Source organism: Lynx canadensis, chromosome C2 (assembly GCF_007474595.2).
Source record: "Lynx canadensis isolate LIC74 chromosome C2, mLynCan4.pri.v2, whole genome shotgun sequence".
NCBI classification, from domain to species: Eukaryota; Metazoa; Chordata; class Mammalia; order Carnivora; family Felidae; genus Lynx; species Lynx canadensis.
Genome location: NC_044311.2, coordinates 150,234,728 through 150,523,085, shown reverse-complemented (window position 1 = coordinate 150,523,085; position 288,358 = coordinate 150,234,728). Strand labels below are relative to the sequence as shown.

Here is a 288,358-nt window from a genome sequence, read left to right as displayed (position 1 = left end):
ACCCATGAGATCAAGACCTGAGCAGAAATCGGACGCTTAACCTACTTGAGCCACCCAGGCATCCCAGAAGATAGCTTTTCTGAGTGATGTGCTTGGAAATGGTCAAACCATACTGAAAAGTACTCAGGGAGATCAAAGTAACTGACAAATAAAACCGCTATTCCAGTGAGCTTTGTGGCTTCCCTTGTGCACAGAATAATTGTGCTCATTTTCCTGGTTAATTGAGGAAATCCTCTGTGTATCTCCTATTTTTATTTTAGTTTTATTTGAAAGAGCCAGCAGAGAGGCAAATGGAAGAGTAAGAAAGAGCAATTCACTAAACATGGGATTCTCAGGGCACCTGGGTGGCTCAGTCTGTTAAGTGTTTGACATCAGTTCAAGTCATGATCTCATGGTTCATGAGTTTGAGCCCCGCGTCGGGCTCTGTGCTGACAGCTCAGCCGGGAGCCTCCTTCGGATTCTGTGTCTCCTCTCTCTCTCTGCCTCTCCCCCGTTCACACCCTGTCTCTGTCTCTCAAAAATAAATAAATGATTTAAAAAATTTTAATATAAATAAATAAATAAAATTAAAACTTGGGGGGGGAAATGTAAATCTACAGAAACCAAAAGCAGATTTGTGGTTGCTCAAGGTGGGAGAGGAAGGAGCTGATAACTAAAGACTGTGGGGTTTCTTTTCGAGATGATGAAATGTTCTAAAATTTACTGTGGTGAGAGTTGCACATATTTGTGAATGTACTAAGAAAAACACTGAGTTGTACAATTTAAATGAATGAATTACAGTATATGTGAATTCCATCTCAATAAAGCTGCTAAAAAATTAATGGTTGGATGGAAGAAAACTGGTTTTAAAACAAAAAGCTATCTGTAACACCTGGGTGGCTCAGTTGGTTAAGCATCCGACTCTTGATTTTGGCTCAGGTGGTGATCTCACAGTTTGTGGGATCGAGCCCCATATTGGGCTCTGTGCTGGCAGCACGGAGCCTGCTTGGAATTCTCTGTCTCTCCCTCTCTCTGCTCCTGCCCCACTCCTCTCTCTCTCTCTCTGGATTAATAAGTAAACTTAAAAAAAAAAAAGCAATTTAAGTCAGCCACATCTATATCGTCTTAAACATGGAAAACTAGGAAGGGCTGGTTGACTAACTTGGTCTCTCTCTCTCTCTCTCTCTTTTTAAAAAAAATTTTTTTTTTTTTGGATGAGCTCCCTGCCCGATATGGGGCTTGAACTCATGACCTCGAGATCAAGAGTCATATGCTGTACTGACTGAGCCAACCAAGCACCCCTCACCTGTTCTCTTGATAAAGACTTCTCCTCTTGTATTGACAAACCAGCTTTCTAATGGTGAGTGAATTTATATTCTTTGCATTCTTATATGTTATAAGGATGTATACGTCTTTTTAAGTTTATTTTTATTTATTTTGAGAGAGAGCGAGTAAGCAGGGAAGGGGGCCTGGAAAGAGGGAGAGAGAGAGAATCCCAAGCAGGCTCCACACGGTCAGCGCAGAGCCTGACGTGGCTCAAACTCATGAACTGTGAGATCATGACCTGAGCCAAAGTCAAGAGTCAGACGCTTAACCGACAGAGCCACCCAGGTGCCCCTAAGAATATATATTCTTATGCAATAAATAATTATTTTAAAATGTTAAGTTAGCCCAAAATATGGAATCCCAAATAATTACTTTCCATTTCATAAACCTAAGCAAGTAGGTCATTAGCTGTCCTATATGTCTTTGTATTAAATATTTGCCATTTTACAAATAACAAGTTTTCCACAAAACATGTTCTGGGCAGAGCTTTAGAACACGGCCATGGTTTATCAAAACATGAAAAGTGTGACCGAATTCAGGGAGCCCATCTGACTCAGAGAACATAATTTCTGTTCAGCCACTGGCAAATGAGAACGTCAAACATTGTGGCAATTTTTAAAGCAAACCAAAGCGGACAGTTAAGAGCGTATGGTAACTTCTCTTAAAGCTGAAGCCAGTCTCTTTGGGACACTAGGGTGTTGTAAAAAAGAAAGAAGATGTAGTCATCGCTTCCCGTCTAAACACTAAGACATAATGGACACTATTCCAAAAGCCGCTCCTTCTAGGGACTAAGTACCTCGGAGACCTCAGAAAGAACAGGCAGCAACAGGAGGAATCCAAATAGAAAGAAAAGAAAACTGAGACCCCGCCCCCTCCTGCCACAGCCTGGTCTATTAAGGGTTGTAAAAACCCCGAGGCCCAGGAATTCTGGTGAGCCCCTCAAATTCCCAAAGGCAGGCAGGAAGCTAGAAGTTTCCTTGTTTTGAGAGAAAGTTTTCTCCAAATCCCAGTGGAAAACCAGTCCAGAGACCAGGAAGTGAAACTGATGTGGATGCTTCATTTGTTGGGGCAAATCCTCTGAATTTCTGAAATTAACCTGTGCCACGAAAACATCCTGCTGGAAGGCTGTGGGTTGAATCAGGGTTCCCTTGGCTTAAATTCAAATCTCAAGGTGTCAGGTCAGGGATAGGCTATGACACGGGGTAGTTGATGAGCCCAAGGCCACCCCAGAAGAACTGGTTGTAGGCAAGGCCTATAGGCCCTCCTGGGAAACAGCCACGGAGCTCCAGAAGACAGCCACGGAAGTGCTGTCCAGGAACCGAGAGCCTCAGCCTGGTATCCTGTGCAAATAACTACCTTAGACTTTTTACTAACCCCAAAATAAATTTATTTCCAGATTGTAAGGGGAAATGGAACAAACATAATGCTTTCTCTGAGATCAAAGCCAAGGCAGGGATACAAACCTTGCTCATTTAGACTCCCGCCCAGGCGCAGACAGGAATGCCAGAGAGCTCACAGCGGCCTCATTTCCTGAGGGCTGAAACTCACAGGAGATGGTGTCTTCAGAAGTTATGTTTGTGAGACATCACACTCCAGTGACTTCGTGACTGATATTCAATTGTCCTGCCTATGCCAGTGTTTGTTCAGGCCAACTCTGACGAAGAATGAACGTGTGTTTATATTTAGAAAATTTCTGCATTTGAGTGTGTTTACTCTTAAATCACTTCAAGTGGCTTTCTTGATTTTAGCAAACTAAAATGATTTATACTAAAGCTAACCATACACATACCCTATGACCCAGGGACTGCTCCTAGATACGTACTCAATAGAAATGCACACACATATGCACAAAAGGCATATTCAAAAGAATTCATAGCAGAATTATCCATAATAGCCAAAACCCTGGAAGCAATCCAAACATCCATCGACAATAGAATGGATAAGTAGTGATATACTCCTACAATAGAATACCCTAGAACAATGAGTGACTCTTAGGTACACAATCTTGAGTAAAAGAAACCAGACACAAATAAGCACACACTGTATGGTAAATTTCAAAACTGGGCAAGAAAAATCAGTGGTATTAGAAGTCAGAATAGTGGCTATCCTTGGGGAAGGGAGTGAGTGTGTTAGCTAGGGGAACACATAAAAGGAGCTTCCGGGGTGATGATAATCTATTTCTTAACCTGGCTTGTATTTAAAAAAATTTTTTAGTGTTGTATTTATTTTTGAGAGAGAGAGAGAGAGAGAGAGAAAGAGAGAAGCAGGGGAAGGGGCAGAGAGAGGGACAGAGGATCCAAATCGGGCTCCATGCTGACAGCAGTTAGCCCAATATGGGGCTTGAATTCATGAACTCAGATCACACCTGAGCCAAAGTCAGACGCTCGACTGACTGAGCCACTCAAGGCATCCCCCTGGCTTGTATTTTAAAGGCTGTGTTCTATTTTAAAATTCATCAAGTACCGGGAAACCCAGTTAGCTTAGTTGGTAGAGCGTGGGACCCTTGATCTAGGGATTGTGAGTTCAAGGCCCATGTTGGGTTGAGACATTACTTAAAAACAAAATCTTTAATAAAAAAAATGAAATTCATCAAGCACTTATGATTTGTTCACTTTTCTGTATCTGTTGTATGCTGATGAATGTATTTTAAAAAATACCTTTTAACGATCTATATGGTAGGTGTAACTATTGGATCGGTATATTGTTTGTGGAAAACTATGTAAAACTTTTGCATTTGCAGGTGTAGTGGATGTACTTGGAGAGACCCCCAAATTATGACAGCTGGTGACCATTATTGTTTGGTATTGTTAGTAATGAGCCCCAAGTCTTACACCTAACTTAAATCTGGGTCATAACCCTACCACATTGTTCAAAAATGTAATCTTGGAGTTTAAAGTAACTTAAGATACTCACAGAAAGATCTAACTTCCTGATGGCCTGGATCTCAGCAAATGGTCTTCCTTTCGTGTCTTACTTTGGAACTGAAGTCATCATCCTGAACATACACCTGAGACCTCTTCACCTTTTTGTGATGGATGGCTCAGAGGTCACTGCAAGTGTGCAGAAGACAAGGCCTTGAGAAACCCAGAGAGTCAAAAACGAAGGGTGTCAGGGAAGAAACCAAATGATTTCTTTAGAGCTTTCTCCTTTGAGTTGATTTTTCTTTTAATATGGGTTTTTTTTTTCATGCCAAAAAAAGATTGCATTATTTGTTTAGTGGCTTAATGGGCAAAAAAAAGATACAAATACTGTTTTAGTAGTTGAGTCTCAGCTTTTTAAACAGCTTTATTGGGGTGTAGCTTATGTACCATATATTTACCCAATCGTGGCACTGCACAATTCAATAATTTTAGGAAATTTATAGAATTGTGCAACAATCACCATAATCCAGTTTTAGAACATTTCCATCACCCCAAAAATTTCTTTGCACCCATTGTCAGTCAATCCCTGTTGTAGGAGGGCACTCACTCCCAGGGCTAAGCAAGCATTCTGCATTATACACATATATATAATGTATAATGCATGTTATATAGCCATATATAATATATAATTATATATTATGCTTTGTGATTAAAGACTTGCCTTTTCTCTTTTTTTCTTTTGTTTTTTCTTGCTTACTTAGATTTATGTCCAGGGCCTATTAACAAGAAACAAGCATGCCTTTCAATCTGCTGAGGAGCTCAGCACAGTGGGACAGAAGGCAGAGGAGAAATCACATGCTTAAGACAAAGCTTTTGATTTTCTTTACCCATAATCAGAGAGTACAATCTCCTTCGTGGAGCAGTTTATACGAAATCTCATTATAGGAAGACAGAGGAATGGAGAATAGCTGGGGTGTCCTAAAGCAATCGCCTGTGTAAGTTGGCCAGCATGAATTTGGGGGAGCTGCGGCAGTTGTCTAGTTAGCAGGAGTATCTTCTACGAGTCAGCAACCCCAACAACAAGTGCTCAGAAATGTGCATACGGAAATGTACATCCTCAAACAGGTGTCCTCCTCTCCGGTCTTCCTCCCAGGGTCCCAGCCACCGTGACAGCCTCCCATCTGACTTTCCTGTGCCCAGTCTTGCGTCTCTATAGAAAGAATGCTCAGAGCACAAACCTGATCCTATCACTTTCCTGTTCAAAACTCTACAAGGCTCTTCTCCACAGCCCTCTGTGGATCGGCCGGGCCTCTGAGCTTGCTGCACAAGACCCTTCGACCTGGTTCCTGAACAATGACTCTCTTTCCGAGCATGCTGCAAGCCTTCTCTTGACATTTCATGTAATGGAACCACGCAGGGTAGTCTGTGGTATGTGGATTCTTTCACTTGGCACAATGTCTTCACGGTCCATTCATGTGTCAGCATGTTTTACTATTTCATTTCATCTCTTTTTATTACTGAATTATATCCCATTGCATGGATAGACCACATTTTATTGATCCATTCACCAGTTGATCTATATCTGGATTGGTTTCAGTTTGGGATTCTTGCAAATAAAGCTGCTATGGACATTGGTGTCCATGTCTTTGTGTGGACAAATGTTTTCGTTTCTCCTGGGTAGACACCTGCGAGTGGTAGTGTTGGGTTGTGTGGTAAATTTATGTTTAACTTTTTTTTCTATTTGGATTTTTTATTTTTTGCAGTAATATTGATAGACCAGTTAAATAAAGCATGAGCCTCCAAGCATTGCATATGCTCATTTTATACATTTATAAATCTATCCAGTTAAAAATATTTACTGAGTGTTATAATGTTCTAAGTTTTGTACTAGAGAGAAGACTCAACTTGAAAAGAAGAGAATGATGTGACACATATAATGAAACTTAAGCAAGAATTCTTTTTGGGGGGGGGATATTTTTCATTTTATTCTGTTTTATCAGTTTTTTTTTAATTTACATCCAAGTTAGTTAGCATATAATGTTATAATGATTATAGTATAGCATAGTGTTATAATGACTTCAGGAGTAGATTCCAGTGATTCATCTCCTACGTATAACACCCAGCGCTCATCCCAACAAATGTCTTCCTTAATGCCCCTTGCCCATTTAGCCCATTCCCCCCACCCACCTCCCCTCCAGCAACAGTTTGTTCTCTGTATTTAAGAGTCTCTTATGTCTTGTCCCCCTCTCTGTTTTTATATTATTTTTGCTTCTCTTATGTTCTTCTGTTTTGTATCTTAAATTCCACATATGAGTGAAATCATATGTTATCTGTCTTTCTCTGACTGACTTATTTCGCTTAGCATAATACCCTCTAGTTCCCATCCATGTTGTTGCAAATGGCAAGATTTCATTCTTTTTGATGACACAGTAATACTCCATTGTATATATATCTATACCACATCTTCTTTATCCATTCATCCATTGGTAGACATTTGGTCTTTTTCTGTAATTTGGCTATTGTCCATAGCACTGCTATAAACATTGGGGTGTACGTGCTCCTTCAAAACAGCACACCTGTATCCCTTGGATAAATGCCCAGTAATGCAGTTGCTGGGTTGTAGGACAGTTCTATTTTTAATTTTTTGAGGAACCTCCATATTGTTTTCCAGAGTGGCTGCACCAGCTTGCTTTCCCACCAACAGTGCAAAAGGGATCCTCTTTCTCCGAATCCTCACCAACATCTGTTGTTGCCGAAGTTGTCAATGTTCGCCACTCTGACAGGTGTGTTGGTATCTCATTGTGGTTTTGATTTGTATTTCTCTGATGGTGAGTGATGTATGTTTAACTTTTTAATGAAATTGCCAAACTGTTTTCCAAACTGTTAACCATTTTACGTTCCCACCAGTGATGTATGAGGCTTCCAATTATTACTGCACATCCCCACCAATACTTGTTATTATCTGTCTCTTAAAAATTGTAATCATTCTAGGGACACCTGGGCAGCTCAGTTGGTTGAGCGTCCGACTCTTGATTTTGGCTCAGGCCATGATCTCATGGTTCGTGGGTTCCAGACTCGCGTTGGGCTTTTCCCTGACAGCACGGAGTCTGCTTGGAATTCTCTCTCCTCTCTCTCTGCCCCTCCCCCTCTTGCACATGCACTTCAATCTCTCTCTCAAAATAAATAAATAAGCATAAAGAAATTTTTTAATGTAATCATTCTAGTAGGCACGTGACAGTATCTGTGGTTTTAATTTTCATTTATGTAATAGCTGGTTGTGCTAAGCATCTTTTTTAAATATTTCAAACTATAAAATAAAATCTGCTTGTAAAGGTTACTGTGTAATGATATAATGGAATATTACAATAATATCATATTCTAGATTTGCCCAGCAAACTCCAAAGCAGTTGAAGTTATTTTTATAAATATCCATCATTTTTGTAATCATCATAAAAAGTTAACCTATTTATGCGTTGGTGTTTCACCAGCAATTCTACAAAAATGAGTCACACAGACAGAGAAAAACAGGTAGTTTTTCCTTTTGCTTGGGTATATTATCTTGCTTTCATGGGATGGGGGGTGGGGGGAGAGATGTTAAAAATAAGTTGCCCAAACAAACAAACAAACAACCCCTCTGATTTCAGTTGGTTGTTCAGGGTCTAAAATAAAATAATGGAAAACTCTTAGTAGAGTCTATATAATTAGCATGGCAGGGATGAGCTACAGAAACAGCTAGAAAAAGCATCATGTGGCCCGTGGTGGGCGTACAAAGCTGCCCCGTCACAGGGAAGTGGGGACGGAGCTGGCCCTCATTGCTGGAAAGGGGACATGTTGCCGGATGCGGGTTCTGTTCTCAAACTTGACTCTTTTTTTTTTCAACGTTTATTTATTTTTGGGACAGAGAGAGACAGAGCATGAACGGGCGAGGGGCAGAGAGAGAGGGAGACACAGAATCGGAAACAGGCTCCAGGCTCTGAGCCATCAGCCCAGAGCCCGACGCGGGGCTCGAACTCACGGACCGCGAGATGGTGACCTGGCTGAAGTCGGACGCTTAACCGACTGCGCCACCCAGGCGCCCCTAAACTTGACTCTTGTTGTAACTGAATTTCCTCTGTATGTAAAGGCATCAGATGAGTTCGAGAGCTTGGTTGAAACCTTACCAAATTCCTGGAAACTTCTTGGAACCTGCAGAGAAGAGTTCTTAGACTTTCTCCTCCAGGATGGAATGTTCCAGATCTCTTTTCACATTTCTATTTCACAACCCGTTTCATTGCTAATGAAGTAAGCTCCTAAATCCTTTTACAAAATCTCGACTCAAGAAAAATGAAGAGCCCACTGACCATGGTCACTCACTGGGCACCTCAGCACTCCTGAGTTCCAGCCCATTCATAAAGATCTAAAGAGGGGCCTCTGGGTGGCTCAGCTGGGTAACATCTGACTTCAGCTCAGGTCATGATCTCATGGTTCGTGGGTTCAAACCTCATTTTGAGCCCCACATTGGGCTCTGCTCCGACAGTGTTGAGCCTGCTTGGGATCCTCTCTCTGCCCCTCCTGCACTCGTACACACTCGCACTTTCTCCTTCTCTCAAAAATTAAATTAATTAATTTAAAAAAAAAAAAGGTCTCAAAGAAGAGATTGGCCTTGTTGGTAATGTCGTTCTTTTCCTCTGGAACTTCCTGGTCCATGCACCTTCACCCAGCTCCTTATGTTATTTTCTGGCTGGAGGAGACCAGACATGTTCAGGACAGGCTTCTAAAAACTGTGCTCTTGTTCCTGCTCCTATATGTACACACAATGGCATCGGGCCCCTGTCCACCCGTAGACGGGTATGGAAACAGTTGAAGAAGTGTTATTTCTCATAGCCCCAAGCTGGAAACAAACCACATACGCACCACAAGGAGAGGGGATGGACACATGTGGTACAGCCACACAGTGGGGGTCTCTTCAGCAGAGAATGAGACCCCTACAACTGCCTACACAGTTTGAAAGAATCTCACAAACGAATGTCAAGGAAAGAAGCCAGACAGGAAAGAGCACATGTCCTGTGATCCTACTGATCTCAAGTTCAAAACCTGTCAAATGGAGTCTATAGTGTAAGAGGGGGTCATGACCGGAAGGGAGCACATGGACTTATCCTAGGGGGCTAGTTGTGTTTCCTTTTTTTTTTTAAATGTGTTTTTTAATGTTTATTTATTTTTCAGAGAGAGACTGAGAGACAGAGCATGAGTCGGAGAGGGGCAGAGAGAAAGGGAGACACAGAATCCAAAGCAGGCTGCAGGCTCTGAGCTGTCAGCACAGAGCCCGACGCGGGGCTCGAACTCATGAACCGGGAGATGAAGACCTGAGCTGAACGAAGTTGGACACTTAACTGAGCAACCCAGGCACCCCTAAAACTTTTTTGAGGTTTTTTTTTTTTTTCAATTTACTTATTTTGAGAGAGACAAAGAGAGAATGAACAGGGACAGAGAGAGAGGGGCACAGAGGACCCGAAGCAGGCTCTGTGCTGACAGCAGAGAGCCTGATGCAGGGCTCAAACTCACAAACTGTGATATCATGACCTAAGCTGAGATCAGACCCTTAACAGACTGAGCCACCCACGTGCCCCTACTTGTGTTTTCTATTTGATCTGGAGTGCTGTTTGCATGATCATATTAACCTTGCAAATACATATCAAGCTTATGCCATATGTTTTCACAGGTGTCATTCTTCAATAAAAAATTTACAATGAAAAATTAGCCTGGAGGGAAGAAAGGATGCTTTATTTCTTAATGTTAGTATTTATAATAAAATTGCTATGAAATTTCCCCCCAAAAAAATGTGTTTTTCAATATATTATTCAAATAGACCTCTGGAATATAAAGAGAAATGATAATCTTTTATATAATTTCAGAGAGAGTTTTATGCCTTACTTTAAAATCTACCTAAAATGTGGGCGCCTGGGTGGCTCAGTCGGTTAAGCATCCGACTTTGGCTCTGGTCATGATCTCACAGTTCTTGAGTTCGAGCCCCGCATTGGGCTCTGTGCTTACAGCTCAGAGCCTGGAGTCTGCTTCGGATTCTGTGTCTCCCTCTCTCTCTGCCCCTCCCCTGCTCATGCTCTGTCTCTCTCTGTCTCAAAAATAAATAAAAACATTTAAAAAAATTCTAAAATCTACCTAAAATAAAATCTCCACTTCCTTTGTAGAAAGCCCACCAGAATTTACTCCAAAGTCCTGAAAAGTAAAAATCTGTGAGCCTACTGGCTGGTCAGTGGTACATATTTTATTTCGTTGCAGCCTTCTTCGAGGACTAATGTTGTTTCCCCTGAGGGAACATAATGTTATTGAAGATGGACTGCAAACCAGGTGGTGGAACATTCCACTGGGGAGCAATGGGTCAGGTGCAGCACGGCCCTGCAGCCTTATCTGTCTCTCTCCAGGCCAATAACAGGAATTTGCAGAACAAGGATTTGCTTATTTCCTTATTCAGAATGAAATTTTCTCTGAGCTAGTGTAACTGGATCGTGTAGAAATCAAATCTGAGTTGGTGAAGCCATTAGCACTGTGCCTTTAACCAAGTCGGGGCTTCTGCACAGTGGGTGCACACAGCCCAGGGGAAGGTGCAAAGAAATCCATAAGGAATATTGGGAGTTCTGGAGTTTTAGAAGTCTAAAAAAAATTTTAAATAATTTAATTTAACCTCTATTAATTTATTTTATTACAAAATTTTTTTAACATTTATTATTTTTGAGAGACAGAGTGTAAGTGGGGGAGGGGCAGAGAGAGAGGAAGACAGAGTCCAAAGCAGGCTCCAGGCTCCGAACTGTCTGCACAGAGCCTGACGTGGGCTTAAATCCATGAACCGTGAGCTCATGACCTGAGCTCAAGTTGGACACCCAGCCGACTGAGCCACCCAGGCGCCCCTCATCCTTGTTAATTCAATGCACAGATCGACACTGGTACCTTTGCTTGGCACCTGGTCATGGGTCATACAAGGTCTCGTGAGACAGGAAGAAGGTTTGCCTAACAGCAGGTGATGGAGTCACCTGTACTTATTGGGCCCAGTATATTGCCGTGTATACATGTGTGATGGCGTAGATTTATAGGTTGTGTTAACCAATTGTAACTAAACACACACCAGAAAGACAAAGCGTTTTAAAAATAATTCTGCCCAATTATCACAATTCAACAAGAAAAAGACAACCCAGTTAGAAAACGCACAAAGACTGGAATCGACATTTTTTAAAAAATTTTTTTTTCAACGTTTATTTATTTTTGGGACAGAGAGAGACAGAGCATGAACGGGGGAGGGGCAGAGAGAGAGGGAGACACAGAATCGGAAACAGGCTCCAGGCTCTGAGCCATCAGCCCAGAGCCCGACGCGGGGCTCGAACTCCCGGACCGCGAGATCGTGACCTGGCTGAAGTCGGACGCTTAACCGACTGCGCCACCCAGGCGCCCCTGGAATCGACATTTCATCAAAGAAGATGTACAAATTGCCAGGAAGCACATGAAAAGTGTCCATCATTAGTCATTAGGGAACTGCAAATCAAAACCACAGTGAGGTATCCATTCAGACCCACTAGGCTGGCTGTAATCAGAAAAACAGTCACAAGCATAACCAAGGATGCAGACAAATTGGAACCTTCATGTGCTGCTGATGGGAATGGACAATGGTGCAATTGCTTTGGAAACTTCTGGCAGTTTCTCAGGTAAAAGGAGCTATCATTTGGGGGTGCCTGGGTGGCTCAGTCATAAGCGTCTGACTTCAGCTCAGGTCATGATCTCAGTTTGTGGGTTCGAGCCCCGTGTCAGGCTCTGTGCTGACAGCTCAGAGCCTGGAGCCTGGAGCCTGCTTCAGATTCTGTGTCTCCCTCTCTCTCTGCCCCTCCCCACTCATGCTCTGTCTCTCTCTCTCAAAAATAAGTCAACATTAAAAAAAAAAAAAAAAAAAAGCTATCTTTGACCCAAGAATTCCACTCCTGGGGATATTCCAAAGAGAGATGAAAATATTATGTCCACACAAACCCTTGTACACAAATGTTCATAGGAGTATTATTCATAAGAGCCCCAAAGTGAAAACCCAAGTGTCCATCAACTGATGAATGGGTATATAAGATGGGGTGTAGCCATACAATAAAACGTTATTCAGGCCATAAAATGCAATGAAACTTTGATACATGCTTCATCATGGAAGAACCTTGGAAACATTATGCTAAGTGAAATGAGCCAGACATAAAAGGCCACATGTGGTGACTCCATTTACACGAAATGCCTACAAAAAGAAATCCAGGGGGACAGAAAGTAGATTAGTTGTTGACAGAGGCTGGGGTGAAGCGGGCAATGGGAGTGACCATTAGGGGCTAATGGATATGGTGGGGTTTTTTGGAATGATGAAAATATTCTGGAACTTGATAGTAGGGGGTGGTTATGCAACTCTGTGAATATGCACCGAAAACTGCTGAATTGTTACTCTCTTAAAATGTGATTTTAGGAGTGCCTGGATGGCTCAGTCAGTTAAGCATTGGAACCTTGATTTCGGCTCAGGTCATGATCACACAGTTCATGAGTCCAAGCCCAGTGTGGGGCTCTTTCTTCACTGTCAGAGTGGAGCCTGCTTGGGATTCTTTCTCTCCCCCTCTCTCTGCTCCTTCCCTGCTCATGCTCTCAATCTCTCTCTTTCAAAATAAATAAACTTTTTAAAAAATTGAATTTTATAGTGTGTAAATTATAGATCAAAAAAAAAAATTTCTGACCAAGAAATTGGGTTGAAAATAATACAGGTAATCGAAGCACAGGCAAACCACAAGAAAATGACAAAGCTGAAACCTGCTTTTCTCACAAGCTTATGTTCAGCCACATAACAAGTAAGAAGATCTGATAGGAAGCGAGCAAAAAATAATTGAAATTCTCAAGAAAAAAAATTGGGTTATTAACACATGATCATTGAACCTCCAGCAAGGCATAGATAGTACCTCAGATTTTACTGGTATGTTTAAAATCACGTGAACCTCAACCTAGCAGTCTACCAAATTTCACCGACCTTAACAATAAATGTTTAGATTATTTTGCAATTTCTTGTTTAATACAGAAGTTCAAAAAGAAATATAGCACTGGAGAGGATACTTTTTCTTCCTACCACAGTAACAGCGGTTAAAATAGCAAACAGGAAACAATATGGCCACACATTGAAATGCATTTTTTTGTCGGCAAATCCGCTGGAAGGCTCATAGAAAATGCACTGGAGACACGAAGAAACAAATATTACAGCAAATTACCCAGCGTGGGAGGCTTGTCATACAGCTGGGTGAAAGTACAAATGTTTCCAGCGTGCTTCAGCCCCTGGTATTTGCAAGATTCTGTTTCAATAATCACATTCATTAGGAGCTATTTTTTTGTGAGCCACTAAAAGATGTCTCATAGAAGTCAGCCGGAACCACAAATTACTTATTCAAAATAACACATTTAATGGAAACCTGGCTAATTGTAACCATTGTTGGAGTGGCTGACTTCATTCGAAATTTTTAAAGATTCTGGAGAAAAAGTGTATAGATGGTACCACATGTGATCTCTGTTTTCTACATCATTATCAGGCAAGCTGTTGCAGAAAATGAAGGAGAAATGTAGGTTTTAGAAAACGCCATCAAGGTGACTTTTTTTTCTTTTTTGTAAACGAATGGAAATGGAGGTCAAAACAGCCAAACAGCAATTTCAAATGGTTCCATATAATGTATAGTTTATAAGTGAATATGTGGCAGACCAAGTTTGTTTTCTTGATGGGAAACGGGCAACTGGGCCAGATCTTTTTTTCTCAGTAAAACTGATTTATTGAGAAAACTAAACAAAGCCAAATGTGATGACCGAAGCTTCATCTCAAGCATCAGATGAAGGGACAGTAAGGGTAAGACTTCTAATGTTTTTCTGTTACAACCTGGCAAAATAGGACGCCATCGTAAATCCTTTCTGAAATAAGCCCAGGTAGAATTGTTTTAAAGTTTGAAAAAAGGTACTTTAAACAAGTAAAATAATCATATTAACAAAAAAAATTTTTGAAGAAAAAATCTGAAAAGAGGAAAAAAAACGCCAAAAAAAAAAAAATCAAACAATCCGATTAAAAAATGAGCAGAGGATCTAAATAGACATTTTTCCAAAGAAGACATTCAGATGGCCAACAGGCACACGAAACGATGCTCAGTGTCAGTCACCATCAGGGAAATGAAATCAAACCACAAGGAGATACCACCTCACACCTATCAGAACGGCTAGTATCAAAAAGACAAGGGGCGCCTGGGTGGCTCAGTTGGTTGAGCGTCCGACTTCGGCTCAGGTCATGATCTCACGGTCTGTGCGTTCGAGCCCCGTGTCGGGCTCTGTGCTCACGGCTCAGAGCCTGGAACCTGCTTCAGATTCTGCGTCTCCCTCTCTCTCTGCCCCTCCCCTGTTCATGCTCTGTCTCTGTGTCTCAAAAATAAAAAAAAAAATAAATAAGACATTAAATTTTAAAAAAGACAAGAAATAGGGGCGACTGGCTGGCTCAGCCAGTAGAGTGTGTGACTCAATCTCAGGGATGTAAGCTCGAGTCCCACTATGGGTGTAGAGATTACTTAAAAATAAAATCTTAAAAAAAGACAAGAAATAACAAGTGTCAGGGAGGATGTGAAAAAAAAAAAAAAAGGAACTCTTGTGCACTACAGGCGGGAATGAAAATTGATGCAGCCACTGTGGAAAACAGTTATGGAGGATCCTCAAAAACTTAAAAATAGAACCAGTAATTCCACAGCTCCGTATTTACCCAAAGAGAGCAAAAACACGAATTTGAAAAGACAGATGCACCTCTGTGTTTACTGCAGCATTATTTACAACAGCCAAGACATGGAAGCAGCCCAAGTGTCTGTGAAGAGATAAATGGATAAAGATGTGAGATAGAGATAGAGATAGATAGAGATAGAGATAGAGACAGAGATAGATAATGGGATATTACTCAGCCATAAAAAAGAATGAGATCTTGCCATTTGCAACACTATGGATGGACAAATACCATATGATTTCACTTATATGTGGAATCTCAAAAACAAAGCAAATGGCCAGACAAAACAGACTTTTAAATACTCTTAAATGGTGGTGATTGCCAGAAGCAAAGTGGATGGGGGATGGGTGAAATAAAGGGGATTAAGAGGTACAAATTTCCAGTTATTAAGAAAGAAAGAAAGCAAGAAAGTAATTTTTATTTTTGTTTTATTTTAGAAAGAGAGAAAGCATGGGACCATGGGTGCAGGACAGGGGCAGAGGGAGAGAGAGAGAATCTCAAGCAGGCTCCACACACAGCATGGAGCCCTATGCGGGGCTTGATCCCATGACCCTGGGATCATGACCTGAGCCAAAATCAAGAGTCGGATGTTCAACCGACTAAGCCACCCAGGTGCCCTACAACCAGCAATTTTTAAAGAGGTAGACAAATAAAAAACAATTGATGTTGGGTATTTTGCACAGAGAAAGAGCAAAACAGGAGAGGGTGACTTACTATGCAAATGTATACTTTTCTATACTGTTTGGATTGTTAAAATATTTGCATATATTACTCCAATTTTTTTTTTCTTTTTTGATAGAGAGACCAGGCACAAGGGGAAGGGCAGAGAGAAGAGGGAGACACAGAATCTGAAGCAGGCTCCAGGCTCTAAGCTGTCAGCACAGAGCCCGACGCGGGGCTCAAACCCATGAACCACAAGATCACGACCTGAGCTGAAGTTGGACATTTAACAAACTGAGCCACCCAGGTGCCCCTAGCTCCATTTTTTTTTTTTAATATTAATGGACTTTTTGAGCATCGAGGTTACAATCCTGTCTACATTCTTTTTACACTTTTATATTCTTAAACACAATTAATATCATTTAAAGAGTTAAATATGAAAACACTCTGACAAACTTTTAAAAACTTTAAAGCAGGCACTAATTAAAATCTAAAATTGTAGGGCGCCTGGGTGGCGCAGTCGGTTAAGCGTCCGACTTCAGCCAGGTCACGATCTCGCGGTCCGTGAGTTCGAGCCCCGCGTCAGGCTCTGGGCTGATGGCTCGGAGCCTGGAGCCTGTTTCCGATTCTGTGTCTCCCTCTCTCTCTGCCCCTCCCCCGTTCATGCTCTGTCTCTCTCTGTCCCAAAAATAAATAAACATTGAAAAAAAAAATTTAAAAAAAAATAAAAATAAAAAAAATAAAAAAAATAAAATCTAAAATTGTCTTAAACATGGAGTGCCCGGATGGCTCAGTGGGCGAAGCGTACAACTCTTGATCTCAGGGTTCTAAGTCTGAGTCCCACATGGGTGTAGAGATTACTTAAAAAAAAAAAAACAATATAAATAAATAAATAAATGAAATTATTTTACACAAAAAAGGTGATTATCAAACATTTTTCTTTCAAAATATTTATTTCAAGTATAAATTTATATAATGTACTATATATAGGAAAACAACCACATGTAAGACAGTTAAGTGATAAACTTGTGGAGTGCACTCATTTAATCATCAAAATATTAAAAAAATGGAAATAATTTTATATTAGATAATTTGATTGAACACAGTGTTATTCTACTCAAGTAATAAGCCCAAACCAGTCCCCAACTAAGAGTTAAAGCTCTTCTCTCCATTTATTCATACACTCAGCCCTTAGACAAGAATCACAAATTTTTATCCAGAATTGTCCCCTAAAAATCCACATTTAAAATTTCTGTTACTCTTATGGAAATTATTCAGTTTTATTTATTTTTCATAAATATTTTGCCAGTAAGCAAATACGTCAACCCTGGGACAATAGCTCCGCCATTTTTACAAAAGTAGAAATCGCTAAATAAAGAGTCCAAGGTTACGTGAGAGGCACAGGTGGGGTCGTAACCTATACTGGAATAATCTGTCACTTGATGGCACAGTGACAATGGTAAATGGTGCTTTGAAAGCTGGTCCCAACTAATAACAACCCATGTCAACACAAACCTTCTCCTGGTCCCGGAATCCTTTCTCAACAGTGTGCATGAGTGCCCTGAAGAGAATCACCAGGAGAAGGAAAAGTTAAAAGCTAAGTTCTGGCTGTGAGTGGCGTCCTGGCCAGAGGTAGTCCCTGACCCCCAAACACCAAGGGAAATGCAAGGTGTCCTGGCACGGCTGTCCCCAGGAGTGCGTGTGAGCCAGGTCTGGCGTGGGAGAGAGACCCCATTTATTTGGGTGAGGAACACTCTGTGCTCCCCAGAGAGTCACCATGAGGGAGTAGACCCTTACCACTGAGGCCACCGTGTCCTACAGACCTCCGTCCCAGGTTTGTGAGCTGGCCCTTGCCCTTCCCTCCTGGGCCATTCTCCGCCTGACCTTCTGTCTCCTGGCACTGAAGTTCGGAAGACTGGGTTTCTTCTTCTTGTTCTTCATCGTCTGAATCGGATTCATCGTTGTAGAAGTGGATTGTGGCTTGCACCGGGAAGCTGGCCAGCACTTTTTCCCCAGAACTCTGCAGATACTCTTGGCGCTTTGAAATGGGTAAATAAAGTCTAATATTTAAGAAAAAAATACACCATTAATCACCCCGAAACAATGCTGAACTCCATCGAGAGGGTCCTCTTCCCTAAAAGCAGCTAACTCCCAATCTCCCTCTCTGATCTTGCCTTCACTGTGCCCTGAGTGTTTTCTTTTCTTTCTTTTCTTTTCTTTCCTTTTTTTTTCTTTCTTTCTTTCTTTCTTTCTTTCTTTCTTTCTTTCTTTCTTTCCTTCTTTCTTTCATGTTTATTTATTTTTGAGAGAGAGAGAGAGAGACAGATTGTGAGCTGGGGAGGGGCAGAGAGAGGCACAGACACAGAATCCAATGCAGGCTCCAGGCCCTGAGCTGTCAGCAGAGAGCCTGACGCGAGGCTTGAACTTAGGAGCGATGAAACCATGAGCTGAGGCTGAAGTCGGACGCTTAACCAACTGAGCCACCTAGGCACCCCAAGGTGTGTTTTCTAAGTCACCAGAACACAAGACTGTGGGCAGGTGGAGAGAGCTGGTGAGGAACCCTACACCAGTTCAGAAATGAGCTAAAACGTGAGTGAGCAAATCAATTTAGACCAACACAGGAAAAAGGGTCTGCTTCCGTGACGGTAAGAGGGAATTAAAACACCAAGTTTCAAGATGAAGAGTCTCACTCTGATCGAATGGAGAACTTGATTTATCCTGGAGAATATATGTCCTGTTTAGGTTAGGTCCCACTCTCCCTAACACCCCTGAGCATGGGGAACGTTGTAGCCCTTTGGGCCCTGGAGGAAACTTGACCCTGAGGCCCCAGTCTAGAGAAGCAGCTAATCTTTCTGGACGTTGCTCTAGAAAAGTGATAGGGGTGGGTTCCTCACTTTGCCAGTACAGAAGATGGTAACCCTGGTTATTTGTCTAGTCTAAAGAATAGGAAGAAAGAAAAGAAGGAAGGAAGGGAAATAACCTAAATATATAAATTTGGAACCTCTAAATCCAGGTTTTATAGAATTCAGGATTCCAGTTACACATGGGAAGTATTTAAAATACCCCTCACTCTCCCCATAATCCTTTTTTCTTACCATTTACTCACTAATTTATTGGCGTTTTCCCCTGAGGTCTCCTGAGGAACTGAGAGGGGGTATCAACTGATCACTACTTAGTTGCAAAGCTGATTTATTTTTTTATATTTTTCAGTAATTTCTACACCCAGCATGGGACTCGAACCTACAACCCCGAGATCAAGAGTCACACACTCTACCGACCGAGCCAGCCAGGCGCCCCTGTAGAGCTGATTTCCATTTCCCTCTTTTTGGATGGAGGAGAAAAGAGCAGAAACACCCTGCTATAAATAATGCGTGACAATTCTGAACGTCCCAAGATTTCTGATAAGCCAGGGATTCTCAGCCTCCAGGGGACACGTGGCAACGTCTGGAGACCTTTCTGGTTGCCACAACTGAGGAGAAGCTATTAGTATGTGGTAGGCAGAGGCCAGTGATTCCACTGAACATTGCGTCATGCCCACAACAGCCCCTTACAACAAACAATCATCAGCTCAAAGTTCAATAGTGCTGGGGTTGAGGAACTCTGCAACAAACAGAAGAAAAAAATATATATGTATACATGTATATATATGCACATATATGTATATATATACTTTATACATATATACATATATGTATATATATACTTTAAATATATATATATTTCTATATTATATAAAATACAAGTAATGTTATATAAAAATATAAATTTAAATATAAAATGTAAAAATGTGACATATTTCTATATTGTATAAAATATAAATAACATAAATTCTATATTATATAACATGTGTAAATAAAATATAAACTACAAACATAGTTTAGGGTTTGGCCATATTTTCTTTTACAAATTTTTTCAATGTTTGTTTATTTTTGAGAGAGAGAGAGAGAGAGCAAGTAAGCAGGGGAGGGGCAGAGAGAGAGGGAAACACAGAATCTGAAGCAGGCTCCAGGCTCTGAGCTGTGAGCACAGAGCCCGACGTGGGGCTCGAACTCACGAACTGTCAGATCACGACCTGAGCCGAAATCAGCGCTTAACTGACTGAACCACCCAGGTGCCCCCAGGGTTTGGCCATATTAAAAGTTAGCTGTAATGCTGAAGTAATTGCAGGGGAATGTGAATTAGTAGGATATCTGGAATTGCTTTAAAATATTCTAACAACAATTAAAAAAATAGGTTGGAGAAGGTGATAAACACCATCAGGTCTGAAGACGGCTGATAATTATTGAGGCTGGTGACAGGCATGTGGGTCCCTGTACCGTTCTCTCCACTTTTGTCTGTGTTTGAAATTTTCTGTAATAAAAAGATAAAATTGTGCACTCAGTTTGTAACGCATGCCTCACCAGTCACTGCATTTTCAATGAAACAAAAATTGGGGAGCAGCCCCAGAGCATCCGCGGCCGGCAGGTCCACGGGTGGGTCGTGCAGGTGGACGCTCACAGGGCAAGAGAGGGGGTGGCAGGTTCATCCCCCATGCACACTGGGATCACCTGGGAGACCGTACGAATACAGACACCTAGGCCTTTCCCAGGACAAATGAGTCAACACTCCCAGGGGAGCCCCCCAGCGTCTGTATTTTTAAAGCTTCCCCAGTCCCGTGGGGAATAAAGACCACAGGTGTAAGGGACACTAGGAAAGCTTCCCTTTTCCAGAAATCACTCTTTGACCAGTCTGAAGGTCTTTCAAGTGCATCTCTAGCAGTTAGTATCTCTGGGTTTTACTAGAGCTTTCAGTTTTCCGGGATAACCAGGGTAAAAATACTTTCATGAGGAGTAGCACAGACTAGATTCATTCTGCTGCAGGAAATGAGAGATGGGGAGAGAAAGAGACAGAGAAACAGATAAAAAATTCCTGAGCATGAGCCACCCGCCTAAAATGGATGAAATGTAAGAGGGATACAGTAGTGAGAGGCCTGATCCCCACCAGGAAGGACCATGGGAGCACAGAGAGGCCGGAGAAGCCAACGGTGGGAGAACCCTCCAACCAATCCCTTGTTCGGTCACACACATATTTTCAAGGTCTACTTTGCTCTAGACAATACGCTAACTTATATTCTGGGAAAGAAATAGAAATGTACTTAAGTACTTAAGTAAATAAACAGATACACATATGTAATTCATATCCAATTAAATTTAACACAAGACAGGAGCACCTGGGTGGCTCAGTCGGTTAAGCATCTGACTTCAGCTCAGATCGTGATCTCACGGTTGGTTGATTCGAGCCCGAATCATGATCTCTGAGGTCAGCACAAAGCCCACTTGGGATCCTCTGGCCCCCTCTCTCTCTGCCCCTCCCCTTCCCCAAAATAAATATAAACATTAAAAAAAATTTAACACAAGACATAATATGTAGTGAGAGGTATAAACAAAAGACATAAAGGAAAGAGGTCAATCCAATTTGCAACTGGAACACTGAATGAATGAATGAATTCCAGAAATCCAACAAAATATCCTTGAAGTTCCTTTGGGTAAGAACTAAATACAGAAGACTATACTGAATTATTTTCCACTTTGTTGAGAATGTACACAGGTGAGGACACTAAAGTATACTTATGCTTCTATTAAAAAGAAAGAACATATTTCTTGCTGTGAAGTCATGTTACCTTACAGGATGCTGAAACCCAAAGGCACCCTTTGATCCCGGAGTTTGCCGGTCATCACCAGGTTCAAGCTGCAAAGACAGACACATCAAACACAGATATAGTCTGTCTGAAGTAGCATCCTGAAATTCTAAAAAAATATAATCTAAGTGGTCTGCCCTTCTTAGTATCAGTACCAATTTTAGAGACAATGTAAATACCTTAACAGTATTTGTGGGTTTTTTAAATTTTTAATGTTTATTTTTGAGAGAGAGAGAGAGAGAGAGAGAGAGAGAGAGAGACAGTGTGAGTGGGGGACGGGCAGAGAGAGAGGGAGACACAGAATCCGAAGCAGGCTCCGGGCTCCCAGCTGTCAGCCCAGAGCCCAATGCGGGGCTTGAACCCACGAACCGTGAGATCATGACCTGAGCTGAAGTCAGATGCTTAATCGACTGAGCCCCCCAGGTGCCCCTCATCCTCCTTATTCTTAAGGGGAACATGGATCGAGTTCTCAATCTTTTTTTAAAAAAAATTTTTAATGTTTTATTTATTTTTGAGAGAGAGACAGAGTGTGAACAGGGGAGCGGCAGAGAGAGAGGGAGACACAGAATCCAAAGCAGGCTCCAGGCTCCGAGATGTCAGCACAGAGCCCGACACAGGGCTCAATCTTGTGAACCGTGAGATCATGACCTGAGCCAAAGTTGGATGCTTAACGTTTAACCACCCAGGTGCCCCAACACCTTAACAGTATTTGATAAGTCTCTCTTCCTCTTCCTGTTGACAGTGATGTCCTGGGGACTGTGAGGGATTCAAAGATGGAAAGAGGAGTCCGTCTGACACAGTCCTTCAGTTCAGGATTGGTTTTTTTTTTTCTTTGAGAGAGAGAGAGAGAGAGAGAGAGAGAGAGAATCTCAAGCAGGCTCCATGCCCAGTGTGTTGCCTGATGTGGGGCTCAATCCCACAACCCTGGGATCACGACCTGAGCCGAATTCAAGAGTCAGATGCTTAACCAACTGAGCCACCCAGGTGCCTCTTCTTGTCTTTGAATCACCTGTTTGCCTACGTTCTCTCTGGATGGTCTTTTCCTATTGATTTTAAGCCTGAGCCACCCACGCGCCCCCAGTTCAGGCTTTTTAAATATAATTGGAAAAGACACACACACAAATAGCCGCACTACAAAGCATCATATAGCAAGATGCCAGCAATTCTAAGCAGGGAGGAGGGAAAGGTTCATGGGAGGCCTGGCAGAGACCTCAGTGGCATTTGAATGTGTGATTCTGAGACCATTCCTGGCAGAGAAGAGCATCAAGTTCTGAGGGGCACAGATGGGGAAGAGTGAGGAGCCCAGTGTGGAATGAACGAGAAGCTGTGGTAGTAAATGGGCTCCAACAGGAAGCTGAATCCTCATTACAGGACACCTTGAATCCCTATTTTTTTTTGTTAACATTTATACATTTATTCATTTTTGACAGAGAGAGACAGAGACAAGCAGGGGTGGGGCAGAGACAGGGACACAGAATCTGAAGCAGGCTCCGGGCTCTGAGCTGTCAGCACAGAGCCCGATGCGGGGCTCGAACTCATGAACCATGAGATCATGACCTGAACCAAAGTCAGACGCTTAATCGACTGAGCCACCCAGGCGCCCCTTGAATACCCATTTTTGAGTCTCAGTTTCATTCTGGAGGCAGCAGTAAAGACCACTGCTGATTTTGAAGTCAGGAGTTCAATAGTCAGACCTGTATTTTAAGGATAACGGTGGCCCCTGGGAGTAGTGCATAGCCTAGGTTGGGGAGGTAAGGGCCCAGAGGCACACAGCAAGAGGTAATAAAGATCTGGACAGTGACAGGAAGGGAAAGGAAAGATGGATTTCAAGGGCACTTCAGTAGTATTCAAAAAACCCTGTGACCACCTGAATATCAGGAGTGGAGGAAAGAAAAGCTAGGCTGAGCAACTAAGGACAACATTGATGGAGATAAGACACAAACAGAGAGAGAGAGAGAGAGAGAGAGAGAGTGCCAGGCTTGTCCACGCTGTGACCAGAGTAGGTGCTAGTGAGAGAAAGGACAATCACTCTTCCGGTCCAGGGCTGACCCCTTTCTGCCCATTCTGTGAGGTCCTGAATCTCAAAGAATTTGGCCTGAACTGTGGCCAGATTATCTAAGGGGTTGAGAGGGCAGAAATTGCCATTTGATGTTAGCGCTCTGAAAGTTTTAGTTATATGGAAAGCACGAAGTGGGGTGTCTTGGGACAGACCATCCGGGGACAGCTTGAAAGTGAGCGGAAATGGGCTGGGGCCATGGATTAGAAACCCCAGCCCTTGGGTTGCATGGAGCCAGATCGAGAGGGAGACAAAATCTTCTGGAGTGTGACAAGGAAGGAGTCGGAGGACTGTCACCAACGATCATCGCATCCTTCCATCCTGCAGTGATATGTGTGGTCTTTGTGAGCAAACGTCATTTTATATATACATATATATGTACATACATACATATAAATGTGTGTGTATATATATACACACACATATGTATATTTATATTTTTTAATGTTTATTTATTTTTGAGAGAGCAAGAGAATGCACATGAGTGAGGGAGGGGCAGAGAGAGAGGGAGAGAGAAGATCATCCAAAGTGGACTGAGCACGACATGGGGCTCGAACTCACAAACTGTGAGATCATGACCTAAGTTGAAGTTGGACGCTCAACCAACTGAGCCACCGAGGCACCCCAAACGTCATTATGTTTTACCAACCATATTTCTTTCCAATATGCTGTGCTGAGCTAATAGGGAAAGAAAATGAGGCTCTTTGAGCAAGACCTTCTCCAAAATGAAGTTCACTTTTTGAGGACTCCAGAGAATCATGTCTGTGTTAAGCTTTATTTGTCTTTATAAAATAGCTCTAAATGCTCACTCCACCACAGGAAGCAATCCTGGGCTGTCGGAGGTGATTTTCTATCCGGTGATGGCTGTGTCTAATACAACTTTGCACACACTTTGGTGGCACCAAAAGGCAGTGTTAGTACAGAGAAACAGCTTCCTTTAAAGCAAGTAATTCTAGGGGCACCTGGGTGGCTCAGTTGGTTAAGCATCCGACTTTGGCTCAGGCCATGATCTCTCGGCTTGTGGGTTCCAGCCCTGCGTCTGCTTCAGATTCTGCGTCTCCGGAGCTCTCTCTCTGCCTCTCCCCCACTCAAGTTCTTTCTCTCTCTCTCTCAAAAATAAACGTGGAAAAAAATTTTCAAACAAAATAAACTGAGTAATTCTAACCAGACTCTGAAACATTCAATACACCTTTAAAAACTGTAAAACTTTACCCACAAACATACACAGCTTTAAAAACTTTATGCCAGGGGGTCTGGGTAGCTCAGTCCGTTGAGCACCCGACTCTTGATGTCGGCTTAGGTCATGACCCCAGGATCAGGGGATCGAGCCCCATGTCAGGCTCTGCACCGAGCATGGAGCCTGCTTAAGATTCTCTCTCTCTCTCTCTCTCTCTCTCTCCCCCACCTCCCTCTGCCCCCGACTCATGCTCTCTCTCTCTCTCTCTCTAAAAAAATAAAAAAAGAAAGAAAAAAAACTAAATAAATAAAAATAAAAACTTTATGTCACAAATACACTCTAATTAAAGATCCTTTTCTGATGACAGAAATGTCTAAACATTCATATTTTGATGATGCAAGGGGAACAGAAATGCATACAGAGTAAGTATGTCAATGTGTGTGTCCTTAAGAGTAAGAGAAGAGATACAAGCAGAGACTTTCACGAGGGTCTCCCCCTCTCCTCCCCATGCAGCCTCTGATTCCAACAAAGTGCAAGTGCGGGGAAACCCGTGAGATGGGAGGATGGGCCCATCTCCTTTTAGGGAATCACCTCCCTTGCAAGGTCGACAAGTGGCAAGGAGAGAAATGCAACAGAGGTCAACGAAGGATTAGGCTGTCGTTCATTTTCCCCAGGCAGGAGAGGCAGACAGCCCCCAAGGAGAGGGAGGGATACCAAATGGGTGAGGGTGAGTCCACGGCTCAGGGCACAGGGCCTCCAATCCAGCCCTACAATTTCTCCAGAAATACACAACAGGGCCCGGGAGCCAAGGAGTTCTCCCGCGTCGTCGGGAGAGGGCGCTGTTGAGCAAGAAGCGGTCCCTCCCGGTGCCGGGCGGCGCTCACCTGGCCCTGGCTCCCGCTGACTTCGCCCCGCCAAGTGGGCTCTACAAAGAGCTGTCCAGGCGTGCAGGGCGGCGTGCGCTGCAGCCCCCACAGAGCACCTCCCCGCCAAATCCATGGACACAACTGTTTTATCCAGTGTGCCATGCTAGCGATCAACTAGAAAGTTGCTACACCTTAACAATTTTCTCACAAATAGCCTTCTCGTCATCATAGGAAAAAATCCACCTGCCTTGCGTTAATAAATGTGCTACAGTATTTTTATTCTTGCAACAACCGCTCCATATACATTTCATTTAACAAAAAAAAAAAATCGCACAATTGTAAACTATATTTTCTCCCTCTCCCAAGCACCTCTTAAATCTTATATTTAAGAACGAACTTAAGCTTGGATGCAAAAGACGAAATTATTTTCCATTATTTAGATATTGCATGTGTTTAAGACTAATTTCGGCTACAAAATCATTAATTTGATATAGATTGTATTTTTTTCATTCTTTAAATAATAGCAACTGAATTAAAAACTTCCATTATCCAGGCTAATTTAATAAAGTAGTCTGGATATCAAAATACAGTCCAAGGTCAGCTTTCCCGCACCTGAATTTCTTATCATATTACAAATAACTGCACACATAACATATACCACATGTTACGTAAATTAAATACACGGTCCTTCCCAGCCTGATTAGCTCTTCAGCATTATAAAAGTCATCAGCTTACATTTTAAGATTTTAAAAAGGAAAGGTAAATTCTATGAAAGCAAGCCATTACTTCAGTAAGTATAAAGCCATTTAGTTACCAGTGCAGGAAACAAAAGAATAGTGGTGGAGATTAATCTTTACCCACAAAGCCCTCAGCCAGAGTGTATTTGCTCAGACAACATGAATTACCCCAGGAGTGCTTGCAGACTGGGCAAAAGTCCTTCAGAAAGGGCCAGATGGTGGGCTTTTAACAGCAACTTCTGGGCACCCCAGACTGGTCTCTGCCCTTATTTGCACTGTGGTACCAGCCCAGCAGTAATGGCACCCTCGGCTTTTCTCTAAGGAGAGGGGAGGCAGCCAGAGACAGCCAACCCCTCCTCTCTCTACCCGCTGGTTTGCAAGGGGAAAAAACAACATAAAAGAAATCTCCCTTTCTTTCTCTCAGAATGCCCTTGAAAGAACTAGGCCATAGCTAGGCTTTGCTTTTCAAGAAAGGAGCAAGCAGGGGTGCCGGGGTGACTCAGTCGGTTAAGTGTCTGACTTTAGCTCAGGTCACAATCTCATGGTTTGTGGGTTCGAGTCCCACATCCGGCTCTGTGATGGGAGCCTGGAGCCTGCTTCTGATTCTGTGTCTCCCTCTCTCTCTCTCCCCTTCCCCCACTCATGCTCTGTCTCCATCTTGCTCTCAAAAAATGAATCAAGATTCAAAAGAAGACAGAGAGAGAGAGAGAAGCAAGCAGGAGCCCAATCTGTGCATGTGACTCAGGTCTGATTAACAGCAGCCTCACCCAGGCTCCCAATCCCAAACCCACAGGCACTTCTGTATTAGACCACCGAGAGAGGGACAGGCCTTCATGGTCATTTTTGAGTTGGTGCCACTTTCTGGCTGAACTGTTGGATACCACAATGCCCCCCTTAACCTTACCGGGTTTCCAGCTGCGGGCAGCTCAGTTTCTTGGGGTGTCAGGATCCAAGGTCTCCATGGCGTGGGGCTGGAAAGGCAGGGACCAGAGATGAACCCCAGCATTTTCTGCTCTTTCAAAATTATGTCATAAGGGGCACCTGGGGGGCTCAGTCAGTTAAGCATCCAACTCGATCTCAGCTCAGGTCACGATCTCATGGTTGTGAGATTGAGACCCATGTGGGGCTCTGCCATGACCATGCAGAGCCTGCTTGGTATTCTCTTTCCCTCTCAAAACAAATAAACTTAAAAAAAAATATCATAAGAGTTATCATTCTTATCAATTCTAATGTTTGCCTGAGAAAGGGTCACTGGATACCCCAGAAAGTTCTCTCAAGTTCTCAGTCTGTGGATAAACCAGTACCATTTGGGGGGGGGGGGTCTCTCTCTTTTTTTTTTTTTTCCTCCTTGCCACATTATCAGTTCTCTGCCTTCATTGGGTTTTGAGAAGTCCCAAATCTGATGCAATGATCAGAGGACACATTAGTTGAGGGATTTCTCTTCCAGCCTGACTGGATTCTTCCATTGATTCCCCACTGTAGCTGGCTACTTTGTGGCTCATTAATTTCTACCGCACCACCCGCGCTGTTGAAGGATCTTGACTTCGCAGAGACCACTCCACAAGGAGTCTAGGATGCAAAAGGGGCAAATGGTTTTCTCCTGTCAGGATGCCTAGCCACGCAGCCCCTTCCACGCCTCCTTGGCTAATTCGATTTTAACTGTACTACCTTGAAAGGGCTGAGCCCCAAGCACAGGGCCAACCAAACACTGCCACCAAGCCTGTGACAGTCAACGTGAGGGGACCCCTGTTAGGCACGCCGAGAGGCCCCGAGACTTCAACGTTCCCAGCCCAGTGATTTCAGATCTACGAATGGAAGCGTTGGCCCATTTCCTCGCGGGGCGTTCCTGGGCCTCCGCGCTTCGGCGCTGTACCCCGAAACCCGGAGGACTCTGCGTCCCTAAGGTTAAGGGACTTGCCCTGCGTCGCCGTCGGGCTCCGGAGCTCCGCCCGGATTCGGGGGGACTCAGCGGCGCGCGGGGCATCCCGCTCTGCGCCCCCCTCACCGTCGCACCGCGGGGACACCCTCACCTCTCGGGCCCGCGCGGCGGCGGTGGCCTCCGGGGACCGTCGGCGGGGCAGTGACAGACGCGCCCCCGCGCCTCCCGGGCTCCGGCCGCCGCCTCGGGTCTCATGGTGCCCGCACAGCCAGCGCCCCTCCGGCGGCGCCAGCGACTCGGCCGCGCCTCTAACCGCTCGGGCGAGGGCGCTCACCTACCAGGGCGCTCGGCGCCAGGTTTAAAAACGGGGGCGGGGCGGGAGGGGACAGGGGAAACCGAGGAGGGGGCGGGGAGGGCGCAGGAGAGGCTCGGGGAGGGGACAGGGAAGGCGGAGAGGGGGAAGGGACCAGAAAAGGTCCCGAAGAGGCGCGGCGCGGGGGGTGGGGGGGGGGGTGGTGGGATATCCTTGGAGAGGACTCTGGAAGCGCGGGGCAGGGGTGTGGCGGGGACAAAGGAAACCCAGGGAGGGTTGCCAGGGCGGGGGCGAGGCACCTAGGGGAATGGGCGACGGCAAGTGTCTCGGGAAGCGCGGGGAAGAGGACACGTACGGGGGGGGGGGTGTATTTCTGCAAGGAACTCACCCTTATGGGTCAGGGGTGGCGGGACCCTCGCCCGGGGGTGTCCCCAGCCCGCTGCGGGAGGGGAGGGGCCCCTGGCTTCTTCCCGCGGCCCCTGGGGTTCTGGTTGCTGCGGGAACGTCTGGGTCCCCAGATTTCCGCAGAGCCTCACGTCCGCCACTTTTTAGCGGCAGGGCGATTTTGGGGGGCGGCTACGGAAGTCTCGGGACCCGCGGGCACCCGCCCTGCCTGCGGTGCTGGAGCGCCCGGGACGCCCCGACGGCGCTGCGCGAACCGGGTGGGGTGGAGACGCGGCGACACTTCCAGGCGGGTGGAAGGCCGCGGAGAGGAGAGCGGGAAGACAGCGCGCTCCCCGCCGTCGCGGGCCTTGCAGAGGAAGGTGGCCCTGCGTGGGGGTGCGTGGGACTTGCCTCCGGTTACCCCGGGGGCCGCGCTTAGAAAGCGCCTGGATGAGCCTGGCCGCTGCCGGACGGTGAGGACACGTCCCCAGGCTGCAGGGCCGGAGCGGGACGCGGGAGCGCGGCCGCCACCGTCACCGGCGCGGGGTCAGGTGGGAGGAATGCTGGTTTATCAGTTGCCCGGGCGACAGAGCACTGAAGGCCGCGGGCCCGGCCTGGGGGCCCCTTGCTTAAATAGCGTCTGCTCCTCGGTGCCCCACTGACTCTGCGTTTGAAAACTGGAACTTGCTGCCTGTGATTTAAACTAATGGGGGTGGGGGTGGGGGGGTGGGAAAGCAATGAACTTCAGAGATAAAAATATTTCCACATTAAAAAAATTATATATATATATATATATATATATATGTATATTTCCATATTTTCTTTCCTTAAAAGCAACAGATTTTGGGGGCTCCAGGGTGGCTGGGTCGGTTCAGCAGCCCCGCTTCGGCTCAGGTCATGATCTGTGGTTGGTGAGTTCAAGCCCCATGTCCCGCTTCGTGCTGACAGCTCAGAGCCTGGAAACCGCTCGGGATTCTGTGTCTCCCTCTCTGCTCCTCTCCTGCTCACGCTCTGTCTGTCTGTCTCTCTTTTAAAAACAAATACACATTAAAATTTTTTTTAAAAAAGCAACAGATTTTTTGGCAATTATTTGGCAATAATTAAACCTAATTAAAGGCAGAGGGGGCAATTAATAACTAAGCTTACTATATAACATTTCATACGAACGACTAAAGAGGACCCTGAGTATATAACAGGGGTAGAGGAAATCAAAGAACATTGGCAGACATTACAACAATAAAATGCTATATTTAACGTTGGGCAACCTTAAAATGGGTGCCTTAAAATGAGTGTCTTTCATATAGCCTGTGGTAATGTAGTCAGGTTACCTTTCTGAGAAAGCATGACAACATAAATCATGTGCCTTAAAAATGGTCACCTCTGTTCAGTAATTCTCCTTCTGGGTCTATATTAAAGTATATTAGGGGTGCCTGGGTGGTTCAGTCGGTTAAAGGGTTAAAGCTTCTGACTTGAGTCTCTTCTCCGCTTCTCTCTCTGCCCCTCCCCAGCTTGCACACGTGCTATCTCTCTGTCTCAAAATAAGTAAATAAACATAAAAAAAAATTAAGATATTAACAGATGTTTATGATAGTGTTATTATAATGTTGAAAATATGTCTAAACATATGGCAATGGCTAAATCAGTGATGATGGAATATCATGAAGGTAGTAAAAAGGTTTATTGAAGCATGCAACTACGTGGATGGAACTGGAGGGTATTATGCTGAGTGAAAGATGTCAGTTAGAGAAGGACAGATATGTTTTCACTCATATGTGGATCTTGAGAAACTTAACAGAAGACCACGGGGGAGGGGAAGGGGAAAAAATAGTTACAAACAGAGAGGGAGGGAGGCAAACCATAAGACTCTTAAATACAGAGAACAAAGGGAGGGAGGATGGGGGGGTGGAGGTGGGGGAAAGTGGGGGGTGGGCATTGAGGAGGGGACCTGTTGGGATGAGCACGGGGGTGTTATATGGAAGCCAATTTGACAATTGTGTATATATATATATATATATATATATATATATATATTTTTTTTTTTTTTTTTTTTTAAGTTTATTGAGTTTTGAACAGCACGGAGAGATACGTCTGTATAATGTCGAAAGAACAAAATTGGATGAGTGGAACCCAAACCATACAGAGGCTACAAATGACAAAACAAAAGTGGCCACTGACTACTGGGATTACCAAGGATTTAAAACACTTTAAAAAATGTTTTCTAAATTTTATTAAAAAAAATTTTTTTTAATGTTTATTCTTGAGAGAGAGCGCAAGAGGAGGAGGGACAGAGAGAAAGGGAGACACAGAATCGGAAGCAGGCTCCGGGCTCTGAGCTGTCAGCACAGAGTCTGACGTGGGGCTCGAACTCACGAACCGTGAGATCATGATCTGAGCCGAAGTTGGACGCTTAACTGACTGAGCCACCCAGGCTCCCCAAAAATGTTTTCTAAATTTTAAACAATGAGCATATATTTTTGCGTGGGGGTAAAGTACACATAACAATATTTACTGTTTTAATCATTTTCAAATCCAGCCCCTCGGCCTTAAGTGCATTCACACTGGTGCATCCATCAGCATTGACCATCCCAGAACATTTGCATCATCCCCAAGTGAAACTCTGTCCCATTAAACACGACCTCCCCATCCCCACTGGCAACCACCGTTCTACTTTGTGTCGCTGTGGCTCTGACGATTCCAGGCACCTCATACAATTGGGATCATTTGCTCCTTTTGTGGGGCATGTAATTAATTCATAAACTATCAATTTAATCCTCATCCCAACTCTGCAAATACGCATTATCCTCATCTTACAGATTAAGAAACTGGGGTTCAGAGAGGTTAGGTAACTGGTGTAAAGTCACCATCAGGTTGGAGAACCAGGACTTGTGCTCCTGAGGGCACATGGGCTTCAGAAACGGAATGCTGCTAAAGTCAGCTTAAAGGACAAGAAGGGGGTGCTCGGTGACTCAGTAGGTTAAGCATCCAACTCTTGGTTTCGGCTCAGGTCATGATGTCATGGTTCATGAATTTGAGCCCCGCGTCGCATCACATCAGGCTCTGTGCTGACAGGGCAGAGCCTGCTTGAGATCCTCTCTCTCTCTCTCTCTCTCTCTCTGCCCCGTCCCTGTTCATGGTTTCTCTCTCTTTCTTTCTTTTTTTTTTTTTTTTAATTTTTTTTCAACATTTATTTATTTTTGGGACAGAGAGAGACAGAGCATGAACGGGCGAGGGGCAGAGAGAGAGGGAGACACAGAATCGGAAACAGGCTCCAGGCTCTGAGCCATCAGCCCAGAGCCTGACGCGGGGCTCGAACTCCCGGACCGCGAGATCGTGACCTGGCTGAAGTCGGACGCTTAACCGACTGCGCCACCCAGGCGCCCCTCTCTCTTTCTTTCTAAATAAATAAATAAATAAATAAATAAATAAACAAACTTAAAAAAAAAAAAAAAGGACAAGAAGGACCCAAGACAGCACCCTCACACAGTAAGCACTCTTTTCATGTCTTTTGTTTTGTATTGTTCTTCCTTCTGCCGAGCATATGTAAGACCCCATGTCCTGGCAGAGCAGGGACAATGAGAGCACAGATACAAAGCAGTATTGGATTATAACCCAAAGTATACAATAAATATCAGTGAGTTCATGACGATACCAATAAATATTGAATGAGGAAAAAAGCAAATCTCCCTAACAGGAGAGCTCTAAAGGATTTATGCAAATATGCCACCCTCAAACAGGTGGAATATAACTCCACAAACTATAATGAAAATGAATAGCGATGCATGTTTTTGCTGAAAATGTATTTAATGAAAAACAAACTCATTGGCAATACAGAATAAAGGTGGTAGTGGGTTTTGGGTTTGTTTTTTTTTTTTAAGTTCTTTTTCTGCAGGTAGCGGAATCAAAATACAGTAACAGGGGGCGTCTGGGTGGCTCAGTCGGTTAAGCCTCTGACTTCAGCTCAGGTCATGATCTCATGGTTCATGGGTTTGAGCCCCTCGTCAGGTTCCTGCTTCGGATTCTGCGTCTCCCTCTCTCTCTGCCCCTTCCCCTGCTGTGCTCTCTCTCTCTCTTGCTCTCTCTCTCTCTCAAAAGTAAATAAATAAACATTAAAAATTTTTAAAAATATATATAATAAAAAAATGAAAAAATAAAGTACAGTAACAAATAAACTCCTGTTGAGGTAGTTGGGAATTCAAAGGGCTTTTGTCTTATCAAGTATGTTTCAATTATTTCTTCAACTTTTTTGGGTCCAAGGAAGATGTTTATGATAGAGGAAGTAATTTGCCAAAGGGTATAAAAATCTTAAGAAATTTAATTAGGCCCTTGGTTGATAAACCAGGGGAAATTGCATAACTTCAAGTGTATGAATTCCTGCCTGGGAGGTGATGTGGGAAACAGATAAAATTGAGGCTCTATTTCTTGCTCTGTTCTCTTTAATTAAAAATTCTTTTTTCGTTTGCTGACTTTCAGCCGTTGCTTAGAAACAAAGAGTAAAGATGTCAACCCTCAGGGTTTCCGGCTTGCCTAGGAGGAGGATACCAAAAGTCAAAACATCTCAGAGGGCAGAATATTTTTACATAAACAGTGTCGAAGACAAGCAAGGAAATGGGTGTTTCCTCTCCTTGTGTTTAGACCGACCCTGTTTCCCGTTCTCCTCTCCACAAAGTGCTCCGCAACTCCCAAAGCTGATTTAGAACCTACGAGATGTTGTTATTGCTGTTGCATTATTTTCTAAGAGATCTTTTGTGTGTGTGTGTGTGTGTGACAAAACAAAAAGTATATTTTTTTCCACAGGAATAAGATGCGTTGGGATATTTTTGTTTTTAAAAATTATTATTTTTTTATTTTTTTAAATCACGGTAAGATACAAATAACGTAAAACCTACCATTTATTGTAGTCGACACAATGTTACCTGAGTTACAGGTATACTGCATGGTAATTCACCAACTCTAAGGGATGCTGTGCTCACCACAACTGTAGCTACCCTCTGTCCCCACACGTCACTATTACAATAGCATTGATTGTATTCCTTTTATTCCTGTGACTTATTTATCCCATAATGGGATGTTTAAGTCTTTTTAAGTGTATAGTTCAGTGCCATGAAGTACATTCACACTGTTGCACCACCATCATCACCATTGTCTCCAGAACTTTTTCATCTTGCCAAATTGAAACTTTGTACCCATTAAACAGTAATTCCCATTTCCCTCTCCCTCTGCCCCTGGTAACCTCTATTCTACTTTCTTTTCTATGAATGATTAAGTGGAATCATGCAATTGTTGTCCTCTTGTTTCACTTTGCTTCAATGTCCTCAAGGTTCATTCATGCTGTAGCAGGTGTCAGAATTTCCTTCCCTTTCAGGGCTGAATAATATTCCATTGTATGGGTAGATCCATTTTGTTTATCCATTCATCCCTCAACGGACACAGGTTGTTTCAGCCTCTTGGCGATTGTGAATAAAACTGCTATGAACAGCATTCATCTGAGCTCCTGCGTTCAATTCTTTTGGTATATATTCAGAAGTAGAATTGCTAGATGATATATATTTCGTTTTGAATTATTTTTTTAATTTTTTAAAATATTTTTTTAAAAGTTTTTATTTATTTTTGAGACAGAGAGAGACAGAGCATGAGCAGGGGAGGGGCAGAGAGAGAGGGAGACACAGAATCTGAAGCAAGCTCCAGGCTCTGAGCTGTCAGCACAGAGCCTGACGCGGGGCTTGAACTCACAGACTGTAAGATCATGACCTGAGCTGAAGTCGGATGCCTAACCGACTGAGCCACCCAGGCGCCCCTGAATTATTTTTTTAAACATTTATTTATTTTTTAGAGAGACAGAGAGAGAGCATGAGCGGGGGGGGGGGGGGGTAGAGAGAGGGAGATACAGAATCTGAAGCACACTCCAGACTCTGAGCTGTCAGCACAGAGCCTGATGCAGGGATCGAACCCACGAACTGCGAGATCATGACCTGAGCTAAAGTCGGACGCTCAACAGACTGAGCCACCCAGGGGACCCTGGTTTTTAATTCTTAAAGCTTGAGTTTGCTTTTAAAACATTTTTTAGTTTAGGGGCTCCTGGGTGGCTCAGTTGGTTGAGCATCCGCCTTCGGCTCAGGTCATGATCTTGCGGTCTATGAGTTCGAGCTCCGCATCGAGCTCAACGCTCTCAGTGCAGAGCCTGCTTCAGATCCTCTGTCTCCTCTCTCTGCTCTTCCCTTGGTCTCTTGCCCTCTCTGAAAAATAAATAAACATTTAAAAAAAAGAAGAAGGGGCGCCTGGGTGGCGCAGTCGGTTAAGCGTCCGACTTCAGCCAGGTCACGATCTCGCGGTCCGTGAGTTCGAGCCCCGCGTCGGGCTCTGGGCTGATGGCTCAGAGCCTGGAGCCTGTTTCCGATTCTGTGTCTCCCTCTGTCTCTGCCCCTCGCCCGTTCATGCTCTGTCTCTCTCTGTCCCAAAAATAAATAAACGTTGAAAAAAAAAAAAAAAAGAAGAAGAAAAAAATTATTGCTTCAAGATAGCCCAGGGGCGCCTGGGTGGCGCAGTCGGTTAAGCGTCCGACTTCAGCCAGGTCACGATCTCGCGGTCCGTGAGTTCGAGCCCCGCGTCGGGCTCTGGGCTGATGGCTCAGAGCCTGGAGCCTGTTTCCGATTCTGTGTCTCCCTCTGTCTCTGCCCCTCGCCCGTTCATGCTCTGTCTCTCTCTGTCCCAAAAATAAATAAACGTTGAAAAAAAAAAAAAAGAAGAAGAAAAAAATTATTGCTTCAAGATAGCCCAGGGGCGCCTGGGTGGCGCAGTCGGTTAAGCGTCCGACTTCAGCCAGGTCACGATCTTGCGGTCGGTGAGTTCGAGCCCCGCGTCGGGCTCTGGGCTGATGGCTCGGAGCCTGGAGCCTGTTTCCGATGCTGTGTCTCCCTCTCTCTCTGCCCCTCCCCCGTTCATGCTCTGTCTCTGTCCCAAAAATAAATAAACGTTGAAAAAAAAAAATTAAAAAAAAAAAAAAAAAAAAAAAAAAAGATAGCCCAGAAAATCAGAACTAGGACATGAACCCAGGCAGACTCACTGGAGTCTGAGGCTTAGCAGGCATACCACACAGAAGACAGAACTCCCTCAGTCATCTGTCACAATTGGTGTCACTCTACCTTCACACTGGCTTCCCAGGGGGCTAGTGATAGGAAAGATAAATTATGCTGGAGATTGAATGGACATTGGCCTCAAGACCATAGCTCATTCTCAAATGAAATCATTCAGGCTCTGGGTCCCGCAGAAAGGGCTTCTATTCTGAGAAGTTGAAATTAAGACCCTCCATGTAAATTCTGCCTCTTTAGGATTTTATGTTGTTGAAAGTGAAGACACTTTTCTGTGTATCTATATTTTAATGGAGCTAGGAGAGGTATGGAAAACATGAAGAAGTAAAAGTGGGACAATCCTAGACATCTATGGCTCCTGAACATATACAGTAATTTTTAAAATATTTTTAAATGTTTATTTATTTTGAGAGAGTGAGCGAGTAAGGGAGGGGCAGAGAGAGAGGGAGAGCAAGAGAATCCCAAGCAAGCTCCATGCCCAACACCAAGCCTGATGTGGGGCTCGAACCCATGAACCCAAGAGATCAGGACCTGAGCCGAAACCAACAGTAAGATGCTTAACCGACTGAGCCACCCAGGTGCCCCCCATGCAGTAATATTTTCTTCTAACCTTTGAAACAAAGACCAGCAAAACTTGTCCACATCACTGCTCATTCTCTCTGATGAAGAATGGAGAGCCCTCCCAGAAAACGGGCATAGCCTTTTTTTTTTAAAGTTTATTTATTTTAAGAGAGAGAGAGAGAGGACAAGCAGGGAGGGGGCAGAGAGAGGGAGAGAGAATCCCAGGTAGGCTCTGCACTACTTGAGCTCAAACTCACAAACTGCAAGACCATGACCTGAGCTGAAATCATGAGTCAGATGCTTAACCCACCGAGCCACCCAGGTGCCCCGGGCATAACCTTTTGAACGAAGTGTTTGCAACCTTCTGAGCGGTCTCCGTGGTCCGTTAGTTAGGTGGGTTGAGGCTCACACCTAGAACAGGCAGCAGTCCGTTATTTTCCCAGGCTGGCAGAAGTTCAAGCACATGGTCAGGGAGATTGCTGCCCCCCTGTGGCATGTCTATGCAGGCACATGGAAATGGGGGTCTGTCCCGCGGGGCATGACCCTCAGATCATCACACAAGTCCATGACATGAGTCGAGTACACCTGCAAGCTCATCTTTCTGCTGGCGTGGACACCACCTGGATGAATATTCCCAGCCGCAGCCCCATCCTTTCTGATGTCCCCATTGCCTGTTCTGCCCCTGCCCTTGCCCTAAACCTCAGCCCTGCCCCTCTGGTCTGACTTGACACTCTGTCTTGCTCTTTTGCTCTTTCCTATGGACACTGTCATACATTCGCCCCCGGGGCTCAGGCTCCATCCAGGGGCTCCAGGGACCCTCTCATGCACCTGTCTCCAGCCTCTGGGATTCCACAGTGAACCCAGTTATGCACCAGCCGGACCTGGCCTGGCTCTCCAGGAGGGGGACTGAATACATGTCGCCTGAGAGCCTTCACAGCTCACCTGAGCCCACTGTGATAACCTCTTCTTGTCCTGTCTCCATGGGGTGACAGGCATGGCTCTGTGCTTTGCAACCAGGACCCCATAGAAAAGGAGCCTGTTATGGGCTGAATCATGTGTCTTCCAAGTTAATATGTTGAAGTCCTAACCTCCCATTACTGCAGAACATAACTGTATTTGGAAATAGGGTCTTTATTTATTTATATTTTTAATTTTTTCTTGAAGTTTTTATTTAAATTCTAGTTGGTTGGGGCGCTGGGTGTCTCAGTTGGCTAAGTGTCCAACTCTCGATTTTGGCTCAGGTCATGATCTCACAGTTCCTGAGATTGAGCCCCAAGTCAGGCTCTGTGCTTACAGCGAGGAACCTGCTTAGGATTCTCTCTCTCTCTCTCTCTCTCTCTCTCTCTCTCTCTCTCCCTCTTCCTCTGTACCTCCCCAGCTTGTGCTCACTCTCTCAAAATAAATTAATAAACATTAAAAAAAATTCTAGTTAACATATGGTGTAATATTGGTTTCGGGAGTAGATTTTCACTAAAATCTTACATCACTTACAACACCCAGTGCTCATCACAAGTGCCCTCCTTAATGCCCCTCACCCATTCAACCCATCTCCCACACACCTCCCTCCAGCAACCCTTAGTTTGTTTTCTATAGTTAAGAGTCTCTTCTGGTTTGCCTCCCTCTCTCTCTCTCTTTTTCACTTCCCCAATGTTCATCTGTTTTGTTTATTAAATTCTACATATGAGTGAAATCACATGGTATTAGTTTTTCTCTGACTTATTTCACTTAGTTTAATATACTCTAGCTCACAAAAAATACTCTAGCTCCATCCACATTGTTGCAAATGGCAAGATTTCTTTCTTTTTGATGGCTGAGTAATATTCCATTGTTTATATATATGCCACATCTTCTTTATCCATTCATCAGTCGATGGACATTTGGGCTCTTTCTATAATTTGGCTATTGTCGATAGTGCTGCTATAAACATTGGGGTACATGTGTCCCTTTGAACCAGTATTTTTGTATCCTTTGGGTAAATATCTAGTAGTGCAATTGCTGGGTCATAGGGTAGTTCTATTTTTAACCTTTTGAGGAACCTCCACACTGTTTTCCAGAGTGGCTGCACCAGTTTGCATTCCCACCAACAGGGCAAGAGTGTTCCCCTTTCTTGGAGATAGGGTTTTTAAAGAAGTAATTAAGGTCAAATGAGGTCACATGGGTGCACCCTACTCTAACACGACTGGTGTTCTTTCTTTTCTTAATACGTTTTTATGTTTTAAAGTAATCTCTACAGCCAACGCAGGGCGCAAACTCACAACCCCAAGAACAAGAGTCTCAAGCTCTTCCAAAGAAGCCAGCCAGGCACCCTGATTGGCTCTTATAAGAAGAAGAGATTAGGACACAGACACATGCAGAGGGAAGACCACGTGAAGACACAGGGAGAAGACAATTGTCTACAAGCCAAAGAGAGAGGACCTCAGAAGAAACTGAACCTCTAGCCTGTGAGGAAATCAATCTGCATGGCTTAAGTCATTCAGTCTGTGATATTTTGTTATGGCGGCCCACGCAAATGAATGCAGGGCTCTTGGCATCTTTCCTTGTCTCTTCGGGGCCATTTGTCCTGCACCATTGTGCCTCTGCTTCCCCTTGTAATACCTGATAAATGACTTTGCTCATTTCCTGCTCATGGCCTAATTTCAGCTTTAGCTGGATACTCCTACAACAGGTACCTGGTTCATAATGGACACTCAATAAGTGACTTTTATTTTATTTTACTGTTTGTTAAATGTTTATTTTTGAGAGAGAGAGACAGAGAGAGAGAAAACAGGCACACAAGTGGGAGAGGGGCAGAGAGAGCAGAGGACAGAGGATCTGAAGCAGGCTCTGTGTTGACAACTGAGAGCCCAATGCGGGGCTTGAACTTGCAAACTATGAGATCATGACCTGAACCAAAGGTGGATGCTTAACTGACTGAGCCACCCAGGTGCCCCAACAAATTATTTTTAAATGAACAAATTCCATTACTTTTTAAAACACTTATCTTCCCAAGTAGAGTGGAACTGTGTTCTTTGCTTTGTATTCCCCAAACCCAGAAGAATCTCTTAGTATTAGCATGGATATAAGTTTGACTGTGCTTTAGAGGCCCCACGTAAGAGTGACTTACACAAGATAGAAGTCAGTTTCTCACATAAGAGTGTGGACAGAGGTGATCCGGAGCTGGAAGGGAGCCCAGCTTAATTAGCTTGTGTAGGTTCATGCTCCCTGCCTGGGTGGTTGAGAGCCCAATTTTGATTTTGAATCAGGTCATGATCTCATGGTTCATGAGTTTTAGCCCAGCGTTGGGATCCGTGCTCACAGTGCAGAGCCTGCTTGGGATTTTCTCTCTAGTTTGCTCTCTGTGCCCCTCCCTGCTCATGCACGTGTTCTCTCTCTCAAAAAAACAAAACAAAACAAAACAAAACAAAAACAACACTAAAAAAAAGAGAGTGTACCTAAATAATAGGGGTGTAGAGAAAAAACCCACAAACTAGCAGCATATACTTTAGGAAGCTGAAATATACATTGTGGCGTCAATATAAACTCCAAATCTAGTTCAAAATAAAGGTCTAAAACATAGGCAGCCTTAAGCAGTATTTTGTATGCCAGAAACAATTAGAAAAAATATACACATATGGCAGAAGTAACTTCTACGACGATCACCCATTTATTTCAAGCAGCACTTGATATGTAAGAAGTTCAGCTGGGGGGCGCCTGGGTGGCGCAGTCGGTTAAGCGGCCGACTTCAGCCAGGTCACCATCTCGCGGTCCGTGAGTTCGAGCCCCGCGTCGGGCTCTGGGCTGATGGCTCAGAGCCTGGAGCCTGTTTCCGATTCTGTGTCTCCCTCTCTCTCTGCCCCTCCCCCGTTCATGCTCTGTCTCTCTCTGTCCCAAAAAATAAATAAACGTTGGAAAAAAAAAAAAAAAAGAAGTTCAGCTGGAATTTATCTTTTTAGATCTTTCTTGAAACCCCCTATCTCCAGTCCCACTGACACTACTGGTCCCAGACATCATTTCACACCTTCCCCATTGTCAGTCTCTCCTCCCTCTGATCTAGACTGTTCGCTGGCTTGAGCGATTTTTCCTGATGCTATGTACTGGTTCAAAACATCGGATGATTCTCTGATCAATTCCTAACCTCTTGGCTGAGTATCCTGGATCTCCATAGTTACTTGATATTCAATACAAGTTGACCTTTGAATAGCTTGGGGGGTTAGGAGTGTACTTCCCATTCAGTCAAAAATCTGCATATAACTTAAAAAAATTTTATTTAAATGTTTATTTTTGAGAGAGAGAGAGAGAGAGAGAGAGAGCAGGGGAGGGTCAGAAAGAGAAGGAGACACAGAATCTGAAGCAGGCTCCAGGCCCCGAGCTGTCAGCACAGAGCCCGACGCAGGGCTCGAACTCATGAACTGTGAGATCATGACCTGAGCCAAAGTCAGAGGCTTAATCGACTAAGCCACCCAGGTGCCCTAGCATATAACTTTTTTTTAAGCTTATTTACTTATTTATTTTGAGAGAGAAAGAGAGAGCAAATGCATGCATGAGCAGGGAAGGGGCAGAAAGAGAAAGAAGGAGAGAGAGAATCTCAAACAGTCTCCACATTTAGCATAGAGCCTTATGCAGGGCTCGATCTCATCCATGACCTGAGCTGAAATCAAGAGTCAGACGCTTTACCAACTGAACCACCGAGGTGCCCCAAGCACATAACTTTTGATTTCCCCAGAACTTAACTACTAATAGCCTACTGTTGACCAGAACCCTTGCTGATAACGTAAGCAGTCAATTAACACCTATTTTGTGTGTTATATGTATTATGTACTGTATTCTCACAGTAAAGTAACCTAGAGAAAGGAACATGTTAAGAAAATCATAAAAGAAAATCCATTTCAGCGCTATACTGTATTTATGGAGAAAAACCTGCAAAAATCCGCATCTAAGTGGACCTCTGCTCAGTTCAAACCCATGTTTATCAAAGGTCAACTGTGTATCCAATTTACTCCTCACTCTAGAAAGCCAGTTGTCTTGACATACTCCTTATTCATTTTTCATTACGTTTTATTAGTAGATTGTGACATGGCTCAGAAATAACCCAATATAAAAAGTGACAGAGTGAAAAGTCCCCTTCCTCTTCCTGTGGCTTTCCACGGCATTCCCCTGTGGCCAACTTTTCAAAGTGTCTTGTGCAGGCTTCAGGGTTCTTTATGCAAATACAAACAAATACACTTACATTTTCTTATCAGCCTCTCTGCCTTTGGCGCAGAAGGTAGATTACTATATTCCAGGTATTTCTATTTAAAAATTTTTTTTAATGTTTTCATTTATTTTTGAGAGAGAGAGAGAGAGAGAGACAGAGCATAAGTGGGGGATGGGCAGAGAGAGAGAGAGAGAGAGAGAGAGAGAGAGAGAGAGGGAGATACAGAATCTGAAGCAGGCTTCAGGCTCTGAGCCGTCATCAGAGAGCCCGACTTGGGGCTCGAACTCATGAACCGTGAGATCATGACCTGAGCTCAAGTCAGATGCTTAACAGACGGAACCATTCAGGAGCCCCTAGATATCTCTATTTCTATATCAATGCACAGAGAGATTCTTCCTCTTTTTTTTTTTTTTTTTAAGAGTTGTGCAGTGTGCCAGTGTGTGGAGTACCAACATTTACTTAACTGTCCCTACCTGATAGACACTTAGGTGGTTTCCAACCTTCTGTGACTACACACAATGCCTCAGCCAATAACCTTATGCAGGCAGACAGCATTTTGCACATATGTGACTCTATCTGCAGGCTATATTCTTGGAAGAGGTGCCTGAGTTTGTCATCACTATACCTTGTCCTCTTTCCTTTGGAACCACCTATGGGCCTAGGCTTCAATGCCAGGAGCCTGTCACACTCCCTTGTCCCTTGGAGAGATTTATTCGACAGCGCAGTTGGAGGAAGTAGCATATTGTACGTATGACTCATGGAACACGTTGAACACAACGTTACCTTTCACCATCTCTTTAAATGCATCCAGGGAAATAGTCTCATGGCCCGGGATGAAAACTCTAAGGGGCTGTAGGAGTTTCCCAGGGCTTCTGTAACAAAGTACCGCAAACTGGATGGCTTAGAACAACAATTTTATGGTCTCACAGGTCTGGAGGCTAGAATTGGACTAGTAATTCTTAGCAGGGCCGTGCTCCCTATGCAACCTGCGGGGGGGGGGGGGGGGCCTTCCCGCCTCTTCCCCACTTTGGTGGGTTGCTGTGTCCCTTCAGTCTCTGCCTTGGTCGTCACTGTTGCATCCTTCCTGTTAGGATGACCTCGTCTTAACTCATTCCATGTACAATGACCCCATTTCCAAATAAGGTCCCATTCTAAAGCACTGGAGGTTAGGACTTCAAAATATCTTCTTCGGTGGGGGTGGGGGGGTGTGTGGGGGGACATGATTCAACCCCTAACGTAGGCCCCACCCTTTTCTGCTCATTTTAGGCAGGAGATAATGTGAGGGTTACTTTCGGTCACAAGCTCATTCTCAGTTCAGAAACTATTTCTAGTCCTAGCAATTAATCAGTCCTTCAAGCCCCATTCCAAGGCCAGCTGTGGGTCAGCAGCTGGCAGGTGCCTGCCTGCAGGAAGGGGTGTGGTTGGAGCTTGCTGCTCTCTGTTGACTTCCTTGGTGCCCTGCCCATTCGCTCCCCACCCCCACGGGTTCAGCCTCCAACCAGGGTGGGAGAGGTGGGGGGACGGGACAGGTCTGATCCTTCCGACGACGGGAGGTTCCATGCTCTCTGGGGCTGTTGTTCAGGTCTTTTTCCTCTCGTGGGTATTTTTGGAATTTCTTTGGAGATTTCCAACTTGGAGAATTCTTGGCTGCCGATCTCCCGATTCTGGCAAATGCAACTTGATTTGGGGAATTAACTTGCAACTTCTTCAGCCCTAGGAATCCAGCATTCCTCCCTCTGCCCCCAGGCAGCCCTTTTGGGCAGGGCCCTCAGTGATTCAATGCCAGCCTCCTACTCTCCCCCAAGGCCCACAAGTGATTCAAGGACCTCTAGAAGGACTGCAGACAGCTGCATACTTTGAGCCTTGCCACCAAAGCAGTTGGTCAGTCCAACTGGACTTCCTAGAGGATATCAGACGCACGTCCACAGGGTCCTCCAAATGCAGGGACACAGACTAAGACACTCTCTGGGCTACTCCTGGTAGGAGGGGCTGGAAGAAACCTCTCAGCAAGCCCAGGACTGTCCCCAAATAAATCTCACCCCACTCCTCTCCTCACTCTGACCCCTTGTATTTCCTTGTTCAGGTTGATGCACTGAGGGACTAGGTCAGCATCACTTCCTTTGCAGCTCTGACAGGTGGGGCTCTTCCTCATCCTCCCTTTGTAACTGATATACAGGTATCATTATGGCATCTCACAGAAGGTTCTATTCTAGTATCTTCCTACCTGCCAGCATACTGACTATAAGTACAAGAAAGTGGTGGTTTATGGAGCACCTGGGTGGCTCAGTTGGTTGGGCATCCAACTTTGGCTCAGGTCATGATCTCATGGTTTGTGGGTTTGATCCCGGAGTCGGGCTCCGTGCTGACAGCTCGGAGCCTGGATGGAGACTGTTTCAGATTCTGTGTCTCCTCTCTCTGCTCCTCCCGCACTTGGTCTCTCAAAAATAAATAAACATTAAAAAATTTTTTTTAAAAAAAGTGGTGATTTACATATTCTGTCCTTGCCTTTTAAAGAAGGTGGGTCCAGAAAACTGAAGGGCCTTTCCAAATTGTTTTAAAAAAACAAACTTTATTTTTAGAATAATTTTAGATTTACAGAAATTTCGCAAGATAGTGGAGTTCCTATAAACCATTTTACCGTTATTAACATATTACATTATTACAGTATATTTGTTACAGTTAATAAACCAATATAGATTGTCTGTAGTTTGTAGTTTATTCAGATTTTCTGTTTTTCCATAATATTCTTTTTGTGTACCAGGATCCCATCCAGGCACACACATTATATTTAACTATCAATTTAGGCTCCTTTTGGCTGTGAAAACCTCTCAGATGGTCCTTGTCTTGAGTGACCTCGACAATTTTAAGGTCAGGTCAAGTATTTTGTAGAAATTTCCTCTGTTGGGATTTATTTGATGCTTTTCTCATGATTATTAGATCAGGTTATGGATTTGCGGGAGTGTGGTATAAATAATATATTGAGTCTCTGTCCCCAGTTCCTGGCACAAAGTTCCTAAACCCTTGGAAGTTCCTGGCAAGGACAACCACAACTGAGTTTTTGTGAATGAGGTGATAATTGTGGGTTCCCAGGTGGCTCAGGATGGGGGCTGGTAGCTGGGAACCAACCGAGTAAGAGGGTTGTCACCTACCTCACCCTCCACCTATCTAAATGAAATCCTAGGAACCCATAAACGGAAGGGTTCGGGTTGGGGCCAAGTGGGGCCCTGGCAAAAGGCACGGGAGCTCTGGACCCCCCTTCTGAGCTTCTCCTCCATCGCGCTGTTCCTGAGTTGCCTCCTTCATGGTACACGGGGAGCAGGAAGTGAAGCCCTTTACTGAGGTCTGAGTGTTCAAACTGGAGGGGTAGGTGCGGGAACCCAGGAATTTGTAGTCGGCGGGACAGAAACGTGGCTGGCGTCTGAAGTGGGGGCAGAGAATCGGAGACCTGGTTGTTGGTGTTGGAAAGGACAAGACACCACGTGTTTTGTATCAGGAGAGAGAACCCCCTTAGGGAGAACGACCAGAGAAGGCCAGCGGAGAGCCTCTGTTTTTGCTGAGCATCCCGAGGGAGGATCTATAAGGCAGTTGTAAGGGGATGAGAGACTGGAGGGCTGCATGGAGGATTTAAAAAAAAAAAAAAAAAAAGTCTACAAGGGACAAGGCGGGGACAGAAGGCTGGTACAAGAGAAGCACCCAATGGCTGTTTCCCCAAGAGCGTGGTCCCGCGTCTAACGCTAGAGGAGCGCCGGGCGCGGCGACAGCCCCGGCGTTTTCACGCCCTCCCGCGACCCCAGGCGACCCCGGCAGAGGAGCAGGCTCGCCTCCATTCCGGCCGCGGAGGGGGCGCGGCAGGATCGGGCCAAGTCGCGGTCCCGGCCGCAAGACCCTCTCCGGCCCGCGAGAGAGGGCGGCGCTTCCGGTAGGGCGAGGAAACCTCTGGGACCCACAGCGCCGCCGCAGTCTCGCTCCTCCCTGCGGGTGCCCCGGCCAGCTCGACTCGCCCGCCAGTGCGCACGCGCGGCGCCGCCGCCCGGAGGCTCCGCCCTCCGCCCGGCTTGGTCATAGACGCACGTGTGCCAGGTGCAAGCGGTGGCGGGAAAGAGCAGGACCGGCCCCTGCGCGCCCGGAAATCGGGTGAATTTTCTGTAGCGTGGAGGCGGCGGAGGCTTTCCAGTGACCCACATCCAGATACGAGGGAAAAAAAATATTGGTACGTTTGCCAACATTGAAAAACAAAAATGGTTTTGGGGCGGCTGGGTGGCTCAGTCGGTAAAGTCCGACTTCCGCTCAGGTCAGGATTTCCTGGTTTGTGAGTTCCAGCCCCGCGTCGGGCTCTGTGCTGACAGCTCAGAGCCTGGAGCCTGCTTCAGATTCTGTGTCTCCCCCTCTCTCTGCCCCTCCCATGCTCATGTTCTCTCAATAATAAATGTAAAAAAAAAACAAACAAACAAACAAAAGAGAAAAACAAAAATGGTTTTATGAGCAAACGAAAGCCTACCGGAGACAAAGTAAAAGAGGGGGAGAAAATATTTGCAACGTATGTCACAGGTACAGATAAGTAAATAAGACTGAGGGAACCAGAGCTCAAAATTCCAGTTTTAAAAAAGACAAGAGACATGAATGGACAATCTGCAAAAAATAGTATAAAACGGGCTCTTAAGTGAAAAAGTTTGGTTCTTCTAATAGAAATGCATATTACTCTGCGATATTTTTAACAATCCAATTTGCAAAAGTCAAAAGCGAGGGACAGGCTGTGTGGCACTCACTGCTGGTGGGATTGCAAGAGCCTACGGCTCCTGTGGAGGGGAGCTTGGCAACGTCTGACAAAACTTGATAGGTGTTTCCCCTTTGACCCGGCAGTTCCACAGCTAGAAACTCAGCCTCAAGAAACACCTACACCAATATGAAAGTATGTATGTGTACAAAGTTACCTATTGCAGCATTATTTGCAATGACAAAATTTTGGAAACCATTTTAGTGCCAGTACATACATAGGCAATGGATTGGCCAAACCGGGACATCCACACCAGGAAGTACTATGCAGTTGTTAAAACGAGTGAGGAAGATCTCTATGAACTGATGGGGAATGATTTCTAGGATATACTGATAAGTGAAAAAAACTACATACAAAAAAGTACGTACGTTATGCTATTTTTATGTAAAATAAGGGTAAAGAGTAAACTATTCAAGTATCTGGTTTTTAGTAAAAAAAAAAACTTAAAAATCAACTAGAAACTAATTGGTTACTTACAGTGGCTGGGTGGGAATGGGGTGAAACTCTAAGAGGGAATGACATGTATTCAAGCATACTTTTGGGGAGTAGTTTTGACTTTTAGAAACGGTGGTTTTTTGTTTTTTTTTTTTTTATTTTTTTTTTCCCAACGTTTATTTTATTTTTTGGGACAGAGAGAGACAGAGCATGAACGGGGGAGGGGCAGAGAGAGAGGGAGACACAGAATCGGAAACAGGCTCCAGGCTCTGAGCCATCAGCCCAGAGCCCGACGCGGGGCTCGAACTCACGGACCGCGAGATCGTGACCTGGCTGAAGTCGGACGCTTAACCGACTGCGCCACCCAGGCGCCCCTAGAAACGGTGTTTTAAGCAAAAAGTAAAATTAAATCAACAAAGATGAGGGAAGAGAAAACTAAAATTGAATACAAACAGAAGTAAACAAATGAAGTAAATGGTATAGTACATTAACTGCAGGGGAGAAAGTAAACCCAAATTACTTTTGAACACAAATCTTTGTATACCTTCTGTGTGTAAACAAGCAAACAAAACTACAAAGAAATTGTGAACTTCGCTTAGTTGGCAGTGGTCTGGTGTAGCAATTCTGAAAATATTTTCTGTGTTTTGTGGGATTAAGTACATTGACGAACATAATACTGATGGGAGGCAGGATTCTCACTGGGAGTAGGGTGTCACAAACATGGAGGGAGGGATGGCAAGGACGAGCTCTGTGGATTGGAACCAGAGCTCTGTCATCAGAATCTATTTCCTAGATCTGCCTGCTGAAAGAGCCTGGGGAACAGGACCACTTCAAGAGCCAGGAGCATTCCTGTGTCCGTAGCTTGGTTTCTAAACACCATTGTCCAGCGCTCCCTGGAGTAATGGCAAGGAAAGTGAAAGATAAGGTAGGAACAGCTTGAAGTGCCAGCTGAGAGCTAAGAGGTGCTCAAATAATGATGGAAACAGGCCAGGAAGGACACAGTGGGGGCAGATTGACAGGGCTTCCAATGGCCAAATTTGCAGCAATTTGAAATCAAGATGAATTATGACGGTGGTGAATTATGACATTGGAAAAAAAAAAAGGATCCGGGAGCCTCGGTGACCCGGTTGAGTGTCTGACTTCAGCTCAGGTCATGATCTCACGGCTCCTGTGTTTGTGTGTTCGAGCCCGGCATCAGGCTCTGTGTTGTCAGTGTGGAGCCTGCTTCGGATCCTCCGTCCTCCCCTCTCTCTCTGCCCTCTCCTGCTTGCTTGCTCTCTCTCTCTTTCTCAAAAATAAAATAAAAACAAAAAGAAAAAAAAGGACGCGTAAATCCAGAATGATACTAAAAAGCAGATAATCTTACAAATACATACACAGAGGTAAAAGGGACAGCCCTTCTTTACAGTAGAATGCCAGCTAATAAATACTAAAGGAACAGCAGAGTTAGAAAAGTAACTGCATTACAACTATTATAGCAATCACTGACTCAGGCAGCAGTTGTTAATGGATGCTAAATCCTCTGGTTGAAAGCTTGTTGGGGAATACTACGCAGGCTCACTCCACAGGAAACTTTATAGTGTGTGTGTGTGTGTGTGTGTGTGTGTGTGTGTTTTACTGTTTATTTATTTTTGAGAGAGAGAGAGAGAGGGAGCAGGGGAAGAGAAGAGAGACAGGGAGACACAGAATCTGAAGCAGGCTCCAGGCTATGAGCTGTCAGCACAGAGCCTGACACAGGGCTCGAACCCACAATCTGAGCCGAAGTCGGGTGCTTAACCAACTCAGCCACTCAGATACCCCTCCAGAGGAAACTTTATAGTGGAAAAATCTGGTAGATACCACTTTAACCGAGTGATCAAAGTCAGCATCATCAATAAGGGTGACCTGACGTCATGTGCCCAAAATGCATAACCTGAATTGGAGCATGAGGAAGCCTTAGACAAACTCAAATTGAGGGATAATGATATGAGATGGATTCTTAAAAATTGTCAAGATCTCGAAAGACAAAGATTAAGGAACCATCCAGATTAAAGGGGAATAAAGAGACATGACAACTGCATGAAATGTGTGACTTTGGAAGAGAGAATATTGCCATGAAGGATGTTATTGGGACAATTGGCAAAATATGAGCATGTACCGAACGAGATATCGGCCTTTGATCAATGTTAAGTTTTCTACATTTGAACATTGCAATGTGGTTGTGTAAGAGAACCTTCTTATTCTTAGGAAATTTATCCTGAAATACTTAGGGGTGAAGAGACACGATTTCTGCAACTAATCTCAAATGGTTCAGCGAAGAAGAAAAGTCTGTGTCACACCTTGTCCCACTTAGTGGACACACCCACTTTGCATAATATATTCCTTACTGTTGAATGTTAAAAATTTTCCCATTAAGGGAGTGCCTGGGTGGCTCAGTCAGTCGAGCATCTGATTCTTGGTTTCCACTCAGGTCACGATCTCATAGTGTGTGAGTTTGACCTCCACATCAGGCTCTGTACTGACAGGGCACAGAGCCTACTTCGGATTTTCTCTCTCTCTCGAAATAAATAAATAAACTTAAAAATAAATAAATAAAAATTTCCAGTTAAGGAGTGCCTGGCTGGCCCAGTTGGTAGAACATTTGACTTTTGATCTTGGGTTAGGAGTTTGAGCCCCATTTTAGGTGTAGAGATTACTTTAAAATAATAATTTGGGGTACCTGGGTGGCTCAGTCAGTTAAGCGTCCATCTTTGGCTCAGGTCACAATCTCATGGCTTGTGAGTTTAAGCCCCACATCGGGCTCGGTGCTAACAACTCAGAGCCTGGAGCTTCCTTCAGATTCTGTGTCTCCCTCTCTCTCTGTCCCTACCCGTTCACATTCTGTCTCTCTCCTTCAAAAATAAACATAAAAAAATTGAAAAATAAATAAAATAATTTAAAAAATAAAAAAGTAAATTTTCCAATTAAAAAATCACTCAGTGTTGCTATCAATATCTTTATGAATATAATTTCTTCTTTTGTTACCATTTTTATTTGTTACTACTTTTTAATTTTTTATTTTATTTTATTTTTTTTAATTTTTTTTTCAACGTTTATTTATTTTTGGGACAGAGAGAGACAGAGCATGAATGGGGGAGGGGCAGAGAGAGAGAGGGAGACACAGAACCGGAAACAGGCTCCAGGCTCCGAGCCATCAGCCCAGAGCCCGACGCGGGGCTCGAACTCACGGACCGCGAGATCGTGACCTGGCTGAAGTCGGACGCTCAACCGACTGCGCCACCCAGGCGCCCCATAATTTTTTATTTTTTAAGAGAGAAAGCGGGGGAGAAGGGTAGAGGGAGGGAGCGAGAGACACTTAAGCAGGCTCCATGCGGAGCCCCAACACGGGACTCAATCCCATGATCCTGGGATCATGACCTGAACCGAAATCAAGAGTCGGATGCTCAAACCGACTGAGCCACCCAGGCGCCGGTTGTTACCATTTTTAGAATAAATGCCCACAATTATGAATCCCAAATCGAAGAGCGTGTGAGTGTTTTTATGAGCTTTAAGAAGAGTAGTAGTTCAAGATGCCAAGAGTGGCTGGTTTAAATAGAAGGGTGTATGTAACAGGGGAGGTGACGGCATAGAGCTACAAATAGCAGGAGATTCTAAAAGCAGCTGCTGGAGCTACGGTGCAAAGGACTCTTGTGTCACTAAGAAAACTCCCCACACCAAGCTCACAGCAGGACACTTAGCTGACTGAACCACCCAGGCACCCCACGGCAGACCTCATAGGTTAGTAACACCCCTGCCATTGTCCTGGGAACCATGGGTCTAATCGAAGCCACCGTGGCCTAAATTTGGTGCACAATAAGGGATTTGTGATAAGCTGGCTCACTGCCTCCAGAAGATTCTTGTAGAAACCACACTGTGAAGTTTTGTGTTTGACAACCTCACAATTCTCCAAGGCAGTTGTGAAAATCAGTATAAATTGCAAATCAGAAAGAACAAGCATGGGGTGCCTGGGTGGCTCAGTTGGTTGAAAGTCCGACTTCGGCTCAGGGCATGATCTCGCAGTTCGTGGGTTCGAGCCCCGCGTGGGGCTCTGTGCTGACAGCTCGGAGCCTGGAGCCTGCTTCAGATTCTGCGTCTCCCTCTCTCTCTGCCCCTCCCCCGCTCATGCTCTGTCTCTCTCTCTCTCTCTCTCAAAAATAAATAAATATTCAAAAAAAATTAAAAAAAAAAAGCGTCTGGCTCTTGATTTCAGCTCAGGTCATGATCTCACGGTCCGTGGGTTCAAGCCCTGTGTTGGGCTCCTCGCTGCTGGTGAGGAGCCTGCTTGGGATTCTGTCTCCCTCTCGCTCTGCCCCTCCCCTGCTCACTCTCTATCTCTCTCTCTCAAAATAAATAAATAAGCATTGAAAAAAAAAAAAAAGAACAAGTATTTGGCCTAAAAGATATTCAGTTGAGGGGCGCCTGGGTGGCTCAGTCGGTTGGGCGGCTGACTTCGGCTCAGGTCATGATCTCGCGGTCCGTGAGTTCGAGCCCCGCATCGGGCTCTGGGCTGATGGCTCAGAGCCTGGAGCCTGTTTCGGATTCTGTGTCTCCCTCTCTCTGACCCTCCCCCGTTCATGCTCTGTCTCTCTCTGTCTCAAAAATAAATAAACGTTAAAAAAAAAAAATTAAAAAAAAAAAGATATTCAGTTGAAAACAGATAAAAACCACTGGTAATGGGAGGTAAATTGGTATAACTATTTTGGAAAACAGTTAGCAGTATCTTTTAAACCCGAACGTTATTAGCTCAGCCTAGCAATCCCTCTCCTGGGTCCACACCCGAGAAGTGTTTGCTCACAGGCTCTGGAGACAAGGGGACGTTCAGAGCAGCATTGTCTGTCACAGCAAACAAACTGGAAAAAACTCCCATGTCCATCATTTGAACAGTGGCTAAATCAATGATATTGTAGTCGTGCACTAGAATATTAGCCGTGAGAAGGACTATAATGCAGCTGTGCAAAATTATATGTGTCAATCTTAGAAAGATTGCATAGGAAAATGCAAGGCTCAGAAGTGCACTTACTGAAGAAAACGTGCACGTACTTTTTAAAAAAAATGTTTATTTATTTTTGAGAGAGAGCTTGAGCAGGGGAGGGGCAGAGATGGGGGGAGAGAGAGAATCCCAAGCAGGCTCCTCTCTGTCAGCACAGAGCCCGATGCAGGACTCGAACTCATGACTGTGAGATCATGACCAGAGCCAAAATCAAGAGTCAGACACTTAATCGACCGAGCCACCTGGTGCCCCAAAAAGTGCACTTATTGAATTTAACCCAAAACAGTGTACTTTGTAGGGATATGCTCATTTGTATTTAAGATATATTTTTAAAAGCAAGGGAATGATAAATGGAATAATAATAGAAAAATAAATGGAGGATGAGGAGTCTGTGGGATGAGATAGATAAGAAGTACAGAGGTATTGGCAATATTCTAGTTCTTTTCCCGTTTAAATGTGCACTGTGAATCTCCTTCACAGGTGAAGAAATGCAAATGGCCAGTAAAACATAGAAAAACAAAGTTTTTCTGGTGATTCAAAAGGAAAGAAGAACTACTCTTTTAATGTTTATTTATCTTTGAGAGACAGAGCACGAGTAGGGGAGGGGCAGAGAGAGGGAGACGTAGAATCCAAAACAGGCTCCAGGCTCTGAGCTGTCAGCACAGAGCCCAACACAGGGTTTGAACTCATGAACTGTGAGATTATGACCTGAATTGAAGTCGGATGCTTAACCAACTGAGCCACCCAGGCACCCCAAGAACTACTCTTTCAAAGAGAGATATCATGGGGCGCCTGGGTGGCTCAGTCGGTTGAGCTGCGGACTTCAGCTCAGGTCATGATCTCATGGCTCACGGGTTCCAGCCCTGCACCCGGCTCTGTGCTGACAGCTCAGACCCTGGAGCCTGCTTTGGATACTTTGTCTCCCTCTCTCTCTCTGCCCCTCCCCTGCTGGTTCGTTCTCTCTCTCTCTCTCTCTCTCTCTCTCTCTCAAAAACACTTAAAAAATTAAAAGAAAACAAAGAGATACCATTTTTCATTAATGGAGTAAAGATTTTTAACTTTATTTTTAATTTTATTTTTTTAGCAAAGACTTTTTAAAAAGGCAGTGCTAAAATAATCCCCTAATCCTCCATTAGGAGATAAAACGATACAACACTCAAGAAGTTTGGCCTTAGGTTGCAGTAGTCTTAGGTTCATATCCTTTGACCTAGTAATTTCACTTATAGGAATGTAGGAATATATGCTGAACAATTACCAGAAAAGTGGCTAAAAAGTTTTGTGTAGGACCCTGCTCTTCAGCACTGTGTGAGCAATCACTTGGGGAAAAACAAACAAAAAACAACAAAGCAGCCCAACAGAAGACTGTTTAACAAAATCATGGAACTCTCAGATGTGGAATATTTTGTATCTGTCGGCAATTATTCTTGAAGACATGCACTCTGGTCACCCCTGAATTCTCCTTTTTTTATGAAAATCCTCGGCAGTGATGGTAGATCTCAAGTTGAGGTTTTCTCTGACCTGAAGCCATCCCCATCCACTTACCTGGAGGTCAGACTGGATTCCTTTTCCCAGATGCTTAGTCTTTGCATTTATCTCCTTTCTTTTCTTTGTGGGGTGGGGGCGGGGGGGAGAGGGCGGGCAGTATTCCTGATAGACATCATGTGTCGTTGAAGGTCCTATCACAGGATAATGAATTCCCTATTCCCCAAAACACAGATGGGGAAGGCTCAAGTTCTTGCTGGCAGAATCCACGCTTGGGGTAGCAATGGAAATCTACCAGGGGCCCCTAGGAAAGGAAGAGTAAATCCAGATCTCAGTCACTCTTGTGATGAAGGAAGAAGTGACACCGGCAAAGCAATGCACTGAATAAGCAATTTTAAACCCATACTCTGCATCTCCTTCACCAAACATCCCATCAAGAGGGGCTCAATTTGGCTACTTTTCCCTCTTATTTAGCAAAACCTTTAGTCACCTTCATTTCACTATGTACCAGGAATAAAGACAGATCCCGCCCTTGCCTTTGGAGAGTTTCCAGCCTCAAAGAGAAGGCAGACGCACGGTTCAAGCGATTACAAGGTGGGTGAGTTGTTGCTGGAGTGTGTGGAAGGTGGGGAGGGGAGGCTCACCTAGCCTAGGGGTCGGTCCAGCGAGACCTCCCTGAGGAGGTGACACTTTGACATTTAAGGCAAGACCTAAGGACAGGCAGGAGAAAGTTGGGGCAGGCCAGGCAGTGTTCTGGGCGGCCAAGTGGACGAGCGACGCGAGAAGGTGCTCTTGGTGGAGCCAGAAGTCCCCGTTAGTGTGGCCAGCGGTGCCTGAGCGGTCAGAGTTTGGGGTTGTGCGGCGGCAGTGGGGCCCCACCGAGGGGTATCCCTACCTGGCCTTTCCCACTGTCTGTTTCCGACGCCCCTGCTGCCACCTGCTTTGCTCTTGGCGGCGACGCCCCCGCGCCCCATTCGGGTGCATTTCACCGGGCAGGTGCAGGTGCGGCCCTGCCGCGCGGGCCCCGGGCCCTGGTAACAGGTACGTGCTTGCGCGGATTGCGGGGCTCCGTCTTGCCAGGTCAAGTGCCGGTCCGGCTCCACCAGGCACTAGCACCAGACACTAGGTGCGGGCGCTCCTCGGTGGGTTCTCCAGCTCGGGTTTCCTGCCTCTGAGCCTGTTTATTCCCCTAGGGGGAGTTATTTATAGAAAGGAAGCCTTTGATCGCCTCCTGCTCTTCTGGTTTTGCTTTTTCTTTTCTTATTCAAGATGCCTGACTGGGGGCTGGATGCAATCATCTTTTCGGGGTTGAAATCTAGTTCAAAGCGGGCTGTATACAGCAGCTCCAATTCAGCTGCGTCATCTGCTCTTGGCTTCCCTAGGAACGGGCCCTTGTCTCTATTTAGGGCTTTACGAGCATTTTTAAACACTGTACATATAACTCTGTGGTTACTGAGTTACTTCTGCTTTTCCACAGTCTGAATTTCTCCTTTATTCCACGAGATTTATATTATTTTATTGTAAACTGCCTGCAATGCTTTTGAGGCTAAGAAGTGGGACTTGCATAAACTCATTTTATTTTTTTGTTTAGCTATATTATAGTTTCTTTTTAAAAATTTTTATTCAAAAGTTAGCTACCATAAAAAAAAGGTAGCTAACATACAGTGTAGTCTTGGCTTTAGGAGGAGAACCCAGTGATTCATCACTTACATACGATTCCCAGTGCTCATCCTAACAAGTGCCCTCTTCAATGCCCATCCCCCATTTTCCCCACTCCCTCCTCCCACCTCTCTCAACCCCCAGTTTGTTCTCTGTATTTAGGAGTCTCTTATGGTTTGCCTCCCTCTGTTTTTATCTTATTTTTCCTTCCCTCTCCTATGATCATCTGTTAAGTTTCTCAAATTCCACCTATGAGTGAAATTATATATCTTTCTCTGACTCACTTATTTTGCTTGGTATAATACCCTCCAGTTCCATCCACATTGTTACAGATGTCAAGATTTCATTCTTTTTCATCGCTGAGTAGTATTCCATGGTGTGTGTGTGTGTGTGTGTGTGTGTGTGTGTGTGTGTGTGTATACCCCACAACTTCTTCATCCATTCATCAGTTGATGGACATTTGGGCTCTTTCCATAATTTGGCTATTGTTGATAACGCTGCTATATTATAATTTTTTATCTGAACTGTAGTTGACAATGATTTAGGTGTACAACATAGCAATTCGACAACTCCGTATGTTATGTTATGCTCACCACACGTGTGGCATAAATACATTTAAAAAATCACAGGTTGGGGTGCCTCGGTGGCTTAGTTGGTTAAATGTTGGACTTCAGCTCAGGTCATGATCTCACGGTTTGGTTTGTGAGTTCTAGCCCCTTGTTGGGCTCCATGCTGGCAGTGGGGAACCTGCTTGAGATTCTTGCTCTCTCCTCTCTCTGCCCTTCCCCTGCTCATGCTTTCTCTCTCCATCTCAAAATAAATAAAATTTTGTAAACAATCAGGCAAACAAATAAATAATCACAGGTCAACCTGCAAAGCAAAGGACACCAGAAAGGGCCATGGCTGCTTTTCTGGGTCCCTTCCTGGAGTCATGATGCTTGTGCCTCTATGGAAACACAAATTCAGTGAAAATAAGAAACCAAAGCCATGATGGCCTGGGAAAGTGGGGGGCTGCATGTAAAACTCTCCTATTTTCCCACTGATTCTTTCCACCAAACTTTGCTTTCTGACCCATGAAATTTCCAGTAGCAAAAGTTTATAAAAGGACTTTTTTTTTTTTTTCCTGTTTAGGCAGTGATTGGCTTTCCCTCAGCACATGTCTTAGTTCCTAGGAAAAAAACGTCCAGGTTGGCTGAGGGAGAAAATTCAGTTATGATGTGGTGCTTGCAGCCACAAGGGGAGAACTCATCTGTGCTGGTGTTACTGAAGCGTCTGTAATTTCCGGCTGAGTTTGCTCTTTGGTAAATTATCTTCATCTGTGCTTTGCTGGGTGACATTCTCAGGGTGCTCTGCCCAAGGGCTCTTGAAACTTTTGACCCTCAGTCCTGTCACTCTCCCAGTTGTCCCTTGATGTCCCTTTGGTCTTTCTTGCCCTTTTCTAAGGGCTCAGACAGGCTCTGTCCTGGGTTTTACCCAACAAATTGTATCCCAATGGTTCTGTCCTCTTTCCTAGACACTTGGTGGGCGTGAGCAGAGATGGATGTCTACTCTGAATTTTCTAAATTAATGTGATAGATACTAATACAAGCAGTAGTCCAGAACTTGACACCGACTTCTATTTAAATCTCATTCTGTTGGGACATTAAATGACTTAACCTACAGGAGGGGTTCAAATGGTAGAGGCGTGAGGCATAGTGACTGATCATCTCAGGAACATTTGGGGGCAAACACACTTTTCCATGCCTCAGAAGGCAAGCTGATCCTCTTGAAAGATCCCTGCTTTGGGTAGACCACAGCCCGAATTTCCTGTGTTAGATGGACATAATAACATCCTAAAAGGATGAAATGAAAGCACCTTGCCCATCTATTCCCCTCCTGTTGACTTGTCCAGGTGGGCTGTCCCTGGATCACATCAGGCACTACTCAGCCCTGCGTGCCCACCTCCTTCTTAGTCCTCAGCCAGCACCACGTGGGTACTGTTATTCTCACAGTAGAGCTATGGGTACAGAGGCACCGGCTCACAGTCGTATGATCACTGTACATGTCCATGCCCAGGTGGGGAATTGGGGGTCTGGGGCAAATTTGAACCCAGGATGCCCGAGTCCAGATGAGGGCCTTCACTATACAAACTGCTTCACTATACAAACTGCACCTCACACAGGCTCAGGGGATACAGTGCTGATGCTCTTTTCATTTTGGTTGTAAAGGTTTTAGTCAACTGCCACAGTCATTCATTTGACCTTTTACCAAGCAGCCTTTTAAAAGTGAGACCTTTTGTTCAGGAAATAGGAAGACAGCAACAATGTACTCGAGGTGAGTGGGGCTCCCCTGTTTGCAGTTCAGTCTCTGATCTATTGAGGGGGTTTAGACTTTTGAAGCTGCTGAGTACCAGGTGTGTGTGTTTGTCTAATCTTCTGGAAGTTTATGGTACTAATCGCCCCAACTGGAGGTCCTGTCTGATGGGCAGGAAACTATTCACAGATGGTGACTCCCTTCCCCCAACCAGGAATGGATTTTTATGTACTTGGGATGAAAAGGACCACTCCTGTCTGTTGGATGAAGAGAACTTTGCTTTCAGGGGAGAGAATTTTGTGAGCACTTCGCTCTCTAGTGGCCAAATAGGCAAAAGAGGTAATAGTTACACCTCCTCTTACAAATTGAGATAGGAGTCAGCTTAGTTTCAACAACTTTTTTTAAAAAATTTTTTTTTCAACGTTTATTTATTTTTGGGACAGAGAGAGACAGAGCATGAACGGGGGAGGGGCAGAGAGAGAGGGAGACACAGAATCGGAAACAGGCTCCAGGCTCTGAGCCATCAGCCCAGAGCCTGACGCGGGGCTCGAACTCACGGACCGCAAGATCGTGACCTGGCTGAAGTCGGACGCTTAACCGACTGCACCACCCAGGCGCCCCAGTTTCAACAACTTTTATTGAGCACCCAGTACATCCTAGCACAGTGCTAAATACCAGGATTATGAATATGACTAAGATGTCACTGCAAATCACGTCCTTGTAATGTCAATCACGTAAATGTAGTAGGATCCCAGAATTTTATTTATTTATTAAAAAAAAATTTTTTTTTTTAATTTTTTTTTCAACGTTTATTTATTTTTGGGACAGAGAGAGACAGAGCATGAACGGGGGAGGGGCAGAGAGAGAGGGAGACACAGAATCGGAGACAGGCTCCAGGCTCTGAGCCATCAGCCCAGAGCCTGACGCGGGGCTCGAACTCACGGACCGCGAGATCGTGACCTGGCTGAAGTCGGACGCTTAACCGACTGCGCCACCCAGGCGCCCCCCAAAAAAAATTTTTTTTAACATTTATTTATTTTTGAGACAGAGACAGAGCATGAACGGGGGAGGGTCAGAGAGAGAGGGAGACACAGAATCTGAAACAGGCTCCAGGCTCTGAGCAGTCAGCACAGAGTCCGACGCGGGGCTCGAACTCACGGACTGTGAGATCATGACCTGAGCCAAAGTCGGATCCTTAACCGACTGTGCAACCCAGGCGCCCCAGATCCCAGAATTTTAGAGCTTGAAGATGATCTGGTGTGTGTCACTCCATTCTTTTTAAATAGTTGAGAACTCGGGGTCCAGAGAGAAAATGATGTGAAGACCACATGGCTAGTTAGGGACGGGGGAAAAGTGCCAATGAAATTCAGTAGAAGGTCATCCCCCAATTTTTTAACTTTTTGAGATAATTTTAGACTTACAGAAGTTGTGAAAATAGTACAGAGTTCTTTGCTCAGCTTCTTCCAGTGTTAACATCTTACACAACCATGGATTTATCAAAACTAGTACATTAATGGAACTACCAGACTTCAGATTTCACTAGTTTTTCTACTGAAGTTCATTTAATTCCAGGATCCAATCCAGGATACCACATAGCATTTAGACGGTCTTAACCACTTAATGTTCCTATACTTGAGATTAAGATGTTATTCAGTCAGTGACATTCAGCTGTTGTACAGAAACTGTATCCCAAGCCTCTTTTGGCTTTTGGAGCAGGCTTTGTTTTCGGAGCCAGCTCTTTGCCTGGAGGATCTGGTGCAATCTCACTTACAGCTTTTTGGGTGTGCCCAAGTTCTAGACCATCCCAGCCTGTCTGATCTGGATACAAAAGGCTGCCCTCAGGGCTGGCAGCTCAGCAGCCTGAACTTTCTGTCCCTGTTCCCTCTCCAGTCTGATTTCTATGTATTATTGTTGTGCGTAGAGCATTCTTTGCTCTCACGTGTCTAGTTTATCTGGTGAAGGACTTTGGGGTCAGAAAGACAGAAATTCAGCCTCCAGCTCCCCCATGCAGTCGTGGCACCTTGAGTGAGTCACTCAACTGCTCCTCTGCAAGATGGGGGCAACAGCCACCCTGTGGAGTTGACAGGGTTAAATGGAAGACTATACGTAGTGATTAGCCTAGTGCATGGTGCACTGATGTGGAGTGAATAAAGGAACGGGTGGATGGCACTCCGAGACCAGGCTAGCTGGGTACAGTGCAAAGTTCTCGAATGCCACGTGAGGCCCCCCCTGAACTTCCTGGTGGGTAAGGGCAGACCCTGAAGGGTTTGAGTAGGGGAGTGATGTGGTCAGAGCTGACTTTAGAAAGTCACAATGCAGAGATGGGCTGGATTACAGAGCAGTGGGAAGCGGAAGGCCCAGAGGGAATCCTTAGGAGGTTATTATGTTAGTTCTGGAGAGGAGATTATTCTGTTCCTTCCGAAGACAGGAGGTAGGGAACTTGGCCTGAAGGAGGGGTGGGATGGAGATCTGGAACTCTCTGGAGACTAGAGATAGTGTGGAGGTGCCACACGTATCATTTTGTGGAGCGTTTTCCTTTCTCCAACTGCTGACATGTAGTACTGTAGTACATTTCTTCCTCCTGCTTATAGACATACCACACATACAATTACATCTGTATATTTATAGATATGCTTTTCTAGAGATTGTAACTGCTCTCCTTCATGAGAAGAGACAGAAGAGACACAGACATGGTGACAGGTGGGGACGGTCCTCCTGCAGTGGGTACTCAGCATCCCTGTCCAGACCTCAACTCCTTCCTAAATTAAATTTCCTTATTAAGTACTTCAATTGCTTGATTAAACAGTTTATATAAATTAAGCTTATCAGTACGGCAAACCTGATGTTGTCTTAGATGTTTCAATATTCTTTAAAAATCTTAGTAAGATTTCAAGTTAAAAGCTGGGCCTAAAAAAGCCTCATTCTCGGGGCGCCTGGGTGGCGCAGCCGGTTAAGCGTCCGACTTCAGCCAGGTCACGATCTCGAGGTCCGTGAGTTCGAGCCCCGCGTCAGGCTCTGGGCTGATGGCTCGGAGCCTGGAGCCTGTTTCCGATTCTGTGTCTCCCTCTCTCTCTGCCCCCTCCCCCATTCATGCTCTGTCTCTCTCTGTCCCAAAAATAAATAAACGTTGAAAAAAAAAAAATTAAAAAAAAAAAAAAGCCTCATTCTCTAACACATTTCAGGCATATACATACTAAATACACATAGATTCCTTACTAATCCAGAAATATACATCTATGGTTTTGTTTCTTCTAAGCCTGTCTGTATTTAACTCAAAACTTTATTGGATTGGGGGTGGATTTATTTATTTATTAGATTTTATTTTTAAGTAATCTCTATACCCAACATGGGGCTCAAATCCACAACCCTGAGATCAAGAGTTGCATGTTCCTCTGAATAAGCCAGCCAGGTGCCCTAGAAGATGGATGTTTTTTTTTTTTAAGAAAACAGTTACTGCCCTGGTTAACTGAGATCATTTATCACCAGAGAGTTTTGCTGTTTTTTTTCCAGAGTCTTTAATGAGACACTGAATCCTACCTATCATGATCCTATCAATGATTCTGTAATCTCTAAGAGTGCAATCACTTAGCCCTTCTCTGGATTCAAGTCAAAGCATTACTCATTTCTGAACCAGAGAAGCCTGTAGCTCCCACACTGGGTGATCAATTCTCAAGATTCATCGAAATTTTAAGATCTTTGGACCTAAGGACATCTTGTACTCTGCTATATTTTTAGGACTACCCAACTCTTCAGGAGCCTTAAAATGAGAGCCAACTGAATTCTGGCCCTCTCAGTTCTGGCTTCACAGCTTATGGGGTCTTTGTACTGATGATTCTCCCTTGGCTCAGAAATAGCCTTCTAAAGGAAGAACTTAGCATTTACTAACTTTCCTTCGATAGGATAAATGAGTCAGTACAACTGTAATCAAAAGCAAGACTCACAATACTTTTATTGTGGATCATCATGAACTCATGGCTCTTCATAAATTTAATGCATTTCAATTTGATACTCAAATTGTCCTGATTTGGCTGGGGGGGGGGCTCCTGTATCCTTTTGACACAATTCTATTTTTCTTTGAAGCTTACCTTCTTTCTGGCACAGGTGTCTTGGAGTAGGCACTGCCTTAACACCTGCACCAGGAGTTTCTGCGAGGATCTCTGGTTCCTTTTAATGGAGAAAACAGCACGCACACTGGGAGCGGAGCACTAGGGTGCATTTCAGGGTAAAGTTGCTTTGAGGCCATCTTCGTGAGCAAAGCTGGAAGAGGTATTTTTCTCTTAAAGACATGAGTTTCTATTTTTGATAGTTTGAGGTGTTCTAAGTCAAAATTCTTTTGATCCTCTAATTTCATCTCCTTTCCTCTTTATGTTGATTAATCAAGTTGTCTTTTGCTTGATTTAACAATGTGCATGTTCTAAAACAGTATACTAATGTGAGCATTAAAGCTCATATTGAATCATATACTGAACAGATCTCAAGATTTTCCTACAGTTCCCTCGATTCTTAGTATCCCAGGAAGGATGTTTAATAATTCATAAACTCTTGTTTGGTATGGCTCATTGTATATTTATCTGATGGAGAATTTTCTGCCACTGTTTTCATTCTGCTTTCAACTTACGGGTGCTGGTCTTCTAATAGCTGACAGTTTCAAGTTCGTACAAGGTGGTACAATTTGGCAACTGGTCCCCAGCATCCTCCAGATATTGACTTACTGGAGGAGGGTCTGCCTGGCCATTCTACCTGGAAATCAGCTCAGTCTACAACGTTCTCTAGAAGTTTCATTTCCTCATTACCATGTCCCTATACTGTCACTTAAACCGCAGTTATAAGATACATATGTGTGCGATCTTTAGCCAAACTGGTTCTGCCTATTATCGAACAACTGATATTAGAATCAATACATTTTACATAGTTGATAAATAAATTTTAACTATGCTGAATCCTATCTTAAAACTTACATCTTTTAGGGGCGCCTGGGTGGCGCAGTCGGTTAAGCCTCCGACTTCAGCCAGGTCACGATCTCGCGGTCCGTGAGTTCGAGCCCCGCGTCAGGCTCTGGGCTGATGGCTCAGAGCCTGGAGCCTGTTTCCGATTCTGTGTCTCCCTCTCTCTCTGCCCCTCCCCCGTTCATGCTCTGTCTCTCTCTGTCCCAAAAATAAATAAACCTTGAAAAAAAAAAAATTAAAAAACTTACATCTTTTAAAATATATGTTAACACTCTCTTACCAATTTAATGTGTTACATACTGTTATGCCAAGATGTAGAATGAATAAATTCAAATGATTTCCCTAGTAAGCATTATCTTGACCTTCTCCCAGTCAACATGTTTATTTTTACTGGAGGGACATAGCTATTATTTTGACATTCCATATAATGAAGAAATGACATATTGAATATAAGCTCTTAAGGTTTTATGTGAAAGCATCCTTTAATTCTTGGGTCAAAATTCACATTTTGCCTTTATTATTATTATTATTATTTAAGTAATCTCTACAGCTGACCTGGGGCTTGAACTCACGACCCCAAGATCAAGAATCACATGCTCTTTAGACTAAGCCAGCCAGGCGCCCCTATTATCTGTATTTTTAATTACAGATAACAGTGTAGAACTTAGAGTCCTTTTAATAAATGTAAAACTTCCAAAAGCAACAATATTAGAAAAATAACCAAAGTTTATAAAAATAAAATTCAATTAAAATAGTAAGTTCTCAGCTTTCTTATATAATTATAAGGAATAGTTTATGGAACTGTACAAGGCATTTAATACAAAGGTTTCCTATTTGGAATAAATGTTTTTAAAAATTGGGATTCCAGAATCGATCCTTGACCAAAGGTGGGGTCTTTGACCAAGGGTGGGGTGTTGGTTGGTTTGATCTGTACCTTTTTGGGGCCTGGCATTTGTTAATCAGCAAGATTTAAAATGACAACTTTTTTCCCCCTTTGAGGCCCTGATCACCGCCCAGTTCTAATTTAAACGTTTCCTGGTAGCTTGTTTCTATCAGTCCAAATTGTAGTTTTCTTTTTGGTTTTAAACCAATAATAAAAAGGATTATTGGCTTCAAACTGTTTGATTTACTTAACAGTTAACTGCATATGCCAATAGTCACCCTGACACTTTCTGGCTTAATAAACATACCACAGACATTCAAATAGTTAAAGAATGTTATAGCTTTTACTAACAAAAACCTCATTTCAACCAAATTTGTATTTAAATAATTTTTCTGGAGGACATTTTTTTCAAACGGATGGTCATTCTTGAGACCCTGGGCTCTGTGAATATCATTTGTTTTAGCACTCCCAACACCGACGTGGAGGGAACAGATTCTCTTACGTATAAAGCAGAGACTATGTACTTCAATTGCTAAACGTGAACTGTTTACAGTTACAGCTATTTAAAATTCAGCATCTGCTAAACGCTTCCCATTAGACTAAGCTCCCTTCACAAACTATCCTTCTCAGCTCTGGCCATCTGACTGAGTTCAGAATGTGTTCCCAAGGCAGACAGAGCTAATGTCAGTAGGACAGGCTTCCCCTGGGGAGGAACAGTTAATCTATTTAATGGGGGAGGACAGGTCCTCTGGGGGAGTGACACTCTTTTGGTTAACACTCTGCCTTGTCCCTAAACCATCATTTCCAGGGCATGCCTCCGAAGTGCAGACTAGAGACTGGGTCGGCTTTTCCCGTAGAAAGCCAGTCATGGTGAGGAGTTACTGAGCTGGTGTTCAGTTGCTGGCTGGTGAGCACTTCAATTCCTTCCTGCAGTGATGTTCTCCTAAATGACAGTGTCTTGCTTTTAAACTTCTAGTCTGTGGTTCTATTCCTAGTCTGTTCTCCACAACCATTTGGAAGAGTCTAGTTAACAGTCCAGAGCGACCCAGACCCAGGGAGTGATAGAAGTGGACTTCGACAGTGCTCCAATTTTTAACGTGTTTGTGAATCACCTGGGGATTTGGTGAAAGTGCAGATGCTGATTCAGTAGGTCCGGGGTGGACCCTGGGGTTCTGTATTTCTAGTGAGCTCCCAGGTGATGCTACTGCTCTGGTCCAGGGACCACAGTTTAGAGTGGCGAGGGACTGTAAGTTGTGAATCAGGTATACACACAGTAAGACCCCCTGATGTCTTAGTTTTGCATCCTTCCCTTTTTCCTTTACTCTCTGGGGATGATGAAGGCAGGCTCCATCCTTGAGCTTGCCCTGTGCCTGTTTACTCCTCTGTCTGCCTGCCTTTCTGGGCGTGAATGGTGACAGTGCTCCTCAGTCCAATGGTCAAGAAGGAACCTCACCCACTTCCCAGTTAATGTTCACTCAGACCATGTTCGTGGTCCCCATTCTTTATAACCCAGAGCTGTATACAGAATTGATGCTCACATTTCCCCATGATGTCTTCTGAGACCACGACATCTTGAAGCATCTAAGGGCAAACCTGGAGAGTTCCTATTCTGGGTCGATGGAGTTACGGTATCCGGGAAGGGGGGGTTACAAAGCTCTTAAGGAACGTGGAAAAGCTAGAGATGCTTAGGACTTACAGACAGAAGCCATGACCTCTCCATACCAGGAGTGGAGAGACTGGTCCTTAGAGCCTTAATTCAGCAAACTCCAAGAAGGCTATCTGCAGGGTTTGTCCAGTGAAACGTTAGGGTTATCACTTTGTGAAGCCTTTTCATTTTCTTACTCCTAACTTGTTAGCCCCGTGTTATCCTGGAGGGGCTAAGGCCTTCCTCAGAGGGCATTCATTCGTGTCTTTCTCCAGTGACACAATTTCAGGCCTTGTGTCTATGCAGGAACTCCCTTCCCAACTGCCACTGTCCTGCAAGGAAGTGGAAGATATGGCTTCACCCTTGCTCATCGCTTACTTGTCTTCCGGTTCTGGCCCACCGTGATGCTTATCTAGTTTTTGAGCCCAGTTCTTTCTTTCTGGATTCTCTCTCTTAAAATCTAGTGTTGCTGTATGCAATGAGAAGTTCCTATGTTCTCTGACTGTAAGTTTGAAGCTCTAAAAGTGGGTTATCTACACTGCTATTTTAAAGCGGACGAATAAATGGTCAGTGCAGTTTAAAAATCTATCCTTGGATTAAGTGAGATTTGGGAGTGGTGTACCTGGTTGCTACTGTATTATGCCGTCCACTTACAACGAAGGCCAGAGTAGGAAGCAGCACAGAGAAAATCCTTGCTATGCTTCAGAGGTGCTGGGGACGCAGTGTTTTGCAAACTGCCATTTAAACAAATGCGGTTCCAGGGGAGAAAGCTCTGTCACTGTCAAGAATAATTATGCTTCTCAAAAAAAAAAAAAAGAAAAAAAAAAAGAATAATTATGCTTTTCTTAGGGGACAAGAACATCGTGAAACATAACTGGTAAGTTTCCCTTTTTTCTCCTGGTGTTAGGATGCTCACAAATTGGTGACCCACATGTACAAGAACACCCGACAGCCTTTTTAGGTCTGTGTTCAAGTCCTTATTTTAAAATATTTAGAGACCAGAATACATATGTATATTATGCGTGTATTATGTGTGTATATACGTATACATACATGTATCTGTATATATGTATATCTACATTTGTATATATAAAATATATAATTGCCTTGTATGCATTTATGTAATTTATTGTAAAATCCTTTTTGCAAAAAGGCCTAGAATAATCTAATAAAAACCAGTCTCACTTTATATTCCCAACCGGACTGGGCAGAGGCTGTATGTTAGTTGAATCCCAGTAGGGTGCGGATTAATTAATGTAAAAGTACCTGCAGCCCTTCTTCAGTCTGCCTCCCAGCTCTCCAAAGAAGGGAGGTTCGACTTTGGCTTAAAGCTGGCAGCCTGTGGGCCTAAACCCCCGGTCTCCAACCTGTCAACCCCCTCTCTCTAATGCCTTTCTCCCTCCATCATGCCTCCTGCCTCCCTCACTGCCGCCCGCCCTACGCACGCGGCTTCCAACCTCACCCAGCCCCTCCTCACCCCACCCCCCCCCCCGCCCCAGTGCGGCCTCCCTGCTCCCTCCATCCTCACCATACACCCCCTGCTCCGCTCGGCCTCCCTCCGTCCTAAACCCCTCCTCTCAGCGCATCCTCCCTCCATCCTCATCCCCGCCCCCCCCAGCGCATCCTCCCTCCTCCCACCCCCCACCCCCCACCCACGGCGGCCTTCCCCAGCCCGCGCGGCCTCACCCCCACGGGGCGGCCTCTTCCGGCCAGCGGGAGGGCGGGCGGCGGGGGCGGGGCCCTGAGGGAGGGGCGGGCCGGTGGTGCGAGAGTCCCGGGCCCGCGCCCCGCCGCCGGCCGGCCGGTCGGTCATGCTCATCACGCTGTGCTACCTGTACCTGTGGGCGCGCTGGGGGCGCCGGCCGGCCGCGCTCGTGCGCGCCACGGTGCAGCGGCTGCGCGCCTCGCGCTGCTCCTTCACCTTTTGCGGCGCGGCCGTACAGCCCAGGGGCGCTCGCGTGTGCTTGAGCCGCGGCGGCCGCGTCTTCTGCGTCGGCGAGAGCGAGGTGGGCGGGCGCGGGGCCGGCGGGGCGCGGGTGGGGCCGGAGGCGCGCGGGGGGCGGGGCCGGCGGGAGGCGCGGCCTCGGGGCTCAGCCAGCCGGAAGCGCTCGCGGGCCCCGCGCTGCACCGGGGCTGCACGCGTCGGGTGGAGGCCCCGGGGTTGGGGGTCCCGGGAGGGCTGAGCTCGGGGGCGCTTCTACTGGCTATGCCCTCGGGAGCCCGGACTCGGGGGACCAGAGGTCCGGAACGGCGACAGGCGGCTTGCCGGGTCGAGTGTATGGGGAAGATTAGCACCCGAACGCCCAGGGCACTGTCCACTCGGAACGTCTTTTCTGACATCCTCTCCTCTACTGTGGGTTCTACAGGTTCAAGTTTATGAACCTGAATTCACAGAAAGACAGCAGATCCTCAGTCTTATGTCAGATATCTCCTAAGTGACAAAAACGGCTCAGTCAGTCGCGAGTTTTGCCGACCAGGGCACCCCGCTGATTGTCTTTGCATCTATTTTATTTCGGTCTGCACACGGCCTTTGTTTTTTGGCTTAGTACTTAGCCGGATGGCTGCAAGTTCAGCAGGCCCTTTCACGTGGCGGTCGTTTAATCTATGCGAAACCTCCGTTCCCTTTCTGGAAAAGCGCGGGGCTGCGCAGATTTCCACTGACTTCACTAACACTGTTTTCGTTGACATTTAAAAGTGTTTGCTTTTAATCGGTTTCCCTTTCCTCTTCGTTCCGGAAAGTTGGCTCACTTGGCGTTAAAGTAAGGTTTCCCATGTGTGCGAAACCGTAGCACCTGCGTGGGAATTAAAATCTTATCTCAGGTTGAATACTTTGTTGTATGCTTAGGTACGGAATTATACTGTGCTACTAACAAATCAAAATTACCCTTATTTGTTAGTATAAACAGAGAATGAGTAACTTTTCTCAGTTGTGAAAGAGTATGCAGCTACTATCACCTAGATGCAAGACGTTTAGACATTCATTCTGCCTGAGGGTCTGATTAGGGCTTAATTGTCCAAGGAACCTGGATTGAGAGAATTAACAAAATAAAGAAAAATTGAGGGGTGCATTTTTCTATTGCAGTTTCCAATCTGGACTCATTTACTTAAAATAGATCCCTTTAGATTAAGGATTTTGGACATTCAAAAATATCGAGATGTAAGTATTTTTAATTTTCTTGGAAGACAGTTTTACTTTTGAACATCTCTGACTTTATTGGTCTTCTTTTTAACTACGGTACCTATAACTAGTGCTTCTCAGCTCTTTCTGATTGCTCCAGCCTGGTGTGGGGGCACCCCGGCCACACTAACCTTGGCCTTCGGGGATTCTGTAACCTGATGTGCTCTTGCTATTTGAATTTTTTTTTTTTTTCAACGTTTATTTATTTTTGGGACAGAGAGAGACAGAGCATGAACGGGGGAGGGGCAGAGAGAGAGGGAGACACAGAATCGGAGACAGGCTCCAGGCTCTGAGCCATCAGCCCAGAGCCTGACGCGGGGCTCGAACTCACGGACCGCGAGATCGTGACCTGGCTGAAGTCGGACGCTTAACCGACTGTGCCACCCAGGCGCCCCCTGATGTGCTCTTGCTATTTGAAGTTAACTTTGCCTCATCCTAGAGCTTTGCTGAAATATTGTCTCAATGAAATGTTCCCTCATTCTTCAGACTAGATGGGACTGGCTTGCTCTGTGCCCAGATAAACTTTAAATTATCCTTCATATTTCCAGTTTTTTATCTTTTTCTCCCTAGGAATTGGGTCTCTTTCGCTTAGTAGCTTGCCCTGTGATAATCACTCAGTACTTCAATGAATGATGGAGTGGTTAGTGGTTGTGGCCTGCGATTGGAAAGCTTGGCTATTTGTGATTGGCTGCTGTTAATTCAAGATCTAAAATATTGTGAGGCTAATGATCTGGTTCGCTAAATACCTTATTGTCAGTCTACCTAGATTGAAGTAACTTTATAGAAATCAATCTTATGACTTTGTTGTCTCCACATTTTGCATGCTTAGAATCCGATAAATAGAATGTGTATGTTTATATAATTGAAGGTCCCACAGAAATTGATAAGTATAACCAAAGAGTTTATAGAAACTGGAATTTTTTTTAATGTTTATTTATTTATTTTAGAGAGGGGGAGGGGCAGAGAGATTGCAGAGAATCCCAAGCAGGCTCTGCAGAGCCCATCACAGGGCTCGAACCTACGAACCTGTGAGATCATGACTTGAGCCAAAATCAAAAGCCGGCTGTCCAACTGACCACCCAGGCGCCCCCAAACTGGAAATTTAAGGTTTTTTTTGAATATGTACATATTCTGTGTTTGAGTAAGATGGACAATCTGTTTTTTGTTGTTTTCGTAAAAAAATGTTTTTAAATGTTTATTCATTTTTGAGAGAGAGAGTGAGAGAGAGCAAGCAGGGGAAGGGCAGAGAGAGAGAGAGAGAGAGAGAGAGAGAGAGAGAGAGGGGGAGACAGAGTCCAAAGCAGGCTCTGCGCTGTCAGTACAAAGCTGGACATGGGTTGGAACCCACAAACCTCGAGATTGTGACCCGAGCCGAAGTTGGATGCTCAACCGACTGAGCCACCCAGGCACCCCTGTTTTTTGTGGTTAACTGCTATATTAATAATATAGTTTACCCATGGAGAGGAGTTTTTTCTCCTTCAAATTTTCATTTGTTAATTAGCTCAGTAGATATTTATTAATACTGTACTATGTGCCAAGTTATTAGGCCAGGTAAAAATGCCTTTTGATCTCCCAACAAGGGCGGATTTGAACTGGATTTGTGTGGAGCTTGACCATTTTGCTATTTTTTTGTTTTTCATTAAAATTTTTTTTAATGTTTATTTTTTTTATTTTATTTTATTTTTTTTTAATTTTTTTTTCAACGTTTATTTATTTTTTGGGGACACAGAGAGACAGAGCATGAACGGGGGAGGGGCAGAGAGAGAGGGAGACACAGAATCGGAAACAGGCTCCAGGCTCTGAGCCATCAGCCCAGAGCCTGACGCGGGGCTCGAACTCACGGACCGCGAGATCGTGACCTGGCTGAAGTCGGACGCCCAACCGACTGCGCCACCCAGGCGCCCCTTTTAATGTTTATTTTTGAGAGAGAGAGAGAGAGACAGACAGAACACAAGTGGGGGAGGGGCAGAAAGAGAGGGAGACACAGAATCCACAGCAGGCTCCAGGTTGTCAGCACAGAGCCCGATGCCAGGCTTGAACTCACGAACCACGAAATCATGACCTGAGGCGAAGTCAGACGCTCAATCGACTGAGCCACCCAGGTGCTCCTGAGCTTGACCATTTTCTGGTGGCGGTGACAGGGCTCACCTCCTGCAGCCTTAGAGTTCAACTTTTCTCCTCTGGATATGCCTTGATTTTAGTGGGTCAAAGCCTTTAGAAATTAATTTACTGGCCTTTTGGAGGGATTTCAGGAAGGAGAGCACAGGTAAATGGACATACCCAATCTGATAACCAATGTTGATGCTATAATGGCTGGAGGAAGTGGAAGAACAGGGAAGAACAGGTCTTCAGGTTTCTGTTGGTAATGGGCTTCGTTTCACGGCTACGTACTTCTGAGCCTCCTCACCTTTATTTATTTATCTTTTACATTTATTTATTTTTGAGAGACAGAGACAGCGTGAGCAGGGGAGGGGCAGAGAGAGAGGGAGACACAGAATCCGAAGCAGGCTCCAGGCTCCAAGCAGTCAGCACAGAGCCCGACGTGGGGCTCGAACCCACGAGCCGCGAGATCATGACCTGAGCTGAAGTCGGACGCTTAACCGACTGAGCCACCCAGGCGCCTCGGGGCCTCCTCATTTTTAAATGGGCTTCTGAGTTGTAACTTGGAGAGCTCTCTGTACTGTAAGCAGTAAGGAATGGTGGGGGTGAGCCCAGCTTCAGAGTGAATTGTTGATAACAAATATCTAGAGATGTTAAAGGTGTCATGAATCATAGAAGGGATGTTGCAGGTGTTTAATAGCCACAGTTCAACAAGAAACACAGGGTTTATGTGGTCTGCAGGAGAGCATTTGATAAACTTGTATTGATCTCACCTGGAGTTCCAGAGGAAGGGCTGTCCTGGATGTTGATGTAAGTGGCTGTTGTGATTTGAAGTGATACTGAATCCCCTCCCCTTTTTTTTGTGTTTCTTTCCCTCTATGCAGTCCATTGATGACTTGAACAAATGGGCCCTGTTTCTTGTTTCTCCTTTTATACTCGAGGCAGAACACATAGCATTTGTGACTGAGAGCATCTGGGTGCAAGGTGAGACTTTACAGAGACCATCTTCCTCTTCAGAAAGTGTGAGTAGCATGTTTTTCACTTGTGTCCCATAAGAAAACTATGTCTTAACCAAAAGTAAATTTGTTTTTTCTTTAAAAAAATTATGTATTTTTTTTGAAAACAATTTTTTAATGTTTTATTTATTTTTGAGAGAGAGAGAGAGAGAGGGGAAGAGCGAGCGAGCAAGCAGGGGAGGGGCAGAGAGAGAGGGAGACACAGAATCCAAAGCAGGATCCAGGCTCTGAGCTGTCAGCTCAGAGCCCCACGCAGGGCTCAAACTCACGAATGGCGAGATTATGACCTGAGCCGAAGTTGGACACTTAACTGACTGAGCCACCCAGGTGTTCCTAAAACAATGATTTCAGTGTATTACAGTTACAAATCACATGATCAATTAGTTTGAATCATGAAATTGCTAATACTTGGCTTTTTTTTTAAACCTATGAAGAACCCATTTGTGGTAACCTAAGTGTTCTACTTTGGGCTTTTAAGCCCCCCCCCTTTTTTTTTTTTTAAATTTTTTTAACATTTATTTATTTTTGAGACAGAGAGAGACAGAGCATGAATGGGGGAGGGACAGAGAGAGAGGGAGACACAGAATCGGAAGCAGGCTCCAGGCTCTGAGCCATCAGCCCAGAGCCCGACGCGGGGCTCGAACTCACGGACTGCGAGATCGTGACCTGAGCTGAAGTCAGACGCTTAACCGACTGAGCCACCCAGGCGCCCCTTTTAAGCCCTATTTTACCACTCTTAGAAGTTCAGCAAAAGTTTGGGATGACTTTTTTTTTTTTTAATTTCGTTAATGTTTATTTATTTTTGAGACAGAGAGAGACAGAGCATGAATGGGGTAGGGTCAGAGAGAGAGTGAGACAGAATCCGAAACAGGCTCCAGGCTCTGAGCTGTCAGCACACAGCCTGACGCGGGGCTTAAACTCACGGACCATGAGATCATGACCTGAGCCAAAGTCAGACGCTCAACCGACTGAGCCACCCAGGCGCCCCAGGGATCACTTTTAATGGCATTTCTGAATAATATTTATCCTGTTTACAAGCTCAAATGTCTTAGAATATTTTATTTTATTTTTGGACTCTAGCTACCCAGACTTGGATTAATCCTAATCAAAATGTACTCTCATTGTTGGTTCACACATGGCCCTCGTTCACTCATGACTTTGAAATTTGTATGATTAATACCCACAAATTTACCACTCAATATGGAAATGGAACACGTACCTATGTGGTCCCCTGGAGTCTATCCACCTGTCTACCTGCCCTGCCCCTCCCTCCCCAGACCAGTTTCTTTTTAGATATGTAAGTCATCTAGGTGAACAAACACCATCTTTCTGAACACCCACATAATTCTTATAAATTACTATTTTTTATTTTTATTTTTATTTTAGGTTGAGAGAGAGAGAGAGAGAGAGAGAGCGCGCGCAAGTGGGGGACAGGGGCAGAGGGAGAGAGGGAGAGAGAATCCCAAGTAGATTCCTTGCTCAGCACAGAGCCTAAGGTAGGGCTCGATCCCACAACCCTGGGATTATGACTTGAGCCAAAATCAAGAGTTGGATGCTCAACCAATTGAGCTACCCAGGTGCCCCAATTTTATAAATTATCAAGCTTATAGTAAGCTTGATGTTTTCTTAAGAATATATGCTGATATTTATATGTATATTTTGTAAGATTTCAACTTAAAACCAAGGCCAGCACAAAATATGACTGCTGTGCTGTTAACTTCCTAAATCGTTGTTACTTAACTGTACTTTTTTTTTTTTAAGTTTATTTATATATTTTGAGAGCGAGAGGGAGAGCACACAAGCAGGGGAGGGGCAGAGAGAGAAGCAGATAAAATCCCAGGCAGGCTCTGCACTGTCAGCTCAGAGCGTTATATGGGGCTTGAACTCGCAAACTGTGAGATCCTGACCTGAGCCGAAAACGAGAGTCAGATGCTTAACCGACTGAGCTACCTAGGCACCCCTTACTTGTATTATCTTTATAGGGTTAAGAGATGTATAGCATCTGAAGGAACACAGTTACTGTGCCATGTAGGGTAGAGGCTAAGCTACTATATCAGGGACCCAGAAATGCAGCTATGCAAATAAGCTAGAATTTTCTCTCTTTCTCGGGAGGTGGTTCTGCTCTGTAAGACCATCCAGGGACCTAGTTCCCTTGTGTTTTATTGCTCTGTTATCTGCCCTCTGCCAGCCTTGTTCCCTCTCTTGGTAGAGACTGGTTCATACTGCCCCATCCACCTCTGTTAACCTCATGCACATCTAGCCCTCAGGATGGGGGAATAGAGAAGGTGGGAGCCAGCCCACTTCCTCTTTAAAAACTGTGACTCAGAAGTTTCACGGGTCACTTCTGCTCCTGTCCCGTCAGCTGCAGGGCAGGCTGAGAACTGCAGTCCTAGCTGGACAGCCACGGGTTGAAGGGAAGAAAGACAGACTAGAAGATACTGGGAGATAATTAGCATTTCTCACAGTTACCATTTCATTTAATATATAGTCTAACAAAGATTTAATTAAGATCTTGCTTAATGGAGGGGTGCTTGGGTGGCTCAGTTGATTGGGCATCTGACTTCAGTTCAGGTCATGATCTCACGGTTCGTGGGTTTGAGCCCCGTGTCGGGCTCTGTGTGACAGCTCAGAGCCTGGAGCCTGCTTCAGATTCTGTGTCTCCCTCTCTGTCTGCCCCTCCCATGCTCATGCTCTCTCTCTTTCAAAAATAAACATTAAAAAAACCCAAAAATTAAAAAAAAAATCTTGCTTAATGGCAATACCTCACTTATTTCTTGATTTTCTGAGGTAGAAAGATGCCTGCCCACCAGGGAAGATAGCTACTATCCAGTTAATTCATTTATTTATGATTAGAGGCTTGGTTGGTAGGTCCTGCAACCAGAAGCTGGAGACATTTAGAGCTAATTTTTGGACCACCCTATTACACCGAATTCCATTTTATAAGTTGGTCCTTTGGAAGGAATTGATCTCGGGCCCCTGGCTGGCTCAGTCGGTAGAGCATGCAGCTCTTGATCTCAGGGTCATGAGTTCAAGCCCTGTGTTGGATATGGAGTCTACTTTAAAAAAAGGACTTGAGGGGAACCTGGGTGTCTCAGTTGGTTAACATCTGACTCTTGATTTCAGCTCAGGTCATGATCTCTCCGTCCTGAATTTGAGCACTTGAGTGCCTTGCTGGGGCTTGGGATTTTCTCTTTCCCTCTTTGTCCTTGCACCTCCCCCACGTGCGCGCACGCGTGCACTCTCTCTCTCTCTCTCTCTGTCGCTAATAAACTTAAAAAAAATAAAAAAGGAGTTGATCTTGTATCTCACTGTCCTCATTCAGGTTGATTGCTTAATGGGATTTCGCATGGGGGGCTGTTATCAATCTATTTTGCACTTAATTCTAAAGTCATTTGAGTTTAACAGGACCCTAAGATACTAAGTTGAAAATATAAATGTAAGAAAAGACTTTTGAACTTAATGAAAAGTTACATTCTTCCATATTCCTAGGATTATAGAACTCCTACAGATACTTAAAATATCTTTTTTTTTCTTTTTTATAAAAAAAAAATTTTTTTTTTAACGTTTATTTATTTTTGAGACAGAGAGAGACAGAGCATGAACGGGGGAGGGTCAGAGAGAGGGAGACACAGAATCTGAAACAGGCTCCGGGCTCTGAACTGTCAGCACAAACTCACAGACCGTGAGATCATACCTGAGCCGAAGTCGGCCGCTTAACCGACTGAGCCACCCAGGCGCCCCTTAAAATATCGTTTTGAATTTGGGATAGCTCAAATGGCTTTCGTTTGTGGTCATTCTATAGACCCTAACAACAAGTAAGTGAATCTTGGGAATTCAGTTTTTCAAAAAACAGCATTCATATATTCATATTTTCACTTACTTAGTCATTCATTAACCTGTTTATTGACCATCTACTATGTTCCAATTATTTTGCTAGGTGCTGTAACAAATACCAGTGGAGCATGATAGATTCAGCTCAATTTTCAATATCTTCTGTACTGATATCAGCAGTCCTATTTAGTAAGAATTGATGACCCAAAAAACTTACATAATTCTTTGCTGCAGAAAATTCACTTATGTTCCTTGTACTCTTACCAAGGCATTCATTCACTCATCCAAGGTTTATCAAGTGCCTATTATATGCCGGCTTGTGTTCCAGAGCTGGAGTTATGTGTCATGTGGAGGTGACAGATGCATTCAGAGATGATGGTCCCTGTCATCTTAAGGAGCTCACAGTGTGGGAGGGAAGACAGCTAAGTAAAGGAACAATTAAAGTTTCAACACGATAAGTGCGGTGAGAAGGCATGGATAGGGATGGTGGGCAACCTGTCTACGTAGGGGTGAGGACAGGAAGGACCTTTCAGCAGAGGTCATGTCTGAGCTTTACAGGAAAAAACAGGAATTTGGTGCAGAGGAAGGAAGGGCTTCCCAGGCAGAACAGCAAGGGCACAAGCACACAGAAGTTTGCACCTGAGGCAACCGCACATGGTCCAGTAAAATTGGAGTCTCTGGTGACATGAGTTGGGGGAGTGGTCCAAGATAAGGACAGAGGGGAAAGATGGGGCTGGACTGCTGTATGGGAAATTACCTGGGTACAGCAGTAGCTTCTAGGAACATTGCCAAGGCAAGGGTGCCTGGCTGGCAGTCAGTGGAGCACACGACTCTCGATCTCAGGGTTGTGAGTTTGAGCCCCACATTGGGTGTGGAGATTACTTAAAAAATAAAATCTTAAACATTGCCGGGCAGGTTCTCTCAACAGTCACAGAGTCGAGAAGCTTGCAGATCAAGTTAAGATGCATAATTCACAGCTTATTAAATAATTTTGGAACATGCACAAGGAACACCTGGAGAGATTAGGGGTCAGTTAACACTTAGGATCAGGGGCCTGCAGTGTGGAAGGACTGTACACCTGAATCCTGGGCTGTGCAGTGTTCACACATCCTGCCTCTTTGCTGCACCAGCCTTCCTCACCAAGGGCGTAGGTACAGGAGCCAGAGATGAGGTTAAAACTGGGGGCTCAGCAGATGGAGGGTGCATGGGGCCAGCCACACTTGTTCTCTTGGAGAGACTCAGGACGTGTATGTGCGTGGGGCCAGCCACACTTGTTCTCTTGGAGAGACTCAGGACGTGTATGTGCATGGGGCCAGCCACACTTGTTCTCTTGGAGAGACTCAGGACGTGTATGTGCGTGGGGCCAGCCACACTTGTTCTCTTGGAGAGACTCAGGACGTGTATGTGCGTGGGGCCAGCCACACTTGTTCTCTTGGAGAGACTCAGGACGTGTATGTGCGTGGGGCCAGCCACACTTGTTCTCTTGGAGAGACTCAGGACGTGTGTGCCTGGAAGTGCTGTGCTGTGCCACCTGTGCTTCTTGTCTGTTTTTAGAGACTATACATGGGGCCTTAATGGGTGACTGATTTAGGGATGATATACTGCCAATCTGGAGGTGGTGTAATTTGTGTGTTAAATTTTTTTTTAACGTTTATTTGTTTTTGAGAGAGACAGAGCGTGAGCAGGGGAGGGGCGGAGAGAGAGGGAGACACAATCTGAAGCAGGCTTCAGGCTCCGAGCTGCCAGCGCAGAGCCCGACGTGGGGCTCGAACCCACGAACTGGGAGATCGTGACCTGAGCTGCAGTTGAACTCTTAACTGAGCCCCCCAGGGGCCCCTTAATATTTAAGATTTACTTGGTCCGTCCATGACTTTCTGCCTAGGGGTAATAAACACTCTCTGTTCTTTCCTTTTTATCTGGGTTCATTACATATATTTTCTATTTGTTTCATCTATCTTTAGGGTGTCTGACAAGTTCCTAACTTGATGTACAAGTCCCATCCATGCTGTTGGTTTTTCTTGTTTTCTGTGTAGCAGAACTGAATATCCTTCAGTCGTACAAACACGCATGTGCACAGATCACGAGAAGTTTATGTGTGCTAGTTAGGAACTTGGACTTCACCCAATGGACAGTCGTTTTTGGTGGATGCTGGATCATTCGTGGAGATTGGGAATATGGCAGGGAGGGCTGGTGGAGGGACTGCTGAAAGCAATGCAATTTTGTGCGTTGTTTGGTCAGCTTTGCTGAAATAACACATGGCCCTAGCACCTCAATTGCTTCTAACAAATATTGGTTTCTTGCTCGTGTTACAATATAGGCTCAGCAGGTTCGCTGTATTAAGCTGTGACTCTGCTCTGGGCTCTGCTCCATGCATCCTTCTTGTGCAGGGACCCAGACTGAAGGAGCATGTCCGTCTGGGGACATGCCATGCGCGTGCAGATGGCAGGAGTACGAGCTGGCAGAAACTCGGTGTAGTAGATGGTTTGTATACCCAGGGTTATGTGGTGGAATGACGTTCTGGGACTTCCAAGGCCAGATCATAAGAAACTTTGCAGCGTCTGCCTGGGCTCTTGGAACTCAGCTCCCATGCTGCCAAGTGAGGAAGCTCCTGCTGGTGGGCAACCATCTTGGGGAACCATCTTGGATGGGGATCGTCTGGGCCCAGTTGAGGCACCTTAGCCGCATGGAGCGGAGTTGAACTGTCCCTGCCAAGCCCTGCCCCTATTGAGATTGAGCAAAATGAACGATTAGCTTAAGCCACTAAATTTGGGGGTTGTTTGTTGCCCAGCGATGGGTAACTGGAACACCTGGAATATCTTTTAAATCTTCTGCTCTCAGCTTCCCAGGATCAGTGGGGTGGGCACGTAAAGTGGGCAGTGAGCACTTGGGGATGCTAATGCAGTATACCTTAGGGGGCCTCAGGTGTTTAGGGGACACATACGGAACCCAAGAAATAGAAAAAGGGTGTGTCAACAAGGGTATTTCTGTTATTTTCTGACTAACTCTCACCTACTCAGAAGATTAAGGTACCTGAACCCTCCTTTTCCTTGGGTGTCTGCTCAGTCCTGGTTTTCAAGTACCACTTGGTTTCATCCATCAGCTCATTACAGCTCCTGCTTGCTATGGAGTTGTGACGCCCCTTACACTGTCACTCGATTTTCCGGTACCCTTCTCCTAAAAGTGCCACAGGGCACGTTATCCTTGGAAGTAACAGAGCGTGAGAATGAAGTTTGTCGTGATCCTTTCCCTCTGTGTTTCCAAACCTGAAGTCTGCAGGGTTACCCTCACGTCAGAGGTGTAACCCCCTTCCTTCGCTCTCCCAGCGTCACACACTTCCCATCTCTGCGTGCCTCACGCTCCTTCATCCAGTTTGTCACTAGAAATTTTAAAAACCAGGTGCGCCTGGGTGCCTCGGTCGAGCGTCTGACTTCGGCTCCGGTCATGATCTCACAGTCGTGGGTTCAAGCCCCACGTCAGGCTCTGTGCTGATTGTTCAGAGCCAGGAGCCTGCTTTGGATTCTGTGTCGCCCCTCTCTTTCTGCCCCTCCCCTGCTGACACTCTCTCTCAAAACTAAAATAAACATTAAAAAAATTATAAAAACCTGACGTGTGATTAAGTTGATTTGGAAGAAAGGAATAAGAGCCAGGTACGTTAGCAACATCAATTTTCTGACTGGAGAACTGATTGTAACTTGTTGTAGTCTGGGTTCTTCAGAGAAGCAGACCCAACAGGGAGTGTGTGTGTGCACCACAGTAGGTGTGGCTGTTGAGTCAGGAGGTCATCTGAGGGCAGAATTCCTTCTTCCTTGGGGGACCTCAGTCTTTTTCTCAGAAGGTCTTCAACTGATTGGGCGAGGCTCACCCACATTATGGTGGATAAACTGCTTGACTCAAAGTCCACTGACTTAAAATGCTAATCACATCTAAAAAACACCTTCACGGTTACATCAGGGTGGAAACTTGGCTACATGTCTGGGTACCATGGCCTAGCTGAGTTGACACATAAAATTAGTCATCACTTGGTTAACTATCAACTGGCTATTCCCACCTTTGCTGTAGAACTTCAGCCCACCGTGTGCTGCGGGCGGCCTTGGGAAGGACAGTTGGTTAGAGAGCCACCCCTGAGAATTGAAGCGAGTGCCTCTTGGCCCTGGGCCTTCCTCATGGACGTGCGCTGAATGGAGCAGGTGCACCACCGCTGCCTGCTGTCAATCAGGGTGACGACAAGTCGGGAGCTTTGGTTATGGAAGGGATTTCTGCCAGGAAATCCCTTTGTGTAGGGCTGACCAGGGCTTCCTTAGCTTTAATCTTTGGGAGTAAGCCTTGGGTTTGACTTCCCCTTTCTTTCTCGGTCCCTTTGTTTCCACCTTGAAGGGCAAAGTGGAAGTGCCCTGTTTGCTCTCAGACAAACGGCCCTGGATGCATCAGTGACAGTGTGGCTTTGCTTTGATGGAGCACACAGCGCTGCTTGAGGAGTTTGCACGGTCTGTGGCTCGTGGACCACGTTTCTACAAAAAGGAAATGCACTTAGGTGAGGAAACAGCTGGCTGAGTTGAGAAACTTGATCAGGGACCTGTGTGTATTGTTCTCTGGCCGCTTCCTGTCCTTCCCCACGCTTCGTTTATCTCCCACTTCTCTCCTCCTGGGGGCAGGGGTGGGGGGAGAATTTAATTATTGGCTCCTTTTACACTAAATGCTTTCTTCAAGGCATAGTTCCCCAGCAGTGCTAAATCTGCTTTTGAATGACTAAACTCTGGGCTGGGTCTCCACTGGCTGAGTGTTTTTCCTCATTCTTTGATTGCCAGCCATAGCCCTGAGAACACCGGTGCTTTTAGCCTGATTCAGGACGTTGGTTATCCTGTTTCTTTTCACGTTTCCCATTCACCCTCATCTGCAAAGTCCTCTTGCCAAGGCGATAGTTTATCTTCTTATCCTCCAGAGCTGACATCCTTCCTCTATTCTCAAAGCTGGAAATCAGCTAAATATGTGTCTGAACTGTAAGCTTCTGAGCTCTGCTCTCATCTTGGATCAGAGAGGTCAGATTTGAAATGCAGAGTCCTACTGAAACGCTGGTCAGGTGAACCGTACTCTGGCTGCACATCTGGTGGGAGGTAGAGAAGTTGGTGATCAAGTGGAAGGAAGGCCACATGTAGAGCCAGAAGGAAATTCTGAGGATTCTTTTTCCAAATATTCTAGACCCATTAGTGGGTTTCCACCTTTTTTTTTTTTTTTTAAACATTCATTCTTGAGAGACAGAGCATGAGCAGGGGAGGGGCAGAGACACCACACACACACACACACACACACACACACACACACACACACAATCTCAAGTAGGCTTCAGACTCTGAGCTGTCAGCACAGAGCCCGATGAGGGGCTCGCACTCACGGACCGTGAGATCATGACCTGAGCCCAAGTTGGACGCTTAACCAGCTGAGTCACCCAGGCGCCCCAGTGGGTCTCCACCTTTTGACTGTGAAGGACTTGCATTTGTTATTTTTCCTTCTAAGACAGTGATTCCCATCTTTTAAAATGACTTCCTGAATTAGAAACATTAGATTCAATTTGGAATCTAAGGAGAGAAATGAAATACTAAGGAATAGGATTTTGTGGGGTGGAGTTCACCCTTGGAGGGCTACAAACTCTTGTGATATCTAGAACTTTTTCACTCTCCACCCCCACTCCCCTCTATCACCCTCAAACCAGTTTTTTCCCATTTGGCGGGTATACGGTCCCCACTGAGAATACCTGTTTTGAGGACTCCATGTTTAGAATAATATGACTGCCTCTCTGTGGACCAGGTACTTTGCGTATTACTCCCGTTGATCTCTCCCAGTAACCTTCTGAGGTAGGTAGTCTTACCACTTCTGCCTTACAGACAGGAAACCCAAGCATGGGTTTGAGTGACTTGCTTGGGTCATTTGGGTCATATAGCTATTAGCCAGGGGAGCCAGGACTCAGTTCCGGAAGTTGGGCTCTGGAGTCCTCCCACTATCTAGACTGCCCTGGAACAGTGTGGAAATAAGTCAACTGCCTTGATTCTTTTCTTTTTTCTTTTTATTATTATTTTTTTTTATTTAAAAAAAATTTTTTTAACGTTTATTTATTTTTGAGACAGAGAGAGACAGAGCATGAACGGGGGAAGGGCAGAGAGAGAGGGAGACACAGAACTGGAAGCAGGCTCCAGGCTCTGAGCCATCAGCCCAGAGCCCGACGCGGGGCTCGAACTCACGGACCGCGAGATCGTGACCCGGGCTGAAGTCGGACACTTAATCGACTGAGCCACCCAGGCGCCCCTCTTTTTTCTTTTTAAAATGGAGATACAGTTCACATACCATAAACCTCATCCTTTTAGAGTATACAGTTATAATTCATTAGCTGTGCGGTCATCACTGTTACCTAATGCCATTTTCATTGTGCCCCAAAGAAACTACGTATCTACCAGCAGCTGCTTTCCACTCCCCCATCCCTGGCCTGGCCACCCCTAATCTACTTTCTAACTGTTTAGATTTGTCTGTTTTGGATAGTTCATACACATGGAATAGTGTAATATGTGACCTTTAGTTATCGGCTTCCTTCACTTAGCATCGTGTATTTAAGGTGCAGCCATGTTGTGACAAGTAGGTGTGTTGTGATGTAGTTGTGACATGTGACATTCATCTACATGTGACATTCATTCTTTATCATGGCTGAATAATACTCCACTGTATGGATATATGCACTTTGCTTATCCCTCCCTCTGCTGATGGACCTTTGGGTTGTTTCCACTCTTTGGTTATTGTGATTAATGCTGCTGTGAACACCTGTATACAACTTTTGTGTGTGGATGTACATTTTCAGTTCCTTTAGGTACATACTTAGGAGTGGAATTGCTTGGTCGTTTGGTAGTTCTATGTTTAACTTTTTGAAGAACTGTCAGGCCTTTTTTTTAATGTTTATTTTTTTATTAAAAAAATTTTTTTAATGATTATTCTTGAGAGAGAGAGAGACAGAGTGTGAGTGGGGGAGAGGCAGAGAGAGAGAGAGAGGGAGACACAGAAACTGAAGCAGGCTCCGGGATCTGAGCTGTCAGCACAGAGCCCGATGCGGGGCTTGAACTCAGCGAACCGCAAGATCATGACCTGAGCTGAAGTCGGAAGCTTAACCGACTGAGCCACCCAGGCGCCCCTAATGTTTGTTTATTTTTGAGAGGGGGAGAGAGAGACAGAGAGAGAGAGAGAGAGAGTGAGCAAAAGAGGGAGGGAGGGGGCAGAGAGAGAGAGGGAGACACAGAATCTAAAGTAGGCTCCAGGCTCTGAACTGTCAGCACATAGCCCTGTGTGGGACTCGAACTCCTGAGCTGTGAGATCATGACCTGAGCCGAAGTTGGATGCCTAACTGACTGAGCCACCCAGGTGCCCCAAGCCTTTTCCAAAGAGGATGCGCCATTTTATATTTCTGTCAGCAATGCAGTGGCTTCTGATTGCTCAACATCCTTCATAATACTTGTTAGTAGCCATCTTTTTGATTATATCCATCCCAGTAGAGGTGAAACATCGCACTGCGGTTTTGATTTGTGTTTCCCTTGATGAGTAATTAGGGATGTTGTGCATCTTTTCAAGTGCTTATTGCCACTTGTATCTTTTCTTTGGAGACATGTCTGTTCAGACCCTTTGTTTTCTAGTTCTTTATGTTGAAGATGCAAGTCTTTTATCACATAATGTGATTTGCAAACATCTTCCATTTTGTGGATTGTCTATTTCCTTGAAGCTGTTCTCTGAAGCATAAAGATTTTGATGAAGTCCAGTTTATCTGGTTTTTCTTTTGTTGCTTGTACTTTTGGTGTCCTATCTGAGAAACCATTGCCTGATCCAAGGTCATGACGATTTACGCCTGTTTTCTTCTAAGAATTTTGTAGTTGTAGCTCTTACATTGAGGATTTGATCCAGTTTGAGTTGATTTTTGTACCTGGTGTAAATAGCGTTAGGTAGGGGTCCATTTTCATTCTTTTGCATATAGATACCCAGTTGTACTGGCACTGTCTTTGAAAAGTTTGTGGTTTCTCCGTTGCCTTTCTGGGCAACCTTGTCCAAAATCAGTTGTCTGTAGATAGGTGTGTTTATTTCTGTGCTCTCAGTTCTGTTCCATTGATCTATATGTCAGACCTATGATGCCAATTGGACCTTGACTTTTGAACCCCACGTTTCCTGGATGAGCAGGTAACATCACGGTTTGACTTGTGGCAATTCCCCTTACTTCTAGGGTTGGGATTTGCCCCAGCCTTGGGCCTGACAATACTTCATTATCTAGTTGTTTCTTCAGTGCTGTTAGGATGATGTTCTATTGATGTTACCCAGTGTGTTTTCACTGTTTTCAGCAAGAGTCACTTCTAAAAACTTAACCTATCAATATAAACAAATGGAATTCAAAATCATTTAGGAAATTTGGGGCAGTGTATCACTGAGACAATTTATTTTGGGAAGCAGAGAAATGATTCATGGCATCTTAACAAAAGACCACTCTGTTGCTTTTAAAACCAGCTTCATTAATAGCTAATAATAGTGGCTTTCACTAATTGAACACTTTTTCTGTCCCAGGCTTTCTGCTGGGGGCATTACATATATTCTTTAATCTCATTAACACAACAAACCTAAAAGATGACTGGAATGAGGAAGCTGGGACTCACGGGGTTCTGAGATTTGCCTGAGGACACACAGCCAAGATAAGCCCAGTCTGACCCAGACCCAGGTCCTTGACTCCAGAGCCAGGCTCCTGTCCCTTGGGGCTCCTCTTCTTGTCCTAGTTTCACATTCTTCTTTTGCAAAAACTGGAGCACATCAAGGACGGAGTTTTGAAACGGGACAGGCGGGAGCTCTCTGGAGTTTTCCAGTTTTAGGAATCGCTGGGAAACCCCTTTAGAACTTCTGATTCCTGGGCTGCAGCTGCAGAGTCCGGCACGCCAGACGGAGCCCGGAGCCCAGACGGGAGGTGTTCACAGGCCCCTGGGGAGTTCCGGTGCAGTTGGTCTTGGACCACACTTAGAGCAAAGCTGGTCTACAGGTTACATTATAAATCACTGGATATTGTGGACCTGTTGCTTTCTCCTATTTCCTGTTATTGAAGGCAAATTGATGTGTTTCCATGTCTGGAGAATGGCCCTTTCCCCTTTCAGCTCCTTGAAAAGTGGTTGGGACCTCAATCGCTTTTATTTATTTATTTATTTATTTATTTATTTATTTTTCACGTTTATTTATTTTTGAGACAGAGAGAGACAGAGCATGAACGGGGGAGGGTCAGAGAGAGAGGGAGACACAGAATCTGAAACAGGCTCCAGGACAGAGCCCGACGCGGGGCTCGAACTCACGGACCGCAAGATCATGACCTGAGCCAAAGTCGGACGCTCAACCGACTGAGCCACCCAGGCACCCCCTCAATTGTTTTTAAAAGAGAGGATTGTATTTAGTACTTTGGAAGCCTTGTTGTCCGGTGGAAACAAGAATGTTCGAGCCCGAGCCACTTTGATGTTAATAAAATGCGATATCCAGTAACTCATTATGTTTGACTGTAATTTAGTGGTGGGAGTGGAAGGGAAAAGTAAAGTATCAGGTTATTTTAGAGAAGAACAATCTCACCCTCTCTTTGTCTTCCTTCTCCTTCACCCGTGTATTCTCAGATCGTGAAGTGGTCCGACTGTTGTTTGCCATTAGCTTGCAGACCTGGGGATCCTTACCAATTAATCGCTGAAGCAAGTGTGGACAACTTCAGCAAGCTGGGGGTGGCGTTCATGGAAGATAGACTCCAGATGGCTGATGGACTGGTACCCCAAAAGATCGTTTGTAAGTGACTTTAGAAATGTTTCCATCAGGGGTGCCTGGCTAGCTCAGTTTTAAGAGCATGATACTCTTGGTCTGTGTGTCATGAGTTCAAGCCTCAGGTTGGGCATAGAGATTACTTAAATAAACAAAAACTTAAAAAAAAATGTTTCCATCATAGCCATTGGTTATTAGCTTAAGGACTGTTGAGCACTCTTGTTCGGTGTGGCTTAAGGTCGATGCTTATCTTTAATGCATTAAATGGATTGGATATAATTATAATAGAATGAGGTTCATACACATGTCAGGTTTTTTGGAGGTGTCTTTAATTTTTTAAAATTGATTTTACTTAATTGTTTTTTAAATGTTTGTTTATTTTGAGAGAGAAAGCACGTGAGCGAGCATGGAAGCTAGCACACCAGGGAGGGGCAGAGAGAGTGGGAGAGAGAGAATCCCAAGTAGGCTCCGTACTGTCTGTGCAGAGCCCGACGCAGGGCTTGATCCCATGAACCTCAAGATCATGACCCAAGCCGAAATTGAGAGTCATGCTCAACTGACTGAGCCACCCGCCACCCCCATTCTAAATTTTTAAACCAGGATTTCCCATAATTGCACTGTCCATGAGATGCTGTGCAAATGTAGAAGCCATAGAATATTTGTTTCACACAATCTAAAAAATATAACTAGTTTCTAGACTGTAGTTCGACTGAATGGAAAGCATAGCCAGTGTTACTATAAAAATATAAATTTAGGAGTTTTTGACTTAAAAAATATATATATTACAATATATTACAATATATATGTTACAATATATATTACAATATTACAAAGTCTTTTTTTTAGGAAACATGCAAAATGTTTTTCCTTAATTAGGCTTAAAAATTGGGTTTCTGTGTCCATGAAAGCCTTCATTTGTATCCTGAGCAAATGTGTATTACTAGCTCCGGAAATCTGTGTAAATTACTTAATTTTCCCATTTGGCATGTGCATGCGCCTGATACCATGTCAGATGTGTAACAAGTGCTCAATAAATGCTTAAAAATTCTTTTTAATATGTCTATTAATGTTATTAACTTCTGAGAGAGAGAGAGAAGGAGGGGGAGGGGCAGAGACAGAGGGAGACACAGAATCCAAAGCTTGTTTCAGGCTCTGAGCTGTCGATACAGAGCCCCATGCGGGACTTGAACCCACGAGCTGTGAGATCATGGCCTGAGCTGAAGTTAGATGTTTAACTGACGGAGTCACCCAAGCACCGTTTTTTTGTTTTGTTTTGTTTTGTTTTTTTATGTTTAGTTTTGAGAGAGACAGCATGAAGTGCCGGGAGAGGGGAGGACAGAGGATCCGAAGTGGGCTCTTAGCTGACAGCAGCAAGCCCGACGCGGGCTTGAACTTACGAACTGCAGAGATCATGACCTGAGCCGAAGTAACCGATTGAGCCACCCAGGAGCCCCATCAATAAATGTTTTTTTTTAATGTTTGTTTATTTTTGACACAAGGACAGAGCGTAAGCAGGGGAGGGGCAGAGAGAGAGGGAGACACAGAATCAGAAGCAGGCTCCAGGCTCTGAGCTGTCAGGACAGAGCCCGACGTGGGGCTCAAACCCACGAACCTTGAGATCATGACCTGAGCCGAAGTTGGACGCTCAACCGACTGAGCCACCCAGGTGCCCCAATAAATGTTTTTTGAATCAGAGATTGTAAACTTCTCTTTCAGTCCTGAGATAAGATACTGCAAAGACTCTTCTCCCCCATGGATCCTATGAAGTGTCCCAAGAGCACCTGCTGCCTGGGGTGTGCTTGGACCCACTAGATATGGACCTATTTTTGTTTCTCAGTTTCATTCTCTTACAGGAGATGGATGCCCAAGAAATTGAATCTGTAAGGAAGTAGGCCTGATGACCTCTCTGATTCACATGGGACAGGTGTTGTGGAAACGCGGGGTTTCACTGGGAGGGGGTCATCAGGTGCCGCCCCCCCGCCCCCCCAGCAGCAGGAGCAGTGACTTGGATCCAGAGGATGCCACAGAGTTGTGGTGGGGACATAGGTGGGACTGGCAGGGGGCTGCCCTGAAGCGAGAGTCACAGAGTGCGGAGAGCACCGTGCGGTCTTGAACTGAGCTCTGTGACAAAGCAGAAGCGTTGATGGGCCGTCTGTTCTGTTTGTGTTTTAGCAGTGCACTTGCAGGACTCCACTCTGAAGGCACTTAAGGATCAGGCCTCAAACAAGCAAGCCCAGATCCTACAGCAGAATCCTGAACCTTCCGTTGAGAGTAAGCCTGAGCCAGACGTTATGGAGCACGTTGGTGGAGATGACCTCAAGGTCCTTGGTGCACAACCCACAGAAGGGAAAGATGGTACCTCTGGCCGCGAGCCTGCTGGGGAGGGTGACGTAGGAGTGGGCTCCATCGAGCACTGTCACCTCCATCTGTCTAGTTGCCATGAGTGTTTGGAGCTTGAGAATAGCACCATTGAATCTGTCAAGTTTGCATCTGCGGAGAAAATTCCAGATCTCCCGTATGATCACAATGGCACTTTGGAGGATGTTGCTGATGACATCTGCCTGGAGAGAGAAGGGAGGAAAGTCAACATCACGGGGAGGGCACCCAATATCCTCTTCTACACGGGTTCTGCTTCCCAGGAATCCCTGGGCAGGTTCCAGGAGGTCCGGTCCGTTCTGGCTGACTGTGTGGACACCGAGAGCTATACACTGTACCCCCTGTCAAGGGAAAGTGCTCTCAGAGACCCGTGGTCGGACAACTGTCTGTTGTTGGTCATTGCCACCAGGGAGGCGATTCCTGAAGACCTTTCCCAGAAATTCATGGCCTACCTTTCTCAGGGGGGGAAAGTGTTGGGCCTGTGTTCGCCCTTCACGCTTGCTGGCTTTCAGGTGACGAGCAAGAGTGTGCTGCGGGAGACAGTCCAGAACTTGGTTTTCTCCAAGGCTGACCAGACCCACGTGAAGCTCAGTGTCCTGAGCAGTGGCTATGTTTATGAGGAGGGCCCTGGGGGACAGCTCAGCCTGGGCAAGCTCCAGGGTCACCTGGAGAATGAGGACAAGGACAGGCTGATAGTGCAAGTGCCTTTTGGACCACGTGGAGGAGAAGCTGTTCTTTGCCAGGTATGGAGGCCGGCATCCATGTGATGACCTTTGGGGATCTCTGACTGAGAGCATGCTCTCTAAGGTCGCACACTGAAAGGCTCAGGAGTCTGTGTTCGTGGGGTGCTTTTTGATCCTTGCCTGGGAGTTTTTGCTGACGGGGAGTAGGTTTAGATGAGGGCTTTCCTGTCATTTGAATATCCCATTTCACCAAAATATTCGTGATGGAAGGACATAGCAGCAGGTGTCATGGCCAATTAGACTCCTGGTTAACGGAGGATTAGTCAGAAAATTCGTTCCTGTTTTGATCTGTACTGGTATTACTCTTTCCAAAATATATTAGTTTACTCTTTTGTCTCAAAGCACAATGTAATCGAACCTTTAGTTAATGTAGGGAGTTGAGTGCCTTGAGCTGGTGATTTTAAGTGTTAGTAACCATCACATTACAACATTATAGGTGATGCCAGGGACTACATGAATGAATGAATGAATGCTCACCAACTTCTGGGGTAGTGAGTGTTGAAAACACTTCAAATCCTCAATTCTTTTATGATTCTGTCACTCTTAAAATCTAAGTGCTGAGAAAAGTTGCAAAGAGAATATTGAAGCGATTTAGTTTTGTGGCAAATTAATACAACCTACCCTCAAATAATACGGCTTTAAACTGTGTGGGTCCACTTGTGTGGATATTTTTGGTTAAATACAGTACAGTACTATAAATGTATTTTCTGTTTCTTATGATTTTCTCTCTCTTTCTGTCTCTCTCTCTCTTTTTTTTTTTTTTTGTGAGAGAGAGGGAGAGAGAGAGCTCACGTGAGTGTAAGCGAGTGGGGAAGGGGCAGAGAGAGAGAGAATCTTGAGCAGACTCTAAGCCCAGTGCAGAGCCCGATCTGGGGCTCAATCCCATGACTCTGACCTGAGATCATGAGCTAAGCCAAAATCAAGAGTCAGACGCTCAACTGACTGAGCTACCCAGATGCCCCATGTTCCTTATGACTTTCTTTTTTTTTAAAAAATTTTTTTTTTTCAACGTTTATTTATTTTTGGGACAGAGAGAGACAGAGCATGAATGGGGGAGGCGCAGAGAGAGAGGGAGACACAGAATCGGAAGCAGGCTCCAGGCTCCGAGCCATCAGCCCAGAGCCTGACGCGGGGCTCGAACTCATGGACCGCGAGATCGTGACCTGGCTGAAGTCGGACGCTCAACCGACTGCGCCACCCAGGCGCCCCTCCTTATGACTTTCTTAATAATTTCCTTTTCTCTAGCTTACTTTATTGTAAGAATACAGTATATAATACATATAATATACAAAATACATGTTGCTTGACTATTTTATTGGTAAGGCTTCTGGTCAACACTAGGCTATAGGTTAACTTTTTGGAGAGTAAAAAGTTACATGAGCATTTTCAGCTGCGTGGTAAGATTGGCACGCGAGCCCCCTCATTGGTGAAGGGTCAGCTGTATGTAGGTAAGGAGACAGCGGGCAGGAAGGACTTGCTGTTTCCCTTCCCAAACCTTCCCTTTGGCTCATCTGCTGTTTTTTTTTTTTTCCCACCTTCTTTTTCCTTTTAGTTTTTTGTTTGTTTAAGCAGATGGAAGCAGGAGAGACTATTTCAAAATCCCTGATCATTTCTGCAAACTTTTTAATGCTTCAGGGCAGAAGTTTTTGATAGAGTTAGATGAACACTTGTTCTTAAGGATTTTTTTTTTTCTTTTTTTGAATGTTTACTTACTTTTGAGAGAGAGAGACAGAGACAGAGTATGAGTGGGGAAGGAGCAGAGAGAGAGGGAGACACAGAATCTGAAACAGGCTCCAGGCTCTGAGCTGTCAGCACAGAGCCTGATGTGGGGCTCAAACTCACAAACTGCGAGATCATGACCTGAGCTGAAGTGGGATGCTTACCCGACTGAGCCACCCACGTGCCCCTTTGAGGATTTGTTACCTTAAATGAGAAAACTGAGTGATTGTAGGTATTTTTCCCAGAATAGTTCCCAGGATGAGTATAACAGATTTTGTTTTATTACAGGGATGTTTTTATTGAATTAGATAATCATTTTCTTTTTTTGTTGTTTATTTTCATTTCATATGTCGTCCTAGGAGCTAAGTCTTTTGAGGTTTTCTGACCAAATATTCTTCATGGAGGTATAAATTTGTCTCTTTACTATTCCAAAGCCCACTCATTTGTTCTTAAGCTAATGCTCGAGCAAAGATGCCTGCAGTGAAGAAATCTGGACATCAGGGTAGGTGAATGTGTGCAAGCCAAGCAGGTTTCACGGAGGCTGCAAAGCACATGAATTAGTTTGGAGGCCTAATAAATGTTCCTCTTATCTTTTTCTCTGCAAAGATGGTAACTATAGCAACTGTGCATTCTCAGAAAATCCACTTAAAAACCTGACTTCCTAGAGCCGTATTTCAGTTTTGAATAGCGACTTTTACCACCCCTGTGCACAGACTTGTACTAGAAAATTGATTCGGCACCGTTGCGATGCATTTCTGGGAGTTACATGGCAACTCTGTTGGCTGCACCATTTAAATTGACCCCGTTACTGTCATAAAATTTGAAACTGCACGCATCGCTCTAGAAAAAAAGGCAATACGATGCGGCTTCAAAAATCAGATTCAGAGGATTAGAATGTCATTTTTGATTTTAAATGACTTCCAGTCTCTGTGTGACAGGCTCACCGCTTTCTCCTTGGGCCTGTGTCACTACGGTACCTCGCCACCGAGATCAGCCAATAAATGTTACCACAGACTGGCCAGTTTCCTCTTTCCTTGGTCAATTTCACAGTCTTCATCTCTAATAAATGGAGTAATGATGTAACCCAGTAAGAGGGTGCAAAGCCGCACAGTAGGTGGTGGTCTCATGGCCTAGGAGCTGCGTGGGGATGCCTTTACCCTTCATCGTAATAATAAATGGAGTAATGATGTAACCCAGTAAGAGGGCTCGTAATAAAGAAAAAGGAAATTTTCGTGTGCTTGCTATAATGATCAGGTTTGCAGGGGAAATTTAAGGCTGTGGGTTCATGCTGACATTTGATTATCAAATGGACCAGGACCTTGGCATGGAGTTGCTCAAGTAAATGTCTCTCAAATGGATTTAAAAATATTTTATTTCCTTCTGTGGCTTAGCACATGGCAGCAGTGGTATGGCGTTTACAGTGGGGTTTCTCAACCATGGCACTGTTGACATTGGGGCTGATCCTACCTCGTTGTGGAGTCAGTCATTCGTGCATTATAGGGTGTTAGCAGTATTTCCCAACAGATTCCTGTAGCAGCCCCCACCCCCAACCCCGCCCCGGTCCTCAATTTGTGACTGGAGATGCTTTAGTTCTGGCTTTTGGTCTGGTCAGAAAGCCTTAATTTTAGAAGAAGCCAAGTTATAAAAATGGACCCATCAGTATGGTAACAGTATTCCAGCCAGAGGATGTAACATTTGTCAGATGCCATAGAGAACCAGGAGTGCAAATCCAGAAGCACATGCTTTTCTGTCCTGGGAACTGAGGCACAGAGCCCCAAATCTGTCATAGAAGCGCTGACTCTTGAAGTCCACAAAAGCACTCCTTGCACAATGTCTGTGTCACCTCCTGGAACCCTGGAGGCCTGCCCGTGGGGCGAGCCCTCCTTGTCTTCCTCAGCGAGTTTAGCACACCTCACGTGTGTGCTTGGATCTTGTGTGTATCACTCAGGCTGGGGTGTGCGTGTGCCATTCGTCACTCTCACGCCTTTCTCCTGGGCCCGCTTTGCTCATTTTATTTCTGCACTTGTAAGGGGTAAGCTCCAGGAGAGCCGCGTGCTCACATGAGTTGAACGTGACCCACAGCTCTGCTCATTGCCCCAGCACTGGCTTTGTCCACTGGAGAGGAGAGGCCACATTTAAGGAGAGAACCCAGGGGAGAAGGAGACTTGGCAGGCTTTGGATACTTTGAAGGATTTTACTTTTCTCCCTCCTCTTCTCTCCAGGGCTCTTTGGAGGACAGACTCACCCCTGCTTCAGTGGCCAGCTCACCCGCTGTAGTGGCAGGACAGTCTCTACAAACCTTTTCAGATTGACATTGACTTTGAACAGTTGGACCATTTTGGACAGTATTTTTGACTTGGTGAAGGCTTGGGTGGGAATTGAGGGATTTTATATCGTCTGAAGGCTGGCACTTTGCTTTTTATTTTCATAATGCTCCTATAATATCAGGTCAGGAGCTCTGCGTACAACAGAAACCCACAGCGGACCCCTGTCAAAAGCAAAATAAAGCAAACATGCTTAGGTTGCTCAATGTTGTGGCACCCTCCAAGGCTCTAAGGGCCACTTAAAATCTGATCTCAAGAGGGCCAGAAGTTCGAGTCTGTTCCTTTATACCAAGGCACACGCCACTGCTAGGAAAGTTCTAGGTGAAGGGAGCTAGAAGATCTAGCATGTTCCTTCAGACCATGTTGATAGGTGGGACTGGTTTGATTTTAAGTGGACAACAAAGCCTGAACAAGACAGATGAAGTCCTGAATCTTAAATTCAATCAGAGGGTGGTGGGTTGGGCCTTTCTGGGGTCCCTCAAACCCCACTCCTATGTGAAGGCCTGCAGACACTCTTACAATGGTGAATAAGGCTATATTCCTCCCTGGTATTGTTCCCCAGTGGTTGTGACTAACAGGTAGAGTGAGAGTTTCAACATGACCATCACGCCTCCCTGAGTTCAGTAGGGACTTCACTTGGGTTCTCAGCCTGATGGGATTTCTTTCTTTTTTTCTTTTTAATGTTTGTTTATTTTTTGAGAGAGAGAGAGAGAGAGAGCTCGCACGCACATGCCAGGGGGAGGGGCAGAAAGAAAGGGAGACAGAGAATCCAAAGCAGGCTCTACACTGTCAGCACAGAGCCAGATCCGGGGCTTGAACCCACGAACCATGAAATCACCACCTGAGCCGAAGTTGGAAGCTCCACCGACTGAACCACCCAGGCGCCCCAGAACTATTGTATTTCTAAGCATTTCGGTCGAATGATCAAGTTAAGCGACTTGCCCAGGATCCACTGCCTGGTTAGTGATAAATGTCTGGACCTGGACAGAGTCTGATCACTATCCAGGCTCGTTTCCGGCATCGCTTTTCTGCCTGACAGCCACCGTGTCAGTTGGCTCCTTTGCATCTTTTTATTGCTTGTCATTACTCTCCAAATGTTCAAGTTCAACATTTACATGCTATTGATAATTAGGATTCCTGTTTTAAGTTTTCAGAAGAGCCGGCGAGGATATTGTTTCTATTGAGGTCGGTAAGCGCCCCGATTTACCAAGTGGTATCTTTTTCCCTCAGGCGCACTTAGAACTACCTCCCAGCTCTTCAGTGGTGCAAGCCCAGGAAGATTTTGATCTGCTCAAATCAAGCAATACGAGAAGATACGAAGTCCTTAGGGAGATCCTGACAACGCTCGGCCTGAACTGTGACCTAAAACGAGCTCCTGCCTTAACGCCTCTGTACTTACTGCCTGCTGCTGAGGTGAGTGTGTGCGCTCAGCCCAGAAGGGGGCGCCTTGGATGCCTTTCTTCCAGACGGTGACCCTTTTCCTCAGGGGTTCCGTTGCAGTGGGTTTATGGTGTTGATTTCTGTTTTTATTTTGACTTCAGATTTGGGAGCTGCCTTAAAGATATCCAAGTATAGCGATATTTTTGGTGTTTGTAAGGGAGGGAGGGAGAGAAGGGAGTTTAGAAGGTATTAAATCTTAAAGGTCACATCCTATCCATTTTATGGTTTAAAAAAAAGGGTTACTCTTTTATGTGTCAAGAGTGTATTTGGAAACCACATTTTATTCATTTGGGATTAAAAACCTCTGTTTTGGTTTGGGCCTTTCTCAGTGAATATTTGGATGGGAAAACCCCAGGTTTTGTTTGATTTGTGCTGACGTCTGCCATCTTGTGGCGGAAGGGCTCTGGATTTCAGTTTAGATCTCGTTGTGTCTAAAAGGAAAATGCCCATGGAGCTGGGAATGTATTCAGGAATTTTCCCGGTCTTGTGTCTGCACTTGATGCCTGTGGTTGTTACCTGGTTTGGGCAGGTTGCCAGGTTCCCTAGGGGTGTCTCCTGCTAACCCCTTCGCTTTGTTTTGTCAAGCTGTCAATTTCTTGTTAATTGTGGCAAATGATTTTGCGGGTCTTTTTCTCAGCTCCCCTAAATGGGGAAATTTGTGAGTTTAGTGATGTAACCGTGCAGTTTTAGCAAATATCTGATAGTCCAGGTGACTCTAAACACCAAACTTACCTGCTTTCCCTTGTCCCCCATCTCTCTGTCCCCCCCCACCCCCCGCTGCTGTGTGTGTGTGTGCGTGCGCGCATGCACATGCTCTCTCTCTCTCTCTCTCTCAAAAACAAACATTAAAAAAAATAAAAAAAAGAGGAGGAACTCCCTTTTAGGTTATACTCTGTCCCTTGCCAAACTTAGTTTTCAGAGGAGAACAGAGCTGTAGGCTATCTGGGTGGGATTTGCTCACTTGTAGAAGACGGGTATAAACTCTGAGGTTCTAGTATTAAGATACCTTATAGGATTGGGGCGCCTGGGTGGCACAGTCAATTGACTGGCTGACTTTGGCTCAGGTTGTGATCTCGTGGTTCATGGCTTTGAGCACCGCTTCGGGCTCTGTTGACAGCTCAGAGCCTGGAGCCTGCTTCAGATTCCGTGTCTCCCTCCCTCTCTGCCCCTCCCCCACTTGCGTGTGTGCTCACTCTCTTTCTCTCAAAAATCAATAAACATAAAAAAAATTGAAAGAGATAGCCTATAGAATTGTATGAGGTCTATAAGAAAAAATTCCTACAAGAAATATGTGAGGGGTGCCTGGGTAGCTCCATCGCTTAAGTGTCCGACTCTTGGTTTCAGTTCAGGTTGTGGTCTCACGGGCATGGGATTGAGCCCTGTTTTGGGCTCCATGCTGATAGCACCGAGCCTGCAGCCTGCTTCAGATTCTGTGTCTCCCTCTCTCTCTCTGCCCTTCCTCCGCTTGTGCTCACTCTCTCTCAAAAATAAATAAATAAACTTAAAAAAAAGTCCAGTGATTAGTAGTATTATTATTAGATTGTTGAGGGTTTTGATAAATTACATGTGTATAATGTGCCCAAAAGTGCCTGATGCCCAGTCTAAAAATAGACTATAGATAATAATTTTAAATTTTAAAAATGAATAATATTGCAATGGATGATTTTTTTTTCATTTAAGAGACATTCTTTTATTGCATTTTCATTATGGCTTTCAGCCAGTTTGCACTCTTTTTATTTTATTTTATTTTTTTTTATTAAAAAAATTTTTTTTTAACGTTTATTTATTTTTGAGACAAAGAGAGACAGAGCATGCATGGGGGGAGGGTCAGAGAGAGAGGGAGACACAGAATCGGAAGCAGGCTCCAGGCTCCGAGCTGTCAGCACAGAGCCCAACGTGGGGCTTGAACTCGTGAACCACGAGATCATGACCTGAGCTGAAGTCGGACGCTTAACCGACTGAGCCACCCAGGCACCCCAGTTTGCACTCTTTTTAATGGGTGCTCTTAGGAATTAATGATATGACTTTGGTTTTGTGCCTTCAACTTGGGAATTCAAAACTCCACGTCATTTGTCTCTGTGTGTTCAGTTAATAGAAGGAAAAGCATCAGCTCTGTCTTGTGACTTTTATCAAAATAAAGTGGGTCCTCAGAGCTTCAGCTCCTTTAGATGACCCACGTGTGGTCCCTCCTGCTTTGGGGGAATGGGGCAGAGCCTCGTGGATAGGGTTACTGGTCCCAGGGGAGATGTGACTGTCACTCTCCTAAATCTTCTCTGTCCCCCTTTTCCTGATCGTGGAGGGCTGAGACTGGAAATGTGAGGAAGTGCCTGCTTATTCTGAGATCATGGAGCCTGAGAGACCAGGCCTGCCCGTGGCAGTGGTCTTTGACCTTTCTCAGGAATTCTGACTGCATTGGCCTTGGGACTCGCCCCTCTGGACTCTTTGACTCTCGCCCCTCTGGACTCCTCAGTGAAGAGGAAAACGTGTTCCCAAGGTTTGGGTTCTAGGCATTTCCTGTGTCTTTAGGATGGGTATAGCCCGAAATACCTAAGCGAGGCTTTGTGTTGCATGTCTGCTTATATTAACATACCCAGTAGATGCTTTGTATTTTTGTCCTTTTGGTTCTTTAAACCGCCTGCGGGTGTGGGGGAGACATTTTCCCCCTACTGATTGGTAACCCTCATTCACAAATCTTGGGAATGAATGAAATGTTTGAACAAAATGAAAACATGTACTTGTTCTACATACAGATTCACAAATACCCTATACAGGCACCAAACCGACCAAGTTCCTTATTACATAGTAACTTTGGGGAGGAGCAATTTTCAGAAATGTTCTCTTCTCATTTTGGGTCATCCAGTTGGTCTGCTAATCCTGTGCATTACATTTTCTCCCGATTGCCTTTCTCTGAGTTCCTTTTTACTTTGGGAGCCCAAGGAGCTGAGGGAGTGGGCATATGAGTGTTGTGTATATCCACATTTCTTAGTTTTATTACTCTTCTAGAAGACTTTGAATCTGCTGCTAAAAGAAATACAGGAATTCAGGATGTTAGAGTATGTTTTCCTGGGATACAAAATCTTTAAGGGATTATCATGCAAATGAATATGAAAGCAGAAGGATATTCACCGACTTTGATGGTCTTTCTGGAGGCAGGTGCTCATTTCCTCTGGCCATCCTCTTAATGTCTAGGTGGAGACATTTAGGAACATCTGGTCATTGTGCCGGTGATGGCTCAGCACTTTTAGCTTTTACAGATAGTTGGGAATGACAGATTGGGAACAGAGCTGGGTCGTACTTTCTATTTGATTTTCTTTCCCACAGCCTTCTTACTAGATCTCATTGATCCCCATGTAATGAAGGTGCGTGAGAGGATGTTGGTATCCTGGCATCTGTAATACACGGCCCATCCTTAGATTCATCACCTGCCTTGCAGATTCGATGCCTGTGCTGGCCTCTGCTTCCTGCTCCCTGTAAAATACTCTGTGCTGTTGAGAATCAACCACCTCTCACCGCACGGTGTCGCTGCTGAGCTAGGCTGCCTGGTGGACAGACTCCCTGGAATCTGTTCAGAGATTTTTTTTTTTTTCTCTGCATCAGCTTCACATACTGTAGTAGTTTTCCATTATATTGGTGGCACTTTCTTTTGGATGTGTAGGAATTATTTCAGTGCCACAGTTAATAATATCCATCTTCCATTAAACATTTGCTGGGTGCTAGGTCCTATTACAGGATGGAATATGAAAGAAGAAAATAAACACACTAGTTATCTGAATAGTTTTACTGCGTACCAGCTGTGTTTACACAGTTTGGTGCCTAGGCCCTCGCTCTTCATAGCAAATGGTACAGAAGATTTATGAGGCACCTATGAGCTTCCACATTACTATGATACAAATGGAAAAGAATAGCATGGTGATCCAGGTAGGGGAAAAAAAAAAACACTCACCCAGAGTACAGACGACTCTTGGTGTTTGCTAGGGATGTGTTCTGAACCTTCACCGACACCCACACGCCACAGCAGCATGTGATTTCCCCTATAAAATCCAGTCATGTATGGCCTCAGAAGCGTCACCATGCATGACACCTTGAGGAAGCAGGGCTCCGCTGAGGTGCATTCTCTGGGTGAGCGGGGCTTCCCATTTAATTGAAACTCCCAGGGGCAGGATTGAAATTCAGCCCTCGGCAAGATTATGCTCTGTCAAAGCAGACAAAACACATGAACACGTGTACACCACACACACACGTCTACAGAAAAAAGACTGAAAGGAAATAACAGTATGTATAGGGTGTATTTCTAGATGGTGGGCTTAATTAGGGCTGATTATACTAAACTTTTGTGTTTTTTACACTTTCTGTAATGTACCTGTATTATTTTTATTATGAACAAACCTGGCTACTAAAAATACATACAAATTACTGTTCCTAGACTTCGAAGACAGCCCATAAATGGTCACCACTTGAGTGTTAATGCTCAAAAAGTGAGAAAAGCCATTAACCAGGGACAGGTTCAATACCAAAATGGAAACATGCTTATGCACTACCGTAAGTAATCACTGGTGCCAGTACATATTGTGTATTCCTGTGCCTAAATAGCTCCTCTTTCAAACTATAGAAGATGCTTTTTGTGCATCGTCCTAAGGCTGCCATACCTCAGTCCAGGTAGATGAGGGGATGGGTTAAATAGATGATGGGGCTTAAGTGATGAGCACCGGGTGTTGTATGTGAAGTGTTGAATCATTAAATTGTATACCTGAAACTAGCATTACACTGAATGTTACCTAACTGGAATTAAAAAAAAAAAATTTTTTTTTAATGTTTATTTTTGAGAGAGAGACAGAGCACGAACAGGGCAGGGGCAGAGAGAGAGGGAGACACAGAATCCGAAGCAGGCTCCAGGCTCCGAACTGTCAGCACAGAGCCTGACGCGGGGCTCGAACCCACGAACTGAGATCATGACCTGAGTCGAAGTCCGACGCTCGACCGACTGAGCCACCTAGGCGCCCCTTAACTAACTGGAATTTAAATAAGAACTTAAAAAAAAAAAAAAAGTAAGGACTGTTGTGTAGATACGGATAACTTATTTAATATTTGACATCAATATTTTTTTTTTAAATGTTTATGTTTTTGAGAGAGGGAGAGAGAATGCAAGCGGGGGAGGGGGAGAGAGCAAGGGGGAAAGAGGATCTGAAGTGGGTTGTGCACTGACAGCAGAGAGCCCGATGTGGGGCCCAAACTCATGAACCATGAGGGCGTGACCTGAGCTGAAGTCGGACACTCAACCCCTGAGCCACCCAGGCGTCCCTATATTAATTACCTTAGAAGCGCTAGCTTTGTTAGTAATGACTTGACTCTGGTGAAAGGCTAGTTCCTGCTACACTGCTGCTTTAGCTGTGGCTCCCATGTTCCTGTGTGGGCACCATGGGCATCAGCAATCCGTTCATGCCTGTGGGTGGAAGGTACTACTGGGGGGCCTGTAGAAGTGCATAATTCGAGCACCCTTGTCCCCGCCTGGATGTTTCTTGACGGAACCCCTCGAACTGTTCCTCAAAGAGGACCACACATGTGCTGACATCTACACAGTGAGTCCTTTCAAACAGATAACCTCCTTCCTGGAGGCGTGTGTTGAGTGAGAGAGTCAGAAGCTACGCGGTTGACCCTAGATTACTGGGTGGCTGCCGCACGGACCTCCCGCCACTGGTGCTGGTGGGAAGTTAGCAGGAATACACCTTTCTGTGGGGGAATCCATATGCGTTTGTGAGCGACCCCGATTGGATAGAAAACCACAGCTCTTTCCCTGGCACAACTTGAAGTCCCATGGAAAAACTCGCCTTTTTGTTTCTGTTTCTCTGGGCTCTGTTTCCGTTTTTCTCTCCACCGGGGGAGGGCGTGGGGCAGAGCCGAGGCTCCGAGCAGCAGCTGGTTGGTGGGGACGAGCCGGGATGGGACCTCCGAGCCGGGATCGGACCTCTGTGCAGAGTGAGCTGCCAGTGGATCCCTTTGGATCCCCCAGCCGGCCAGGGGAGGGGGAGGAGGGTGGACTGTGCACAGCTCGCCCGGCACGCTCCCCTGCCCTGGGACATCCCTGTTTGAGGTCTGGGGTTTTCTGAAACTGCAAAGCTGGCATTCTCTTGGGCGTTCCTCATGGCTGATGGCTGATGGCACCGAGGTGTCCTGCAGGATGTTGGGGGTCCTGCCACGTGGAGGGGTCTGTGGTTCCTTTGCCTTGGGGTCGCAATGTCATCGTAACAAGAAGTGACAACCAGAGTTGTTGTGAAAGCAGCTGGGCAGAAATCGTCCTGTTGTGTCTACGTGTGTGATTTGGGTAGTGTGCGGGTGTTGTGGGATGGGTCCTGCATGCTTTAAAACAAAAACTAGTATCACATTTCATTTTGATTCAACCCCAAATCATTTGCTGTGGAATGCCTCCTCCCCCACCCAAAAGGCAGGTGGGAGTACTTTCCGTATCTGTCAACGTATTAATATCTCCTAACACAGTCCCTTCCACCCTGGGGAGTTCCTCTTCTGATGTTGGTTGCTTTAGGGAGAAACTGAGACAAAATCATGCTACATGGTTCCTCCCTCCTCCTCTCACCAACCTCTGCACTTAGCAAACATCTGAGTGCCTACTGGGCGTGAGACGTTGCTGTGGAAGTTTCCGGCCGACAGAGACATTCCCATTTGTGGCATGCGGCATAAGTAACTAGGTGCCTCCCCAGGCCTCACCTGGGTCTCATGGCGGCCCTGACAGGTTGGAAGGGCAGGGTGGGGGTCCTTCCCCCTTCGGAAGAGCAAGCCAGGTTGTGGAGCAGTGAAGCATCTCTTGGATTTTTCGGAGTTAATTAGAATTCTCCAATTAAAAAAAAAACAAAAACAAAAACCTTTGCTTTCCATGTTTTAGCGTAGGCAGTGCGTCCTCGCTCCTTCTGCCTTTCATCTTTGCTCTGAATCTCCAATAAGTGCGGTGAGATGGAAACTCCCCGTGTTACTTTAAAACACAGCTTAGAAAATAATTTTTAGGGGTCCAAATTAGAGAGAAACTCAGAATTCCAGGTGTGCCCTGAATAGCTTTTGACATGTGGCTGACGTGGTGTTGTGGTGACTCTTTTACAATACAGCGCCAGCTCAAGAGCAGCTGGCAGATTAAAGCAAACATTTAAAAGCTTTTATAGCTACGAATGTTTCAGGGTCCTTCGTATACCTTTCTCTCCTTTTCTTTCTTCCTTCGCCCTTCACCTAAACTGGAAATGTTTTGTTCGTTTTAACTGACTTCCTGTTATCAAACATAATGCCTGTGTCAAAGGTGACATGATGTGTTTTGATGTTGAAATGCTAAAGAGATAATAGCTGGGGTGTTTTCCTTAGCTGCCTTTTATTTTGGTCTATCTTTTGGCGGGGTGGGGGCGGGACGCTTTTCGGCTACTGTAGGTACCATATTGTTATTTGAATCTTATTTCCACAAGAGTGTTTCCAAGCGACTCCTGCAGGAGTAGATACTTCTGGGCCACAGGGAAGGCAGGGACCGATAATTTGCTTGTAGGAAACACAGGCAGTCACGACTTTGGTTGTTTTCTATTTGTGATGGATGTTGTTTTCGTTTGGTTCTAGTTTGGTTCTTGCTGGCTGGCGTGGGGCAGGGGTAGGCGAGAGCGAGCTTCTCTCTCCGCAGTTTCCTTCTGGGGGGTAGCACTCTATCTAGGAAGGGCGCTTTTATTTCCTCAGACTATTTATATCCACCGCTTATGCAGTCACAGATCCGTGGATGGGAAACAGGCCCTTTTGGAAGAAAAAGTCCTCCCAGTCCAAATGCTTTCTGTCTCTTACAGCAGCTCCCTAATAGCTGCCATGTGTGAGCGGGGACGGATTATGGCGTTGCCTCCTGGGGAAGTCGATTGAAGCTGTCTCTAGAAGTCTTGCAGCACTCTTAGGAGCAGATTTTGGTCTCCTGGGCGTAAAAAGTACATCCCAGGGAATGAGCCCATGCTGGCACCAGGCTGGAGGGCATGGCCCAAGGGTCGAGCTCAGGTGCAGAGCCGAGATCCGCCCCCCTCCCCCCCCCCGGGTCAGTCCTGCAGTGCTGGGTCCTGAGACCTGAGCACCATCGAGAAATGTTCCGCTTAGTTTTCCGGTGTGTGAATTCCAGACAGGGAGCACATTTTGTTTCCATTCATGCTAAAAATTGGGGAACATTGCTTGGAGAATTGTGCCGTCTTGCAAAAATGTTTGATCCCGTTTCGGGGTTTCAAAACTGACAGGCAATTTGTGGCCCTGAAGGGTGTGTAATCTGGTATCCCCTGCCCGAGTGGGAAGGTAGAGACAACCCGAGGTGGTGGTGATCCTGTGTTGGACCTCAGCCGGGAGTACAGGCCAAGACCTCTCTGGCTACCGCTCCTGAGTGGGCAAACCCGGCTAAGGTTAGTCTGTCTGTCTGTCTCTCTTTCTCTCCGAGGTACGGGAATGCTATCATCCCTTTTTTAGTTTCTTCTGGTTCTGGCTCCTCGTAGCTGCCTGTGAGTGGATGCTTTTTCCCAGGCGCTGTTGGGCCAAGTTTGGCCACACACAGCCTTCCAGATACTGGATGTTTCTAGAAAAACTCTGTATTATTCTTCTGCTTGTGTTGTATTTGTTTTTCTTGAAACGTCTGCAGGCTTCGGGTTAATAATAGAATCAGTGGAAGAAATCCTGGAGTATGGGCTGTTCTTTTAGTTCTTGATTGTTAGAAATATTGCCCTTTGTAAAAAATTCTAGGGGTCAAACCCCATTTGATGACTTGGGGAACATGGATTTGTATGAGAACAATTAAGGGTCTTTAGAATATTTGTTTTAGGGGCACCTGGGTGGCTCAGGCTGTCAAGCGTCCGACTTCTGCTCAGGTCATGATCTCGTGGTTCGTGAGTTCAAGCCCTGCATTGGGCTCTGTGCTGACAACTTGGAGCCTGGAGCCTGCTTTGGATTCTGTGTCTCCCTCTCTCTGCCCTTCCATTACTCGTACTCTGTCTCTCTTTCTCTAAAAAATAAACATTAAAAAACATTTAGAATATTTGTTTTAACTGATAGTTTTTAGTAGTATTTGAACCTTTAAAATTTTAATATATGAATTAGCATAAATAATGAATGAATTAATTAAATATATGTGTATTTTCCTCTGTTTGCTTTAACTAAAACTTGTAGAAAATGCTATACAATCACTGAAATAGAACCTTCCTTTGTGGGGAGGTCTTTTTCCCCGAGGATGAGAGATTTTGGTGAAAATATCTACAGATTTCTGCTAAAAAGGAAACATACTTTCCCATCGGCACATGGAGATTTACAGTTTAATCTTGTGACATGAGTGTCAAGTTCTCCTGTGTGTCTCCTGTTCCTGTGTCCGGGTGTGGGGAGATCGGGGTTCTAGGTGAAGAGAACAATTGTGTGGGCACTTGGCTCTTGCACCTCCAAGATTTAAATTCAGATTCTAAATAGAATGTCTTGCAAAGGTGGACTGACACCAGCCCTCCCTGGTCAGCGGGATCACTCGATTCTGAATGGGTGCCTCCCTGGGCTGTTTGCTGGTGTCAGAAACCACAAATCTCTCCTGAGTCCTGAGCTGTGAAAGCGTGTAGTTTAAACCTATTTGCTTCCTGCGGGCAAAGTAAAAGTTTGAAATGTAAAATTAAAGTAAAAAGTATTGTTCTAAGAAAACTTGCAAAGTTTTCCAAGTATTTGACAAGTTGGTTTCTTGTCTTTGAGCAGAAATGAATCCATACGGCAGTTTATTAATGACTAATTAGGTGATGGCACCACTAATCCCCCCTTCCTGTTTTTAATCTCAGTAAATAAGGAAATATGTCTTTTAAAAGAAAACACTCAACTGTGGTTTCGTAAATTAAAAAATGATGGTCTGTTTTTTTTTGAGGGGAATGTCCAGACCCATTCTGCCTTAGAATTGTCTAGATTATTACTCCAGATCGTTGCTTTCCACAGGCAACCTTGATCTGCATGAATATTTAAGTTTTTCCTCTGGCTTTTTTGTCTGTAAAATGTTCTAAAGGTCAAAGGTCTGCGATTTTGAGGATTCCCCTTTTGGTGTGTACTTTCCTTCCGTGATGATGGGATTGCGTGTGCTCTGTCAGGTTGGCCAAGTGAGTTTGTCACGCAAGGTGGCTTTTTAAAGGACACCCACGGTCACCAAATTGTCATTACCAAACCCTCTCTGTTCTTCGTGGGAGGATAGATGAGATGTTCTTTCACATTCTTTCTAGGACTCTGGTATTTATGCTGGTCCCAGCAAAGCAATCAGATGCACAAAAAAAAAAAAAGGAAAAGAAAAGAAAAGGAAAAGTTACTACTATTTTCATCCTTATCCTGGCATAATTGAAGCAAAGTGAAAGAATGTTTTGCTCTCTGCTTTATTTTCTTTAGGCTCTTTCTCCAATGGATTTCCCTGTTAATTTATCAATGCAATATATAGGAGCCTCAAATTTGCAATCAAGTTATGTTTTCAGAATATGTGTGCTAAATTGGCTGTTGTAAAAACATGGTTATTTATGTCATTTGGGTTTCTGTACCAGCTCACATATGTTCTCATGCTCCATAATGCAGTTAAATACCATCCTGTGGTGCTGTTTCAGCCAGACCCTGGCCTGGTTGGCTCATGAACGCACTGGGAACGCACGGAACATCTCTCTCTGCTTCTCCAGGGTTTGACTTGGAATTCAACGGCTCTGTTTCAGACGTTGCCCCAAACAGTCCTGTTGGACGCCTAGTAATTCTATAGTACATATATATCCTTACAGGGCGTCAGTGAATTTGTGTTGGTAGGTTAATACTTTCCTCATATTTAAGAAAATGTTTTTTTTTTTTTTCAAACTGTTCTTTTTCTTTTTTGTAGTAACTGTTGAATTGTATACACACATAAAAGGAAATGTTTTGGGGGCACCTGGGTGGCTCAGTTGGTAAGCGTCTGACTTCAGCTCAGGTCATGATCTCATGGTTCGTGGGTTCCAGCCCTGCGTCGGGCTCTCTGCTGGCAGCTCGGAGCCTGGAGCCTGCTTGGGATTCTGTGTCTCCCTCTCTCTCTGCCCCTCCCTTGCTCCTTCTCTGTCTCTCTCTGTCTCTGAAAAATAAATAAATGTTAAAAAAATTAAAAAAAAAAAAGGAAACGCTTTGTAGAAAATTTGAAATGTACAAAAGTAAATGGAAAATGTAATGAACTCATGAACTCGATCAGTCTGCTTCCTAGGTTTTTTATTCTGGCCAGTCTTATTTTGTCTAATCCTACCCACTCCTCCATATTATTTCGAGGCAAATCCCAGATATTCTGTCAGCTCTCTCATTTTAGTATGTGTTTCTAAAAGATAAGAGCTCTGTTTAAAATCATAACCAGAATACCCCTGACACACCTAAAATAAATCAGTTCTTTTGTATAGTCTCATAGCCAGTGTTCCATTTTCTAATTAGACAAATATAAAGACTGGCTGTATTATCTGTGCATAGTGTATAAGCGTGTTGGTTCCTTTATAAAACAAATGTAAGAAGAAAGCAACTAGATATAAGCCAGTATAACTTCTGGGCAAGTAATTTGGAAAGTAGATTTCCGTGTCTCTCGAAATGCTGTATTTTAGCTCTTGCTACTAGGGTGTTCTGAAAATAGCAAATACTCATTTGTAATAGCATGCAAGGCAGCCATGCGTTGAAACACGGGAGTTTTGTCTGACGCTCGTCCGTTCAGAGTGAGGTACGAGTCTCTCTCCCTCTCTTTTCTGCATGAGGAGTCCTGGCTTCTTCAGCGGGGACGGTATTGATTTTTGCTCCGTATGCTTTCGGTTCGGGTTGATGTTTAGCCTTTGACCCAGCCACTTTCTTACAATAAACAGTTTGTTGATGAGAGCAGCTGCCCACCAGATTGTTTCCAGATTGTTCTCTCCTGGCTGAGGACAGAGTGCACCTTACGAAGGAGTCGGCTCTAAGCTTGTGGCTTCCCCTTCTTACAGCTCTCCGCCTTTGAAGCCAACTGTCAACCTCTGAACATTCTAGTTGTATCCAGTGAAACAGTGAATCCGCGACACTGGAAATCAGGCCTCCCTTACATAAAATTTTGACTATTTTATTTCATTCTCTGAAGGAATGATAGCATTTTCTAGAAGTTATCTGCCCTGTGGACCAGTTCCTTATATTACAGTAAGAATTCCCAGCATTTGGTATGTGGAAATTAGTGGTAGCGGGTGGATCTGCGTAGAGAAGTGGACAGAACACGCTTGATTTTGGGTAGGAATCTCTGCTCCTTGAATATTTAACTGTTTTCCACACAATTAAGAAACGAGGTAACCTTCAAAACGAAGGTAAGTATTACCTGCCTTGTGTTATGATCTTACCCCTTTAAAATAAATTTTCCTTTTTTTCTAAATTCTGTCTTTTTTTCAAAAGACAGTACTACTTTTTTTTTTTTTTTTTTTTTAATGCAAGCGACAGGTAACCTAATGACTTGTCAATTTATGTGACTCAGAGGTGCACCTTGGTTTGAATTTTTGCTGCTTTCCCTAATCACCCCGCAGCTGTTACCTGGAGTGGACTGTCTGCTCGCAGCGACCTTCATTAAGACAAGGTTGGAACTTTCAAGCCTCAGAGCCAACACTTTTCGCTAAACTGGCCACCAGGGCCTGCTGTCAGAATGGCGAGACTGAGCTCACCTCCCTAGAGGCGAGTTTACTTTTTCTACAACCAGTAAATTTTGTTAAGCTACCAATCCTGGTTTCAAAACTCAGGTCTCACTACGTAGCCTCCAGTCACCAAGCATGCTTACAGCTGTATCCCTTCCAGCCAGGTATTACGTACGGCCTGGACCCAATTCAAGACCTAAGATTAAGACTTGTGTGTTTTTCATTCAGTGCCAATAAGCTGTTATTAATACACTGATTCCACATATACTGAAAAGCTTCACGAACGTACTGGGGTTTGTGTTCAGGGGGAGTACGTCCTGCGTTTGGACCGTTCAAGATCCAGGCCTCTGGAGGAACAGCCCATGGCGATGGCAATCTGGATTTTCAGGAAGGTGTTCTTGCCCCAAGTGGCCATGGCCTCCCTGCCCCAATGCGGGGGTCATGCTGATTCAACTAAAACGTGAAACGCTAGAAGATGTTCTTGGTGGTTGTTTGATTTTTTTTTAATTTTTTTTAATTTTTTATTTGAGAGAGAGAAAGAGCAAGACAGAGAGAGTACACCAATGGGGAGAAGGGCAGAGAGAGAGAGAGAGAGATTGATTCTCAAGCAGACTGCACTCAGCACAAAGCTCGACCTCAGGGCTCGATCCCACAACCTTGGGATTGTGACCTGAGCCAAAATCCAGAATTGGACACTGAACTGACTGTCCCATCCAGGCGTCCCTGATTTCTTTTGATTTTTAACTTTTTTGTTATAAAGGCTGTACCCATGATGATTCTAGGATTAATAGAACAGAAATACATAGTGAATGTTGGAGCTGGAGGGGCCTTAGAGCCTCTGGAACAAATCCCTTCATTTGTCCTAAACTTTCTATTTAAAAAAAAAAAAAAAAAAAAAAGAAATCTAAGGTGAAAGAATAGTACATAAACCACATGTAGCCTTCACCTTGATTCACCCTTGTTAACGTTTTTGCTACATTTTCTTGATAAAGAGTGTTTGGGTTTTTTGGGAAGATTCCTACGTTACTGCCTTTAAGTAAAACATAAATAACTTGTACGTTATTTATGAAAGCGTGAGGCTTTGACATTGTTGCTTCTAGGAGTTGGCAAGAGAGTGGTGCTAGTCTGCTTTTGGCCCTGGGCTGGTTTTCTTTATTTGAAGTAAAACCATAGCCTCCTGGCCTGTAGTGGTTCTGGGTGGCTGGTCATCGCCCTACGGGCACATCCCCTCCTCACATAGGCCAGCATGTATGAAATTCTTACATTATAATGTGTCTTAAAATCCTGAATTATAAAACATAAAACATCTTGGAGCCACGTGTTAGGAAGACAACTAGTTGATCTTTTATGGCTAACAAAGGGTTTCTACCCCTGATCTAGGAAAATTCCACTGATGACCACGTCATGAGTATAGGATTTACAATTTTTCTTTCAACTTTCTAACTCAAGTATTGCGACTTGGGAACTTTAGATCTTATTGCTTGCTTCCATAAGAACTTTTTTTTTTTTTTTTGGTAAACTGTAAGTAGTGTACAAACGCTGTTGTATTATTTATGTGAATATCTGTCTGCCCCATTAAACTGTAATACAAGATCATTTGAAAGCAAGGACCATATGTTGTTAATCTTCCCAGTGTTCGGCCTATAGCAGGCATTTAGTAAGAGCGTTTTGTTTGAACACTTAAGAAGCGTTTTGGCTTTTCCCACTAACGTATTGTGAAACGTTTCCCCTGCTCCTGTGTCTGGGACACCCGAGGGGCCTCAGGGGACAGGCTAGCAGCAAACAGCCCACCCAGCTCGGACTGGCTGCCCGTCCAATCTAGTTCTGTCACCGTTTATTCAGGTAGAATGGGAATTTCGTAAACAACCATGTTAAACAGTTTAAAAGAATTGGCTGTTGACGTGCCCAAGGAACACCAACCAGGTGGAGTTTAGGAGAAAGGCGGAAGAGTTTTATCTGTTATTAACATGCTTTCCCGTTTAGAAATTTTAGCGTGTTCTCGCTGGTTGGTCAGCCGCTCGTTGCCGCGAACGAGGAGTTACTGTCTGAAGCACAGGCTTCTCCTGTGACTGTACCGAGGGCAGTGTCCTGTGCCCCTCCCCACCCCCTGTGGGTGTGGTGTGCCCCGGGATTTTCTGAGCTTTCCAGAGTGTTCTGGTGGCAGCCAAACACATGAACCTTTGCTAAAATAAGTGGACTGGAGTAGGAGGCACTTGGTCTTCTCTGAATGCACCCCCAGCCGGCTCGTAACACGTGTTTTTCAGTATTGGAATCCTAGAGATGTTGGTACAGTTAAAAAAAATTTTTTTTAACGCTTTATTTATTTTTGAGACAGAGACAGAGCATGAACAGGGGAGGGGCAGAGAGAGAGGGAGACACAGAATCCGAAACAGGCTCCAGGCTCCGACCTGTCAGCACAGAGCCCGACGCGGGGCCTAAACTCACAAACTGTGAGATCACGACCTGAGCCGAAGTTGGTCGCTCAACCGACTGAGCCACCCAGGTGCCCCGATGATGGTACAGTTTTAACTAAGCATTAAACATTTGGGACTAAACGTTGAATAAAAAAAAAACAAAATTTTTTTTTAATGTTTATTTTTGAGAGAGTGAGAAAAAGAGAGGGAGAATGAGTGGGAGAGGGGCAGAGAGAGACAGAGACACAGAATCTGAAGCAGGTTCCAGGCTCTGAGCTGTCAGCACACAGCCCGATGTGGGGCTCGAACCCACATACTGTGAGATCATGACCTGAGCCCAAGTCTGATGCTCAACCGACTGAGGCACCCAGGCGCCCCTAAAGGTTGAATCTTGAAGCTGAATCTTGAATGTCAAAACTGAAGGGGATGTTCTAATTTTCTTTTTTTTTTTTAAATTTTTAATGTTTATTTTTGAGAGAGAAAGAGAGAGAGCATGAGCAGGGGAGGGGCAGAGAGAGAGGGATACACAGAATCTGAAGCAGGCTCCAGGCTCTGAGCTGTCAGCACAGAGCCCATGTGGGGCTTGAACTCTTGAACCTTGAGATCATGACTTGAGTTGAAGTTGGACACTCAACTGGCCGAGCCACCCAGGCACCCCCAATTTTCTTGGTTTAAAAATGAAACTGGGGCTCCTCCTGGCTGGCTCAGTCAGTTAAGCATCAGACTTGGGCTCAGGTCATGATCTCGGGGTTTGTGAGTTGGATCCTTGCATTGGGCTCTGTGCTGATGGTGCAGAGCCTGCTTGGGATTGTCTCTCCCTCTCTCTCTGTGCCCCCTCTGTGCCCCCCCCCCCACCCCAGCTTGCACGTGTTCTCTCTCTCTCTGTTAAAAATAAATAAACGTTAGAAAAATTTTTTTAAATGAAGAAACTGAGGCCCAGAACAGGCAGGGGCCTGCCCGCTGGTGGGGAGCAGAGCTGTGGACCCGATTCCGTGCTGGGTTCTGCTGCTTCCACGTACAACGCTAGAGGGCTGGAGGCCAGGCCCAGGGCTGCTGGGCCGGTGGCTCGAGGGGGGCCCTGGAAATCAGCCTGTGCCTGGCATCTTCCACATCCGCGCACGTCAGCGGGACACGCTGTCTGGGGTGAGCGGGACAGGCTGCCCGTGGGCGCCCCCACTCGCGCGGGCCCACCTGCTCCGTCAGGCCTGCTTGTGTTGGCCCGGGACAAAGGGCGTTTCGTACAGGCAGGCTTAATGAAGGCCCTGGAGACTTCTCCGGATGTGGAGCCCGGACCTGCGAGTCCTGTCGGTGGAAGTTAGCGCCTCTCGTGTGGAAGTGCCGGTGGAGCTCCGGCCGCAAAGCCTCCCTTTCTTTTAGTGCCGTCCACGGCTCCCTTCTCCTCTGCGCCTCGCGGACTAGATTTCACCTCGAAAACGAGCCCATTTGGCCCCGCCGAGGTGTGATGCCTATAAAAGCAGCCTTGTTAGAAATGCCTCATTCATTACCCCTGTTTTACTGCTCCGCCCGTGCCTTTTGTGGTCTCCCCTAGTTGGCAGGTAACAAAAAAACGCAGTAAATCTGTGGCCTTTCGGAGCCCGAGCCTGAGTGATACTTTCACGCAATAAAAGGAATATAGCTTCACAGACCTGGGTTGGGGGCCTGCTGTGTCCCAGGCACGGGGACCTGGAGTGACCGTGGCGAGTTCAGCTCACGAGGGCCGCCTGTCGCCGGGATTTGGATATCTGATGCCATCCTGAGGCCTCTGGAGTTGCTGGGTTGAGGTCCCTGGTGTGGTCTCGACCGGTGAAGGATCAGCATGTGTGGAAGGTCAACTTACTGCAGGGCCCAAGTCGAACTTCAGGGCCGGTCTTTGAGAGACGGTCGGGTCAGAGAGAGCCACCCCGCGGGCTCCGAGCAGCTTTGGGTTCTCCCTCGGCAGTTGTGTGTCGGCCACTGTCCAGTGTGCCCTGTCCCCTTGTTCCCGGCCCTTCCTGGGCTCTGCTTGTTCTCGGCTACAGGGTTGCATGGGCAGGAGGGGAGCAAGGTGGGTGGATTTCCTCTGCCCTCTCGGCCTATGGCCCCAATGGGCAGCTCTGTCCTCCTCCTCCTGCAGGCCCGTCGCTGGCCCAGGTGTTCCCCATCACCGAGCTCTTAGCGTCTCTTAACTGCCCACAGTTCCGTAGGTGGCCCTTCTAGATACACCATCTCTCCCTGGCTGAAAGCAGAGAGGATGAGTGATAACTCACTTAAATGGTAAAACTTTTGTTTCTTTGTGAAAATGTCCTGGGGACACCTGGGTGGCTCAGTCGGTTAAGCAGCCAACTCTTGGTTTTGGCTCAGGTCATGATCTCACAGTTCATGAGTCTAAGCCTCACATCCGGCTCTGTGCCGACTGTGTGGACCCTGCTTGGGATTCTCTGTTTCCCTCTCTCTCTGCCCCTCCCATGTGTGCTCTCCCTCCCTCCCCTCCCCACCAAAATAAATAAATAAACATTAAAAAAAAAAAGTTGTACTTAACTGGAAAGCAGAGTCATCGAGGGCCCCGTGGGAGATCTTGCTGCATTGGGGCCAGACTTGATACAGGACCAAGATGAGTGGTTTCAAACCCAAATGCCTATGGGGCAGAAGGGATAGCACACCAGAGTCCAGCTGCAGAGTGTGTCCCCAGGTGATGAGGGCGGTGCTGCTTGGCCCCAGCCAATTACTACCGTGTGGGAAAGAGTTTCCATTTACTCCAAAGCCAACAGGATGTTTGATGTGAAATGTCCTAGTTTGTGAGTGTTAGCAACTAGTTCGAAATGAGTGGGCCAAATAAGATACATCCCCTGTGCGGTCATTTTGGCCTGTGGGTAGGCTAACTTTTGGCAGTGGGTGACCTGGATGTGTGTGGGGATGGGTAGGTTTCAGCTGTGTGCCATTAAACTATCAGCCCCTCAGGTCCAGTCCATTCATTGTGGGGTAACAGTGCTTGGGACTGGTGGCTGAGCCTCTCTGGAGAACCAGTAAGGCAGGGGTCTTGGGAACTCAAACTGGGATGCAGTGCTGTCCAGAGTGGAATCTGGACAAGTTAGGTGAGGGGTGATCAGACTGCAGCAGGGTCAGGAGGGCTGGGCCAGAAGCACCTGCATGGGGGACCCACCGGGTGAGGAGGAGAACACGTATTTCAGACCCTGCCCTACTCTGTACTGGTGCTCAGAATAAAAGTCCACCCGGCAGTTGCCAAATGAGCAATCCCTACCTTAACTGAGGTCAGGACCAAAACTGGTCCTGCTCTTCCAGGAGTGACATCTTTTGATTATAAAGACTGGTGTGCTGTGTGCTTTCATCACCTGCGTGAAGTCCACGTGAAATTGGCTCTGAATATTTTGTTTGGAAAATACTGCGAATAAGCATTGGGTTGCTTCATATAAATTCCATGAGAGTTAGAAGAACATCAGCTCCTGTTTCCTTGAGAGCATTTAACTGGGAATGGGACACCCATGAAAAGAGCGTATAGTCCATGTCTTTGTAGACTCATTTTCTGATCTGCCTGCTTCCGGTTGCCTAGCAACGGACAGTGTTATGACTGAAGCACAACTAATTCGATTATTTACAATGAGGCACATGTTCTCTGAGATAGGAAACCTTTATAGGTTAAGATCAGTTATTTGGCGTTCCTTGGGAAAAGGAGCACCAAAACACAAACAGATGACAATCAATATTTTAATACATCCATCACTGAGTTTTCACCCGGTGGATCTTGTTAGGTGGGTAAATGTAGCAGATAAAGACGAGTGATGGGGTGAAGTGGCTGTACTGTGACGTGACACAGAATCCAGTATGCCTCTGATCTTCGTTGCACTTCCTGTAGCAGACGTTACAGTATGTTAACTAACCATACAGCAGCCACTCCTGTGTATTTACACTGAATATAAAAGTAAGCATTCATCTCTCCAGAAGTTGGGATACTGGTATTTTTTGGACATTAGTGAATAATATTGAGTCTCATGGGCTCTAGTTATTCTTTAGTGTTGTGAGGGCTGGTTACTATTTGTGTTTTTCAAAAAAAAAATCAACTTTAGGTATAAGTTAGATTTAAGAAGATGCACTCATTTCAGTGTAAGGTTTGATACATATATATGCCTGAGTCACCACCATTACAGTCATGCTATAGAGTATTCCAGTATCCTCCAAGATTCCCTTGTTCTCTTCCTCAGTCAGCCCTCATCCACTCCGCTCTCCTGTACCCAGTGTCAGCAGTCACGGATCTGCTTTCTTTCTTTCTTTCTTTTTTTTTTTTTTTTTTTTTTTTTTTTTTTTTTTTTTTTTTACGGATCTGCTTTCTATCACTGTAGGTTAGATTGGTCTTTTTTGAAGTTCTACCTGAATAGAATCCTACAGTACATACTCTTCTCTGTCTTTTCTTTTTTAAAAATCAGAATTATGATTTGGCAGAATATAGCATCCATTCTTGATAAAAACCCTCAACAAAGTAGGTATAGATGGGACATACCTCAACATCATAAAGGCCATATACGAAAGATTCACAGCTCATATCATCCTCAATGGGGAAAAACCGAGACCTTTTCCTCTATGACAGAAACAAGACAGGGATGTCCACTCTCATCATTGTTATTTAACATAGTACTGGAAGTCCTGGGCTCAGCAATCAGACAACAAAAAGAAAAGGCACCGAGGGGCGCCTGGGTGGCTCAGTCGGTTGAGCGTCGGACTTTGGCTCAGGTCATGAACTCACGGATCGTGAGTTCGAGCCCCGTGTCAGGCTCTGTGCTAACAGCTCAGAGCCTGGAGCCTGCTTCGGATCCTGTGTCTCCTCTCTCTGTTGGCTCCCGCTTGCTCTCTCTCTCTCTCTCTCAAAAATAAATAAAAGGCATCGAAATCGGGAAGGAAGAAGTCAGACTTCCACTGTTTACAGATGACATGGTACTCTATGTAGAAAACCCAAAAGACTCCACCAAAAAATTGCTAGAACTAATACATGAATTCAGCAAAGTTGCAGGATATAAAATCAATATATAGAAATCTGTTGCATTTCTTCTATACAACAACAATGAAGCAGCAGAAAGAGAAATCTAGGAATTGATCCTATTCGCAATTGCACCAAAAACAATAAGATACCTAGGAATAAGCCTGGCCAAAGAAGTGAAAGATCTGTACTCTGAAAACTATAGAACACTTATAAAAGAAATTGAAGAGGACACAAAGAAATGGAAAAGCATTCTATGCTCATGGATTGGAAGAACAAACATTATTAAAATATCTATACTACCCAAAGCAACCTACACATTTAATGCAATCCCTACCAAAATACCACCAGCATTTTTTGCAGAGCTAGAACGTACAATCCTAACATTTGTATGGAACCACAAAAGACCCCGAATAGCCAAAGCAATCCTGAAAAAGCAAAGCAAAGCTGGAGGCGTCACGATTCTGGACTTCAAGCTATATTACAGAGCTGTAATCATCAAGGCAGTATGGTACTGGCACAAAAACAGACACACAGATCAATGGAACAGAATAGGAAACCCAGAAATGGACCCACAACTATGTGGTCAACTAATCTTTAACAAAGCAGGAAGAATATCCAATGGAAAAAAGACAGTCTCTTCAACAACTGGTATTGGGAAAACTGGACAGCAACATGCAGAAGTATGAAACTGGACCACTTTCTTACACCATACACGAAAATAAACTCAAAATGGTTGAAAGACCTGTGAGACAGGAAACCATCAAAATCCTAGAGGAGAACACAGTAACCTCTTTGAGCTTGGCTGTAGCAACTTCTTACTAGACACATCTCTGGAGGCAAGGGAAACAAAAGCAAAAATGAACTATCTACTGGGACTTCATCAAGATAAGAAGCTTCTGCATAGAGAAGGAAACCATCAACAAAACTAAAAGGCAGCCTATGAAATGGAAGAAGATATTTGCAAATGACATATCTGATAAAGGGTTAGTATCCAAAATCTCTGAAGAACTTAATCAAACTCAACACCCAAAAAACAAATAATCTAGTTAAGAAATGGGCAAAGGACATGAACAGACATTTTTTCCAAAGAAGACATACAGATGGCTAACAGATGCATGAAAAAATGCTCAATGTCACTCATCATCAGGGAAATATAAATCAAAACTACAATGAGCTATCACCTCACACCTGTCAGAATGGTTAAAATTAGCAACACAAGAAACAGCAGATGTTGGTGAGGATATGGAGAAAGGGGAACCATCTTACATTGTTGGTGGGAATGTAAATTGGTTCAGCCACCCAGGAAAACAGTATGGAGGTTCCTCAAACAGTTAAAAATAGAACTACCTGATGATCCAGCAATTGCACTACTAGGTATTTACCCAAAGGGTACAAGAACGCAGAGTCAAAGGGGCACATTCACCCCATTATTTATAGCAGCATTATCAACAATAGCCAAACTATACAAAGAGCCCAAATGTCCCCATCAACTAATGAATGGATAAAGAAGGTGTGGGTATGTACACACACACACACACACACACACACACACACACACACACACTGGAATATTACCCAGCCATCAAAAATAATGAAATCTTGCCATTTGCAACGACATGGGTGGAGCTAGAGTGTATCATACTAAGTGAAATAAGTCAGTCACAGAAAGACAAATACCCCATGATTTCACTCATATGTGGAATTTAAGAAACAATGCAGATGAACATGTGGGAAGGGAGGAAAAAAAGAGAGGGAAACAAACCACAAGAGACTCTTAATGATAGAGAACAAACAGGGTTGCTGGAGGGAGATGAGTGGAGGATGGGCTAGATGCGTGATGGTCATTAAGGAGAGCACTTGTAATGGGCACTGGGTGTTATATGTAAGTGATGAATCACTAAATTATATGTATTAACCAGCTAGAATTTAAATAAAAACTTGAAAAAAAAACCCAGCATTATGGTTTTGAGATTCGTCCATGTTATTGCATATGTGACTAGTTCAATCCTTTTAATTGCCAAGTAGTGTTCCATTGTATGGATAAGCCTTAACTTACTTATTCATTCACCTGTTAGTGGACATTTGGGTTGTCTGTAATTTTTGGCTATTGACCATTCATGTACAAGTGTTTTTGTGGACACGTGTTTTTATTTCTCTTGGGTAAACACTTAGGACTAGAATTGCTGAGTCATACGGTAAGTGTATGTTTAATTTGAAAATAAACTGCCAAATTGTTTTCCAGAATCACGGTACCATTTTATATTTGCATAAGCAATCTCTGAGAGTTCCCAGTTATTTCACTTCTTTGCCAAAACTAGATATTGTCAGAATTTAAAATTTAACCATTCTAGTGGGTGTGTAGTGGTAGTTCATTGTGGTTTTAATTTGCATTTCCCTGGTGACAAACGATAGGAAGCAGTTTTTCATGTACTTATTGACCAACGGGTATTTTCTTTTGGGCAGTGTTCAAATCTTTTTGTTGATGTTGTATGTTGAATTTTTTTCTCTTATAATTCTGATTTAAGAATGCTTATTTATAGATTCAAATCTTTTATCAGATATATATACTGAGAAGAGTTTCTCTCAGTCTGTTGTTTACCTTTTCATTTTTTTAACATTATCTCTTAATGAGCAGCAGTTCTTAATTTGAATGAAGTCCAATTTATTATTTTCTTCTTTTATGGTTCATGCTTTTGATTTATGTGAGAAGGGCTTTACTTTTCCCAAGGTCAGAAGTTTTTCTCATTTGTTTTATTTTGGAAGTTTCATATTTGGGTTTGCAGTTCATTTCAAGTTTTGGGTACCTGGAAGGTATAAGGGTCAAGGTTATTTTGTTTTGCATATGGATGTTCAATTTTTTCAGTACCATGTATTGAAAGATGATCCTTTTTCAGGTGAATTACCTTGGTGCTTTTGTCAAAAATCTATTGAATATGTATGTGTGGCCTTATTTCTGGCCTCTATTCTGTTTCGATTGTCTGTATCTGTAGGCTAATATCATACTGATTTGAATCCTGCAGTTTTAGAATAAGTCTTGAAATCACATAATGTAAGACTTCTAAGTCTTTTCTTCCCAAAATTGTTTTGGCCATTCTAGGTCTTTTCCATTTCTGTGCAAGTTTTAAAATCAGCTTATTAATTTCTACAGAAAAAAAAAAAAGGATGGGATTTTGATGGGATTGTATTGCATAGATCAATTTGGAGAAGAATTGACATCTTAACAGTATTGTGTCTTCTGATCTATGAACATGGTATATCTCTTCAATTATTTAGGGCTTTAAAAATTTAATTCAGTAGTGTTTTGTAGTTCTGACACATATTTTAAATTATCCCTAAATGTTTCAGATCTATTGACACCATTGAAAATGGTATTTGAAGGGGCGCCGGGGTGGCTCAGTTGGTTGAGCATCCGACTTCAGCTCAGGTCACGATCTCACGGTTCGTGAGTTCGAGCCCCGCATCAGGCTCTGGGCTGATGGCTCAGAGCCTGGAGCCTGCTTCCGATTCTGTGTCTCCCTCTCTCTCTGCCCCTCCCCCATTCATGCTCTGTCTCTCTCTGTCTCAAAAAAATAAATAAACATTAAAAAAAATTTTTAAAAAAGAAAAGAAAATGGTATTTGAAAAAAAATTCATATTCTCAGTACTAATTGCTAATATATAGAAATACACCCAAGTTTTGTGTATTGACCTTGTATTTTGCAACCTTGCTAAACGCGCTTACTAGTTTAGTACTTTTTTTTTATAGGTTCCTTGGGGATTTCATGTTGTATGCAACATGTCCCAAAAAGAAAGAAAGCTATATTCACCTTCCTTGAGAATGGCTAGTGTTTCCCCACTGCTGTGGCTAATTCAAAGGGCCAAGTATATATGTAACTATAAAACATTCAGTTTTTGGTTTCACCTGAATTGCATTCATTTGGGTTGAAATCTTGGGAAAGGTAAGTACTAAATTCTTGTGGTTCAAATGTGAAAAGAATAATATTAATCAGAAGGTTTTTATGAATTTCGTCGTGGTGAAATTTGATAGCATTTGTTTTGTTTTCAATAGGACTGACTTGACTTTCAAAGATTTCAGATTTCTTTTAGAGGCTTGTGTATCCATATCAAGACCATCTCTTATCAGTGCTTTTTTTGGGTTTTACCTCTTGGGATACAAACACACATTTATACATGTCTACATCTATACGTATCTACATCTATATATCTGTATCTATTTCTATATCTATCTGTAACTTGTGGAGTTTTGATAAGGACTTTAACGTGCATTTATATGGTGAATGCTTATTAAGCATGGACTGTTTGCCAGATCTCGTACTGGCTGCCACGGATACAGTTGGGAGCAAGACTGAAATGTATGTAGCTGTCTTTATGGAGCTTACATTCTAGCAAGACAGTGGGACGTTGAATAAATGGTTATACAAATTATGGAATTACAACTTGATAAGTGCTGTAAAGTCACTGTTCATGAATAAGAATTCTAGCCTAGATTGGGAGGATCTGTGGGTCGGAAAAGACTTCCCTAAAGAAGTGACATTTAGCTACACTCTGGTCATTGAATTCAAAAAGGTAGGTTTGGGGGTGGCATTTCCACGCTGCCTTAGTGGTCATTAGTAGACTTAAGCCAAGAATCATGGATTAATTCTTTTTTCCTACGTGTGTTAGCAGCTACTTCCACAGCTCTTAAATCGTGGTAACTTGAGTGCATCTGAGAGGATGTATCAGGCAGATTTGCATCCAACAGGTAGTAATTTTGATATGTCTTGTAACCAGAATTTTATTCTCCTGTCCAGGGATGATGGACTGTGTGTACTCAGTTTTACTTGATGGTGTAAAGTTGCATTTGTCTATCGTGAATATAAATATTTAGGAGATTTATAGGTCGTATACAGTTATCTTTCTTCAGATGTTACAGGTCTCATTTTATATCTTTTAGATTATCTTTATTCTGAGTAATATATTTGGCTCTGAGTAAGTCCTGAAAGATTACGTGAAAGAGGCATAAGAACAAAAACCCATGTTCCTTGCTTGCGTCAATTTTATTTTGCACGTTTGTGCATCTCAAGTATTGGTTTCAGAAACAAATAATTTGGAATATCACTTTAGTAATTAGTAGACATAACAGTGATAATGTAATTCCTTGAGAATCTGGCTCCCAACTTGTAGGCAAATAAGAATAAGTGGTTAAATTTAATGAGCCACGTTGACCTACTTTGCCAAAGGTTATGTATATTTGAATAGTTTGAATGAATTTTTTAAGCACGTGTCATACTAGGTTTTAGTTGTGTGTATGCATACCTGTATTTCCTCCTCTCTTTATCCTGTGGTAGTATTTTTGAGGAATAGTGGGTGCTTGGGGCGCCTGGGTGGCTCAGTTGGTTAAGTGTCCAACTTCAGCCCTGGTCATGATCTCGCGGTTTGTGAGTTCAAGCCCTGCACTGGGCTCTGTGTTGACAGCTCAGAGCCTGGAGCCTGCCTTGGATTCTGTGTCTCCCTCTCTGCCCCTGACCCACTTGTGCTCTGTCTCTGTCTCTCTCTCAAAAATAAAAATAAACATTACAAAAATTAAAAAGAAATGGTGCTCCATACGTCTTTTTTTTTTTTTGATAACTTTTTTTTTTTTTTTTAATTTACATCCAAATTAGTTAGCATATGGTGCAACAATGATTTCAGGAGAAGATTCCTTAGTGCCCCTTCCCCATTTAGTCCATCCCCCCTCCCACAACCCTCCCGTAACCCTCAGTTTGTTCTCCGTATTTATGAGTCTCTTCTGTTTTGTCCCCCTCCCTGTTTTCATATTATTTTTATTTCCCTTCCCTTATGTTCATCTGTTTTGTCTCTTAAAGTCCTCATATGAGTGAAGTCATATGACTTTTGTCTTTCTCTGACTAATTTCGCTTAGCATAATGCCGTCCAGTTCTATCCATGTAGTTGCAAATGGCAAGATTTCATTCTTTTTGATTGCCGAGTAATACTCCATTGTGTATATATACCACATCTTCTTTATCCGTTCATCCATCGATGGACCTTTGGGCTCTTTCCATACTTTGGCTATTGTTGATAGTGCTGCTATAAACATATAAACATTGGGGTGCATGTGTCCCTTTGCAACAGCAGACCTGTGTCCCTTGGATAAATACCTAGTAGTGCAGTTGCTGGGTCGTAGGGTAGTTCTATTTTTAGTTTTTTGAGGAACGTCCATACTGTTTTCCAGAGTGGCTGCACAATGCAAAAGAGATCCTCTTTCTCCACATCCTCGCCGGAGTTGTTGCCTGAGTTGTTAATGTTAGCCATTCTGACAGGTGTAAGGTGGATGTTTGTTTGTTTTTTTAAATGTTTTATTTATTTTTGAGAGAGAGAGGAGAGAGGGGGAGACCTCATGTGTGCATGAGCATGAATGGGGGAGGGGCAGAGAGAGAAGGGGACAGAAGATCCGAAGGGGGCTCTTCGCTGACAGCAGCGAGCCCAATGTGGGGCTTGATCTCGTGAGTCATGAGATCTTGACCTGAGCTGAAGTTGGACGCTAAGTCAGCCGAGCCACCCAGGCACCCCTTTCCTCCTCTCTTTATTCTGTGGTACTATTTTTGAGAAACAGTGGGTGCCCCATATGTATTTCTTAGATGAATGATGTGTGGGTGGCCAGTTGAAGAATTCACTCCAGAGGAGATTCCCTGCTTTGTTCCGTTCTAAGTGTTACCTGGTGCCAACCGTTTCTTTTTGGTGTCGTCGACTTTGAATGGAGATTTACATTGCCTCCAGCTGCTGGATCACCACGTAACCCTCTGCTTGAATTAATGAAAACTGCAGTTAGTTAAGAAATACTTGCTTTCCAGATTATTTTCCCTTTATTTTTGTGATTTAACCTATTCACCCATACGTATCTTTAGCCTTTGTGGTGCACTTGTGACATCCTGCTGACCTGGGGAATGTGAGGAAGGCAATACCTTAAGGGTGTTGACCAAAGTTTAAGGTGTTGGTCATAACTAATGAGGTTTGGAGCTATCTCAGTTCAGGCTGCTAAAACAGAAGTGCGTAGACCAGGTGGCTTATAAACAACAGACATTTATTTCTGACACTTCTGGAGTCTCCACGTCTGAGATGAAGGTGACAGCATGGTTCGTTCTGGTGAGAACCTACTGTTGGGGTGCAGAGAGCTGTCTTTTTGCTGTGTCCGTGGTTGGTTGGAGTGGGTGAGCGATCTCTGGGGTTGCTTTATGTATATGTATGTATATGTATATGTATACATATGTATATACCTATGTAGTTTTTTAAGTTTATTAATTCAGTTTTGAGAGACAGAGAGAGTATATATACAGGCGTGCAAATAGGGGAAGGGCAGAGAGAGGTTGAGAGAGAGAATCCCAGGCAGGCTATGCACTGTTAGTGCAGAGCCTGATGCAGGGGTTGAACTCACAAACCATGAGATCATGATCTGAGCGGAAATCAGATGCTTAACTGACTGAACCATAAGAGCCACTCCCGTAACCCATTCAGGAGGACTCCCCCCTCATGACCTAATCACCTCCCAAAGGCCGCCACCACCTGATGTCATCACCTTGGCGATTTCAATTTCAACATGAATTCTGGGGGGATGCAAATGTTTAGTCCATAACTGGGGGTTACCTTAGTATGTTTTTTATTCATTCATTCTGTCTTCTTTCTCCAGTAGAATTTGTATCAAAGAAATAATAGTGAACAGGGAATACTGTGTTTAAAATTTATCTTGGTTCTTTGTGCAGAAGTGGAAGGTCAGGGCTATCGCTTCTGGTAACTCACGGCAGCTTGCCCTCTTCCCACAACTTTTCTGGTGCTTGTTCGAACAGACTCACTTCCTGTTTTGCATTGCTCCTGGGCACATTGCTTTTCCCTCTGGAACTGTCCTCCGCTGTTCTGTACTCCTCTTGCTGTCCTTCCCCCTGGCTTGTGAGCTCATAGGCCAGGATTATCCTGTTTTCCATCTTTATGTCTCCATAGGGGCCTCATTTGCAGGAGGTCAGTAACTTTACATGCCCCTCAGCCTCCTCGGTACCTGTTCCACATAGCTCTGTAGCTGAGTGTGGCTGGATAAAAGCACAAAATTGTGCCAACGGTTCACTCTAAATTGAGAAACACTAACCTGGAGCGGACCCTGAACACTTCCAGTTGCTCATTCTATTTTCCCTGCTTCCTTCATTTTCTCCCTCTGCCTTCTCAAGCCTCCTTCTTCCTTTTCCCTCTTAGCTGATGATCTTGCCTGTTATTTATGAGAAAAGTAGAAGGAATCCAAAGATGATGTCAACAGCTTTCGGCCCAGGACTCCTGCCTGCCTCCCTGCAGACTGGGAGCAGAGTGCTGGCAGTGTAGATGAGTTCCCAGGGCTGATCTGGATGGCTGTGTGGCAGGCAGGGGTGAGGGAGGGCTGCGACCCGGTGGGGGAGCAGGCTGGGTGTCTCCACTGGGGATGTGAGCCCTGTCCATCCCGGTGGGGGAGGGCTCCGCTCCCGAGGCCGACCTCTCTGCTTCAGCATTAGGATGCAGTCCTCACCTGTTCACCTGTTACCTTTCTGGATAGGACCATTCTCGTCATCATTAAAAAAACGTGCTGTTACTTCTCACATTTAACCAAACCATACCTGTTTGGGCCCCCTTCCTCCCTGCAGCCACTGCCCCAGTCTGCTTTTCCTCTTGAGGAAACTCCTTGCCAGAGTTTTGTTCTTGGAGTCTGCAGTCTCTTTCCTTCCCTTATTATTATTATTTTTTAATGTTTATTTATTTTTGAGAGAGAGAGAGAGAGAGAGAGAGAGAGAGAGAGGGCATGTGTGGCGGAGGTGGAGAGAGGGGGCATCAGAGGGTCCGACGTGGGCTCTGTGCTGACAGCCAAGAGCCCGATGCGGGGCTCAGACCCACGAACCGTGAGATCATGACCTGAGCTGAAGTCGGATGCTCAACTGACTGAGCCACCCAGATGCGCTTCTCTCCTTCCCTTATTAACATCAGGTGTTGCCTACATCCAGTGGGCTCTGTCTCGAGGAGTCCAGTGGTTACGGCTCCGCCCTCTTCTTACTGCCCTAGCGTCATCTTCGTGCCTTCTTGCCACCTGGGAAACGGGGCCCCAGAACTCACAGGGCACCCCCCTCTACCTACACACACACATGGACACTTGATTTTCCTTTGCCTTCTCGTCTCCCTGATATCTAAGCACTGACACCTGTTGTGGGTTGTATTTTGTCCCCCCCAAAAGGTACATTGACGTCCTAATCTCCAGAACCTGTGAATGTGACTGTATTTGGAAATAAGGTCTTTGCAGACGTAATCCAGTTAAGATGAGGTCACTAGGGCTGGCCCTAATTCAATATGGCTAGTGTCCTTATAAGAAGAGGACAAGAGAGATAGATGGACACATGGAGGGCAGCCAAGGATTGCCAGCAACACCAGAAGCTGGGAGAGCAGCCTAGAACAGATTCTCCCCTAGAGCTTTCGGAGGGAGTGTGGCCGTGCCGACACTTGATTTTGGACTTCCAGCCTCCAGAATTCTGAGAGAATAAATTTCTGCTGTCTAAGCCCCCCCGGTTTGTGACACTTTGTAACGGCAGCCCCAGGGGACCAGTGCAACCACTCTTTTCATCCACAGTAACTTCCTCATTGCTTTTAGCCTGTCTCCTGGCTTCAAATTATCATCCATAGTCTGGAGTTTCCCAAATTGATGTCCTCGGTGTGGACCTCTCCCCTAACTCCCTGACTCACGTGTCCCAGTGCATTTCCCAGTGCCTGTCTCAAACGTGCCGTGCCCGGAGCTGGCTCTTCCCCTCCAAACCTGTCCTTTCCTGCCCTTGCTATTTCCAGTGGTAGCTCTGTTCTTCCAGGTGGCCAGGCCGGAAATCTTGCAGAAATAAGCCTTTATTTCCTTGTTTTGCAAATAAAGCTGGCTGAATTGGTTGCTTGGGCTCATTTTTGACTCCCCATTTCTGCTGACATCCTAAATGTGATCTCTCTGCCAATCTTATAGCTGCTATCCCAGAGTCCCTTCTCACATGCCCACTGTCACACCTGTCTAGGGGTTGTCATCACCCTCCCGGGAACTTCAGAGGCTTCCTGACTGGTGTCTGCTTCCATGTGTTTGTGTCCCTCAGGTTGCTGAGCGAGTGCTCCTGCTGTGACTCTGCCGAGTGGGTTACCACGCGCCCTTCTTCAAAGCCCCCAGGGCTCCTTGTTGGCCCTGGGCCCCATAGCGGCCCTGAAGCCTCTGCATGGTGTGGGTGCTGCTACCCTTTGCCCTCTGAGCTCCTTGCCCTCCTCCTGGCTTGTTCTGCGTCCCGTAGGCACTTCCTTACCCCCTCATGCTCCCTTGGGGCCTTTGCTTCTCCTTGGAATCCTCTATATAAATAAAGGACAGCGGGGTGCCTGGGTGGCTCAGTTGGTTAAGCGTCTCAGCTCAGGTCATGATCTCTCAGTTCGTGGGTTCAAGCCCTGCGTCGGGCTCTGTGCTGACAGCTCAAAGCCTGGAGCCTGCTTCAGATTCTGGGTCTCCCTCTCTCTCTGATCTTTCCCCACTCATGCTCTGTCTTTCTCAAAAATAAACTAAAAAATAAGGAAAAATAGAGAAGAGTGATTGTATACGTTAATAATATACAATTAATAGTATGTATATGTTGGATACAGTTAGTAACATAATGTATGGGTTGTATATAATTAGTAATATAGTATATACATTGTATACAACGAGTAATGTAATTCCTTCCTCAAGTCCATCCCATGTTTGTCTGCCCTCCCTTACGATGTCTTACCTCTGAACTACTTCTGTCTCTTCTCTCCTTGGCACTTAGGACAATCTAATGTTCTGTCTTGTGCTGATGGATTTGAAAAATTAACTGGTTCCTGTTCTAGAATATAAATAAACCTTATGAGGATGGGAACTTCGGCCCCTTGGTTCACTGCCGAATCTTAGAACCTTGGAGAACGTCTGCCATGTGGTAGGCGCCCCGTAAGATCATAATATTTGTTGGATGAATGGATTGACAAAACATTTTAGTGGAATGTGCTATTTTTATAATAGTTAATGTTTATTTTACCATTTGTGTGTGTGTGTGTGTGTGTGTGTGTGTGTGTGTGTTTGCTTTCTTTTTTACTTTTAATTATGATAGTTTTAAAACCTGGAGAATAGAGAGGATAGTGTAACAAGTACCCCTCATATGCTTGATCTAAATTTAACCGTTATTAGTATTTTGCCTTTTTTGCTTCATCTAATTTGGGGGTAAATTACAGACACTGTGACACAGGCACTTTTCTAACATTAAGGACGTACCATTAACATGCCTACTGAACCTGACAGTGAATCTTTGTTATTTGATACATTCTGTCCATATTCAAATTTCCTCATTGTCTCAAAATGTCTCTTCAGCTGGATTGTTCAAACCAGACTCTGGTGAAGAGCCACTCATTGTATTTGATCATATCTTCTTCTTCTTCTTATTATCTTCTTTTGAGAGAGAGAGCGTATGTGTGAGCACACGCATGGGTGGGAGGGGGGCAGAGGGAGAGACAGAGAATCCCAAACAGTCTCCACACCCAGTGCAGAGCCCAGTGCGGGGCTTGATCCCACGAACCGGGAGATCATGACCTGAGCTGAAATCAAGAGTCCCGACACCTAACAGACTGAGCCACTCAGGCGCCCCTCTTTTTTTTTAAATAATAAAACCCACTGAGAATTCCTGGGATGGTGATTATCGCCCCCCATCCTGAAGGGAGGAACCAACACTGTAGGAAATCACTCAGAAGTCACACAGTCCCAACACCTCTGGCCAAAACAAGAAGGAGAAAAATCATTCCCCTGAGTATTGGTCAGGCTTTGTTCATCCAAGAAGGGTTGGGAGGACAGACACAGAAGGGGCCCTCACGTAACACTGGGGTTGGGATGGTGGTGTGCTGGACCCCAAGCTGGCTTCTTCACAAGCTGGGGGAGACACAGATCCACTTCTTCTCTGGGGTTGGAGTTCTTGGTCACCAGGCTCATTTCTTACCCTTCATGAGGCTGTCACTGCCCCAGGGAAAATTTCCATTCTGTAGGTCCAAGACAAGTTTGTCAGTAGTGAGGTAGATACAGTTCTATGATGAAGCCATCATCTGGGAGATGTTCTGGGCTGCCCAGACTTTGTGTGGTCTGATACAGCCAGGGTTCCTGCTTAGGGCTTCTTCAGGGTGAGCAGGTTGGGGTCAAGTGTTCACACAAGGGCTGGTCTCAACCCCTGTCCCCATCCTTACTCCTCTAGCCCTTCTTTGGGCTGTCAGATCCAAGGTTATGCTCAGATAGCTCATGCCCGGTCCCACTTTGGTCCCCACCTGTGGACCCGCTTGCAGGCAGCTGCTGTATTTGGTCGTATCTTCTACGTCTCTCTTCCTCCAGATGGGGTCTCCCCCTCTTCTCTCACCCCCTCTCTTGCCTTTTTGTCCCCTGTGACACTGACTTGCGGATCACTGTTTTGTGAAATGTCTCACCTTCTGGATTCTTCTGATTCCTTCCTTCCAAAGTTGTTGAACTTGTTCCTCTATCCTATGTATTTTCTGTGAACTCAAGTGAGTTTTAGTGGTCTGTTTGAATTGAGTTGAATAATATTTTATCTTTGAAGCTACTTCTCTGTGGCCACGTGCAGCTTTGGGACATACGCTCGTGTTAACAGAGGGGTACTTTTCCTCTTTTGAAAGGCCTAGCATTTGCATGAAGGTAGCATAAGAGCCTGGATCTGTGTTTACTGTGACAATTTGATTTTAATACATTTGGTGTTGACCTCTTGGGGTGATGACTCCCTCGACCCATAGTTCCCTGGTACCCTACCATGGAGGGAGGCCTGTGGGTCCTCCAGGGCCCAGAGGAAGTTGCAGCCTCCTGGGAGGCTCTAGGACCCCTGCTTGTTTCAGGGGTAGAATGGAGAGCTTTGTTCTGGGTTAGGCGGGGTTTCTGGTAGGCTCTACTTCACCGCCCCTCCACCCCCATCCCCACCCCCAAGATCCACATTTGGCAAAGAGAAAGCACGTGTTGGGTTTCCCATTATTTTCCCATGTGAAAGTCAGGTCTCCCCTGCTGGTGACCTGTCAGTAGCTGGTGGTGGTCAGCTTGTCCAGGAGAGGAGTTGAAGGTTCTCCAGAGGCAGAGAGCAAATGCTGTTGTCTCCGTGCCTGGTCTTCTGTGACTGCTTTCACCTGGCTTTTTATGGTATTTCCCCAGCTAGGATAATGAATTTCCTTGAGGGGCAAAAGTAGAAAGCTGTAAATTTTCTGCAGAATGTATAGACTAGAGGATTACTAATGAATTCTAGAGCTGGAGAAGACATCGAAGGATTTAGGATATCATGTAGGATAGAAAATTTAATAATGAGCTGTGTTTATTTCTTTGGGTCCTGGCTTCTAAACAGTTTACAGGTTACCCTTAAACAACATGGGGTTAGGGGAGCCACCTGCTCCCCAGTGCGGTCAAAAATCCACAGCATATACCTTTTGGCTCCCCCAAAACTTAACTACTGTAGCCTACTGTTGAAGCCTTACTGATCACATAAACAGCCAATTAGCATGTGTTTTGTGTGCTATATGTATTATATACAGTATCTTTACAATAGGGCAAGCTAGAGAAAAGGAAAAATTATTAAGGAAATCCTAAGAAAGGGAAAATACATTTATAGCACCGTACGGCATTATTTTTTTAAAGTTTTATTTGTTTACACAATCTCTACACCCAACATGGGGCTCTAATTCACAACCCTCAGATTGAGTCGTATGCTCTTCCGACAGAGCCAGCCAAGTGCCCTAGCACTGTATTGTGTTTATCGAAAACAGCCTGCATGTGAGTGGACCCATGCGGTTCATAACCCACGTTGTTCAAGAATCCACTGTATTTTTATAGCGTAAACATACTTTGTGGACTTATTGTCGATTGTGTGGTAGCACAGATGTTTGGAATATGTTACTTTAGCTGTTACTGGTTGTGATTTAGGAAGTACTTCTATTACCAAAATGGCATTTTATTATTTTTTTATTACTATTTTTTTTAACGTTTATTTATTTTGAGACAGAGAGAGACAGAGCATGAACCGGGGAGGGGCAGAGAGAGAGGGAGACACAGAACCGGAAGCAGGCTCCAGGCTCTGAGCCATCAGCCCAGAGCCCGACATGGGGCTCGAACTCACGGAACGTGAGATCGTGACCTGAGCTGAAGTCGGACACTTAACCGACTGAGCCACCCAGGCACCCCCAAAATGGCATTTTAAGGAAAAGCTACCCCCACCGAATGTAAGGCCAAATTATGACCTTTTCATCTCTTTCTTTGTAACACAGGAAATCTGGGATCCTCTTATGCAGTGGCTGGGGAAGCATGTGGATCCTGAAGGAGTAATCAAGTCCAGCAAGCTCTCCCTTAAGTTTCTTTCATCCTACACGTCCAACATAGAAATCACCCCATCTGCTCTACCCGTGGTGACTGATGTGGAGTCCTTCTTATCAGAGAATTTTAACTTAGAGATCTACCGACAAAATCTGCAGACAAAGCGACTTGGAAAAGTAATTCTGTTTGCCGAAGTGACGCCCACCACGATGAACCTTCTGGACGGGTGAGTTCTGGCCAGACATCGTGCACCGGCTCAGAGGAGTCTCATTATATCGATTGTTCTGTCTAACCAGTGCTGGGGGAGAAGGGATAAAGATGACGAAGGAGAGTTCTCATCAACCCATTAGCAAGGTGGGAATACCCTTGTCCTGTCCGAGGTAAAGCACAGGGAGAAAAATTAAATAATGATTTCCTTGACCACAGATTCGTATTTTAAAGCAGGGGGATTTTGTACATTGTGACCCACCTCCTTTAGTATCAGGCCTTTCAGATGATCCTTGGTGAAAGAACTTTATGAAAAAATGTCTTTAACAGATGGCATTATTACTCAGGCCATCATTTGATTTTTTGTATTGGTATAGCCAGTGTTAAACATTTAGTTGAAAATGTTTTGCGGGAGCACTAGGATAGCAAATCTGAACGACACGTATGCTGCGCTAGATGGAAACGCAGTGGAGATTTCGTACTTTTGGAAACCTGTTTTGATATGTTCCCATCCAGCACATTTTGTCGGCACTCTGCCGTCCCATTCGGATGTTCAAGATTTATTCTTCCTGAGTTTTCCTTCTTATTTTTTCTGTCTCGTGGACTTTTTAAAAAAAAGTTTTTATTTAAATTCCAGTTAGTTAACATACGGTTTTGGGTGTGCAATGTAGTGATTCAACACTTTCGTACCTCATCCTGTGCTCATCACGACAAGTGCATCCTTAATCCCCATTACCTATTTCCCCCACCCCCCACCCGACCACCCACATGTCCTCTGCAGTTAAGTGTCTGTTTCTTGATTTGCCTCTCTCTTTGTTTTTTTCTCCCCTTTGCTCGTGTTTCATGGACGTTGGTTAAAGGTTAAAAAATGGCAAACAGATGAAAGGATTTTTTTTTTTAACTCTTAAATTAGTATTAATCAGTACTCTTCTATTGAGATAGTTTAAAACGTAGGCTTATAGAAGGAGTGAATAAGAAAGACATCTTCCCTCAACATGGGACTAAAATTTCAGGAATGTTAAGACTCCAAAAGAACGACTGGATTTACAGTTTCTAGGCATTTTCTTTCATAGGACTGCACAATTAGATGCATAATTCAATGCAGGGAAATATTTGGGGCTTTCTTAATAATTTCTGGAATTCGGTAATATGTTGATACGGTATGTTGAAATGATACAATACCTTAGTATTTTCTTGACTGTCCTGCTCACACCTACTCCCTTCTCATGGAACTGGCAGTTTTATGTGGGGATAGTATGTAGAGAAAGCACCAGTGTAGTGGAATTGGTAGAGCGAGGCAGGTGGGGTGGGAAGGGGAATATGAGCCATGGTCATGAACAGTTCTTGTTCGCTGTTTTTTCTTGTGTTGTCAGGTACTTTCATTTTTCAGCGTTCCCACCCTCTCCCGCCTCCCCTCCTTCCCAGTCCCCTGTTCTCAGATGAGCAGGAAAAAGCCTGTGTTGGTATATGGAACGATCATTACTTGCTTGTGTGAACTCTGTGATAATCCTTTGTTACTCAAGAGAACACTATATTGAAAATATTGAGAAGGTGACCTATTATTATTATATTTTCCAAATAAAAAAATCAGACATAGTACTTAAGATAAGATTTGGAGAGATTAAATTTAAATAGAAAAATATTGGCACGTCTTATCTGTTTTTGTTGGACAATCAGCGAAGAATATTTTATGTTGGGATGATCTTGAATTAATGGGATGACGGCCTCTGAGCTTATATAGCGGGCAGTGCATTACTGAGAGGGCTCTGAGCTCTTTCGAGTGGATGGACTGTGTCTCCTGTGTAATCAGATGGTTGGGTTTCTTTATACCCTGGTGAGCATGTGTTTTAGGGTAGAAGAAAAATGCCATGTAAATGCACCTGCTTTAGTGCCCTTGGACCTTGGTAAGTTCCTTTTTGATATTGAACTTTTGTTTTTCGTTTTTGTTTTTTTTTAATTCTGTCTTAAGCAACTCGGGTCTGTAAAAATGTGTAGGTGAGCTCAACAGTAGTGGAGTCAGAACCTTCTGGAGGATAAAGAGTTTTTATTTTTACCAAGGAAAAAGAATATTTTGGCCTTTCTGAGGGCATTTGGGAAGCTTCTTTGTTTCTCTTCTTGTCTGGTCTCTGTAGAGCACAGAGAATGAAATGGCTTTGATGATTAATGATTAATCCCTCCGCCTGGCACAGAGCAGATATTGAATAAATAAATAGTGGCTGCTCCGTGTAACTTACAGATGTCTTCTTCCACTGTTCGTGTGGGTCCCGTCCTAACACTAACAGATAAAGTTACTCACTGCAGCCTCGTGAGTCAGCAAGCCTGGTGAGAAGTTCCTGGGGGTGGGGTGGATGGACTGTAGCCTTTTTTAGGCGAAGGACTTTGAAGTGGTCACCTTGGTGCCAGAAACTCAGTTGTGCACAAAGGGACCATGAGATAGATATGTGAAATATATGGCTTATCACTCTCTGAGAGTGAGACCGAGACCATTTCTGTAGCTAATACTCTATTTGATCCCACGTGGGCCGTCCTCATGGAAGCACAGTCTATGGTCATGGTAATAATAATAATAACAGCAACTAACATGTATTAGAAGCTTTTATCTTCCAGCCACTGGTGCTACGTATGTTACACATATCCATCAATTTCATACGTCATCTTTTAGTGCCTAGGGCCATCAGAGTCAAACTGTAGTATCACACCAGCATGTAGGAAGCTACGTATCACAATTTACTATATGTGAATTGTTCCTGTGGACTGACCACATCAATAAGTTCAGGGCAAGAAGACTTTTCAAAACTGTGGCCTGGGTTTGAACTCTGTGTGTGCCTCTCTCTTTACATCTGTTACCTCTGTGGCTCTTTCCTTATAGTCTGGAATAGAAGTAAAATGTAAATTAGATACTCTTTATTATAAGGTTTCTAAAATCCTTTTTCTGTGCCCCTCCTCACCCATGGCGACTTATAGCAGCTAAAAATTGGGAGTTCTCTTCCCGAGAGGGAGGGGGAAAGTACACAGTGGGGAACAGCCAGCAATTTCTGCCACAGTCCCAAATATCTGTGTTGCACCTTTTTCCCCGTTTCCAAAACTCTCGCCCCCTCCTCCAGGAAGATAGCCCTGCCAATCTACTTGTTTATTTCCTCTCGAGCAGATTCAGGATCTCTGGGGATGGAGTCTTCTTACTCAGGGCTGGACGTGGCTCCCTGAGGTCTGGCGGTCTGCTGGTTAAAACAGACGTGTTCTCAAGGGCACCTGGCTCAGTTGATTAGGCTTTCGACTCTTGATTTCAGCTCAGGTCATAATCTCACAGTTTTGTGAGTCCGAGCCCCGCATTGAGCATGGAGCCTGCTTGGGATTCTCTCTCTCCCTCTCTCTCTCTGCCCCCTCCCCCGCTCACACCCTCTCTGTCTCTCTGTCTCTCTCTCTCAAAAAAATAAAAAATAAAAATAAAAAATAAACTACAAACCACAAACGCAGGCATGTTCTGTGTCCCCAGCACTCCTGTGCACTGTGCTGCTCTGGGTGAATTGGGGACTATGGAGTACCCTGGGCGGGGAGAGGAAAGACTCCCTGAGCTGGTGGTAGGCAGGTTTCCCGGCTGTGTCTGGCAGCCCTGGTTCTGTTCTCCAGGAAGGTCTCTCTCGCCTGGTGTCCGTGGGGTCATGGCTTTGCCTCTTGGGGAGGTCTCAACTGCACCACGTCTGAGATGTGCGTCAGAGGGGCTGGGCGTATGACATCCACTGTCTATGAGGGTTTGGGCTCTGGGTATTGTTTTGAGGGTGAACAATCACAGCCTTTTCTAGGTCAGCCTTATGGTTTCCATGGAGATAGAAGTTTCTGAAGACTTTAGTAGGCCTCTGATGGTTCCGCGTGACTAGCCGTCAGTGATCTTATCAGGACAGAGTGTTTCAGTCTAAAAACTCTGGTCTTTCGGGGCGCCTGGGTGGCGCAGTCGGTTAAGCGTCCGACTTCAGCCAGGTCACGATCTCGCGGTCCGGGAGTTCGAGCCCCGCGTCAGGCTCTGGGCTGATGGCTCAGAACCTGGAACCTGTTTCCGATTCTGTGTCTCCCTCTCTCTCTGCCCCTCCCCCGTTCATGCTCTGTCTCTCTCTGTCCCAAAAATAAATAAACGTTGAAAAAAAAAAAAAATTTTAAAAACTCTGGTCTTTCAAAGGTCTTGATACTCTGCTCATCCCCTTCTCTCCCAGTTAGATGGTGGCTCCCGTGGCTGAATGAAACGGTGGCTTGGATGAAAAAAGGCCAGGCCCTCCATGACATCTTTGGCACAAGGCTCCAGGCTGTCTTTGCCGAAGCACCTGTCTTAGCACCTACTGGGGCTGGCGAGACAGCCCCATAGGCTCCATCGTAGATTGCTGGTTGCCAACCGAGAGCCCCTCTTATCAGGTCTCTTTTCTTTTGCATCCTTTGAGGTCAGTTAGCTCTAGTGGAGATCATTTCTCTTTCAGTGAACTTTGCCGAGGGTGTTAGGAAGGACTGACAAACACTGACATTGTACGTTTTCAGAGTTCTTTATCGTAATGGTACAGCTTCTAACAGGTGCATGGTCTTCTTCCCAAGCTATAGAAAGCCAGGCCTCTATTGAATGCTTTTTCTTTTTAAGTTTATTTATTTTGAGAGAGAGAGAGAGAGACAGCGCGAGAGCGCGAGAGCGCAAGCAGGGGAGGGGCAGAGAGAGAGAGGGACAGAGAGAGAATCCCAAGCAAGCTCTGCACTGTCAACACAGAGCCTGAGGTGGGGCTCGAACCCATGAATCGTGAGATCATGACCTGAGCTGAAGTCAGACGCCCCTCTTTTGAGTGCTTTGCTACTGCGCGACGATAGTGGTCTCCAGTTATGAGCCCCTGAGACCCATATTCTCTCCAGCTGCTCCCTGCCTCGGTCCTCCACGTTAGACTGCAGTTTTAGGCCTTGTTTTTTGGGACAAGTGTAAATCCAAACCCTGGGGCACACCCTCTTCAGGTACCAATTTCTAGGTCACTTAGGATTAGATAGATATTTCCAAACTAAAGTGTTTCAAGCAGGATTGAAGTTTATTTCTCTGTCCTATAGGTGAGGTAGGCTGAGACAGGCAGTCCAGGGGTGGTCAGTGTGTGGCCCACAGTGTCAGGGACGCAAGTGAGTTGCACTGTCACCCTCAGCAAGTAGTCTAAGAGCAGCCCAGGCATTTATGTTCTTGTTCTAGCCAGTAAGCAGGAGGATGTGTATGGAGGGTGTGCCTCACTCTTTATGGACTCTTTCCAGAAATCGCTCATGACAATTTTGTTTATACTCTAGGGCTAGGATCTAGGCACATGACCATAGCTACCCACAAAGAAGGTGAGGAAATAAATGTGGTCTTTATACTCAGTATCCATGAATCCACTGCAAATCAGGGTCCTTGTGCTAGGGAGGAATGGAGACTAGATATCGGAGAACAATTAGAAGTCTTTGTCCCAGGCATGGACTTTTTATTTGTCAGACTACTAAGAAAAATAGCTGGGGGCCTTTAAGTTGTATCCAGATGAGGATAGCCCCAGTGTCTATAAGGTTTGAAATCATTGGTGAAAATAATTTATTTGAATAGTAACACTAGTTCTGTTTCATTGCTTACTCAATGCCATTAGAGGTATTTTTCTTATGTTACTAGTGTAAATCTTGGATGATTTGGAAATTTCTCTTCTGACAACTATTTTGGAGGGCATTGTGCTTTCTTCTTTGAGTGCAAACCCAGTGAAATGACCGTGGCCCTGAGACAGACACTGAAAGCTTTCATTTGACCTCAGGGTATGAAATCAGGCTGGTCCAAAGGCCATGAACCCCTACCACCTTCACCTCCTTCCCGTAACCTGTGAAATTTTATTTTATTTTATTTTATTTTATTTTATTTTATTTTATTTTATTTTATTTTATTTTATTCATTTCATTTATTTATTTTATTTTATTTTATTTTGTTTATTTCATTTTATTAATTTAATTTAATTTAATTTTATCTTCTTTTATCTTTTTAAATGTCTATTTATTAAGAGGGAGAGAGAACAAGCGAGCAGGAGAAGGGCAGAGGGAGAGACAAAGATCCCAAGCAGGCTGCATACTGTTAGTACAGAGCCCGACACGAGGCTTGAACCCACAAACCACAAGGTCATGACCTGAGCCTAAACCAAGAGCTGGTCTCTTAACCGACTGAGCCACTCAGGAGCCCTTAACCTTTGAATTTTAAAGGTGTGTTATGGGACAGCTGGGTGGCTCAGTCGGTTGAGCATCTGACTTCGGCTCAGGTCATGATCTTTAGGGTTCGTCGGTTAGAGCCCCGCATCGGGCTCTGTGCTGACAGCTCGGAGCCTGGAGTCTGCTTTGGATTCTGTGTCTCCCTCTCTCTCTGTCCTTCCCTACTAGTGCTCTCTCTCTCTCTGTCTTTCTCTCTCTCAAATAAATAAACATTAAAAAAATAAGAAAAAATAAATAAAGGTATATTAGTAATTCAGTAGAGGGCGGGGGAGCTCTGGAGAAAGGGAGTAACCAGAGGAGATAAGGGGGCTGCTTGCTAATAATTAAATCAAGACAATTGAAGGGCTTGTGGGTTTCCCTCTCCAAAAATAAAAAGTGAAAGCCATGTCCATGAGTGATGTTCCCCCAAAAGTCTGACTTGGCTGAGCTACCCATCCAGTCTGGTTAGAATAGATAATTTCACCCTGTATCCCCTGCTCCAGTCATTTTCTTGGGCATGTGTTTCTGACCATGACATGTATTTTCTACTCTGTTGTCAGGGTAACCTTTTAGATGTGATGCTGGTGTTGATTGCCTTTAGACACCTTTCTTTTTCTTTCTGCCCTATTTCCTGGTAGGTTTCCCTGTGACCAGTTAGCTCAGCTTGTTGGATAGAGTCCCCAGGGCGTGGATTCAGTACTCTGTCTGGCCCAGTGAACTTCATTGTGTCCCATAGTCACATCCTACAGCTACGCACCACAGAAGCCGTTTGCACATGTGAGCTCTTGGTGGTGGTGGGGTCTACGCAAGGGGGTATGGCAGGCCACTGAATCCATCGCCACTGCTGAGAGAAACACTTCCAAGTGGCGTGGTCAGGGTGCCACACTCTGTCTAATCTGGTAAGTGATGATTGGCCCTCTGCTGTGGGGAAGGCGTTAGGCCTAGACCATGGAGCACAGAGCTTGGGGGTAACTGAGTTGTGATCATTTTGGAACTGTCACTTATTAGACTTTGACTTATGTCATCTTTTTGATGACTTTTATTTACCAGGTCAGTTGAGATATTGAAATAACTCACGTGTGAAGCCACAGTTTATGGAGTGGTAGATGAGGACAGACTGTTCATACTGATTTCCTTTGCATACTTCTATATCCTCAATAAACTGGTCAAGGGTGGGCTCTTTTATCTGCAAAGGATAATACGGATTTCCTTATTAAATAAGTTTATTTTCTTAGTATTGTTTTAGGCCCTTGATTTCTCAGAGGCATAAGTTTGCCTTCATCATAGATGGAATAAGCATTTATGGAGTGCCTTCTATATGCCAGGCACTCTGTTAGGCACTGGAGGGAGAGTGATGGGGAAGGAACTACCCAGCCCTTGCAGTGCATCGGAAGAACCAGATGCCAGTGCTGTTCAGTTCACACAAGCCGCGTGTGCCCTTCTTGTTCTGAGAGCTGGGAGTTTGGGCAGAGAGAAGTGGGTGCGGTAGATGATGTGATGTAGGGAAGGAAGTAGACTGGTCACTGAATTGTTTTTGAGCAGGTACTATGTGTCAGGCATCATTCCTGCTACCATAGATCTCCGGGTCTGGTAGGGGAAGATGCTGGCACTGAAGATTTTGTCACCAGGTAGCTCTGTACCCTTGGCAGTGTTCCTGCCCTGGTTCTTGCTTTCCTCAGCTGTGAGGTCTGGGGCGCTGGACGCTCCCTCCATGTGAGCAGACTTGATCGGGCTGTCTTCCCAAGTCTGCCCTTTCCCCCAGCCAGCCTTTCTGTCTTTCCATAACCTCCAGCGCCTTTAGAGGGCTGAAGTGGTTTTGTGAGTTGGGCTCCCGTCGTTTGAGAAAACTTTGTACGGGAGACCATTTCCTTTCTACGGGCAAAGGGAATGAAAAGGAAAAATCATCCTATAACATAGTTTTTGCAGACATTTGGGGGAAATCGCATTGCGGAGAATGGCCACCATCATTTGAGAAGGTATTTTTGTTTCAGAGTTTGGGGCCAATCCCAGCCTTTTGCCTCTGTGCGTGTGTGTCTCCTCAGTCCCAAACGTCTCTTCCCCCTTTTCTGCTCTTCTGGTTCTGCTCCCCTAACTTGCTCTCCTGCACACCCTCCTCCCCCGAAGTCGAGGCCTGAGAGACAGAAATTGGGCTGGAACTAATTTAATGGCTGAGTGACCTCACAGTAGAGAAACAGCCGGATCCTAATAGGGGTCTTTGTCTACATTTCCACCCTGGCTGGTAGCATGCCCGTCAAGAGTCAAGCTAGAGACACAGGTGGAAGCGATTAGACCTGTCATAAGGTTTGAAAAATTGATTCTGGAGGCGAAGTGAATAGATTGAACTTGACAGTGTTGTCCTAAAGATTCTAAGGGAAAATTCTGTAGTTTAATTTGAAATCCCTTGATTATTCATTAGTTTTCCAGATGGCTTTTGTTGATGTTTTACATATTAATGCCTGTATTGTGTTATTGGTGTACTCTTAATGTGCACATAGGTAACGAGCAAAGAATAAATACGTGGTAAGTGTCCCAAATTAATGGGATGTTGGTGTAATCATGAAGTAAAGGGTTTTTAAAAAGTTGATTGCTTTGGAATAATTACTCTGAGCTCTTTTATGGGCCGGTTTGGTGCTTTTAAAGTGGAAATTATTGAGGAATTTTAAAGAAACCTTCATTTTAATGTTTACTTCTAAACTAAGGTTTAGAACAGAACTCCAGCCTTTGACTCTGGAGGTCATGACTGAAGGGCTGTTCTGGCAAGTTCTCCATCAAATGCTCCCCCCCCCCCCCGCCCCCAGTTCAACACCTGAATAAGTTAACCTTTCATGTGCCAAGCTCCTGGAAGTGAACTATGAAGTGGCCTATTATTTTCCAGAGATGCCTCCACATCAATTTTTAGTGTTTGAGAATGTTTACTTTCACGTTCTGTAACTGATTTTTTCAGGCAGGGTAAACTTATCGTGAGGTTTGACATTTTACGGTGCTTACGGTGCGTTCTGTGTAGATGGCGTTTTCATTAGAATTGGACCTTCTTTGACTCTCTCTCCTCGTTCAACCACATTTAACTGTCCGACGACCTGAAGCGTCCCAGGTCTTACTGTGCGGGAGAGTGAGGGTGAGTGTAGCCGTCAGGCCGATGCCTTGTGAGCAGCCAACAAAGGACAGACTGCCCAGCCGTGACGGCGGTTCTGCTGTGCCCGGCACACGGGGGAGGTTCTTCCTCTGGAACCTTCTTCCAAACACACAGCACAGTCCTTTGCATGTTCTCAGTGGTAGTGGTCTCACTCTTTTGAGAGTATACCAGGCTTTTAGAAAAAACAAAACAAAACAAAAAACAACAAAACAAGGTGTACCCCTTGTGCGCAGTATTTGCAAAAACAACTAGTTCCGTGGCTCACTCGTTTCTCCCTTCCTTCCTTCCTTCCTTCCTTCCTTCCTTGGGTATTTATTTATTTAAATTGATTTATTTTTAAGAGAGAGAGACAGAGCGTGAGAGGGGCAGAGAGAGAGGGAGACACAGAATCTGAAGCAGGCTCCAGGCTCTGAGCTGTCAGCACAGAGCCTGACGTGGGGCTCGAACAAACTGTGAGATCGTGACCTGAGCCTAAGTCAGATGCTTAACTGACTGAGCTACCCAGGCACCGCCCCCCCACTTTCCCCCCACTCATTTCTAGTTACTGAGGATAGACTCTTGGTTTGACCTAAGGGCTTAGATCTCGGGATGGGATATTACTGTCCTGGGTTGGGATTCCAGTTCTGCCTTTTACTATATGAGTGACCTTGGGTAAATCAGAGACCATTCAAGCCTCCACTTCCTTATCCATATGATGTAGCTGGTAATAGTCTCTGCTTTCTTCTTCTTCTTCTTCTTCTTCTTCTTCTTCTTCTTCTTCTTCTTCCTCCTCCTCCTCCTCCTCCTCCTCCTCCTCCTTCTTCTTCTTCTTCTTCTTCTTCTTCTTCTTCTCCTTCTCCTTCTTTTTTTTAAATTCAGTCGCTCAACTAATTTGTCTTCAGCACCAGCCGTGTGCAGGCCTTCGGGGTAGGCTCTGGGATCCAGTGGGGAGAGGCAGCAGACATGCGAGACCTTTCTTCCAGGAGCCTGCATCCACCCCACTATCTGACGAGGATGTACTGAGATATGTCTGCAAAGCTGTCTGTACAGAGCTTATAGTTTTGAAAAATTTTTAATGTTTGTTTGTTTATTTATTTATTTATTTATTTATTTATTTTTTAAACGTTTATTTATTTTTGGGACAGAGAGAGACAGAGCATGAATGGGGGAGGGGCAGAGAGAGAGGGAGACACAGAATCGGAAACAGGCTCCAGGCTCTGAGCCATCAGCCCAGAGCCCGACGCGGGGCTCGAACTCACGGACCGCGAGATCGTGACCTGGCTGAAGTCGGACGCTTAACCGACTGCGCCACCCAGGCGCCCCTGTTTATTTCTGAGAGAGAGAGAGAGTGCGAGTGAGCAGGGGAGGGGCAGAGAGAAAGGGAGGCAGAATCTGAAGCAGGCTCCAGGCTCTGAGCTGTCAGCACAGAACCTGATGCGGGGCTCGAACTCACGAGCCATGAGATCATGACCTGAGCTGAAGTGAGCCACCCAGGTGCCCCATCAGCACAGAGCTTATATTGACTGCACTGTCACTATCATTTAAACTTCGCTGTAATCCTTCTTTTTTCTTTTTTTGACCTTCATCAAGCCTTCTTCAATGGCAGTGTGTGCGTGTCCATGAAACAAATCAACACTGTCTTCACCCCAGATTGTAATATGTGTTTTCTTGGGGTGGAGTTTTTGTTGAAGGTTTTGGCAGTTTTTTCCCGTCAGACAAGAAGCATGATGGCTCATCACGAGTTACTATTTTGCCAAAAACGTGTTATTTTAGTCCAGCTTTTCTTGAAAGATGAGAAAACATAGTCAGTTGTCCATGTTTGTGTTGCCCTTAAAATATGCAGAACGAGTTCCCTTTCTTTCTTTTTTTTTTTTTTATCAAGCTTTCTCTATTTTAAAATCTTAACAATTTATCATTTTCTTAGGCAACAGCAATCATTTGGAAAAAGCTGGAACATCTACCCTTTGAACATTTTCGTTGGTCCCACGGATATGCCTTGTGCGTAGCCATGATATGCGCGTCTCTTCCTTGAGCCCCTGAACCTCTTGTACCAGTTAGAAGCGCTTGTGTTTGATGATGCTTCGCTGTCTTCAGTTGCTTGAAACATCTCAGATACTTCTTACCCCACAGAGTTGCTCAACTGTATGCTGCACTTGATATTCATTTTGTCAGATGCCTCTGTTCCGTTCGAATGAGTAATAAAATTCCACCAAGGGTAATAAAGCCAAGTTTGCGGTTGGGAAAGGCCTTCACTAAGATGGTGATAGGGAACTCCCTAGGCTTGTTTTTTTCCCCAGTTCAGATACATCTTGGAGGGAAAGCCGAGGGTTAACTGCAGTTGAGAAGCGAGCCGCGTCCCATGGTGGTTGGGACTGTTTTTTCTCTCAGTTATTGAGGGCAGAGGAGTTATTTCTTAGCGACAGGGCCGTGTACATGCCCTGGGTGGCCCAGAGTGGGTGGATGAGCCATCTGGCTTACACTGGCCAGGGCATCATGGGTACCGACAGCATCTCAGGTCTCGGAGCGTCGTTGGCGAATTCCATGACTTCCCATCTGAAAATGAGCAAATATAGTGATATCCACTCATGGGAATGCTGCCCATGTTGAAAGGGTCAAAGGGAGTTAGTGAAATGCAGAGCCCTGTGCTCAGTCTCTGACATGAGTGGGTGGTGAGTGCTGGTTCGGTCTCCTCTTTGTCTGCCTTCTAACATGGGTGCTTTCTCCAGATGGAGACGGCTGATGCCCACCTGCTTGGAAACTGCAGAAATGAACCTTGAGAATATGTTCCAAGGTTCTGATGCAGTAAAAGTGTATGATAAGAAAACACCATTTTAATTTTTTTTAATGTTTATTTATTTTTGAGAGAGAGAGAGAGAGACCCCAAATGTGATTGGGGGAGGGGCAGAGAGAGAGGGAGACACAGAATCTGAAGCAGGCTCCAGGCTCTGAGCTGTCAGCAGAGAGCCCAACGCGGGGCTTGAACTCACAAGCTATGAGATCATGACCTGAACCAAAGTCAGATGCTTAACTGACTGAGTCACCCAGGCGCCCCAGAAAACAGCATTTTAAAAACTTGGTTAGGTGACAACATGAGTAAGGACATTGTGCTAAGGGAGAGAAGGGAGAAAAAGATCAGTACTGTGTGATATAACGTATATGTGGAATCTAAAAAAGTCAGACTCGTTAAAAACAGAGTTAAATGGTGGTTACCAGGGAATGAGGGGTGGGAGACTTGAACAGATGTTGTTTAAGGGACAGACTTGCAGGGCGTCTGGGTGGCTCAGTTGGTTGAGCGTCTGGCTTTGGCTCAGGTTGTGATCTCGCATCTCAGTTCGTGGGTTTGAGCCCTGGGTTGGGCTCTGTGCTGACAGTTCAGAGTTTGGAGCCTGCTTTGGATTCTGTGTCTTCCTTTCTCTCTGCTCCTCCCCTGCTTGTACACTCTCTCTCTTTCTCTCTCAAAAATAAATAAACATTTAAAAAAAAAGGTACAAATTTGCAACAAGTAGTCCCCAAGCCCTCAAATAAGTCCTCATGCTCTAATGCCTAGCACGGTGAATATCGACAACAGTATCACATAACCGCCAAACTTGCTTAGAGACTTAGAACCTAATTATTCCAACTGCTAAAAAGAAATGATAAGTAATGGGATAGAGGGGCCGATTATTGCTGCAATAGCCATCATATTACAATATCTAATTGTATCAAATTCACATCTACATGTTAAATTTATACAATAATAGGCTTCAATTAAAAAAGTAAAACTCTCAATGCAAAAAAAGGTAACTCTCAGTTTGTGAGTTAACATTAGTTTCTGAGTGGAAAAATTTCAAATCTTCTTAGAATTTGGTGTTCATGACAACCCAAGTATGGCCACTTGCCTGTATACACGTGCGGAGGTAGAGGCTGAGCTGTGGATTAAAACATTGGTTAAAATGTGTTAGGTGAGGGGCTCCTGGTTGGCTCAGTTGGTTGAACGTCCGACTGCGGCTCAGGTCATGATCTTGTGGTTTGTGAGTTCGAGCCCCGCGTTGGGCTCACTGCTGTCAGCCTGTCAGTGCAGAGCCCGTTTTAGATCCTCGGTCCTTCTCTCTGCCCTTCCCCTGCTCGCTCTCTCTCTCTCTTTCTCTCTCTCTCTCAAAAATAAAAAATTAAAAAAATTAAAACAAATGTGCTAGGTGACCAAGCAGATATTTTTCCTTTGCCTTGTTCTGCATCCCTCTCTATCATTTGCATTTCTGTTTCTCCCCTGACGTTGCTTTGTGACTCACTTAGAAAAACTTTGTTTTTTCTTGCACGTAAAACACTTACCTGCTTTGGAGGGGAGGGTTGATTTGCTTTCATCCGCCCCTTGAAAATCCTTTACACACCCACCGTTTATCTGCACACACTCGGAGCTCTGCTATGCCTTTGTTTCTGCTTTTTGTTTTGGAGAGAAGCATGTTCTATTTCTGCATGAGGGGTATTCCGTCACTCTGAGACCCAGACGCCACATTTTTTCTGCATTGCACAAGGGGTCATTCATCATTTTCATTTTTTGTTTGGCTCTCCCACCAGAGTATTCAAATTAGCGAGAAGGAAAATGATGAAGTCATTGCCTGGCAGAGAAGTGTTTTCTCGGGATGTGGGAAGGGGTGGAGGAGACAAGAGAAGAGGAAGGGATTATGAGGAGGTCTGTACCTTACCTCTTTTTTCTGGCCTTTGGTTTCAGAGGTCACCTGGATGCTAATGTCATTTTCACAGTTTAAAACTGTGTAATATATAATCAGAATTTACCCAAAAATGCAACTACATGGTGGGATGGCAGTGTCAGTGACCTTGGAAACTTAGGCTGTCTTTTTTTAAATTTACATCCAAGTTAGTTAGCATATAGTACAGTAATGATTTCGGGAGTAGAATCCAATGATTCATCCCTTACATATAAAACCCAGTGCTCATCCCAACAAGTGCCCTGCTTAATGCTCCTTACCCATTTGGCCCATCCCTCCACCCACAACCACTCCAGCAACCCTCAGTTTGTTCTCTGTATTTAAGTCTCTTATGTTTTGTCCCCCTTCCAGTTTTTATATTATATTACTTCCCTTCCCTTATGTTCAATCTATTTTGTATCTTAAATTCCACATTGAGTGAAGTCATATGATATTCGTCTTTCTCTGACTAATTTTGCTTAGCATAATGCCCCCTAGTTCCATCCACGTAGTTGCAAATAGCAAGATTTCATTCTTTTTGATTGCTGAGTAATACTCCATTGTGTGTGTGTGTGTGTGTGTGTGTGTGTGTCTGTGTACCACATCTTCTTTATCCATTCATCCGTCAGTGGACATTTGGGCTCTTTCCATGCTTTGGCTATTATCGATAGGGCTGCTATAAACATGGGGGTGCATGTGCCCCTTGGAAACAGCACACCTGTATCCCTTGGGAAAATACCTAGTGGTACAATTGCTGAGTTGTAGGGTAGTTCTATTTTTAACTTTTTGAGGAAGCTCCATACTGTTTTCCAGAGTGGCTGCCCCAGTTTGCATTCCCACCAACAGTGCAAAAGAGATCCTCTTTCTCTGCATCCTCACCAACATCTGTTGTTTAGGCTGTAATTTTATCTGTGTCGTTCTCACACACCAGCTGTGTGATGTTGGGTGAACCACCCAAATTCCCTGGATGTGTTTCCTTATCTGTAACTTGAGAAGGCTGTACTAGATTGGTGGCTTAATTATATATACATTTTTTAAGCAGTAAAGCCCCTTTTTACATAAACTGTCCCACTGTACAGATGAGGCTAGGAAGCCTTCTCAGAGCCCAAGCTCCTCAGGGCATGGGTGTCAAGACCACTGGCCAAGAAAGTGCCCAAGGTCCTGGGACATCTGGACACTCAGCACAGCTGACTGGGATGGTTGTATCTTAATAGCAGGCTGAGTGGTTGACTGGATTATTTCTTTTTATACTCTGCCTTGTTCCAAGAGGATTTAAGGTAATGGGGATTTAAGGTTATCTGTTATAAGTTCTTCCTCCTCCTGTGGGTGTGCTGTATAACCCAAATGGATTACACTGTGTTTCTGTGGTTGTTATTATATGACACGTCAAAGCTGTATGCATATTATTCATAAAACTCAGCACCATTTGGAGTTTCCCCAGCTTCCCCAGACTAACAATGAGGACTGAGTAACTGTGGTTCCCTTCTGGAACCCAGAGAAACCTGTGTGGGTCCCCTGCCCCTGTTAAGCTGAATAGCTATTATCTTCAGGAGTGATTATCCAGTGGTTACTCAGATGTCTCTAGTTACAGAGGAGTGATGTCTGAGAGGAAAAGTTTCTGTTGGTGTAGCTTGGGTTTCAAACACCCAGACGCCGAGAGGGGATGACACCATGGTGTAAAGATCTCAGCTTTGGTAGGGAGTGCCCCTCAGTTCCCAAACCCTTTAGGGAGTGTTCTGGGAGGGGATGTAGGGGATGTGGATTGGGGAGAGCTGTGGTGGAAATATGGGTGGGGGAGTTGGGGTGGGTGCATGGTTGTCTTGTATGAGGTCTTAGTCAACATCTCATCTCATCTCATCTCATCTCATCTCATCTCATCTCATCTCATCTTATCGTTTATTCATTTTTGAGAGACAGAGAGACACAGAGCATGAGCTGGGGAGGGGCAGAGAGAGAGAGGAGGACACAGAATCTGAAGAGGGCTCCAGGCTCTGAGCTGTCAGCACAGAACCTGACACGGGGCTCGAACCCATGAACCATGAGATCATGACCTTAGCCAAAGTCGGACGCTCAACTGACTGAGCCACCCAGATGCCCCTTGGTCAACGTTTTAGATTTTGAAGTTTCATTAAAGCTTGCTTGACTCATTAACATAGAGTAGAATTTGCCCTGGAATCTGGGTATAGGTTGCGTGTACTTGAACAGTGGTGCAAAGTTTGGGGTGCGGGATTTATACAAGTGGCTCTCATCCTGGTTTCCTGGAGTTCTTATTTTTAAACTTTCAGTATCCTTCTTACCACTGACAGTACTCTAGGGCACGTGCTCTTTTCTGAACTTCAACCAAATGAAATGTAATTTGATTTTTAACATTCTGTGCTTATCCGTGAAGATAACTTAAGAAACTTGCATGGTGCCTGTCAGGATTGTAAGTCCCTAATGAGAAGCTCATCTTACAAAAAGTTGTTTTTGTTTGGGGCGCCTGGGTGGCTTAGTCGGTTGAGCGGCCGACTTCGGCTCGGGTCATGATCTCGCGGTCCGTGAGTTCGAGCCCCGCGTTGGGCTCTGTGCTGACAGCTCAGGGCCTGGAGCCTGTTTCGGATTCTGTGTCTCCCTCTCTCTGCCCCTCCCCTGTTCATGCTCTGTCTCTCCCTGTCTCAAAAATAAATAAAAGGTTAAAAAAATTTTTTTTTAAAGTTGTTTTTGTTTTTGTTCTGAAGCTCAGGTAAATGCTTCCTGTAGCTTTGAGTTTAGGTGTTGTTCTATTCCGATCCCTTCCCTTCTTTCTCCTTCCCTTCTTTCTGTTGCAAAGTATAGTGCCTCCCAACTCTTGAAGGTCAACGGAGGCCCTCTTGGGCTTGTCCTGCAGGCCAGTGGAGATAGAGCCCCAGGGTAAGATTGCGGGCACTTTTACTTTTTTGCTGTGGCACCTGGAAAACTATCGTAAAACAGACCAAATCTGTTCAGCGCAATGTTGTTATAGTTGGGATAGAATGATTTGACATCTCGTAAACTCGAGATCAAACCAGTGGTATATGCGAAAATGGTCATGATCTCTCAGATCTGGGGAGGGAGGGTACCCAAACGGCCAGTCACCCCCTGCTGCCTGAATGCCCTTTGCACTGCTTCTGGTGTGTCTGAGTCCTTGATGGTGAGAAGCTTTCTGGCATTTGTTCAATTAACAAATATTTATTGAGCTGTTATACCTTTAGGCAGCTCATTCCAGCATCTTAGGCCAGTGCTGTCTCCTGGGATGCGTCATTTGAAACCCCTCCCATTCCAAAAAAGAAATCTGTCTTATGGATCCAAGTAGAGAAAATTTAACTTTCTCCCAAATGATCGTTAAAAGATCTGTTAATTGGGGCGCCTGGGTGGCTCAGTCGGTTGGGCGTCCGACTTCAGCCAGGTCACGATCTCGCGGTCCGTGAGTTCGAGCCCCGCGTCGGGCTCTGGGCTGATGGCTCAGAGCCTGGAGCCTGTTTCCGATTCTGTGTCTCCCTCTCTCTCTGCCCCTCCCCCGTTCATGCTCTGTCTCTCTCTGTCCCAAAAATAAATAAACATTAAAAAAAAAATTAAAAAAAAAAAAGATCTGTTAATTAGCTCAGATAGTTTAAGATATTTGAAGATAGTTATTGGCCTTTTTAATCCCCATATCACCTTTTTTTCTAAGCATGTCCTGTAATGAACATTTAGTCACATCCCTATGGTGGAGATGAAAATTTTAGGTCCAAAGATCAACAGCTTTGCATAAAGCCAGTCAGGGTACATAAAACTAATTATTTTTTCTGGAAATGTTTTTTAGTTATAAAGAGAATTCTTGGACATTGTAGAACACTAGGCAATGTAGTAATATATGGTAAGGAAATGAAAATCATCTGTAACCCCACCACCTGTGAATGATCGTATTAATCTTTTGGTATATTTTCTTCTAGTCTGTTTTCCTCGTACACAATGTATGTAAAACTGTGATTATGTTGTTTATGAAATAATCACTTCCCATGCAGTCAGTCTGTTGAAAACACATTCTTTTTTTTACAGTGCATACAGCTTGACCATGATTTATTTAAGCAATCTCCAGCGAATGCTTTTCTGTCATTTCCAGCGTTTTCCGATTCTACATAATAAGCATATTTCTTTTTGAGCCAACAGTTCTGTATAATTCTTTAGTGACCCCATTACAATATTTCTTTTCCAGAAGGTAATTGGAAAATTATGAAACAAAAGCAGACATTGATAGAATTGAACAGGATGAGGCTAATAATACTTGTTGTGGATAATATTTCTTACTATTTCATCACTGTCATACAATTATCTCACATTATTTCATCTTTTGTCCATGGACATGTCATGCCTTAATAATAGCTAACATTGACTTGGCATTTACTTTGTGGAAGGTACTGTGTGCAGTTTTCCTATTCAGTCTTGACCAGAATCCCATGAGATAGATATCATTTTAAGTTAAAAAAAAAATTTTTTTTAATGTTTACTCTTAGACACAGAGTGTGAGCAGGGGAGGGGCAGAGAAAAAGAGAGAGACACAGAATCCAAAGCAGGCTCCAGGCTCTGAGCTGTCGGCACAGAGCCTGACGCAGGGCTTGAACTCATGAACCGTGAGATCATGATCTGAGCTAAAGTTGGATGCTTAACCGTCTGAGCCACCCAGGCCCCCAGATTTCCCGTGTTAAGAAATGAGGGAGCTATTGCTTAGAGGGTTAAAATGGCTTGGGCCAGAGCCACATGAAGAGTTAAATGGTAGAACCAGCATTTAAAAGATTTGTCTTGAGAGCCTTAATTCTTAGCCCCTAATACTATATTACTACAGGTGCTTTGCTGAAATCCTAATACACTATATCCCCCCTACTTCCAACATCTATGTGTATACACATACATACATACGTACATACTAATTTGTTATAAAAGGAAATCAGGTTAGCTGACATATCTAATTCTTGGTGATTTTCTTAAATTTTTTAGGAATTTTTTTTTGTTGAAATGGATATGATGGGAATCATAAGTGAAAGTCTCAGCTCTGGAACTTACTAGTGGGACATCTTATGGAACTTGTCTTTTCTTCTGTACCATTATCTGTAAAACATGGACAGTAATGTCTGTATTAATGGGCTGTGATCTGGGTTAAATAGAAGTGTTTATATAAAAGTCCCAGTTCAGTCCCTGTACTGTACTTTTACTCAAGTAGTACTGGGTACTCAGTAGTAGTAATTTCCTTATTTCCTTGAATTCTAGTAGGGATAGGACATCTCTAGTTAGTGTAATTTCCTCTGAAAATTAGAATGGCATGTTTCTTTTAGCTTGTCTAGTTCACAGTAACCCTTCAAAGATCAGCCATCTGAATTTAATTATATCTTCCTCATGTTCTCAAGTTCTGTAGACTTGAAAATAGAATAATAATAATTACCCAATTTGAAGAAGAGAGAAAAAAACTGAAAAAAATTTAAGGAACCTGGGGGAGAATCTAAAAATGTCCAGTGTATTATAATTGGAGTCCTTTGGGAAGAGAGACATAATGAGGCAGAAAAACATATTTGAGGAAACAGTGGCCAAATGATCTCCCTAGTTGGTAAAACACATCAATTGGCTGGTTCAATATGTTCAGCAAACCCTGAGCAGGATAAATCTGATGAAAATACACCTGCGCACATTAGAGTAAAACTGCCGAAGACAAAGAAAGATAAAGGGGAAATACTGAAAGCTGTCTGAGGAAACATCACTTCGCAGGCCAAGGAATGATGAATTGAATGTGCACAGTTTCTCATCAGAAATCATGGAGGCCCGAGGAAAGCAGAACAGTATTTTTAAAGGGCTCAAAGAAAAAAAAAAAAAAAAAAAACCCATCAACTCAGAATTCTACACCCGGCAAAAATAGGCTTCAACAATGAATGCAAAATACATTTGCAGATAAAAGAACACAAAGACAATTTGTTATAGTGCAGATCTTCTGGATAGATTGCCAACGGGAGTCCCAGAGGGGAGAGGGAAATACACCAGAGGAAAACTTAGCTCCTTCGAGAAGGAATAAAATGGCATGTAACTGAGTAAATTTAAAACACTTTCCCCCACTTAATTTCTTTAAAACATATATGACCGTTTAAAGCAAAAATTACAACATCATCTTGCATAATCTCCTGTATGCTGATGTCATACATATGACAACTGTAGAATAAAGGACAACAGAAGGGGGGGGTAAGTGGAGAGGCACCTGGGTGGCTCAGTCGGTTGAGTGTTAGACTCTTGATTTCGGCTCAGGTTCATGGTTCAGGTTCAGGTTTCGGTTCTCATGGTTCATGGGATTGAGCCCCATGGAGGATCTATGCTGAAAGTATGGAGCCTGCTTGGGATTCTCTCTCTCCCTCTCTCTCTGTCCCTCCCCTGCTTATTCTCTCTTTCTCTCTCTCACTCTGTCCCTCCCAAAATAAATAAATACATAAACATTAAAAAAAGAAGGAGGATAAGTGGAATTACATGATGGCAGTATTTCTACATGTGATGTGAAATGGTATAAACTCAGTAGATGTGCAAATTAAGCATTTATATTGTAGTCCCTGGAGTAACCACTAAAAACATAAGGCAAAGAGGTATAGCTAAAAAGCCAACAGATAAATTAAAATATCCGAAGAATCCAACAGAAGGCAGCAAGAAAAGGAATCCTGGAACCAAAAAATTGAAGGAAAAACCAAAAACGAACAAAATGGTAGACCTAATTCAGCTTTATCAATAATTATCTTTTATTTATTTATTTTTTTTTAATTTTTTTTTTTTTCAACGTTTATTTATTTTTGGGACAGAGAGAGACAGAGCATGAACGGGGGAGGGGCAGAGAGAGAGGGAGACACAGAATCGGAAACAGGCTCCAGGCTCTGAGCCATCAGCCCAGAGCCCGACGTGGGGCTCGAACTCACGGACCGCGAGATCGTGACCTGGCTGAAGTCGGACGCTTAACCGACTGCGCCACCCAGGCGCCCCTATCAATAATTATCTTAAATGATAATGGACTAAGCACTGTGGTTAAAAGTCAGAGAGCGTCAGAACGGATACAAAAAAAGAAAGCAAGACCTGAGTATGTGTTCTCTCTAAGACATAATTATAGAGACACAGGTTACAAGCAAAAGGATGGAAAAAGGCATATCACATAAATAGCAAGCTTAGGAAGGCCAGAGTGACTTTATTAACATCCAATAAAACAGACTTCGGACACAGAATGAGGAAAGATAAAGAGGGATGTTTCTTAGTGATAAAAGGGTCGATTCATTGAGAAGACATAACAACCATAGATGTGCATTTACCTGATAACAGAGCTTCAAAAAAATGGACAGGATTAAAGAGAAAACTAGAGAAGTCCACAATGAAGGCTGGAGATTTTAATACTACTGTCTTAACAGGGGGTGGAGTAAGTAACCAGAAATAGTGAAAAACATAGAGGATCTGACACGATCAACCACTATCACCTAATTGGTGTTTATAGAACATGATATCCAGCTGAATCCACATTCTCTTCAAGTGCACACGATCTGTTCATCATGGTAGATTATGTGCTGGGCCATAAATTATGTCTCCTTAAAAGTAACGTGATGGAAATCACATAGAGTGAGTGCCTTCGCTGTCCACGATGGAATTAAATTAGAAGTCAGTAACAAAAATGTATCTCAGAAAATCACAAATATTTTAAAATTAAGCCACACACATCTAAATAATCCATGGCTCGAGAGAGAAATCAAAATAGAAATTAGAAATTTGGGGCACCTTGGTGGCTCAGTTGGCTAAGCTTCTGACTCTTGATCTCAGCTCAGGTTTTTAATCTAAGGGTTGTAAGTTCAAGCCCTGTATTGTGCTCCATGCTGGGTGTGGAGCCTACTAAAAAATTTAAAAAAAGAGAGAAGAGAAAAGAAAAGAAAAGAAAGAGAAAAGAAAGAAGTTAGAGAGGCGCCTGGGCAGCTCAGTCCGTTAAACATCCGACTTTGGCTCAGGTCATGATATCACAATTCGTGGGTTTGAGCCCCATGTCGAGCTCTGTGCTGACAGCTCAGAGCCTGGAGCCTGATTCGGATTCTGTGTCTCCCTCTGTCTCTGTCCCTTCTCTGCTCACACTCTGTCTCTCTCTCTCTCAAAAATAAATAAGCATTAAAGAAATTTAAAAAAAAGTTATTCTTTTTAATGTTTATTTTTGAGAGAGAAAGAGAGACAGAGCATGAGCAGGGAAGGGGCAGAGAGAGAGGAAGACACAGAATCTGAAGCAGGCTCCAGGCTCTGAGCTGTCAGCACAGAGCCTCATGTGGGGCTTGAACTCATAAACCGTGAGACCATGACCTGAGCTGAAGTCGGATGCTTAACCCACTGAGCCACCCAGGTGCCCTAAGAAACTTTTGAAGTTAAGGAATAATTAAATAAATAGAGATACCATGATTATGGAAGAAAAGACTCAATATTGTTATGATGCCAGTTTTCTTTAAATTGATTTATGGATTCAGCATAAGCTTAATCAAAATCACAGGAGGAGTTTTAGTAGAAATGTATAAGCTGATTTTAAAATTTACATATAATTTACATAGGATTGCAAGAACCCTACAATAGGGAAAATAATTTCGAACAAGAACAAAATTGGAGAAGTCATATTCTCTGACTTTAAGACTTACTGTAAAATTGTGATAATCAAAGCACATGGTATTGGCATTAACAAGAAATAGATCAATAGAACAGATGGAAGATTTCAGAAATAGACCTGCCCTTGATTGGCCATTTGGTTTTTGACACAGGTGTCAAAACAATCCGACAGAGAAAGGAGTGTCTTTTCAAGAAATGGTACTGGCATAACCTGATACATACTCCATATAGGAAAATAAATGAATCTTTTTAAAAACATTTTTGTAATGTTTTATTAATTTTTGAGAGAGAGAGAGTACGAACAGGGGAGGGGCAGACAGAAGAGGAGACACAGAATCCAAAGCAGGCTCCAGGCTCTGAGCTGTCAGCACAGAGCCTGATGTAGGGCTTCAACTTGTGAATTGTGAGATCATGACCTGAGCCAAAGTTGGATGCTTAACCGACTGAGCCACCCAGGCGCCCCGAAAACAAATGAATCTTAACCCCTCTCTCACATCATACACTAAGATTGATTTGAGATAGATCATAGACCTTTGTCCAGGAGCTAAAAATATAATGCTTGTAAAGGTAAATAGAATATCTTCATGACTTGGAGGTAGTCAGAGATTTCATAAAATGGTTACAGAAAGCAACAACTACAGAAGAAGAAAAAATTGACAAATTAGTCTTCCTAAAAATGAAGACATAATGTTCTTCAAAAGATAGTGATAAAATGAATAGACAAGCCACACGCTGGGAGATATTTGCAAAAACCTAATTGATGAAAACTAGTATCTGTGAGACATAAAGAATGTCTACAAGTCAATAATGAAATGACAAACAGCTCAGTTAAAACATTTGAACACTTGACAAAATAGGAGTGTCAGCAGCCAAGTAAGCACACAAAAAGATCCTTAACATTTTCTGCCTTCAGGAAAATGTAAATCAAAACCAGAATGAGGTACCATTACATGCCCACCACACCCACCAGATAAGCTCAAAATAAAAAAGACCGATCACACCAAATATTGGTGAGGATGTGGAACAACCACAATTCCTAGACATCACGTTGTTGGTGGGAATAGAAACTGATAGAGCCACCTTGAAAAAATGATGTGGCAGTTTTCTCATAAAAATAAACATATACTTCCCTTCTGACCCAACAGCACTACGCTTTCCTAGTTATTCACCCAGGATAATTGAAAATGTGTCTATACAGTATCTTGTATGTCAGTTGTTCATAGCACTTAATTTTTAATAGCCAAAACCTGGAAACAACCCAAATGTCTATCAACAGATGAATGGAGACACTGTAGCATATTCATACACTTGAACATCACTCTGCGATAAAAAAAGGATGACCCCCGATGCACGTGTCAACTTGTATGAATCTGAAAAACTTTACGCACAACAAAAGAAGCCTTCCACAAAATAGTACCTAGTGTTTTACTCCCATTTTATGAAGTTTTGGAGCAGGCAAATCTAGTCTGTGGTCGGGGATCAGAAGAGGTGTGGTCTCTAGGGGCTGGGTGTGGAGATCAACCTGGATGGACAGGAGGAACCTTTTGAGTGATGGTAAAGTTTCTTGTTTTGATAGAGCTTTTAGTAAGACGATGTATGCATTTATCAGAACCCAGAAGATCTTATAATATCACTGCAGGTAAATTTTACATACAAACTAAAATATTGAACACTAGTTACATGCAGGCTTAAGTATTAAGAGGGGGATGTCTGAGGGGCGCCCCGGTGACTCAGTTAAGTGTCCAACTTTGGCTTAGGGCATGATCTCATAGTTCCTGCATTGGGATCCTGTGTCCGAGCTCGCTTTGGATCCTGTGTCTCCCTGTCTCTCTGCCCCTTCTCTGCTCATGTTCTCTCTCCTCTTCTCAGAGATCAATAAAAACATTAAAAAAATTTTTTTTCAAGTTAAAAAAAAAGAGGGAGATATCTGAAATTTATGTTGTTTTTTTTTAATTCGTTTTTGAGAGAGACAGAGACAGCATGAGTGGGGGAGAGGCAGAGAGAGGGAAAGAGAGAGAATCCCAAGCAGGCTCTGCACTGTCAGCACAGAGCCCGGCGTGGGGCTCAAACCCACGAAAGCATGAGATCATGACCTGAGCTGAAACCAAGAGTTGGATGCTCAACAGACTGAGCCACCCAGGCGCCCCTGAAATTTATGTTGAAATGCAAAAAATGGAGGCGGATGCCTCGACTCATTCACCGATATGTACTAAGGCTGGTGTAATAGCATATTAATGGGAGAGTCTAGCTGGGGGGTACATGAGTGTTCACTCCAAAATTCACCCTTGCTATAATGTGTCCTTAATTTTTGTAGTAAGTGAATCACTGTGGAAGAATTTTAAATAGTCATGATGGTATACTTAAAATAAATTTACAAAAATTGGAGTTGTGTTAAACACTTGGTCCCGTCACTTCCATACGAAAGCCACATCATAAAAGGAAAAGCGTGTTGTTTCCTACGTTCAGACATTTTTCTCCCTCGTCTTCTTTCTTTTACTTAAATGTCCACAACTTGCCCCCCCTTCCTTGAACACAGTAACTTAAAGTACATGAAAAGCATGAAGTTAACGCTGAAGTGTTACTTCTGGTGGCTTGCTGGATTATTTACTCCTTAGGTATTAGGTATTCTGAGTACTAAAATTTAAAAAAATAAAATCACAGTCTGTATTCTCGTTTTCTGAAATCCCAGTGGCCTAATTTCGCTTTATTTATGCCCCTAGTGAAAATATTTTAAAAATCTAAATTTGTCTGCACATAAAGTTTTCATTTCTCACACCTCATATTGTCCAGCCTGCTGTCATGGCCTTTACAAGGGCGTGCTGGATAGAGGCTCCCTGCTGGGCACGCGGTGAGTCTCAGAGTTGCCGTAAAGTGTTCAACTTCGTGTGAAAAAGAGAAGATATAATTAGCAGCGTTCTCGTTATTTAAAATATTCTCATTAATGTACATTCTGATGTAATTTTACTCCACAGTCGCTCAGAAGAGCCTCTCCAAGCCTCTAGCCGGAGGAGGGGCGGGGGGTGTAGGGGGTGGGTAGGTGCTGAATTCTCTTCTTCCTAAGATGCTGTTTTCCAGGCCCTTCTGCCGAGGGTGGACCGGTGAGGAGTTGGCCGCCTTCTCTTAGTGTTTGGGTTTTAGTCGGATATCTAGCTCATAATGTTATTGGGAATTCTTCTGATAACTAGTCTTTAAGATATGTTTTCTAATGTGATGTTTTGTCATGAAACAATGTCCCCCCTTCCCCATCCTTAAGACTTTAAGGGGCACTTTAAACTATGATCCCTCAGCAGTGACCCCTGGGAGGAGAATGAGATGAAAATCCTCATTATTTCCAAACTTAGCAAATTTGCCAATAACTAATGGAATGGTGATGCAGTTAGAAATACAGCTTCTTTCTTTTTATTGATAATCTAGTGGTTTTTTTTAAAAATTTATTTCCAGAGAGACAGAGACAGCACAAGTGGAGGGGGGGGGAGAGAGAGAGAGAGAGAGAGAGAGAGAGAGAGAGAGAAAATCCCAAGCAGGCTCCGTGCTGCCAGCACAGAGCCCGATGCGGGGCTCGAACTCATGAAACCGTGAGATCATGACCTGAGCCGAAACCAAGAGGCAGGTACGTCTGTAGTCAAGCCTTAAGTACATCTGAGGAGAGACAGAGGTCGGATGGAGCTTTTTTGCGGGCTGCTGGTGGTCCTAACAACACGAAAGCAGCCAGATCTTGTCAGTGACAGTCCTTCAGAATCAGTTTCTAAAGTCCCTTAAATGAAAAGCACCCATGCTTTGGCGGGGAATTAATTTTAAAATAGCGGCAACCAACTTTGACTCTTGAGATTCTTTGCAGTTTGGGGTTGCGATAGCTAACCAGGGCACAGAGCTTTTATTTGAAGGGTGGGTGTCCACTGCTCCTATCCCTGTTCTATTCCTCTAGAAATTAAGCTCCCTTACTGTTCATAAAATAGTGCTAGGTGGAAAGGCCTCCATTCTTTTTTTTGGGGGGGGGCAGTTTTTTATTTATTTTTGAGAGGGAATGAGAGCAAGCAGGGGAGGGGCAGAGGGGGAGAGAGAGAGAGAGAATCTCTGCATTGTCAGCATGGAGCCCATTGTGGGGCTGGAACTCGCAAACCGTGGCGTTATGATCTGAGCCGAAATCAGGAGTCAGACGCTGAACCAGCTCAGGCGCCCCCGCCCCAGCCTTTTTTTTTTTTTTTTTTTTTTTTTTTTTTTTGGGCATTGGATTTGAGGCACTACCTTGAGGTAGCACTGAAGTTCACAGTCTGCAGTTTCAACTCAGCTGATATAAACAGGAGATTATGGATGTCAGCAAATTTAAAGGGAAGGCTTAACAAAATAAGGCTCCGGTATCAGAAAGAGACTTTGGTACGGGGTCAATAATTTAACAGGTCTAAGTGAAGCCAGTAAAGACGAGAACTTTTGGAGGTAGTGTGCTCTGGGCACCATGAAACGTCTGAAGCGTGCCTGCTCCTTCTCATGCCTTTTAAGGCAAAGGCCATTTTGAAGACGCAAAATGCAGTTTACATGGATAATCTACAGAAAAGAAATGCGATTTGAAAATGAAAATTTCTTTTCTGGCACATCATGAAATAGCTGGAAGCAACTTGTCTAAAATTAAACCTCTTTCTCCTAAAAAAAATTTGACACAGGTCATTAAAAAAAAAAAAAGTTGTAATTTTGCCTTTAAACGTTCCAGCTGAGGCGTGAATCCAAGGAGTCAGAGCTCAGACAGTCTCTCCAGTCTGTCCATTTTTCATGGGAAGAAAAGTGCAGCTTGCTGGGAGGAGGGGCTGCTATAAAACCTCTCTGAGCCTCTACCCCAGCTCCTGGCCAAGCCCAGGGCGCCCCTGGCCTGGGGGGGATGGGCAGCTCCCAGGGTCTGGAGACCACACTCCAGACCACACTCCATCGAGACAAGAGTTCTCTGCTTGTGCCGGGCAGTTCCGCGTCTTTCCAAGGCTGTGTGTGGCAGGCAGACTCTGTTCTCTTGGTACTTTTCTCCAGTACAGTTTTTATTTTGGTTGTCATTTTCCTTCTGCTTGGCAGAAAGATGTATTTGCTAGAGTTCCATCGGGACCAAAATACCAACCCCGGGGAGCGTTTAAGGGAAAGATGGCATTGGTACCGAAAATCACAAAATTATATAGATTGTTTTCACTTTTTAAGTTATAGATGTGACACACAAATTTATTTTGCTTCTAGAAGAGTAAAAATTGCAACTGATGTTAAAGGTCACCCCAATCCTGTTGCTCCTATTTGCCCCATTCCCACCTTGGGAGGTTGATCTGTCTTTTTCAATGATTTTTCTCTATAGTATTATATAACAGGTGTTTGGCTGTATGTTTCTATATCGAGATAAAAAGCTAAATTGCTAGGCTGTATGTTTCTATATCGAGATAAAAAGCTAAATTGCTAAGTCACAGGAGACCCAACAGTAATTTGGCTTTAAAAGAAAGGCATTAAGTTCTGCCTCGTGAGAAAGTCCAGGGTAAGTAGCCTAGGTCATTGGGCTGCCGTGTTCCTCGCAGTCAGTCATTCGGGGACCCAGGCTGACAGTGGCTCTGCTCTGTGTCTTTAACACTTGGCTTTCTAGGTCAGTCTGGTCATTGCTGTTCTAGCCAGCAGGAAGGGCAAAAGGGTGAAAATAGAGGGCCAGAGATTTCCTCTTAAAACAAGGAGTGTTAAGTGTGGCACAGTGTGGCACAGTGTGGCACACACTGACTGTCGTTGGCAGGAGCCTGGTCCCTGGCAGCTTGGCTGAAAAGATATGCGGGAGATGCACAGGGCAGCTGGGAGGAAGGGAAGGGAGGACAGATTTGGGTGCCCTGTGCTCTGTCTTTGCTCCTGCGATATCCTGTCATTCACCAGGCATCTTGGAGACTCACCTGTTACAGTGTATCAACCCAGCCCATTGCTTTTCACTGTTCCACGATCTTCCACAGCAAGAACAGACCACTGTTTGTTCAGTCATTTCCTGCTAATGCATAGTTCGCTGATTTCCACCACTTGCTCTTAGAATTGCAGCACCCAGGGCATTACACGGATGGTTACCGACATGTGCGAGGTTTCTCTCCTGTGGGAACGGGTCATCAGGGATGTATCTTTAGTCTGGGTAGCTTTTCTTAAACTGCCTACCAAGCCGGGTGGATATGCCCGCTTTGTTTGGCTCTTGGGAGTCGAAAGAACCTGTTTTCCTACAATGGCCTGTCAGCTGATTCTTGCATTTTAATTCTGACAATAAGGGAGGTTGACCACCACCCGCCCAAAAAGAAAAAATGAAACACTAATATGAAAGTTCTTTGGAGAAATATTTATGACTGAGTAGATTCATTAGAGCAGAACACTTTTTTTTTTTAAACTACTCAACTTTTTGGCTTTGTTTTATAGCCAGCATCTAATACTAATTTATTTCTACTTAGTTACCCAATTTAGTAATAATTTAAAAATTTGTGGTTGAAGATGATAGTTAAAGATGAAACCAAATTATTTAAAGGAAATGAAAGTTACCTTTTGATTTAGAACCAGCTGCCTTTAGAGCAAGATTGCTTTTGAGGAATTTATGATCGAAGGAATGTGATCCCCGTGTTTCCGCTGTGGATTTGCTCAAATCATGAGAACAGTCATGTAGATTAGAGGAACTGCGTCTTTCATAGACCAGAGCGGGATACATGGTGCTGGCACAGCCACTGAGATCCAGGTGGCTACGTGGACCTGAGTTTGAGCTTGCACAAATCTGTACCGTTTCTGGTAGATGGGCTTGCACACCACCCTCGCGTGAAGCACGGGGACAGAGTCGAAGTGGTTATTTAATCAGAAAATCATGTTAATGATCATCTGCGCGTTTGCTGATGTCTTTATTTCCTGGCGTGTATCTTCCTTTGTGCTTTTTAGTTTCATTTTGAAAGGAAGATTAATTTTTCCAAGTCTCACGTTATCGATCTGATTCCGTTTTCAACATTCCTGCCTTCTCTCTTTCCCCGTCCCTTCCCCCTGCTGCTATCCAGAAACTTCAGTGCCTTATTACTCTGCGCTACTAACCAAACTAATTTTGTACAGATTGAAAGGTTATAAAATTTATACAATTCAGGCTCACAAAAGTAAGATAACACATGTGAATTCAAGAAGCTGTTAGTTATGAAGCTCTTTTCCTTTCTGAAAGGAAAGTAGTTTTAAGCTCCATTGAACGGATCTATGAAAAAGGTTGAGTATTATTTTACAATAATTTTAGACTTTCATGACTGGAAATTAAATACAGCAGTTTTAGAGGTATATTTTACTTGAACTTTTACAAGCTCAGGCCATGTTTTTATTAAAAAATCGGACTCAGCACCTTATATGGAGTACAATACCAGATGTGAGATATAAGGGAAGTTCCTGGGGCCATCTGCTGACTGTGTATTAAAAACTTGTGTGGTAACTGATGTCATATAAAGTGCACATGATAGGGAATAATTTTGAGTTCTGGGACCGTATCAGCATGGTGGAGATGGAATGGTCAGAACGCTCTGTCACATTCACTATTCATTTGGAAAAACTGGGGTGCAACGATGGCCCTTTGCTTTCAAAACCACAACAGCAAGCACCTTGTGCAAAGAAGGAAGAGATTCTGTGAGCGCAGTCAGGGAGAGACGGGGGCTGGCCAGGAGACAGTCGAGGAGGGCGGACGCCTTCATTTCACGCACTTCCTTGGGGCAGGTGGCAGAGTGCTCAGTTTTTTTTTAAAAGCCCTTCCTGGTCTTTTTAGCTTTTCACCCTTTTCTGACTTTGCTTCATTCTGGCTTCCCTGGCCTTTCTTGGACAAAAGCCTCCTTTCCAGGGTGGTAGACCCTGCAGTCTGCAAATGTGTGCCTGGGAGGGGGGGGGGTCTTTTTTTTTTTTTAATTTTTATTAAAAAAAATTTTTTATGTTTATTTTTTATTTTTGAAAGAGAGAGGGAGAGAGAGAGAGGAAGGGGCAGAGAGAGAGAGAGAGAGAGAGAGAGAGAGAGAGAGGCAGAGAGGCACAGAATCCGAAGCAGGCTCCAGGCTCTGAGCTGTCAGCACAGGGCCCGATGCGGGGCTCAAACCCACAAACCGTGAGATCATGACCTGAGCCGAAGTCGGACCCTTAACTGTCTGAGCCACCCGGGTGTCCCCCCCCCCCACTTTTTTTCCCATGTATTTTTTTTAAGTTTATTTTGAGAGAAAGCATGAACAGGGGAGGGGCAGAGAGAGAGAGAGAGAGGGAGGGAGAGAGAGAGAGAGGCACAGAATCCGAAGCAGGCTCCAGGCTCTGAGCTGTCAGCACAGGGCCCGACGCGGGGCTCAAACCCACAAACCGTGAGATCATGACCTGAGCCGAAGTCGGACCCTTAACTGTCTGAGCCACCCAGGTGTCCCCCCCCCACTTTTTTTCCCATGTATTTTTTTTAAGTTTATTTTGAGAGAAAGCATGAACAGGGGAGGGGCAGAGAGAGAGAGAGAGAGAGAGAGAGAGAGAGAGAGGGAGAGAATCCCAAGCAGGTTCCATGCTCTGTGCTGAACCTGACCACGGGATCAATGTCATGGCTGTGAGATCATGACCTGAGCCAAGACCAAGAGTTGGATGCTTAACCGACTGAGCCACCCAGACACCTCTGTTCATGTACTTTTTAAATAGATGGTGCTGGGCAACACGTTTTTGTGGTACTTTGATTTCTCTGAATACATTTAGAAGAGTGATGTAATGGTTTTATTTAAAATATCAATGTCTACCCTAAGTCAAATTCCATTCTTGGCAACTATCAAGCTTAGATTGAAAACCTTTATATGTCAACTTAAAAATATGCAAGACACAGTTTTTTGTAACTTTTTAAGGTGATACGCGAGCTGATGTTTAGAAGGGCACTGTTTTGGGACATACAGCAGGGTTCATCGAGTCATAGTAGCATTTCTTAAGCCCCTGGTAGGGGGTTGAAATGAGCTGTTTGGTCTTGAGCAGCAAAACTTCTCCAAGAAGAAGTAATACAAAGAGAACCTTAACAAGTTTATGTGTTGTTTTATAGCAATTTTTAATTTTCATAATTCTGCTGAAGAAAAACCTGTATGATGTTCTGGGATTCAGTCACTGGAGTGATCTCTTTTTTTTTTAATTTTAATTTTTAAATGTTTATTTATTTTTGAGACAGAGAGATACAGAGCACGAGCGGGGGAGGGACAGAGAGAGAGAGGCACAGAATCTGAAACAGGCTCCAGGCTCCGAGCTGTCAGCACAGAGCCTGATGCAGGGCTCGAACCCATGAACCTCAAGAACATAACCTAAGCTGAAGCCGACAGAGCCACCCAGGTGCCCCTGGAGTGATCTCTTTAAGTGCACATCTGATCACTTCCCTTCCTTCCTCAAAAACTCACAAGGTCTGCATTTCCTGATCCACAAAAGCCCAGCCCATAGCATGACCGTAGCATGACTGTAGCATGACCGTAGCATGACCGGAAAGACTCCACCACTTGGCTCCAACCTTTCTTTTCAGCCCTGGGTCTGCCTTCGACCCTGCCGGTGACCCTGCTACTTCCTTCAGCTTCACTAAAACACCTGCTCTGTCCTGAACCTGGATCTTTGAATGTGCTGTTCCCACTGCCTGAATGTCTTCCCCACTATTTCCTGTCTGATCCGAGCCCACTGGGCAGGGTCTGTCAGCTCTCTACTCTGGACGCCTGGTCTGCGTCTCCGGGTAGAGTGAGCAGCTCTGTCCTTAGACCCTTCTGCGTGTCCACATCACGCCGGCGCCCGTGTGCCACGTCTCCACACTGACTGTGCACACCCAGGGACGGGCTTAGTGTTCTGCTGGTGCCACATCAGGCCCCGGGGGAATAACGAGCACTCATATTATGGTTGCATGAACGTTTTTGGCTCCTGGGGTTTCGGGAATTTGCGGCAGTTAAGAAATGGCAAGTGTTGACTTAGGGGCGTGGCTTGGCTTGGTGGAAAGAATAGTCCAGAGACCTGGGGGCTTCACTTCATCCATCACTGAGTTGCTTTCGCTTTGGCAAGCCACCGGCTCTGCCTCTGCTTCCTTCTCTTGTCTGTCAAATGTGTAAGTGTTTGATTAGAGCTTCTTTCATCCCCTTCCAGGACTGAAAGCTGAGATTGCATGTTCTGCGAGGCTCCCAGGCTGTGGCGGTGAGGCGCGGAAGCACAGGGAACCAGGAGAGCGAGGGACACGGGTGCCGAACGTTTGGCAGAATGTGCAATTTGAAAGAATACATAAAATCTTAGAAAGTCTGGTGAGGGGAGACAGATCTGTTCATAAACACACGAACAGAGGCTCAACATCATTAGCCATCAGGGACCTGCCAACCAAAACCACAAGGAGACACAGCCTCACACCCACCATTGTAGATGGCTACGGTAAAAAAGACACACCGTAACAAGTGTGGGTGAGGATGTGGAGAAATTGGAACCCTCCTACACTGCTGATGGGAACGGAACATGGTACGGTGGCTTTGGAACACAGACTGGCAGTTCCTCAAATAATTAGTTACCATGGGACCCAGCATTTGGACCGCTAGATATCTACCCAAGGGACATGAAACATAGGTCTGCACGAAAACTTGCACTGTGGATATTTATAGCAATATTATTCATAATAACCAATTGGTGGAACCAACCCTGTGCCCATGAGTAGATGAATGCGTTAATGAAATGTGGTCTCTCCATACAATGGAATATCATTCGGCCCTAAAACGAAATGAAGCACTGATCCATGCTACAGCAGGGATGGACTTGAAACATTACCTGAGTGAAGGAAGCCAGTCACCAAAGACTGTACATTGTATGATCCCGTTTATATGAAATGTCCAGAATAGGCCAGTCCGTAGAAACAGAAAGTAAGATTAGTAGTTGCCAGAGGTTGGCAGTTGGGGGATGGGATACAGGGATTGAATGCTAATGGGTATGGGATTATTTTGAGGGCAGTTTATAAAAATATTCTGGGATTAGGGGTGCCAGGGTGGCTCAGCTGGTTGAGCGTCTCTTGATTTTGACTCAGGTTGTGATCTTGTGGTTTGTGAGATAGAGCCCCGTGTTGGGCTCTTTGCTGACGGCGTGGAGCCTCTTGGGATTCTCTCTCCTCCTCTGTCTGCTCCCCGCTCAAAATAAATAAATAAACTTCAAAATAAATTCTGGAATTATGTAGTGATGGTGGTTGTGTAACGTTGAGGATATGCTAAAAACCACTGAATTGTACACACACACACACACACACACACACACGCTCTTAATGAAACTTACCAAAGTTATTTCCTAAATGCTTAACTGCATTTGTTGGTTTTAGTTTTGCCTTCCAGCAATCTTCCTGTAGGCTGCTGCACCATTGTTGTTTGGAGACGTCCCCTTTGCCACCACCCTAGCACTGTACTTTGTGTCTCTTCTGTTGGGTCCCCTCTTGCACGGATCCCAGGGCATCCTCCTTTTTTGGCCTGCTTCCCAGTTTTGCAGGAGTCAGCAAATGAAGACATCTTGAGTGAGCGCTTTGATGTACTGAGGGGCTTTCCAGCACCTACCCCTCCCTTTTACTGTACACGTGGGGAAAATGAGGCCAGAGAAGGTAGGCAGCTTCATCGCTTACAAGTAACTATGCCTCCCTTGTCCCTACCCTCCTGCCTGAGGGTGCACAGTCCGTCTGGTGATGCAGGTCTCAGTCACAGGCATCTCCAGACCGGGGCCTCCCTGCTGGTCCGGAGGAATGATGGCCGTGCCACTCTCTCCTTCTGCTAGTGTCCATGTCTCCTCCTGGATGGCCAGTGTGGCTTTTGCTAGCAGCTGGTGCTGGCCTCTCAAGGCGGCAGCCCCATGCCTTCTCATCCCTTTTGTCTTTGACACTTTTTTTTTTTTTTTGAGAGACAGAGAGAGAGAGAGAGAGAGAACAAGCACGAGCAGGTGAGGGCAGAGGGAGAGAGAGAAGCCCAAGCAGACTCCACGCTCAGTGCAGAGCCCAACACGGGGCTTGATCTCACAACCTTGGGACCATCGTCCTGAGCCAAAATCAAGAGTCAGACGCTCAACTGACTGAGCCACTCAGGTGCCCCCGACAATTTTTTAAAAGTTTTTATTTAAATTCTAGTTAGTTAAGGGGTGCCTGGGTGGCTCAGTCAGTTGAGCGTCCAACTTCAGCTCAGGTCATGATCTCGCAGTTTGTGGGTTCAAGTCCCGCGGGCGTCAGGCTCTGTGCTGACAGCTCAGAGCCTGGGGCCTGCTTCAGATTCTGTGTCTCCCTCTCTCTCTGCCCTTCCCCTGCTCACACTCTCTTTTTCTCAAGAATAAATAAAATTTTTTTAAAAAGTAAATATTAAAAAAAAATTAAAATTCCAGTTAGTTAACATGCAGTTGTACTTGATGCTTACAACTCTCCATCGTGTGGTTCCGTGCTGTACCCAGTGCCCCAGCCCTGTCTGGCAAGCTGCTCCTTCCCCTTGTGCTGCCGCTGTGCAGGGATGTGGTGTGGCTGCAGGGTCTCCTGTGACCTTCTTGAGGACCTCCTTGCTTTGCATTTGCATTTTGCGATGCTTGTGGGAGTCCTTTAACCTTTACATTTTGAAATAAAGATAAGCATAAAGATTCACCAGTTGCTAGCATTTGGCCACATTTGCTTTCTCTTTTTCACTCAGTGAATAAATAAGTACACATCTGTTGTGTGTGTGTGTGTGTGTGTCCTGAGCCATCTTGTCCTCCTGCCCCTAAATGCTAAGAACAGCATCTTCTCTTATGTAACAACAGCACAGTTGTAGAACTCTGGGCATTTAATGTTGGTACAATGCTGTTACCTAACAGTGTGCCTTCACATGGTGCCCCTTGTCCCAGTCACGTCCTCTGTGGTCCTTCCCCCCCCCCTTTTCAGGATCACTCATTCCATTTTTTGCTGTGTCTCTGGAATCTCTTGTAATCTGGAGCATTACCCCAGCCTGCCTTTGTCTTCCTGGTGTGGACGTTGCGAAGAATGTGGGATTTGATTCAGGCATGTTGGGACGGCCACACAACCTATGCGATGTGTGTCCTCAGAGCAGCCCATCAGGGGACTCAGAACACCAGCTGCCTTGCACCGGTGAGGCTCATTTTCATCCCTTGCTGAGGCTGCGAACACAGATCCCCATTTTCCTTTTGTAATAAATAAATACGTAACCCGTGAGGGAGATGCTTTGAGGCTGTTCTAAACTTTCACTCCACACTTTTATTATGATTCTTGGAGGAATCAGGTGGCAAAATGGCGAGTTTCTCTTTCATTCCTTGGGTGTTTGTTGATATTCTGTATAAGAAATAGCTTTTCTTGTTCTTCGTTCATTTATTCATGTCTGTACAAATGTGCAGATTTTTACTTTGTCCAAGGGCTTATAATGCCTTAGATGTCATTATTTCGATGCACAAAGTGTCCCAGATTTGCCCAGTGGCCTCCCCGTCAAGATAATTCCTCTGTCCTTTGACAGAGCTGTACCAAGTCTTGAGCTATTCCTTGTTTTCTGGCACAAGAATCAACTTAAAAAAAAATGTTGTTTTATGTTACTACCTACCCCAGTTTGCTGTAGCATCTTTATACGTATGCTCTGCTGGTTTACATTTCATTTTTCCATCATGAATTTCAGACAAAATTTTTATTGGTAAAAGGAGGGGGTCAGGTTATTATCCACAGCTGAAGTGTGTTGTCTGAAGCTGGTGAGACCCATCAAATTTGACTAAGTTTTACTAAAACCTGTTTGCGCATAGCCGTCGCTGTAGTGTCACCCCAAACTATTTCTCCGTGGCCTTCTGGGGATGGCGATTGGTGGAGGAGAAATCCATTAGCGGAAGGGTCGTTGTTGTTTTTATAATTGACGGTTTTTCTTGGAAAGGGAGGATTCTTAGGGATTTTTGTTTTATTCTTTATGCTCTCCTGTATTTTCCAAATTTTGTCCCATAGCCATGAATTACTGGTGGAGTAAGAAAAAGTATAATTAATTTTTTTAACCACTTGTTTTTTGAGATAATTATGGATTATGCAAAACCAGAATTCCTGTAAAGTTTTCACCTATCTAACATCCCCTTATGCTAAGATCTGATAAAACCACAGTATCTTCATCAAAAGCGAGAATGGCGCTTGGGTGGCTCAGTTGGTTGGGCTGTTGACTCCGGCTCAGGTCATGATCTCACGGTTCATGGGTTTGAGGCCCAGCGTCGAGCTCTGTGCTGACAGCTCAGAGCCTGGAGCCTGCTTTGGGTTCTGTGTCTCCCTCTCTCTCTGCTCCTTCCCTGCTCGCACTCTCTTTTTCAAAAATAAATAAACCATTTTTTTTTTAAAAGCCAAGAAATTCAGTTATTCTGTTGGGGGGGGTTCCCAGGACCACTCCCACTGATTTACTAGGAGAACCCACAGGACACACAGGCCTACTCATGGGTATTGCTTATTCCAGCAGAAGCATACCAAGCAGAATCAGCAAAAAGGAAAGGTGTGGGCACAGCCTGTGTGCAGACTTCTGAGTGTCTTCTCCCATAGGCTCACACAGGACACACTGAGTTCCCCCAGCAGGGAGCAGTGACAACAGATACAAAATGTTGTCTACCAGGGAAGTTCATTAGAGACTCAGTGCCCAGGGTTTTTATTGGGGGCGGGTCATGTAGATACCCTTGGCCTGGCTCTTCTGAAAATTTTAGACTCCCAGAAGGAAAGAAAATGTTCAGCATAAACCAAATTGTTGGAACAGACAGTGTAGGCACCGTAAGCCACCCTATCAGTTAGGAAATGCTAAGAATATTCCCCAAATCCCAAGTTCCCAGAGCCAGTCCAGGACCCCCTGGTAGCATAAGATCTTTCTGAGGAGAGCATAAGAGGCAGCGTTAGCTCCTTTCTGCACAACTGTTAACCGGTGTTGCAGAACTTACTTGTTTTCACTAGTCTTTCCGCTGATGTCTTTCTTCTGTTTAAGATCCAATCCTGGATGTCACCTTGCATTTATTTGTCATGTCTCTTTGGTCTCTTCCGATTTGTGACAATTCCTCTGTGGTCCCTTGTCATTCATGACGTTGACACTTCTGAAGACTACTGGTCAGGTATTTTGTAGAGTGTCGCTCAGTTTGGGTCTGTCTGATGTTTTCTCATGGTTAGATGGAGCTTGTGCGTTCTGGGGATGAGTATCACAGGTGATAGCCTCTTTTTGGTGCATCATCTGGGTACGTGATGTCTGTTACATGATGCTAACCTTGACCACCAGGCTAGGGTGGTGGCTGCCAATGTTCTGTGCTGTAGGCTTACTCTTTTTCCCTTTGTGATTCATAAGTATTTCAAGGGAGATATTTTGAGACTATAATTTACTTTTTAGCATAGACCATCTCAAACATATACAGAAGCAGACAGAACATCCTAGTGAACACCAGTGTATTTATCACTCACCATGTGGCTGACTTTATTTCACCTCTATTCTTACCCCTTTCCAACCTCCATCCTGTAGGGTTTTTTTTTCATTTTTTTAATGTTTATTGATTTTTGAGTGACAGAGAGAGACAGAGTACGAGCAGGGGAGGAGCAGAGAGAGAGGGAGACACAGAATCTGAAACAGGCTCCAGGCTCCAAGCTGTTAGCACAGAGCCTGACGCAGGGCTCGAACTCACGATCCTTGAGATCATGACCTGAAGCTGAAATCAGACGCTTAACTGGCTGAACCACCCAGGTACCCCCATCCTGTAGTTTTTTGAAGGAAGGCCCAAACAAGATGAGCTTTTTGGATATCAGGAAAGGGTTGGAGAATTACCCCATTCTGTGCATCCCGCATTTTCACTCTCTTATGCGCCTGTTTCTGGCTCTTGAATTGCACAGTTACATCTGCCCGTGGAATTAGCAGTGAGAGTCAGTGGCTCATTGTCATTCCTTGGGGCTGTGGAGATGGGCTGTCCAGGACCCGACACCCGACTTCACTCCCCGGGTGACTGAGGCAGGGTGAGCAATGTCTAACTTCTCTGTTTCACTTTCTGGATTGTAAATTAGAGAAAGAATATCTACCTTACGGTAGTCATAAGAGTGCTTCAGAACAGTGCCTGGCACGCTGCCTGTGCTCAGCTTACGTGTTGCATAGAAGGCACCAGGGGGCGGGGGAGAAATTTAGTCTTCACCTGATGGGAAGATCACAACAATATTTCAAATTGTTTAAAATACCTAACTGAACACATACACATCTTTATTCCTTTAAACAACCAGAGACAATGGTTGCTTTAGTGGGATAGTAATTGACCAGAGTTGGGAGGCTGGGCACAAGCTTTTGGAGCTTGGAGGGAGAGACCTCTCACCCTCCAGCAAGACAGACATTCCTTTCTCCACTCCAGAAGAACATGATATTGAGTGCCTTAGAGATGAGTGGTCCCACAGGGGGATGTCACTTCAGTTACACTAGGACAGCTAAACCAAAAAAAAGGCAGACCGTGAGAGGTGCAGAATTTGGAACCCTCGTACGTTGCTGGTGGGAATGTAACATGGGGCAGCTGTCTGGGAGACAGTCAGTCTCAAAAGATTAAACACAGAGTTACCACTGATCCAGCCAGTCTACTGCTATGTATCCGCCCAAGAAAATGAAACATAAAAACTTGTGCACACACAAAAATTGGGCACACACATCACTATTCACAGTAGCCAAACAACCCAGATCCGTATCAATGGATGAATCAATGAACAAGACGTGGTCTATCTGTACAGTGGAATATTATTGAGCCATAACAAAGAACAAAGTTCTGATGCATGATACAACATGGATGAACCATGAAAATGTTATGCTAAGTGGAAGAAGCCAGACACAAAAAATCATGTTTTGTATGGTTTTATTTATATGAAATGTCCAGAAGAGACAAGTCCATAGAGACACAAAGTAAATGGGGAGTTGCCAGGGGATGAGGTGAGGGATTGGGGAGCAGTTGCTAATCAGTAGGGGATTTCTTTTTGGGGTGATGTAAATATCCTGGAATTACATAGCAGTGGTGATTGCACAACTCTGAATATATTAATACCACCGAATCTTACAGTTTAAAAGGGTTGAATTGATGATATTTGAATTATATCTCAGTGAAGCTGTTATTTAAAAGAAATAAGTGGTGTACAAATTCAGAAGCATATGTCAGAAGTGACTAACAGGTAGGTACTCTTTAAAAATAAAATCTAGGGGCACCTGAGTGGTTCAGTCGGTTAAGTATCTGACTCTGGATTTTGACTCAGGTCTTGATCTCACGGTTCATGAGATCGAGCTCCGCGTGGGGCTCTGTGATGACAGTGCAGAGGCTGCTTGGGATTTTCTCTCTCTTGCCCTCTCTCTGCCCTTCCCCCACTCACGCACACGCTTTCTCTCTCTCTCTCTCTCTTTCTCAGGAATAAATAAAAAAATAAAATACAATCCAGTAGATACCTCTTGATGAAAAAGTATTTCCGTATCTGAAAGTAGCTGTAAGCAGTGTGCCAGGTATATAATAACCACTCACTGGGAGATTATCTGGGCAGAGCACAGAGGGTTTGGGTTTGTGGAGGTACAGGGGGCTCTGTTGAGGTTGTTGGGTCCAGAATTTCCTTGCCTTTGCCTCCATTTGGGCTGTGGAGGCACAGCCACGTTACAAGGTAGGTTATACGCACTCCTGAGCGACGGGGGACCACATTTCATTCCTCTTTGTCATATCCTGTCTCCAAGCCCTTAGCACAGAACCTGGTCAGCATTCCATAAATGTCTGCTGAAATAAAATGAAGTAATTTTTCTGTCAACATATCCACCATTGGGAGAGGTGAAAAATTGAGAAAATGAATAGAATGTGTTTAACTTATTTTCACACTCATTTTATTGAAGCTCTCTGTAAAAATAAACCCATGTGGATGGTAATTGATTGAGTGATAATTTCTAAGTAGCAAAGTGTTAAAGTAGATAAGTACTTCCCACTGTGGAGAAATTGCCTGGCCAGAATCTGAACCGCTGAGGTGTTTATTTTAACACTGGGAAACATTTATTACTCTAAACTTGTTTCCATTCATACACAGCATCTATCATTCCACATGTGCCGTGTCTAAAGTAGACATGGTTTAAAAAATGCAACAATCCCTGTATCAGGTGAATTTCTAAGACAAATCATTTTCCTTTTTCTTTATTGCCTGTTTCTTCAGCCACTTTTCCTTTTAAAATAAAGTGAAAGTTGCAATTTGGCTTTTTTTGGACTTACATAATAACTGAATGAGCATTATGGCGTATTTTCCTCAATTAAAAATAGCAAATCGAATTCTACAGTATATTGAAAGAATTATTCACCACAATCAAGTGGGATTCATTCCTGGGCTGCAGGACTGGTTCAATATTCACAAATCAATGTGATACATCACATTAATAGAAGAAAGGATAAGAGCCATACGATCCTGTCAATAAATGCAGAAAAAACATTTGACAAAATACAGCATCTTTTCTTAATAAAATCCCTCAAGAAAGTCGGGATAGAAAGAACATACCTTAACATCATAAAAGCCATATATGGAAAGCCCACAGCTAATATCATCCACGATGGGGAAAAACTGAGGTCCCTAAGGTCAGGAACATGACAGGGATGTCCACTCTCACCACTGTTGTTTAGCGTACTGTTGGAAGTCCTAGCTTAAATTAAAATTTGAACGTCTCCAAAGAAAAGTTGGGCTTGGGGATCTTAATAACAAAGAAACGTCAGCAGTTTTCCCTGTATCTTGGTCTGACTAGGCCTCCCCACTTCATTAATTCAAACCTTGTCTTACTGGCCTGTTTGGGGAAGGAGCATTGCGTCTGGGAGGGGCGTGGCTCCCTAGAGGGGTGTGGCTTTAGAGTCTGTGAACCTGGTTTGAGTCCAGCTCCACCGCTTACTACCTGGGTGACCTTGGGGAAGTTACATGACTTCTCTCTGTTCAGTTTCCTCATCTGAAAAATCAGAAATAATAATGCCTACTCGGACAGAATAAGATGAAATCAAACAGTAAATTTGATACTAGGGACAGAGCAGGTGTCAATGAAAATTAGCCCCTCCCCCAACACGTACTACCTACAGGGTACCTGTGTGCCCGCATGCAAGGATACCTGTGCGTTCTTGTCCTGCTAATTCTGACCTGTATCCTGACATGTACTGGGCTCTGGATAAATATTGGTTCAATGAGTATGTGACCTGTAAGGAACAATTCTAGGATAAGATGAGGGTCAGTGTTGTCCCTAAGGCAGCCATTAGCCTCCATGGCATGACTGAAGATTGCTAGACCACGTTCCCCATCTCCCTATCACTGTGCTAGAACACCAGCATTTAAGCAACGGTCCTGATGGAGACTTCCCCAGGAACACATCTGGGAAAGGTGGTTTCAAGAAGCCCAACTTGGACACTACACATTCCTTGTTCAAAATCTTTACAATTTCAAAACAAAACAAAACAAAATCCTTACAATTTCAGTATAAACTGTATTCAAAAGGTTGAGGGATAATGTTGGGTTTGTAGTTGGTTTCTCTTCACACACAAGGCAACCTGTATTAAAGATAGTTAATGTTAAATAAACGTTGAAAAAAAAAAGATAGTTAATGAAATGCAAAGGGTGTTAGGCAGTTACACAGGGAAGTCATTGCACTGTGCAGTAATGCCCCGCCAACTGAAGTTTCGAGACGAACATTCGAGATCAAAAGGTAAAAATAAAATCCTCAGTCCTGGGATACCTGGGTGGCTCAGTCAGTTGAGTGTGCAATTTGGGCTCGGTCGTGATCTTCTGGTTTGTGGGTTGGAGCCCCGCATCAGGCTTTCTGCTGTCAACTCGGAGCCCACTTCAGATCCTCTGTTCCCCCTCTCTCTGCCACTCCTCTGCTTGCACTCTCTCTCTCTCTCTCTCTCTCTCTCAAAAATAAATAAACACGAAAAAAGAAAATCCTCAGTCCTGCTGATGTGAAGTTTCAGTCCGCTTAAGCAAAAGAGCAAGATGGCAGCTGTCCCCTTGTTACCCTGCATTTGTGGACCATGTGCGTGTCTGTAGGGAATCTGAGGGGGCAGTTGTAGGTTCAAGGCCAGGCCCCGAAACTGTGAAAAGCCAGAGTTTCATGGGAGGAAGAATGCAAGAGACAGTGAAGTTCAAGGCCAACAAGGGGTGATTTAAGGGTGTGGGAAGATCACAAAGCCTGCTGTGGACATCCTGAGCCTGGAGAGGGTCAGAGAGGAGGGTTGGTGAGGGGGTTCACTTGGGAAGTGGGCATTAGATGGCTGGTGTGTGGTTCATGTGCTGTCCTCCACTGGAAGCTCTGCCTGCACATGGACATGGCCTGCTCTGACTCCCTTTGACTCTCTGCTCGGATGTCCCCAAGCCACCCTGATGACAGCAGGTGCCAACCCACCTCAGGGACCCCTGTCCACCCTTCCTTTCTTCCTAACCCCCTGCCCTTGTTTATCTTCTCTCTTTCCCTCCAAAACTTAAACCTCTCAAGGTCAGGGAGTTTACTGCTGTATTCCTCGAGTCCGGGTAAGGGAGGGCCTCAGCAAATGTTTGCTGAATGAGCGGATGCATTGAGAAAACACATTTGAGGCTGTTTTGATGGTTTCCCCTCAGTCCTGTGTTGTTTTCTTTTGTTTTGTTTTTTCAATAAGAGATTGATCTTTCCAACCTCAATCTTACCAATAGTGGTTCCTCTTAGAAACAAGTCCTGGTGGTTAGGGAGACAGTCCCAACTTTATATTTCAAGTAATGTTTAGCCAGTAGCTACTTTTGGAATTCTCTGATTTGGGGAGATACATCAAAATAGACTCCAGATGGATTAACTGGAGTTAATAGAATTGACTATTAAAAAAACCCGAGAAAAGAGAAGACAATAAACAGGATATTTAGTCATGCTCGTGATGAAACAAGGCTTCTTAAGTTGAGGGGCAACAAATGAGATTTTAAAAAATAAATTTAAAGAAAAAAAATTTTTTTAACGTTTATTTTTGAGACAGAGAGAGACAGAGCATGAACAGGGGAGGGTCGGAGAGAGAGGGAAGCACAGAATCCGAAGCAGGCTCCAGGCTCTGAGCTGTCAGCACAGAGCCCGATGCGGAGCTCGAACTCACGGACCGTGAGATCATGATGTGAGCCTAAGTCGGATGCTTAACTGACTGAGCCACCCAGGCGCCCCCAAAATAAATTTTTTTTTAATTAGAGGGAGAGCGTGCGAGTGGGGGCAAGGGGCAGAGGAAGAGAGAATCCCAAGCAGGCTCCACACTCAGCATGGAGCCCGACACAGGGCTCGATCCCACAACCCTGGGATCATGACCTGAGCTGAAATCAAGAGTTGGACGCTGAACTGATGGAGCCACCCAGGCGCCCCAACAAATGGGATTTTTAATAGAAACTTTTGATGACTTGAAATATTTAGTGAAAATGTTTAAAATATAATAAGATTTTTAAAAAGAAACAGGGCCCCAAGCTACATCATGGCAAGCCAAGAACTAGGCTTTTGTGGAGAAATCAGGGCCACTCTGCTTTGACAAGGGGAGCTTGTAGAAGCAAGCAGAACATGGTCCCCGAGATGCCAACGTGGAGCCAGCTCTGAGAATCTGGGGAGCCCCGGGGAGGGCCCTAGAGGTTTGGGGTGGGTGAGCAAAGGGGGTCAAGGCCAGGGCCTTGGCACTATAGCTCACTGTTTCTATGAGGCCTTGCCCCGACTGGCTGGTCTCATAGCTGGGCCAGCCTCCCTCATGAACCACAGATACAACACAAACATGAATCTTTATGGGCCTCTTGGGAACAGGACTAGTGATGAGGGGGTGTAGCAAGGAGACAGAGGTCTCTGTATTTCTCCTACCCCTCTCCTGCCTTCTGCCTTACTGTCTCCAGCTCTGGGATAGGGTCAGACAGACAGAAAGGGAAGGACAAAGCATCTAAAGGTTGTTCATTTTCTTGTTGCTGAAGCAACTAACGTAGAACTGGCATACGTTGGGTGCCTGACTGGGAGATGGCCGCGCTGAACAAGAGACAGGCCATCCCGAGACAAGTTGTTATGTGAGTTTCCGCGGTAGCAAAGGCTTAAAAACATCAGCCAACCTATTTCAGTTGACTGTTTCGTTCCTGACTTTGCACGGCACCGTGTTACCTGAAACCTGTGTATGTTGGAGCAGTGACCTTGTGGTTTGTGAGGACACGGTTCCCATATGCATGCGGTTCAGTTCACATGTACCGCGCAGAGTGAGAACTGCCTGTATCAGTGAATAAATACATTTAAGGTAATCACAGTATGACACTACCAGGAAGAAGTACGTGGTGTGTGTGTGTGTGGTTTCATGTGCTAGTAAATCTTAGTTCCTTTGAGCTAGTTTTCTGATTTCAAAATACATTAGCCATTTCATGCTCTGGCTCATACCCACCTCGTAACTAGAGGTGAGGGAACGTGATCTCTAGATGTGGTTTTCTCTTAACTAGGTGATTATTGGTGGTGGGTGCTATTTGGGCATTCACATATTTTTTTTTCCTTCTATTTTTCCTTTTGTTGCTGTGGGGGCTGTATTACGTTGCCTGACGATATACTTCCTACAGCAGGTTATGTTTTAATGCTTTTTCAGAGTGTTAATTGGCTCTGGAGGGTTTCAAAGGACCACTTTCAGTATGGTATGTGTTAGTTATGTCTTTCTGAACCAGAGAAGCCGTGGTATTTCCTTCTAATCTGAGACGGATTCTATTTTGGAAAGTCTCACCTATGATTATAGCCGTTTGTATGTCCTTTAAAACTAAAGCCGTCCACCGTTGAAATACCAGCAGTGTTCTGTACCTTCAGGCATGGTTTTAACACTGCAGGAATCCCAGCGCGCTGTTCTGGTCTGCCTTTTCTCCAGCAGCTCTTTGCTGTGTGAGTAGCTCTAAATAGATTAGTGGTTTCCAACCAAATTAGACCCATACCAGAGTTTTTTTTTAACCAGCTTTTTTGAGATAATAGGATGTGAATTATACAATTCAGCCATTTAAAGTATACAATTCAGTGGTTTTTAGGATATTCACACGTGTGTAGCCATCACCATGGTCAATTTTAGAACATTTTCATCACCCCAAAGAGAAACCCCATCCCCATTAGCAGTCCTCCCCCCACCCCTTCCCAGCCCTAGGCAACCTCTAAAGATTTGCCTAATCTAGATGTTTCATATAAATGGAATCATATAACACTTGGCTGTTTGTGTCTGACTTCTTTCACTCAGCCTAAGTGAAAGGGTCATTCTTGCCCATTCCTCTTTTTATAATAAATATTTTGTATTGCTATTGTTTAACCTCTTAAAGTTAAATTCTTAGACTATATTACCAATCTACATATGTAACTTAGGAAATTAATACAATATTCTGGGGGCGCCTGGCTGGTTCAGTCGGTAGAGCACGTGACTCTTGATCTCAGGATTGTGAGGTCAAGCTCCACATTATGTGCAGAAATTACTTAAAAAAAAAAAATATATATATATATATAATCTAAATATAATAAAACAGAGAAGTAAAGTAAAATACCATGCATTTTAATATGTGTTCATATATGGGGGCGCCTGGGTGGCGCAGTCGGTTGGGCGTCCGACTTCAGCCAGGTCACGATCTCGCGGTCCGTGAGTTTGAGCCCCGCGTCAGGCTCTGGGCTGATGGCTTGGAGCCTGGAGTCTGTTTCCGATTCTGTGTCTCCCTCTCTCTCTGCCCCTCCCCTGTTCATGCTCTGTCTCTCTCTGTCCCAAAAATAAATAAACGTTGAAAAAAAAAATAAAAAAAAAAAATAAAAAAAAAATAAAAAAAAAATATGTGTTCATATATGAGTGTTAGAGAAGGCACAATGAGGTAGTTAGATGCACCTGTATATAAAATCATGCATGTGATGGTGCCCAATAGACTCATAAGGGTGTGTTGCACTTGGCAATTAAGACACCGCGAATGGTGTTGCCTCAGATGATGTGATTTTACATAATGGGAAACATCTCTGTACTTTGTTTGGACTTTATCCCGTCTCCCCTTGATTTATATGCTGGTAACATCCTTGGGAAAGTAGGAGTATGATAAAACTATACAGAAAGTGCTTTTTGTTTGTAAGTAAACATAAAATCAGGTTCTCATGGCAGATCACTATGAAAAAGTTTTTCATCTGTGTGCGTGACCAGTAGGACGTTAACAATTTGTTTCAGCAGGTGGGAGAATCTGATTGTGCACTGTCCTCAGGGCAGTAGGAGTGCCCGGCCCTCTGAACACTAAATTCTAGTCACTGTGACAATCCAAAAAAATTGCATTCTGAAACGTCCCCTAGGGGGCAGTCCTGCACCCATAGAGGACCTCTTCTGTGGGGTCGACTTTCTGAGGAGGGCTTCATCAGCTAGTATCTGATATTAAGCTTTTTCCTCCCTGAACTGTTGAAATTATTGGCCATCCTCTTAGAAACAGGAGGAAAGCTGGTAACTTCTTCAGACATGATCAAAGGGATAAATACTCTTCGTCTGATTTTCCCTGCCCCCCACGGCCCCAGGAGCCTGCTGAAGTTCCACTTCTAAAATGTTGCGTTGTCAGAGCAATACCAAAAAGTCACTCCTGCAGAGCTCTGAGGAGCCATACGGTCTGCACCTCCTTTTGATGTTTACTGCGACTGTGGCATGTTATAAATTATCTTTTGATGGGGACATCTTCTAAACGTCCCTCGCTGTGCCTGGGGCCTGTCTGCCTCGGGTGGGAGGGAGCCAGAGAGCATATGTCTGTGTGGTGGGGGAATGAGTGGGATGCTGTGATACCTCGGTTGTTAAATTCTCACTTGGGCACCCCTAAAATAATTTTGAAAATCTATAAATCCCCTTACTCATGGTTAACTTTGACATCTAACAATTTTCATCCAAAGTTTTTTTTTTAATTTTTTAAAAATGTTGATTTATTTATTTTGAGAGAGAGAACGAATGAGGCAGAGTCGGGGAGAGAGAAAGGGAGAGAGAATCCCAAGCAGGCTCCGCACTGTCAGCACAGAGCCCGACGTGGAGCTTGAACTCACGAGCCGTGAGATTGTGACCTGAGCCGAAATCAAGAGTTGGAGGTGTAACCAACTGAGTCACCCAGGCGTTCGTCATCCAAAGTTTAAATCATTGCAAAGGATATAATTTTCAACGTAGGATGAATGTTGACGTTCAAGAGAGTAGAATCTCTTGATAAGATTTGTCTGTGAATCTAAATGCTGTACCTATTTCTGGCCTAAAACTCTGTGAAGCTCTTTACTAGTCAGACTTTTATGTTATTTTATCTCCTAGAACTCATATTGCCATTCCAGTTGCCCCTTAGAATTTTATACTAACGTAACACATTTATATGCTTGAAAGCCTTTTATCGATCACCCTAATATATATCTCTGCCACAAAAATGTGGAATTTTCTGTGATCCTAAGGCTTTAAAGATGAAGAAAAATTCTTCTGGATTGAATTCTCCTTATGATGATTAATGGTCTACAATATATGAAAGACAAATACATTGTAAATTTTGACATATACATATCAGACAGTAAATTTTTATTGGAAATAGAGTTCTGAATGAAATGGTCATTTGTTTCAATCAGTTTTTTGTGAATGGACTTGACTTTTTGATAGAATGAGACAGCATTAATTTTCTTCTTTTTAATGTGTGTAACCAAGGAGCAACTTTCTTCAAATAAAAAAGTAGATGGGGGGTGGGGGTGCCTGGGTGGCTCAGTGGGTTGAGGGTTCGGCTTTGGCTTAGGTCATGATCTCACAGTTTGTGAGTTCAAGTCCCGTGTCGGGCTGTGTGCTGACAGCTCGGAGCCTGGAGCCTGCTTCGGATTCTGTGTCTCCCTCTCTCTCTGCCCCTCCCCCGCTCATGCTCTGACTCTCTCACAAATAAAGAAACATTAGAAAAATTTTTTTAAAAAAGTAGATGGGAATGGGTTTTATTTTTTTCCTTTTTGTATAGCATTGTCACTCAGCATTTTGAAATGTCTTAAAGTTATATGCTAAAAATTACATTGCCTTCTCCTCAATAGTTTTTACTCATCTGTTAGTTAAAAACTCAGGTCCTCCATCAGTTTTGTCGAGTGCAAAAAACTGGAAACCACCTGATTTATCAAAGGTACCTGAGAGACTCTATTATGACTTACCAAATTGTTTTTATTGTACTGATTATTGCATCATTTAGAGACACCTAGCTTAATCCACTTAAAAATAGTTGAGAAAGTGGAAATACTTTTACTACATCCTCATGAACATAGTATATATTTTTAAAGAAAATGCTTTTATTTTTATCTCATGTTTTAAATGTACTTTTTTTTTTTTTTTTTTAAAGAGAGAGACAGTGTGGGCTAGGGAGAGGGGCCGAGGGAGGGAGAGAGGGAGAATCCCAAGCAGGCTCCACGCTCAATGCAGAGCCCCATATGGGACTCCATCTCACAACCCTGGGATCATGACCCGAACCAGAATCAAGAGTCAGACACTTAACTGCTTGAGCCACCCAGGCTCCCCTTAAATAAACTTTCATAAACACCTTGGAGCTACAGACTTATTTCTTCCAGTTTTGGGAAAGTACCTAACCTAATTGGCAGAGCAGATCCTCATTGACAAACCACTCAGCCAAATAAGACTTTCATCATAATGGGTCTCTGCTTTGTGGTGTTTGATTAAAGGATCTTTTTTACAGCCATCAGTATTTCGCATTACCCCTTTGTTACCCCTCTACATCCCAGGCTGTGCCTTGGTTAGATCCAGGGAGGGTGAGAGAGAGGTGGTCCTTTCCTTATCATGTGGCGGGGGAGGGAGTAGTTTAAAAGGAGGTTGAAAGGCAGAGCTTACGTGTGCCTGGACTCCAAGCTCGTTCTGAAATAGACTTGTGTTAGGGGAGAATGCATATAGCACGTTGAGGCTCTGGGGGTATCTTCCCTTAAGGCTGATCTGCCTACGTGCCCTCTTGGAAAGATATTTGGCTTCAGTTTGAAGATGACTGTATTTGAGGACATTTCCATCCCTCATTAATCGTGAGGGATCTTGCTATTGTATGCACCGAGTCCTAGAAAGACAAGAACATGTAAAAGGTTGCGCTTGCATTTGGAAGTTAGAGAACTTGTGTTTTTTCTTCCCCTTCCCTTCTTTCCCTTCCTTTTCCTACCCCGCTCTTTCCTGGAAATTATTTAAGGCAATTTATAAGGATGCTAAAATCTATCAGATCCTAATTAAAATTGGGAGGCAGAAAGGAGAAGCAATGGTAGAGACATACGGTGGTTGGGGAAACACCTACAGCAATAGTAGGAATGCATAAAAGGAGCACAAAATAAAGACTCTCTGTACCCAAGGTTCTCGTCAGGCAGACTGGTCCCTGTGCACTGGGATGTGGATGGGGTCTCAAGGCCACAGGGTATGGCTTAAGAAACAGGTTGTAGGGGCACCTGGGTGGCTCAGTTGGTTAAGCATCTGACTTCGGCTCAGATCATGATCTCACAGTTCTTGAGTTCGAGCCTTGCGTCATCGGGCTCTGTGCTGTCAGCTTGGAATCTACTTGGGATCCTCCGTTGTTCCCCTCCCTCCCTGCCCCTCCCCCACTTCTCTCTCTCTCTCTTTCTCTCTCAAAAACAAACATTAAAAAAAAAAGAGGGGCAGCTTGGTGGCTCGGTTGGTTAATCGCAAGCGTCTAACTCTTGATTTCGGCTCAGGTCATGATCTCACAATTCATGAGTGTGAGCCCCACTGGCAGCTCAGAGCTTGCTTGGGATTCTCTCTTTCCTCTCTCTCCGCGCCCCCCCCCCCCCACGCTGTCTCTCTTTCAAAATAAATAAACATTTAGAAAAAATAAGAATAAAAAAAAGAAAGAAGACACAGGTTGTAGAGGGAGATTTGTCAGCCAAGGATCAGATCCGAGATCCTTCTGGTCCCCAGGGGAGTGGTGTACTGGCACATGCTGGAATGAAGTGGGTGTACATTCTGGGGAAGGACTCTGTTCCCCTCCTGCTCTCACTTCATACGGGACAAGTAAGAGCCCCCTTGTCACTGGGACAGCAGGTGGCAGCAAGCAGTAGATCCTAGGTGACAGCCATGGACTGGAGCCACCTTGCACATGGAGGCTTGGGGTCCACAAGAGGCAGGGGTGGCCCTTTCTGCCAGGAGAGGAGGCCTCTGGTCTCACGGGAAGCCGAGAGGAGGGATGAGGCCCCAGTCCCATGTGGCCTGTTGTCTTGGGAACCCGGAGGGAACCTATAGGATCATCCTACCTATCTTATCAGAGTTACACCTTTTTTTTTCTTTAAATTTGCTAACAGGTAATGTAAAGGGCAAAGTCTGGTCTGTTGGACATGTCACAGATTAAAATAAAGAGACGCTCAGATGAAAATAGAATTCTCAGAGGTGAGACCGGGCAGGGATTTCTTCCAGATGGTCCTAACAGAATGCTAAGGAAAAAGAAGAGCTCCTCAGAAGCATCTTCACAGTAGGAACAACAGTGAGGTTCGTGGGGTAGCACTGGAGCTAGAGTGGTAGCTTAGAAATCACTTCAGGGGCGCCTGGGTGGCTCAGTCGGCTAAGCGTCCCACTCTTGATTTTGGCTCAGGTCATGAACTCGTGGCTCATGAGTGTGAGCCCCACATCGGGCTCTTCACTGACAGTGTGGAGCCTGTGTGGGGTTCTCTCTCTCTCTCTCTCTCTCTCTCTCTCTCTCAAAATAAACAAGTAAACTAAAAAAAAAAAAAATTAAAAATGCTTTAAAATTTGCTTAAAATAAATAGCCAGTCATGTGATACATTTGGTTCTACTTTTTGTAATTTACAATTTTCAAATATGTGCTTCTGAAAAGGAGAAAGCTCTTAATTGTTGAACATTTTTCTTTACTCCATAGCCTTGTGTTTGGAGGAGGGTAGGGGTGAGGATGTACAAAAAAGCTTCTGCTGGGAGAAAATACAGCCGGTTTAGGACTGAATGGTTCCTGGCCCACCCTGTCACTCCGTGGCCACAGGACTGCCCCTTACCCCCAGCCTGCCTTCGGGGGCTTTGGAGCTGCCAACGCCCGAATATTCAGGGTGGGGTGTCCCAGGTAGTCACCTTCTCCCCCTCCCCCTGCATCCTGGCCCACTTGGGGAATCGGCCCCAGGATAGGCAGCTCTTCATTGGAGTCGGGGGGTGGGGTGGTGAAGGGACACAGAAAATGCAAGACTTCAACCAGGACTTTAGTACTTGTTGGCCGATGCCACCCTGCTGTCTCCCAGTCCCAGAATCTCCAGGGGTGGCCACAGTGCAGTCCCTTTCCCCCCACCCCCATGGTGCCTCCCCCTTCCCTTTGCCCTTCCATGGGGCTCAGCGCACTGACAAGGCGTGTGCAGGGTCCAGTCTCCTGTGTAGCATGTGGTGGCGCCTTCCTGAGGCTGGGCTCGGTCTCTGTGCTGACTCAGGGCGGGCCTCCAAGAGCCAGGACGTCCCTGCGAGCCTGGGGAGGGACGGGAGCTCCAAGGTGCAGGGTGGGAGTGTGGTCTCTCCTGCTTTCCCCAACTCCCCAGCCAGGGAGGAAGTCCAGCAGGCCTGGGCACACACCTGTTCTACAGAGCAGACCCTACGCAGGGGTGCTGAGGCCCGGTTGGTGAGCTGCCCTGAGGTTACCGCCACATGTGCCCTCTGCCCACTCTCCATTCCAAGCCCTTCATTGCATGCAGAGGGAATGCATATGTATCAAGGTGCAAATCCCCATCTGGCACACTCTAGTATATTTACAGAAAAGGAAGAGGTAAAGTCTCTAACAGTGATAGCTACAAGAAGCTGCTGCAGCCATAGAGATATTTGATGAAAAGGAATGGAAAGTGACTGACTTCCCTTTTCCCTCTGTCTCTGCTCTCTCTGCTCCCCTCTCCTACCAGACCCGTTTTAGGGAGGGGGTGGAGCATGAAGAAAAGACAGCAAAAGGAACAAAATCGAGTATAAAACCCTGTAAGATGTACAGGGGGGAAAAAAGAGCTGAAGCAAGGTAGCTGTTTATTTATTTTATTTTTTAAAGTTTGTTTATTTAAGTAGTCCCCGTACCCGACGTGAGGCTCGAACTCAGGACCCTGAGATTGATCAAGAGTTGCCTGCTCTTCCGATTGAGCCAGCCAGGTGCCCCTAAGGTAGCCTTTTTTTTTTTTTTTTTTTAAGTTTATTTATTTATTTTTGAGAGAGAGACAGAGCGAGTGGGTTAAGGGCAGAGAAAGAGGGAGAGAGAGAATCCCAAGCAGGCTCCGCACTGTCAGCGGCAGAGCCCCATGCGGGGCTCAAACTCATGAACCAAGAGATCATGACCTGAGCCAAAATCAAGAATCAGATACTTAACCAACTGAGCCACCCAGGAACCCCTACCCAAGGTGGCTTTTTAATAGAGTATGCATACTTCAGGGCTGAGGATGTTTTGCATCAAAGTAGGTTTTAATTTGTGTCAGAAACGACTTTCAGAGTTTGTACAAGCTGGGGTTGGTGATTGCAGACAACAGAAATTGACTTGTGTCTCATGACCAGAAAAGGAATGGGTTGGAGGCTGGACCTTGGGTAGCTCACAAAAGCAAGGGGAAGTTCGGAGGCTGAGGCTGAGAGACCCACAATGACAGCATCTCTGGTGGGGCCGGAGGATGCTAGGCACTCCTGCCCATGTCTCCCCACTGGGGTCTAGGCTGTGTGGGCTCTCTAGCCAAAGAGAGTCTGGACCAGAGGGTCTCTGGTCTCTGTGGCCTCCTCCCTCCCTGACTCTCCCAGGACCTCCTCCGCCCACAGGAAGGAGGTGCAGGGACTTGGCTGAAAGCTGCCAAAGTCATTGTTTTCTGTTGGACTCTGATGAGATTATGATTATGTTGAACAGCTGGATAAAATGATGAAGTTTCATAGATCTTTTACCTTCTGAAATGGTGAAATTTATATGTATCTGCACATAGATTTGTGTATAGTCTCTTTATAAACAATAACGAGGGAGCGCACCGGCACACAATTATTGATTAACTGATTGCAGACAAAGAGGCCTTTTCCAGGTGCATTACTGAGAACCTGTGGTTTTCTAAGTGGGTTTTATCCTCCCCAAACTGGGCATGTAACAAACTACTTTAGTTCAACATTTTCTGGGTCATTGTTAAAATAACATAGCTTAAATGGAATTTATTCACAGTGCTGTTATATCAATATATTCTGTATTATTTTAGGGTTAGATTTCCGTGTATAACAAGAATGTTGTTATTGTCTTCAGAGGGGATTTTATTATTACCATTCTAGAATGGGCCTTTTATTCCTTCACCATCTCCATTTTCTCCTTCATTAACTAAGAAGCAAATTAGACTTGCATTTAGTCGATGTCTGCCAAATGTTATTTTTAGAAGCCTTCTCACCTCTTTCTCGCTCCTCTGGGATTTCTTCTTTCTTTCCTTAACTCTGCTTTGCCCTCTGAGTCATTGCAATCAAAATCAGTGCCCTCCCGATATTAGTTCAATATGTAAAACAGATTGTTTATTTGCTCTTGGGATAGGAGAGCTCTTTTGAAGCTTAAAGAATCCAAGGAAAAATGATAAAAGGAAAGGTTGGTAGGTTTCTCTATAGTAGTAAATTTCTGTATGTCAAGTAACACTATGCAATGGGTGACCGATGGAGAAAACATATTTGGAACACAGAAAGTAATCAGAGGGTTAATGTTTTCAGAACACAAAAAAAGTTGCACAATTGAGAAAGGGGTAGAAGAAGTAAGCAGTCGGTTCCCAATGGACGCAACCGGGTGACTGGTGAAAGTTCGGAAAAGCATCTGAATATCATTATCAATAAAAACGGAAAACCTTTTGCATGTTAAAGTGTGAAGAGTAAAAGGTATTTGGGCAAAGGTGTAGGAATATGGGTATTTCACACCGTGTTGGTGCAGAGTTAACACAGCCTTTCCGGTGTGCCCTGTGTAACACACGTCTTAAAATGTGCATGTATTTTGACATGACAATTCGGTTTGTTGAATTTAACCCAAGAGTGTGTTCACATCTATGAGAGACATGGACACATTTCATTGCTCCTGTCTTTAGTAAACACGAACACAGAGACAGCCTCATGCTTAGGAACAGGAGGTTAAATTTCATATCGATGTAACTGTTGTATAACAGGTAAAAAGCATAAAATCAGATAAAAAACCAATAGCCATAGTATGACCCAACTTACTTAAAAAAGGAAAGAAATAAAAAGGTTTGTGCATGTATCTAAAGAAGAGAATAGTTGACTGGAGTGTAGTAAAGGCAATTTTGGGGGGGAGTGATGGAATTATGGGAGACATCCCCACCTTCTCTGTGATTCTTCTGAAGTTTCTAAAATTTCTTCTGTGACTATGTATTGCTGCTATAAAACAGGAAGGGGACACAGTAAATCCTGTTGACGGAAATAGAGAGCCAGTGTTCTTGCAACGTAAAATATTAGGAAGGTGCTGGTCTTGTCCTTCTAGCTCAGTGATATCCTGGCTCTTTGGAGTTTTGACCCAAATATTACTTTGGTTTTTGCAATTTTACCATATGCGATATTTTGAATAAAAATGACTTTTGAGAATTTATATGGAGGTAACTTGGATATCAGTTACTTAGTCTATTTGCAGTTCTAGCGAACTGAGACCAATTATTTGGATAGTAAATAAGATGCCAGTATTTATGTCTGCTCTTCATGCTGACTAGAACTTTCTGTGCTGATGCTGTTGGCACTATGAAATTCCTTTTAAACGATTCATAGACGTGCATCTTTACTGGAACTCAGATGATCGTGATTTATTGTGCTGTGACTACCAGCTCTTTTTTATCCAATCCATCACTTTTTACACCGGGTCCTGTACTGCACTTGATTTTTTTTTTTAAAGGCAATTTTGCCCTCCAGGCTTTCATTTCGGTGTTAAAAAGAATGGCAGCATCTGGTGCCATTGGTATATTCTGAACCCCAGGTAGCTTTGCCCACCCCTGAGGTTCCAGCCCGACGCTTTTCACTTACAAGACTGTGGTAATTTGTTGGAAAAGGGAAAAATACAGTCATTTTATATTGTGGCAGTGGTGGTGTTCTAACCATCACTATTTTAAAAGGGGAGGGGGGGGTGATTTTAAAATTCGTTTAAGCTGGATGGCTGAAACAGTGAGCCACATGAAGTAGATTGTTGTGTTTTTGAAAAGGCTACAGAAGTTGCAAGAGCTGTTCTTGGAATGGCCTTGTGAAAATCCCCTGGCATGCTGGACAGAGGATGAGCGGACAGCTCTAAGTCTGGCATTGTCGGACCAACTGAGCAAAGACGGGGTTTATTGACAGGAATGTTGCTGAAGGAACGCATGGAGTTGAGCTGTTTGCTTTCAGATTTAGCTGTTGTTTAGACAAGCACGGCTCTTTATTCTTGCTCAGACCTGAGCCTGCCGAGCCTCAAGGTTGAAAAGTAGAAAGGGAACTTAAGAAGAGAAAGTTCTTTCTCAACTTCGGTTTCTCCGTGTTATACTGACTTTCCTTCAGCATTTGTTGTTGTTGTTCTTAATGCTGTTTCTTCCCATCCTACTAACTGAAGGATTCTTTTTTTTAGAACTTACTTCATGTTTGCATAATCCAGTCTCTTTTTTGTTACATCAAAAACAAAGCATATAATAATCATAACATGGACAACGGAAAAAATGGAATAGACTTTCCCCCAAAGAAGCACATAGAAACTCAAGAGAACCGTCTCCCTGGTTGGGAACGCGGGTTCAGGCCACATACAAGTGCTTGGTATAGGTCCTGAAGGTCTCAGAAGGAGGACAGAAACCAACATATATTGAATGCTTCCTGTGTACAGCCTTGAGAAACGAACACTTATTGAGTGCCTACTGTGTATCAACCTGTAATGTTCTAGAAGGTGGCAGTACTCCCATTTTGTAGGTGAGGAAACAAACTTTGAGGTCACTTAGCTTGAATGTGCAGCATTTAGGTTTGTCTAACCTTGCTTTTTTTCTTTCTCTGTAAAGAGAATAATTCAGTGGTCTGGGTCACCAAAAAAAAATGGGGGGGGGGGCAACTATGCCCAGTGGCAATCACTCTGAGCTCATGGGAAAGAAGGTGGGTCAGGCTTCTTTCTTATCCCTGTCAAAGCAAGCTATTTTGATGCCTGGGGTACTTGGACATTTATACCTACCTAGTGATCCTAAAAATCAAACTGTTAACCTTTCAGCTTTAAGAAAAATTACGTAGTAGAGTTTGAGGTAGACACCCCTCCCCTTTGCTGACCTGCCCCACCCTGGGGGCAGCTGTTGAACACAGGAGTCTTGAGTCTTTGGAGCACTGGCCTAGAATTTCCTAGAAGCGTACTCCCAGTAGTACCTCTGATGTGTGTGAACTTGTCATACTGTAGGGCAGTTTTAGTTTTTGCATACTTAGATTAGGGAAAATAACATTTGCCACCATTTCGCTGGTCATAAACTTGATGATTTTCCCTCTAAGGCTGGAGAGGATGCCTACGGTAGAAATAGCAAATGCTCCCCATTGCAAGGTCAGCACATCTAAGAGTGCTAAGTTGCATGTCACAGTACTGACTTTTCTGGAAGTGACGCCTGCCCATGTTCATTTTGCTTATTCCTCACCTCCCTGGGAACTTGTAACAGCAGACCCCCCCTCCCCCGACCCCAGGCACTGAGCAGCAGCTGTGAGGGTGGAAGGAAAGGGGAAGCGAAGTGGAATTATCATCCAGGCATCATGGTGGAGAAAAAGGTGTGCAGTTAATGTCTGGAACAGAAAGTTTGTTGCTATTTTTGTTGCCATTTGTTGCTATTTGTCTACAATCAAAACAGACAGAAGTTGTTATTAAACCCATTTCCTGTGCTTTAAAAAAAATTTTGTGGTTGAAGAAAATAGAAGCATAAAAAATCAAGTTCACCTAAGCTTGAAAAGAAACTTGCAGTGGTGGATTTGCACGTTGGCCTTAATTGGCCCAATTGACCTTCTCTGCTGTATTTACAATTGCCTTAAAATTGTAAGCAGATGTTTGAAACCCCTTCTTTAATAGGTCTGCAACATCTGTTTCACCAAGGCTGCTGCCCACCAAAGCAGTCGTAATTAGGGAGCACCTAATGCATACATCTTTTCTTATGGACCCAATCGATCGGATTTCTCCCTCGGGTATTAAAGTAGACCCTTATTCTTGCTTTTATTTGAATACGTTTTGCATTATATTTTCTTGCACAGGAGAACAGTATGGCAGCCCAGCGCGCGCGTGCGCGTGCGCGCGCGCGCGCGCGCACACACACACACACACACACACACACACACACACACACCCCAAGATAGTCATTCTATATAATGAATTTTTTAAATGGTGTTTGTGAAGTCATTAACAATGGGTGAAAGATGTTTGTGCGTACAATTGTAAATGCTTGAAGATGTGTGAAGCCTTTTTTGTTTTTTTCCTTTTGTGCTCTAAATGAGGGATTTCCTGAAAAACCAGCAAGGTAAAAACGTGGAAATCTTAAAAGCTGGGGTGGAGCATTTATTTTATTTTTAATTAATAGGCTTCATTTCTGAGAGCAGTTTTAGGTTTATAGAAAGATTAATAGGGTGTTCCCCTGTATTCCCTCCCTTCTCTCTCTCTCTGCCTCTAATTTCCTGTTATTAACATCTTGCATTACTGTGGTACATTTGTTACAATTGATGGACCTACATTGATACATTGTTATTAATTGTAAGTATCATTTACATTACAGTTCCCTCTTTGTGTTGTACATTCTGGGGGTTTGGACAAACAGATAATGACATGAAACTACAGTTTCACACAGAGGAGTTCACACAGTTTCACACAGAGGAGTTCCATTGCCCTAAAGAATTCCCTTTGTTCCACCTGTGGGAGGGAGCATTATTGACAGAAGTATTCTTGAGGATGTGTTTACTTTAAAAAGAACTTACTTCTCAGCATAATGGTCTGAAGAAATAGTGATTTTGATGTTTTAGAACTAACTGTACAGAACTTCAGAGGACTTCATTTTTTCACATGCTTTGCATTTTAAACGAACTGTGCGTATGTTTTATAAATTTTGCTAAGGTTGATATGGTATGGTATGATGTATGCCTAATAATTAGAAATTTCTATAAATTGCTAGCATTCGTTTCAGTTGCTTACAAATAAATTAATCTTTTAAGGATTCATTTCTTTACAATTGTATTTTCAGGGGGCACCTTGGTGGCTCAATCGGTCAAGCGTCTGACTCCTGAATTCAGCTCAGGTCATGATCCTAGGGTCATGGGAACGAGCCCTGCGTTGAGCTCCATGCAGAGCATGGAGTCCGATTAATATTTTCTCCCTCTCTCCCTCTGCCCCCTCCCTCTCTTGCATGCTCTCTCTCTAAAATGAAAAATAAAAAAAGAAAGAGATCATGGGCAGGAGAATGCATTGCATCTGGCACCTGTGCCCTCTCCACAGGTGGTTACCCTGAGGTAGGGCAGTGGCATTCAGGGCTGGGAGTAGGGTGGTATGGGCTGCCCTTGGTACATGGCACTGAGCGGGCACAGACTTTTTATCAGCAGTGGAGGCGGATGTTAAAAAATTTTTTTTGAAAGTATAATATGCATACAGAAAAATACACATATCCTAAGGGTGCAGCATTTGAGTTTTTGCATACTGAACTCATTGTGTAACTAGATAAAGAAATAGAAAGGCCTAGCATCCCAGAGGCACCTGTCATGGTCCCTTCTGGTCATTGTCCCCTCTGAGAGGCACTGCACTACCACTGTCTTAGTTTTGCACGTGATAGGAATGGAAGCATATAGCACGGACTCTTTCCTGTCAGTGCATGTGCTTACTTGGTTCATTGTCACTGCTGTTCTATACTCCACTGGGTGTGGGTGAATATTCCACAGTTGTTTACACGTTCTACTATTGGTGGGCTTTCAGGTGGTTTATGGTTTGGGGCTATTACCAGTAGTGCTGTTACGAACAATCTGGTTCCTTTGGTGAACATATGTAACCATGTCTGCAGAGAATATATACCCAGGAGCAGAATTGTGGGGCTGTAAGGTAGGCACTCGTCAGCCTGAGTGTTTTCTACTCAGCCTGCAAAACAGTTTTCTATCCAGCCGTGTATGAGAGCACAGGGTCATTAGACTGTCAAGGTCAGCACTAGCATTCTTACTTGATGACCCTGTGTTATCAACAAAAGGATTTCTAGGATGACTGGCCTAACTTGTGGCTGTGGAGCAGAGCCACGTCAACCACGGACACAGCTAGCATTTGTAATTGCTGTGAGCCAGGCTTCGTGCCTCGTACTTCCACATGCATTAGATCACAAGAGTTGTAAATTGTATTATGCCCATTTCCAAGATCAGAAGACTTGCAACAAAGATGATCTAGTTTGTCCAAGCTCATATGTGACTGAGGACAGACCCAAATCCCAGCCTACGCCCTTGACTCAGGTGCTCTTAGCTACCATATTGGGCAGCCCTCGCCTTTCCTATACTCAGGGGCTGAGGACATCCTCTTGCCTTCCAAGGAGGCTGCATTATGGGACTTCTGGATAATACGGGGAGGCCATTATTGTTATTCTTTATTCAGGCCTCAAACGTACATAGCGTTTTACTGTTACAGTGGTGATCGTGAACAATGTGCCGATGGCCCAGAGCTATTTATTGTCATGTTTTGTGAACTGTAGATCTTCATACACACTGTAAGTTGTTCCTCATATTCAGACAGTGGCTCGTTTTGTTGTTGATTTTGTTTGCAGATGGAACAATTACTTAAGTATAAGCCAGCTGAGTTTATTTTTGGCAAGTTAAGAAACACCTTTAATTTATGGCACTTAGATGGAAAAGAAGTATCCTCTGAGCATTTTGTGTATGTGTTTATGTGCCTAAGCTTTTCTCATTTTCTTTTTTTACATTAAACAACTTTTTTTTAAATTTTATTTTTTATTTTTCAAAATTTACATCCAACTTAGTTAGCATATAGTGAAACAATGATTTCAGGAGTAGATTCCTTAATGCCCCTTACCCATTTAGCCCATCCCCTCTCCCACAACCCCTCCAGCAACCCTGTTTGTTCCTCATATTTATGAGTCTCTTCTGTTTTGTCCCCCTCCCTGTTTTTATATTATTTTTGTTTCCCTTCCCTATGTTTACCTGTTTTGTCCCCTAAAGTCCTCATATGAGTGAAGTCATATATTTGTCTTTCTCTGACTGACTAATTTCACTTAGCATAATACCCTCCAGTTCCATCCACATAGTTGCAAATGGCAAGATTTCATTCTTTTTGATTGCCAAGTAATACTCCACTGTATATATATACCACATCTTCTTTATCCATTCATCCATCGATGGACATTTGGGCTCTTCCCATACTTGGGCTATTGTCGATAGTGCTGCTATAAACATGGGGGTGCATGTGTCCTTTCGAAACAGCACACCTGTATCCCTTGGATAAATGCCTAGTAGTGCAATTGCTAGGTCATAGGGTAGTTCTATTTTTAGTTTTTTGAGGAACCTCCATACTGTTTTCCAGAGTGGCTGTACCAGCTTGCATTGCCACCAACAATGCAAAAGAGATCCTCTTTCTCCACATCCTCGCCAACGTCTGTTTTTGCCTGAGTTGTTCATGTTAGCCATTCTAACAGGTGTGAGGTGGTATCTCATTGTGGTTTTGATTTGTGTTTCCCTGATGATGAGTGACGCTGAGCATTTTTTCATGTGTTGCTTGGCCATCTGGATGTCTTCTTTGGAGAAGTGTCTATTCATGTCTTTTGCCCACTTCTTCACTGGATTATTTGTTTTTTGGGTGTTGAGTTTGATAAGTTCTTTATAGACTTTGGATACTAACCCTTTATCTGATACGTCGTTTGCAGATATCTTCTCCCATTCTGTCGGTTGCCTTTTAGTTTTGCTGATTGTTTCCTTTGCTGTGAAGAAGCTTTTTATTTTGATGAGGTCCCAGTAGTTCATGTTTGCTTTTGCTTCCCTTGCCTCTGGAGACGTGTTGAGTAAGAAGTTGCTGCGGCCAAGATCAAAGAGGTTTTTGCCTGCTTTCTCCTTGAGGATTTTGATGGCTTCCTGTCTTACATTGAGGTCTTTCATCCATTTTGAGTTTATTTTTGTGTGTGGTGTAAGAAAGTGGTCCAGGTTCATTTTTCTGCATGTCGCTGTCCAGTTTTCCCAGCACCACTTGCTGAAGAGACTGTCTTTATTCCATTGGATATTCTTTCCTGCTTTGTCAAAGATTAGTTGGCCGTACGTTTGTGGGTCCATTTCTGGGTTCTCTATTGTGTTCCATAGATCTGAGTGTCTCTTCTTGTGCCAGTACCATACTGTCTGGATGATTACAGCTTTGTAGTATAGCTTGAAGTCTGGGATTATGATGCCTGCTGCTTTGGTTTTCCTTTTCAAGATTGCTTTGGCTATTCGGGATCTTTTCTGGTTCCAGCTTTTCTCATTTTTTAATTGAGATATGATTCATACACTGTAAATTTCACCCTCCCTAAAGTATGCTTAGCTTCATATCACTTCCCCATCCTTCTAAGAAAAATGAAAATCTTAATGGATTTTTTTTTAAAGATTACAAACTTAATCTAAAAGCAATATTATTTATGATATATATTTCTTTCTCATCCTTTAGGAACATTATTTTATAATCTCCATGTATCTTTATCATGGTGAATGGTATTTTAAAATATGGGAGAAATCTTTGCAGATCATAATTTCACTATAAGCAATTTAAAAATACTTCAAACGAAATAATTAATTTATCAGTTTTAATCAGTAATAATTTTCTTTTTAGATACTTGAATATTTTCCTATGGAGAGTGGTTTTAGAGTTCTATCCATAGCTGTGGAAGCAAAACTGCTTCAATAGTAAAGGTAGATGGAATTAAAAACAACGCCCTTTTCCTAGAGATAGGGATTTTTATATTTGGGACTACTAATTTTTGCCTTAAACCAAATTTAGGCGTTAGGCAATGTGCCCGTCTCAGTTCTGTGATTATGTAAAAATTAGCAGTGAAATTTCTACCAGGATAAGTAAATCTCTAATGTGTTGTATGTTTCTTAAATCAAGCCACAGGTACTTTTTCTGTTTATGAGCTATTTCAGATCCTTCCTTAACCTTTATTGTGAGTAATGGGTCTTACTAAATATTAGAGTTTGTTTATATTTTGAGGGTTCTTCTTCCTCCGTTGGAAAGCACTTGTGCTAACAAATTACAAGGCTACCATTTATAAGCTAAATAACCCACTTTTGTCATTCAGTAGTTTTGGCACCCGGGAACTAAATGTTAGTTTTAGCATTTATCATTAAGGTAATAGGCAGTATTGTGCTATCTTGAGCTTTACTTGTGTTAATGCAGTTGGGTTGGAAAACACCCAAATAACATTATTTCAGATCCATATTTAGGTTTGAGGAGTCTTCCTGTATCTTAAAACACTGTGAAATTTTCAAAAACATGCATGTAAGATGTTAATAGTGAGTTGAGCCATCTTCCTATGAAGTTTTTGGCCACTTGGGTTTTTTTCTGTGATGAGCCTGTTAATTTCCTTTGCCCTTATCTTGAGTGTTGGCTTTGAAGTTCTCCTCTCTTGTGTACATCTCCTCCTTTGCCATGTGTTCTCCCAGTGTCCTTTCCTCCCTCGGCATGTACCTGTCTCTTCTACCTCCTTCCAAGAAGCACCCCCTAATTGAATTGCACTGTAGTGCAATTGAAGTGCACTGTATAAACAGCAGTGTCCCCTGCCTTATCCACGGGGAGATGTTCGAAGACCTCCAGTGTATGGATAGTACCAAACCTTACATACTTGACCCTTAAGCAGTGCAGAGATTGGGGCACCGATCCCTACAACATCAAAAAAAAAAAAAATGCATGCATGACTTTTGACTCCTCCAAAACTTAAAAACTCATAACCTGGTGTTGACTGACACCTTACTGATAGCATAGTCAACAACACATATTTTGTGTGTTATATTATATATAAGTATCCTTATAATAAGTAAGCTAGAGAAAAGAAAGTGTTATTAAGAAAATTATAAGGAAGAATAAAAAACTAGAAGGAAGAGAAAATACATTTATAGTGCTGCTCTGTAAAAAATCCACACATAAGTGGACCCATGCAGTTCAAGCCCATGTTGTTCAAGGCTCAACTGTAGCTACTGTGTTTTTCCTATACATACATACATAAAGTTTAATTTATAAATTAGACACAGGAAGGGATTGACAACAACAATAATACAATAGAACACTTATAACAATACTGTGTAATGAAAGTTAGGTGAATGTGGTCTCTCTTGTCAAAATCTCTTATTGCACAATATTCCACTTATTGTGCTGATGGGGGATGATAATGTTACAAGATGAAGTGAGGTGAGTGACGCAGGCATTGTGACTTACTGTTAGGTTCCTGCTGACCTGATGATATGTCAGAAGGGGGATCACCTGCTTCTAGACTCTGGTGGACCGTGGCTAACTGAAACCAGGGACAGCGAAACTGTGGATATGGCGTGGACTGCTGTAGAAAGAAAAGCAAATTCTCACAAAATAATGAGTAATTGCAACATGTGTGAGAGGGATTTTAGTGCTGGGCACTTTCCCGCCTGTCTCCTAACATGCGAATCAGAGGATGATGGTCAACAATTTCAGACTCATTTCTGCAAGATAGCCATCCACGTGTGACTGAAACAAGCTTCTCTGCCTTTTAGTCCCGTATTTCCTAAAAAGCAACACTGGAAAATGTGTCATTGTTTTTTATGGAGTGACCTGCTAATGCTGTCCATTGACCTCCTGTGTCTTTTCAATCATGGGTATTTGCACAGCGGTTGACTCTGTGAAGCAGTGTTCATTTCATTCCCATTTAATTTGAGAGACCAAATGCTTAGGTTGCTGCAAACATGAGAAGTTGGTTCCAGTTACTGGTGAAGTGATGTTTCTTGGGTGCTCAGAAATGAGAATAGTTTACCTGTGTATCTGGAATGTATTAGTTTCTTGGGGCTGCTGAAACAAATTACCATAACTGGGTGGCTTAAAACAACAGAAAATTCTTCTCTCATAGTTCTGGAGGGCAGAAGTCTGAAATCAAGATGTTGGCAGGGCCACACTCCCTCTGAAAGTTCTTGGGGAGTATCTGTTATTTGCATCTTCTAGCTTCTTCTGGGAGCTCCTGGAATTCTATGGCTTGTAGATTCATCATCCCAGTCTCTGCCTTGGTCTTCATGTGGGCTTCTCCTCTGTGTGTCTCTGTCTTTTCCTCTTCTGTCTCTTGTAAGGACGTGTGTCATTGGATTTAGAGCCCATCTCAGGATTCAGGATACCCTCACCTCAAGATCTTTAATTACCTCTGTGAAGACCTTTTTTCCAAATGAGGAAATGCTTACAGGGTTTGGGTATCAGGACATAAGCATATATTAGGGAGGGAAGGGGGTACCACCATTCACCCCACGGAAGATGGAAAGACATTACTAAGAAACTGGTGGCAGGAAGGGCGATGAAGTACCACTGGGAGAATGGAGCCTTGCACCCTGGTGCCGGGAAAGCTCAGGCAGGCCCTCTTTAGCTGTTTTGAGATCCAACTGCCACCTAGCTTACACTAGTCCACTAAAAGTAGGATGAAATGACCTAAAAATAGTTCCTAAGTATCCTCTGGCTTGAAAAATTGGCCCAGATTCCCATGTTACTTAAGAAGTGGGGAAAGAAAAACTTGGGAAACTATCAACTGCATAAATGGTCATTACCTAAGGATTATTCAGATTTTGGCTTTGTTTCAGGAAACATATTCATTTTGTTTTCAGCTTACATTTTGTTCCGTTCCCCACCCTCCCAGCCCAACCCCCAGTGTAAGAACTTGGTTATTAGCTCTACAGCATATCAGGGTTTTAGCAGGGGCTGGGCAGGACTGAGCCCACCAAGACAAAAGTGGCTTTCATTATTGAGCTTGATACGAAGTTCGTGATTGCAGCTGACTCGCACATTTCTCTAAAATTATACTTTTATGAAAAACCAACACTTGCAATGTGTAAAAATTACCACTCATTTCTTCGTGTTTGACCACTGTGGATCTTAGTAATGTTTGTTCTTCTATGGACTAGCCTTACTGGGAAGATAGTTTTTTTTTAAATTATCATTCCATTCCTGCTGATAGTTTTGTGAGCTTGATATTAAGAAGCTGTGGTAATAGCACCCACTAGATAAATTAAATGTTAATTCCCTCTTGATTAATAAAATGTTTTCTCTGGGATTCAGCCACTTTCATTCTATTTGGACTTCCCTTTGGCAGGGACGTAGCCAAGATGTTGCCTTTTTAAATGTTAAAAACTCGTCAGAGTGTGTATTTAAGGAGATTTTGAGCTGCCTGATTAGTAGAGGTTTCTATGTAAAAGGATCTTCAGATTATAAAAACCCATAGAGCATAGTGACAGTTTTCATTACACTTCAGGTCTTTACAAAACCTTTATAAAATACCTTTCTGAACAGTAAGATCAGATCCCAATACTAAGAACGTCAAGGGCCAGTTTGCATATGTTGATCGTTGTTCAGCAGACATCTTTGGTACAGTGCTTACATGAGAAACTTAGAAGAACATTCCTTGACACTTACTGCCCCCCCCCCTTTTTTTTAACATTTAAGATTTCTTCACAGTGGTCCTGTCATAGCCTCAGGGTGAGCATGGTTTTGGTTCCTGCTTTACAGTAGAAAAAGCAGATTAACTCGCTTGGATAGAAGGGTTGACGGTGGAGAGCTGTCAGCCCTTCTGATTATGGAGCAGGGCTGTTCCAGAACAGCCTTGTGATAGTGGCTGGAAACAGTGGTGGATCCACTTGGGAAATTTGGGGGGGCTGAGATTTGGACTGCGGCATTGGGCATAGGGATTGGGAAGAGGCCATGGGCATATCTGCATGTGACAGTATGGAGTAATAAGATGAGTTGGATGTGGGTAGGGCTAGCTAGAGGATGAATATAAGCCAGGTGACTCCTGGTTGGATTTAAAAAAAAAAAAAAAAAATGGTAGGGGCGCCTGGGTGGCGCAGTCGGTTAAGCGTCCGACTTCAGCCAGGTCACGATCTCACGGTCCGTGAGTTCGAGCCCCGCGTCGGGCTCTGGGCTGATGGCTCAGAGCCTGGAGCCTGTTTCCGATTCTGTGTCTCCCTCTCTCTCTGCCCCTCCCCCGTTCATGCTCTGTCTCTCTCTGTCCCAAAAATAAAATAAAACGTGGAAAAAAAAAAATTTAAAAAAATGGCAATCAGCTCTTTGTAGCTGTGACCGAAGCACAAAGAGGCCCACACAATGCTGCAGAAAGAGGGCACCGCTCTGACATGCCTGAACGGGTATTTTTGTGTCTAAAAATGTCCTGGTACTCATTACTGCTTGCAGAACAGGACATCTATAGTGGCTAAGGAGACCACTGAAGCAGCATGCCTGCCTGGGGACAGCTGATCCATGGTGTGCAGGAGCCCTGTACTCCTGTGACACCTGATCTCAGCCCTGGAGTGGGAGACCCGCCCAGGTCCATAAACAAGCAAGGAGCCCTGGCATGGCCTCGCTGAGGGGAGTGAGGCCCCGCAGAGAGGAGCACCTTCCCTGGCTCTTGCACTGAGCAGGGATAGCGCCCTGCAGTCCAGAGTAGCTGTCTGAACTATATTTGGATTTACAGGCTAGGGAGGGGCAGTTATAAAATTACTGCTTCCCACTGTAATCTAGAGAAATTGTGACTTCATATTACAGCTTTGACATATGCTCTGCATTTAATCTTACTGCTAATAAAATACACTTTAGTTGTCAGTTGGTTTTAATCAGAATTTTGACCCCAAAGGTGATAGTTATGATTGCTGCTTTTGCCGCTTGATTTCTGTGGGATTCATACAGGAGTGTTCAGTACTGGAAAGTTTCTTGGCTCCATAAAACTCCTGACATAATGTGAAATTAAAGTCTTTGTCACAACATTTACAAAAGACAAAACCGTAATTTGCTTTACTGATAATCTGAGTCAGGCTCCTTGGAATCCCTTGGTTTTCAATCTTGGAAGCAGTTGCCCTGCTCTGCTGGAAAACAGCTTCTCCCCAGCGCTTGGGTGCCAAGCGGGGCTCCGTACGTCCAGGACACTGGGAATGGAGACACGAGGCTGAAACCTGAATCGGGGCATCGAGGAGGATAGCCCTCTCCTTGAGAAGTCTTCCAGCGGGCAAGGCAGCGCTCCGCCTGTTCCCGATCCCGTGCAACTCCCGACTGATGACTGCTCGTTTCTTAACTTGCTCTTGTTTCTCAACCCTGCCTTAGAAGTACGTACTGGAGGAGTCTCCTTGTACAGCCGCGAGGTGCCAGGCCACCTACAGCACGTAGACCTGCTCGCACAGTCTTGCCTCCGCTGGGTCCCGCACGTGGTAGTTTCACTGTAGGTCACTGGTGCTCAGTCTTTCTCGCGATACGTCACTGCCGCTTTTTCTCGCGATAAGTTACCGATGGTCCGTCTTTCTCGCGATAGGTCTCGGTTGGCCTTGGCTGCCCCTGCAGTCGGCCTCGCGTGTTCCTGTGTGTCGTTCGCTGGATGTCCTCTGGCCCTCAGCCTGTCTCAGCCACGCTCTTATTTGGGGACCCCCATGCTGAGTTGTTCTCTCTTTTTTCAGTTTCACACATCTGCTCACAACTAGAGAGGAAAATGCACTTCCACTTTCAGAATCAGGTAACCTCAGTGTGAAGGCGCTAGGTGGCTCCTGGACCATCAAGTATTGATGAAGAGCCACCATGTGCCCGGTGATAACTGCTGAACACTAGCGAATCAAGTAAGTCAAGGAGGACCTTCCCTCTCAAACCTTAGGGCCATGGTTTCTGAGCTAATTTTGATGGCTGGAAACACTTTCGAAGGGCAATTATTTTAGTGATAATTCTGGTGTGGGAGTCTATTGGGTCCTCTACCACTTTCTTACTTTGAAACTTTTTCCTTTGTTTTATCTGATTCATCCTTCTCTGGCTTGGATGCTGTTCTTTCCTTCCCCCGCCCTCCTCCCCCTTCGCCCCCTCCCCTTCTCCCCCTTCCCCCTCCCCTTCTCCCTCTCTCCCCCTCCCCCGTGTTCCTCTCCCTCCTCCTTCCCCTCCTCCTCCCCTTCTCCCCCCCTTCTCCCCTCCCCTTCTCTCTTCCCCTCCCCCCTCCTCCCCCTGCCCCTCCTTCTTCTTTTAGGTGATGTGTTTCCATATCCTGTCCTTACTATGAATAGCATATTATCATATTCATGAATATGAATATAATATTTCATAATATTGAAATCATGTGGAATCAGATACAAATCAAATGTTTTTATTATGTTTGTTTGAAAAAAATTTGTTTAAACTGTTCCTACTTTTGGGGGTTCTGCGCTATCTCTGTGTCTTATGATGGCCTCCAAGGAGAGAAAGTTCACTTCTTTGGCCTTTCTAGAAACTGGAAAATAAAAAGCAAACTCCTCTACTTCCCTTAATCATCCAAACAGTGAAACCAAAAGTCAAGTGCTAAACAAGGAGGCTGTGTATGTAGCAATTGTTCACAGTTCTTAGAACGTTCACACTGCAGTGAGGGCTGCTTCTTGAGGGAACATGTTTTGGTTTGTTTTTTTTTTTCCTCCTGCCTGCCTTTGAGGATGCATTTTGCTGAGTCAAGTTAGCACAATATTCATTGTTCATGTGAGAAAAAACAATTTAATAATTAAAAATTTTTCATGTTTATTTATTTATTTTGAGAGAGAGAGTGTGCACAAGTAGGGGAGGGGCAGAAAGAGAGAGAGAAAGAAAGAATCCCAAGCAGGCTCCATGCTGTCAGTGCAGAGCCCAATGCAAGGCTCAGACTTGTGAACCGTGGGATCGTGACCTGAGCCGAAATCAAGGGTTGGACATTTAACTGACTGAGCCACCCCGGGGCCCTCATGGGAGAAAGCTATTTAAAGGTAATGGTTAAAGCAAATAATGAGCAAGGAGTTAGGGAATGACTGTCAATATTAGGTCTGAGGATCTGCCGCTTACTGGCTGTGTGACTTAACTAACTTACTAGCTTACCAGTTAAGTTACTTAACCTCTCTGTGCCTCATTTTCCTTATGTGTAGAGCAGAGATGATGTATTAAATGAGCAGTGGCTGTAAAGTGCTCAGCCGTGCCTGGCGTATGCCAGTCTCCCTACCTATGGCCACAGGAAGCCTTGTCTAGGCTGCAAGTGAGGTCAGGGGCTCTGGCGCCACTAACTTTATTGTTTCGTTTCGAACCAACTCTCTTCAGGTGTTAACTGGGTCACATGTTAAAGGAGAAAAGCTTCCTACTTGTGTGATCTCCGTTAGCTCCTTCATGGAGATTTTCTAGTATGAAATTCTGCCCGTTGGGGTTCCCAGTCAAGTAGACAGTAGGATAAATCCTTGTGTTCCTTTCCTTCCATCCCCTTCTTCCTCTTGAGGCATTTCTTTGACCTTTTTGTCCTTTCATTAGGTTCTGATCACATAAAAGCCAGAAGGCCACTTACCAAGCAGTAGGCAGGGCATATGTGAGAGGTGCTGATACATAAATGGTGGCTGGGACTTTCTTGCTTGGCTTCAAAGGACCAAGCCTTTGGTGTCTAACTGAGCCTGAATGTCAATTCATGTGCAAGAACACATCCCTTGGGGGAATTGAGAGTTCCCGCCTTCCACCATGGTGGTAGAAAGGCTGAAAATCCGAGCTGTAGAGCTTAACTGTGTTCTGTATCTCAGGCTGCTTGTCTTATAGCTACTGAATTATCTTGATGCTTGATGCTCGTGGATGAAGACAAGTCATTGCGGAGCATTACTAGTGAACTTCCTGAGAGGCACTGACTCAGAACCCAGTTCTGGAACCAAGGATATAAGAAACTGTGTTTTTTTTTTTTATTTAAAATTATTTCCTTCTACCTATAAAAAACACCTAACTCCAAAAAAACTCCATACCTAAATGCTAATATATATATAATAATTTTCAGTTTCCAGACAAAATAACTCTTTTGGCGGAAGAACCTTATTTCCATATCAAAGATTTCTGTCCCTCCTGTTTTTTGTTTTGAAAATTTTCAATATCGCTTGAAAAAATTGTTTTGTATGACATGTCACGTGTCCATTTGGCTGTTTGAGAAGGTTAATTGTAGTTAAGACCGTGGGGCCTGTGATTTGATTTAATATTGGGAAACGATATTTAAGTAAAACTATTGGCACTTCCAGTTCAAGACAGCAATCTGCACACACGTTTATTTTCTCTCCTACTGGATCCCCACTGAAATGACTAGTAAAACATCTACATCATCAAAGAAAGGAAGAGGTGGTTATCAGCAGATGGGATTTAAACCGATTTCTGGAGGAGGGAAAGCAGATGGAAAATGGTGCCGACGAAGCCTGGGTTGCACGTGGAGACCCGCAGCTGAGGAGGGGGTGACCTGCCCAGCAGAGCCCCCGTGAGCTCTGAACTTGGGGAGCATCTACTGCAGAGGGCTGCCAACAGGGTCCCGTCGTATGTCAGTACCCTCTCTTCTCTGCCCCCAGCACAGAATGGCAGGTAGTTTTACCCCAAGCAAAATACTTATCTCATTCTTACTTTTAAAAAAGTGGAATGACTCTCTGATGGGCAGTTAGTGTGACATTGGTACCACAGAGTAAAGCCCTCCTGATCCTGGAGCTTAGGGGTCCCCAGTGTCCATTTTTGGTAAAGTGAAGCTTGTCTGTTGACTAGCCCTGTACATCACACAGAGCTCTCTGCTGTTGAGCGTGTGTGTGCATGTGCACGCATAGATAGAACTATTTTTTAAAATTTTAAATATTTGAGAGAGAGAGAGAGAGCACACAGGGGAGGGGCAGAGAGAGAGGGAGACACAGAATCCAACACAGGCTCTAGGCTCTGAGCTGTCAGCACACAGCCCAACGTGGGCTTGAACCCACAGACCACGAGATCACGACTCAGCCAAAGCCGTGCCTAACTGACTGAACCACCCAGGCATCCCATAGATAGATCTATTTTGACAAGAAACATGAGACTTGTGAATCCGAGAGCAGACCTTGTCATACAGAGCTTCTTGGTGTCCAGTCTCCATAGGACGACACAGTAAAAGGGTGATGTTACCTTGTGTATGTTTTCTAGGTTTGCTGTGACAAAGAACCACAGATTAAGTGGCGTAATAGCAGAAGTTTATTTGCTTACAGTTCTGGAAGAACTGAGATCAAGGTTTCAGTTGGATTGGTTCCTTCCAAGGACCACAAGGGGAGGCCTGTCTCCTTGGCTTGTTGGTGGCCATCTTCTCCCTGTGTCTTCACAGTGTTTTCTGTCTGTACATGTCTGTTCCTAAATTTTTTATTATGGATTGGGGGTGGACACCAGTCATACTTGATTAAGGCCCGCCTTAATGACCTCTTTTAACTGAGTCAACTCTGTAAAGACCCCATAGTCAAACAAAGTCACATTCTGAGATATTAGGGGTCAGGACTTCCACACATGAATTTGGGTGGGTGTGGGGGATACAGTTAGGTCCGCAGTACTCTGCATGTGCAGCTGGGTTGTACCCCAGGAAACGAACCCCAGAATTATGAGACTTGGAACCTCTATAGGGTAGTTGACATGTCCACCCCTCCTTCCCTATCGGGAAAGAGAGAGAGACAGAGACTTTACTCTAGAAGATAAGCAAGTCTTCTCTCAGAAGGGGAGGGAAGAGGAGAAGGAGGAAGAGAGTGGAAGGTCCATAAGTTTTTACTACCCTGGAATGGAAACAGATGGCTCCAAGGGAGATTTATTTAAATCCCTCTGGAGCATTATACTATCTACAGCTTACAAGGAATGTTTTCTATTCAATCATGTTGGCCAGTGCTCTTAGATATGAATGCCTGGACTATGCAGAAATATGAAAATATCTTTGGAAAATTGACTTCTAACATCCATCAGTCTTTTTTATTACTACAGGTTTGAAGATTAATGGAAAGCCAAGTATTACCAAGCATGTTGTTAAAACTTAAAATGAAAAAGACCAAGATAAACAGGAAAACTGACTACTGATGAAAGAGCTAATTGAATAAAATGCATAGAATTAAAAAAAAAACTCTCATTAGGGTATGAATGTGCAGTTAAGAATATTTCATCCTTAAAACAAGAATAAGATTCTATTAAAGAGTTACTATATTGGAAATGTATGGCAGTTGCCAGACAGAGTAAAGATACAGTCCAGAAAATGTTCTAGGTAAAAACTAAAACTAACTGCTTGTGGCCATTTAAATTTAAATTAATAACTACCAAATTTAAAATTCAGTTCCTTAGTTCCTTAGCCTCATTTCAGTTGCTCAATAACCTGTATGTCATTAGCAGCTATATTATCGGACAGTGGAGACTTACAGAGAATTTCTATTTCAGAAAGTTCTGTTGGATAGCATTGGCAACCAAATAAAAGAGAGAGAGACTAGAGAAAAAGGTCAGAAGTGGGGAGTACTTTTTATTTTATTTTTATTTATTTATTTATTTATTTATTTATTTTTTGTTTTTTTTGGTGCCAAAACCCGGAAACGAACCACCTACTTTTTAGATAAATAATGCAGGAAGGCATGACTCTTCATGTTGAAAGACCCTACAAAAAGCCAAGCAGAGTAGTTTTTATTATTTAAAAAAAAAAACTTTTTAAAATTTATTTTAAGAGACTGAGACAGCTCAAGTTGGGGAGGGGTGTGGGGGGGTGTGGAGAGAGAATCCCAAGCCGACTCTGCACTGCCAGCATAGAGCCCAAAGCGGGGCTTGAAGCCATAAAGCCATGAGATCATGACCTGAACTGAAACCAATAGTCAGACACCAACTGAGCCACCCAGGTGCCCCAAGCAGAGTGGATTTTAAAAAGACATACCTGGACATATCAGTGTGAAATTTCAGGGAACCCAGGATAAAGGGAGTATTCTAAAAACTTCCAGAGAAGGATAAGTACAAATATCCACAAAGGGATGAGAATTAGTAGTGTTAATATTCCAAAGGAAAATAATTTTGAGTCTAGAATTTTTTCTATTAGTTTTAGCTGACAACGTAGTGATTGGACAAGTTTATACATTATACTGTCCACCACAAATGTAGTTACCGTCTGTCCCCATACAATGCTATTACAATACCATTGATTATATTCTTATGCTGTGCCTTTTATTCCCATGACTTAATCATCCCATAACGGGAAGCCTGTATCTCCCATTCCTGTTCACCCATTTTACCTAACTCCTTCCCTCCTCCCCTCTGGCAGCCATCAGTTTGTTCTCTGTATTTATAGGTACGATTCTGCTTTTTGTTTGTTTATTCATTTGTTATGTGTGTGTATTAAATTCCACAATGAGTGAAATCATATGATATTTGTCCTTTTCAGTCTTGACTTATTTCACTTAGCATGGTACACTCTAGGTCTTGAGTTTAGAGTTTTGTTCCCATCCAAATACTCATTTGAATTTGAACACAGGTAAAGAGATTTGGGGTTGCGCAAAGGCTCAGAAAGTTCGCTTAATTTATATCCTTTCTTAGGCAGTTACTTGAGGATGTGTTGTGGCAAAACAAAAAAGGAAAGTAAGAAAGATGAAAGCATGAGGTTCAGGAAACAGTGAGTACAGGGATCCCACCATGAAAGCACTGAAGTAAGTCCTGGGAAGACAGTCATACAGGAGGCCTCAGTCAGCCCATTCAGAATGGAATAGCACAGAGCACTCCAGGAGGGAAGTCTCTGGAACAAAAAGAAAATTGATGGTGTGAGTATGTACGTACTGTAATTGGTAGTTTAGTAAAACCTGGATATATATACTAGTTTCCTACAGCTGCTGTAACTAATTCCCACAAACTGGGTGGTTTAAAACAACAGACATTTATTCTCTCACAGTTCCAGAGGCCAAAGTTCTGAAATCAAGGTCTTGTCAAGGGCTCTGTTCTCTCTGGAGGTTCTATGGGGAGAACCCAGTCTTTGCCTCTTTCAGCTTCTGGTGGTTGCCGGTTTCCTTGGCTTTTGGCCCCATCATTCCAGTGTTTGTCTTCATCTTCCTCTGTGTGTCTGTGTCTTTTCCTCTTCTGTCATTGGGTTTGGGGCCCACGTGGGTAATCCAGCATGATCTCATTGGCAAAGAAACTTTTTGTTTGTTATTTTTTTTTAAGTTTATTTATTTATTTTGAGAGAGGCAGAGACAGCACAAGTGGGGGAAGGGCAGAAAGAGGGAGAGAGAGAGAATCCCAAGCAGGCTCTGCGCTGCCAGTGCAGAGCCTGATGCAGGAGTCGATCCATGAAACCGTGAGGTCATGACCTGAGCCGGAACCAAGAGTCGAAGTTTTAATTGACTGAGCCACCCAGGCACCCTAAAATTTTTTAAAAATAAGGTAACATTCACAGATTCCAGGTATTAGGACACAGGACACGTTTTTTGGGGGGCCCCACCATTCTCAATCCACTATATAGCAGTATCTGTTAGAATACAAAAAAGGTATCTTTTACTTTGAAACAGGAAACATTCTCCATTAGGTGGCACAGTGAGCCCATTTAGGGAAATGTAAACCTAGCATACTGTTTGGGTCTGTAACAAATAATATCTATATAGTTAATAATGTAGATAATGTGTCATAAAAAGCTGGTGTATGTCAACTTGTAGAATCGACCTCTAGACAGATAACAAAAGACCCAGTGGTTGCCATGGAACGGAGAGTACCTGTCGGGAGATTTGGGAATGTCATGGGCAGCAGAGTCGGAGGAGTACAGTGAGAAGTTGAGCACTGATGGGCCTTTCTCACAACTGCGTAGCAAGACATGGTGTGTGGCAGGTCAACAGTAAGTGGGGTTTGGTATGTTATCTGAAGTTTTATGGGAGTTTAGTCCAAGAACTGTCAACAGATGCAAAACAGTTAAGGGGAGAAGAGAGGATGCCAGGTGAGTTAAGTCCTCATCACACAAAGCCAAAGGACAACCTGTAACTTTGCCAAACCATGAAAACCAGGAAGGGTCTGTTGGAACCGGTTAAATAGAGCACACTGCATTTTTTAGAGCATTTATTATATTAGTTTAGGAGCTCAGCTAGACCTCAAGGGGCTTTTTAATCATACATTTTCCAAGATTAGCATCATGGTCTGATAATCACACATTTGTTTTCTGTGAATGGTTCAAAATGTAAAAATGGGTATCTTGTAATTTTCTGAATACTCAGTTCTGCAGCAATATTTTTATTACATTTTCTTTTCCAGTAAGTGAGATCAAAGGAGCGATCCTGAAAATTATGCTTATGGTGGACTTAAGTAAAAAGGATTTATGCAATCGAATTTACAGATTGTTTTTTATTGATCACAACTTTTTACACAAGGGATCAATTGTAATCTACTTGGCATCTTTAATTGCTTATCCACTTAAAAAATTAACTCTGGTGGATGGAAGAACCCCTTCTAATGTGAATTGTTATTGCTGTTAGTGAAAATATGGTATTATGTTATCTGTTATAGTCAGGGGGAAAAAACACAAAGAATAGCTGAATAGGCCATTACTTCTTTGTAAAAAAGGAAGACTGAAGGAAAGAAAAGTCTCCCTTGAGCAGTTTCATTCGGCACATCCCTTAACATTCCAGGGTGTTGGACTTGGTTGCTCTAGCAGGATGTAACCACCCATTCATTCCACACACGTCTGAATACCATCTGTGTACCAACTACTGAACTCTGGGGAGACACAAGTATGAATATTCGTTCAAGAAATTTAGTCCTGTTAGAAATACTTCACCCCTTTGTCAATGTGCTCTATCTTGGTGTCCGGTGTTTTTTTTTGTTTTTTTAAGTTTATTTATTTATTTTGAGAGAGGGTGAGAGAGAGAGAGAACAAGCAGGGGAGGGGCAGAGAGAGGGGGAGAGAAAGAATCCTAAGCAAGTTCCGCACTGTCAGCACAGAGCCTGATGCGGGGCTTAAACTCATGAACCGTGAGATCATGACCTGAGCCAAAATCAAGAGTCGGGCGCTTAACCAACTGAGCCACCCAGGTGCCCCTGGAACTTATTCAGTTCCTTCTGAACCTCCTGAATCAGACCTCAGCCTGCACTGACAACAAAATGTAGTATCTTTCTTCGGTGCTCAGAACATGGGAACACTGTAGAAATATGCTCATCGATTGAGTTTCTTTCTACTGGGGGAATTAGTTGCTGACATTTTCCAGCTCAGCAGTATTTTTCACTTGCCAGTTGAATGTGCTCACCGAAGAATTCTGGGTGACCTCTAGTACTTTTCTTAGCTTTTGGCCTCTTGTCCTTTTTTTTACCCTCAAAACAAGAGTTTGAGTGTAAGCTCCTTGTGGATTCTACTAGGCACCTGCCTCCCAGCCTGCCACTGAATGTCTGCATCCTCCTGTCTCTTACGTTGTCCTTGATGCATCTTCCCTTCTCAGTAGTAACTGAGCTACTAGTAAGCTGTACTCTTAGCACTCTTTTTTTTATGTTTATATTTTTATTTTTTCTTTTTAAAATTTTTTATTTAATTTATTATTTTAATTTACATCCAAGTTAGTTAGCATATACTGCAACAATGATTTCAGGAGTAGATTCCTTAATGCCCCTTCCCCATTTAGCCCATCCCCCCTCCCACAACCCCTCCAGTAACCCTCTGTTTGTTCTCCATATTTAAGAGTCTCTCATGTTTTGTCCCCTCCATGTTTTTATATTCTTTTTGCTTCCCTTATGTTCATCTGTTTTGTATCTTAAAGTCCTCATACGAGTGAAGTCATATGATATTTGTCTTTTCTCTAACTAATTTTGTTTAGCATAATACCCTCTAGTTCCATCCATGTAGCTGCAAATGGCAAGATTTCATTCTTTTTGATTGCCTAGTAATACTCCATTGTGTGTGTGTGTGTGTGTGTGTGTGTGTGTGTGTGTGTGTGCGCGCGCGCGCGCGCGTGTATATACACCACATCTTCTTTATCCATTCATCCATTGATAGACATTTGGGCTCTTTCCATATTTTGGCTATTGTTGATAGTGCTACTATAAACATGGGGGTGTTAGCACTCTTTTTACCCACACATTTGACTATCCATTTCCTGTTCTTCTTTATTCCTTTTGCCTATAAACGTGCTCAGTCTGTGTTCATACTTATTAAGCCAATATTGGGCCTTCTGTCACCTTCATTACTTGCCTTTCTCTCATGTGACTATTTGTTCTATATTCACTGTGAAAGCTTTGGGAGGCAGTGTAACGATGAAATCTCAGTTCCATTACTAACCGTGTAAACTTGGACAAGCTTTCTTGTTTGTAAAAAGGAATTAATGATAATAAGTATTTCATTAATGCTGTTCTGAAAGGGTTACTAACAGTACGTGGCATGATGTAAAACTTGATGTAACCATTTTAGAAAATGTCATGTGATAGAACTTTACTCGTTGCCCAGTTGGAGATGAAGGAGGACACATTGTGGGCGTGTTAGTCAGGCTTGGTTCCAGGTCTCCTGAGCAGGAAGGGACTGGATGCAGGTGATTGGGTACTTGGGGGAGTCAATGAGAAGGCTTGAGGCACTGACTCTGAGCTGGCTCCAGGAATGACCTAGAGAACAGCCCCTGAAGTGGCCCACTCTGAGGAAGGGGAGAAGTCAGGGGAACCACCAGAACTGCTGATCTCACGAGCACAGCACATGGCTGAGACCAGGGGACAGGTCCCCACTGCCAGTGCACCTGCTTGCAACACCCAGGGAGCTCATAGCCCTGGGATACTTGATCTGGCTGCTCTCACCGGGCTGCAGATGGGATGCACGACAGCCAAAGTAGCGGGAGGAGGGCGTGTCTCTGCCTCTTTTCCCCCTTCCAGATCTTGTGTGAGCACATCTAACTGCAGATCTGTCAGCTGCCTCCAAAGCCTTACCCGTAGGGAGTCTGGGAATGCCATTTTTAAATGTTTCTTTCAGCTTCTGTGAGACAGGAAGGCAGCCTGAAGGAAGATGGAAGGATTTGGGGTACCAGGTCTCCTTATCTATCCTAGGGGTTATTAGCAAAGGCTTCTTAGAGAAGGAGGGCTTTGGCTTGGTCTTTAGGGATAAGTGGGATTTGGATCAATGGCACGTATTCTGGGTTGGCTGTACTTCATCCACCCGTTTCCCTACGTGTCATTGGGTGATCAAGTCCTTCTTCCTCTTCTAGCTTCTCTCTGGCCTTGAAGTTCATTTTCAGAAAAGGCTTCTCCTGTTCGCCTCACTTCCATCCTCAACCCTTCTCCTGAGGTACTTCCTCTGTAAAGTGCCACAGAGATCCTCATCAACTCTGGACCAAACCCAAGCTCGTCTTTGTGTTTAAAGACTCCTTACAGAGGCACCGGACATTTTTCACTTCCTCTGCTCCTTCCTTTGCGCACTTAGCCCGGCTCTTCCTTTCATCTCAGACCCAAGTGCCTGATGCCTCTTTCATGTGCCTGTTCCCTCTTGCCTTTGTGTCCTCGTCAAAACAGCAGCATCACATGCCTGGGATTGTCTTTCCTTATCACCTCCCCAAGCAGCTTTGCGGCTCCTGAGACCCCTTTCCTGGGGACGCCTTCCACATGAGCACCAGTGTGTGCTTTGTCTCACGCGGAGGGTTATGCTCCAGTCTGTATATATTCTGACTTACATTTTAGTGGATATTTTCATGCTAAATTATAAACACAAATGCATAGGATTGGTTTGTCACCTAGAAAGTTAAAATTGACGTCTGGCATATGCCTTTAATGTATTTGGAAAAAAACAACTCACCAGCAACATAGTGGGATGGAAATTAGGGGAATTGAGAAAACAACACCAAATCTTAAAGATCAAGAAGTAAAAAAGAAACACCGTGTGATCATTGGAGAAGCTCTTCCTGTCAGGTGGCCAGCTCCTCTTATGGGAAACCTCAACTTCTGGAACTCTCAAGCACATGAGAAAAATAAAGAATGGGATGGGAGAGGGAGGGAGAAAGATTAAAAGAGTAGTAAAAGGTGATTATGTATTTTAAGTATTGGCTTGGGGCACCTGGGTGGCTCAGTTGGTTGAACATCTGACTCTTGATTTTGGCTTGGGTCATGATCCCAGGGTTGTGGGATCAAGCTCCACATTGGGCTCCGTGCTGAGTGTGGAGACTGCTTGAAGATTCTCCCTCTCTCTCCCTCTCTCCCCTTCTGCCCTTCTCCCGCGCATGCACGTGCTCTCTCTCTCTCCCTCTAAAATAAATTTTTTTTTTAATTTAAATATTAGCTTAAAAGAACTTAAATTCATCTAGTCTTGTCAGGAATCGTTTCACAGGGTATGTAAAACCACAATTTTTGATATATTTCTCATCACTGTCACTCTTACATTAAAATCATAGTGTACAGAATGGAAGTAGGTAGGATTCTATTTTCTTAATATTTTTGTATCACTTTTTATTCTAACCCCTTGTAGTGGGTGAAAAAACTCCCATCTCCCTTCCCAGTAATTCCAGTCTTCAGTTGTGTGGAGAGGATGTCCCTCACTTTATTGTCCCTGCTCTTTGCTCCCTCTGCCCTCCGAGGTGTGGCTCAGCAGAATGCCAGATTTCTAGTTCTGTCTTCATTGTTTAGAGCTGTATCTCGTCTGTAGGCATCTATTATCCTTGAAATGGTTCTAATTCCCAGCTTGCCACTTGTTCCATGGTAGCCAAATCCCCATAGTTGTCCTGTGGTGTCACTGATGTTATGATGCAATCTGTGGATGACGGTCACGGTCATCAATCTGTGCTCCCAGTTATGCTAGTTCTGTTCACAGAGCTGTGGAATCCTGGGACTGGGAGGGACGTGGGGATCCACAAGATCCCAAGCAACACTGACAAGAACCAAAACCACCTCCTGAATCTTAATTGTCAAGAAGTCTAATTGATTTGCAAAATGAATGAAGTTCACCTTTTAAAAATCACTTACAACAATATAGATGCACATGTTTGCACACACACATCAGAACCAAACCAGTCTCAACAACCGGTTGACATGCAGGCTATAATTATTTTTTAATAGGGAACTAAAGTAATCTGAAATCTAGGCAGTATAATTTTCAGAGTTTTATAATGGCTAATTTTTTTGTCTTAAAACAAGGGAAATTTATTCTCATAGTTTTCGAGGCTAGAAGTTCAAAATCAAGGTATAGGCAGGGCTGTGTGCCCTCTGAAGCCTGTAGGGGAGGATCCTTTCTTGCGTCATCTAGCCTCCGGTGGTGGCCGGCAGTCCTGGGCATCTGTTGTCTTGTGGCTCTGTCACTCCAGGCAAATGACCCTTCTTTCTGTTCTTCACATCATCTTCCCTGTGTGTGTGTGTGTCTGTCACTAGGTCCAGATCTCCCCTTTTTATAAGGATATCAGTCCAATTGGATTTGGGTCTACCCTAGTGACCTCATTTTAACTTATCTCTGTGAAGACCCCACTTCCCAAAGTAGGGTCATGTTTATGAGCTACTGGGGGGTTAGGACTCTAATGTTTTTTTTAGGAGGGGGACACAATTCCACCTATAATCACCCCATAGAATCAGCACAAGCCCAAACTCTAGTAGGTGGCTCCCAACTCCCTCTTACTGGGATGTTCCATGGTCCCACTGTGAACTCCCTCCCACTGTGAACAGTCTCCACTCTGACTTCAGATGGGTTCCTGGTGGCCTCTGACAGCTGGACTTCAGAAGTTCTAATGTCGTTTCAGATTGCCCTATATACCACCGTGGTATATACACCATGTTTCGATAAGCTCTTCTCTACCTGGGCCAGTCTGAGCTCAGTATTAACCACATAGACCGCCACACTTACCGTGAGTTACGTAATATAATGGTTGAGAACTTTAACAGAACCACCTAACGAGCATTCAGATGGAAGCACCTGTGTTTACTAGCTCTAAGTTATTCTTTCTAAACCATACTTATCTTCTCTGTAAAACAAAGGCTCAATAATAGTATTTACTTCACTTGAAATGAGGATTAAATGTAATAATGCATACAAAGGGCTCACTCAGCCCAGCCTGGGCACATGCTAATTATTCCGTAAATGCTGGCAGTAATGATAAGCAGTGATGTCCGCTACTAGATTAAAATTGTTGGGAGATGATTAGCAGCAATTCATATTTATTACATAAACTGAAGTGAAATAACGTAAAAGAAAAAAAATCCCGTGATCACACTAAGGTAGTAGATCAGTTGCTTTCGTTTTTCCAAAAGCTCTTCTAGGTTAAGTTCATAAGCAAACATCAGTTTATGGTATTACAGTTTTGTGTGAACAGAATTTTGTGGTGGTCATTTTTCACCAAGTTTTATACTAGAAACACGGTTCAGTGTCAGTACCCCATCATCGTAGCTAAAAGTCACAGCAAAGGTCTCCCCGGCCCCACTCATCTTCACTTTCCAGAACAGAACACCTGCACTGAAGCCCTTGCTGCAGGGCTCCTTTCTGAGGAGAGCGGAGGCTAAGACGGTCAGCCGAGTGGCCTGCCCAGTTGTTCATAGTCTCATGTCCTGAGTGATGTCTGCGCTGTTGGACGTTTGGGCAATTTCAAATTTCTGTGGTTCTGAAGCTGGGTTGAACATTTTTGTGCCAAAGTCTTTTCTGTCGTTCAAAAAGATAAACTGAGGGAGCCAGGGTGCTGAGTTAAAGACCACACACCTGTTCGTGATGGGCTGTGCATTGTCACTGCCAACTCGCTTCCCCAAAGGGTTCATTAACTTAAAGCACCACCAACATGTGAGCGTAACCATTCAGCGGCCATCTCCCCCGTGATTTCAGTCTGGTCCCAGGAACACGAGGAAAATGCTGCCCTTTACTGTTACTGCTTGTGTTCCTTTCATGGTTGGGAGGAACGTACACGTGTCTGTATTCCGTTCCCTGTGTTTGTATCTGTCACCCACGTTGTGTCTTTGGTTCTGGCTCTCGGTAAGTCCCCAGAGGACAGAGTCTCTATGTAGCGTGGATATTTCTTCCAGAAGCAGAAATTCTGCACAAGATAGCAGAGGTGGCATCAGGTTTGGCCTTGACCGTTCCAGACGGTGTCCAGTAGTGTGGCAGGGAAGCCAGGGGAGGAGGCCAGCTGCCCGTGGGTTGTTTCCTGAGATGCCTCTTGATGGCTTGTTAATGGACTTTCACCCATAACTTACACTATAAGATTTCTCTCTCCGTGTGTGCTACCAGGCACCCTGCAGGTGTAGTGGCCTGTTAATAAGTTTCTAATACCCTGATTTTTTTCTCCCATTTTTTTTCTGTTGAGAATTGACAGTATCTTAGTACTTATTATAATTATTTTCATTGCCCTCCATCTTCCTTATTGGTGTTCGGCAGATACGGCATCAGCCTTCTCTTCCGTTTCTGTCGATGTCGCGGTGTTAGGTACACAGAGGACTTCTGAGGACAACAAATTGAGTTCTGTCCTCTGTGGACAGGAGGGGGAAATAGTGAAATAGGCCTGGTCTACATAGTTCAAATGTAGAGAAAAATATTTATCTAGATAATGCAAACACAGAAACCCAGTTGGATTTAATTTACACAGGTGACCCTGACTCTGTGCCTCTGGTGGTAGGAGACCTATGAAGTGAATTACGTAGCACATGCTTGGCCCTGCAGCACGTGGGTGTGTACTTGCACGCACACTGTCTCCCTGCTCCATGAAGAAATGCGGAAAGACAGAGGCAGAAGAGGAGCACATCCTGTACACACCTGTACACTAATAGTCCGTTTACCAGCCTTGTCACAGACCAAGTTCACACATGCACATATTTGCAAGCCCAGAGGACATGAAAGGATTTGATGAGCTTCTTGAATCCTTGAAGAAAGTTCATAAATTAGTATTTGTAGTTTTCGTGGAAATTATCACATAGAGTGGAGAGGTATCCATAACGTTGACCTAATTGTTCTTTATAATGAAGCAGATGGGAGAGGTGTGTCCCAGGCATAGGCAAGTTCAGAGGGGAGACAAGATGGTGTGTCAGCAAAATGCAAGTAATTCTGTATTAACAGATGAGTATTACCTCCCAGACCATCCATTGATTCAGTCAATATTTACCTAGCTTCCACTCTCTGCCTGGCATTGTGCATTATTATCCAAATAAATAGGAGACGTCGTTTTGGTTGGCTTGAGCTTAATTTGATTACTGTTTTACCGGTTCTAACATATACATTTTAACACTTCTGAAATTGGGATGTATGCTACAGTCAACGGGGACTTAGAATAAAAAGCTATTAGTTACTATTATATTTATATAAAGCACTATTGGCAGTGCTTTAAAAGGAAAGAAAGCAAAAAAACAAAACAAAAGAAAACAGAGAGATCCAGGCTTACAGGTCAAGGAAACCTGAGTAGTTATGCCCTTGACCTAAAGAACAGGTAATTGCACGAGTGATACATTAACTTTTACTTGCGTGTTTTCATTTCTTTTAGCCTTGCTGTGAGTTAAATGTTAGATTTATTGATAGTTTAAAAAATACTTGCTTTTTAAATCATGATCCTGCTATGACTAAACATAAATACTTAGATCTTGTCCTTTGTTTTGTTTTGTTTTGTTCTTCCATTTTCTGGGCCTTTTCCAGGCATGGATAATTTGCCTATATAACCATATGTATTTTTTTACATTTTTATTCATTTGTTTATTTTTGAGAGAGAGCACGAGCAGGGGAGAGGCAGAGAGGGAGAGAGACACAGAATCCGAAGCAGGCTCCAGGCTCCTAGATGTCAGCACAGAGCCCGACTGCGGGGCTGTCTAGCCCACGAACCGTGAGATCATGACCTGAGCCGAAGTCAGACGCTTAACCGACTGAGCCACCCAGGCGCCTCTATGTAACCATATTTTTAAAATACCATGTGTGGTAAAATTCATGGTAAGGATTATGTAGATCCTACATCCATAGCTACATCTCTGTATTCCTGAACAAGTTGTTGATTGATTGGGCAAGCATGTGTATATGTGCTGGTGGCTGTCACACACACTAAGCCCATCACAAAGAAAACCACTGAAGTTGCCATTTCATTAAAAACAATGTAAATATATATAGGGGCACCTGAGTGGCTCAGTCGATTAAGCATATGACTTTGGCTCAGGTCATGATCTCTCAGTCCATGGGTTTGAGCCCCGCGTCAGGCTCTGTGCTAACAGCTTAGAGCCTGGAGCCTTCTTTGGATTCTGTGTCTCCCTCTCCCTCTGCCCCTCCCCAGCTCACACTCTGTCTCTCCCTCAAAAATAAATAAACATTAAAAAAAATCTTAAAACACCAATGTAAATATAAAATTATTCCAACATCAAAAGTTTGTTTAAAAAAAAAAAATCAGGGGCACCTGGCTGGCTCAGTCAGAAGAGCATGTGACTCTTGAGCTCAGGGTCATGAGTTCGAGCCTCATATTGGGTGTAGAGATTATTTAAATTAAAACTTTCTAGGGGTACCTGGGTGTCTCAGTCAGTTAAGCGTCTGACTTCGGCTCAGGTCATGATCACACGGTCCATGAGTTTGAGCCCCGCGTGGGGCTCTGTGCTGACAGCTCAGAGCCTAGACCATGCTTCGCATTCTGTGTCTCCCTCTCTCCCTGTCCTTCCCAGCTCATGCTCACTCTCTCACTCTATCTTTCTCAAAAATAAATAAACATTAAAAATATGTAAAAAAAAAAAAAAAAAACAAACCTTAGAAAAAATCCCATCAGGTCTGATGGATATGCTTTGTTAAGTCTGCTTCACCTCTTAGATGAGGATCGACGCTGTATCACCACATAGGGTATATAAGATACATCAGCAGTAAATTACTGGCACAGTGTGACAGTAGCTCATTGGTGGGCGTGGGAAGGTGAGGACAACCAGCTTCAGCTGTCTGTGCTCGTCAGGGCCACCGGCTAATGGTTCCGCTTTCTTACAGCCTGGACTTTGTGTCTTAAAGCTTGTGTCAGTTTTAGGATAATCTCTGACTTTCTTTGTAGTGAAAACCCAGCAGCAAGCCTTCTATCTATTGAGACCACATTCTTGAAGTTTAAAAACAAAAAACAGAAACAAGCACGAATGCTTGAATATCATAGAAGTCATTAGCAAGGTGTCCAGGAGGTGACGGCATGGGCATCCGGATTAGAGAAGTGAAGAAACCTTGTTTTAATACCGTAACATTGAGGTCACGCGAGAGCAAAATGCAAAACACAACATTTGGGAAGGAAGGTTCTGCAGAGTTGGCCAAGGCCGAATCTCCCCATCTTTATTCTTTGGTCAATGTGACAATGGTCATTTTAGCCAGTTAACCGAGTGAATGAATGCGTGCATGCCTGCAGGAGTGTCTGGTCGTTTCTCACTTTTACAAGTCTTAGTGGCAGTGGTTCAGCAAAACCGGTGAAGTACGGTTGTTAGATTCTCTGTTCTTCCTCCTCCGCACTCACTCTGACTATGTGCAAAAGGCAGATGGAAAGGAAGGCGAATCTGCAGAAGGAAAAATGTGTCCGGCCTGCCGCTCATGATGCCCACCTTCCCTGGGCGATGTAAGAGGGGGTGAAATAAACCTACCAACGCCCAGGTGGACTGCGTCCCAGCTCATAGCCTTTTGTGCTGTAAAGTGCTGTGCTCCGTGGTTTGTTTCACCCGTTCTTATGCGGGGACCAGGCCTCCCTGAGCGCTACTTGGTTTATCTTTTTACACCCTTGCTGGAGCACCCTCACATCCCAGGCACCAGGGCTGGCCCCAGTCCAGGCCACGAGGTCACCCTCCAGTCACGCAGTCTTCAGGCTATTTTTTCTGGTGTAGCTCCCCCCTGCCCCCAACTGGGAAGCCATCTGCAGGGCTACTTGTGGTTCCTCAGCTCTTTTTTGGGGCCACCTCTCTCAGGGCAATCTAAAAGACAAAAGCAGGGCTTTATAGAGAAGTGGAAAGAGCTTGGAGTTTGGAGTTTGTATCCCAGTTCACTCCTGGTCTCTGGCTCTTGCTAGCTGTGTGACCTTACACATCCAACTTGCCTTCTCTGAGCTTCAGATGTTTCATGTGTAATACCAAGAGCTTCCTGAAGTACCGTGAAGATTAGAGAGAATATATATAAAATAGATGCTGTATCAGAAGCACTCCATCAATGGCTCTGTTAGTATTGTTACCGGGATTATTATTATGTTCCGGTGCAACGTGCAACGTAGTCTAGACTGATAAACGGATTATAATGGTTTGGAATCAGTTCTGAAGAGGTGATGGATGCTGATGTGAAAATGAAAGGTCAGAGGGAATGACAATTATTTTCAGTGTTTTCAGTGTAATGTTTGATTCAAACAAAAGAATAAACGTGCACGTATGTCAGTTGTGAAGCACAGAAACAAAGGACACAGTCACACCTCCATCTCTGCTGTTCTCCCTTCTCCTGTGCTTCCTCTCCCTGACCCCCCTCCCCAGGGAGCCCCTGTGCCGAACCACGTGTTTCATGTCGAGGATGAACTTTTGCAAAACCTGAGCCAGTTGAGTTGCTATAACTGTCCTGAGCCCAGCAGCCAAGTGCAACTCTGTCCATTCATTCATTCATTCATTCAGCAGATACTCTGCATGGGGCTCCTCAGGTCTCTAGGGGTGCTCCCCGCTCTGCAGTTTTGTCTTGCGGATCTCCCCTCCCCCCGCTGCTTCCTGTCCTGTCTGTTCCATGGTGCCTTGAGTGTTTCATTCTCGGCATGTCTGGGTTTAAGATCGGCACTGCTTTCTAATTGGCTGTGGCCATTCTTGAGGCTAGCCCAACCTGTCCCTGTGCCTGTAGACAGTGACCAAAACCTAACTCATCAAAATGTAATTTCCAGGCACCGTTAGGCCCACCACTATTAACTGTCTTCTAGCGATGGTCATAGGTTTCTGCCTGTGAGTAGAGCTGTACTAAGTGCCTGTATAAATGCTCAGCCCCAACTACGTCGTGACAAATGGCTAAATTATCTCTTAATTGAGTACAAGCAGAGTACAATGGGAGAAAAAGAGAAGTGTTCAAACACTGCAGCTTCTTCAAGGGAAATTGAATAAGCAACTCTTTCATGTCTGATTTTTTGAAAGTGGGTTTAATGACACTGTTGTGTGGCTAACCCTGTGGAAACAGCCTTCCCTGAGCGTAGGCGCAGAATAATGGTATTTAAGCCAGCTCACAGAAAAGGGCCTTCTTCCCTTGCCGTTTCATGTAGCGTTTCTCATGTGATTACTTGGACAACCTAATGTAAAAATATTTTGGCTGCAGGTGTCACAAGTGACACGCTGGATCCTCTCTCTCCAGTATGTAGGGACAAAAGCGATTTCTTTAAGACCTGCACTTTTAATGAACCGTCTTATTGTAGACACTCGGAATCTAATAGTGTGCCTTTTGGTGAAGTTGTTGAGAATTTTAATGCATTTTAGTTCTCATTCATCACGGCCTATGTGCCCCTGGCGGGATGGTCTTTAGAAATAGGATTAACTTCTAGAGGAATGCATTAGCCATGCCACAGAAATAGGCAATGCGCTAACTAGTCTGATAGATTGCTCTAGCCTTCAAATCCTTCTGGCCGTCCCCCCTCCCCGACTTTTCTCCCTTTATTGACAGCTTCTCATTGAATGGCCAGAAGCATTAGTGTGTTTAGGAGTTAGATGTTTTGTATGATCCTAGGCTGATCTCATATTCCCTTTCTGAAATTAATTCGACACTGCTTTACATGTTAATCCGCAAAGGATTGATTTGGAGAAGGTCAGAGCAGTGCAGCTTCAGAAAATGGAAGAAAAGCCCCACTTAGAACAGCTCATTTCAGTTCCCAGACCTAAGCCTAGCTGCCTTTTCATTGTGGCACTTAGACAGCTGTGGGCGGCTTGGACACCTCGCAGAATACATCAAACAGTGGGGTTTGATGTGGGCTGTAGGATCGTTGGACTAATTAAGTTTAGCTTGGTTAACCAATTGCAGTTTGCAAATTGAACAATTGCACTTTGAAAGCTTCTGACACAATAGAACACAGAATCTTCTTTTTAGGCATAAACATTCCCAATAATGGAGTAGTACTTTTTGAAAGAAGCTTATAGCAAATCCACCCAATTTGGATGTCTCTAATGTAAAGTTCGTTTCATTGGTAACAAAACTGCAGTCTCCTTTATTCACGGACCTGCATGATGTCAAAGATAAGAAGCCCCAGTGCAGTGGGTGGGGAAGGAGGTGGAGAAGCCGGGGGAGCGAGAGCACCCCGTGGGTGCAGAGTAGGTGAGTGTTTGAGAATTAAGAGATTTAAATTCTTCTCCTTTTTAAAAAATTTTAAATCTTGAGCCATGGGCAAACAAATGTTGGAGGACTGAGCGCAACTAAGGCCCAAGATAAGTAACGGTTCTTAGAAGATGAAAACCCAGTAAACCCAGAAAATCAAATTAAGGCGAATTCAGGGTCATTTGGTGAAAAGACTCAATTTTAGAGGGAAGGGCAGAGAAACCAATTAAGTCCAGACTGAGCAAAGGCACAAATGGTAAGACCAGAATAATTCCACATTTGAGTAAAAGGGAAAGTATCAAGGTTTATAATCTACCTTTACATCGAAGGATTCCACAGTAGTAGTTTTTTTCATTTTGAAAATGATATGGCATGTAATGCATCCTGTTATCTAATGCTTAGTCATTTGTTTTAATCTAATCTTAATCTTTATCAAATGCGTACTCTTTGCTCTGGAAAGTTCCTACAACAGCCATGGTGTATCAGAGCCAAACAAGGTTGCTCTGAATGATTGCCAGGAAGGAGGAAAGCCAGCTTTAATTTTTGCTAATGGAAGTCTTACTGGGATCTGAGCAGTAGCAACAGCTGACTTATCTGATCCTTTGCCTAAGTAATTAGTATCACTGTCAGGCTTTAAAAAAAGAAAAGGTTACTAGTCATGGAAAAATAAATATTACCACCTAGTTCTTTACATCTGTGGGTATAAAGCATGAAAGAGGAGGGAGTGCTTGGATTATTCGCGGCCATGGCCTTTCTGCCTTTGGCAACATCGTTGTCGTTCATGAGAATGCAGTAATGTTCTGGGGTGCCTGGGTGGCTCAGTTGGTCAGGCGTCCGACTTCAGCTCAGTTCGTGATCTCACGGTGCGTGGGTTTGAGCCCCGCGTCAGGCTCTGCGCTGACAGCTCGGAGCCTGGAACCTGCTTCGGATTCTGTGTCTCCCTCGCTCTCTGCCTCTCCCCTGCTTGTGCTCTGTCTCTCTCTCTCTTTGTCTCTCAAAAATAAGTAAACAACAATGACAAAAAGAATGCAGTGATGTTCTGACCCTTATCTGGGGTCAGCTAAGGTCCTAGTGCCTTGAGCCAATGTGCTAGGCTGTCCCTTATATCAGTACAGCCCTTCCTCAACTTATGATGGGGCCACATTCTGATAAACCCTGCTCTTCCTTGATTTACAATGGAGTTATGTTCTGATAAACCCATCGTAGGTTGAAAATATGCTAAGTCAAAAATGCCTGTGAGACACCTAACCTGCTAAACATGATAGCTTAGCCTAGCCTCCCCAAAAGGTGCTCAGAACACTTATATTAACCCACATTTGGGCAAAATTTCTTAACTCAAAGCCCATTTTATAATGAAGGGTTGACCGTGACATGTAATTTATTGAAAATACCAAAAGTAAAAAACAGAATCATTGTATGGATTCAGAATGGTGGTTAGTGTATGGGTCAGTTACCCTTGTGACTTTGTGGCTGGGAGCTATGGGTCCCTGCCACTGCCTGCTGCCATCACAAGGGAGGATCCTATGCCCTATCACTAGCCCAGGAAAAGATACAAGTTCAAAATTCAAAGTATCGTTCTCACTGGATGCACATGGCTTTCGCATTGTCGTAAAACAGAGCCACAGTTAAGACAGTCTTTTGAGAAAGAAACTTTGGGAACTGTTTCTAGCTACTCTTACATGTGGGTATGACAATGATAAAACAAGTGTGTGTCTCTTGCCTTCTTTTCTTCTTGGGACATGATCTCCTGTGTGCTAGTGAGAGAGGTGTCCGTCATCTGGAAAAAAGTAATTTCCATTTCTGAAATTAGTTAGGTGGGTCATCAGTTGCACCTTGAACAATGAATTCTAACAAGTAGAAAGATAGGATGTATGTTCATAATAAAACAAATGCATGTGTGTGCATTTAGGATTTCTTGGACCAGGAGTCTGCAGGCACCAACCAGAGCTGTGTATCTCCACTTCCCAAAATAAATATTTGAGATAGGTTACTATCTCTATCAACACCCTTCAGTGGCCGCATCGACTTACATATAATCTCTGTGTCCTTGGACCTTGCTAGAGACTTGGCTTTTGACTAGAGAAGCTGAATAGGAGGAGGTGATCTAAGGTGACTAGTCCATGGTTTACCCAGATTCCCAATGGCTTTTTTTATTCTGTTCTGAGTCAGAGGCATCAAGGATGCCCTAAGAATCTCATACATCTATGCCCCTGGATATAGATGTCCACCCCTGGCCCATATAATAAAGCCACTGAACCAGAAGGGAAATGTTTCTCCAGATAACTCTTGGAAAGTGACATGTATGCACTCTTGCCTCCCTACATGTTCTAACAGTCCTGGAGCACCCCCGATTTTCCATATTCTCTATTAACTGCCTCCAAAACAGCAGCAGCCTTGCTCCCTCGCCCCCAGGAAACCAAATAAATATAGACCCTTTTGAACAATGCCCAAATCTGCAAAAAGTGCCAGGGTGGTAAGAATGCTCACCTTTGTCTAGCTACACCGTGAGAAATTTACGTGTTGGGGTGTTTTTCCCAGTTAAGACCTAAAGAGAATTTAAAGAATGTCTGCCTCTTTTCTGGCCACTTGTCTATGTGTACCGATTCTGCATTTATATGTGGCCACAGCTCTGGGCGGCCAGGGCACAGGGCCATGCAGTCCTTGCCTGCTGAGAGTTCACATGGGCACAGCGTCATCTGGAATATAGACCCAAACCATCGGCGACAAGAGATGTTCTTTGGAGAGCCAGGCCTCTCCTGTCTTCCAGCAGGCAAAGGAGAAACAGGAGGTGGTACCTGCAGCAAGTATGTGCAGGGAGAGACCCGGACAGCTTTCCCCAAGGGCCAAACCGTGGCGAGAGCCCCAGGTCTCAAGTGGGCCTTTAAGAGCACTGATTTGAGGCATTCTGCACAACCCATACCCTCTTTTTACTGGGTCGTTTAAATGTGACAAGGCTTTTGTGCTGGATTCTTAAATGTGTAGCTTTGTTTCTCAGCACTAATATGAAAAGGATGCATGTCTAGAATTCTTTGATGCTTTTGCTTTTGGTGTGTTTGCCTTTTTATTTTATTTTATTTTTTGCTTAGAACCTGTTTCTTAGTTTGTATGATGATGGTGGTGATGATGATAGTGGTTATGTCTCACAGTGGGGAATTAGAAGGAAATTTGGAAGAGAACAGATCTTTGTATTTAACCTTAGCTTCCAGAAAAGCTCCTTTAATCGCTAGCCTCCTTCTTCCTCCCCAGCCACTCAGCCACACTGTTTGCACGGCCCCCACCTCATCTAGCAGGGCGTCCAAGGGCATGGGCTTTGTACCGGCAGCACCAGCCAGCATCACCTGGGCAAAGATGGAAACTGGAGCCCCTGGGCCTACTGAGTCAGAGTCCAAGATCTCTGGGTGATTTGTGTGCATGTTGAAGTTTGAGGAGCACCACACGGAATTCTACGAAAGCCTTTATTTTCTCTTTATACTTTCTTTTCCTTCACGGCCACGTCGCCCTCCTCATAGCTGCCTTTCTCTAATTCTCGAGCTGTCAGAAAGAGGTAAAGGTGTTAATTTCTCTTTCTCAGGATTATGAATCTTCTGTGTGGGTTTGCCAGAGAAAACACAGTCTTTTTGACAAACTACTCAAGTATCTGTTATTTATCTAACATTCACACTGAACCGGGTATTCTGTATTTTTATTTGCAAAATCTGGCGACCCTCGTTGGAAGAGAACAGAATGATCTCCCTTTTGGGAGAAAGTGATAGTATATAATAAGGTACCCAGGCAGGATCAGAGGGAAAGCCTGGAGAGTCGTCCATTCACTCCCTGCCTTTGGCCTGGCTCGTACTTTGAAAGGGATGGGATTTGGGGTTCGGAACGAGATGTCGGTGGCATGTTGCCTCTGACGGTGGTTGTAGCTGTATTTGGGCAGGGGGTGAGGACAGGACACAGGGAGAGAAACTTCTGTATATTTTTTCCGAGCCTCCAAAGACTATTGAATAAATCAAGCCATCCTCCAGCAAAACCCACACCGATCTAGAATTGGGGACACATTTTTTTCCACCAGGTGGCTTTAGGTAAGGGAGCTGGCAGAGTTGAACCACAAAATTTGGAAGAGAAAATGCCCTCCACGTGAGTATTTTCATTTATACAGGGTTCGAGTTTGGGCCCTATTATGTCCGATTTAACTATGAGGTTTCCTTGTTTGATGGGGAACATGAAGCTCTCATTTATTCACCTCATTAGGTATAGGTACTGCAGGTGTTCATGTTCCTAAAACAGCTCGTGACCTAATATTTCTTATTGTTAGGTATTTCCAGATGATGGAGTTTGACTCAAATGCCCCAAAGCAATGAAATTCAGATTTAGGGTTTCGACATTTGCCATGACTCTTTGCTTTTTATGCCACTTAATAAGTTGTACATACACATTCTAAGGGAAATTATGAGCTGCCTTATTCATTACACATTTTTCCAACTTGTAATTGTGTTGGCATCAAATGTTGGCAACATTTGAAAGAAATTGACATATTACTTGATCATTGTAAATCTCCTGGTGCTTTTAACTGAAAATGGCATTAGAACCATTTTCTTAAAATTTTGCTTTTTTACATTATCCCTCTTCAGGAAATATGCAGTGTTAGTAGAATTCTTTCAGGACTCACTCGAAAAGCTCAGCCTTTCAAGAACGAGTCTCCTTGCTATTGGCACACTGACCCGATAGGCATAAGTAAGAATGCCTTTGGACCTCAGACACGAATGAGATTATTACAGGAAATTATGTGGTAGAAGAAATGGGAGCTTGAATATTAAAACATTGGTTGTTTGGCAGTGTGTTTGCGTTGCTTAGTATCACAAAGTAGCTTGCATGGGGGCGCGCAGATTCAGTTTATAATCCGGTAAAGAGATATCCCTGGTTGCAGCAGAATTATCCATGTAGTTTACATATTTGCAAATACATGTAGCATATTTGTATTGCCAGAATTGTATTTGTATTGCCAGAAAACAGGAATTCAAGATTCCTTGTGTATCTGATTGTTTTTGAGAGGAGAAAATCAGAGATGAAAAATTTAATAACTTTTCTTTCTCCATCTTTTTTGGTATATGGTCTCTGGCTTGCTCTTTCATATATAATTTCTTATTTTAAACTCACTAAATTTGATGAATGGCGTTTATTTCTTGAGGAAATGATTTTCTTAGCAATTTAAACAAACAGTTGCAGTCAAGAGGAGAGCTGCATTTGGGGGCTTATGAAGCCTCATGTAACAGTTACTTTTATTTTTTTTTTTAATTTTTTTTAATGTTTATTTTATTATTTTTGAGACAGAGAGAGACAGAGCATGAACGGGGGAGGGGCAGAGAGAGAGGGAGACACAGAATCGGAAGCAGGCTCCAGGCTCTGAGCCATCAGCCCAGAGCCCGACGCGGGGCTCGAACTCACGGACCGCGAGATCGTGACCTGAGCCGAAGTCGGACGCTCAACCGACTGAGCCACCCAGGCGCCCCTAACAGTTACTTTTAAATTATTATTGTCTTCTTTAATTTTAGAGATAGAAAGCCCATGATGGGGAGAGGGGCAAAGGGAGAGAGAGAGAGAGAATTAAAATTCTAAGACATAATTTGGTAGATTAGGCAATCATATCCTGCAACTAACAGTTGATCAGAGGTCAGTGGATAAAATACAACATGAGTGGTATAAAGGATATATAGAACTTTAAAATGATGCTTATTATTAACATACTCTGTGTGTTATAAAAATTATAAATAATACCATAGAAGGTGATATTTTCCATTGGGAATCCATTATCTCCCAGTTCGATCAGACTCTACAATGGTTAGTAAGGAGGACACATTTACTAAGTAGAGTTTAGATGCAGAGTCGATTCCATAAGACGTCTAGTTTTCACCTTGACCTGGCTGTTGTCCTTGTACTTTGTAGAACACCTTCCCTTGTGTTCATGAGGCTAGTGTGTGTCTCCTGCAGTTTCCTACTTAAGCAGAGTGATCATGGTAGGGTAGAAGGAGCTGTCCACTGTTCTGGGTACCCCAACCATTCCTAGAACAATAAAGAATCACAGAATTTCAGAGGAGGAAGAGACTTAGCAAGGTATTCCCCAGCCTTCTGTTATTCCAGGTTAAGAAATGAGGGGTGCCTGGCTCAGTTGGTGGAGCACGTGAATCCTGACCTCAGGGTTGTGAGTTTGAGCCCCATATTGTGTGTAGAGATTACTTAAAAAAATAAAAGAAAATCTCTAAAAAGAAACCAAGACAGAGAGGCTGGCTTGTCTCTCCATTCACCTGGTCAGCGGCCTGTCCACACTGGCTGCTGTGGCTCCCAACTCTCATCATGGTCCTTTCTGCTATCTCACACCATCTCGTGCTACTGGCCTTCTTCAGGCATCACATTCAGCAGCATGTGGGGGCATAAAAAGCAGGTATTTTTGAAAGTTTAGAGATTATTCACCTATTGATACATTGGTGTCATAAGTGGGAAGACATCTTTGTAAATTATTTGATTTTTGAACCACATTTCTCTACGGATCACTACCAAATGAAACTTATTTTCATACTTAGTTTCCTAAAAGGCAAACCATGTCATCTCCCAATTTCTAGATTGTGAAGCTGAGATTCTACTTCTGCTATGCTCGTTATAGTGGCAGTGGGAAGGCTGTTCTGGCTCATAAACAGCGTGGTGGTTGGGCCCTCCTTGAGGCACAGATCCAGCCTACTGAAGGCAGAGGTTTCTGCTTCTCTGGCCTCAACTGTCCTGCACTGGGTTATAGTTTTTGAAGATCAGTTTCTAACAAAGAGATGCATACTGTGCATAGTCCTGAAAGATAAGCAGGTCATTACTAGCTTGAACTGTGATATACTAGGATAATGAAATGTCTAAGGGCATGGCAGTTATATCACTAAACAGATGAAAGTATGCCCTCTGGGTAGAATCCAATAAATCAGGGACTAGATGCTTGGCAGTTAAAACTATAAAAAGTAGAAAATACTATGAATGGTATTTACGGGATAATTTATTAAAATGTAATGAAGTTACATTGCATACTCTATGAAATGTATTGCTTTAGACAAACTGAAACAGGAGCTAATCTTTGCCCATAGCTATCAGGAGTAGGTCAGCTGTGAAAAAAAATACTCTGTTCATAGTCCCTCTGTGATTACATTTTTGTTTTTTGCATCCATTTAACCAAAGTTATCAGTTTCAAGGCTAAAATCTGTTTTGGTTATTTACTGCTGCCATTCAAATCCCCCCAAACCTCAATGGCTTATACTAAGCCTTAATGGCAACAATTTTATTTTATTATATCTTAGGATTTTCTGGGTAAGAAATTTGGTCAAGGCTGAGCTGGATGATTCACCTCTGCGCAGTGTAGGCTAAGGTCACATGGGGATACTTACTGGTGGAGGAACTAAGATGCCTTTACTTGCTACACAACTGGACTCTCTTCTCGGTGGGAAGGCTTGAAGGCTGTGGTCCTGTGTTGGAACTGTTGGCCCCTCCAGTGTGACCATCACAAGGCTTTCAGACTTTTTACATGGTGGCTCAGGACTCCCAGAGAATGTTGAGAGCTACCAGTCTCTTAAGGCCTGGGTGGGAGATTATTCCACTGTATTCTATTGATCAGAACATTTACAGAGCCCACCCACGCGCAAGGAAAGGGGACGTAGACCCCCACCTTTCAACGGGGCAGATGTCAAGGCATCTATGGCCATTCTTAATCTTCAACAAAGCCTTTAAACACTTTAAGTGACAGAGTTGATGGAGGTCTGACAGAGAGATAGAATTAAGGGAAGTCACAAAAATAAAGTACTTTAAATCTTTAGGAGTAAAATCTTTAGCCTTTGACTTGTTCTGATGATTGTAATAATTCTTTAGGATATTATTCTCCTTGTTGATTTGTAGAATCAACCAAAGTTCCTGGGTAGTAATTGGGGTGCCTGGGTAGCTCAGTCAGTTAAGTGTCTGACTTCAGCTCAGGTCATGATCTCATAGTTTGTGAGTTCGAGCCCCACATCGGGCTCTGTGCTGACAGCCCAGAGCCTGGAACCTGATTCAGATTCTGTGTCTCCCTCTCTCTCTGCCCCTCCCCTGCTTGCACTCTGTCTCTCTCTGTCTCTCAACAATAAATAAATGTTAAAAAAAAAAAAAAAAAAGGTCCTGGGTAGTAAGTAACCTCAGGAGCACATGAATGTCAATTTCTAGCTGGGTATTATTTTGATATTTGAGCCAAATGTAACTTAGGGGCAGGCAGTGAGATGTTAATACTCTGAGCTGGTTTCAGGTCTGTAACTGGAAGATGACAAGGCCAGGGTGAGGAATTGGAAAAGGCCAGAGCTACTCTTAGGTAGGCATAAAGATGGGGTTTATACCTCATACATACATTTATTATTTTAGCCAGTAGGTTTTTAACATTTTTATATACTGTATAAATTGTCATTTTCCAAGTTATATTGACTTTGTTAGGGATGTATAATTTATTATTTCAAGGTTTATTTATTTGAGAGAGAGAGAGAGAGAGAGAGAGAGAGAGAGAGAGAGAGAGAGAGAGACAGAGCACAAGCAGGGGAGGGGCAGAGAAAAAAGGAGACACAGAATCCGAAGGAGGCTCCAGGCTCCGAGCTGTCAGCACAGAGCCTGACGTGGGACTTGAACCCATGAACCGACCTAGCCGAAGTCAGACGTTTAACCGACTGAGCCACCCAGGCACCCCAACAAGTGGCTTCCTTAATGCCCATCACCTATTTACCACCCCACCCTTCTTCCCTCCAGTAACCCTCAGTTTGTTGTCTGTCTTTAAGAGTCTCCTGTGGTTTGCCTCCCTCTCTGTTACTGTGTATTTCTAACCAGAATCCAGTCATCACTGTGCATTGCACTGTTTGCTATGTTTCTCCTTAAGAAAATGACATCAAGTTTTTGGGGAGACCAGGGCAGTTATCTTAAAGAATACCCCACAATCTGGATTTGGCCATTTCCTTATGGTGACGTTTCTGTTCCTCTGGCCCCTGAGTTCTTGTAAACTGGAAGTTAGGTCTAAAAATTTGATCTGATTCAAGTTAAATATTTGGGGCAAGAAAGCTTCCTAGGTGATACTGTATGCTTCGTATCGTGTCACATCACATTGTTCCGTTTGCATCAATACTAAGTTTGGTCACTTGGTGAGGGGTTTTACTACCTGTTCTCTCTGCAGTTAAGGTCTCTTTCTGTGAGTAGTCTATGAAGTATCACTTTGGCACACCAGGCAATAATCTGTCCTGTAATCTTAGCGATCCTTGCTTGAACTATTTCTGTAGGTTTGCAAAATGGGGAATTTTCTTATCTGTTTTTCCTTCTTCATTTGTTAACTGATATAATTCTGTAAAGAATCAGTTTCAGAGTAGGAAGTTGATGTCCTAGTCAGTTGCTCCAGAAGCAGCAAATGAATGATTTACTTCTCTTTTATTCTCTGTCTTGGCTCTCTCTCTCAGCTAGTGCTACGGACTTATGAATTATTACTTTATAATCCATCACAAGTCCTTATTCTTTACTGGATTGATCCAGATTAGGCCAATTTGGTTCTTTTCCATAGTGAATAATACTTACAAATTGGGATCTTTAACTTCTCCTTCTAAAAATGTTGGACCAGGGCGCCTGGGTGGCGCAGTCGGTTAAGCGTCCGACTTCAGCCAGGTCACGATCTCGCGGTCCGTGAGTTCGAGCCCCGCGTCGGGCTCTGGGCTGATGGCTCGGAGCCTGGAGCCTGTTTCCGGTTCTGTGTCTCCCTCTCTCTCTGCCCCTCCCCCGTTCATGCTCTGTCTCTCTCTGTCCCAAAAATAAATAAATGTTGAAAAAAAAAAATGTTGGACCAAGAGCTTAACAGGGCTCTTTTCCCTCCCCCCACCCCAAATAATTGTGCAAACTGAACATAATACAAATGGCAGTTACCCTAAGATGCTGAAGAGTGAACAGAAGCAGGCAGGCTCTGGTGGGGCTCCCTCCTTGGAAAGGGAGGGACTGGAGCCATCCAAAGTAAGCCCAGGCCAAATGCTTTCAGTGCAGAGAGGGGGCTACCAGAAGGGAAAGGGTCGGAGAGGGCATCTCGGAATTCTGTCTACGCACATCTTCAACCGTGGAACCACACATGCGCAGAATAGACTGAAAGCACCTGGGATAATGACAGAGGATTGGAACGGGGACCAAAGCTGCTGTCCACAGGAACGGAGTTTGCAGTTCCAGTTCAGCTAAAGTCGTTGCCGACCAAAACAAAAGAAACAACGTTCAGCAAAGAAAAAAAAATCCAGAATCTATGCAGTTTAACATTTGTCACGTGTAGACTATGAAGCTAAAATACTCCATAATTGAAGAACCAAGAGAATGGAACATTCTCTCAGGAGAAAGGAAAACCAACAGAGTCCAACAAGATGAAGCAAGTATGGGGAGGAGCAGAAGAGGATTTTGCTGTGACCATTATATTGTGCTTAAATGAAGTAAAACAGTATATGCTCACCATGAAGGAAAAGACATGATATCTCAGCAGAGAAATGGAAATGATAAAAAAAAATGTTTTAAAAAGAACCAAATGGAAATTCTAGAACTGTGAAACTACAGTACCTGAAATAAAATATCTACAGGGTGGACTTCACAGTTGAATGGAAATGACAGAGAGAGAGAGCAAAGATGGGGCAGCAAAAAATGTTAGAATAAATAATGGCTTAGACTTTTCCAAATGTTATGAAAAGTGGAAATTTATAGATAGAAGGTGATCGAGGGGTGTGGAGAAGAGGAAATACAAAGAGGCCCATGCCGACTCTTTCAAATAAAACACAAGGGAACTATAATCCGATTAACGGATGACTTCAGCACCCACAGAGACCAGAAGAGATGGAGCCACATCTTTAAAGTGCTGAAGGAAAACAATTTTCGTCTCAGAATTCTTTGTCCAGTAAAACATCCTTCAAGAATGAAGGGATCAGGGGCGCCTGGGTGGCTCAGTTGGTTGAGCATCCGACTTCGGCTCGGGTCATGATCTCACGGTTCGTGGGTTCGAGACCCACGTCGGGCTCTGTGCTGACAGCTCAGAGCCTGGAGCCCGCTTCGGATTCTGTGTCTCCCTCTCTCTGCCCCTCCCCTACTTGTGCTCTGTCTTGCTCTGTCTCAAAAATACATGAACATTAAAAAAAAAAGAATGAAGGGATCAGGAAGATCAAAAAGTTCAGAGGTGGACGGCAGTGATGGTTGTACAACAGTGTTGAATGTTTCTCATGTTGCTGAATTTTACCTTCAACAGTGGGTGGAATAGTAAATTTTGTGTTATGTGTGTTTTGCTACCATACATTAAAAAAAAAAAAAAAAGAATGAAGGGGAAATCGGGACATTTTCAGATAAAGAAACTGATGAGAATTCATCCTGAGCAGATCTGCACTTCAAGAAGTGCTAGAGAAACTTCCTGACGCTGGAAGGAGATGACCCCACAAGGGAATGTGGACCCTTGGGGAAAATGAGGAACACTGGAAATGGTAAATATTTGGGAGGATACAAAATACTGCTTTTTTCTTTGTGCTTTTCTCTCTCAATTTCTTTCATGATCACGTAACTACTAAAAGCAAAAATCATAACTGTCTTGAGGGGCTTATAACATTTGCAGATATGGTACCTATAACAACCATAAGGGTAGGTATGGACCTCTGTCAGTGCAGGAAGTGGTATGATATTGACTCTAAGTGGGCTATGAAAAGTTATGACCTATATTGTAATCCCTGATGCAGACACTTAAAAATGCAAAGAAATATAGCTAAAAAGCCAAAGAAGAATTGAAATGGATATTCAAATAATTTTTGTTTAAGGCAGGAAATGAGAAACAGGAACAAAATTTTTATTTATGTTGTGACCCATTAAACGAGTAAAAGGAAATAGTTTTTAAAATTAGGTTATGATAATACAGTAGCCATAAATCGAATTTTTTGAAGAACATTTTTTTAAGATACTTATTTTGCCCTGGTTCTTTTTTTTTTTTTTTTTAAGAAATTTATTTTGCCCCCGTCCTTTTCTTTCTTTCTTTCTTCTTTTTTTTTTTTTTTAAGTGGGCTCTGCACCCAGTGTGGGGCTTGAGCTCACAACCCTGATATCAACAGTTGCATGCTCTACTGACTGAGCCAGCCAGGCGCCCTGAAGAACGTTTATTAATATGAGTAAAATGCTCCCAATGCTTTGCTAAGTGAAAAAAGGATACTCAGCCACTGTAGGATGACAATTAAAAAATATATTCACATACTCACAGAATATAGAAAAAGTTGTAAGGAAATATACCAAAGTGTCTTTTAGTGGTAGAACCCTAGGTGACATAATGGCCTCGTCTTTGCTACATTTTCCATATTTTTTACAGTGAGCCTAGGTTATCACAAAATTTATTTTTAAATTTTTTTTAAGTTTATTTATTTTGAGAGAGATTGAGAGGGAGAGAACATGCACGTGCACACACGAGTAGGTGAGGGGCAGAGAGAGAAGGAGAGAATCCCAAGCAAGCTCCTCACTGTCAGTGTGGAGCCCACCGTGGGGCCTGAAGTCATGAACCATGAGATCATGACCTGAGCTGAAATCAAGAGTCAGACACTTAACTGAATAAGCTACCCAGATGCCCCACAAAATTTATTTTTTAGCTAATACTAGTATATTGTTATATAATAATGCTTGGTTTTTCTACATTCTCTGTTTTGATTCTCTACTAAATTTATTTTTATTCTAACAGCTTTTCCCTGATTCCATTAGATTTTCTAAGCATACAGTTGTGCAGTGGACATAAAATGAAACTATTCAGTCCCGAGGTCTCTTAGTCTCTAGCTGCTTACCTTAACACAACAGAGAATGCCCAGGAGCTAATCTGCACTGTTCACACTAATTGGTGGATCCCAGGCAGTGGGACATTGTGTGTCCTGGTACATCCTGCTTCCTCCTCTATGGAGAGGGCTCATGGTAAGGATTAAAAGTGTTGGTGGATGCAGAGTCTTGACTTGGTACTTGGCCATCACATGATCTTGACAAATGTTAGTGTTATTACTGTGAGGATGTATCTCTTGCACATACTTTCCTTCTGGAAGGTTGCGGAGCTGAGCCCTGGAAAGCAGCTACACCAGTTTGTGGGTAGATCATGTGAAAGGAGGAACCATGAACAGTCGGTCCTCGGGGTGCCAGCTCTGGGCACCCGTGCCTAAAAATGACATCAGTCTGTCATGTGTGTTATGTTTTACGAATATTTAAAACCTTCACCTTGGGTGAAGATGTTCTCACTTATGTGAGGAAGGATATGGAATGTGAAAATGATGTGTACCCTAGGTATAGTCTTGAAGAGGCTCACTGTAGAAGAATCAATCTCAAGGTTTAATCCAATGAATGAGGAATCCCTCTGGTAAGCCGCCTTTGAGATGGTCCCAGTGGTGTCTGCCTTTGGGCATGTATGCTCCTCTGTAAGCCCCTCAAGCCCCTCCCCTTGAGCGTGGGCTGGACCTAATGACTCACTTTTTAAAAAATGTTTGTTTAGGGGCGCCTGGGTGGCTCAGTCAGTTAAGCGTCCGACTTCGGCTCCGGTCATGATCTCGCGGTCCGTGGGTTCGAGCCCTGCGTTGGGCTCTGTGCTGACAGCTCAGAGCCTGGAGCCTGTTTCCGATTCTGTGTCTCCCTCTTTCTCTGACCCTCCCCTGTTCATGCTCTTTCTTTGTCTCAAAAATAAATGCTAAAAAAAATTTTTTTATAAGTTTATTTATAATTAATTAATTTGTTTTTAAATTTACACCCAAGTTAGCATATAGTGCAACAATGATTTCAGTAGATTCCTTAATGCCCCTTACCCCTTTAGCCCATACCCCCTCCCACAACCCCTCCAGTAACCCTCAGTTTGTTCTCTATATTTAAGAGTTTCTTATGTTTTGTCTGCCTCCCTGTTTTTATCTTATTTTTGCTTCCCTTCCCTTATGTTCATCTGTTTTGTATCTTAAATTCCTCATATGAGTGAAGTCATACAATATTTGTCTTTCTCTGACCAATTTTGCTTAGCATAATACCCTCAAGTTCCATCCACATAGTTGCAAATGGCAAGATTTCATTCTTTTTGATTACCGAGTAATACTCCATTGTGTGTGTGTGTGTGTGTGTGTGTGTGTGTGTGTGTGTGTGTATACACACCACATCTTCTTTATCCATTCATCCATCGATGGACATTTGGGCTCTTCCCATACTTGGGCTATTGTCAGTAGCGCTGCTATAAATATTGGGGTGCATGTTCCCCTTCGAAACAGCATACCTGTATCCCTTGGATAAATACCTAGTAGTGCAATTGCTGGGTCATAGGGTAGTTCTATTTTTAATTTTTTGAGGAACTTCCATATTGTTCTCCAGAGTGGCCGTGCCAGTTTGCATTCCCACCAGCAGTGCAAAAGAGATCCTCTTTCTCTGCATCGTCCCCAACATCTGTTGTGCCTGAGTTGTTAATGTTAGCCATTCTGACAGGCATGAGGTGGTATCTCACTGTGGTTTTGATTTGTATTTCCCTGATGATGAATGATGTTGAGCATCTTTTCATGTGTCTGTCAGCCATCTGGATGTCTTCTTTGGAGAAGCGTCTATTCATGTCTTTTGCCCGTTTCTTCACTGGATTATTTGTTTTTTTGGGTGTTGAGTTTGATAAGTTCTTTATAGATTTTGGATACTAACCCTTTATCTGATAAATTATTTGAAAATATCTTCTCTTATTCCACTGCTAGCCTTTTAGTTTTGCTGATAGTTTCCTTCGCTGTGCTTTTTATTTTGATGAGGTCCGAATAATGTATTTTTGCTTTTGTTTCCCTTGCCTCTGGAGATGTGTTGAGTAAGAAATTGCTGTAGCCAAGGTCAAAGAGGTTTTTGCCTGCTTTCTCGAGGATTTTGATGGCTTCCTATCTTACGTGTAGGTCTTTCACCCATTGTGAGTTTATTTTTGTGTATGGTATAAGAAAGTGGTCCAGGTTCATTCTTCTGCATGTTGCTGTCCAGTTTTCCCAGCACCACTTGCTGAAGAGACTGTCTTTATTCCATTGAATATTCTTTCCTGCTCTGTCAAAGATTAGTTGGCCATACATTTGTGGTTCCATTTCTGGGTTCTCTATTCTGTTCCATTGATCTGAGTGTCTGTTTTTGTGCCAGTACCATACTATTGTGATGATTACAGCTTTGTAATACAGCTTGAAGTCTGGGATTGTGATGCCTCTAGCTTTGGTTTTCTTTTTCAAGAAACCAATTGCTTTGGCTACTTGGGGTCTTTTCTGGTTCCATACAAATTTTAGGATTGTTTGTTCTACTCTGTGAAGAATGCTGGTGTTCTTTTGATAGGGATTGCTATGTTTGTTTTTGCTATATTTATTTTTGAAGGAAGGAGAGAGAGAGAGCGAGAGAGTGAGCATGTGTGGGGGAGGGGCAGAGAGTGAGGGAGACACAGAATCCAAAGCAGGTTCCAGGCTCTGAGCAGTGAGCATAGAGCCCAGCGTAGGGCTCGAACTCACGAGCTGTGCGATCATGACCTGAGCCAAAGTTGGAGGCTTAACTGACTGAGCCACCCACGTGCTCCCCTAATGGCTCACTTCTGACATAGAATATGGCAGAAGTAATGGGTTGTTACTTCTGAGATTAGGTTACGAGAAGCACTGTGACTTCTGTCCACCCTAGTGGACACCTTCCTATAACCCGTGGGAGATATAGAGCCAGAGGCACCCAGCTGAGCAACCCTGTCTCCTGACCCTCTGAAACTAGGAGACAATAAAATGTGTCTTCAGCTGCCAAGTTTCGGGTAAATTTGTTACACAGCAGTTGGTAGCTAATACACTTTGTAAAGCAGTTAGGTATCTTCATGGACTTTCCCTGCCTCATTCCATCCCCTCCACGTTGGTCCTTCAGGAATTGTGGCAGTTCTCCATGGCATCCTTTTATTTTTTTAATTTCACATCAAAGCATCAAATGCCTTTCCTGCCCATTCCTTCATCTTTCCATCTTGCTTCTGGCCCAGTCACCACTTTTTTGCTGTGTTAACAAAAGAACATATTGACTATTGCTGTCCTTTCATCTGTTACTTTGGAGATCTCCCTTGCTCCTTTCAGAAGTCATGGGGAGATGGGGCCTCAGTGTGATCTAGAGCCCAGAGCAGTAGTTCACAGCCTGCTCTTTGGCCCTTTGTCACATCTCAAGGAGGATGTCACACACAGGGGCCACACTCAGCATAGGTCACCGTGGGCCAGTGCACTAGGGCTGCCCGTGACCACGCATGGTCCCCTGTGTCCTAGCTCCAAACCTTCCCATCACCACCCGCCAAATATTGACTTACTGAGATAAAAGGGTGGGGGAATTCTCTAAGCTACAGGGCCCTAAACTGAGTTGGCTAGACCCCTGGATTCTAGTTCCATCTCTGCTGCAGCTTTGCTGTGTGAACCAGAACACATCTTTCTCTCTAGTTTCTATAACTGGAAGGCCTGGACAATAATAACCACCATTTCCCTCTTCTTAAGCAGAGCTTTAGGGAAGGATTTCCTCTAAAGTGATAGGAAATGAATGTTTAATATTTTAAACCTGAGCGCAAGGATTATACAATTTGTAAACTGTAATAAAAGCCACCAGTGTCCCTGGACCCATGAAGAGTTACGGGGGAAATACAGCTCATCTCACTCAATGAAAATACTTGCCAATTGAAAATTAGTTTCTCATGCATTGCCTCTTTATTCTTTTTGCTCATACTTAATAAAGTGGACATTTGGTGATGGACTTCTCAATGCTGTCCCTGTGGCCATCAGCCTATTCACACCATTCCTGGCTGCATTAAGTATCCCCAGTGCAGAGAATTAAGTCACTGTAAAAGTATACTCTGGATTTTACCAAGAGGTCACGGAGAGCCCTCCTTGCCTGGGCAGTCAGCAGCATTCTTATTACACTTCATTTATCTATTTGGGAGGACTCAGGAGGACCAGCTGGGCCCCTGTCTGCACTCATCAAGAGTTAATTTCTGAGCGAGGTGCTGTGGTCATGAACAAGTGCAGAAGGTACCCTGGTGGTCCTGCCAGATGAGAGGGGCCCTCAATTAGCAGCAACGTTCAATCAGGCTGCTTAACCCGCCACGGAGCCGAGATGGTCATGTCCTTCCTGCTGCCCTCCCATAAACACGGAGCCACCGTCAGCCTTGGGTGTCTGTGTGGGCCGGGATGAGGAAGACTGCACAGATCTGAGCCCGACACACATTCAGGGGCTACCTGAACATTGCTTTTATTTTCAACAGAGTAGTGAGGGTTAACCATGAGGGATTTTTTTTTTTAACCTTTTGAAATTTGGAAGCATCTTTCTGTCTTTGCCAACTGCATATTTCCCAAGCTGGGTATCACACTGGCTTTGTTTCTTTGCTATTAAACACAATGTCATGTTGTCCTGTTTCTGGCATGGCGTAGTGTGTGTTGAGACAGCTTGTTGTGGTAGAAAGTCAATGCGTAACTCACCGCTGTAAAGCCTCGTTCCCTCTTTCCGCATCACGGTTCATGCCGTGGCTAAATGGAGGTGATTGTCTCTGCCCTGCCTACCTGGCAGAACTGTTAGGAAGGTAAAATATAGAAACAGTTTGGAAACTGTCAAACATCATACAAATCTGAGGTAAATTATTGAATACCATGGTTGCATTGCTCCTAGTTGGCTCATCAGTAGGGCCGAGAGAGGTTAAAAAATGTTTTTAACATTTTTTTCATTTTTGAGAGACAGAGTGTGAATCGGGGAGGGACAGAGAGAGAGGGAGTCACAGAATCCAAAGGAGGCTCCAGGCTCCGAGCTGTCAGCACAGAGCCCAACACGGGGCTCGAACCCATGAACCACAAGATCACAACCTGAGCTGAAGTCAGATGCTTAGCCAACTGAGCCACACGGGCGCTTCCAGAAGTGTTTATTTTAATGATCGTGTAAAGAACACCAGAACCTGGTGTTCTTGCTAGGTATCTTGTATTTTATTAGAGATGCTATCTAATGTTGCCGCATTTAATCAATAAAAACCAAATATAAACGCTTCCTCAAGTTTTGGCCAAGCAGCTCTCACACATTTTGAGGACCATGGTGGACAGAGGGACCAGTATGGTAGGAGGAGGGTGGGTGAGAGTTTCTTACCTCAGTGTGACGTCTTGCTGAGTCATGAGACCCACTTGCCTAGGGAAGCTATAGGTGGGTGTGGTGATTTCGTCAGTTCCTAGCCCAGGGCGGGTGATTTTGAGGACAGTCCACTGTGGAGTCATTGAGCAGGTCCCTTGGTTATCTCTGGTCAAGCACCTGTCCCAGATGAGTAACTGGATTTACTTACCCCTGGTGGCTTGAAATTCTTCTGGTCATCAAATAGCCCACAAAATAGAAGTGGAGGCATGGCCCCCATGCCCTTGTTAGCACCTGAGGGTATGATCGGGGGTTTGATTGTGTGGCATCTGCTGGGAGCATGGCATTGAGCCTGGGGGACTGGCTTGGAACCAAGGGGCCTCCCGGAAGGCAAGTTGCGCCTCAGCCACGGGAAGAATCAAACAAAGACCGAGAAGGTGTTGGTAGAACACATTCACGTTAGATGGAAAGGCTTAGCACTTTAAAGGTTACTGCAAATTTTAAGCTTCTTTCTTTACTTACCTGGCAGATCGGAGAGTGCTATGTCTTGGTGTAATGAAGCATTACGTTGGTATAGCAAAAAGGAAACTGCCCTCCTACAGGAATTCAGTCTCACTAGAAGCTCATGGTCTGGTGTGGGGCTCGCCTGGGAATGGATGTGTATATACATGTGCACGTAGGCGTTTTTCCTGATGGGGAAGTCGAGACCAAATTGCCCATTACATTGCCGGATTTTACCTGATGGTTTCCTAAAATGGACATTGGATAGAAAATCCACTCCTGTTTGCAGGCTTTTTTTTTTTTTTTTTTTAACCTTAGAGTTTTGTTTTGTTTTTTTTAACCTATGGCTTTTTGTTTTTCCTGCTTTTGCCTTGGAAGCATGGAAATGATTCGTGTAGAATTATTTTGATGGAGGAAAAAAAGAGTAGAAATTGAGGAGTAAATCAGTCACCAGGTAGTTCTTGCAGCCAAAACCCGTCAGAGCCAAAAGCTGCCGCCATATCCGGAACTTCGCTCCAGACCTCGTGGGCATAAACTGGAACCTTGGCAATAAAGTTTGGGACACAGAGTTGTCCTATGCCAGGGCTTCTGGAATCCAGATTCGATACTGCACATTTCTCTTTGTTTTTAAAGGAGAAAATCACTACTTTAAACGTTAGGTAGATCTGTTTCATCCTGAACATGGAAATATTGATGCTGGACAGAAAACATGGGGAAGGAAGCTGGGGGAAAGTACATCTGTCCTGCTCCTGGCCAAGAAGTACAGACCTCATTCTCCAAGATCGCGCCCTGAACCTCTGCCCATCTTGTCAATGGAGGATGGTGTGCCAAACAGCTACTCCTCTGATCGGCCTGGATCGCCTTGCGCCTCAGGTCCCCAGCTGCGTGTTCTGTCCTCTCTTCAGGCTCTAGTCATCTCGTTGTGACCATGACCATGAGCGTAACACCTGAGATTCACTTACAGTTCAGGGTGTAGGGCTGGGAATTGGACTCCCATTGCACAGAGTTCCTTTTCACGTCATTGATTTTCAGTTGAATCATGCTTGTCTACATTTGTTCCTTTGTCTCTGACTTCCAGAATAAGAATCAGAGGTCATATTTTGGAATTGTCACCGTAGTCCTTCCTATTTCATTTTTGAAACACTCCCTGAAATGGTTGACACACAGCTGCTTCCTAGTAAAAGGAACACCTTGCACTGTTCTGTTTGTTTACTCCATCCAGGATGGTACTTTTTTTATGGAATCTCACTGCACTAAATTACACTGAGAGTGAAAAGGCAACTCTAGTTCTGTGGTAAGTCTGTTCTATGACAGAAACTCCAGTGTTCTTGATGTTCAGTACAGTGCAGAGAACGGCAAGGGCTTGAGATCTGGACCCAGAGGGCAGGGACAGAGGTCTTAGCCACGTCACTCATCTGCTTGGATGCGAAGTGACTTCTCCGAGCCTTAGTTTCTTCTTCTGTAAAATGGTGCTAACGAGAGCAGCTTTAGAGCTTTTACTAATGATAAGTAAATAAGACACTATTGAAAAGTGCCATGTAAACATTTGTAAGCTACAAGGCAAATGTTGATTGTATATGTAGAGAATGTGTGTGGCAGAGAAACTATTAACATGATTCCCGACTTGCTTCATTTTCCTCCTGGGCACATAGCTACCCTCTCAGCTGGGTTGGTGCTACATGGATGGCCAATGGACAGGAGGAACATGAAGTATGTATGCATCTTCCAGGCGTGGCTCAGATCCAGAAAAATGGCAGTGTTACCAGTGGGAAGAGGCCTGTCCCTGGGTCACCACTTGGAGGAGAGCTGTCTAACTAGCCTTGGACTTGGGCCACTGCCCTTGGGCCCCTGCCGTTGGGGCTGTTTCACCCAATGTTAGCCTACCCCAAATAATCACAGTTTTGGAAAAGAATATTATTTGCCACTGTGTTAGCATATAAAGTGCTTGGGGTTGTTTTGTTTTTTTAGAGCACAAGTAGGGGAGAGTGGCAGAGGGAAAGAGAGAGAATCTTAGCTTAGCGTGGAACCCAACATGGGGCTCAATCCTGTGACTCTGGGATCATGACCTGAGCTGAAATCAAGAGCTGTATGCTTAACTGAGTCACCCAGGCAGCCCAGTGCTTGTATTTTTATATACATCATAAATACAACATACTGTCATTTAAGGGTATTTTTATCATGTTATATATAATATTGTTGCTAAAAGTACAAATGAAAATCAACCTGTTTGCAGTTTTTATAAATAAAACCTAATTGCTGACAATGAGCCAGATCCATATTTTAAGATTTAGTAAAGTTTTGTACATATCTTGACCAAAAATAAAGTTAATGTTGACTCGCTTAGAGGTGAGTTCCTGCTATAAACATTAATAATTACAAGAGAAGATTAACTGTCATTGATCAAGCACTTAGCGTGTGCCCTACGCACTACACTGAGAACCTCACAGACGTGACAGGCATGCACCTGAAGTGAGACATTTGCTTTTTCTTTCAAAATTGTTTTATGCCCATTAACACTGAATTATGAGACTAAAGCTTAGTATTCCTTTTCTAGATTGCCATGCTCCCTTCCCCATTGTTATAATAGAATGTGGCACCCATGAATTAAGCTGAGTTACTAATTCTATAAGAGAACCTTATTTCTAAAATGTCATAGGGCCAGCAACTACTAAAATCAATTTCTAGCCGACCATTGCAGGTTGAAAATTTACACGGGTCTCTATTGTGAACTGGGTTTGTTTTGGCTGGTGTTAGTAACAAGGACAATTATTCAGGGGGCATTTGTGGCTTACCAGTGATTCACCAGTCTGTTCTTTAATTTTCTTATGTAAATATGTGCAGCCAAATACGGTTTCCTGCATGTTTCATCCATCTGCTTGAAAGCATCCAAGCACCAGATCCTCAGTCATTCCCACAGAGTCAGATGCTGCCATTGATGGGACAGTCCCAGCAGCCACAGATGCGTTCTAATGAGTTGACCTCGGGTTTGTAATATTACCTCTTCCCTTCAACACCACTCTCCTACCCCCAAAACTAAGTGGACAGAATTCACACCCCAGGGGAAAGAATTGCAGCCAACAGTAAACTTACTAGAGGGTTCTTGAACAGCTGGGCTTGTGTCCTCAAGTTGTGTGAGTTAGGGTGTGTTAAGACAACAAATGATGGAAAAGGGATGTTCAGATACAGCCTTTATGCTTGTGGTAAAGGAAATGCTGGGAAGACAAGCCTGGTGGCTGAAACATAGGCTGGGGAAACCCCACAGCTGGACCTCCCAGACCAGCCCTGGTTTTAGTTTCCTTTCCTTTCTTTTCTCCTTTCTCCTTTCTCCTTTCTCCTCTCTCCTCTCTCCTCTCTCCTCTCTCCTCTCTCCTCTCTCCTCTCCTCTCTCCTCTCTCCTCTCTCCCCTTTCCTTTCCTTTCCTTTCCTTTCCTTTCCTTTCCTTTCCTTTCCTTTCCTTTCCATCCTTCTTTTCTTCCCTTCTTCCCTCTTCCCTCCTCCCTTCCCTTCTCTCTTACCTTGCCTTCCTTCATTTTAGTGTTTATTTTTGAGAGAGAGAGAGAGAGTATGAGCAGCAAGGGATATAGAGAGGGAGACACAGAATCTGAAGCAGGCTCCAGGTTCTCTGAGCTGTCAGCACAGAGTCTGACACAGGGCTTGAACCCACAAACCACGAGATCGTGACCTGAGCCAAAGTCGGACGCTTAACCGACTGAACCATGCAGGCACCCGTGGTTTTAGTTTTCTTATCTGTCAAGAATCATGGTACCTTCCTGCCTGTTTCCTCACCAGTAAGATGGAGCTAATGATAGTACTACCTGCTAAGATTACGGAGTCATTTGGTGTGAAATGGGGGCTGGCACGGGGACCCACAGGGATAGAGGGATTGGCTGCTCTTGTCGTTGTTATCACTACGATGACATCCGTTCACTTGTACTGGTGATGTCCACATTCCTGGGAAGCCTGATGACAGATTCTCTGTTTCTGAGCTTGCTGTACAGATTGTGTGTGTGTGTCTGTTCACCAAGTATGTGTGAAGTACCTGCTGCATGCGAAACAGTGTGCCAGCAGCGTATTCCAAGTATGTCCACGTCCATTTTGTCTGTTCTCAGTAGGGAGCGCCCTGCGGTGCTGACCTCTGTGCATCAGCATGGAGTCTAGTTTGCACTTGAGGTGCTCCCCATGATCCCCGGATGATGCAGAGTCTGCAGGGTCTTGTAGGCTCAAGATGAACTGTCCAGAAATTGTTTGCAGGTGTGCTCTGCAGCTGATATTAAGCACCGTTAGTAAATGTGCAAGGGCGCCTGGGTGGCTCAGTTGGTCAAGCATCTGATTCTTGATCTCAGCTCAGGTCATGATCTGACAGTTCATGAGTTTAAGCCCCGCATTGGGCTCTGTGCTGACAGCGTGGAGCCTGCTTGGGATTCTCTCTCCCTCTCTGTCTGCCCCTCCCCTGCTCGCTCTCTCTCTCAAGATAAATAAACATTTAAAAAATAATTATAACGGGTGCCTGGTGGCTCAGTTGGCTAAGCGTCTGACTTCAGCTCAGGTAATGATCTCTCGGTTTGTGAGTTTGAGCCTCATGTGGGGCTCTATGCTGACAGCTCAGAGCCTGGAGCCTGCTTTGGATTCTGTGACTCCCTCTCTCCTCCTGTCCCTCCCCCACTTGTGCTCTGTCTCTCAAAAATAAATAAAATGTTAAAAAAAATAAAAAAATTAAAATGTGGAAATGAATTCTGTGAAACTCAGACACCCTTCAGTAGAAAGAAAGATGGCTGGATTTTCCTCATGAGGCTGTTTCTAAATGTTTACATGTTACTGTTACTAATTGTTCACTCCTAACCCTGGTAATTTTGGCTTGTTACTGAATTCCTGGTTTCTCAAATCGGAGAAGTGAGGCTTTGAATCCCGGAGTGACTTCCTGAACATCCAGGCTGACTCTGGGATTCAATTTGGTCCAGTTTTCTGCTCTGTGGAAGTCTGGTGGATCCAAATTCGATAGCACTGCATTGGACCCTGCTGGCTGTGCTGGGAATGGCAGCCTAACTGCTCATGGATCACGGAGGTTGTGTGCTTTCTTAGCACGAGTAGATCAAAGTGTGCTAAATGGGCTTGTGTGTGGGCATCGTTGCCTTGGGGAGTGTCCCCTGCTTTAAATATCCTTTCCGAACTGGTGGCTTCCAGTCCAATCTCTCCCCTGATCTTCAGATTCTCACGTTTATTCACTAACTGGATAGATAAGTAAATTATAATTACACTTAGCTAATTTTTACATATCCAAGAGACAGCTTAAAATGAACTTACCCCAGTTATCAAGACATACGTAATTGTCAAGTAGCATAGAGGAAAATGGAAGAGGGTAGAGATCCCAGAAATAGACATTTACATGGCCAATTGATTTTTGGTAAAGATGCCAAGATCATTCAATGGGGAAAAGATAGTCATTTCAGTACATGGCTCTGCAACAACTGGTTGTCTGTATGGGGAAAAAAAATGAATTTCAACCTTTACCTTGGCACCACATGGAAAAATTAACTCTAAATGGACCATAGGTCTAAATAAGAGAGCTAAACTATTAAACTTACAGAAGAAAACGTTAGTGAAAATCTTTGTGACATTGGACTAGGGAAAAAATTGTTAAACAAGACAGAACATGAATTGTAAAAGAAAACAGTGATTAATGTTTAAAAATCCTTGTTTTTATGACACAATTAAGAAAACAAAAAGACAAGCCACGAGTTGGGAGAAAATATTTGCAAAACTTGTATCTGACAAAGAAGTTGTGGCTAGAATATATAAAAAGCCTTCCAACTCAGTATTAAGAAGACAACCCAATTTTAAAAAAAGGCAGAAGAATGGAATGGAAGCTTCACCAAAGAAAACAGGAATGCCAGAAAGTACGTGAGAAGATGGCTCAATATCGCTAGTCTTCAGGGAAATGCCAGATTATGAGATACCATTAGGCATCCATTCACAGGGCTAACATAGCGGCTGACAATGTTGACAGGGATGCAGAGAAAGGGCAATTCTCCTATTGCTGGCCGGATTGCAAAATGATAACAGCCAGTTCTGAAAACATTCTGGTGATATCTTACGAAATTAAAGATACACTCGCTGTATGATCCAGCAGTGCCACTCCTAGGGATTTACCCAAAGATGAATGAAAACGTATGTCTACACAAAGACCCGCTATGTAGATGTTCACGGCAGACTGGAAACAACCCAGCTATTCTTCAGTAAATGGATAAACGAATTGCTGGATACAAAGGAACAAAATCTTAGCACCTGCAGTAACATGGGTGCATCTCAGAAATGTTATGCTAAGTGGAAATCCATGGATCCTACCTGCCTGGAAGCCCTGCGTGATTGAGCCCCACCCCGACTCCCGCCTCACAGACCTACGTGTTCGCGCACTTTCGCACACACACATGCGTATTGAGGCCTCAGTCATGGCGCGCACCCACTCCCTACGTCGGCTTCTTTGTGTTTGTTCTTCCCCTGCCTGGACCCTTCCTCTCCCAGATATTCCTCCTGTTCTCACTTCCTTGGGGACCCTGCTCGCATGTTAGCTCAGGAGAGAGGCCTTCCTTAATTGTCTTTAAAAAGTCTCAAACAGGCTCCACTCGCCCTTGGGTAACTTACCCCTTTACCTAATATAGAATGTATTTGCTTGATATTTGCTTAGTATTTGCCTCCTCCTGCCAGAGCGTAAGCCTGTTTTGTCTACTGCTGCATTTCTCGCTCTCTGCAACACTGTTACATGGTAAGTGCCCAGTCAAAAATTGTTAGGTAAATAATGTGAATGCACAACGTTAGGAATGCGGAGAGCGGGATGGGATGAGACCTCGGGTGTGGTGTGCCGGGTCAAGATATAGGCTCTTGCATTCTGTGTTAGCAGCTTCTCCTTAGCCTTTCCATTCACTCATGTGCTGAGCAGGCTCTGACCGTGTTTGGCTTTGAGAAACCGAACTGAGGAAATACACACCGGAAATGAGCGCCAGTACATATAATATGTTCAAGTGGGAAATTCTCAACATTTTTGCAAAGGTATTAAAAGAGAGCTTTTTGCATAGGGAACTTCTCAGTCTATAGCCTACCGATTATTAGTCTTCCTCACCACACCCGTTCCCCATTTATAAAAACAAAAATATAAGGCAAAACTAGGAGAAAAGAATTGTAACAATATTTATGAAATGTCGGACTTAAATGCTATTGAAACAACTGTGGACATACACTGTTTTCTGACATTACCAGTCTATTCTGTTGCTAAAGATTTGTTCGTCTTAAAGCCGGATTGGAAGATTTTACACGGAGCGCAAATTACTGGCTTTAGATGGCATCACCATGAGTTATGTAGGGATAGTGTTAAGAGAGACTGTGATCGGAAGTCACTTTTACAGAGTAAACTTGCTAATTTAGGTTCGATGATCTTTTCTGTAGATGCTGCATTATTTCCTTTCCCCATTTCTGAATTCTTCCTTCTGGAAGTTACTGCTCATTAGCATGGATGCACATGTGTCCTCTGGAAAAAGAGCCAAAGGAGGCAATGACCTTGAAGTAGTTTTTTTTCCCTGTTTGTGAGTGGCCCAAGTCAGTGTGGTGGGTTCTGTGGGAAGACTGAAGGGATACAGTGGTGCTTGGGATTATTTGCCGGTTTTGGAGAGTGGTGGCCTTTTTGTTTTCCAGTGTCCCAGATTATCTTAGTCCTGGTCCCCTGCCATTCTCATAGGCCTGCTGATACATCTAATACAAATCGTTGTACTATTTTATTATTTTTTAAAGTTTATTTGTTTTGAGAGAGAGAGAGAGAGAGAGAGCACGCGCATGAGTGGAGGAAGGGCAGAGGGGGTGCAGAGAATCCAAAGCAGGCTCCTCTGACAGCAGGGAACCCAATGAGGGGCTCAAACCCACGGACCGTAAGATCATGACTTGAGCTGAAGCCGGACCCTCAACTGACTGAGCCACCCAGGTGCCTCTGCACTATTTTAAATAGTAAACAGAAACATGCTTTTGGGAATCAAAAAACTTGGTAAATTTGGGAAACCAGTCATCTGACTAATAGGTCTTTGGAGAACTGACCTAGATTCACTGACGTGTATCATAAATCTTTTCTGCATTTGCTGACACAATCATGTGATTTTACACATTTTGCCCTCCTGATGGGTTCCACTGATAGGTTTTTCTGTTGTTAAACCATCCTTGCATTTCTAGGATAAACACTATTTGATTATAACGTATTGTACATAAGATGCACAATTAAATTAATATAGCTAGCATTTCATTCAGGATTTTCACATTTCTGTTCATAAGTGAAGAGGGCCCATTATTTTGTTTTCTTACTTACCTAACTTAGAATTGAGATTAATTGTACTGGAACCATAAAATGAGTCAGGCAGCTTTTCCTCTTTTTCTAATTTGTGGAACATAATGGAATGTTTTCAAAGTTACAAAATTGCAGCTGTTTAGAACCCCAGTTGTGTTTGGTTTTACTTAAGCCACCAAAATATTTTTTTAAACTTTATCCTTAATTAACCTTTTAAATTAAAAAGATACTTTTCTAGTTTCACTGTTTTTCTTTTTTCCAGTGAGTGACTTAAATTAACTGTCCAGTTAATTTTTAATGAATATTTATTCACTCATTCATTGGACATTCATTACGATTTACTGGGCATTTGCTCTGCACAGGGCATTATCCCAGGCACTGGGGGAGAAATGAATGGCAAGAGTTCTTCCCTCATTTTTTTCTGGAAGGGAAACAGAGCTTATTTACCTAAGGCAGCATGTTTCATTATGAAAGAGGGGGTTTGGATCCCCTGAGACCTTCAGCCATTTGTCTCTCACGGAATAGTCATGTTGCATGTTTATTGAGCTGTAAAGGATTCATAGTCCCAACTTTTCTAGTTTCAGTTAGAAATGTACATAATTCTTCATTCATCGCGTATTTATAAAGTACCTACTATGTGCTAGGCAACGTGTATGGCACAGAAACTCTGAATGTAGTTTGTGTCAGAGGTCATCATTATTTTTGGAACATGCATGTTTTCATCATTTACTCCTGTTCTGAACATAGTTAAAAAGTGTTTGAAGGCAGGAGCATCTCAGTAGGGGCCCCCTGTGTTCGTGTCGCTCCTGCTCTGCACGCGTGCGCAAGAACAACTTGTTAATGGGCGCCATCCGTGGCTCTTCACAGAGGAGCAGGTGCATTTCCACCTTGTCTCCGGGTTGGCAGTTCAGGTGTGCTGACCTGGTGTGGTCACCATGCTTTGTGTTTCTGAGAAAGAAATCAAAAACAAAGTCAAGTTGATCAGACATCTTCCCTCTGTAGTCAGACTCATTCCCTAACTTACCTGGTCCCATGGCTCTGAGTACCATCTCCACGATGATGGTTCCCAATGAATAGCCTTGTCCAGATTTCTCCACTCCAACCCCACACTACCTTATAGACCCACTGGACCATCCCATGGGCCTCTCATACTTGCTGCGTCCAAATCCAGTGCCTGATCCACCTTCCCCCTGTTCAGCAGCCGGCTTCCTCCTCTCAGCAAATGGCATGTCCCCTTTCTACCAGTTGCGTGGGCCAGAAATCTTGGACTCATTCTTGACCCCTTCCTCCCTTCCTTTCTTCTTTCCTTCTTTCCCTCCCTCCTTCTTTCCTTCCCTCCTTCCTTCTTCCTTCCTTCTTCCTTCCCCCTTTCCTTTCCTTTCTTCCCTCCTTCCTCCTCTCTCCTCCCTTCCTTTCCTCCTCCTTCCCTCTTCCTTCCTTCCTTCCTTCCTTCCTTCCTTCCTTCCTTCCTTCCTCCCTTTCTTCCTTCCTCTTCCCTTCCTTCCCTCCTTCCCTCTTCCTTCCTTCCCTCCTTCCTTCTTTCCTTCTTTCTTCCTTCTCCCTTTCCTTTCGTTTCCTTTCCTTCCTTCCTCCTCCCTCCTCCCTTCCTTCCCTCTTTCCTTCCCTCCTCCTTCCCTCTTCCTTCCTTCCTTCCTTCCTTCCTTCCTTCCTTCCTTCCTTCCTCTTCCCTTCCTTCCCTCCTTCCTCCTTCCCTCCTCCTTCCTTCTTCCTTCCTTCCTTCCTTCCTTCCTTCCTTCCTTCCTTCCTTCCTTCCTTCCTTCCTTTCTTCCTTCCTCTTCCCTTCCTTCCCTCCTTCCTCCTTCCCTCCTCCTTCCCTCTTCCTTCCTTCCTTCCTTCCTTCCTTCCTTCCTTCCTTCCCTCCTTCTTCCTTCCCTCTTCCTTCCTTCCTTCCTTCCTTCCTTCCTTCCTTCCTTCCTTCCTTCCTCCCTCCCTCCCTCCCTCCCTCCCTCCTTCTCTCCTCCTTTCCTCTCTCTCTCTTTTTTCTTTCAGGAACTCAACCTATCATCAAATCCCATTGGCCCCACTTTCGAAATACCTAGAATACTGACCCCTCCCCCACCTAGGCTGTTTCTTGTACAGCAGCCAGCTGCATCTTTTTTAAGAAGTCAAACTATACCGTCCTTCTGCTTAGAATGGCTCAGCATTGCTTATTTCATTTAGTATAAAATCTAGAATCCAGACCTTCAAAGCCCTAAACCTGCCCCCCCCAACCCACATTCCTATAGCCGTCCCTGCCCCCTACACACATTCACAACATACCTTGCTCTTCCCCATACCCACTTTAGGGCCTTTGGCCGTGCTGTTTCCACTGCCTGGAACATTCCTCTCTCAGATACATACCTTCACGACATATTCTCTTGCTTCCTTGTTCTCCCTGAACAGATGTCTTACCAGACGGGCCCTTCCTGACCATTCCTCACACAGTTGACATCCATCCCTCGTCCCTCTTCATCCCCTTTACTCTGTTTTGTTTTCACCATATTGCCGCCTTACGTATTTACCTGCTCTGTATATATTTCTACTCCATAATCCTGGTGCATATTTTTTTAACTTAAAAGTGATATTTTAACCTGTCAGCTTACTAGCATTTTTGCTTCATAGAATAAAGCTGATGCATTGGTAAGAACATACCCTGTTACCCTTTGTTTTCATGAGTCGTCCTGTGGGCACAAGTCTCTGCATGTCCTTCAAGCTCTTGGGAGAAGCAGGGGCCTAGAGTAATGTGCTTGTACTAAGAAAGCATCCAGAAATGAACGGGACATTAGAAAGGCTACTAACGATCTCAAGAGCCTTAACTTTTTGTCTCAAGAAAGCGAGGGTTTCTTCTCTTTGTAGAAACTACCTGAGGTCATTTCATCAGTGATAAAGTACGTTAGGGGCCTCAAGTCCAACCGTGAACATGTCTGTGAGATTGGGAAGCAAGTGCAAAGCTCAGTAAGAGGGAATGGAGAGGAATTGCCATTTTCCCTCCACGTCCGTCCGTCTGTCTGGTGTGGTTAAGCAGACCCATGTTCTGGATCATCTCAGAGGCGGTTCCCACAATGGACGTGGTACCATGTGATTTCACAAGTAAATAAAAGGGAAGTGAAACCAAACGAGCAGGCTGGCCGTCATAGTTCAGGTGGAGATGGCGCTTGGGTCTCCGTCATTCCCGTAGGGAATGGATGGCACAACCTTCCTTCCCCAGAGCCTCCCTGCACCTTCCTCTGGCCTCAGGTCCAAGCATGCCACCCGTCCTAATAGCTCTGCGGTTCTGAGATGCGACATTGGCCACTGGCTTCGTTGTTTGGGAACAGTTATCTGTGGTGGGTACCGGACTTGTCACTTACTAGCTGTGTGGTCCTGGGTCAGTCACTTAAGTTGCCTGCTCCACAAATGGGGTTGAAGATCCCCCCCTAGGAGCACTGTCCCAAGGGTTAAACGGAATCACAAGCAGCAGTTCACTCAGGGGCTGATGTCACCAAATCAGCTGATGGCGATTCTCCTCCTCCTTCGTGTGAGTCACCGGAAAGTGCCATTTTTGCAGACCTGAAACAGCGGAGGCTCAGCCACGCTTCACACGGTTCTGCCCGATGCTTCTGCTCCGACCCGTCTACAGTGGATGGTTTGTAGGCAGATGGCAGCTGTCCCTGGTCACACAAATGCCAAAGTGAGCTCGTTCTCCTGCCGTGTGACCGAAGAAAAGGCTGCCTGTCCCCAGGGATTAGCGCTGGGAGCCTGTTGAGCAGCCGCCAGGTGATTTAACTGGGGTCCTGTTGTAGGCTTCACTATTGGCACCTGGTTAATGGGATGGGGATTTAGGGACGCGGTACTGAGATTGTCTTTTCCTGTCCTGTGCAGCAAAGTCCCGAGTGCCTTGACGGGCAGTGCTTCCCCGGCTGGGTTTTCCTGTGTTCGTGCTCCTGTTTCTGCGGCTGGCCCGTGCCGTTCCAGAACACTGGTTGCATTCCGCTGCTTTTCCTGGGGGGGCTCACAGTGTGAAACTTGCTCGCGCCATCCCAACCAGCCCTTGCTTTTTAGGTGGTGGGAGGACACCCATTCTAACCTGGTTTCCCTAACCCCCCCCCCTTTTTTTTTCCTCCCTTCCTCTTTCCTTTCCCTTTGCAGAGTGTTTGGTGGCGTTGTGGGGGTGGGGGGATGTTGCGCACAAGGTTTCTGAAGCCACAGAAACATGATCCTTGTGTCCTTGTGCGTCTAGCAGACGGGCCTCTTTGAAATGACCGCGTTCCACGTGGCCCTGTGGCCCTCCCCCGCTTATGTGACCCCCCACTTATGTGGCCCTGGCCCCCTGCTTATGTGGTTGGTGAGGGCCTGCCTTCCAGGGCGCTCTCGGCTGGTGGCAGCTGCCCTTGGGCATTTTTCCTATCACTCTCTATTTCTCTCACGTGGTACAAACCCACCTCGAGTAGGTTACGTTTAATGGGGTGAGAAAAACCCACACTGGAAGAGAAAAGTCACAGGTGAGGTCAAGCCTCTTCCTCCCGGGAGGGAGAATGATTTTCTCTCCTCTGGCTCCCACACCAAAAATTCATACAAAAGAGCTCTTTTTATGTTTGATGTATTGCTTTTAAAAAACAAATCCTTCGTGTTTTTTCATTTTTGGTTCATACCTCTTGGCCGACCCAGCAGGAATTTGGCAGCTGAGGGTGCTGCTTCTCGAAAATGCTAAAAGCTGCCTCGCAGAGTCACTGGCTTCTGGGAAGGCTGGATGCAGGGCAGGGACCCCGGGAGGGTGGGGCGCCTCCTTCCAGTCTGCGTGTATTAAAGGGCTTTTTGGTTGTTGACAATGATTGTGCCAATGGAGGCTCCTTACGCCATTCTTTTTGCTTACTATATGTTGGAAATATTTTTTATGATGGAGAGTGTTTTTTAGGCTTACCCAGGGCCCAGCAAGATGTGTGTCCGTTTTGTTTTAGATACACGCACTGCTATTTTCCCCCCGTGCAGAATCTTTTCTAGTACGATTTATATTCCAGAAGATCTTTGATAAGGCATATTTAATAACCCACTGTAAGTATAAGCAAGCTCAAACCTCAAAACAAAGGCACACCTTAGTTGTTTCATTTTATTCTGTTTACAGAGCACATTGTCCAGCACCTGAAATCTTTGCTTTAAAAAGCATCAGAAGTGAGACAGAGGCCTGGGTGGCTCAGCTGGTTGAGCGTGCGACTTTGGCTCAGGTCATGATCTTGTGGTTCGGGAGTTCAAGCCCCGAGTCAGGCTCTGTGCTTACAGCTCGGAGCCTGGAATCTGCTTCGGATTCTGTGTCTCTCCACGCCCCGCCCCTCCCCTGCTCACGCTCTGTCTCTCTCAATCTTTCAAAAATAAATAAAGCTTAAAAAAGTTGTTTAAATAAATAAATGAATGAATGAATGAATGAATGAATGAAGCACCAGAAGCCACATCAGTACCAAATCAGCACAGACAGGCAATGATGGTGTGAACAAAACAACAGAAGACAATTCTGCCGACTTCATAGTTTTTCTAAATGGAGAGAACACCAGAATTCTGCCATCTCCTGCTTCCGGAAACTAAAGTGCTCTGCAGGCTGAATGAAACGATGCCCTGCCAGAACAGTAATCTCGCACAGCCCGGCCTGCCTTCCAGTGCAGACAGCCCCCCTTGCTGTCTGAGTCTTGACAGCCCAGACTGGAGCGTTCCTGCTGCCTTCTGGACCTTTCTCTGCAGATGAGCAGAAACATAAGACTCTTAGAATGGGAGCCAAATACAGAATATGTCTTTGTGATTATCTTTATGCCTTTACTCTGGAATATAGGAGCTGAAATAACATCATGGAACCCTACTTCACAACCCTTCATAATTCACTGAACATGCTTGTCACCCACTAAATTAGCCAAAAAACAAACGAACAAAAACATGGATTTTTTTTTAGTGATACTGTCCAAGATAGGCAAGGATATAACGAAATAGGTACTCTTAAACCAAGTTTAAACCTTGATGGGAGTGTAAGTGGGAAAAGTCTTTTGAAAAGCATTTTGGTAGTGGGCATTAGGGATCATGAGAAGTTCCTACTCTTTGATCCAGTAACCCTGCTTTGTCGTAATCTACACAAGAAATACATGGGAAAATATATGGGAATATCCTTCGGGAAACTCGTACTTATGAAACACGTTGTATATAGTCACTCGATGGGATATTACCCATCAACAGGAAGACTAACAATATAGAGCAATGCTCAGATCAATTAAAAAGTAGGTTAAAATAAGTTGTTAGATTAAAATCTTAAAACAGACATCTGAAAAAGGACCAGGAAATGTGGAGAAGTGGTTATGTTGTGTTTGGATGATTGTATCTTTTATTTCTGTTTTCCAAACTATCTGTGGCGTGATTACTTTCATAAATTAAATATCCTACGTCCTCCTGACCACGGTAAAGGAAAATGTTATTGAGCCTCCACTAATTTAGAATTTATGATTATCCGGTCGGAGATTAAATTGGAATTTCCTTGGTTTATGGGCACAGACAAAACTGTAGGGAAATTGTTTAAACTACTTGAGGAGTTCAAGCCCAAAGTCATACTGCAGCATATTTTTAATTAATTGAATGCATTTGAAAGAAGTAGAACTGCATGAGAAACATTTTTTTTTCCTTCACCGTATCAGACTACAGTCATCTATCTGACCCAGTGATTTCATTCTGTCTGTGGTATTAAATGGATGAGGTGGTGCGTAGTGTTTGAGAAGTAAGAACAAATGTTGTCAGGTGGCTTGTGTGTCTGCGGGGATGGGTCTTTTTGTTGACTTTTCCTAACAGGATAACCGAGGTATTCATTTGCTAACCGGTAGGGTTCTCTCAGACCAACTTTCTTAAAGATTTTGTTCCTGATCTTTCCAGAATTAAAGTGCTGTACAAAAACAACGAAATCCAACTACTGGCGATTGAAGATCTCTGTCACAGGGCTGCACTCCCGTCTATAGGAAATGGGGTGACTGCTTTCGGGACTCCCCTGTGCAGCAGAGCATTATAATACAGGTTATTCATTTTGACCAAAGAAGTTATTCATCCTCGCTTAAAAATTCCTTTGACTTTTTATGACTTCAGGATCCTTTTAATAACACACTCATTTTATATAATAATCTCCCACTGTAATGCAGTGCACACACCTCTCTTCCAGACCCCGCCCCTCAGGCCTCCGCCTCCACCCCCGCCCCCATTACAGACCAGGGTCTGTAGCAGGAACTCCCATCTTTCCCCTTTGCATTTTAATGCTTATCGTAAAAAGCGTTATGAGAAGTTCCAGGCAGTTTCATTTTGTGAAAGCACACCCAGCAACGTCGATTTCATTAGAACGTTAAGCTCCGTTTACTGTTCTTGGCTTTATGAGGGTCATTTGCTGGGACCCGGTTTAGCAGTAGGTCCAGAGGTGTGTCCGTCCTTGGGTTCTGCAGGAGAAGCCACTCGGCCCCCTCTGTGGACACAGGGTGGCTGTGCTGTGTCGAGTGCGTGACAGGCGGGCCCAACGCATCGTGAGCTCAGCATGCCCTCAGTTCTACCCCTTCTGTGCGTTCCTTGGGGGATGTGCTGCTGGGTGCTTCTCGAAGCCTGGCGCGTGGGTGCAGACGGGTGTGCACGGTACAGCGGCAGGAAGACAAAGTATCACAGTCTCCAGGAAGCGCCACAGTTTTGACTTTTCTGGGGAGTGGTTACCCAGGAGTTTACTGGGGGCTTGAGGGAATTGGGTGAATCTAGCAAAATAAAAACAGAATCTTCCTGTGATCAGAACTGAGCCAAGCAAGGGATGAAAGCAAAAAAGAAGCACAAGGCAGGGGCATTTGCCCAAGGAGTCCTGTCGGCCCCCCACCCCCCAAACCCCCGAACCGTGGATGGGCCAAGGGCAGAGACCAAGGGCAGCCCCCGGCTTGCTCACCAGCACAGGTGAACTGTGTGTTTACCACCTGGCAGACAGCTTCATCAGGTGTTTTCACAGGCCTTTCCTTTATTTCTTTTTAAAAATTTTTAATGGTTTTATTTTTGAGAGAGAGAGAGAGAGAGAGACAGAGCGTGAGCAGGGGAGGGACAGAGAGGGAGACACAGAATCTGAAACAGGCTCCAGGCTCCAAGCTGTCAGCACAGAGCCCGATGGGGGCTCGAACCCACAAACTGTGAGATCATGACCTGAGTCGAAGTCTGGTGCTCAACCAACTGAGCCACCCAGATGCCCCGTCATGGGGCCCTTTTCTTTTAATCTAACTGAGGGAAGACAAGATGATTCCTCTTTCTCCAGAATATCCTGAGCACCTCAGACAAGGGTGACATGTGGCCTATTGTAAAATGGCCCAGAACATAGGAGCTGCCCCTTCTCCTAGAAGAGATGCTGCCAAGGAGCCTTCTCTCCCTTCCATCGTGTCAGCTTGACAGCGGGAGGGATCCGACATTAGTTGAATGCCCACAGTGTGCCTGGGGCTCTGCTCAGGGTACCTGTGCAGTGTGACACATTTATTATTGGAGGGTTATAGGGAAGGGTCTGGGCTTATCTGTGAGGAGGCTGGGGCTCAGCATAGACAGGTGACCCCCATGAGTGCCCCCAGCAAAGCACCTGCACCAGGTTTTCTGTGACGCTGGGTGTGACAGAGGATCCTGCACCAGCTGCCCCTCGACGGGGACAGATCAAGTGCTGTTCAGTGGTGGTTGGAGTCCCAATTGCCCAGAACTCCCCAAGAGACTGGCGCTTAATTGCCAGTTTCCGCGTAAGATTAAAGTGGTGCCTTATCCCACCGTTCCCCAGGGGGCACTTTTGGACGAGCACCCCAGACTGAGTTATACCAGGACTTGGAGTGGAGGTGACAGTGTCCTAGGCAAACCAGCATGTACACACACGCCTGTGTGCCCGTGCACGCACGCGCGCGCGCACACACACACACACACACACACACAGCCAGCTGAAAAATCTAAGTCTATATTCTTGCAATTTGTTCAGTACTTCGTGGCCTTGATAAGTTCCAGCTTTGGGCCATGGCCGAAGCCAGAGCTGTGCATATGAAATTATTACCTACAAAGGCGAGCTTATTTCCTACACGTGTTCACATCTTTAAGTGCAATCTGGGTTTGCCGCGCTTTGACCTGCCCCCACCACGAAGCCAGCCGTCTCCCCTTGAACTCTGGCCCCTCGTGTTGTCCTTCCCTCGTAGGTGGTCCACACCGCCTCATGTCACTGATTATCCTTCCCGGTGAAGTCTTTTCTCCCCAGTTTGATTATACATTCAGCGAGAAATGCAACTTCACTTAAGATTCTTTTGCATTCCTCCATATATCTAAAGTGGCATTTTAGGTATTAGGAACCCAGTAAATAAATATTTGTTATTAAAAACTCCACTCCATTGACTTACCCTGTCATTGTTTCTGATGGTTCAGGATGCCTTTAGAGTTGTTGTCGTTGTTGTTGTTTAAGAAAAATGAAACAAAATGCATGGAAAAGATTTATGTATTTGGTTGGGGGAGGGGGAAATTAAACTTCTCATAATAGTTTTTAAATTAAATTTCGTACTTGTCCAAATCCTTTCCTTCTCCACCCCTTCCTCTGATATTCCCTCACTCATTAAAGCCTAGGATTTTGATGGTATTCACAGGGAAGCTGATTTACTGGAATAAAGAAGTTCTTTAAGTTTTAAATTTTGGAACATTCCCAGTGTGTCTGAACCCGGGTTTCAGATTTTACTGGCATTTTGTTGGCAGGGCGGTCTTTGGAGCCCGTCCTTATTTTGAGCGTGTTTCCTGACACCTTTGGCGGTATGGTACTATGTTTTTTAGATTTAAAAAAAAAAAAAAGTTTAAATAGAAAAGCATATATAAACATATACAGAAGATTGATTATAAAATGTCAAGCAAAATAAAAGGGTGGTTAAAAACTCTCTAAAATTAACAAACGGGAAGCACTTTCTTTTTAAAGGGGCAGTTGAAGGCAGGATGAGGTAGTTATCCGGAGAGAAGATTTCCAGGAAACCCCAGGAAAAGCTGACTTTTCCTTTCTGTTCATTCTCCTCTCCATGCACGAGTGTCTTGTTGAAATAAGGTCAAGGAGACTGTACCTCCTGCTGTGCTGGGCACATGGTCGCTACCTGCAGTCATCAGGGAGACAGATGTTACCCAGCTGAGATGTGGGGAGACTGACAGAGGGAAGGACAAGGGGACAGGACCCTCCCCGGGTTGAGGGTGTCTCCAGAGACCAGCCACACAGGGAACCCTGTGCCACTCGGGGCCTGAAACAGTATTTCCCAGAGCCCGTGGGAAGATCTGTGAGAGGAGAGGCCGAGGCCCGGTGTTGGGAGAAAGTGAGTGAGACCCTCTGAATCCTAAAGCCGACGTCCCATTTCGTGAGGACACCTGAAGAGTATTTCCATGAAGACCAGGAAGCCCACTGTCTCCACTTCTACTTAACATCATCCTAGGGATTTATTAGCCACTTTGGGTAGACAAGTGAAGTCAAATGGAGGTGTACAAATTGAAAAGGAAGTGAAGCTGTCTCTGTTTGCAGCCGATGCGATAGCATGCCTGGGAAATCTTAGAGAATCGACGGTAAAATTCGCTGCAACAATAAAGGAATTCAGCAAGAGAACAGGATATTACATGGCCTGCCAGCGCGGAGCCTCCCCAGAAGCCGGCCTCAAGGGGCCAACAGAGTTGGGTAGAAAATGGAATTGGGGAGAGGGGGTGGTTGGAAAATAACCATTTGAACTAAAATCTGTTCTAGAATTGAATTCTGAACCAGGTTTAGTTCATGGGGGCCGTAAACCCAGCATATCATGGAGCAAAGCCGTGCATTAAAGAAAGAGGCCCCTTGTCCCAGTGAATGAAGAGTTAAGCCAGTGCTAAGCTTCCTCGTGGAACGAGCCGGGGCATGTTGCTTGATCTCTGGCAGGGTGGGGAGCAAGGAGGGCTCTGGAGAGAGGCCTGAGCCACCAGAGGGAAAGAGGAAGGGTGATACTCAGGGCAGCAAGGTGGTGAAAGAAGCAATGTTTTTGAGGCCAGCTGGCAGGGGCAGGAAATTCTTGCTCATAATTATCCTTGAAGCAGCGATGGTATTGGGGTGGAAAAAGGGGCCCAGCGAGGGCCTGAGTGGCAGGGTGAAGCCTCTCTTTCTAGAGGAAGAAATTCATTACCTTCATGTTGCTTTGTCTGCCCAGCTGTTTCAACAGCCCCTTGGCTCTGTAGGTGGAGAAACTATTTGAGTTTTTATGTAAATTGGTGAAGAGAGACTGGCATTTTTGAAACAAGAATGCGTACAGAGTAGGGAAAACACCTACTCAGACAGGCAAGGCCGAGCTAATGAACTGTGGCACAAGCGTGGTAGCTCTATTTCAGTTCTTAACAATGCCAAGAACCCCATTCTGATACTACACTCTGGATGTACGTTTTCGTAACTTTCCAGAAAAACTTGCAACCCCCAGGACCATCAAAGTTACACAACTAGAAAGCACGTGTTAAGAGACCGGTGGCATTTCCGCCTTCAGATTTTGTTTTGATAGTAGAAGAGATTTTTTGGTAGTGACTCAGGGAGTGGGCCTCTGAGCCAAGCAAGCCTGGTTAACTGTTCTGGGACCTCACCAGGCCATTAACCTGGGCAGCCTCCACTTCCTCGTGAGTGAAATGAGACCACATGGTGATGACGGTCACGGGAGTGTTTAAGTGAGAAAAATCGCCCATTCTAAGGGCCCAAGAGCACGGTTGGGTGCTCGGGAAATGGGACCATTGGATAATGCGGTAATCTTGTTGTACTTTCTGAGGACCTGAAGATCCCATTCTTTACCTGTGGTTGAAGATGTGTGACTTGTTAATCAATTTGCTTACGAGGCCTTGGAGAAATTCTTGAGGTCAGTGAGAAAATGGTGCTGTGTTGGCTGGTGTACTTACTGTTGGAAGCCTGTCAGAATGAGGTAGGCTCTAGAGTGCATGGGTGAGAGAGAGGGAGGGAGAGAGAGAGACTGGCTGACCGAGCCCTTAACATGCTTGGTGGAGCTGAAAACTAGTCAGGCCTGACATCTGGTGACCGTGAATGATGCCAGTCTAGGGGAACAGAACACTAACAAGGAACTCAGACATTTTCAGTTCACAGCCTTGTATACAGTGGCGCTCTCTGGCGCACACTTTCTGTCTGACTGCCAGTCCCTTATGCCTTTACCCTGGCCCCTTGTCCTTAACTGTGAATCACCACCTTAGCTCTAGAAGATAAAACCTCTTCATTTGTGGGCATGTTTCTGTGTTATCTCAGAGGGTAGAAAAAGAATGCAGTACTTTATTTCACTAGTTGTGATGGCCAGAGGAGAGAGGGGAGTCTTTTATGTTGTAGCTCTGGGGATTTTTTCAGGAAACACAGTTGGGTTTTTTTTTTTGTTTGTTTTTGTTTTTGTTTTTTGTTTTTTAAAGTCATTGAGAAATACCTTTTGGTGCACTGGGTTTCAGGACACCAGGCTTTGGACCAGCTGCATCCTGATTACCTAGAGCATACCCAAGCTTTGGCCCTGGAGATTGGGATTTGATGCATGTAAGATGAAGCCTTAGCATCTATTTGTTTTGTTTTGTTTTAACTCTGCAGGTGGTTCCATGTGCAACTTTGTTAGACGACCGAGCTGTGGAGGCGACTTTGATTCTATGACCTTGATTCTCTGGGCAGATCCCACATTTGTTGAGCTTGGTGGTTTCTAGCAAAGACGGAGTCATCTGTTAAAATCGAGTGAAAAGTATAGCACAAAACATCTAAATAGGATCTCAGTTTTTTCTAAAGTTTCTAATGGAGATGATTGACAGTCTCAAAATGGTTTCCTTTTTGACCTCTGGCTCGTTACACATGAGGAATGCTCTGTGGAATGTCAGGGGACTTGGTCATTCTGGCTGATCTCTACCAGACCTGGTCCGTACCTTCCTGAGAAAGTCCAGTGTCTGTCTAGCCTGACCAGGGTGAGGTGAAAGCCTCCGTTCAAGGTTCATAGGCTTAAATTCCTTAACCTAGTCCATGTTAATGGGACTCATTGCCTTGATCCCCACATGTTGCAAATGACCCACACAGAGCTACAGGTGCAAAGAGATTTGATGCAGACTAGAAGTACTAAAGCCATTTCAAGAACAAATAGAAAAGGCTTCCCTAGGAATTGTTCTATAGGATCATTAGCCAAAACTGTTTAGTCTTGTTGATAGGCAGGACTCCAGTAGAGAAATTCAAGAAAAAAATTCAGAATCTCTTTAATGGAGTAAATGTTGCTACTTAAATCTGTTAAAGACAACACAAAAAATTACAGACCAGTATCACTTCTGAGCATCGATACAGACATAATAAATATTAACAAGACAGAATCCAACACTACGTTAAGAAAGTAATACCCCATGATTAAGTATCTTTTCCAGGAATGCAAGGTTGGTTCAATACTGGAAAAAAATAAATTGATATATTTATAGATATATTTGTTCATTAATGTGTCAGTAGAATGAAGGAGAAAAAGCATATTGTTATCTCCATAGATGCTGAAAAAGCGTTTCATAAAACTCAGCATCCTGTCTTGATAAATACATTCCCAAATGGGAATTAATGGGTATTTTCTTAATATGATTGTATGTGTGTTTGAGTACTAAAGATAGTGTCTTCTTTAGTGGGGGAACCCTAAAAACTGAGGGTTCCACTAAGGACAGAAACAAGGCAAGAATACTATCTCTACTTGTACTTAATGTAGTACTAAAGGTATTTAGTCAATCCAAGTAGACAACAGACGTCAATTAGAGGCATAATTGAAAAGAAAGAAAAGCTATGTCTGTTTGCAGATGTCATTATAGTATGCCTGGGAAGGCTTAGAGAATCAATAATTCTTTAACTCACACAATAAAAGATTTCCATGACAGAACAAGATATAAAATTAGCATGCAGAAATCGCTAGTCTTTGTATATGCAAACAATAATTGGCAAAGGATAGGTATGCCATTACAATATCAACAGACAAGATAAAATAATTAGTGAGCTTAAAAATGTGTAAAATTTACATGAGATAACTTTAAAACATGCCTGAAATACACAAAAGTAACCCGGAAAAAATGTAAGACATCGCCTATTGATAGGACAATTTGACATCATGAAGTATCAGTTCTCCCCAAGTTAATTTATAAATTCAATGCACTTGTACTAAAAATACCATGTTTTTACCCATTAAGCTAGACAAGTAGATGCTAATGTTCATATAGAAATGTATGCAGTAATAGGAAAACAATGATAAAGAAAAACCATAAAGTGGTACTAGCCTTGCTAGATTTTAAAACATGCTATAAAGCCTCTGTGATTAAAACAGTGTGATACTGGCACATGAATAAATGGAGAGACCAGCAGAATGGAATAGAAAGTCCAGAAATAGACCCAACTAGGTATAGAAAAATGGTCTATGATAAAGGTGACCTCTCAAATTCCTAGGCCAAAGAAAGACTTTTTTTAAGTGTTTATTTATTTTTGAGAGAGAGACAGAGCATGAGCAGAGGAGGGGCAGAGAGAGAGGGAGACAGAATCCAGAGCAGGCTCCAGGCTCTGAGCTGTCAGCACAGAGCCCCACGCGGGGCTGGAACCCACAAACCACAAGATCGTGACCTGAGCCGAAGTCGGATGCTCAACCGACTGAGCCACCCAGGCACCCCAAGAAGGACTTTTTTTTTTTTTTGAGAGAGAGAGAGAGAGAGAGAGAGAGGGAGAGGGAGAGAGAGAGAGAGAGAGAGAGAGAGAGAGAGAGAGAGAGAGAGAATCCCAAGCAGGCTCCACGTTGTCAGTGTAGAACCCAGCATGGGGCTTGATCTCATGAACCGTGAGATCATGACCCGAACCAAAATCAAGAGTTGAATGCTTAACTGACTGAGCCACCTAGGTGCCCCCAAAGATAGATTTTTTTTTAACAAATGATCCTGAGACAATTTGATAGATATTTGGGGAAAAAGATAAAATCAGACCCATCCCTGTCACCATACATAAAAATAAACTCCAAATGGATCAGGGATCTCAACTTAAAGTGAAATCTTACAAATATTAGACACAAGTGGATGAGTTCCTATAGAATTTGGGTGTAGGGAAAAGCTCAGAAGACACAAAAGCAAGAGGCAGTAAAAGGTTGATATAGCTGACTACTACATAGATATAAAAAATCAAACAGTTTTCCATGGTAAAAAAACACCATAAACAAAATTAAAAGATAACAAAGTGGTAGAGAATATTGGTAAGATGCCACAGATAAAGCACTATTATTCCCTGATATATAATGAACTCTTAAAAATAGGCAAAAGACAGGGCACCTGGGTGGTTCAGTTGGTTAAGCATCCAACTCTTGATTTTGGGTCAGGTCATGATATCAAGGTTCCTGGGATGGAGCCCCATGTCGAGCCCCGCTGTCAGCACAGAGACTACTTGGGATATTCCCTCTCTCTCTCTCTCTCTGTCCCTCCCCTCCTCAAAAATAAATAAATAAAACTTTAAAAAAATAGGTGAAAGATATGAACAGGTAGTTTACATACACTATATATATATGGCTCTTAAACATATGGAAACCTCACGTGTAAGAGACATGCAAATTACAACTACACTGAAACCCATCTCACCTGGCAAAAATGAAAGCATGGGACATCATACTATACTGGTGAGGCTGTGAGGGAACAGGTATGCAATCTGTGGCTGGTTCATTAGTAATGCAGGGGAGTCTGGCAGCATCTAACAAAGCTACATGTGCATTTTCCTTATGATCTAGCATCCCACTCCTAGGAACTTATCGTGAAGATACACTTAAACAACACAAAAATACGTGAGAACAAGGGTATTCGTTATACTGTCTTTTGGAGACAACCTAAATGCCTGTTTGTAAGAGAGTGGTTGCATAAGCGATGCTACATCCACACAGTGGTGTGCCCCTCAGTTTAGAAAAGAATGAAGAAAAGCTCTGTGAACTTAGAAAGCATATTTCCTGGTTATAGTAATGGAAGAAAAAAAAGGGCAAAGAAGTATCTACAAAATGGTAACTTTCTAAAAGGGAATAAGGGGGGGGGGCAGAAAATATGCATGCATCAGTTTATTTGTGCAGAAGGAAACATGGGAAGAATAAACCAGAAACTAGTGACATTAGTTGAATTGTTATTTACAGAAAGGAGTTAGGAGAGATCCAGGTAGATGAGGTGAGTCGGGGAGTGGGACACTTCTCAGTATATGTCTCTATATAATTCCGATTCTTGGAACCGAGTTAAAAAAATAAGAAACAAAGATTGGAGGAGGGGGCCCATAATAGGATACATAAGTACAATTAAACCTAACCTCATTTCAGATGAATAACAACCACACTATAGTGAAAGCAACAAAGAACAAGCCCAGGGAATGTTTGAACACAATATTTGACTATATACCCTCAGGCTAAAGACAAAAAAGAACTATAGATAAATAGTGAAGGCTAGTTAGTAAGTTTGTTTTTCACAGTAGCATGGGTCAGCAATTCTGAAACCACTTTCTGTGTGTTACAGTATTGAGCAAATAAGTAAATATATTTGAGATAATGGGAGCCAGATTTCTCCTTATTGGAGAAGGAAGTTACAAATATAGAAAGGGGGAAAACAGAATGGACCTTGTGGTGTTGAATTGGAATTCGAGTTTTCAGTGGACTTCAGTGGTTTTTAAGATGGATGGATGGATGGATGGATGGATGGATGGATGTTTGAATGGATGGATGGGTGGATGGGTAGGTGGATGGTCAGATAGATGGATGGATGGATGAGATGGGAGGAGGGGAGGAAGGAAGGAAGGAAACACACTTTCTAGCTATTTCCTCATACCCAGATCTGTTTTATAAATGTCATTTTTTGCTAAAAGGAACCAGAGCTCCATGGAGAAAAGGCTGATTCCAGGGCTAAGACTGAGAAAGTGAGCCTGGAACCTCATCTTATGACAGAAAGTAAGGAAATGCTGAAAGATGACAGGGACGTGTCAGTAGGACACAGGAGCCAGCCTGAAGGAGCTGCCACTTGCCAAATCTGGGTAATTTGAGCATCAAAGTAAATAGTGATAGGAAAATATGTAGTCTGTTAAATAAAATATGAATCTACAAATCCATTCTGATATAAATAAATAAATAAATAAATAAATAAATAAATAAGTAAGTAAGTAAGTAAGTGGGGAGACAAAAAAAACCCTCTTCCTTATAATAAATAGCATCCCATCAAGTACATATGGAATCAGAAAATCATTATTTGGCAACCATCAAATAAATAATCTATTCAAGCAAGATTCATCCACAGATGCTGAAACCAGTAGGTTAAATCTGATAAGAAACAAGATACTTATCTCCCCACAAATACTTATTAACTAACAGTGGAAAAACAGTAACTTTACATGGAAAACCTGGCACACACCGCTTAACCAAGTGGATCAGAGTTAACTCACCCACACTGGGACAAGGCGACTCCATGTGCCTCCTGATGTGGTGCACCAAGAAGGACACAGCCTCACTAAGAACTCTGTTCCTGCCCCCAAGTGCTGGCCTGAATCTCATTGTGAGGAGATTTCAGATCATCTGAATCAAGAGACATTTTACAAAATAACTGTAATGTCTTTCTTCCACTCTTCAAAAACGTCTAGATCATGAAAGACAAAAGTGAGACCAAAGAACTGAACCCAATTGAAGGTAGCCAAGGAGACATGGTAACGAAATGCAACAAATGATCTGGATTTACTCTAAACCAGAAAGAAGACCATGCTTTACTGCCAAGGTCATTGTTAGCACAGTGGGTAAAATTTGAATAAATTCTGTAGATGAGATCAGGAGTTGGCAGACTACGGTCCTCAGGCCAAATCTGGCTTGCTGCCAGTTTTTGTACCACTTGAGAGCTCAGAATGGTTTTTCACAGTTTTAAATGATTGGGAAAAAAAATTAATAAAATCTATATGACATTCTGGAAAAGGCAAAATGGTAGAGGCAATAAAAAGATCAGTGATTGCCAGGGTTGGGAGGAGGAAAGGAGGGATGAATAGGTGGGATGCAAAGGATTCTTAGGGCAGTGAAACTATTCTATATGGTACTGTAATGGTGGATAGAGGGCATTACACATTTGTCCAAACCTGTAAAACTGTACAGTACAGAGAGGGAACTTAATATTAAACTGTGGCCTTTAGGGACACCTAGGTGGCTCAGTCAGTCAGCGTTTGACTCTTGATTTTGGCTCAGGTCATGATCTCCACTGAGTGTGGAGCCTGCTTAAGATTCTCTCTCTCTCCCTCTACCCATCCCCTGCTCATGCATATGCTCTCTCACTCTCTTTCTCTGTCTCTCTCAAAAAATATTTAAAACTGTGGCCTTTAGTTAATAATAATGTATCAGTGTTGGTTCATCTGTTTTAACGACCATACTACACTAAGACAAGGTGGTAGTAATAAGGAAGCAAGTGCAGGGAGTGAAGGTGCCTAAGGGAATTCTGTACATTCTGCTTAGTTTTCTGTAAACCCACAGCTGCTCAAAAAATAAAGTCTACGATTTTTTTTTAAATACTATATTGTGATGCATGAGCAGTACATGAAAGTTAAATTTCTGGGTCTATAAAGTTGTGTTGAAATAAGTAAGCCACAATTAACTTATTTACAGGTTGTCTACACCTGCTTTTTGTGCCTGGATAGCAGAGTTGAACAGTTGCAACAGAAACCCAGTGGCTCCCAAAGACTAAAATATTTACTATCTGGCTTTTCACAGAAGGAGTTTGCTGACCCCCAGATTAGATAATAGTATTGTATCAGAATATTAAATTCCCAAGTTTGATCATCGTTCTCTGATTACATAAAATCCTTGATTTTTAGGAAAGATACACTGACATATAGAGAAATAAAGAGATGTTATGACTGCAACTTGCACGTAATTCAGGGAAAAAATTATGGATGGAAAGACAGATGGAACAGGCTCTGTGCTTAAAAAGCTAACATTTAGGAAATCTGGGTGCTGGGTGAAAGTCATGTAGGAGTTCCTCCTACTGTCCTGCAGCTTTTCTGCTAGTCTCATATTATTTCAAAGAGAAAGGTTCAAAACAAAAGCAAAATAGCATGAGCCTTAGAACCAGCCAGAACTTGATTTGAGTTCCTGACCTGCTGGCTCTGTGGCCCTACAGAAATGGTTTCACTTTTCCAACACTGTATCTTTGTCTGACTTGTGAAGCTTAGATGAGATACTGCGTGTGAAGTGCCACTCATAGCATAAAAATTCGGCATCAGTTCTGGACAAGTTGAAAGTCTACCCAGTGCCTGCAGGGAAACGGTTCCCAGATGTCTGCTCACCATGTGGTCAAGATGCGTCAGCGCCTGTCTTCTGAAACAGCAGCCACGTCCCGCAGCAGAAGGCCCTCTCTTGGGGTAGATGACTCATGGTAATGGCCATGGACATGCTCCCTGAGGAGCCCCCCACCTTCAGCCACAGATGATGGACTCTGATTGGCTTGAGCCATGGGTTGAGATCCTATAATCTGGTGACCTGTAGCGGAGGGGCTTAGCACGTGGTCTGAGTGCCCGTGTGTGGTTGTACAGCAAAGGCTCACGTCCAGAAGGTGAGGAGCTAGGATCAGGACCACCGTTGAGGCATGGTCATAGAGGTCGCAGTGGGTGCCATGACGATCTCCATCTACACAAGCCTGGTTGTCCATCTGCAAATTCTGTAACTGCACTGGTCTAAAGTGGAAGGAGGTGATGCCCAGACATCCATTATTTATGTTACAGTGTCACGGGTGAGAAACCGTGGTTTGTGTTCATCTTGATTGAATAATACGGGCCAACAGCAATAAATCTTGGTCTAACTAGACAGGTGCCTCGTTCTGAAAGCTGAATCCACAGGACCCCTTCCCTGTGAACAATGAAGTGATTTAGCAGTAGCGTAGATGCTATTATGATGTTGGAGATGGGGAAGATTAGCCGGAAACCTATGAGTGGTGGTTATGTTAGGAGATACAGAGATTAAACAGCATTTCCAGGAGAAGGTCTGACCCACAGCATCCTTCAGCAGAGGTACAGGTGGGGCTTCTGCTTCTGGGGAGCGCTGGGGGGGGGGGGTTGCGATGTGGTGTTCTTGAACAGTCCAAATTCCCATTTCACCTATAATTAAAATACTCATCCAGTTATACACTGAAAGAGAGAAAAGGGTATATAATGTAAAGTTTACTTACAGTATTCTAGGGGTTGACTGAGAACAGGCTGTTATAGCTTTAAATGTCAAAGCCAGAAGGTAATGAAAATATGTTAATAAAACTGTTGTGTGCCTGTGTGCATGAGTGGCTGAAATTATTCATGAGTAATAATAACCTGAAGAAAGTGCTGCCTTTAAAAAGTCAACCAAGGGGCGCCTGGGTGGCGCAGTCGGTTAAGCGTCCGACTTCAGCCAGGTCACGATCTCGCGGTCCGTGAGTTCGAGCCCCGCGTCGGGCTCTGGGCTGATGGCTCGGAGCCTGGAGCCTGTTTCCGATTCTGTGTCTCCCTCTCTCTCTGCCCCTCCCCCGTTCATGCTCTCTCTCTGTCCCCAAAATAAATAAACGTTGAAAAAAAAAATTAAAAAAAAAAAAAAAGTCAACCAAATAGTTAGTTTACCCAACTGTTTATAGCTTTGCTAAGTGGGTTCAGAGACCCAAGATCTAAAAGGGAATATTTTGCAACCCCAGTTACTGGTGTTAATCTAAATGCTTTGTAGCCCTATGTTTAGATGTTAGTGCTTTGTAGATAGAAGCGGGAGAGGGGGTGAGAGGTACAGAGGAGAGGCATTATCTAGAATTTTTGAGGAGTGCTAAAACACACATTTGGGGAGTCTGGGTGGCTCAGTCGGTTGTGCACTGAGAATCTGCTTGGGATTCTCTCCCCTCGCCCCCGCCCCTTCCTCTCTCTGTCAAAATAAATAAATAAACTTTAAACACATGCGCACACACACACACACACACACACACACACACACTCACTCCACTGGTCCTCCCTCTCCCTGACCACCCTCTTTATCCCCAAGAGGGGGTCGTGGGACAGTAGGAAGCTGTAGGATCCATGCAACAAAGAGGAAGTGCTCTATTTAAATACCCACCCAGGGGCACCTGGGTGGCGCAGTCGGTTAAGCGTCCGACTTCAGCCAGGTCACGATCTCGCGGTCCGTGAGTTCGAGCCCCGCGTCAGGCTCCGGGCTGATGGCTCGGAGCCTGGAGCCTGTTTCCAATTCTGTGTCTCCCTCTCTCTCTGCCCCTCCCCCGTTCATGCTCTGTCTCTCTCTGTCCCAAAAATAAATAAACGTTGAAAAAAAAAATTTTTTAAATACCCACCCAGTGTCAAACCACCACGTGTGTTCTGTCTCCTTCCTACCCTAACCAGATTTCCTGGGTGACTGGAGAGATTTAGAGAGACGAAGCCCCTCACTTGATGGTTAGTTCTGTCAACACTGGGATTTGAATTTGAATCTTGATCTGATTCCCTTGGTCTGACTCTGCTGCACTGTGGTGTTTTCAGAGTTTCCTCAGGAACCTTGCCTTTCCTGTCCTGCCAGGAGCAGTAGCCACCCCACGCCCCAGTTCCTGGATGGCACTGTGCATCTTTGGGACTGTCAATCTCAGCTTTGCACCCACATGCCTAGCCACTTGTTCAGAAGTCACCAGTGTGTCCCCAGGCATCACAGAGCCCTCTGGACCGACCCCTTACTCCATGTGTTGTTGTTAAAAAAAAATAGTTAAGCAGTTTTTCTTAAAAAAAAAAAAAAAAAAAAAAAAAGCGGGCACCTGGGTGGCTTAGTAGGTTAAGCGTCTGACTTCAGGTCATGATCTTGCAGTTTGTGAATTTGAGCCCCGCATCGGGCTCTGTGCTGACCGCTCAGAGCCTGGAGCCTGCTTCAGATTCTGTGTCTCCCTCTCTCTCTGCCCCTCCCCAGCTCGTGCTCTATCTGTTTGTCCCTCTCTCTCAAAAATAAATAAAAACATTTAAAAATTTTTTAAAAAATGCGTGTTCTTACATTGAAGACAACTTTAAAAAAAAATTAAGAAAACTGACTCCTAGAGTCAGACTTTTTCAAAATGAAAATATCTTGATATTTTAGCTTTTTAACTTAAAAAAAAGTCTTCCTGAACTAATGGTTGGTGTTTGCAATGTAATACATTAAAAAAAAATTTTTTTTTAAGTTTCTGAAGTGAAGTTTAGCGCCGTTTCCTTTGAACTATGCAGACGTCCGCAGGGTTGTGCGTAGTGGGAATATCTCTTCCAGTAAAGCTTTTAAAAATCAGAAACGGTGACTGAATGAATGTCTGGCTTCCTGGGTCCTCCTCCCCCTGCCTCATCCCTACGCCATTAATTGGGTTATTTTTTACGTATAGAAAACGGGAGGGGGACTATCTGAGAATGCGTGTTTCCGAAAGCCAAGTAAAGGGAGGGGTCAGAACTGAGAGTACCAGGGGGAAGACATCAAAGAAAAGACACAGCATGTGCACCAGGAGCAAGAGTTGATGAAGGCCCCCCATGCTCCGAAGATGCCGGTGGCCACACGCATGCCACCTCCCGAGCCCAGCGGCAATCTGTGCAGGGACAGGAGGCAGACTCAGCCTGCCCGTTGCACGGGGCACATGCTCCCCAGGGAAGGACGGCAAGGGACCGGCACAGCCGTATGTGCAGCGTTCGAGTTATGGGGGATCCTTACAGGGAGCCTGCTACCGCTCAGTCGGTTGGCAGTCTACCGTCTCTGGAAAGGAAGAGAGTGCTCCCCAGCTAGTGAGCTGACGGATGCATGCTTCACCTAAGGAAGCAAAGTTGAGTTTCAGTAAATCTTCTTTTAAATAGCATTTTTTCCTGATTGTACAATGAATGCACTCCCAGTGCAGAAACACTGGAAAATTCAGAGAAGTATAAAGAAGGAATTCAAAACCACGTGAAATCTTACCACCCAGAGACCACATGAGACAGCATGGAGGAGTTAACATCACCACGTATTGGTTCCACCTCCACCTTCTGGAGGTAACAGCCACTGTTGATGTGTGTCCTGTATTTTTCTCTAAATGCACACAGGAATGGACAGCTTACATAGAAGGGGATCACACGTGCTGTTTTCACGCATTCCCTTTTTATTGTCTGTAAGATTAAAATATCAGTAAGATACCAGTCATATAAGGTATCAATAAGATGTCCATAACTATACATCCGCAACATCCTTTTAATAGTTCCACAGTCAGGAATTTCTCCAATCATCAGAAAACCTATTTTGTAAAATATATCTATGTGTATTTGTTTAAAAGGGGGGAAAGTCTAGGAGAATATGCACTTTCAATGAGAAGAGGGACTTATTTTCTGCTCTGCACTTTTCCGTATTTTTTAAAAAATGAATACACTCCTCAGAATAACCAGAGCTAATATTGTGGTATATTTCTTAACAATTTTAAAAAGGGTATTTTAAAACATCTTTTAGAATAATGCTGTATATAGGGTTTTGCGTCATAATTTAATCACCTGAAGGAGTCCAGTGGACATTTGCGTGTATCACAGATGGCTACATGATAGGTTTTCATGTGAGGATGCTATGATTTTTTTTCATTCCTTTATTCATAGACTGTTCATATTGTTTCTGATTTTCACATTGTAAAGCTGTGATGAATAGTTGTGCCCCTGAATTATTTTGTTTCTCTGTCTGAATACTCCTTAGGATTTATACCTAGAAGGACAGTCACCAGGTCAGAAAGCATAAAGTTTTTAAGGCTGATTGCTTATAAACAGACTGGTTTCAAGAATTTCTACTTCTTAATTCTATCAAATAAGCTTTTGCTCATAATAAAACGGGTGCTGTAGATAACTCTGTCTTATTTAATTTTAAAGCAGATCTTTTAGTTCTTTTCTTGGAAATATTGATGAGGAATTAATTACAAATATTATATCTAAACATAAAAGCCATGCTTTTTTTGCCAGAATTTTTCAGCATAATTTTTTTAATGTTTATTTATTCTTTTTTTTTTTTAATTTTTTTTTCAACGTTTATTTATCTTTGGGACAGAGAGAGACAGAGCATGAACGGGGGAGGGGCAGAGAGAGAGGGAGGCACAGATTCGGAAACAGGCTCCAGGCTCCGAGCCATCAGCCCAGAGCCTGACGCGGGGCTCGAACTCACGGACTGCGAGATCGTGACCTGGCTGAAGTCGGACGCCTAACCGACTGCGCCACCCAGGCGCCCCAAATGTTTATTTATTCTTGAGAGAGAGAGAGAGAGAGAGAGAGAGAGAGAGAGAGAGAGAATGAGCGGGGGAGGGGCAGAGAGAGAGGGAAACACAGAATCCAAAGCAGGCTCCAGGCTCTGAACTGTCAGCGCAGAGCCTGACGTGGGGCTCGAACCCACAAGCAGTGAGATCATGACCTGAGTATAAGTCAGATGCTTAACCAATTGAGCCACCCAAGTGCGCCAAATTTCAGCATAATTTTTAAAGGTAACCAGTCATCTTAAAGGAAAGTTTTAAAATAAAAAAATCATCCTATAACGCCTAATAAGTAATAAAGCCTGAATAAATCTCACTCCGTTTTCTATGAATTTTACATAGCTGGAATAAAAGTCTATGTAGGTTTTTGTATACTGCTTTTTAAAGTTTTTATTTATTTTGAGAGAGAGAGAGAGCAAGTGTGTAAGCGTGTGCTCAAGCTGGGGAGCGGCAGAGAGAGAGGGAGAAGAGAATCACAAGAAAGCTCTGTGTTGTGAGCACAAAGTCCGACATGGGGCTCAGCCTCACAAACCATGGGATCATGACCTGAGCCGAAATCAAGAGTCAGAGACTTAACTGACTGAGCCACCCAGGCGCCCCTGTATACTGCTTTTTTATTTAGCAGCGTGTTGCAAGCATTTCTTTCGTGTTGCCACATATTCTTCATAACCACCCTATTTAATGGGAGTTATTCCATTGACTTCATGTACCACAGTGTACTCAACATTTCCCTATTGAACACATGGGCTATTCCCACAGTTGTATAGCTCTTGGTGAATGTGGACTGACTGTTTCCTTAGGTTTGAATCCCCAAAATGGATTGAATGGGTCTGAATTTAATTTAATTTTTATTCCTTAAGGATTTTCACACAGGTTCATACCAGCCTGTCCTCTAGATCAGTCTTAATTATTGAAGCTTTATTCCAACGGTGAAATTCGGGACGTTCCCGTTGGCTGAGCACCCACGAGGTGCTGTGATGTCCTTAGGAACCGAAGTGGTCACATTTGCAAAGTGGCCTTTTGAGGTCTAGATGTTGGAGACTCCAGAGAAGAGTAGAAAAACAGAGCGCTTTTCCGGCATGCCCCGTCAGTACCGAAGTGAGTGCATTCAGCTACCACTCACAGAAACCTTTTATTCCACAGCCTTCGCAAACAAGGACAGAAAATATACAGCAGCAGGGGCATAATCATTATGTAACCTCATCCTTTTTTTTTTTTCTTTCTTTTTCTGTTTCCTTTTGTGAGAACATCATCAACTCAGGATGGAAATGCATTTATGGTGCCTCCTTTCTGCTAAAGCAAACCCTAGCGGCTTCATTTTCTGAAATGCAAAATTCGCGAAGTTCATAAATGCTTCTTTGTTGACCGTAAGCCGTGTGGTTTGGCCCCCAGAGTTATCTCAGATAGCACAAATAAATCTGGCGGCCCCTGGTTGTCTCAGACCGCGTATTACCTCCTTCCCTCGTTGTCTCCCTCTTGCAGAATTTCCTCCTGGCCTTCAGCTGCACAAACTCCGTCTTCTCATCAATATGCCCTGTTAACTGCTGCCAAACCTCCAGCAGTTGAGTGCATATGTTCCCTTAATCATTTCTCTTTGTTCTAGAAGTCTGTGTTTGGTTTCTAAACCTCCCCCACCCCCTCGCCTAATTCCACCATCACCAGCACTGGCTATCGACAGGACCGTGTTCTGTCTACATGTTTATTTAAAGAACATCCTAGATTGCCTGCCATTGAGAGAGCTTTTGCAGTCTGCTCACAACGTGCTAAATTATCCCCCCCCCCCCGCATACTCCCCTAGAAAAGGTTGTTAGCTGCCCCCCACCGCCACCAGAACCCGTGGCCTTTGGAGCCCAGGTGAGGGGTTGCCGGAACTTTCTGGAAAGCGTGAAGTCCTGAGAAGACAGTGTTACCTCCCTGCATGGACAGAGATCCCTCTCTGTTTTCCGCTGGTCCGACCCAAGAAAAGGACGCTTTATTCTTGGAGCCCAACATTGCATAGGAACAGTTGGTCTCAATGGGTTATTCATGGTGTCCAAGAGAAATACTTCTGGAGCTGTGTTTCATGTAAGATGGAAGGTGGGCTTGGCACGTCGACGAAGGCGGCCTGCTCTCTGGGAGTGCCCTGTGCCTGTCAGACCAGCCGGCCCCCACCCGGTGTGGCCAGGCTCTTCTTAGCAAGGAAAAGGGGTTTTCCGGGCCCCTTGCTACTGGGGTCCGCGCGCATCAATGCCAAAGTCTGCCGGCCATGGCGCACAGAGAGACACTGTGCTGTTTCTCTACACTTTTAAGTGTGTTTCTTCTCTTACCATCTGTGGAGGTCCACCCCCTTCCCTGAGCCCCGATCGTGGTCTTTCTTCAGGGCCCTTTCTCCTCAGCACCTGGGGAGCAGGGTGCTATGGAACCTTGGAAACTATTATTGGAAACTTCCTACAAATACCGTCTCTCCGTCATCCCTCCTCTCACCTCTTCCCTCTCCCGAAAGTACTTCACAGAGCCAGCAGCTGCACCCGCAGTGGGCAAACCTGATTTTTGCTTGGTTTAATAAATTCTACCATGAGCCTTGCCCACTCGGTACCTGGTCGGCAACTCCTGGGAATGCAGAGGAAAGTCTTCCTCACGCAGAGTTAAAATATGTAGAAAGTGGCTGGGAGGAAATTCTCAGTGTGAGGGATTTTTTTTTTTCCTCCTTTCCTTTTCTGGGGGAAAAAAAAGGTTAATATTGACTCATTTGGTGGAGATATAAGGCACTTTTCTACCTATCCCCAAAGGGAAGTTTGTATTCTTTTAAATGAAACCATTTTAAAAGCAGAACTCAAGCCTAAAATGATCCAAGGTTCTCCGGAGTTCTCAAAAGGTGTAGATTTATTTACTATAGTTAAAACATAATTAGTTCTCAGGGGATAGTGTATCTTTTAAACGGCTTTATTGCCACCATATTGGTTTTCTGAATAATCAGAAACTTCTGTTATGATTATGTTCTAGTGTTCGGACAGAAACGCACTGTAAGTAGAAACAAATGTCAGGAACTGCTAGTTGTCACCCAAAGAAGGGACACCACATCAGAGTGGGGAAGAAAGAACTTGGTAGGATATTCCGAAGAAATAGAATCGAGCAATGTCTTAAATAAACTAAGAGCTCAGGCAGGTACACAGCCTTTCCCCACCTCAATCTTGTTTGATTAAATGGTGTTTTCTTGGGCTCTTCCTTGTTCCCATTGCAGAGGCTGGGAAGGGGGTCATTATCCCTCGAAACCTGGAAAATGGCCCTTTCTTTCCCCCACATGCTTGCAAATGAGTGCCAACAGGGTCCCTCCTTGTGTGTGAGCTGTGGGCTGCCCTATCATATCCCCGTTCTGGCTGACCAGTCTTTCCCACCGTTTGCAGGTTGATGTTTGAGATCCCGCAGGAAATGGGGTTAATAGCCATCGCAGTCCGCCAAACACAGGGCAAAGGTCAGTCATCTTTTGTTATCATTTCTGCTGTTTTGTTTTCTAAAATCTGTGACTCCTGTGTCCAGATTGCCAATGGATCGTGTGTGCTGATCGCGGAGCAGACGCACATTACAAGTGCTTGTGTTCACACCCCCTAAAATGGAGGAAGAGGGCGGGAAATTGATCAGAAGATTGAGCCTTTTAGTACAATTAAAAGCATTGTCTCAAACTGAGATGGTTATTAATCACTGGATGTTCTACTGGGAATTTTTTTTTGTTTGTTTATTTTTGAGAGAGTGTGAGCAGGGGTGGGGCAGAGAGAGAAGGAGACACAGACTCCCAAGCAGGCTCCAGGCTCTGAGCTGTCAGCACAGAGCCCGACAGAGGGCTGGAACTCACAGACTGCCAGATCATGACCTGAGCCGAAGTCAGAGGCTTGACCGACTGAGCCACCCAGGCGCCCCTGGGGATGGTTTTAACATTCAGTCATCTACATCTTGTAAATTCCTCTTTCTGACACATTCTAGGCATTGCAGTGTGTGAATCATGACTGTGTTATAGAGACATTTATTTGCCTGAAGGTTCTCTGGGAGGTGCCTTCCGTGTCCCTATTGAGTGTCACATGGAGGAGGCCTTCCGTCTGCCAGCCCCCACCCCGGCTGCCCTGGAAATTCCATGCAGCGGGCGCTTGATCAGTGGTCAATGCCCGTTCACAGAGTGATCACAGAGAAGCCAAGGGCTGCTCAGAGCTTCCGCCACCTGCTGACCCTCGGAAACCAGAGCCCGCATCCTCCCAGAATCCACTTGGGGTCCAACCACAAGCAGATTCCATGCTCGGTGGTCATGCAGGAGGCACTTGGCCCTCGCCCCTGCTCCAGACAGCGCCAGGCCAACCCAAACGTGCTTGTAACTCTCAAGAGAGGCTCCTTACGCCTTTCTCAGAAGGAGCAATGAAATAAGAAATCCACTGTTTCCCACTTCTTTCCTTTGAATATGTCTTTTGAACATAACTCAAAGAGAAAATTCATTTTATCCAAAGCGGGGGGCTCAATATGGTGGTTTAAATAAAGGACATAGAAGGACTTTGATTATACCTCTCATTTTGATCACTTTATTTTCTTGGCTTCTGTTTTAGGAAAAAATAGTTCAGAGAGTTAATGCTAGGGCTTACTTTTTAAATTCAACTTCCTTTTCCCCCCCTTATAACAGTGAGATATAATTCACATGCCATACAGTTCCCTCATTTAAAGTGTACGATTTTGGGTTTTTTTAAATATGTTCACAGGTTGTGAGACTATCACCACAATATAGGTCACTTCTAAAATGTGGCTCCCAGGACTTCTCCTGGACAGGACAGACCGGGCTCATTTTCCCCACTGTTTCTGTTTTTGCCTGCATGACCGTATGGAGAAAATTAAGCTGACAGTCATGTTCAGACACTGTAAGACTTTGAATCATCAAAGCCTAAATGATATGCTCACTGAGGCTGAACATTCTGCTACTTATCAGAAACTTGTTCAGCAACACAGCATCAGATTTTAAAAAGCTTCTCTGTTCTTGAGTTAACCCTAGAATCTCCAAGCATCGTAATCAGTCTGGGTTGATTGCGAACGTGGCTGCTCGGCCCATTTTCTGCCGCTGTGTGCATCTGACTCTGTTCGCATGGCGACGTGGCCACTTTCCTGATGGGGCCTGTGTTCCAGGGCGGGGATCGAATGCTTGGCTGAGCCCCATGGGATGCGCCGTGTCCACCCTGCTCGTCTCCATCCCGCTGAGGTCCCAGCTGGGACAGAGGATCCCATTTGTCCAGCATCTGATGTCCCTGGCCGTTGTGGAGGCGGTAAGGTCCATTCCTGAGTACCAGGTACGTGCAGCTCCTCTGTCTAACATCCCCGCCCTGCGCATACATCCCAGCTGATAAAGTCGGTATGTGGAGGATGTGTCTGGACGATAGCTGCATATAGAGTTGCAGCCTGCTCTTTGCAAAGCTGGGCAACAGAGTGTTCTTAGAGCTTTGAGAGTTTGGAAAGCACCAGCAGCTTTTACAGCGGCGTGAGGCTCGCCAGATGTGTTTCTTTCCCCGAGTTTCCTTTCTTGCTGTTGTCCAATTTATCAAGTATCTTAGGGCAAACCTCTTTTTATTTATTTTTTCCTTTAATTGAAGCCCATTGGACGGGATGGGCCACTTGTGTTTTCTGGTGAAAAGCCTTATTTTATAGACCTAAACAACCTTCTCATTTCCCACCTTCATTTTGCACAGTCACTGTTGGGCAGAGCAATCCTTTGTCTGTGGCCGCCCAGGTTTAACGTGCAGGTTCATTTTGGGGTGTTGCTCCCAGCTCTATGGCAGGGGTGCCTGCTTCGTCATTACCATTGGATACTTTAGTGTCACTTATTAAGGAGACAAGAGACCAGTGCACACAGTCACTGTATATCCTCTTCCTCAGTTTTCTTGGAAGAATTTCACATGAGTGTATAAAGGGAGTTCCTGGGGCACCTGGGTGGCTCAGTCCATTAAACATCCCACTTCGTCTCAGGTCATGATCTCACGGTTCTTGAATTCGAGCCCCGCGTCAGGCTCTGTGCTGACAGCTCGGAGCCTGGAGCCTGCTTCGGATTCTGTGTCTCCTTTTCTCTCTGCCATTTCCCTGCTCGTGTCTGTCTGTCTGTCTCTCTAAAATAAACTTAAAAAAAATTTTTTTTCAAGGGCGTTCATCCCCAGGCTCCCTCCCACCTACAGCTCTTATGTCAGGCTGAAAACAATTATTGTATTAACTCCTGAAGTCAGAGGCTAAGATCATGACTTTCAGTGGGGCCTGTCCTCATGTTCAACAGGGAAGCCATCATCGCCAGCGCCCCTTAACCCCCTCTAATGTGGTCATGTCGTCATGGTCACTGTGTGTAGGGCTGGGGTATGTGTTTCCCAGGCATGCACACTGAAGTCCCAGGCACGCACACTGAAATATGACATTTATTACCAGGTATTCAGCACACTTGCTGTCTGTATCTGAAGGGCTTGGGCTTAAGCTACAGATTTTCCACACCAGCGTTTCTCGCCGTCGGCACTGTTGACATTTGGGCCCCACACCTCAGGTGGGAGGCCTTCCTCTGCAGGAGGTGGGACAGCGTCTCTGCCTGCTCCCACTAGGTGCCAGCGGGATTCCCCGCAACCTTCACAGGTTCAGCCTGCAGCCCCCTGAGCCAGACGTCTCCCCTCGTAGAAGGCAGTTGAGAAGATAAAGTTCTGTTGGGAGGTCGGGGGGGGGGGGGGCGGTATTTTTAACCCTAGCAACAGGTTTGTTGGTCTTAGGAAAATAAATGAAAATTTAAATTTTAAATTAGCCTGGTTAGCTTTTTCTTGGCTTTGATTTTGACCTTGTAGCCTCACCTGTTAACTTAGCGAGCATTCTTTGAGTGCCTGCCTTACAGGAAGGGCTGGGGGCAGCGGGATGTGAGGTGGGCAGCCCGCCCTCAACAGCACACCTGATGGGTGTTGTCCCTCACGCTCCTTCTTCTGTCCTGTTTCTGTAGTCACGCAGCCCAGTCTCACCTGTGTGATGTGACTTTGGTTTGGGGTTGGATGTATTCTTCCTTTATTTCATTTTCAGTTTTTACTGAGATAGAATTGACCATGTAAGTTTGAGGCGCACAGTACAATGACCTGACCTACTTGTGAAGTGGTTACCACAGGAACTTAACACCCATCACCTCCTATAGTTCCTAGAAAACATTTTTTTTCCCCTTGTGATAAGAACTTTTAGGGTTTACTTTCTCAGGATTTATTTATTTAAAAAAAAGTTTTTTTTACAGTTTATTTATTTTGAGAGAGAGAGAGAGAGTGCAAGTGAGGAAGGGGCAGAGAGAAGGGGGAGGGAGAGAATCCCAAGTAGGCTCCATGCTGTCAGTGCAGAGCCCGACACAGGGCTTGAACCTACAAACTGAGATCATGACCTGAGCCCAATTAGGATGCTTAACTGACTGAGATCAACTCAGGTGCCTCTCAGTATTTATTTTTAACAGAGTCCATTTAGCTTACACAGTACAAATCCAGGATGGTTGAAATAGGCCCCAGTTACATAGAGTTTGCCTCTTTTTTATATAAAAATTTTAATGTTTATTTTTTGGTGGGGGGAGACAGCGTGAGCAGGGGAGGGGCAGAGAGAGGGAGACACAGAATCGGAAGCAGGCTGCAGGCTCTGAGCTGTCAGCACAGAGCGCAGTGTGGGGCTCGAACCCACGAACTGTGAGATCATGACCTGAGCTGAAGGCGGACACTTAACTGACTGAGCTACCCAGGCGCTCCGTACAGTTGGCCTTTCTTACATCTTTGGTCAGATGTCACCATCAGCACACAGATGGTGCCTGTCTCCCTGGACCAGAGGGAGTGTCACAGAAATGCCCATTACTCCTTCCAGAGCTTGCAATCCACTGCCTACCATCCCTCCCACTGTTTCTTCTGTTTGCGAGGTCCCCGCCATGCCGGGTGCCTGTAGCCCTCCACCCTCCCCTCCCCTCCCCTCCCGTCCCCTCCTGTCCCCTCCCTGTACCTGGAAGTTCTGTTTGCCCTGGGAGGCCCTGCTCCGATGCCATTCCCGGAAACTTCTAGCTACAAACTCCCTCCTCTAACCTTTTGGTGTTTGGAAGGTCTGAGCCACTTTTATGGTTTCTCCCGTGGCTCGCTCTGGAGCAGTGTTATTTGTGCTTCTGGTTCCTTCTCCTGTAAAGGAACCAGCTCTGTGGATGAAGGAGTAGTTTTATTTTGATCCCAAAGAGCCTAACATAGCACTTTGTACCCGGGAGGCCCGCGGCAGCTGTTTGAATACGTGGTTGAGATAGTATAAAAATAAGCACGCGGCCTTTCTCTTCGTTGAAATAGATGCCATAGTTTCCCCGCAGGAGAAGCCACGATTCTGTAAGCCGCCATTGACCAACTAGACCTGAACATGTGAAGTAAATCAGGAACCCGGGAACGGGGCCAGCGCGGAAGAAAGCCACTGCCCACCTACCGCAGGAGCCGAGTTTGGGCAGGGACCGTGTTGGGTACATGGGGGCCTGGGAAGGCGAGAGAGGACAAAGAAGGGGACCTGCGAGAGTGACCAAGGCCAAAGTCTCCAAGCTACAGATTTTCCACACCAGCGTTTCTCACCGTTGGCGCTGTTGACATTTGGGCCCCACATCTCAGGTGGGAGGCCTTCCTCTGCAGGAGGTGGGACAGCGTCTCTGCCTGCTCCCACTAGGTGCCAGTGGGATTCCCTCAAGCTGTGACAACCAGAGATGTCTCCAGCATTGCCCAGTGTCCCCTGGGGCAGGGTAGCAGAATGGCACCCTTGCTCCGGCCCCCATGGAGATCCCTGTTCTAGACACGAAGGATTATGAAGCTCCCTCCCTGTCAGTTACAGGTCCCGGTGCTCATCCCCACGTCTTCTTTATGCTTTTGTTCCTTTGTGCTTTTGCGTTTCTCCTCTCTGCCTAGAGTGCCCTGCAGGGCAGAACAGAAATGTATTCCACTGGCTGAGATGCAAAGAAGGCCTTGTTGAAGGGAGAGAAGGAGATTTCTTGGAAGCAGCAGGCTCTGTAGCACAGTATTAAGCTCCCTGGGGGCTTGGTGTCAGAAAGCCCTGGGTTTGGGGGCACCTGAGTGCCTTGGTCAGTTGAGTATCTTACTTCGGCTCAGGTCATGATCTCACGGTTCGTGAGTTCAAGCCCCGCATCGGGCTCTGTGCTGACAGCTCAGAGCCTGGAGCCTGCTTCGAATTATGTGTCCCTCCCTCTCTCTCTGCCCCTACCTCAGCTGGCGCTCATGCTGTCTCTCAAAAAAGTAAATAAACATTTAAAAGGAAGGAGGGAGGGAGAGAAGGAAGGGAGGGAGGGAGGGAGGGAGGGAGGGAGGTAGGAAGGAAGGAAGGAAGGAAGGAAGGAAGGAAGGAAGGAAGGAAAAAAGAAATGGGAGGGAAGGGAAAGGGAGGGGAGGGGGGGAGGGAGAAAAAGAATCCCAGCTCTGCTGCATCTGAGTGTAACTACAAGCCACCCAGGCAGTCTCTGTCAGCTTCAGTTTCTTCCTTGTAAAACAGGGACAAAACTAGTACCCCCTGGGGGTCTGGTGTAAGTAATATAGGGACTAGGGCTGAGAAGGGGCTCTGGGTGGTACTGGCCCTCAGGGAAGGAAGCGAAAGCACTGTGGGATCAGAGGCCATCAGCTACCCTGCAGTCTTTCCGTTTTATTTGCTGAGTGTCTTTCTTTCAGCCTCATATATCCCGATTTCCTTCTTCTCCCCACACGTGGCACAACTTGGCTGCCACCCCTGGCCCAGGAGACCTGGCAGCTCCGGCACCCACTGGGTCTCACCTGGTCTCTGCGCCCACTTAAGAGTCCCGGCAGGAAGTGGGGGTCTGGGTGGCCCAGCTCAAGGCAGTGACCGGCACCGTTCCACTGCGATCGGGGCTCAGGCAGGGTCGCCCAGGGTTGCTTCAGGATAGAGACACAGTGAGCCACAGAACAAATCGTTTCTGTTAACTGCTGACTGTTGGCAGTGTTTTGAGATTCTTCCATAATAATTCAGTGAACCGTGTTCCTACCCTGCATCTCTGTAGCATTCTCCTGGAAACATTTCTACCCACCTTTTATGATATTGGTTAATTTAGGGCATCTTTTCTCTCTTGGGGCATGAGCTCCTTAAGGGAAGAGAACCCAGAAGTATTATTCTCTCCCTGCCCCCAACCCAGCACACAGTAGGTGCTCACTGCTGGTGGATTTTGGTTTCCCGGTGCATGTAAGTTACGTTTGCACTATACTGTGGTCTAAGAAAGCAATGGACACGCCTTAACTAAAAAATATTTTATTGAGAGAGTGCCTGGGTCTCAGTCACTTAAGAGTCCAGCTCTTGGTTTTGGCTCAGGTCATGAGCTCACGGTTTGTGAGTTTGAGCCCCGCATCAGGCCCTGCACTGACAGCCCAGTGTCTGCTTGGGATTCTCCCTCTGCCCCTCCCCTGCTCATGCTCTCTCTCTCTCTCCCTCTCTGTGTCTCTCAAAATAAATGAAAAACTTAAAAATATATTTTTTATTGCTAAAAAATGCTAACCATCATCTGAGCTTTCAGTGAGTTGTGATCACTGATCACAGATCACCATGATAACCAAATAATGAAAAAGTTCAAAATGTTGTGAGAATTCCCAAATTGTGACACAGAGACGCGAAGCGGGCAAGGGCTGTTGGAAAATGGTGGCACTGACCGATCAGCTTGCTCCTCTCAGGGCTGCTGCCAGCCTTCGGTGTGTAAAACACACAGTGTCTGTGAAGCACGATGAAGACATATGCCTGTACTGAGATAATGAACAGTGCTGGGGTGTGGGGAAAATGCCAGAATTTATGCCAGATATGTTCTTCAGGTCTCTCCCAGCCCCAAGGTGGTCCTTTCACACTGGATTGTCCCAAAGATTAGCTGTCAGAACCAGAAGAGAGGTTGAGATCCCATGTTCCATTAGATTCGAGAACATCCTGCCTGTCTTCCTTTGGGCTAGATGACCTGTCCTGATCCCTTTGTGTCCTGTGCTTGCTTGATTAACGCACAGATTTTCCTTTAGGATATCAACTTACGAGTGAAGTGGCCCAATGATATTTATTACAGTGACTTCATGAAGCTTGGTGGAGTTCTGGTTAACTCAACGCTTTTGGGAGAAACATTTTATATACTTATTGGTAAGCTTTTAAAGCCCTTTCCTCCACATTTTTAGATTAATAAAAGCAAAAATAAAAATGGTTTATACATGGCTACATTGGGGGGGAGTGGATTATCATATGGGATTACTTTTTCTCGGAGTCCTAAGTTACAGAACACAATATGTATGCAAAACAGGCCAGATTGGTTGAAAGCCCTTCAAGGGGTTTAGCGTTCCTGTCTATGGCCATGGAAACCACCAAATTGGTATCACATCAAACAGGTTTTTTATTACACCTCTCCACGTGCCCACTTCTTGTTGAATTAGAAATGGTGAAAATAAACATTTGACGTGCCAATTTTGTAATAAGAGAAGAAAGTTAATTTCAAGGATGGGTCTCCTGGTGGTCTGGCATTCTTAATGGGACCTTCCCAGGCCATGAAAAAGTTGCGCTCTTTTGGACCTCCAGAAGAAGCTCCAGGCTGGTCAAGGTGGGGTGAAGAATCCTGCTTCCCTGCAGCGCACCCGCATCAGGCGAGGAGGTGGGTTCAGAAACAGTTTCAGAAATTCTTAGGCTCCTGCTCCTCCGAGCATCGGCTTCTCCCTGATGTCCAGGAGAACTCAACATTCAGAAATTAGTACTGGACAGAAAACACGTGACGACGTGTCAGAAATGCCAGCCAAAAGATGCAAAGCTCATGTTTCTAGCGCTGCTACCAAACTGTTTCATATCGTCCAAGCTCTGCTTCCCATTTTAAATGTGTTAATGAGGCTAGATGTAGATGTTCTGAAGTGGGGCCCATAGGTATCAATGGGGCCCAGGGATGGCCTCAGGGAGCTAAGGAAGTCTGCCACTGGGGGCGGGGGAGGAAAGGGAACATGTTCCTCTGGGGAGAATTCATAGCTTTTGTTAAATTCTTAAGGCCGTGGGAGGTGATGGGGGGAGAGGGGGCATCTTTGAGGAAGGATTCAGAGTCACCAACAAGGGTACTCTCTGGTTCTTAGAAAGGTGTAGCCGAAGTTGGCACTAGTCAGTGTTGCTATTTTCCCCAGGACTTGGAATTTTCTGAATATAATGGAGATTTTCAGGACTGTATACACATACTCTAATGCCTCACCCTCCATGCTGTGTGTGTTGTTGAATGAATGAACAAATGAAAAATTGCTGATTCTGTTCCTGTTGCTGTAGTTATGTGTTTTTTGTTTCCAGATGTAATTTATATTGCTTTGTATTTTAATAGCCAGTATATTAAAAAAAAAAAAAATCTGAGGCCAATCAGTCTTTCCCTTCACGCTGAAAATGGCTCCGAACATTTACCAAAGAATACTGCTATTGTAAATGTCACCATTCTATCTGAGGCGAGTATTTGGGGAATTTTTTCTCAGAGGCACTGAAAACAAGATAGTCTCACTGCTTCATTCTTGCCGTATTTCATTTCTTATTGAAGACCTCTTTGAGGTTGATTCAGGGCCCTGTTGAAAACTGAGGTTTGACTTCTCTGAAGACTTCCAACTCTCCCGGAGAGGATGGTGATATTAAGTAACAGCAGAGACAAGCCTGTTCAAACCCCACTGCTGGTAACTCGTTCTCCCGAAGCTGTGGTTTAGGAGCCTGTAAAAGAGCCACTGAACATGGGTTGGCCCCTTGCCAACAGCGTAACCCTAGCACCAGAGACTTCCAAGGGTAAAGTATTAAAAGATGTGTTCTAGGTTTATGCCATGACCAAGGTTTGAAATCTCTGAATCCAGAGTTTACTCCTTAAGACCTGAATAAAATTCTTTATTTTCAGACATGTGTTCTGTTACTCAAGTCGGAAAAGAAACAAGAAATTTTACTGTATATTGGGCTCAGGGCAGACCTACGATTCTTGGCTCAACCCCGTGAAGGATCGTTTCAGAGGCCAGTCTAAGGAACTCGGTCCCGTTCATAGCTTCTGTTTAATCGAATCGAATCTGCCTTTCTCACCCCAACCGGTCTGCAGTAAGGTTGGGGTGATCTCAGCTTGAACAAGGATAATAAAGGAAGGATGAAAAAAGGAAACCGGTCCCAAAGAGATAAGTCATTCTTTAAGTGGCCAGAGATAATAAATTTGAAATGAGGACAAGGAAGCAGGGGGCAGGGGATCCAGGCTGTAACTTCTTCCAGGTGGTTGAGAGGAATGTGTGATCCTCCCAGTACGTTGAGCTGCTCGCGTTTTTCAACCGTTTGCTTTTGTTGCAGGCTGTGGATTTAACGTGAGTAACAGTAACCCCACCATATGCATCAATGATCTCGTCACAGAATACAATAAGCAACACAGGGCAGAGCTGAAGCCCTTCAGGACCGATGATCTCATCGCCAGAACTGTGACCGTGCTGGAGAAACTGATCGACACGTTTCAGGACAAAGGGCCCAATGGCATTCTTCCCCTTTATTATAAGTATTGGGTACACAGGTCAGTGCTGGCCCGTCTTCACTCTTTTAAAATGTCTTCATTCAATTAGTAGTTCACTATCTTAAAACAAGAAACTGAGCACAGGTCTAGATAACTATTTTTTCCCTTTCTGATGGAGAAAAAACTGGCGGACACTATTTTGAGCAAGTTACCATCAGCAATGCCAGGACGAACTGGCATCCCAGGTCTGCTGCTGATGGGATGCAGCGAGAAGGACACAGCATCACCGGAGAGTTTTCCCGCATGTTTATTTAAATCGTAGAACATTCTAGATATCAACAGTTTTCAAAGCAAGATCCCCCAGGGGCAATAGCATCCTCACCTGGGAACTTGTTAGAAATGCAGGGTATTCTCAAGTTCCACCCTGGGCCTCCTAAATCAGAAACTCTGAGGCTGGCCGAACACTCGAGCACAATTCATGTTTCAACAAATGCTCCAGGGGATCTACACGCACCCAAAGCCTGCGAGGCACTGGTACCTATCAGCAGGCCTCTATGCTTCAGAAATGTTAATGTCCTCTAACACAAAAAAAATAAGAAGAAGGTGGGAGATTTGTTTGACATTAAAGAGGACTAAAGAGGCATGACAATAAATGCAAGATGTGATTCATAATTAGATCCTGGATGGGAGGAAATAGCCACAAAAAATATTAATGAGACAATGGGGAAATTTAAACATGAACTATATATTAGACGTTATTATACCAAGATTAGACTTCTTGAGGGTGATAATGGTATTTTGGTTTTGTGGGAGATTGTTCTTAGGAGGTACATGCTGAAGTATTTAAGTGTAAAGTGTCATGATGCCTGCAACTTATTTTTAAACGTCAGCAAAAAAGCATGTGTGTGCACGAGGAGAGAAAGCAAATATGGAAAATGTTATCAGTTGGTGTGAATGTAAGCGAAGAGGGAATCTGAGGTTCATTGTACTATTTTTTCAACTTTTCTGCAGGTTTAGACTTCTTCCAAATAAAGATGAGTGGCGGGGGGAGGGGAGGGATCCTCTATTTTAAAAACTATTTACAAGGATGTAACTCACCGCAGGTACATTTGGAAAAGATTAAAAGTAGCATTAGAGCGAGTTTAACTCGCAGGCGATGCCACCCAGCTTTGTTTTATAAAATTAGCTTCCCAGCTCAGTTTCTTTGGCCCCAATCTCAGCCAAGAAAACCTAGAGCTGCACAGTGGTTCTTAGAAGTGCTAGGGGGTGAGGAAGTAGGTACACATCATCCTCCGGATGAGCAGAATGAGGAGAAAGTCCGAACTCTGTTGGAATTGCCATCAACCTGATTATGCTAGTAGTTTATGAAAACAGTTCGTGAGGGACCAGTGAGAGTCCGAGCATCCGACCCCGCCCCCCGCCCTCCCGAACCCTTTACCCAATGGGTAAGGACTTAACCACCTGTCTGTAGATACTGCGTGACATTTCCCAGTGACTGTCTGCTCTTCTTCATGTACAGTGGCCAGCGGGTCCGCCTGGGAGGCCTCGAGGGCCCGGAGGTGTGGATAGTCGGCCTGGATGACTCTGGGTTCCTTCAGGTTCAGCAGGAGGACGGTGAGATCGTGACGGTGCATCCAGACGGCAACTCCTTCGACATGCTAAGAAACCTCATCATCCCCAAACAGCAGTAGCCCGAGCCTGGGGTCACTGTCCTGGCCGCTGGGCAGTGGGAGGGCGGGCAGAGCCACTGCATCGAACATTCCGGTTCAATTTCTGCTGCCTTTCCTAGCCCGAGGAGCTGGAAAACGGATTTAGAGTTGTAGGCGGATTTTTTTTCTCCCTCCAATTAACCTCCTTAATTCCTTAATTTTGTTCTGTCTGTTGCCATTTGACTTGGTGTCAGAAGATGTTCTGGGGGGTAGCAGAAGATCTAGTTCAGATAAAGCACTACCACAGGTGTGATATCTTTCTCCCCTCTTGGGCTTGGATGTATGTTTATTGGCCCAGAAGAAAAACACAAAAAACACAAAAGTTTTTATTTGGAAACAGCAGTGGAATAATTCAGATGTTTCCCCAGTAGCAGAGACCTTCACTCCCAGACTATTAAAAAAATAAATCAAAAAAAGCTTCCAGGCCCAGACCAGCAACGAGGTAGAGGGTTGGTAACACTGTTTACGAGCATCCAGGGAGGTGTTTTGCTAGAGGAACACTGGGAGTTCGTTGTTTTATTTATTTATTTTTTGTCCATAAGGAAAGAGAAGGTAGATTTCTGAGGGCTACTCTGGACCCACTGGTTTGTGGTCCAGTCACAGTGCCTAAGTGGCTGCAGAGATGGGTGTCACTGGCAGGCTGCAGTGACCTTGGAGAGGAAATCAGTTGCTTGCTTGGACATTAATGTATGAGCCCTCTTTTCATAAATTTGAATTTACTGCATATCCTGAAGTGATGGGATCAAGTTCAAGAGCCTTAAAGTGTTGATTAGGCCGCGTGTGAATGTGGGGTGGATGACGGGGCCCTAACAGCTGGAGACGAAGACGCATTCATACCACACACAAGGGAGGCTTTGGGGCTTTTAAGCCAGTTGTAGGTTCACTTTGAAATGTGGTGCATTCCTGAAAGGTGCACAGAGAACAGAAGTACATGGCGTTTTATTTGTAAGCCGTAATTTTTACCCCTCTTTTCCTAAATTGCTAAGAAAGGAAATACAACTGATACTGAGCGCCCATCATCTAAGAGGGAGGGAGGGAGGGAGGGGGTGTGTGTGTGTGTGTGTGTGTACGCACGCGCACGTGCGTGTGTGAGAAGCTTTAAAAGAAGATGTTCAAGATCTGATGCCCTAAAAGTCTCCATGGAAGAACAAAAGAAAGGAAACCTTTTGATATACATTTGTGATTTCCAGATGTACTCCATGCTCTTTCCATGTAACTCCTATCTCTGTTGAACTTGTGAATCACACGCATTACTTTTCAGCCTTAAAAGGCCAGTTTTTGTCCACTTTTCTCTCTTCCTGCCAGTCCCAACTGAAATTAGTGGAAAGAAAACTTGATGGAGCTCTCAGCATTGAACAGAATCCCTTTATTATACACTAGCACTATCTTTATCCAGCTTTACTTAGGCTAATTCCAAAAACCTGCGGTTTTCAGTATAAAATGTGTCCACCTTTAGCCAGGCACAGCCAGCACCATAGGAAGGGGGGAAAAATAGCATGTTTAGTTAAGTACAACAACCCAATGTGTGTTTTTGGAACTGTAACTTTTAAAAGAACTTCAGAAGTAACTTTTGCAAATAAGGCTTCAATTAGAATTTTGTCAAAAAAAAAAAAAAATGCTTCTCTCCTAAGTGTCTAAGTCTTCTTTTGGAATTAGTGACAGGTTTAAATAAAAGTCCACACCGCCCCAAAATCACCAGATGAACTCACCCTTGAGAGGGCATCTGCAAAATATCATCAAGAGGAAAGATCTCCCCGCTGATGCTGCGAGTTTCATTTCTCAAACTTTGTAATATAAGGCAAGTCCTCTCTCAGAGCTGCCATTGTTACTGTTTGAATTTCTTTGGGGGGTTCTTTAATGAAAAACATGCTACGTTTTGTTTTTAGCTGAAGTCCTATTCTAGATAGTTCTGCTTTGGGGGGAAAAATGTTATCATTTCATTTCCTTTCTGTAAATTAAAACTAATGAAGTGTGGCCATGTCAGCGCAGATGGAGATGTTCCGGGCATAGACCACTTTGCCTCTGTGCTTTTAAGACTGTTCCTTCTCGTGTCGTCACCCAGTCGCCTTGAGGGACACGAAGTAGACTTGAAGCAGATGCTACGTTTTCCGTAAACCCGATTTTGCCTCAGATGAACCAAAGACTTTTGAAATTCTGCTTCATATAGAAGAGCTGAATAAAAGCATTTTACTTGTAGCTATTAGCGTTAGGGAAATTATTTACTTGCTACGCGACACTCATGGATTTGAGGTCGTTTTGTGCACCTGACGATCTCTGATCTCAAGGAGCTTTAAAGTCTTAACGGAAACTTTGCATTTTCTTCATAATCTTGAAAACATGGTAACTGAACTCAGGATTGGCGTGGGCTTTCCGGGCGTTTGATTGGCCCCCGCGTGTGGAGGCTGCACATTGATTGGCCCCCGCGTGTGGAGGCTGCGCATTGATTGGCCCCCGCGTGTGGAGGCTGCTCATTGATTGGCCCCCACGTGTAGAGGCTGCGCATTGAGCATGTTACCTGGTTTTGTGAAAGACCAGACCGCCTCTCTTCCGGGCTGGTGGCAGATTTCCGAGGAAGCCGTGGAAAAGCACCCCCGAATGTGCACAAGGAAGTTTTCCCTAGGACTCGTGGCCCCCGCCGAAGCAGCACCCCTTGATGTTGGGCCTCCTGGCAGCATTCAGGGGGTGCGGGCAAAAAGTCCAAGGATTCGTGTCTGGTCTCAAACACTCCGTGGGGGTCGCTACCGCAGACTTGGCCCGATGTGGGAATGAGTGGGCCGATGAGGGGTGTGTGATGGGTGGGTGCACAGGCCCAGGTGAGGGTAGTATGCAGCCTCCAGTCCCCGAGTCCCCCACGTACACCCACGGGGCTGGCCTCTGTGGTTCCCCCTGCCCTTGACCTGGGAAGCGGGAGACAAGCCAGCCTCACCCAGCAGTTTCAGGATGTAGCAGGGAGACATTTTCAGCTTGCATTCTGGAAGCTCTGTTTGCTCCTAACGGGCAGAAAATGGAGAATCCTTATTCCTGCATAATTACTATGCACATCAAAAATGTTTAAAAGCGTACACCTTCCCATTTTTACCTTTTCAAAGAATCATCTCTGAAAAGTAATTACTTTAAACCAATGCCTATAAAAATCGAGTCTTACCAAAATAAACTTTCAGGTTTTCTGTACAGTTTGGGCTCATTGTTATTTTTACCACAAGTTTCATTTTTAAAAACAGGCAACTACTCTTGGTTACCAGCATTTTTATTCATATTTAAACATTTTTACAAAATAAATAGTTTTACATGGTAAGGAGTATGTATGTATTTCTAAGTTATTAAGAAGCTGGGTGCTTTTTGTTGTTTTTGATTTATTTTTGACAAATGTATCATACAAAAGAGAAATATTATTACTCCAAAGAATGAAACCCAAAGTAAAACAAAAACAAAACAAAACAAAAACCTTTTAGCTCAGGTGAGAAAGAAATTTAATATAAATTTTTAAACTGAAAAACTAATGTGACAACAAATTTAATAGAACAAATTTTGTTCTTGGAGAATTGTTCTTTTGTAAGAACTGCTTGACTTTTGTTTTGAGGCTTTTCCCCAAGATTTCAACTTTATATGTCATACTTAAGTTTAGGAACAGCTTGAATAAATGCATCTTCGATAGCCCAAGAGTTGCGATGCACTACGATTTTAAGCGACTGTAATTTTCTGGCATTTGTTTGAAAACCTTTTTATGTCATTTTATCGCAGCAGCCCCCACAGTCTACCTTAACTGTCTTACAGTTACAATAAATTACAACTTCGGGTAGACTTTGTCCGGGATTCATTGACCGTGTAAACCTCTCCCACCCTTAGGGTCCAAGGGGAAAGGCTTGGTTGGCCCTAGGACTGTTTAAAAAGGACAAAGGGGTGGGGGGCCAGGGAGTGGAAAATACCGCTCTTGCAGATCTCCTGAAGCAGCCCCGTTCCCTTCTCTACAAAGGTATGAATGGAATGGCTTTTCTAGAAAGGGCTTCCATGAACATAAAGGAATTCCTTTCCCTGGGAGGCCCCTTGGAGGGCCCAGCTAGTCTTAAACTGGGTTTCTTTCTCAAATCCGTTTAATCTGGCATTTTTCGTCAACGTGTTAGGAACCCACTACAATTTTTTTCTTTTTTTGTGAAAGAGAGTCGTATTTATTAAAATGCTTCCTCTTCCCCTGCCGGAGCCTCATCGAAGTCAAGAAACGATACCCCCAGCTTAAATGTGCAGACTCTTAAAGATGGGCTAACAATATTAGGTTGCCATAGTAACTCCCGTTCACTTTAAACTGAGCTGCTGGCCGCCTGAAAGCCGGCTTGCGTAGGAATCTTCCTTCACGTTCTAGGCTATGAAAACCGTGATGTTTGTGTAGACAAGGACGTTTTCCCTAGTACCCATTTTATTTTTCAAGCACACACGCACTCATTGTTAAGCCTGTTTACGTTATCATTTGGGAATCTATAACGGTCTTATCTTTTTCACCGCAACCTTTGATCTTAAGCTGCTCGAAAGCCTTCATGATCTGTATTTACTCATAAACACGGCCCCCGATGGTTCGCAACAAGGTAGACACAAATGCATTTTGCGGTACTTTATTGAGAAACGTCGGGTGATCGCTCCCGCTCCTCAAAACCGCTCCTTCCAGGAATCATGGTTTAATTAGGACGGTTGTGAGCATAAAAAAATAATTACCCCGTGGCTTATTTTCTGTATGCACAAAGACCTGCTGATGAGGTATAGCTAAGCGCAGGACAGGGGTGTATGCGTTCGCTTCTTTTGACTCCGTCCCTTTGCCACACCACACGTGTTCCAAAATTTGCAAATTTCACCCCCCCTCCCCCACCACGAGGCAACTGACACCCTGCTCAGAAAGGAGGCAGACCCTCAGTGTGACACCAGGTCGGCAGACGATCATTTCACATTTTGAGAACAGTTGATTACAGGTGCCCTTTGATTCTAGAACGATGCCTTAAAGACTTCTGTGAAACATCTTTCCGCTCAGGCGCAGAGTTTCCTAGAAGAAAACCGTTTCTGACACAGCGAAATGATGGAGTAAAGTTTATCGGGTGAAGCAAATTAGAAGACGGTGGTTCAATGCATCGAACCACTTCAGAGCCATGGTAGGATTTTTTAAATGGTGAAGTCTTGAAGCAGAAACATAAAAGACAAAAATGAATGTAAGTTTATTTTTAAAAACACTGCTGGTGCTTTAGAAAAGGATTTCTGTTTACCTCCTACATACAGGACATGTTCATGGAGTTTTCTTGCTATGCAGAAAAGGCAGGAAATGCTAAAGAAAATGTATGCACCATTTTTATCAGATCCCTTTAGCGACTTTTCTTCCACAAGGCGCAGTCCATTGACAGTTTTCCATATTGCACATGCAATTTAACTAACTTTATTAGCACTACTTGTAGCAAACACGAGCCTAGGGAAATACAGGTCTGGGTGGACCAGAGGGATTTCGCCTTGTAATCAAACCTGACAGGGGTAGCCAGTCGCCTTGGGCACCTAAATCATCCACATGTCATTCTCAGAAAATATCTGGCTATATATAATTTTTTGCATTTAATGCCTATTCAATATACTCTGAAGGTGCTATTCTCGGTATCAAGAGTTCACAGAATTTAGGAGGAAGTAAAAGCACACCCATGCTCATTCACTCCCTTGGTCTTGGCTTGCTGATTTTTGTACCGAAAAAAAAAAAGGCTTAAATTAAAACTTTTCACGAGGCTCATGAATGACTTTTAAAGACATGAGAGTTGTCGATTCCTGGGGCTTAAATCATCACATCCTGCC

The 288,358-nt window shown here is 44.3% G+C and overlaps 2 protein-coding genes across 6 annotated transcripts; one reads left to right on the top strand and one right to left on the bottom strand.

Annotated features, from left to right (window-relative positions):
* Nucleotides 1-16,552: 16,552 nt before the first annotated feature.
* Nucleotides 16,553-28,330, bottom strand: RIPPLY3 (ripply transcriptional repressor 3). The gene is made up of 4 exons (XM_030329801.1): nucleotides 28,156-28,330; nucleotides 27,030-27,096; nucleotides 21,272-21,339; nucleotides 16,553-17,672 (listed from the first exon to the last, which is right to left on the bottom strand). Exons 1-4 carry the CDS (start codon nucleotides 28,257-28,259, stop codon nucleotides 17,348-17,350), a joined length of 564 nt encoding a protein of 187 aa, XP_030185661.1. The 5' UTR covers nucleotides 28,260-28,330; the 3' UTR covers nucleotides 16,553-17,347.
* A 38,051-nt stretch (nucleotides 28,331-66,381) lies between these two features.
* Nucleotides 66,382-285,720, top strand: HLCS (holocarboxylase synthetase). Of its 5 annotated transcripts, XM_030328399.2 has the most exons (12): nucleotides 66,382-66,650; nucleotides 67,727-67,801; nucleotides 70,807-70,944; nucleotides 84,423-84,585; nucleotides 86,731-87,677; nucleotides 92,951-93,133; nucleotides 127,474-127,745; nucleotides 270,760-270,827; nucleotides 272,510-272,670; nucleotides 278,389-278,503; nucleotides 280,685-280,898; nucleotides 282,358-285,720. In XM_030328399.2, the coding sequence occupies exons 1-12, from the start codon at nucleotides 66,456-66,458 to the stop codon at nucleotides 282,527-282,529; spliced, it is 2,703 nt and encodes a 900-aa protein (XP_030184259.1). In that variant the 5' UTR covers nucleotides 66,382-66,455; the 3' UTR covers nucleotides 282,530-285,720. The 5 variants fall into 5 exon arrangements, with proteins under 5 accessions (XP_030184259.1, XP_030184253.1, XP_030184251.1 ...); XM_030328393.2 differs by lacking the exon at nucleotides 67,727-67,801 and having other exon boundaries at nucleotides 280,745-280,898; XM_030328391.2 differs by lacking the exon at nucleotides 67,727-67,801 and having other exon boundaries at nucleotides 66,383-66,650.
* The last annotated feature ends 2,638 nt before the right edge of the window (nucleotides 285,721-288,358 follow it).

What these genes read in the sequence shown, in the direction of transcription:
- HLCS (XM_030328399.2), top strand. Translation starts at nt 66,456, where the DNA reads ATGCTCATCACGCTGTGCTACCTGTACCTGTGGGCGCGCTGGGGGCGC. An exon ending in TCTGCGTCGGCGAGAGCGAG is followed by an intron (nt 66,651 to 67,726) that starts GTGGGCGGGCGC and finishes TTTCTATTGCAG; the next exon opens with TTTCCAATCTGGACTCATTT. An exon ending in AACATTTTATATACTTATTG is followed by an intron (nt 278,504 to 280,684) that starts GTAAGCTTTTAA and finishes CTTTTGTTGCAG; the next exon opens with GCTGTGGATTTAACGTGAGT.
- RIPPLY3 (XM_030329801.1), bottom strand. Translation starts at nt 28,259, where the DNA reads ATGAGACCCGAGGCGGCGGCCGGAGCCCGGGAGGCGCGGGGGCGCGTC. An exon ending in CCGCCGCGCGGGCCCGAGAG is followed by an intron (nt 27,097 to 28,155) that starts GTGAGGGTGTCC and finishes CTGCCTTTCCAG; the next exon opens with CCCCACGCCATGGAGACCTT. An exon ending in TGCCCGCAGCTGGAAACCCG is followed by an intron (nt 21,340 to 27,029) that starts GTAAGGTTAAGG and finishes CTGTCTTTGCAG; the next exon opens with CTTGAACCTGGTGATGACCG.